Raw genomic sequence first — 283992 nt, forward strand, 5'->3', positions numbered from 1 at the left:
TGTTGAGGCCTTGCTTTGTGCCAGCAACTGATAATGCAAAGGTGAATGAGACACAGTCCTGCCCTTGAGAAGGTCAAGGAATAATTGACATGGAGGGTTCCTGGACACATGTTCCTAAATAAATAACTGACCCTGGGGAAGAGTAACTAGTCTTAATGTTGTCATATGCTGGACTGTGTTTAACTCCTGGGCAGTTTTCCCCCAGGGGAGGCACCATGTTTCAGAACGGGAGTTTGGCCATCTCCACTCTGCCAGTTACTATCTAGTGACTTTGAGTAAGTGACCCAAACTTCATGGGCCTCAGTCTCCTCCTCCGTTAAATGAAGGTAATAACAACACCCACTTGACAGTGCTGCTGGGGGGATTCAAGGAGGAAATGAGAAAATCCATGTTAATCACTTCAGTCAGTTTCTGGCACAGAGTAAGAGTACATTTAATATACATTTATGGACTGAACTCTTTGTGGAAAGGTTCTGCATTGTAGGCTCTTTGTTAAATATTTGAAGGAAAAGGCCAACCACATGAGAATTTGGACCTATAATGAGTCTTCATGGTGACACTGCCCAAAGGTTATTCCTTGGAGCACGAGGGCTGGTGAGATCTTACTCCATGACAAAATGGTTTGAGAAACTCTGCTGGCAGTTGCCTCCCTTGAAGATTCGTCATGTGCATTAGCACATTAAGGATGTCAGAAGAGTTGTAATGAAGAAACCTGTTTGTTTAGCTCAGTGCTTCCCAACCTTATTAGACCAATAACACACTCTGGAAAAACCCAAATTCCTGAAATGGAGACTTGGAAGGAAACTCTGGGCAGAGAGAGATGGTTGGGCCCAGAGTCCCTGCCTCTCCTCTGGGTTTTTTCCTTCCCCTTGGGGTTCTCTCATTTGACTTTCTGCTGTTGCCATCCCATTGACTTCCAGGGCTATTCTGATGTCTCATTAAAACTCTTTGCTTCCTCCTGAGAGCTGATAATGGCTGAAATATTACAAAGGCTTTACTGAACACCTCAAGAAACACACCAATAGCCTTATTTCTGGGGTGCAAGTTCCTGATCCCACCATAGCCAGATGCTCTCAGGCATTGTCCCCTTGAGATTCTGGCTGAGCTGCCTTCTTTTGATCCCCAAAGGGTGCACAAACCTATACTGGCAAAAGGAAATCTGCTATTCTCTTTTTTTTTTTTTTTTTTTTTTTTTTTTTTAAAGATTTTATTTATTCATCTTTCCCCCAAAGCCCCAGTAGACAGTTGTGTGTCGTAGCTGCACATCCTTCTAGTTGCTGCATGTGGGACGCGGCCTCAGCATGGCCGGAGAAGCAGCGCGCCGGTGGGAGCCCGGGATCCGAACTCGGGTCGCCAGCAGTGGAGCGCGCTCACTTAACCACCAAGCCACGGGGCCGGCCCTCTGCTATTCTCTTGATCAAATGCAATCCTAATCCCCAAAGCCAGCAGCCCTGACGCTGGTCTCCTGAAGGAACCTTTCCCTCGGGATCTCCCACATTGGTCTTGGGGGCCATGACTGCCTCTTTATAATTTTATTTATTTATTTATTTTTCCCCCCAAGCCCCAGTAGATTGTTGTATGTCATAGTTGCACATCCTTCTAGTTGCTGTATGTGGGACGCGGCCTCAGTATGGCCAGAGAAGCGGTGTGTCGTTAGCATGGCCAGAGAAGCGGTGTGTCGGTGCGCGCCCGGGATCCAAACCTGGGCCGCCAGCAGCGGAGCGAGTGCATTTAACCGCTAAGCCACGGGGCGGCCCACGACTGCCTCTTTAAAATGAGGCATCAAACTTGGGCCCATGAAACTTCCCTTAGTTAACTGATAAACGGACACTGGGCTGGACCAATTGAAAAAGCTCAGGGATAACTCACAGGAAGAAAACAGAGAGATAAGGCAAGCGGGTGATCTGACTCACAAGGTCAGTCTCTCTAGGTCTCAGCTTGTTTACCAGCAGAATGTCAGAGATGACGGATTTATTCAATCCATGACGATTATTCTAAAAAAGCCCATAGCTGGGATCTCCCCTTCAGATGATAACTCAAGTCAACCAGATTTTTTTTAACATAAAATCAAAATGCTATGTAGAACTTTCTTTTAAAAAAGAATTTGGGAATGAATTCTTTAATTCTTAAAAAGTCTAACTTAGACAACATATCCCTCCCCCCTCCATCATCTCTACAGACACAGTCAGGAGGAAATTATAAAACCTAACTCTGACCTTGGGAGATTTCAATGTCCACTCTTCCCCTCTCCACTAACAGTACAGTCCTGAAATCACAAGGTCTCACCCCAGATGGATGAAATCACTTATTTCCCGATTTTGTTCTTTCTGCCTGCACACACAGAAAACATTCATTTTGCATAGAGATAGTTGGTGTTTCCAACTGTTTAAGGTCTGGGGGTTATTTCCAGGCATTTTGGGGGACCAGCAGGAAGGCAGAACTGAGCAGGGCTTATGGGGCAGCCAAATGCCCCTTGCTTACTGAAACAGAGTCAAGAGCCTCAGTTATAAATGGTCACTCACCCGAAGTACAAAATCTGTGGGAACATCAAAATGTCAGCCCTTAAAGCCAGAATTTCTCATGGGATCGTAGATTTGATGGCCATGGAGGGAAGGATGGAAAAAAGTGCCTCCAGAGAGAGAGGGGACGGTGGCAGCCTAATACTTAAAATATTACTTACAAACTTTCTGAACCCCTTTAGCTCTGTGATGCTAAATGGGAAGAGGGAGGCTTGTAGATCATGGCTGTCTCCCACAGCAGGTGCCAGGACCCAGGGATCCCTCAGGGCTGCACTCCAAGCCCTTCTCCCCTCTGAACACCATGCTCGACAGGAGCAGCTGAGGCGTGTGAACAGTGATTCAAGTCCTTTCCCATCATTAAACCTCTGCCAAGTCTCCAGAGCGTGACCTGTCAAGAAAGATATCAGGCTATGGGTGACAGTAGTTTGGTAGGTAGGGAAAGGACGATTTCTTTCAAAACTGAAAAGAGAAAAATATACTGAAGCAGACAATTGTTGTCCTCAGTATTGAAATATCATCCCATTTTCTCTGACAGTGCTACTGCTTAAAAACCTCATTGGAGATAAGATCTAAGCAACTGTTCAGTTCACTGAGGTTCTACCATGTGCCAGGCTCTGTGCTAGGCAACGGAGATACAGAGAAATGTAAACCCTACCTCCTCGAAGCTCAGGAACCCACGGATAAATCAGAGATGAGCAGATAATGTCAACATCATGCAGTAAGTGGTAGGATGGGAGTACAAACAGGGAGCACTTGAGAGCCTTCCACAGCCCCCTACGGGATTTCTTCTCACAGTGCTTATTAGGAAACAGCAAAGGCTAGGGAGACTTCTCAGGGATAAAGCCTAGCTCGATAAGCCCCGTATAACTGTGACAGTCACCATTTGCCAAATGTTGTAGACGGCAGCTCTATCGTTGTCTCTCTTGCACCCCTTCCTTCTTATTTTGGTAACAACGACCCAGATTCCCTCTGAAAATTTCTCCTTCCCTGTTTCATCAGCCTTGATGGGGTATTAACACCCCCACCCACAAGACCACTCCATGCCTGGGCAAGGATTTGGCACAAGACCCAAGCTACTCAAACAAGATTCTCCAAGGAATCTAAATCTCATACGCAAACGAGGATGAACTTGGTTAGAGCTGATTTCTTTCTGATGGCAACATCCTGAAGGGTCATCCATTAATTCCTTTTACCTGCATACACAGAACTGATCAATTCTATTCCTTTTTCAGGCCTGGTTTACTTTTTTTTTTTTTTAGTTCTGTGTGACACCTTCATAACCTCCCATTAATTTTCCTTACATCGTTAAGCAGCCAGAGTTGAGTTTCTGTTGCTGGCAACCGAAGAACCCTGACTGATGCAAGAGTTCACTCCACACCAGGCACATGAGCCCTCACCTAAGTACCTCCTCAAGAGACAGATACTGTGTTCCCTCTCTGCAGACGAAGAGACTGATGCTGAGAGTCTTGTGTACCTGAGGACACACAACTAGTCCATGCTGGGGCCAGCATTTGAATCAGAATCCAAAGCCTGGGATTTCTCCTATTCATCCCTCCATGTCACCAATCCAATGCCCTGCCATTTAAGGACAAGCTGCTGCTTCTAGATCTCATGTCAATATTATTTACAGTTTACAAAATGTTTTCACACACAACACTGCATGTAATCCTCATAGGCACCTGGGAGGTAGATATTTTCACGACACTGGAAAGTAGATTGACCCTGAGTCTGGTCAGCCTCACTTTTCCCCTTGCTTAAAACCTTTCTATGACTCAACACAGCCTGCAAAGTGAGTCCAAATGCCTCAGCATGTTGTTCCAAGTGCTTTGCGATTCAGGACCTGGGGCCTCAGGTACCCTTTCTGGTACTTTGAGCTCCAGCCATATAGAACTACTTGCAGTTCCCCAAACCTGCCAGGCTGTTCCATGCCTCTGAGTCCTCCCTCCAACTGGATGTCACCTTCCCACCCTCACCCCAAGTTGTGACTGGTAAACATTTACTTATCCTCCATGTAGAATGCCCTCCCACCCCATCTCATACCTGGTGAACCCCTGCTTACCTTTCCAGACTCAAATGCAGCTCATCTTCCTGAGAAACCTCTCCTGTGCCTCCTGCCCCCAAGGAGAACCAATAACCCCGCTGTACGCTGGGCAGGAATCTGGGGTGTCTCTAGCATTATCTGACATCGTAGTGGACACTGAGGTTGATCCCTCAATATCTTTCCACCCCAAAGGTCATTCTAATCCAGTCCTGCAATCCCATCCTTCTTGATAGCGAGTGACTGGTCAGAAGTGGCCATGGGATTATTAAATCCCATTTCTGATTTATTGGTGCTCTTCTCTGCCCACCTGAACAGCCTTGGGAACTGGACCATCGTTCATGCACTTGAGCCAGCCTCTGTGCACGTGTCGGGGCTGACGCTAGTGCTCCTGGGATAACTTTCCTGATGGAGGGGGAACTGACGAGCCCTCCCGACTCCTTCCTGAGAGTCCAGCCTGAGGCAGCAGAAGCCAACTCTTGCTCTTGGGTGTGGAGGGAGGAGGGGGCTCCTGTTGTCCTCCAGTGGTCCCTAGCCTGCTAGGGCTTCCCCGTCAGGCCCTCACATGGACACACCTTCATCCTGTTCCCGTCTTTACCTCACACTGCCCCTCCACCTTCAGAACTTCGCCCCCTACGCCTCTTTACTCCACAGGCAATTAGCTGATTAGCACTTAGCAGCCATCGGGCACAGGTGACCGTGAATTTCTGGCTTTACCCCACTCTCCCTCCCTCTCGAGGATGTTTGCACATCCAAAGGAGGTTCCCAGAAGCCTCAGCCTTTCTCAGTCTTCAGAAACTTGTCAGGCACGGCACTGGACGATTTTACACATTTTATTTCGTTTCATTCTCATGGCAATTTTGTAATTATTATTTATTCCCATTTTGTAGATGATGCTGCTGAAGCTCAGAGAGGTTGAGTAACTTGCCCAAGGTCACACAGGTAATAATGGGAGCTGGGACTCAAGGCCATTCTCTCTGGGGTGTAGGGAGTGCCGTCCACAGTCTGCCTCAATCACTGCAGAGACGGCTACCTGTCTTCTCTGCCTTTTGAAAAGCCAGTTCTGTTTGTTCCGTGTCTCCTACAAAAGGGCAGCAGCATCAACCCCCATTTACACAACGCCTTTTATAACATCCTAGCATTTTCTGTTGGGGTGTGTGTGAGATAGCATAAACTCAGTCTTGTGTGAAGCACTAAAGAAGGTTCTAAGCTCCAAGGAGGATAAATAAAGAGGATTCTGGGCCCTGAGCACTGTGAGCTGGAGGATTTTGAAAAGATCAAAGAGACAACTCTGCTGTCCCCAGCCCGTTCGTCAGGCAGGCCTGTGGTGCAAGGGGGCCAGGGCCCACCAGGTGGCAGCAGAGAGCCAGTCAGGGCCGCAAAGTGTAACTAGGCGCGAGCTCTCGCCCTGGGGCTGGGGCAGGGAAAGCAGCGCCACATCCAAACTCGAGGCAGGTTTGAGTGGGCTGAAGGGGTGATGGGTGGGGCAGGCTCGTAGTGACAGCTCACACGTAGTGACAATAGCTCACACTATTGTTGCTAAACTTATTCTGTGCCAGATACTGTGCCAAGCATGCGGTTAGCATTATCTCCTTGAACTCTCACAACTGATCTAGGTAGTAGATACTACTATTAGCCCTACTTTTTAGATCTATGCAATGAGGCTCCAGGGCGTTTCTGATTTGCCCAAGATCACACAGATTGAAGAGATGAAGTGCAGGCAGTTTGGGCTCTAGAGCCCCTGCTGTTAGCCTTGGTGGGGGTGGCGGGCTGCACTTCCAGGAAGAAAGGAAGTCCCCAGGAAGTGTGGAGGGTGAGGGCAGGTAGGGCCTGCCTTGGGCTGGCTTGGGGGTGGAGTCTGAGGCCTAGGCCAGTCCAAGGACAGCGATTAGGAGCCCAGGCAAGGGGAACTTCTGGGGACGCTTCTAGGAAACAGGATGTGGTAGGATTTTCAGGCTGAGGTTCCCGGGGAACCCTTATTTGAAGAAGCCGCCCCAGCTCATCCTGGGCACCTCTGAAGCTGCAAACCACTCAAAGACCCAAAGGGATGCCCTTGTAAGATCTGAGCAGGCCTCCCTTGCTGAGCTCCAGAAAGTAGATGAGCTGGAGAGTATGTCCCCAGACAGGTCATGGTGTCCCCAGAGTGCTGGGACTGGTCCTGTAGCCCCCTCTGGGGGGAGGGGATGATGCCAGCTGCCTTGCAGTCTCCACCCTGGAACAATGCCTGGACACACTCAAGGCCCCTGAATTAGCTCATGTCACCAGGGGGACTTGAGCGAGACCTGGGAGCTCCCCCTTGCCCTGAGATCCAGGTCAGTACCTCCCTCCTCCCTGGTCTTGCTGCCAATCATCCAGGGGCCCAGGTTAGTTACAGAGCCCAGCTTAGCTCAGACCTTCAGCTTCTGGGCTCAGAACTGCATCCTTCTTTCTAGACTAGCACCAACACTAGGCCTCTCTGGGAGTTACGGGACATAACTGCGAGGTTAGCTGCTCTCTAGCAGCTCTCCCTGAATCTGTCGACACCAAGGGCTTGTATCTTTCCTGATTTTTGTACAAAATCTCCTGAATCTGCCTCACTTCTGGAATCCAGACTAAGCATGTTCTATTACTCTGCCTCAGGGCTTTTGCATGGGTTGTTCTCTCTGTCTGTAATTCTCTTCCTCCATCTTCATATGGCTGAGGCCTTCTTGTCATTTAGGTCTCAGTTTACATTTTCCCTCCTTTTCAGAAAGGCTTTCCCTGTCTCGCCTAATAAGGATCACCTCCCTCTCTCTGTTTTGTCTCTCCCTTGCCATCTCCAGTGGTGATTATCCAGTAGGTTGATAATGCCCTCTCACAGGACAGTCCAAAATGGAAACTGGACAGAGTGGGGCCCTCGGATGTTATGGGGAAGGGGAACTCTCTGAGAACTCTCACATTCCTCAATTATGGGGGGTGTTTCGTTTGTCCACAGAGGTTACAGAGAGCTGGTGAGCAAAGGTAACCGTTCGATGCCACTGAAATCCTTCTGGACTATACACATGTGACTCTCAGGGTAGGTTATGATGTCGGGTCAAATCAGCCCTGGTTTCAGTTAGATCCGAGGTAGGTCCTATCTACCTTCAAAGAGAAAATTTTGTCTGCCCCTTAGAAATGCACGAAACCCACTCTCCCCAGGGGACAGTAGTCTCTGAGGGCATCACAAAGAAATCGGGGAGCTCAGCTTAGGAAGTTTTAGGGATCTTCTGTTTCCTCTTCTTGATCAGGAGGGGGTGGAATTAGAGGATCTCCACGTCTGACCCCAGAGGCTCTGCAACCCTCTGAGGTGGGGATGAGGGAGGGTGTAGGGTGCCCAGTTACATGTGAAGTTCAGATAAACAACAAATAATTTTTTAGTAAAAAATATGTCCCATGCAATAAGTGGGACATATTTATACCAAAAAATATTACATGGGACACAGTTATAGTAAAAGATTATTCATTGTTTCTCTGAAATTCAAATGTAACTGGCCATCTTACATTTTGACTGGCAACCCTAAGGAGGAGGGACTAGCATTCGAAATAACTGACTTCCCTGGGATGAAATCCTGGGATGGGGGAAAACAGATGCCACAGTGAGCCATGACTTTTTGAGGGGAGGAATGAAGTTGGTTTCTTTCACACCAATTAAGCAATCACAGACAACCCCGTCAGAAATCCAAACTCGTGACTAACATGGGACTCGAGACCAGGGGAAAAAAAATAAAAAAGATTAAGAGCCAGAGAAGCAAACTTCACACCCAGGGCGAGCCAGCAGACGGAGACGATCCCATCCAGGAAGGTGAGATCCCTGCCTTCTCACTCATGGTTGTGGTCCTCTTCTTTCAGATCATGGTTTGGGAGATTCTGGTGGACTCCACTGCCCTCCCTCGTTATCTCTCTGATGCTTGGCTGTCAGTAGATTTTCTCTTCAATGTTTGTGATTCTTCAGCTTCTGAGGGTTCACAAAGTCTCCTCCTAGATCCTCTCTCTACACTGCCAAGAAGCAAAGCAGAGAACCAGGAAAAGCGGTTTTTCAGGCTGCAGCCTGCTTGGGAGCAGCAGTATTCTCCTGTCACTTGAAGGACCGCTTCTCTTGGCTCGGGTGGAATGAGGTGCATTTGCTTTCCCTACATCATTTGCCAAGGCTCTAAGCTGGAGGTATAGATTTACAGAAACAATTTAATGCAGAATTAATTGAGTTTTGTGTCTGTAATTTTGAACACAGGGTTCACCTCTATGTTATTCACTTGAGATGATCAGTGAGTTCAACTGTAATTTCTTTTTACAACTGGGAAGGGCAAATTGCACATGAGATGCCCCAATAGAAGGGGTTCATGTGGTGAATTCCCCACTCTGCTCTCCCACTTCTCTCCTGCTGTTTTAAACAGGCTCATTAACATAACTCTATGGGGATCAGACCTTTGAAATTCATGAGAACAATAAGAGGCAAGACAAATACACATTAGCAAGAAGAGAAAAGAAACCATTGTTGGTTTTTAACAAACACATGTTAATTATGACCACTGCGGTTCATGAGCTTTTTGTTTGTCTGTTTGTATTATAGTTTAAAATTTTGTATAATAATTAAAAATATATATATATATATAATACAAATATATATATTTTTAAACCCTAGTCATGAGACTTGAATGAGGGAGAAGCAGAAATTCATTTTGGTGGGAGGGAAAACAAATTGTTAGACAAAATCAGGTCGTGGGCTTCCTTGGCTTATTTTGGGTGGGGTGAACATGGAGAAGCCCAGACACTTATGTGGGGGAGTTTCCTTGGTTGGAGAGTGGGCTTGGAGGATGCTGTGCTCAGCCACACACACAATATGTCATCAGAACCTTCTATTTGTCCAAGGATTGATATCAAATGATACTTTTGGAGAGAAATAACTCCTCTTCTTTTATTAAGCATAGTCCTGGGCCAGGGAAAGTAAGGAATGAATAAAAATGCTTTTTGTTTGTTTGCTTCTCTACAAGTTTATGGTATAGAGTCAAACTGAAAGCAAATGAAGAGCATTTTTCCCCCAAATAACAACTCAAGTTGAAAGTTTTTGCTTTTGTTTGTAGTTACTTCTTTGAATTTAATTTTCAGTTGGTGGAAGGGGTTAGAAACCTGAGCAATTTCCACTTGATATCAATGAATAAATCCTTTCACAGAGAGAAAGCAGGGGGTCCTGGCTGTCGTTGATGGTCACCTAGTGAGAATGTCTTTGTGGGTCTTTATGAGATGATGAGTGAGGACACTCTGGATGCATTAAATGATGCCTGTGTGCCCCTGCTGTTAGGTGTCCTGTGGCCTGACCCCACAAGATGCCAAGAGAAGAGGCTTACTTCGCCTATGGTTACCCCAAGACGGGGCACGGCCACTCCCACATCACAGCTGAAGAGTAAGTTCAAAACCGGACCCAGCAGGGTTTCCAGTTCGCCGTTTGCTGTCACAGCCTGCTGACTTCCACCAGCAATGTGCCTGTCCATAAATCTCTCTAGTTTTCCTTTCTCCAGGGATTAAAACTCTGGCAACGAGGTGAGGAGACCCTGTGGTCCTACAAGGGGTCACTCAAGCCTCTCTGAGGCCAAAGAGGCAAGGAGATAGGAATAGTAAAAAGTTGGATCTTACCATTTTTGTCTGCATTTTTGGCTATTAGGCCTTCGCTGTAGGTTCCCAGGCTGAAAAACATCTGTCTGGGCGCAAGACGCCTCTCTCCTGAAGCCTCACTCTGTCTATTCCACTCAGGCTCCTGGAGGTGGTTTGCAGACAGAACAAAGACGAGTTGCCAAAAAGCGAGTAAGGATGAAGGGCAGGTGTGTGTGACTCCACCAGCAGACTGACTCCAGGGCGAAGGTGGTGGTGATAACCTTTGCATCATAACTTTATCCTAAGGAAAGGTGTTTAGTGTTATGGATTAATTAAAAATAAGCATTTATATAATTAAGTATTTCTAAGTGCTAAGCATTATATAACCAGCCCAAGATGTTATTCTTGTCTTTGAAAAAATCTTACAATCTCATGGGAGAGTTAGGTTCGAGAATAATTTCAGCAAGTGTTGTAAATGGAACACAGGCTGCAGGGACACGCTGTGCCTGTACTAGAGTGGGCAAGGGTGTGGTGGTGGGAGCAGGGCCTCCACCCTCTTAGTGGAGACTCCAACGGGACAAACAAGGAACCAGGTTTTTATTTGGACCATCTCTTAAGTGGTCTGTTCAGAACTTCCTGCAAATCTGCTCTCTCTTTGGAAAGAACTATTGAAATATCTTTTCTAGAGTGAACTATCAGGGGCAAGCAAGACGTAGAACCCATCCGAGGCCCCAAGGAAGAATTCAGGCTGGGAGCATTTCCTCAGAAGACCGTAGTGAGACATCCTAACATCGCTGCATGGTCAGTTAGGGTTGGGGGTGGTGAGATCTTCTGAAAAAATGTCCCAAGAGCAAAAGTATACTCTTTAGGGAGTACATTGTACATGGTATTAGGTAGGATATTGTTTCGGTTCTGTATGATGACTCAGTAGACTCTGTCTCTGTGAAACCTCAGCAGAGAGGGGTGCTCTCAGTTGAGAGGATGTTAAGTCACCTGTGGAACTTGTGAAAATGCAGTTTCCTAGACACTGCCACCCAAAAGGCTGACGTGGTAGGTCTGGGGGTGGGGGCCCTGGATCTACACTATAACATGCACCTCAGGTGACTCTGCTGCAGGAGGTATTTGGTGACCCTCTGAGGAGCCCTGCCTGGCTAGGTCGTGGGTTCTTTTGGTTCCTCTGGCATATCCTGGCGTTTTCTGCTCTGTCAGTCACTCGGTGTGCGTGAGGGCAACATGACTGTGTGTACAGTGCTGGAACAGAGCTCTGTCTGTGTCCAGATGTCCAAGGGGATGACCATAAACCTGTGGGTAAAATTAGATGTAGGCATGCTGGGAATTGAAGCAGCTGCCTTCAGTCACGAGAGCCCACTGAGCGCTCCTTGTGACAGCTTCCCTCCAGGAAACGGTGGTACAGCAGGGAAAGCACTGGCCCGGGAGATGGGAGGCCTGAGTCTCGCCCAAATTCTATCACTCACTCGCTGCGTATCTCAGGCCAGTACTCTGAATGCTGGTTCTGTCACCTACCAGTTGTACAACCTTGGGCATTTTACCAGCCTAAAGTCTTGCGGATGTCAGATGTAAAATGAATACCATACCTACTTCAGAAGATTGTTGTGAGGATGGAATGAAAGCCTGTAAGTGGGGCGCTTGGCACAAATCGGTGCTCAATGAATGGTAGAATAGCCATTAATGTGGAGGTGAGGCTCATGAATCTAGGTAGGTCTTGGCTTCATGATCTAGAAAGTGGGTGGGTGTTGGCCTGCGTAATTAGGTTCATCCCATGGGTCTCTCTACTCCATTTGGAGAGGACAGGATAGGCTCAGTGCCTCAGCAGCCTTGAGATGGAGGTTGTCTGGTGGGTGGTACTGAGCAAAGTTCTCTCCAGGAGAAGCCTCAGTTAGACCTTGTTCACCTGAGCTGCTCAATCTCTTATAAACCACCCAGCTCTGCAGAGCCTTTCTTTAGCAAGTCACAGAAAAAAGACTCAGCACTGTCCACTTTAATCATGCTGTAATGTGGAAAATCAGGCAGATGTTAGCAAACTGACAACATTATGCAGGGAAAGCACAGCCCCTGGCCCCATTTCCAGGGCCTTTGTGGTAAATAATGCTTCCCATGGGCCACTGGACACAGGGCCCAAGAGGCTGCCTTAGATGCCCGGGTTGCATCCTGCTGCTCAGGAGCAGAGCCGTCTCAGTAAGTGACGCTGCAGCTTTGCTCTAGGTTCAGCTCAGACACTTCTGGCCAGAGCTGAGCCTCCATGCTATTTCTTTCAGTAATCCATGCCTGGCCAGCCACGAGGTGCTTACTAAATCTTTCCTGAGTGCTTGACTCCAAAGGTCAGCTAGCCTCTCTGACTTGGCAGCCACGCAGGCTGGGGAGGTCAGGCCTCTCATCTTAGCATCCCCACAGCTCTATCCCTGGCTCCATTCTGGGATGACTCTTCCAGGCCACTCAGGTGAGACCAGAAAAAGCAGCAAGCGCTGTCCCCTCTGGTCTGGTCCTTGGTGATCCTGGACTGGATTCCTGGAGCAAGTGGAGGCCAGACAGGAGCTTGCCTAGCTGAGCATAAACTTGGGACATGTGTCCTACCAGCTGGGCTGGGCTCTGGTGAGCCTATGCAATAGTTTTAGTCTCAGAGATCTCTAAATCCCACAAGTCCTCCTTCCATCCCTTCAGTCAGAATGTGCCAGCTCTAAGCCCTGGGTGGCCAGTTTCCATGCTCTCCCCTTCTGTTAATTACCTCCTCTCCACCCCCACTCCAATCCTGCTCCGTGAAAGTTGCCAATCCTCTCATTCTCACTAGAGTATCAATGACCCACCAGAGGTTAAAGTAACAGAGAATTAAGCTGTTAGGCCAATGGAATGAATCTTTAAAGATGGTATTTCAGGTCTTCAGTTCCAATTGCAAATGCCAAAAAAAAAGAAAAAAGAAAAAAGAAAAAAGATGATGTTGGGACTAACATTATGCCACAAATCCACATACTTGTAAACAGTTATTTTATTTTACTTTCTTATTTATTTATTTTTTTTTGTGAGGAAGATCAGCCCTGTGCTAACATCTGCCAATCCTCCTCTTTTTTGCTGAGGAAGACTGGCCCTGGGCTAACATCTGTGCCTGTCTTCCTCCACTTTATATGAGATGGCGCCACAGCATGGCCTGACAAGCAGTGCATCGTGCTCGCCCGGGGTCCGAACCCGGGCCGCCAGCAGCGGAGTGTGTGCACCTAACTGCTATGCCACAGGGCTGGCCCCGTAAACAGTTATTTTAAAGAAGACATTAAATGGCTCATTCATTTTGCAGAGAGACTGGTATTATGGGAGAGAGGATGTGAATTTGTAATCACCCATAATTCATTTGTTTCACCGTCCATCTAACTGTCCATTTATTCATCCATCCATCCATCCATCTTCAAAATATATTTCCTGAAACACCTATATACTTGACCCTTTCTAGGCATTGAGGAAACAAATTGAAAAACAAACCAACCAAAACCCCAAAAACTCCTCTGGGAGCTCTTTTTCTAGAAAAGACAGGTAAGCACACTGCTGATTAACATCACAGGGCTGCCTATTAGAGAAGCCAGGATGGGTTGCCTTCATACTGGGAGGGCTGATGCTGAGTCTAGGAACATGAGTGTATTAGTCAGGGCAGGAATGGAGAGAGGAGATGGGCAAACAGCGAGGAGGGAAGTTTTGGGCAGAGAGGGCACAAACACAACTGACAGAGATTCAAGTTCAAATCCTAGCTCCATCTTGTGCTATCTCTGTATAACCATCAGCAAGGCACTTAACCTCTACATGTATTTCTTCTGTGAAATGGAGGTGACAAGTGGTGCCTACCTTATAGGGCTGTTGTGAGAATTAAATAAGCTAATGTATGTAGAATATTTAGCATGGCATCCAGCTTATAGCAGATGTTGAGTCAAGGTTAATTTCCATTTCCTTTTTGTGGACTGATAGTTGGGGAAAATGTTCTGAACTAGCTCCAATGAAAAGAAAAGATAATTCAGTCTCAATAAATATATTGTCCACATGAGGGTCAGTTGCTACTGCACCTCTTGCGCCTGGAACTTGGGTGCTTGGGCCGTGTCACTTAGCCCTGCTCCTGTGGGTACACACCTGAGAGGCTCCTAGAGAAGATCCTGTCCCTGGATACAGGTGCTGGAGGCCTGGTGGGTGCCCGGTGTGGTGTGGGGTGGGAAACTATTTGGGGACTGGGAGGGGCTGCTCTGGGCTGGGAAAGCCCCTGTGAAGAGAGAAAAAGAGTGATGCACGTGTCATCACAATCTGGAACAAGGTTTCTGTACCAAGGTGCATTTGTCTATCTCTTGGGCCAGGGCTGCAGGGATTGGCATCCTGATAGTGATCCTGGCAATTTTACTGCTCATCAGCTGCTGGTATTGTAGAAGACGAAGTGGATACAGAAGCTTGAAGGTTGGTAAAATTCCCACTGCTGGGACCCCTCCAGATCCAGGACCCCTTCCCCCTTCTGCCTCTGAATTTCCAGGGAGTGGGGTAACATTCTCATGATCACCTTTGGCTCTGACTTCTGTTTCTGATGAATCTTTCTCCACATTGTAATTCTTGCAACTCTTCCTTTGCCTTTTTGCCCAGGCATGGACCCCGGGAACTTGGGCCATCTCTTTGGTTCTACTCACAGCACACTTGAGTGCCTGGCCGTTATGTGTAGCTGAGCACTGAGAGTTTGTGGAGCACAGGGGAAGGGTTCGTGGTCCTCTTGCACAGCAAACAGCAGCATATTAGACACTCCAGTTCATACCAGTCCTTCTGGGGATTCTCACTGGTTCTGTTACTCCACTTAGGAGCCTGCTCCCCTCACCTTGCCTCTTCATCCCTTTTCTCTCAGGTTGCTGGGGAATTCCAAGTTCTTCTAACTCTGTTATACCAAGCAACCCACCATACCCAGAACCCATCCAGCCATCATTGCAATGAGGAAACCACCCATACCTCAGTAACAGGAAGGATCACTGAGTTTTTAACAGGCTCCATCCTCCTTAGATGACCAATGTGGTTTAAATAGTATTTTTTCTTCTTTACCCACATGAGCAAGCAGCTAACACAATGATGCAGTCCAGTCTTCTGGCAGCAGGATCTCCCATGAGTGGGAAACATCAACTGAGTCTCTAAACTATAAAAACTACAAGTTTCAGGGGCGGGCCTGGTGGTGTAGTGGTTAAGTTCATGCACTCCGCTTTGGCAGCCCAGGGTTCGTGGGTTTGTGATCCTGGGCACAGACCTACACACCGCTCATCAAGCCATGCTGTGGCAGCGTCCCACATACAAAAATAGAGGAAGATTGGCACAGATGTTAGCTCAGGGCCAATCTTCCTCAAAACAAAAACAAAACCACAAGTTTCAGAAACCTCATTTCAAAGCCAGCTAGCACTTTAGCACTTAAGCATCCAAAGATATTTTCCATAGTGAGCAATGGAATAAAAGGAGAGCTGCAATTCTCTCTCTCTCTCTTCTCTCTTTCTTGTTACTGTAGATCTGAAAGCTTCTGAGGTTGACACATAATGGAAAAAAAATTGGTCTTTACAAAAGACGTTGGAAAGTTCCATTTCTCATTCAGCAAGCACTTCGTTTAGAGGAAAAGGTTCTGTTATGGAGAGGAGGGTTGGTGTGGGTGGGGGCTGGAGCTTGGCAGTCGGAGGAGGAGGAGAAGTGGAAGGTGAGATGCAGTTTCAAATTCTTCTCCTCCTTGCCAGAAAGCTTGGGCAGTCCCTAGTGTCCCTTTCTGTAAGGCTCATCTTGCCAGAGTGTACCAAACACAAACCATGAAAGACAAGGCGAGTTTGGGGGCTGCCACACCCACCGAGCGGCAGGCCTTTAGTGTGCTGACATCTAGTGGGCGGGAGGAGAAGATGCTGAGTCTGAAGAAGACTCCAAACCAAATACCATAGGAAAGCCTTGGGTTAGGAGGTGGGGATGGGACTCCTGCTCATATGACGTGTCTCTGTGGCTGTCCACAACAGGTTAGTTGGGGAGAGACTTTGCTCTGTCCCAGAACTCCATTTGTAGCTCTGGCATGGGGGGTTAGGACGTTGCCTTATAATTGGTTATTTACTTTTTGCCTCTTTTACCCCTTCTTTCTCCCCCTTTTATGAACCAGGACAGAGAATATTTCTCACTCATGTTTGTACTTCCACTGCCGAGGGTGGTGCCTGGCACATGGCAGTCACCCAACTGTATGGCATCAGGATTTGATCTGTCTGCCACTGACTTGCTTGGTGACCTTAAATTTTAACTTCACTGAGCCTCATTTGCTTTGTTCTACACCTAGATAATGTGATGTAATATGATGTATATCAGTTTTTATTTAATATATATTTCATTCTATACTTCTATTTCATTCTATTTTTGCATATAAAACACACAATGATTTAGTCATTCAAGGAGTAAAAGCTATACAAACTCAATATGTTGGTACCCATTTCCTAACTGTTCACAATTACTAGCTTGATGCTACTGGACAAAAGACAATGATTTTTTTCCTTTCTGCTTCGACATTCTCATCTTACACTCATCCAGTTGAAGAATTACAGAGAGTCTTAAGGTTGTGGGCTCAGATACTGTGAACATTCTGCTTGGTAAAGTTCAAGTTCAACCTGCCGTGCCTCCATCCCTCTAGGTCTAGATCAATGATTTGAAGTTTCTGGAATTTTTATGAGATAGAACTGTGTTTAAATTCCCTGGTTACCCAAGGGTCTAAACATCTGTCCTTTATTTTTAAAATTAATATTAAAATCTTATTTTGAGACTTTCATGTCTCCTGAAAAACCAGGCTGGGGATCAGCAGTCTAAGAAATTTAGGCAAAATTATGTAAAATAGTGCACTAAGTACTGCATTTATTTACATAATTACCTCCCTGTCTGTCTTTGGTGATTCTAGTTTCATTTTAAAACAGAAGAACATAAGTGACAGTAAATGCAAGCTTTGGGACTGGCATTACTCCACCTTCAGTATCCTTCACTAAGCTTTGAAATGTCTGCTTTCCTGCTTTCATTGACCACAGAATGGTAGCAAAGTTGGTTGGAATTAAGGCCTCCTAAAATTTCTCACTTGGCTAACAATTCTTCTCAGACCCAAAGAATATCTTTTGAAAGGAAAGACTGCTTTTTGCAGCAACATGTTTCTGTAGGAAAATGATCTGTAAGGGACTAGACATTTTTGGTTTTTTTTGTCCCCAAAGCCCCAGTACATAATTGTATATTCTAGGTGTAAGTGCTTCTAGTTCTTCTGTGTGAGCCACCACCACAGCATGGCTACTAACAGATGAGTGGTGTGGTTCCCTGCCCAGGAACCAAACCCAGGCTGTCGAAGCGGAGCGTGCCAAACTTTAACCGCTAGGCCATCAGGGCTGGCTCTGGATGTTGGTTTTTGTATTTACTAGTTTTAGTCTTTCACGTGGAAGTTTGGAACATAATACTTTTTATTCTTGGAGAACTTCGAGGCCCTGCTGACAGCTCAGTTTACACTCATGTCTCATGGTGTTGTGTTTCTCAATGTATGGTCAGGGGCCCCTGCACTCAAATCACCTGGGTTCCTGCTAAAATGCAGATTCCGGGACCATGTCTGGTGGTGGGACCTAGGAACCTACATTTTAACATGCACACTGAAGTTTGAATGCAAATGCGGAGAATTGGCAGTGAACTAGGGGAGTGGATCATGCTCCTAACCCACGGCAGGTGAGAGATTTATAAAATAGAAAAAGAATAAAAGCGATAATTGAGGTAAAGGGAGAGAACACAAGAAACACCTTACCTGAGGTGTACCACTGGGAGTTGGGGAGGGGAGCAGAACCTCCCTGAGTCTTCACAGTATTAGGGTCCTTGTGCATATATCCCTCCAGGGAATAGAGTCAATGATAATTTCAGGCTAGAGTTTAGGAAAACTACTTTACAGTCTGTACAGTGTGTAGGTATCAGCCCAATCCATGTCTGGCCTCATCCAACTGATGTTCCAAACATGTCTCCTCCCTGGGAAACCCACCTTGAGGCCCCTCTTTTCCAACCTAGTGTACCCCAATGACGAGCCCTGGTCTGCAGACAAGCCTGAAGAGCTGCTGGACTCCTGCATGGCCTCCCTGTTCCAGCCCCTCTCAGCCAGCACCACAGAAATGCTGTTAATGCCCCACGGGCTGGATTTGGCTCACAGATATGTTTGGGCCTGTATTTTAAAAAACTGAATTAGGTGCCAACATTTAAACGTAACATTTTACATAAAAATCTCGATTTCTAGTTTCTTCTTTAAAAAATCAAAAGATCTGGCAAAAACTGGCAGGTATGCCATGGTTGTCCCCTTAGATGGGATATACACTCCCTCCTTTCCTATGGCCCCCACCTGGCCCCACCTGATCCCCCTGAATTACCTGCCTGGTCCCTCTAAGTATCTGAGGATAGCTGAGTTGCCCAGGTGCAGGCGATAAGGAGGTGCCCTGTCTGCAGAGAAGTGGTTCTGGGTGCGGCCCTGGACCAGCAGTATCGGCACCACGTGGGAAATGCAAATTCACGGGCCTCACCCGAGACCTAGGTTCTGTGTGTGGGTCCCGCAATCGGTGTTTAACAAGCCCTGCAGGTGACGCTGATGCATGCTCAAGTTTGAGAACCACTGCCGTGGAGAATGCAACAATAATAATAAAAGCGACTCAAAGTTAGTCTGCTTTTTCTTATCACAATGTGCCAGCAATTTCAAACGATGTCAGCGAGGAAATACTGCACCTCACCAGGGTGGACCGCTTCTGCAGTCCCCACTTTGGGATGTGTCTCTGTCTTGTACCAACTGCTGTCATTCTATTCTGGGATGAAGACAGACAGCATCACCCCTCAACCTATGCAAAGCACCAAACCAAGCTTTACCCTCCCACCCCAGTAACTCAGGGTGCACAACTTCACCTTAGACCGACTTGCCATCATTGTTACAACCTGACTTGGAAGCTCAGGGCTAAACCACAGCGTTTCTATCACAACATGCGCGTTCACAGTGTTTAAGATATTTTGCTGTCGTTATGGGGAAGGCAGAAATAGACAGTGTGTCCCTCTTGTCAAGTTGCTCATACGTTTGTCCTCACTGTGATACCAGCTTCTGCCTCACTAGCTCTGATCTACTCCACTTGCAGTCATTCTCTGAGGTTCACTTTTTAAATTCACTTTTTCTCCTTCCCTTCAAAAATATTTGTTGACTGACTATTGGGTTTCAGGCACTGTACCGTGCTTTACCTTTAGTTAATTCCTACAACAACTCTGAGAGGTAGGTGGTATTATCTTCATATTACAGATGGAAAAACTGGAATTCAGAGAGGTTAAGTGACTAGCCTGAGGACGCACAGTGAGTAAGTGGCAAAACCAAGGTTAAAACCCATTCTTAAAATCTCGGCTTCCTTCTCTTTTCTTTAATGGACTCAATGAGTTTTTCTCATTCACTGACCTTGATGAATTCATATTTCAGGACAAAAGCATTTATGCTGGCACTCAAAGTACCTTAACAGGAAGATGCCCGCGAGAGGGGTCTGGTCACCAGGACAGCAAACTGCCTTTTCAGGAGGACAATTGTGAACCTGCGGTAGGTTGAGATCCCGTATCTTGGTGTTTTTGTGTATGGCTGCTTTTAACTCAAATGAATAAAATTATTCCCATTTAAAAAGCAAGGGCAATGTGAATGTACTTAATGCTACTGAACTGTATACTTAAAAATGGTTAAAACGGTAAATTTTATGTTATGTATATTTTACTGTAATAAAAAAATAAATAATAATAAAGATAAAAAACAAAGGAATCACAGAGATTTTCTTAAAATGTGTCCTCTAATATCCAGATTTTCCAGAGTCGATAATGAGATCCCTACATGTAAGATCCAAGGAAGTTGGTTCTGGATACATCATCCTTTTGTCTTATGTTTTTAATATATTTGCCTTTGTCCTGAATGTACATATATCTAAGGGAGAGAAAAAAGGATTTATTATTAATAGTATGGAGCCATGCTGTCCAAAACAGTAGCTACCAGTCACATGTGTCTAATTGAGCACTTGAAACGTAGTAGTTTGAATTAAGATGTGCTGTAATACATACTAGATTTCAAAGACTTAGTATGAGGAAAAGAATATGAATAATTCATTAATGATTTTTATATTGATTACATGTTGAAATGATAATATTTTGATATGTGGGGTTGAATAAAATATGTTATTAAGATTAATTTTACCTGTTTCTTTTTATTTTTTTAAGGTAGCGACTAGAAATTGTAAAATCACATATGTGGTGTACTATATTTCTACTGGACGGGGCTGGTATAGATGCAGTGTATCATAACGGTTGAGAACACTGACTCTGGAGCTGTGTTTGATTTTTAGCTCCATGACTTACTAGTTGTGTGACCTTGGACAAGTGACTTAACCTCCTCATGCCTCAGTTTCCCAACCTGTAACAAGAAAACAATGAAAATACTCCTAGAGTTGTTGTGCGCATTAAATGAAGGCCAGACATGTTTGTGCTCTGTTGAGAGTAGCAATGGCCTTTAGACACAACTAAAAGGATCTATGTGGTAAAGATGCAATGTACATTAGTGTTTGTTTATTCAAGAATTTATTAGTTAAGGCTTGGGACTTCTACTGACAAGGATAATTCAGGTATCAATAAATTTTTGAGATTTTGAGAAGCCCCTCAGCCCTACTTTTGTCTCCTCCTCCCCCCAACAATATTTCAACATACACACTTGTGAATTTAACATTGATTACCTCATTGGGTGGAAATCAGATGTGGACATTTATAAGTTTCAGTCCAGAGCAAAAGTATAAATATCATGCTAACTATTTTGACTTGATCCCTCTCCCAGAAACATATGCACTGTTGCCAAGAATATACTCTCCCTTTCTCATTTTCATAGGTTCCCAATGCTCCACCTGCCTATGAGAAACTCTCTGCAGAACAGTCACCACCACCTTATTCACCGTGAGAGTCAGCAAGGCTCCTGAGAGATGCTGGAATGATTTCCTTCACACTTTTGCTTGAAATTAATATGGACATCTAATGTTCTGCATCGGAATGCTACAGAAACAGTGTACATCATCTCTAATAATAAGCTTAGAGTTAAATTCTTTAGGACAACTAGCAATACTAATTAAGTGAGGAAATGAGAAATATTAAAATGAGAAAAACTTTGTCAATAAACGTAATGAATGATACTATCTGTGCTAGTAGTAATGCTAATAAATCTACAGTGTTATTTTCTGAGGGACAGAATTCAAGAGTGTGTTCTAGGATCAACCAGTTTCTTTTTAGTTGAAATTTAGCTAATAACTATCAAATAACTATTCTGATTTTTGAAGAAGCATCCCTTGACCAACATGAACTCTAACAGAATTATTGCAGGTGAGTCTGTGCTATGGAGTGCTCACAAAGGATACCTTTACAGGTTTAAGACCAAGAGCTGATTGACCTACCAAATAATAGACAGATTCATATGATCAGGAACATGTCAATAACGTGTCTTTGTGTTCTAAAATTCCATGATGCTACAGTAATATACTGCATAGATCCTGTATCTTAAGTAATACATATAATGCAGTTCTAATTACATTTCACTTCAAGGCTCAATGCTATCATAATTAATGACAAGAATTTTCTATTAAACCAGAAGGTGGTATGAGGATTTAAATAAGTAAAAGCTACTGTAGTTTGGCTGATGTCTTGCCTTATACGTTCCAATGGTAATTTAGTTCTTTGCGCTCCCAAATCCCTCTCAAGAGAATATATAGAAGAAATTATAAATGATCAGAGATTCTGGAATGGTGTTATTATTTGCATAGCAACATTATAATTTTTTTTGGTTGACATCTACATATCACCTATAATATTATTTAATGTTTTTCTTACAGTCAGCGCATTTAAAAAAATTTTTGGCTTATATTTATATCACTCCCCTAAATAGAAAATCAGTATCATTTTCCATAAGTAGAGGATAACTATAAAAATGAAGATAAGGAAAATGAACTATTTTTATTAAAACCTAGGAAGATACTGATGGTCACAGAAGGCTGTCAACCTGAGACTTGCTCTCTTTACTAAAGTGGGAGATTAGCAAGAATCAGAGAAAAGCTTTTAATATAATTAAAAGGCTTGCAAAGGAAAGAAATGACTTTCTCACTATGTGACTCAGTGTTATTTAATGCTGAGTCAGTAAACCACCTAAAATCGTCTTGCGTCATTGGAAAAACCAGTGTAGCATAACTGCATCATTTTCTACAAAAGACAAAACTGCACTGAAGAGAAAAAACACTGAATAAAGAGACTTATTACACACATTGAAAAAACATGTCATTCAACAAAATACTAAAATACCTCCCTACCCTTCCTGATTCTGTCCAGTTTTACCACTTAAAACAAGCCATCTCCCTCCCCTTCACAAATAAATGAATTCTAAACAAAGTAAACTTCATCAGGCATTTGGCCAGCTCCTCTCCTCATTGCAAGGCCTAGTCTGAGCCTCAATCCTCCACATTTACAGAAAAACCTGTGGCGTGAGCCCTGGACCCCTCCAAGATCTCCAGACCGTCATCTGCTGTGAGTTCTCTCTTTTCCCTATGGAAAAAGACTCTCTTCACAGAGTCCCCCTAGGCATTGTCCCAGGTGATGGACAAGGAGTCTTGGGCTAAGTCTGCCAGAGAGAAACTAGGAGAGTGAGATTTATTTTATTTAAAGGAACAGAAGGTGTCAGATTCAGCCAAAAGAAGGATCTACTCCCTTCACAGAGGCAGCCACACTTTTGAAAATGACTCCCTGAATTGGAGACCAATTGCAGGACAACCTTGGGAGCCATGAGCTGAAGATGGCAGGTCACATGATGGAAGGAGCCTGGGTCACTGAGGAACCACTGGAGGAAAGTTTCCCTCATCCAGAAATCTTTGGATTGAAGGGGGACAAATTGGCCCCACAGAAAATCTGTGAACTGTCACACTGCCAAATCTGATACTGAAATCCAGGGCTGTTAGTTAATACCTTTGTTGAGGCCCTTCAGTGCTCTACCCCTGCCCACCCGGACAGACCAAACACAAACCAGTTGGGAGCCTTCAGCGGAGGGAGATCCCTGTGACCTTTGCAGGCAGGATCAGGCTTCCCTGCTGCCGAAGGAGAATCGAACTCAGAAGAATGAGCCTCACCCAGGGATGTGGACACAGGCGTCTCCTACTGCCATTATGCCCTGACATGCTCATGGGCAGAGAACGGGTAATGGCATGGCACTACTTTTATTTCCGGGGTTTCCTGCAGGATCAGATCAGGACTAGAGTGGTCAGAGTCCATGGCTGGTCTCCTCTGGTTGCATTCATTTTCTAGTTGCCCAAATGCAGTGGACAAATAATACCGCTTTCTATTTGTGCTGTGAGCAGAGCAAAGTTAGAGAGCTCTGTTTGATAGAACCTGGTCTTCCTTCCTCCTTCCGCTCCTCACCAGCCAACAGATGGTGTTGTCTGATGCTTGAGACAATGCCCAAATCTCTACAGATTTCCCTAGGAGATTCTGATATGGCCTCTCTGATTGTCTTTACAGTAAAGAGCAGGCATACTTTAAGGGAAAAAGAGCTAGTCAAAAGATTTTTCTGGCTGGGTTAAAGTCAGTGAGAAGATTAGACTGATGACGCAAACCAATGAAACCCTCAAATTACCTCCAGTGGAGACCAACCCTCTGAAGTTACAAACACTGAGTTTGGCAGCACTTATCTGGACAGGTCCACTCATCACTTGGGAATATTGTAAACCTTTTCCAAAAAGAACAAAAGTGAGCCCCCCAAACTTTCATTTCATGGCTTGACTTTAAGGACAGACACAGTCACTCGAAGATGCATCAAAATCCCTCAATCTCAAGTGACTAATGTCAAAACATCTTAAAAGCATCTTAGAATAATGCAGAACAACTTCAGAGGGAAACCATGGATGGTTTGGATGAAAACATTCATTTTTAAGAAAGCCTAAAACTGCTATTCCAAGAAGCTGCAAGGTGGAAGAAAAAGTGTGGGAAATGAAGAAACAGAAAAAAATGCGTGACGACTTGAAAACATGAATGAAAGAAGCTTTAAATGATAAAGACAGCCCATGTAAATCTCTGAAACTATACTCAAGATAAGTATACTTGCTTTCTTTAGAGAAGATTACACAGATGATGGCAACCTGAAAGTAGACAAAGAGCAAAGCAGAAAATTGAGAATCCCTAGACTGTCAACTAGAAGTTAATTTGAAGAAATACATTGATGTTGTTAAATGTTTCCTCAAAAAGGCTTGAAGGAGACAAACAGGACTACTTAAAAAGTGAAGAAAATTAAATGAACAAATCACTTACAGTTCAAATGAATGGTCTCCAAACTGAATAAACATCTTTGCAGTCTGAAAATACAGTTTGAAGGTAAGATTCAAAAACTTCAGCTAAAACTTCAAATACTGTCTGAACTATACCAAGAACGTGTAACGCAAATTTGCAAAAAATCAATGAGGGAATTTATTGCTTACAAATCCAGAAAAAACTTCCTAAAGTGTATGAAAACATTAGCCATAGACATCAGAAGCACAGCTCCTATAGGAAGATGGCCTTGAGAAAGTTGGAAAGAAGCACTTCCTTTTATCAAACCTGGATTGTCTCCCATGAGAAAAAAGCTCAAGCGAGTTGTTTGGCAGCCTGGCTAAGAGAAAGCTCGCTGAGCTAGGGAAAGAAAATAATCATACAGACAAAACTGACTAAAGATGTTTAAATTCCAGCTTCTCCCAAGTGGTGTCCACTGTTCCACATGCAGCCCTAGGCAGAGGCTGGAGAGTATCAGCGTACTCCCTGAATCATCAGGTCCCCAAGGAAGGAGGAGGGTTAAGCTGTAAGGGCTCAAGCATCTGGGTCACCAGCAGGTTTGATTTAGGTTTATAGCAGCCAACTCCTCAACATTCACAGCAGGACATCTGTGTTTACTCTTTAAAAATAATTTAGATCAATTTCTTTTCAACTTAACTGTTTTTACTTCATTGATGCTACATTTGCTCAAATTGAAATTTAATAGAATTAACTTCCTAAGATAGTGTTTTGTGAATCTAGACGGTTTTAATAAAATTCTTATGGATATTAGACCATTTCATTAGACCATCTAGAATTAGATCCATATTAAGTATTGTATTTAGATTGAACTAAATGGTCAACTATTACAATTAAGCCATAATTGAATTTTTGTATGATCAGGAAGAGACATTTAAATCAATAAAGACCATTTATATATGCTATGAACTATTAGAAGAAAATTTAAAAACAACTTGATATTTATCTCAATAAATTCTAGTCTAAAAACAATATAAAACAAGAACCCCACCAAAAACAAAACCCCAAACAGAATGGAAAACACCCCCAACAAAACCCATTAGTATTTTATTAGTTTAGCACTAAATTCATAGATTAATTTAGGGGAGGTAACACTTTGTTCATGATAGTCTTTGCTGTTTAAACGTTTCTAAATTTTACGCACTCAAAATAAAAGCTTTCCCTGGAAAAAAATCCCTTTATCCTTCCCAATTTAAATAATTTCTCTTTTTCTCACCTCTCTGTTGCTACCATTACTGCCAGATAACAGGTCTTCATACTACCTGCTTGACCCACCTGGTAACTTCCTAATGGGCCTCCCTGTCTCTAGTCAGGTGAATGACAGTAGCTACTATTTATTAAACATTTACCATAGGGCAGGCATTGGGCCATGTGTTTTACATAAATTATCACATCTAATCCTCACAGCAATTCTGCAAGGTAATGTAACGATCTTCATCTTACATACGAATGTTACTACCTTTGCTTCAAAACCTTCAGCAGCTCCCCAATTACTTTCAGAATAGTTTTCAGGCCCCTATCACCCACCCATTTCTTTTTTTTTGAGGAAGATTAGCCCTGAGCTAACATCTGTTGCCAATCCTCCTCTCTTTTGTTGAGGAAGATCAGCCCAGGGCTAACGACCGTGCCCATTTTCCTCTACTTTATATAGGACGCTGTCACAGCATGGCTTTGATAAGCAGTGCGTAGGTCTGCACCTGGGATCCAAACCTGTGAACTCTGGGCCGCTGAAGCAAGCACGAGAACTTAACTGCTATGCCACTGGGCCGGTCTCCCAACCCATCTGTTAATCATTCCCCATTAGTCCCTTAACCCATAATATTCCCTTCAAACTCAATCGCTCTGTTTCCTATACGCTCCTTGTGCTTTTTTTTGAATTGAGATATAATTGACATATAACATTGTATTTGTTTTAGGTGTACAACATGATTTGATATATATATATTGCAAAGTGATTACCACAGTAAGTTAACATCCATTGTCACACAATTACACTTTTTTTCTCTTGTGATAAGGATATTTTAAGATCTACTCTCTCAGCAACTTTCAAATATACAATCTAGTATTGTTAACTTCCTTGTGCTTTTCTAAGACTGAGTCTTTGCAGGCCCAGTTCTAAATATACTTTTCAGTCCCAGCACAAATGCCACCTCTTATGTAGAACCTCTTCTGGCATTTCCCCACTTAACTCTTGGAGTTCTTTATTCCTCCGACATTTACTTTTAACTATTTTTATTGTTTCTTGTGTTGAGGACAGGGATGTGATTTTACTCATCTATGTTGTTCCTACATGTTCTGTCTTACATGGTTCTCAAAAAATGTGTAGAATGAATTTACACCTCTTTGAATTTATGATGATTATGCTTTCAATTTACATTGATAATTACTTTAAGAATGATATTGAAGATTACATACATAAAACACACATTTTTGATTCTCTAGCACTTCTTCATATATTGCTTTTTAACTATAGAAGTTTCTTACACAATTTTTTGTCTCCAGGTTAAACTATAAGAACCTGAACTATGTCATGCCCCTTCAGCTTTCTTATTAGTAAACAAGACAGCATCAGCACCATGGTGTGCAGAGTAAACGCTTGTTGAATAAATAAGTAAAAATACATGGGGCAGATGACAGCATTGTGGCGACAATGAGGCTTCAGGCTCAGGTGATGGCAAAACAACTTCTGAAATGACTTAAGGTAAATTGTGTATCATCTCTATGTTATGGTACAGTATTATTTTGGATAACTAAGCTCTCCATCAAATTTCTTAGATCATTTTCAGAACTTGCCACATTCTCAAGCTTTTAATATTAAAGATTTCTAAATTCACTCTCTGCTTTAAGTCAATGGTATACTGGATCAAGTAAACATTTTCACTTATCCTAGTTTACATATTGTAGCCATCACTGCCTTAATCATAAAACTATTGATGTCAATTAATTATTAAATACACCAATAAAATTGGAGGCTTGGAATGGAAGCAAGGATCTAAATAACCATTGAATATTATATATATATTTACATATTATATATACAATATGTATACTATTTTTTTTTACTATCACAAAGGAAAATTGATTTTTTTTGTGGAGGAAAAACCATAGGAAATGGGAGGAAAGAAGAGTTAACACATCAGAAGGAGGTATGGTATTTCAGCATGTTTTAACTTAGCATTTAAAATGATGCTGAATATAGACATCCAAATGGCTTAATTCTAAACTAAGTGTGGAAACATAACCTTCTAGTACCATGAAGCCTTTCACGTAGCACTGTGGTGACTCTTCTTCCTTTACATGAAGGCCTTTATAGACGACCTTTAAAGAATACTTAATAACACTGAACACAAAGAACTGAGGAATCTGACTTTGTACTCTTTGGCCAAGATCTCAGAAATCCACATGACCTACCAAAATGGAGGCAAAGGAAAAATAATTTGGCTTTTTGATTATACAAATCCATTAATTTAGTCAAATTTCTACTAAAAAAATGGGCCTATTAGTTTTAAAAAGTAAACTAGATCTAAAATACTATAAGAAGCTACCTAGATTTTTCATTCATTTATTCAACAAATACATATTAAATGTCTATTGTGTGCCAGTTGCTGGGATGACAATGATGAAGACGACTAAGTCTCTCTTTAAGAAGAATGACAGGCATTAAGTAATTGTATACAAATAATTTTATTACAGTTGCGAAGCACTATGTCCTTAATCTATGAGTGACTGTAATATCATGATGATAGCTGAGGTACAGTAAGGAGAGGGAGTTATGTAATATGTAATGAGAACCTGTAATGGAACATTAAGTCAGAGAACATCCGGAAAGAACTTGAGGTGTCTTGAACTTTCTAAGAACTAAAAGAAAACTAGAGTACAGTGAGCAAGGGGGAAAGTAGGTTGAAAGGAAGCTGGAGAGGTAAGCAGAAACAGACTGAAGAGCCTTTTAAGAAACCAGGGAGGTGGTGGGGGTGGGGGGGCAGCTTCACTCTAAAAGGTTCACCAGATCACACAGAGCTTTGAAGGTCATATTAGGATTTTGGATTTAGGAGTTAGAAAAGAATTAGTGGTTAATGATTAGCTTATGTCCTTCACTGGGATTAAAGCTGGGCCATAGGTAATTCAGTAAATTAGTTTCTGGAAGTGGCTTAAAGAATTCCTTTCAGACAAAAGACAAATAGTTTCAGGTTATTTTCTTTTAAAAGTTGAGTATGTAAATACATTTATTTATTGAGCACCACCTACGTACAATGCTACGCACTTCAAACATCACCCACTTCCTCTTGAAATCCAAGGTCTTTCTAAGCTGACAGGGAAAGGGGGAGGGTGACTACAAAGTAGAGCATAAACATGATTGGTAAAGGTTCTGTCTTAGAGCATAAATATAGGTTTTTGAGAACCTTTAGCAACTTTCCAGGAATACCCTCAATGCCCTCTCCACTTTGATAACTAATAAATTTCAATGTAGTTTCAAAGGAAGTCTTTAGGCCTACTCTTCCCTACCATTTTCAACCCCAGACTATAACTCCATGTGATGCGGTTTAACAATATTATTATAAATGGAATGCGGATGAGTACACAATCAGTATCCCAAATAAGATAATGGATATAAAGATCCAATAAGTATAAAATCTATCTTTTATTTAAAATGAGGTGTATTCTGAAATACCAAAGTCAAACCCTGAGAATAAGCTGACCCATAAAAATTGTTTCACAATGGAATTTAAGTAATTGCTCTGTAATTGAAAAAAACAAACAAAAATAGCAAAGAGTACTTATAAATAATTGAAGGTGTCCACATTCACTTGTTATTCTAAACTAAAAAAAAAAAAAGCCATGTTTTTAAATATCATTTTGGAAAATCAGGCACTATGAACCAACACCTCAACATAAAAATAGATGTATTGGGGAAACTAGGTAAAGGGTACACGGGACTCTCTGTACTATCACTGCAGCTTCCTGTGAACCTAAAATTATTTAAAAATAAAAAGTTTAAGAGAACATATTTGGGGTATATAAACAGAGACCAAATACATTGGCCTGAAAGATGATTACTTAATTTGGTCAGTGTACAATTTGGTGGTGGATTAATTAAAAAAAGTTAAAACAATGAAATCTAGAGTGAAATTGTATAACAGAAGTAATGTAAAATTATGAAAAAAGGATTTAAAGCACCAGGTTCAAATACTGGTTCTACCACCCACTAGCCGCGTAATATGACCTTGGACACACTACTTAACCTCTCAAGAGTACTGTGAAAATCAAATGAGATATGTGACAGTAAAGTTTGCAAACTGTAAAACCTTGTACAAATGCTAGCTATTATTAATTCAAATTTCCCAGCCTTAATTCCTTTTTGTAAAAGACTGTCTTCATTTTATATCACATACTCTTTCAACAGACAAGAACACACTTTAAAAATGGTATTCAAACAAAGAAATACAGCAACTCAGTTTATTACATGCAGATTCTTCTGCATTGTTGCTAACAGTTCACTGGTCCAAAATTACTAAAATACTTAAAAAACTATACATTATGTAAACAAAACATAAATAAGACAGCATAGTTCTTTGTACATATAGTTTGGTACAGGTTGTTAGGGATTTAGGAATATGTACAATTTTACACCATGGACTGCATTTTCACAATGCATAAATATATATATATATTTTTTACAGAAACAAAAATAAGATTTCACTAATGACACAGAATACCATATCGTAGATATGTGCTGCAATAGTCCAAATTCAAGAAGAAATGTGTCAATGCAAGTGTGCAAAAGGCTAGCTTACTCCAAACTAGTCAAACTTGACTTTGTTCAATTTATATTATACAGACAGGTAAATCCTGTCTGTCTATTTTACACAATCTTTGAAAACATATTTATAGCAATGAGTGAAATGGAACAGATTTTCCCCTCCCCAAGAAAACAAAGCCTTGCTGCAAGCTAATGAAAATATACATTAAAACACACACACACAAAACTATGTATAGTATGTTTTCAACAGTATAATAAACAGTTAAAATTTTTATGGGAGTCGAAACAATGCCCCATTATTTAAAAACTGGCTCGTTTAGTCTAAATTCAAGATGCAGCTGTGTCAGGCTTCTCTAAGCCAGATGACTGAAAGGCAGGGAAGACAGAGGCAGGATTTCGACTGGCAGATACAACAATTTGAGAGAGAGATGAAGAGAGTGAAGAAACCTTAGATGCTGGAGTATTTATGGTATTCAAAATGGCTCCTTCTGGGCTAACCAGTAATTTTTTGACTGATGTGTCTAAATGAAATACTGAAGTGCTACTCGGCACTGGAGGATTACTAGAGCAAATGGCAGAAACCAAAGATGTCTTAGCCAAAAGAGCAGCTGGAGGAGACTTAATTACTGAAGTCAATGACACCGTTGGTGTTGGAGGTGGAACAGAAACTTTAGCAGTTGTGTCTACGATTTGTGGTGTTGTATGCACTGTGGGTAGAGAACTTGCATTCCCAAGAGAGTTTACAATTTTTGTCGAGTTTCTTAGAGAATGTTTTACAGGTTGCCCACTTAAGGAATTATCGGATGTTAGTGTGTTCTTCTGGGCAGGGTTATCTACTGGTGCAGGCTGAATGCCTTGGCCACTGTTAGGAACTAACGGAAGTCCATATTTTGGATTAGCAGCTATAAGGAGAACATGGCTGCCAGCTCCAAGACCTTGCGGTGGAACAATAAACCGAGTTCCATTAATCATGATCTGAGTACCAGGTGCCAAAGGTGTACTGGTGTTGATGACTATTTTTTGCTGAATACAAGGTTCACTAAACTGACCCATAGTCACATTTGATGGTGCTGTAGCAGTGTGAATGGCAGAGCCACCTGGAGCAGAACTACAACTGGGGGTTGATTTTACTAAAGCAGGGGACATTTGCTGGTTTGGCAGAGAAGCAAAATTGGAAATATTAATTATTTTACCTGGACTTGGTGAAAGGGATGGCAATTCAGTCTGAGGTTTATTTGTGTTTATATTTGTTGGCACTGTATTTGAAATCCCTGGTGACTGAAACTGGACAGAAGTCCGAGACTGTCTTTTACAAAGAGATACAGAACGTGTGGCTCCTGGTACTGTTGCCACTTGTGGAACTGTGTTGATTATTTGAGGGGATACAGTCACAGGTGTAGGCAAGGCAACAGTAACAGGGATTTGCAAAGCTGATGTTAAACATTTCGGAGACACTGTTGGTTGTGTAGTTGAAATCAGAACAGATGATGCAAGATGTCCTGTTTTCACAGTTGATATAGCCACAGTGTTTCCGAGATTTGCTGTGCAAAGTCTATTTGACAAAATAGGCATAATTCTTGAAGAGGTATCATTTCCACTGACTAAAACAGGAGGTCTTGTCCCAACTGAAGCAGAGGTTGAGGTCACTGAAAGAGAACCCAAAGATACATTTGCCCCTGTTACTGAAAACATGTTTACTGCTCTTGCTGCAGAAACCACTGATTCATTAACAGGAGTAATATTTTGACTCACAAAATTTGAGCTTACTGGAACTGAATTACCACTTGTTGACAATGGCAAAACATAGCCCTTGGTACTTTTTTCTTCTCCTTTTGGGGTTACATTTTGCAGTATGTTAATTGATGGTATAGCTGACACACTGCCTGAAGTATTTACAATTGCTTGACCTATGTTTAGTCCAATTTTCACATCTTTTATCTGAGACACAGTTGGTGACGAATTTATTTTTATTGGTGCTCCCACTGTAGATGGAATTAGTACTATCTGAGGTTGCTCTGGAGTCTTAACATATGTTTTATTCAAGGGAGGAGGAAGAGTTTGTTTTAATGGTTCTGCCACAATAGTTGGGGTTGAAGTGCCACTGGGAATTGGAGCATTAATAAAAACTAATTTCTGGGCAGAAACACCTGTAGTTGTTGGTGTGGGTGTCATATTAATGGCGGTTCCACTGCCAGAAGAAAGAATAGATGGAGCCGACACTAGCATAAGTTTCTGAACTGGAGTCCCACTGATCACATCTCCATTTGTTGCCACTGTTGCTTCTGATCTTGTAACAGGGTAACTTTTTGTGATATAATCTACTTGTTGCTGTTTAGTGGGAGTATGAATATTTGCACTGGTTTGTCCAAAATTTCCTGTTGATATGCTAATTACACTTACTGAACTATTTACTGTTGATGATAGTAGAGTGCTAGAAGAAACAGAGGACTTTAAGGGAGAAAGGGGTGTGTGTGAAGTTTTATCTATCATGTGGCCCAAATTACCACTGCAGGAAGGTTGGCCTAACGTAAGTTTGAGATTTTTCCCGACAGACGGATTAAAGCCAGCTGGAATGGAAACAGAAGTCGGTGTTTGGCCAAAAGGTGGGAGACTAGAAGTAGCAGTCGTTCCAGCTACTGGTGAAAAAGCAGAAGATGAAGAAGTTGTTGATTTTGGCACCAGAAATGCCTGAAGCTGAGGAGCAAAAGTGAAAACTGAACCTGAAGATAAACTGTTGGGTGAATTTTGATCTGGATTGGTCTGTACTTTTACAACTCCAGTGTTTCCACCTCGTGTCCTAACAAGAATTGACTGTGAATCTCTTATACATACAGTTTTCAGTTCTTGCTTTGCTTCAGAACAATCAGCAGTTTGTCGTGCAAAACAGTTGAGGGAACTACCAGAATTTGCAGATCCACTTAGTGTCGCTGCTGATAACAGAGGCTGAACTGTTGAGGAAATGGTGGGTGAAGCAATGGGCTGGGGGAATGTGGCTGCTGAAACTGCATTCTTGACTTTTCCTGCTTCACTCTGGCTAGTCTTAACTGGTGGTGTTAATAAATTACTTATGGAAGTTACAGGAGACAAAGGCTGTGGTCTAGCACTATTCACATTTGACAAAGGTGTAATCGTCTTGCTGAAAACTGTATTAGGTACATGGGTAGAAACGCTTCCCGCTGAGTTGACAAGAACTGAGGCTAAAGAAGAGTTTACACTTGCTGTCTGCGGGAAAGATGAACAATGTTGTTCTGTACCTTTTTGTTGAAGTGGCAGTATTTCTTTTGCAACTGCTTTCCCTTCCTTGTGCTGAATCACAAAATTCTTAGGCAGAATGAGAACCTGCTGCATGATTTTTTCTCCTGTGTTAGAATCCAGCACAGGTTGCATCTGAATCTTTACAGAGCTGTTATGAAGATCTATGGGCAACCACTGGCCACAAGGCATTTTGTATACCATCTGTAAAGGACCCTTTGTACTGGTGTGGCTGGTCAATGCTGGCTTTATAGGGCTTGCTTCTGGAGGAGATATAGCTGGCTTTTCCACAGCAGGAGCACTTCTACCTGTGGAAGGGGGCAGTTGATTTGTTAAGGTCACTTTGTTCCCAATATTCTTGGCAAGCAAGGCCTGAATGGGTTTGGTCCCTTTCTGGAGAGTAGACACTGGTGTTGAATCCACTGAGGCAAATGACTCTGAACACAGTGGCTCTGTATGCTTTGATTCATTTAAACAGTCAATCTGCATATCACCTACATTCTGAACTGTTGTCTCATTTGTGCTTAACTTTGATTTCTTCCTTGGGGAAAGCTCTTTTGTGCTATCATCCAGATAACTAGTTTGTTTGGACTGTCGTTTAAGTGTTTTAGGCAGTGTCTTCAGTCCATCTTTAGAAGGCAATTCCTTTTTCAAGAACTTGCTTCTGGCCATAGGAAGATCTATTTCTGACAATTTCATATCATCTGAAAAAAAACCAAGCATTTTGTTTATATAAAACAGCAACTGAATAGCAATAAGACCAATTATAAAAAAGAAAGTCAATCTTTAAACTGACAAATTATAAAGAAATCTTCTCTGCAGTGATGCAAAAGTCTCAGCACCACTGATGAAAATTAAGGTAAGGTGACCTCTGACACGGTAATGTTTTTTTTTTTTTTTTTTTAAAGATTTTATTTATTTTATTTTTTCCCCCCAAAGCCCCAGTGGATAGTTGTATGTCGTAGCTGCACATCCTTCTAGTTGCTGCATGCGGGACTCGGCCTCAGGATGAACGGAGAAGTGGTGCCTCGATGCACACCCGGGATCCGAACCCGGGCCACCAGCATCGCAGCGCGCGCACCCAACCACCAAGCCACAGGGCCGGCCCTGACACGGTAATCTTGATATCATAACCATTCCCCAAAACAACCTATTATTGAGAAAATTACTTTTGATGAAATTCTGCTGCCAATACAAGTGCAAAAGGAAATGCTACATCTTTTAAAGAGATACTCAAGCCAGCAATTAGGGTTCAGAATTTAGAAAGGAATTTGGAAAGGAATCTAGTCTACTTCTCTTCTTCTAGATAGGGAAATCTTGAAATCAAAGTGAGATGGTTCTTCCTTCTCCTCTATTTTTACAAACTGTAAAAGATTAAAAATGTCCAGCTCTTTCTGGTGTTTATTCCTACAGTAAAAAATTTATGTTCATATCTGGTCAAACTGGATGATGATAAGTTACTCTTTTTCAATTCACCAAAGACATGGAAAACAACAGGTTAATACATTTCTAACCACAAATTATCATACTAACTTCTTATATAACTAAAGAAAGTTATTTAACTAGATTTGCAGAATAATATAATATGAGTTGAAATTAACTACAGATAATCTAATCCAGCCTCCTTATTAGAATGATGTCTCTGGTCTCATTAGGCCATCAACCTTTGTCATTCCTCATAAAAAAATCGTGACAGTGTTAGGGACTTGCCAAGTTCCATCTAAAGCAAATATCAGAAATAGTGCTTCAAAAATAGTAATAATAAAAAGAAGAGGATGAACCTACTTCAAAGGAATTATAGATCAAGGATGTGTGGTCTGTAATGAGCAATGACATACCTACCGGTTTGGAGTCAGGCATTGGCTTCAGGGACTCCTAGAAATGTAATAATGACTCTAAAGAAACGTTTATAAGGATATAGTACACCTTCAAAACATACTGGATTTCCCCAATCAATATACTTCATTAACAAGATTATCCTTTATTTCCACAAAAGATACTAAAACTTCTCTTTGTGCTTTTAGTGTTGATTTAAAGAAAGTTTTAATGCCTACCTGAATCAAAGTGATCTTTCTCCAGGATATCTAGAGATTCCGTTGAGTCTATAGACTTACTAAATTCTACTCTAGGAGACTCTTTTCCAGGATCTCCTTCACCTTCTTCCGTAGTCCATAGTTCTCTAGTAAATTTATCATGATCAGGCTGTCTTCTGAAATCATCATAGTCTTTCTTTAGGCGGCTCCTGAAATAAAGTGCCCGATATAACAAACAATACATGTTTATTAAACTCTTGGAAACTAAACTAACTTTAACATTTTAAACTATATATTGAAGTATTTTCTTTCTTTTTTTTTTTTTTTTGTGAGGAAGATTCACCCTGAGCTAACATCTGCCAATCCTCCTCTTTTTGCTGAGGAAGACTGGCCGTGGGCTAACATCCATGACCATCTTTCTCCACTTTATATGGGACGCCGCCACAGCATGGCTTGCCAAGCGGTGCGTCGGTGCGCGCCCAGGATCCAAACCGGCAAAGCCCGGGCTGCCACAGTGGAGCATGAGCACTTAACCGTTTGCGCCACCGGGCTGGCCCCGGAATATTTTCAATTAAGTCACTAAAAACTATGTTTTAATCTCAAGTGTGTCTAAGATGCTTAGTTCAGTCTTGACAATGATTATCATTCAAGAAGACAAAACCCAGGTTGTAGGCATAAGAAACTGAAAAGATTATATCTGCAAATTCAGAATAAAGTATATGAACATACCACTTATTTGTCTTTCTAAAGGCTGCTGTTAGACCTATTAAATGGGAGAAAGGTTATTTTTTTTCTAGCTGCACTGACAGAAATAGATTTGAGATAGTCTTAAAATTACTGATTATAATATAGTTAAAAGGTCATTTAAAAACATTAATCAAGAAATTCTAAGAAACAGTATCATTATTTTTGACTATTATACAGAAAGTAAAACAAAAAAATCCATCACTTAATCCTGAGAGTAATCATATCTAAACCTTTGAGTCTCATTAGAAATATATTTTTAATAAGCATAAGGAAACACAGCTAAAAAGTGATCTTTCAGAGACCCTTTTCACATACAAACAATAGCTATGTTCCTATGAAACCATGGAGAGATGGAAACATTTCCAAATGATCACACGGTATTTTAGAGGTCTTTTATTATTCCTTATGCTTTCAACTGAGTTTCTCTATTCTACCCTCAACTTTATCCTTAGTTTATTTTTTGTTTGTTTAAAAAAGAAAATCTGAATATACATTCTCCAATTTATTTTTGCTACAAATTCTTATTCGTGCATATTGGAGTTTAAGTCTCCCCTCTGTCACTTAACAGTTTTAAGACTTCGGGCAAGTTCCTTAAACTTTTTAAGCATTAGTTTACTTTTCCGTACAATGGGGATAATAATACTACTTATCTCATAGTATGTACGGCACACCAATATTCAAGAAATGTTAGTTAATAATTACTCTCAATTTATTTATGTTTTAAATTATTGCTTAAGGGTTTCAGGGAACAGATGAGGGCTCTAAGATACCAGAATGGATTACCAAAGGAAAACTGTAAAATTAATTTCCTTTTAGAAATACCTACATGGGGGTAGTATGAAGTTCTTCCCTTTGGAGTCTCAGCTAATAACTTTATTTCTCAGTTCAGGGAATATGGAAGCAATCAGACAAGAACTTTCACATGCTCACACCTCATCTGCATCTTAACACCTTCATGTGTACTCATATTCTCCATCTTCCTATCTAAGCTAATCCCTCCACTTATGCATCCTCTCTCACCTATTCAAGGATATCACTCTACCAAATGTCCTTTACTTTGCCTGAGTCCATTTCTGCCGATTAGATCATTTCTACCAGTATACAAACATATTTCTTCCATTAATAAAAACAAACAACAAGAAACAATGCACCCTCTCTTGACTCCAACTTTTCCTTCGAAGTAGTGCCCTATGTCTCTGTTCCACTTCATAGCAAAACTTCAATTCCTCTCCCCTAATTCTCTTGAACAGAATCCTAAGACTTTTACCCACTTCTCTACCAACACAGCTCTTCAAGGTCATCAATGATCTCCATGTTGCCAAATTCAATAATGAATTCTCAGACCTCACCTTCCTCAATCCACCATGAGCGGCCCTCCTTTTTGAAACATTTCCTTTACCTGGTTTCCAAGACACCACTCTTTCTTCTTGGTTATCCTATCTTACTGTACATGCCTTAGTCTCTTTTGCTGAGACCTACTCATCTCCACCACCTCTAAATGTTGGAATACCCCAGCTTCAGTCTCTCTTCTTCTTTATTTATGCTCACATACTAGGTGATTTCTACCAGTTTCATAGCTTAAATATAATCTATATCCTGACAATTCCCAAATTTATACCTCCAGCCTGGATTACTCCCTTGAACTGGGACTCATATACTAAACTGCCTCCTCAGTAATTCCAATTAGATGTCTAAAAAGCATATCAAACTTAACATGTTGAAATCTAAACTCTTAGATCCCCACTCCTCCCCAAACCTGCTACTCCTTTGATTTCCCCTATCTCAGCTAATGGAAATTCCATTATTCCAGTTGTGTAGACCAAAAATAATAGGCATCATCTTTTTATTCCTCATTTTTTCTGACACTCCATATCCAAACCTTAAGCAAATTCTACCAATTCTACTTTCAAGATATATCCAGAATCCAACCACTCCTTGACATCTGCACTGCTACTATCCTGGTTCGAGCTACTATCATTTTTTGCCTGGATTATTGCTATAGTGCAACTGATTTCCCTGCTTTTATCTTTGACCCACTACACTAACCTCAGCATCGCAGGCAGAGTGAGTGCTTTAAAACATAAGTCAGATCACATCATATTCCACCTCTGCTTAAAAACCTTCAATGGCTTCTCATTTCAGTCAGAGTAAAAACCAAAGTCCTTGAAGACCTACATGACCTGGATAGCTTTCCCTATACTTCTCTGACTCTTGACTCTTACCACTTTCCTCCTCACTCCCTCAGCTCTGGTTACACTTGCCCCTTTGCGTTTCCTCTAAATGCTAAACATGCTTCCAAACTTAGGGCTTCTGCCTCATCTTTTCCCTCAGATCTCCACATGCCTCTCTCCCTCATCTCCTTCAGGTCTCTGTTCAAACAGTAACTCATCAGGGAAGCTTTCCTCGACCCCCTGATAAAAGATCAATCATCAACCTGTCCAAACGAGGTATTTCCTATTCCCCTTACCCTGCTTTATTTCTCTCCACAGCACTTATCACCATCTGACATTTGAGTGTGTCTGTTTCCTCCATTAGAAATGTAAGCCACAGATGAAGTTAGAAATCAGTAACAGAAGGAAAACTGGAAAATTCACAAATTTGTGGAAATTAACACATTCTGAAACAACCAATGAATCAAAGAAGAAATCCCTACAACGGAAATTAGAAAATACTTATACATGAATGGAAATGATACTGTAACATACCAAAACTTACCGGACACAGTGAAAGCAGCTCTAAGGGGGGAATTTATAGCTATAAATACTTACATTAAAAAACAAGACAGATCTCAAATCAACAACCCAACTTTATAATTTAAGGAGTCAGAAAAAGAACAACAAACTAAACCCAAAGCTAGCGGAAGGACAGAAATAATAAAGACTAAGTTAGAGATAAATGAAATAGAAAATAAAAAAATAGAGAAAAATCAATGAACCAAAAGTTTGTTCTTTGAAAGGATTAACAAAATTGACAAACCTTTAGCTAGATAGACTAAGAAAAAAGAGAAGATTCAAATTACTAAAAGCAGAAATGAAAGTGGGGTCATTACTATGGATTCTACAGAAATTAAAAGAATTATAAGAGTACTAGGAACAATTGTATGGAAACAAATTGGATAACCTAGATGAAATGGACAAATTCCTAGAAACACAAAATCTAACAAGACTAAATCATGAAGAAATCGAAATCTCAAAAGACCTATAACTAGTAAGCAGACTGAATCAGTATTCAAAAAATCTCCCAACAAAGAAAAGCTCTGGACCTGATGGCTTCACTGGTTAATTCTACCAAACATTTAAAGAAGAACTAACATCAATCCTTTTCAAACTTCTCCAAAAAACTGAAAAGGAGGAAACACTTCCTAACTTATTCTCTGAGGCCAGCATTATCCTGATGCCAAAGCCTGATAAAAACACCATAAGAAAACTACAGACCAATATCTCTTATAAACACTGATGTAAAAATTCTCAACAAAATACAAGCAAATTGAATTCAGCAGCATATTAAAAGGATTATACAACATGGACAAATAGGATTTATTCCTGGAATGCAAGGAAGGTTCAGCATATGAAAATCAATTAACAGAATGAAGGAAAGAAACCACACGATTGTTTCATTTTTCACAGGAAAAGTATTTGACAAAATTCAATATCCTTTCATGATAAAAACATTCAACAAACTAGAAACAGAAGGAAACTGCTCAACATAAGAAAAATCATACATGAAAAACCCACAGCAAACATCATACTCGATGGTCAAAGACTGAAAAGCTTTTCCTGTAAGATCAGGAACAAGGCAAGGATGCTCGCTTTTGCTACCTCTATTCAACACAGTACTGGAAGTTCTAGCCAGAGCAATTAGGCAAGAAAAAGAAATAAAACTGCTTCCAAATTGGAAAGAAAGAAGTAAAATTACTCTGTTCGCAGATGATATGATCTTATATGTAGAAAACCGTAAAGATTCCACAAAAAACTTGTTGGAATTAATAAATGAATTCAGCCAAGTAGCAGGAAACAAAGTCACCACACAAAAATCAGTTGCATTTCTATACATTAACAATGATCCATCTGAAAAGGAAATTAATAAAACAATTCCATTTATAATAGCATAAAAAAGAATAAAATACTTATGAGTTAATCAAAGATGTGAAAGACTTGTACAATGAAAACTACAAAACATCGAAGGAAGAAAATAAAGAAGACATCAATGGAAACACATCCCATGTTCATGGATTGGAAGACTTAATATTTTTAAGACGTTGATACTAATTAAAGTGATCTACAGATTCAATGCAATCCCTATCAAAATTTCGATGATGTTTCTTGCAGAAATAGAAAAACCCATCGTAAAATTCATATGGGATCTCAAGGGACTCCTAATAGCCAAAGCAATCTTGAAAAAGAAAAACAAAGCTGGAATACTCACAGTTCCTGATTTCAAAACTTAAGACAAAGGTAGAGTAATCAAAACAGTGTGGTACTGGCATCAAGACAGACATACAGACCAGTGGAATTGAATAGAGAGCCCAGAAATAAACCCTCCTGTATATGGTCAAATGATTTTTTTACAAGGGTGCCAAGACCATTCAATGAGGAGAGGACAGTCTTTTCAACAACTGGTGCTGGGAAAACTGGATATCCACATGCAAAAGAATGAAGTTAGATCTTTACCTAACACCCTATATAAAAGTTAACTCAGGGCTGGCCCTGTGGTGTAGTGGTTAAGTTTGGTGCGCTCCACTTCGGCAGCCCAGGTTTGTGGGTTCAGATCCTAGGCGTGGACCTATACCACTCATGAGCCATGCTGTGGTGGCAACCCACATACAAAACTGAGGAAGACTGGCATGGTTGTTAGCTCAGGGTTAATCTTCCTCAGCAAAAAAAAAAAAAAAAAAAAAAAAGTTAACTCAAAATGGATCAAAGACCTATATGTAAGAGCCGAAACTATAAAATTCTTAGAAGAAAACATAGGGCAAAAGCCTCATGACATTGAATTTGGCAATGATTTCTTAGACATAACACTAAAGGCACAGGCAACAAAAGAAAAAATAGACAAATTGGACTTCATGAAAATTTAAACATTTTGTGCAGTAAAGGCACTATCAACAAAGTTAAAAGGTAACCCACAGAATGGGAGAAAATATTTGCAAATCATATATCTGATAAGGGATTAATAGCCAGAATATAGAGAGAATTTCTAAAATTCAACAACAAAAAAACAAACAAGCTGATTCAAAAATGGGCAAAGGACTTGAAGAGGCATTTCTCCAAAGATATACAAATGGCCAATAAGCACATGAAAAGATACTCAATGTCACTAATCATTAGGAAATGCTAATCAAAACTACAATTATATACCATCTCATACTCATTAGGATGGCTACTATCAAAAAAACAGAAAATAACAAATGTTGGTAAGGATGTGGAGGAATTGAAATCCTGTGCACTGCTGGTGGGAAATGTAAAATTGTACAGTCACTGGGGAAAACAGTGTGGTGGTTCCTCAAAAAATTAAAATAGAATTACCCTATGATCCAGCAATTCCACTTCTGGGTATATAACCAAGAGAACTGAAAGCAGAGTCTTGAAGAGATACGTGTACTATGTTCATAGCAGCATTATTCATCATAGCTAAAACTTGGAAACAACATAAGTGTCCATTGACAGATGAATGGATAAGCAAAATGTGGTATATGCATACAATGGAATATTAATCAGCCTTAAAAAGGAAGGAAATTCTGACATATGCTGTAACACAGATGAACCTTGAGAACGTTATGCTAAGTAAAATAAGCCAGTCACAAAAAGACAAATATTGTATATTATATGAGGTACTTAGAGTAGTCAAAATCATAGAGACAGAAAGTAGAGTGGTAGTTGCCAGGGGCTAGAGGGAGGGAGGAATGGGGAATTATCATTTAATAGGTATATAGTTTCAGTTTTACAAGATGAAAACAGTTCTGGAGATAGATGGGGTGATAACAACACAACATTATGAATGTATTTAATACCACTGAACTGTACACTTAAAACTGGTGAAAATGATAAATTTTGTTTGTGCATTTTACCACAAGGAAAAAAAGTCAGGGGAAAAAAAAGAGAATGTAAGCCACAGAATATGGGTTTTGTTTAACCAACACTACTTTTTAAAGGCTTAGGAAGTGCCTTGCACACAGTGGGCTCTCAAAAATACCTGTTGAATTACAAATCAATGGAAAACTACTATATGAGTCCAGGACATCTTCCCATAATCATAAATTAAGAGCCCTAAATTAAGTAAAACAGATTATAAAGCTGGAATTACCTGTTTCTTTGAAAAGCTTTCATTAACTTTGGTTCCCATGGCAGCAATTCATTTAAAAGACGTATCAATGTACTATGCAATTCTTTTACAGCTTGCCTCCGATGATACCATTTGCCCTAAAAACACAATTTTAAAAGTAAATGCCTTAGATTTAATCTAAAAGTGAATGTCAAGCCTTATTTTCTGAGTAAAAACAAAACATCAATACCCACTGAATAAGTATCTCTTCTTCAGAGGTTGTAGAAAGGAGGGAAATATCCTGTAATAAATCTTATTTGATATATTTTAAAGATTCTCAATTCTACAGGAGAAATCTAAAACCCATTTAATCGGGCTGGCCCCGTGGCTTGGCAGTTGGGTGCACGCGCTCTGCTGCTGGTGACCTGGGTTCGGATCCCGGGCGCGCACCGACACGCTCTTCTCCGGCCGCGCTGGGGCCGCGTCCCACGTACAGCAGCTGGAGGGATGTGCAGCTATGACATACAACTATCTACTGGGGCTTTGGGGAGAAAAAATAAATAAATAAAATCTTTAAAAAAAAAACAAACCCATTTAATCAAACCAGGACACAAAATTTTAAAAAAGTTTTTAATTGGGCCCATTATAAATATTTTAATAAATCACTTACTAAATACATGTAAAGATACAAACATTTATATAAACTCATTTAATATGTAAATGATAAGGCTCCCTTCTGTAAAGTTTTTGTAATTTTCCCAAAGAGTGGGGAAAAAAAGAGAGAAAAGGATTGTTATCATATCCAAAAGAAGTCTTCTTAACAAACGTCCTTAGGAAATTTTACAATTATTTTATTTCAAAATGTTTCCAGCACAGAAAAGCAAACAAGCAGTCATTATTTTCAATACTATAATGCTACACTAAGAGTTAATAATTACTGACACCCCCTCCATTTGCTAAGTACTATCCTAAGTATTTCATATATATGTATTATATATATATATATATATATATATATATAATATATATATACACATATAGAAAGAGAGAGCAAAAAGGGAGAGAGAGCGATAGGGAGAGAGAGAAGGAGGGGGAGGGAGCGAGGAGTCAAGTGAGCACGAGAGCACACACTCCAGCAGTAATGAAAACCCTTCTGAAGTGTCTGCATTTTTAGTCTCACCTAACAAATGATGAAACTAACGCTCAGAGAGATTAAATAACTTGTTTAAGGTCTTATGACTTGAACCTAGACCTGCCTGATGCTGAAGTACAAGTTCTTAGAACTACATCATTACCTCTTAAAAACTGTATCACATAAATTCAATCTGACATAGGTTATAAAAACCTCTAGTAAAGATAAAACTTCGACAGTACCCATAAAATTATTTGAATAACTTAAGAACAATAAGTTTACAGAAATTATATCTCTAGGTAGCCAACTCCCTTCTCCACAATGTTAGTGTACACCTATCAAAAACATCATCATCATCATTTGCTGTCATATAATCATATTGTATTTTTTTTTTTTGGTAATAGCTTTGAGATATAATTCACATACCATACAGTCCATTCATTTTATTTCTTTCTAACAAAAGACATATAACTATATATGTTATGATCACATTTAATACGCACAAAATTAGACTTCATCCCATAGCAACTGTTAAGTGAGTCAATTTGCACATATGTAGAATATTAAGGTAGAAAAAGTACCACTCCCTAGAACAAACATCCTAAGTCTGTGCACAAATTTTCCAATTTTATATATATACAGAACCTTCAACATTTCAGTTATGGAAATTTTAGTCACATATAAACCTAAGTGATTAATAGTATAGTTCCTACTCTCCCAAAATTTTGTGCTTTAAACCAACAAAATGTTTTTGCACGTAAAAATAAAGAACTACATTTCTACCTCTGAAGTTTTTATATCTCGGAAAGGGAATTGTTTATTCGAAGAGTAGGAAGATGTGAGATTATAGGTGCATGTGCACATAAAGAATACGGAATCTAGGCTCACTGACTAATTCTTGTGTCTTCTTAGTGGCATGACAAATCACAGAATTGTGATAAAAATTTCAAGAAAAGTAATTTTTATTTCATATAATATACTAACCCAGACAGACCTTCCCTCTTTTCAAATGCTTTCTGAAAGGACCCAACTTAACAATGAGTTATACCTTAAAAGTTTATTTTTCTCAAAGAAATGTTATGAGATAATATAAAGTGCTTATTTTAACCCATGAAAACAAAACTACTAAACAATAAAAAATAAAGATGAACAAGAAATAACTTTCATATAGGGAAAACTAAGCGATGAAGATGAAAAGGCAGATGATAGCCAGGCTAAATCCTTTGTGGAATGAAGTAGGATTTTCTTTCAACAAAAAACAGAAAATAGGTATATGGAGATTTTTCCTGTGAAGGCACGTCAACAACATTATTTTTCTACTTCTCAGCTACTATTTGGCTCAGAAATGAAATAGTAAGAGTAAAAGTAAACTTTTCCTAAGCTACAAGGAGCACAAAGGGGAAAGGTATGAAGAACGAAGGTGGGGAGAATATCCTCTTTGTGCTATAATTAATTGGAAAAGTGTTAAAAGACTAGGGAGCTACGCTGAATTTCTTATAACTGAGGGTTATACAGGGAAGAATGGCAGGTGCAGAGTTAACCTGGGCAGTATGGTTGCTGTCTGGATTAGTGTGGTGGTGACGAGGTAAGGAATGCAGAGGACTAGCAGTATTATGGAACCTTAGGACTAGGTAGATGAGGCACAGGAAGGAGAGACTGTGTAGCTGAATGTTGTTATTTCAAGACATTTGTCAGCTGTGTTTGTGTCTCTACTAAATTACGACATTAAATTTTGCAGAAAAGAGTTTAAAAAAGATTAGGAAGATTTTACCTTTTGATTTTATTTTGGTTACTAAGTTTTAATTATTCCAATGCCCAGAAAATATACTACTGAACTAACTAACTGTATACAGGGAAGGGGTCATAAATATTAATCAGAGAATAGATTTCTAACTTTCACATATAATTTTGTCTTACCCACTAATCTGTGTGGAAATGTCTATGACCTTCTAACTTTATACATGTTTTTTGGCCTTCTTTCCTTTCTTTATATTGCATATTCTCAACTTGGGGTAATGATGGTATGGTATTTCACTTATATTTGAAAATGCATATTTAATCATTTTGTATTTGGAAAACAAAAAGTGTATTATTTTCATAATACAAATTATAGAACGACTGATAAAATATTTTGACTAGAAGATACACATGAAGAATACAATGACCTTGACAAAGGGCATCCCTATAACCCTGCCAGGGGTATGTGTACCTATAGTTTTTATGTTGATCAAAAGGGAGCATGGGCTTAAAAAAGTTCAGAATCACTGCTCTGGGACTGGTATTTGCGGTAAGGTGCTTTAACCGCTTGACAGTAAAAAGAGAAACTCACACTGCTCATTTATCATCTTCTTTGGTCAATATAGCAAATGGAATTAAAATAACATGTCCCTTTCTACCTAGTGTTGGTCTCAGAGTGTCAACAGTATACACCCGAACTAATGTAAAGAGAAGAAGAGTTATGAATTTTTAAAAGAAGTTAGAGGTAGTAAAAATCTGCCTTAACTTGGGTCTAATTTTTATAAAAATCTATTTAAAAAATCAAACAAATATTTCCTAAACTTTAAATCAAGTCATTAAGTAAAAGTTAGCAACTAGCTAAAGTAACACAGGGAAGTACTTGTAGAGAGAAGTAGACTTTAGACTAGAATTCTAGGTCTCCTGAATGCTAAAATCCACTCTCTTTCCACTACACAACGCTGTCTCTCTTGGCCTACACACAGACAATTCCTAAAGAAGAAAGAGACTGTATTGTGTAAGTATTTACATGTAGGTATCCCTGTAACGCAAAAATTAAAATTTCTAAAATTTATTTTGTTTAATTTGTTTAATTACAATAATACTTAAAATTATAGTGATCTAAAGTTTAAAAGTGAATTAAAAAACAAGGAAAATAGCAAGTTCCCCTATCTTCAACACATAAGAGAGAATATGGATGTAATAAAAATCAGAAAGGCTCTTACAATCTTTATCTGCACTGATCAACACAAAATCAAAGATAAAGATGATAGGTGAGGGGACGGCCTGGTGGCATAGTGGTTAAGTTAGCGTGCTCTGCTACGGTGGCCTGGGGTTTGCAGGTTCAGATCCCGGGCATGGACCTATGCACTGCTCATCAAGCCAAGCTGTGGTGGCATCCCACATACAAAATAGAGGAGGATGGGCACGGATGCTAGTTTAGGGCCAGTCTTCCTCAGCAGAAAGAGGAAAGATTGGCAACAGACCTTAGCTCAGGGCCAATCTTCCTCACCAAAAAAAAAAAAAAAAGATGATAGGTGGAAGGATTAGTAAAAGGTCATTTGTGGAAAAGTGCTATAACTGTTTCTCTAATAAGAAATATATTTGGGGCTGGCCCAGTGGCGTAGTGGTTAAGTTCATGGGCTCTGCTTTGGTGGTGTGGGGTTTGCAGGTTCGGATTCTGGGCACGGACCTGCGCACCACTCATCAAGCCATGCTGTGGTGGCATCCCACACGCAAAATAGAGGAAGATGGGCACAGAAGTTAGCTCAAGGCTAATCGTCCTCGGCCAAAAAAGGAAGATTGGCAATGGGTGTTAGCTCAGGGCCAATCTTCCTCAAAAAAAAAAAAAAAAAAGAAATAATTTAATAAACTTTATATATATAAATTTAGTCCTGACCTTTCTTTATAAACAGGTAAGTGAATATGGGGATAAATGAATTGTTTTCAATATTAGAATTCTCACTATTTCCAGGGATAAAAAATATTTTCTAAAATAATCCCAATGTGTTATGTGAACTTAATAATTCACACATTTACTGAAGGTCCCTTTAAAAAAAAGGAGCATAATATTTCTCTTTCATGAATTTACTAATAAAGTTTAATACAAAATAAAATATGAATTTCAAGCATCCACCATGGAACCAAAAGCATACAATATGGTCTAAATTTGAAGCTTACCTCAATACTTTCTCGTCCAATGTCCACAGCAGCTGTCGATTGCCAGCTCCCTTTCCATGAGATGCCCCAACTGTCAAACAGTAGAGGTTTTATAACCTCATAGGGATTACTGCAAAAAGGAGCTGGTCTGTGGTCACAAGACAAGTCCTTAATTATATTATGCAGTTTTATAAGTTTTTGACTGTGATATCTAAGGAACCATATGGGAAAAGAAACTAAAAAAACTTACAAAACTACACAATATTGTAAAATGAAAAGCTGAGTTTACGTTTGTGAAATGACTGGGGACAGAAACTTACCTTACAACTAAAGAACAACTCCATTCTGCTGTAGTAATCTGGGATGGGTATGACAGCACCAGCATAATGCTGGCTGGGGTGTTGCAAGGAGAAGGAGTTGGCAATCTACTGATGCTGGGGACATTGGACACCTAAAAGGAAGAAAAAGAGGAAAACAGATAAATTCAAGGTTTATTAAATGTCTCATCATCATGGATATATTTTTCACATTTTAATAAATTTAGATATTTTCACCTAAGTTTAACATTTAAAGTAACTTGTGTACACAAACCATCCTGTTACTTAGATTTTCTTGTAAAATTATATCTAAACAAAATAGGTATCAACAGTTATATGATGAAAAAATTAAAATCACATATAAATATACAAAGAATGCTTTTTTTTAAATTGAGAGGGTATTGGGGCCGGCCCGGTGGCGCAAGCGGTTAAGTGTGCGTGCTCCGTTGCGGCGGCCCGGGATTCGCCAGTTTGGATCCCAGGGGCGCACCGACGCACCACTTGGCAAGCCATGCTGTGGTGGCGTCCCACATAAAGTGGAGGAAGATGGGCATGGATGTTAGCCCACGGCCAGTCTTCCTCAGCAAAGAGAGGAGGATTGGCAGATGTCAGCTCAGGGCCGATCTTACTCACAAAAAAAAAAAAAAATTGAGAGGGTATTATCGTGGAGATGATAAAAACATTTTTATTAAAAAGAACAATACAAAAACATGATGCATATATAAAAGTTTCAATGTTATTTTTCTATACACTTTTACTTATAAATATGTTGTTAGAGTACAGAAACATGGATCATATGACAAAATATTTCTTGTTACAGGCTTGGTTCTTGTCACAGACATAAATCCCACGGTGGAAAAGGGATTAAATAACAATATATCATGCTTCTCAAATAAAATGCAAATAACTTTTAGAAAAGCCAAATGGATCCATACACAAAGATATCTCATTTAAAATCACTAGCAATATCCTAAGGTAGGTGCAAATAATTTAAACTCATATGTATAAAAACACAGCATAAATTAAATTAACTGTAATTAAGTATTTTATTACACTAATTATTTGACATTCTCCTTAGTCTAAGTTATATTAAATAAAGAGGTAATGAGCATTTACTTTTTTTCCCTTATTGCTTAAAGAAACTACCACCATATTCATATATTCATACATATTCACAGTTTTGGGGGTAAAAACATCGAGTTCATCTTGTTGGTATACAGTACTTTGAAAAAGTGCTAGTATGACGGAATAGTCAAATGTTTGCATATTAATATGGAAAAAGTTAAAAAGTATTTTAACATTGCCAGAGATTCTAATATGAACTATCATATGCTAGTATTTTCTCTTGAGGTACTCTCACCCATTTTCACTTAAGACTAATTTAATAGAAAAGGAAAGCATTTGTACTTTATTTTAAAGGCAAGCCACATTGAACAGCATATATAACATATAACAAACATTTATATTTCTAAATTAGCATTTAACTGGAAGCATGAAGATAAACAAATACATCAATGATAATAGTGCAAGTTTTGGTGTCACCTGGCTTTGCAGAGAGGAAAAACTGGATGACAAATCACATTTCTAGCGAGGTAGTTACTATTACTGGGGAACAAAATCTAACAATATATGTAACTGACGGTATATAACCATTTTTATTTACAAAGAAGAAAGAATCTTGGACTGGAAACTATCAACTGGCTGAGTATCTGAATTTGATTCTTTTCAGTAAATTGGTAGCAAAGCAGTTGATAAAATTTTATCAAATCTATACCTGATATCAGAAAGGTGGGTTCTCAAGCAATTCACTGCACAATTTGAATCACTAAGTAATGCTACATTTGGTATCAACAGAGCATAAAAAGTTCCATTAAGTGAAATTAAGACTGGGAATATCTTAAAGGCAGGGACACTATCCTACTTATTTTTACTTTCTCAGGCTCTATCACAACACCCAGTACAGAGCAGACCTCCAATAAATACTCAAACTACATAAAATTTCTTAGCTAACTGAGGTTTTCTCCTTGGACGCAAAAGATTTTAAAAAATTATAGAAATGTTCCTAGATATATGTCTTTCAGATATTCTGAACACACAATGAATATAATTTAACTCTTGATGATTGGTGTCATTATGAACAAGTTATTGTGTTATATTTTAATACAGTGACTCACAGGCACTGTTCAGGTTTCCAGGGCTATAACCTATAGTCCTATATTAAATGGTTATTGGCTATTAATACTTTTGGACTCCTAAGACCTGCTTTTGTAGGCTTTTTTCAATTGTCTATCAGTGTTTCATACTGTCAAATCTGCCTTAAACGCCCTAATTAAAAGCACCTGCCACTACTTGTTAGCATCACATCTTCATTAAAAGAAATTGGTTCCATGTAAGGCCTTTTCTATTTTAAGGTACTAGAGCATCCACATGTGGACTTGGTGCCCTCTCTGTAGGCTCCTTTTTACTCTCTGCCAGATTCTCGGTTAATTTTCCTTCATATATAATGTATCATTTTTTTCTTTTTCTAGAGCCTGGTAAAATAGGAGGGAAGTTTTATTAGTGTTCAATCCTCTCAGTTTTTTAATGATATTTTCCCCTAATTCACAAAAGGCATTGAACTATTCCATCTTTAAATTTTAGGGTCTTTCCAAAGATTTCAATATCTTCTGTAATATAAAAAACCAGAATGATGTGAAGCTCATTTTTTGGCCTTAAGCACTCCAAGGATTTAAATTTAATTTTCCAGAACTCTTGTCAGTGGAAGGTAGTAGGTAACTATTAAATATAATACAAATTGAACTGGGGCTTCAAAAAATATTTGACATTTAAAATGTTACTTATATTCGAAGAAGTACACGTGATATGTAATTCGAAAGGGTTTAAGGCAAATTATAAAAGCCACACTATGAAGCTCTAACTATAGAAGTATCTGTCACCTAGTTCAACTCTTCCTTGAAGCTCACTCCATGCTGGGAATATATAGCATTAATTCTCTGCCTGATGCAAAAATACTAAATGACGCTTTTCCCTTTTAACTGGAACTTTTTTTGGAAGACAAGAGGTTTTCAAATATAGTTTACATGAAAGTTTCCCTGAGGGGATTCAAAATATGCCAAGTTGCAGTATGTAGAAACAGTGAGCACTATTAACAAGGGTTAAAATCCAGTTCTTAGTCAAGCAGAGTAGTTATTAAACATCAAAAAATACCCGAAAGCAAGACTTACCATGGATAAATGAGGATAATGCATTCTCAGATAATTGAGTGATTACAGTCAATTGAAGCTTTGTCTTACCACTCATATATTGTTCTGGTTGACATTTCCTGTCATCTAGCTTTCTTTTCTCACTATTATTTTCAACATGTCAGTTAACATTTGATTCTTCATAAAGTCTATATGTTATCTGGCCCTCTATTCTACTCCCAAGTAACATAAACATATAATTAAGGGAACTGAGCAAGTGTCTAGAGTGTTTGGTGACTTCTGCATAAACACAGCTTGAAAATAAAAGATTAAATCTTTTACAGAAGGACAGGAGCTAGCCCAACCAACCCTGATTAAAATAAAAAATGTATCCCCAAGATTGGGGATAAAATCTTAAGCTCTATAAGTAAATTCCTTGAGGATAAAGACTTTGTTTCAACTCTGCATCCCTACTTTGTTCCTGGTACTATGCACAGCACACAGAAGACATTGAGGAAACATCTGCCCAATGAATAAGACTAGAATCTGTAACTAAGAGAGGTAAAGAAACTTATTTTATCTGTTGTGCAGGGTTTCCAAAAGGTCATTTTATATTTTTTAAAAGATTTAAATATGACTATTTAAAGACAAAGTGATTCCCCCCCACAGCTGAGATAGTTTTCAGTTTTGTTAACCATTAAATAGTTTACCCTAAGATCTAGAATAAGAAAACAATATACATAATCATGTAATTGTCAAGAATTTAAATAAAACTAATTTTAAGGACAATGTAGAGATTATTGCAACCACATCTATACCTAAAGCCATTAAATAAAGTTAATTAGGGCATATTTAGGACTCTGAATGTACCTAGAATTCCTTACACTGTAGTAAAATAGAATTTGTACTCTAAACAGCTGGCTATAAAACAATTTTGATTTGATGCCTCACAGGGAGCAACTGAGATATGGAATGGAGAGAAGAGGGAAAAATCCCATAATCCTTCATTATAACAGAGTAAAATTTCTTTGTTACAGGTATTAGAAAATAAGACGAATGTATAATAATTTCTTTGCCTTATATCAAGCTTTTACTATATGCAATTATGTTTTTGGGCCTATATAAATTCATATAATAAGTGAAGTTGTATACATAATTTGACTATATTTTTCCATTTACCTGTTTATCATTCCTTACTATATCTTCACTTTTTTTTTTTTTTGTGAGATCAGCCCTGTGCTAACATCTGCCAATCCTCCTCTTTTTTCTGCTGAAGAAGACTGGCCCTGGGCTAACATCTGTGCCCATCTTCCTCCACTTTATATGTGACGCCGCCACAGCATGGCTTGCCAAGCAGTGCGTCGGTGTGTGTGCGGGATCCGAACCGGCGAATCCCGGGCCGCCGCAGTGGAGCGCGCCCACTTAACTGCTTGCACCACCGGGCCAGCTCCTATATCTTCACTTTTTAAGAGTATATTCCATCATCTTTCTAAAAATGAATAAAGAAAATATATATACAACCATGTTATTTGTAACTTCTTCATTTCCTATACCAAAGAAGGTAAAAGGTAAATGGTGAACATACTTGAGAGGTCACAAATCATAATGGACTGAAGACAGCTGAGATGGATCTGAAGCTAAGGTCAAGAATCTTTTTTAACTATCTGATGGAATCATAAAGAGTAAAGGTTAATACTGACATTCACAAGTTGCATTAAATAGGAGCCTGAATTAGAAGTACATGATGTAATAAAATACTCTCAATTATGGGATCTGGTGTATGATTTCATTGATTTCTGCCTAATTTTCAAAATATCAACTTGTTTTTTCCTCATAAGTTGTTAAGAGCAGACAAAATGTGAGAATAGGGCCCTTAGCAAATACGGGCTTATGCCTGGGTTTTGCAATCCCTGCACAACTGACATTTGAGGCCAGATAATTCTTTATTCTGGGGGGCTGTCATGTGTATTGTAGGATCATTATAATGTAGGATATTTTTAGCCTTAAGTGCCAGTGCCAGCTCTTCAACTATCACAACCAAACATGTCTTGAGACACTGTTAAAAGTCTCCAGGGTGGGAGGTAGGGGGCAAAATCATCCCTAACTGATAACCACTGGCTTATATAGAACACTATGACCAAAAAATGGGGTGTCACCATCTCTGTTCTAAGCTTCTGATTTCTCTAATGTTTGGTCTAGTTAAAAAGTTCAGCCTTTGGTTAGGCAAGAGATGTATTATTATTGTATTATGAATTTAAATTATTTTAAGAACATAATATAGATTAATTTTATTTATTAGGTGAAATTCCTTTCCAATTCTCTTTAACATGACTTTTTGCATATTGTAATTATTATGCACATAGTATTTTGCATATTTTTAAAATTTAACATTTCATAAGTATTTCCATGTAGTAACAATGATCTACAAACATTTTATTTTACTAGTTATATGATATATCATTGTATTAATATTACTGTTTGGTTAGTCATCTCCCTACTCTTGGACATATGGGCTTTTTCCAAATTTCCACTATTAGAGGTACTCTGCTGAACACACTATTGTGTAAATTACTTTTTTAGGGGGCCAAAATAAAAGTTAAATCCCAAATAGGATTATAGGATGGAGGAGCACAGGCAGTTTTATAGCTTTTCTTACATACTGATTATGAAATTTAGAAATATTTGAAGTCTGTCTTAAATCCTGCTTAGTGTTGAGGTGCTTAAATTTCTAAAAGATGTATTAGAAAAGATATGGTCTTATATTTTAAATTTTAGTGTATGTATGTTGATAACACTATCATTATATAATCTAGACAAGGTTTCTTTTCTTATAAATAACATCTTATTTTTGTCAAATGTTCACTTTTTCTTATATCCAATCTCTACACAGATCTTTCCTTATTAAAGAAAAAAAGATTGAAACCTCTTTGAAGATCTAAACTATGATATAAAACATAAGGAAATTAAGCAGATATGAAAAAAAAAGGGGCACAAAAAAACTCAGAAATATAACCGCTTCTGTTTAAGCCTTGCAAAATCTTCCAATTTTGATTATTTAGAAAGCCATAATGTCTAATAAATTTCAAATATAATAGGATCAGGCAAATTTATCAATATCTTAGCTCCTTCTAGAAAACTCATGAATTTCCTAGATTAAAAAGGATATTTTCCAAATAATGAAGCAAAATACAAATTTTATCTCTTGACTAAAACCACAAAAATAAAAAACAATAAAATGTTACAATTTCTTCTGTAGCTCACTAAAGAATACTATCATCTAAATAATAATAAGAAAGACAAAATTAAAGGACTTTGTCATACTACAATATTTCTATTTATCTCAACCAGATGCCTCACTGTAAACAAATCTCAGGTAGATAATAATTAGGTCTAGCACTGTAGGATCTAAAGGATGTTAAGCTTTTATTGAATAAGCTCCTAAATAAAGTAATGGGATCAAGTGAACTAGAGCAAACTCAAGAAAATTAAAGCATTTCTCTCCTCACATTACTAGCCATAAATGGAATTAGTTGTCTTGCAAGAATGAGTAAACAACCTAAATTTTAAAAGACTGTAAATCTTCCAATACAATGAGTAGCTTAATGGCAAAAACCTTTAAAGGTTACTTTAATGGAATGTTGACCTAGGTGAGGAAACAGAATAATTTTTCCTTGTTGCTTTGGTAGGAAAACTATGTGGAAAGGCCCTGCAGAGAAGCAGCCACCTAAAGCAGCCAGGTGTTTATATGAATCCATTTTAAATTCTCTATCATATATATAATTTCTATCCTTAGTAATGGCATTTATGACAACCAAATGTTCATATGGAATATATCCTCTTTGGTATTGAAACCATTATTGTAGCTATGAAAATTGACGTTGAATAACAGAATTGGTTTTCACTCTAAATACTATTTTAGTGTTGACAGTGATATTCTCTTACGAAGATCAACATTAACACTTCATTTGTCTGGCAAAAGTAAAGGAAGCCCACAAGGCGTGGAATCAGTTAAAATGGCTATCACTATCACCAAGTTCATGCATTTCATGATTAAGAAAGTCCCTTAGGTCCTTACCATGAGCCCAATTCTAATAAATATGGTTACTTGCTTTGTAATTCACAGTATATCAGCTAAGGCAAGTACATAGATACATACAGGAAATGACAGGTTGACAATGAAAAAAGTGACAGAACAAAAGCAAAAATACAAACAAACAAAAACTTTCAAAATATATGGCATAAAGGCCTTTTGGTGAATATTTATAGAGTTACTGATATCAAGAGATTTTCAGCGTATCATTACCATTATGGATATTCATAATGATCTTTCAGTCATCAAGAAACCGTTAAATTGTGCTCAACATAGTACAAGGAGGCAGGGAAGTTTTTCATTAAATGATTAAAATAAGAGTTTTAGTACTGAAGGTTTAGGTTTCAGTTATCTAGAAAATTCAGTTAAGTGGAACACCTTATTCCCAAATGATGCCAGACAAAGAAACTAGTATTTAATATTAAAATAAACATTCAATAAAGTTAATTCCTACAACTCGCATCTATCACACTCAGTATTAGCTTTTGTAAAAAATAAGGAATGATACTGAGATGCAAACTTTTACTATTTCCTTTATGTTGTATGGCCATTTCATTGGTTGAGATAAGCTGTTCACGAAAACAATCTTTTAGGCAGTTTATTTATTTTTTATTTTTTTATTTTTTAATTTTTTAAAATTTTTTGTTTATTGCAGAAACATTGGTTTATGACATTGTAAAAATTTCAGGTGTACATCATTGTACTTCTATTTCTGCATAGATTACATCATGTTCACCACCAAAATACTAATTACAACCCATCACCACACACATGTACCGAATTATCCCTTTCACCCTCCTCCCTCCCCTCTTCCCCTCTGGTAACCACCAATCCAATCTCTGTCCCCATGTGTTTGTTTATTGTTGTTATTATCTACTACTTAATGAAGGAAATCATACGGTATTTGACCTTCTCCCTCTGACTTATTTCACTTTGCATTATACCCTCAATGTCCATCCATGTTGTCACAAATGGCTGGATTTTGTCGTTTCTTATGGCTGAGTAGTATTTAAATTAAAGAGAAATAGCCTATATGTTGGTAATCCCAATAAGATTATTCCCACTAAGTACAGTTCCAAGAATTTCTATTTCTTGAAGAGCAGAAATCACGTTTTAAAACTAATAGGCAAATACCAGGAGTCAAATTTAGAGACACAAAATTTAATCAATCAAACCTTATAAATAACCTCAAATTTTCTGATAAACATGCTCCCAAGGACTACAGTTTAAGTATTTGTAATTTATGTTTTCTTTTATTCTTCTTCTACTTGTTCCTGTGAAGGAAGGCAATATGCTTATACCTCATACCACCGATGGAAGGGAGATGAATGGCGTTACAGAAAGACTCCAGGATGCTTGCAGAAGTCTTTTTCTCTTACAATACATGCCATAAGTACATAAATCAATTATGCTTTAAACTATCCATTAAAAACAAATAAAATACCCTAATTTATAATATGGGAACAAATTAAGACGCATATATTATGTTTAACTGCAGCATAAAAAACAATTAGCAAATTTATTTAACAGAATTCTGTTTAGAGGCATGAAGTACGGACAACTCACTAAAAATAAACAGCTTCTGCAAAAATCTATAAATATGCTGATTAAAAGACTTTTTTCCTATTAAAGAATAGAATCAGTCCTTTATGAGCATGTAATATCAAATATATTAAAAAAAAACTTTTGGGGGCCAGCCCTGTGGCTTAGCGGTTAAGTGCGCGCTCCGCTACTGGCGGCCCGGGTTCGGATCCCGGGCGCGCACCAACGCACCACTTCTTCGGCCATGCTGAGGCCCACATACAGCAACTAGAAGATGTGCAACTATAACATACAACTATCTGCTGGGGCTTTGGGGAGAAAAAAGGAGGAGGATTGGCAATAGATGTTAGCTCAGAGCCGGTCTTCCTCAGCAAAAAGAGGAGGATTAGCATGGATGTTAGCTCAGGGCTGATCTTCCTCACCAAAAAAACAAACAAACAAAAAAAACCAAAAAACCTTTGGCTGAGGGGAAAATATTCTAATATAAATCTTGTTTGAGAAATATATCACAGAGGTAAATTTTAAAACACCTGGTGTTCCATATCAAGAGATTGCCCAGATACCAAACTTTATATACATGAAAAACATAAGTTTAATAAGGGTCTAAATCATTTTTAATGGAAATATTTCTAAAATATGCAATTTTCTGCATTCTCAGATTGTATATTGAACATAATGTCTTCTTATTAATTGATGGCTACCATTATGAACATTATTCTGTCTCCTAGATTATAGTGATATTTTCAGGGGTATCACATGAGAGACTTCTGAAATGTTTAAGGCTGATTTTCCCTGTATTATATAGCCTCAGAAGGTTGTACTTTTATGGTACTTCAGTCTCCTCCCTTCAGAGTGCTACCAATTTTTCTTTTCTAAACAGCATATAAAATGACTACTATAAATCTGCTGATACGAAGCTTGCTCTATCACTAACCTTATTTTATAAATAATTCTAGATTAAAAGGTTCTGAACAAAGACCTAAAAGTGGTTTCATGACACTCATAAGACATAGAACAAACGAATTTTTAAATGATGATTGATTTTCTTCAATGCTTAAAGTCTTCCCCATTTATTTATTGGTGTGTAATTGTGTTTCAAATCTGTGAAACAAGTTAACTATATGCCAGTTAAATGGTTATTACTGATTTAATAAATAACAGAATTGAGTGTTTTTCCAAGGGTTGAGTGAATAAATATAATGTCCTTATATTCTATTCTCTCAAAAATAAAAAATGAAAGTAAAGATTAATTGTGAATTTAGAATACACAGTGAAAAACAGACCTTTAGCTGATAAAGGTTCTTAAAAAAGACATATTGTTAAGCATGTATCAAAAACATCTGGGGGCAGGAATAAACAATTTACATCTGTTATTTATGTCACAGCTAATTAAAATTTTATGTTACTAAGCAATAAACTTCCATTAAAAGCACATAATTATTAATTAAGAATGTCTGCAAGGTAAGCATTACCCAAAAAACTACCAGTCAGAAACCAACCAACCAGTATACTGGGAAATATCTAAAACTATACCTGATATAAACCAGGCAAACAAAATTAATTTACTTGCCCTGGCACCATTTTTGTTTATTAAAAATAAAAACTAGACCACATAGGAGAAATAAAGGAAACAACGTTTCTATTTTTCATTGTAAATTTTTATGTAATCCAGGAGAACAAGATAAAAAAAGGCTTTAGAAAAAAGCAGGAATAAATTTTAATGCTGACAATAACAGATAGAACTTTTGGATTAACACCTACCGATTTTTTTCTACTGTTTTCCAGATCTTTGAGTTCATTCTCGATTTTTGTGATTAATTCCCTGAGTTCATCAAGATTAGTGCAAATAAGCTAAAATAAAACACAAAAACACAGCTTGATAACACATAATATAAAACACCCAAAATGTGGTAACAGAAGTTGTTTTAACACACACTGAATTTACAATTAGTTGTCTTTGTAACAGCAAAAAGCAAAGAAAGCTCCACAGTTTATATTTTAAAAGATATTTACTGGTTATGATGTATGAACTTCAGGCTTAGTATAAAAATAGCTGAAATTTCAACATTGGTGGTTTCATCCCACAACCCCACCTCTCAGTTTACTTTATAATCCAAGTTCTTTCTTAACATATTAACTTTCAGCCCAGAATGACAAAGATCTGGAAACTCACCCTAGATTTCACAGGTTACTGAATCACCTTTAAGAAATGCTTTGTCAGGCAGTTTCCTAGTAGGTGAATAAACGCACTCCAGGAGAACTATCATTGTACCTTTGCTTTGGTTGCTAACTAGACAATTAAACAAACTGTACTATTGCTGTTGAGATTGATAATAAAGAAGGACTTCAATTACATGTAATATATTCAAAGAAGTAAAAGAAATTAAGTACACATTCTTAATATGATCTTAGTAGCCTTTAATAAAACCATCTCCACAGATAGCATCTATTTCTTTTCATAATTGTGTGGCTCATTTTATTTCACCTTGGTAATGTTGGCAAATGGCCAAAATAACTGGTTTTTGTTATTAACAATCAAACTTATTTGGCTTAATTACTAAACTTTTAAACTTTGAAGTGTCAGTAACAACAAAAATATTAAATACATTTTAGTTCTTATAAAATTATTCTGAATTTTTGCAATTAATTCAATATATTTAACTTTTTTTCCTAAAATAATTTAAGCTCATATTTTAAAAAATCTACAGTGAAAAAGAAAAGATTTCTAAAACAAAACTGCAACCACATACAGTGGAAAAGTTTTAGATTAATGAAAGTCTTGTAATGTTTATACTGTGTGATAATCAAAAAAAAATACTACATTTATAAAGCTATTAATTCACCATTAATTTTTATCAGCCCATGTTTGTTACATTCATTAATTTCTGTGTAAGGGTATTGTTTTCCTAAAAAGCATACTTTCTTTTAAAAGAAAATAAACAAAAACAACAGAAGTAGAAGTGTGTTACAACAAGATCATTCCTAGTGACTACTAAGTGACAAAAATGGGAGACTAGGAGCCCCTTAAAACTTTCTTTATTATTAGGTTGAACCATATGAAATAGTTGAAATACCTTTGATCTACAAAAATGGCAATATGGTTCAACCTAATAGACTAAGAAAAAATTATGACAGATTTTAATTAGTATTAATTATTATTAGAAATATCTACATAATTTCAAACTCACAGAACTGACAAAGGAAAGATATATATTTAAGTAACCAATATGAAACACTTTCAGAGTAGGAAACAGTATACAATGATGTAGCAGGACAGTGCAGCTGATATTTATTAAAAACTACACATTCCCATTTGCCAAATCTAGAGTTATGGAAGAAATACTGATGATCAAGCAATGGACTGGCTAACTATGTAAGTGCTTCTAGAACTGGATAATGTCTTTAACTTCTATTATATCTATAAAGCCTCAGAATAATGTTGGCCCTACACCAGGTTTTTAGTAAGCACTCAGTGGCAACTAAACCTTCCCATTGTAAAATCTGCTATGATGACTACCATGTCAAATTTGCCCCAGAGCTTGTAGATGGTTACACTCTTTCCACTGAACTTGGTGTACTAGTTAATATCACAGCATAGATTTCTCATTTGCGCATATGGCAAAGCTCAGAGGAATTTTCACTTTCATCTTAGCTGTCTTATTATACAAGAAATAAGGGTACATTTTGCATGCAGTTCGTAGAAACTTAACAATAACAATGAAAACATACACCCCTACAACAAAACACACCCTAAAAAATTTAAGATCTTTTAATTGGGAGTAGTCAGGAGATCAACAAATATTTATGATCCATTTAAAGGAATAGATAACCCAGTTCTGAAGTCAAACCATGAAAGATTTCTATAGCTTAAGAGTTACATAAAATAACACTTTCAAGTGACTTTACCTAGTTAGTAAGTTGTACTAAATCAGTGCTTCTCAAATTTTAAATTACTGTGCCTAAAAATCACCTGGGAATCTTGCTAAAATGTAGTTTTTGATTTACTAGGTCTGAGACAGGACCCAGGACTCTGCATTTCTAACAAGTTCCGAGGTATGATCTGCAGACCACACTTTTGAGCAGTAAGGTACTAAATGATTATGAATTACAAATCTGCATGGCTACTGAAACATTCTGGTACTATGGAGCTAATGAGTCTGAAAATTCAAAAAGATTAATTTCCAAATAAGGGATGGAATAGTGAATTAAATGTACAATTATAAGACAAGTGTTCCCTAAAATAAATAACATGACTCAAACATAAATTTCATTGAATTTGAGGGTCAAAATATTGTTAGTAATATTTACTTTGGGGGCTGGCCTGGCAGCGCAAGCGGTTGGGTGCATGCGCTCTGCTGCGGCAGCCCGGGGTTCGCCGCATGCTTGGCAAGCCATGCTTGGCAAGCCATGCTGTGGTGGCGTCCCATATAAAGTGGAGGAAGATGGGCACAGATGTTAGCCCAGGGCCAGCCTTCCTCAGCAAAAAAAAGAGGAGGATTGGCAGATGTTAGCGTTAGCACAGGGCTGATCTCCTCACCAAAAAAAAAAAAAAAATTAACTTTGAAGTTATCTTAAAATGACTGAATAATACCTACAAAACAATTTACACTCTCTTTGTATACTAATATATACCTCTCTCCACATATAGGTGTAATATATATCTAATATAGATACCCAAAATGTAGAGTCAAGTTAAGCTATGAGAAAATTCTATAATTCTAATTTTGGTACTAATACTGGAAGAAAAAATAATTTGATTTATGCCAACTCTGTCATATATACCTTCTATTCCTTCTCTTTTACAAAGTAAGGCATATATGTGGTCTTTAACATCAACTCAACTTCAAATAGTGTTTTTAAAAATAGAACCCCTCCAATAAGTAAAGTTCACCTTAATAAGGAGAACAGATGCACTTCTGAACAAAGCAAAACACCTTATTATTAAAATCTCCTTCTCATTAACCTGAATTTGAAAAACATATCTGAGGCTCAGGGCCTCCAGGGGTGAAAAGGGAAGCTACACAGCAGCTCAGATTACAGTCGGGTCACACTGCCAACACTCATGAGAGAAGATTTTCAGTCATACCGCAGAAGTTACAAGAAGAGTTTTATCCCCCAGGAAGAACCTCTTTAAGGTTGTCACACTCTTCCTCAAGTTAACCTTTCACTTGACGCAACCCATGACACAGCCACAAAATGATAAATCTTAGAGCTGAAAGGGACCAAAAATATGTAATTTGGTCCAAACCCTGGCGTAGACTAAAAAGATATATCTCCAATTCATATATAAGCTAATTAAAACTAACAGAGGTAAAGTAACTAAGATGACACACTGGTAGAGGAAACCATAGCACCTAGGACTCATCCTCCTCCTATTGTAGAATATCCTTTAAGGGGTCTTTCTAAACAAAACAAACTAAAAAATCTAACAACAACTGAACATATATTATAGTTTTAGGATTTAATTTATAACTAAGCTTTCATTTCTATTAAATGGTAAATATTAAAAGGCCCTCTCTTCAACTCAAGAAGCAGAAATGTGTGTATGTAGTGGGGGAGGGGAGGTCCTATAGAGATCAAAAGAACTCCATGACCACATCTCAGAAAAATTACAAAATAAATCATTCCTCACTTGATCACTACTTCAAGCTAAAAATTATGCCCTTTGGGTATAAACTCAATAGGTTTGAGCGATATTTACTTTATTTGTTCCAAAAAGGACATAAGGTAGCATACAAAAAAAAAAAAATCACAATACAGTAAATTACATTAAAAAGCAAAGGGAAAACAATGCGGAAAAGTCAAAATGAATAGGTCCAAACAAAATGGATCACATTTACTACCATTCTAATAAAACAATCCTATAATTTATCATAAAAATTGTAAGCAAAACACTCAGTGCATCATGTAAATTCAAAATTTATATTGTATTTAAACTACAATTATATTAACATCTGTTAAAACTAAGAGGACAGGAAAATGCTTTCTCACTTCTTACAATCACCAAACCAGCAATAATGACTACTTCAAAACCTGCAAATAAGGATATTACATGTAATGTGAAAAACAAGTCTGATTAATAAGTTAAAATATTTTTTACTACCATATGATTAAAAACAGATGCTTCTCTCAATGGACTATATTTAAAAATTAAAAGAGTTTTAAGGAGAAGTAAAAACCCATGCTGTTAAAAGTGAAACAAACAGCTAAAGTTGAAAATACTCATTTTAAGAGGTAGCAATTCAAAATAATAATATAATCCAAGATCCTTAACACTGTGAAGCAGTTCAAGTCTCATTTTAGTTTTGGTCTCACTTTGTTACACTGAGGGTAGTATTTTATTTCATATCCCTTAGCTTCTCCATTGGTTAAATGGAGAAATACAGTTTTTCCAGAGGTATGTTAAGTATCAGTGAGTTTAAGCTTATGTTTGAAAACAATACTACTATGTAAGTCTTAGCAGCTGGATTCCAGATTTCCTCTGCACAGCAGCCTTTAGAATAAATCACACACATGGAACAGAAGCAAGTATGCATTACATGAAACATTTTGGTTACCAATGAAAAGCAGAGTCATGGTAACTAAGGTTCTGAAATTATTTTAAAACCTTCGCTTATTGAGACTTGACACACTTTTGACCTACATAGGAAGTATTTTAAGATACTTCCTATGCCTTTGTTGTAACTGTGTACAAAAAGAGAATTCATATAATATTAGATTTCTCTCTCAAATATTAAATTAAAATGAAAGACTTTTTGGTAAAAATTTATTAGGAAAATTGATATTCACTTTTCAGTCTGTCTTTTTTTTTTTTGTGAGGAGATCAGCCCTGTGCTAACATCTGCCAATCCTCCTCTTTTTTTGCTGAGGAAGACTGGCCCTGGGCTAACATCCGTGCCCATCTTCCTCCACTTTATATGGGACGCCGCCACAGCAGGGCTTGCCAAGCAGTGCGTCGGTGTGCGCCTGGGATCCGAACCAGCGAACCCTGGGCCACCGCAGCAGAGCGCACGCACTTAACCGCTTGCGCCACCGCGCCGGCCCTCAGTCTGTCTTTCTTACATTACAAAACTGATAAAGAAAAATAAAAAATCAATTAGTCATTTAAAAAAAGTAATAACCATTAAATTTGATATAAAAGCTTAAATCACTAATATGCTAAATACTGAAAATAAAAATATTTCCTAATTTTTTTCAACTATTGCTAACTAAAAATATCTGACAAATTCCCCCTTATGCCAACTGTATGACCCACCATAACACCAGAGTAGGGCTAAGGATAAGTTTTCATTCTGATAAAATATGATACAAATAATATTACGTGGCTTTTCACTTTTCAAATTCTTGTAGGCTTAATCATGACATTTCATGATTTATAAAACACGACCAAATCTGAGATTTATTTCAAGGTTTTAAGTAGCTGGAAAAAGTGGGAAGGTCAATAATAGGCTTAAGATGCTCTTAAGCCAATTCTTAACTGATTTTCCTGCTCATAATATAGTACTTTTTGTCTGAAGCATCTGGCATACTTCTTTGAAAAAATAAATAATAAGAATATATAAAACAATAAGTTCTATCATTTAATCCTCACAACAACTCTATGAGTTAGGTAGTATTATTACCCCATTGTACAGATGAGGAATTGGAAGCACAAAGAGGTTAAGTCACTTACCCAAGGTTACAGAGTTAGTGGTAAAGCTGCCATTGGAACCTAAAGTAGCCTGGTTCCAGAATCCATATGCTTAACCACTATGTAGATTACTGGTACCCACCTAGATCCACTGAATCAAGGATGAAACCCAGGAATTTTCATTTTTAATAAAGGCATCAGATTATTTTTATACTATATAAAGTGTGAGAACCACTGACATAACTCTTAGGAAAAAGTGGTACAAGTATGGTTAGTCCCTTTACAATACACACAAAAAAATAAATCCAATTCACCATTTGCATAACTATAATATATACTTTCAATAGGGGTAGGGTGATTATTTTCTTAAACTGAGGTATAGATATTAGGTGTGTATATAAATAAACATGGATCCTTCCTAAAGCAAACAGGCAGACAAGTTTGAGTTCTAGCTTTAAAAAAGTCAACAAAACCACTGTCAAATTAAAAAGTAGCTGAGATCAAAACAGGATTCACTTTTTAAATTCATTAGGACTTAAAAAAAATAAACTTCATAATTTAATCCCTGAATACGTTTCTTTCTTATCTAAGCATGCTTTACTGTCACTTTGAAGACAACAAGTCCTTTGGCAAACAAGTCACATTTTGCAAAAAGGATCTAATATCTATCCATCAACAGTGTCATTATTTTCAGCAATGAGATATTTTAGCACGAATACTATAAAGAAAATCTTCTAGCTAAACATTTCTATAAAGCATTTTTATGTTTAATACTAAAAATGTGATATTTAAAACAACTTGGATAAAATGAATAATCCGCAGAATCTGAGATGCTAAATGTCATATTGCTAGAGCTTTCAGGAAGGAAATAAATTCCCTTTATTATATAATAGTCTTCTTATATGTGGGGAACTTTCAAATAATTAAAGAAACAAACTCTACATAAACTTATTTTGAGAGGTAAAACTGTAAGTTTTACATGTAACAATAAAGTTTACTAATGACTAAAACTATCTCCTATTCTTGGCTTATTTGAAGCAAATGACCTATTTCCTGGGAGATAGCTGTCAATTTTCTTTATGAGTAATACCATGGTATTCATATTATAAACTAGGAATAAGAACCACTGTTCTCATAAGTCTATTATTCCCCATTCCTAGCCAAATACACACAGACAGACACACACATTCTAGGACACCTTAAGAACCCAGAAAGGGGACCTCATTTATTTATTTTAAAAGCTCACTCAAGCAAAACATGTACTTTTGACCTTAAATTTCTGACAGGTCAATAACTGACTAAAAGCATCACTTAAGACAGTATTTTCCAAACTTTTTTGCTCACAACCCATGGTCAAAAATACGTTTTGCATTGCATACCAGTATAACACACACATGATCGAAAGTAAAGTTTCATGAAACATTACCCTTATTGGGTAATATATTTGACACTCTCTTATAATTTCTTTTCTATTTTAACTTTGTTACCTTAAGAAAGAAATGCAGGTCATGCAATCCACTAAATTGATTTCATGCCTCACTAATGAATATCACCTGCAATTTTAAAAACACTGTCTATGCCCCTTAGTACATATAAAAGTCCATCCACTAAGATAGGAATGGAGACAAACATCAACAGTGGGCCAGATCTGTCCTGAGATCTATATTCCCAGGACGAATACCTTGAGGGACTGAGAAAAACAAAATGAGTGGGAGAAATAGCAAAGGCTTGCGTGACATCAGTGGAAGGATGTTATTCTCTTATAGCATTAAATAACATGTACAAGCAATTGTAGAAAGGCCTCTACATAAATGGTAAATACACATTCTCTACTAAATATGCTGGAACCAAGTTTACCTTATATAAAAGGATTTTGTGGAAATGTTTGTAATTCATCCTAAGAATGTCATTAAAAATACTCTATTCTAAAATAATACTAAGAGAAAAACACGTCTATTTTCTTTCACTGTTCATTTAAAAATATTAAACTTTTACCAATTAGTAAGTTCCATAAGAACATTTCCAAAAATAGGATTTTTACTGAAAAACAGATGTGTCTAAATTTTTGGATATACGTAACTGTTAAACTCACAATATACATTCTCAATATTTTCATAGTTATTATTCCTTTATTTTCTTCTTTACTTAACTTGAGACTCAGAAATTCATTTTAACATCACTTTTATTTTTTGGCAATTAAGTATGAGGTTACAAAACTCAGAAATATTTTGGACACACTAATACAAAGAAATTTTTAAAGACAGTCATTTGTTGAAGAAAAAGCATCTTTTGTAAATTAGAAAATAAAAGTATTATTTATTTAGGGTGAGATTCTCTGTTTATTCTAAGTATCAGCTACAAACAAAAAACTCTTCACCTAATCATATGGCCATACGTCCAATTACTGTTTTCTTTTTGTAGAAACGTTTAAAGACCATTAACCTGTATTTAATATTCTCTCTGAAGTTCATGTATAGCTAAGAGTTAAAATATTTTTTTTTTAAGTTAATAAGTGTACCATGTCCACAGCACCCAAATAAAGGAAAAAGAATTACCTAGCCAATATTATCCTGTATAAATTATGTTATTGGAAGACCTTCCTTTACAAACTTACTTTTATATAAATTTCTATTAAACTATTTCTACAAAACAGTATAGCGTATAAAAAACCACAGAGATTTTTGACTATCAAGAGACAAAAAGAGAGGTAAAAAATTTTGAAATACTAGCAGATTAAATCTTCGCTATGCCTGCACTTGCAGGGAAAAAAGTCTGAGTTGAAAACATTTCAATGAAAGTATGTGTGTTACAGTGGAATTTAGCCAGTCTCTTGAGGAACAATATAAACACAAACAAAAAATTAAACTAAAAAAATGTTGAGACAAAATTGAAACATTTACCTGAAATTCTGGTACAGTAGGTGACTTTGTGACAGTTTTCCTCTTCTTTGTGATTGCTTTTTTAGATACGGATTTTTTTCCTTTCAAGATTAAAAGAGAAAAGCTTCATAATGCTGTTGATAGCACTTCATTAACAAAAACCAAATTACACAGAACCTTGAAAGTTAATAACTAACAGATGGCTTCTAGTGAGTCAAATAAAAATGAATCAAAACAAGTCCCAGTAAAAGCAAACATTAAACTATAACTACCTGTAACAGACATATTAACAAGTGCTGTTTTCTTTATATAAGAACTAAACTATTACAGTCTCCATTGGGTTGCACAGTATCAGCAGAATAGTCACATTACTACTGCTCAGTTAAAATCTAATTCACAACTTAAAATGAGATTACATAAGAAAAACCTTACCTTTAACAATGACTCCCAAAGTCAGGAACTTGCATAGAACTTTAAAGATGTGGTCTTTAGTCAACCTAATGTGAAAATCCTCTCAGTAGCTTAGGAAACAAGGTTTTTCTATCCCTTTAGCTCTGCAGTCACCTAATGGGCTGCCTTTGGCAGTATTCAATAACCAGTTTTAGAACAAGGTAAACATCTCCCTGGAAAGTGCACGTAGTCATTTGTGCAATCAGAAACCACTGGGAAAAATAAATCCATATTTTTAAAGAAATTCAATTCATAGCATAGACTGAAGTATCTCTCTCATACATACATGCATATAACCTCTATTTTTAGTAAGGAACATGTTAAAGTAAATACGTTTTTTCCCCACTTGCAATTAGCAAAATAAATTAATAAATCAGTTGTTAATTATTTAACAAACGAGATATAGGGCACTATACAATTTATGGGGACAACAAAGAACTATGAAATGGAAACCCTGTCCTCCAGGGGCTTACAGTCTACATAAGGGAGTAAAAAATTAATAGACAATACTAAAAGTTAACTTTAGTTCACAATCATTTGTAGGCTAAAATCAGCTTAAAAGTTACTATTTTTTCAAAAAAAAAAATGAATAAGTACATAAAGTAACTTTGCTCTACATAATCCCTATTGTTCCTTTCTAAACATTTTCCTATATAGATATGGTCTTCTTGCATGAAAACAGTCAATTTGACTGCAACATTTTATTCAACTGGTAGGTACAATTCCAGTTTACAATATAATTATATTTTCTTCTGTATTCTTTTAATCACATCACAGAACTGTAATCTGAATAATTTCTAACTTTTGACTCAATAAAATGCATGTATACTATGCTTGAACTACTGCAAATTTTGATTTGCTGAGGTTCACATGGGTTTTACTGTCTTGTTCTAGTATGTATCAACTTGCTGTTCTCTGACATTTGCTTTTAATTAAATTAAAATAACTTAACATATACTTCTTTTCTCATCACCGTTATTTGCTTCTGTGCTTACATAGTACCTGTACCAGAATTAAACTCCTACAAAAATAGATAAGTGGGTGGGCTGCTTAAAAAAGCAATATTCAGTGAGAAGTGATTCAATTCTTGGTATCTCTGTAATATAGCTTAGTAACTGATTTCTAAACTGGGTGCAATAGGTACCTTTCAAAAGGGCTCATGCATCTGAACACCAGGATGCCTTTCTTCTATACACTATCTTTACCATTTTTTAAATTTCATGGGCAAAGATTTAATGGCCTTACTGATCTAAGTCTGGAAAGGCTATAAAAACAGCAATTTGAAGGAAATGAAATCCTTCCTTAATCTACCCCACCACCCCAGCACTGCTCTAATTAGCTTCTTAAAAATCATTTGATTTTGTATTTATTTATAAGCACAACAGAAGTCACCCTTCATATTCCCAATGAATGTCATACTGTTGCCACATAGGCACTAAATTCAGATACTGAATTCTCAGCTAACTCCAGCAGCCATTCTGTTTTAATGGATTAAGCAGCTGAGGTGGTTACTGGGCATTTCCTTTCACCATGTTATTAGGATACTTAAATGTTATGAAGTAACTGGAGGTAGTATTGTGTAGTGGTCTTAAGCTTGAGTTTTGGTACTAAACTACCTGGGTTTCAATACCAGCTCTAACCACCTACTACCAGCAACATCTGCAGAAAACTGATTTATTTCCTTGTGCAGTTTCTTCATCTGTAAAACAGGGATAATGATATTACCCACTTTGTGAGAATTAAATGAGTTAAAACATGTCAAGAGCTTAGGCTACCACTAGGCACATGGTAAGTGATCAATAAATGTTAGTTATTACCTGCCTTAGCTAAGCTATGATGAGAAGAGTCTAAATAAAATATTGTCTTTTAATCTTATTCAGATTCTTTTATTAACTTACTCCTTCATCTTACTTATATGTACTTTGTGCCACCATTCTTTACATTTTGTACGTTTATTAATTAATGCAACACTTATCATACAGCATTGTGATTATCTGTTTATATGCTTCTCCTCCTTACTAGACTGTGAATTATTGATGACAGAATCACATTATTCACTTTGTATTCACAGCATTTAGCATATAATAAGTTATGAGAAAGGATCCTTAAATACAAGAATCCTACTTTTCATGAGAAATTTCACCAGTCTGGGGATAGAAAAAGGGAGGCAGATAATTATTTACAATTCTGAGGGTCCACCTGAGTCCATTTTATAATGAGGAAAACATTGACAATGACTTTAAATAATTTACACAATTTACCAAAGAGTTTCAGAAGATAATCTAGGAGTGGTAGTAAGAAAACTAACATTTATTGAGAGCCTACCATGTGTTAGACACTTAGTAAGGTGATTTACATAAATTATCTCAGTTAATTCTCAAAACAATTCTCCAAGGTAGGCAACACCCCATTTTACTGTGCGATAACTGAAGATCAAAAAGATTACTTAACTTACTCAAGTGTTACACTGTAAGTAAGCACCATAGCCAGAGATTCTAACTCCCAAGTCCAAGCTCTTTCCATTATGTAATTCTAATCTCTCAAAAATCATAGTTACCATTTATTGATTCCTACCACCAGGCACCATGTTAGGTACTATGCATTTGCTAATTCCAATTAATCTTTGTAACGATACAGCAAGGTGGTACTAACTCATTTTTCACAGATAAAGAAACAGGCTATAAACAGGTAAATAAATTGATGGGTGACTTGCAGCTAATATGCACTGGAGTATATCTAGATCTGTCTCACTTCAAGGCTCTGCTCTTTTTTATGGTAAAATACTGCATTCTGTCAAACTTTCTCCAGGGATGTAATCTGCTTCTCATTGATTTCAGAGCATTTCTTTTGATTAAGGTTAGAAGATACACATATTCAGTATACTTAATATCTTCAGTCTATAACCTCATAAAAACAATTTGAATATAAATTTTCCTGTATTCTTCAGTAAAAATTAGCTCTTACTTTTCATTAAATACTACTTTTAAAACGGAGCGTGGGATACTACAAAACCACACAGCCTTTATTTGGTAATATGTTTTGCTCCAGAGCAAAATATATACAGGGCAAGTTACATACTGCCCCCCAGTGGGCTTCCTTTCCTCTACCACTTACTTAATCACATCCTAGGTCTTTTACCCCCACTACCCTAAGTCACCTGGTCCCATAAAATAGAATAGAATTCTCAGATCTACATAGTTAGGTTCTATAGTGATATCAACACAGAACTACACACCCTTTTCACAAATATGGGCCAGGATGTAATAACATATTGTAGATTACATTACTTTCTCAGTCATTCCCTATAAAGCAGCTCATTGCTTTTTACGCAGTTGATATATTTTATTTCAAGCTCATTTCTTTGCACTAGGCTCCTGATTGACTTACTTAAAACAGCATCACCTGCCCAGAAAGATATTACCCAAAAATGGCATATTCCCATCATTCAAACAGCTTCTAAAACCTCAACTTTTCCCTTAAGTTTTTCTCTGTGCTCATTTTTTCAGTGACACCTGGCTTAAATATACCTTCAAGCTTTTGCTCACACTACTAACCATTTTTCATCTATCCAATCCCCATTATTCTTCAAAGTCCTTCATCCTCTGTGAAACTTTCCCAGACTACTATAGCACACAGATTTACCGTCTACTTGACCTTTCATTGTATGTCTTTATTATATACTTAATTATTAAAATTTACCATTTTTGAACCTTAGTTTCTTCACCTATAAGAGAATAACACCACTTGTCTTATTTATTTTAATCAGTTTAGAGGAGCTACCACAAAATGATTTGGTTGAAAATAATGACCATGTGAGAAGAGAAAAAACCCTCCAAACCAAACTAGTTGAAATGAATAACTTAAAACAATTATATGCTTTTTCTAACAATTAATGTATCTTTAATCATTTTTGTCTGTTTTTTCAGGAAAAGTCCTCTAATTTTTAAAATTTCTAATTCATTTCAGCCAACTCTACCTGCTCTACACAACTTGTAAGAGTATAATGTCCAATGAGGAGCTTGGTTAAATAACTACAAAATACACATAACAGAATCCTATGCAGTCATTTAAGATGATGCTGCAGAAATCTATTTATTGCACAAAGATGTTTATGGTATACTGTTATGTGGGAAAAGAGCAGATTGTAAAATGGTATTTATAGTCTAATCCAATTCAAAAATATAAATGCCTTGAAAAGCATATGAAAAATACATATTAACGTGCCTATTATGTGTGTTCATTTATATATTCAATAGATTCCTATATAGTGTGTCAGCCACTAGGTTAAATGCTAGGGATGCAAAACCAGAAATAATCCTTCTGTCCTCAAGAGTGTTATAGAATAGAGGGGAGACAATCATCAAAATAACCTAGAAATAAATGCAACTATTATGAATAAATTTTATAAATAAGTATTAAGAAGGAGAAGTAACTGGTGCTATAAGTATGCACAATAGGGAAAATTCCAATGTTTTTCTATTCTATAATGTTTCCAAGAGTAAAGAACAGGCTTAAATAACTAAAGGTGAATTCAAAATTTAAAAAGCAGAAAGAAAACTGCAATTCTGAAAAACAGATAAAAATGCTTAAAAGTTGCACAACTGCCTCACAGTGTACTAAAATTATTAAATCATTTTCAACCAATTTGCCTTTGTGGTTTTTACTAAAAATCATCTCCCATTCCAATAAGAAGGCTTAAATTTGGAGATTCCATCAAAAATTAAAGCCTGCAGTAATCAACATAAAATGGATCAGATTAACCACATTTAGAATTTAGTCCAGCCTAAGTCAAGGTTCATAAACCAGTCACGGATGACACAGCTTATCCCAAAGCATATTCTACAGAATCCTATTACTTGAAAAAAAGCTCTGCGTTCAAATAAAGTTAAAAAATACTAGATTAAATAAAACTAAACAGTTTTCTTATCTTCAAGACTTTCTTGAGTCCTTAATATACAGGCCCAGAATCACTTATCCACAATTCTGAAGTCCAAAAGGTTCTGAAAACTGAAGTTTTAAAAATGATTTATACGGTAGCAAAACCTAACCAGAACTGTTACGAGGTTCTTTATAGCCTTCATCTCATTTAATAAGACTATTCATACATTTTTCTGTAGAAATTATGTGTTTGATTACAGGGGCTGCCCCAAGCTCCACTGGGGATGTTACTTAATAAACATTATATACATCATAATACCCTTCTAAAATCTGAAGATTTCTGAATTCCAAAACATATCTGGTACAAGAGTTTTGTAAGATGCACTGCAGGCCTATACTAATGTACAACATAAATCTATAAGAGGAACATTTATGTCCCAAACCTATGACAATGGAGCTCACTTTTAAAAAGAGAAAGGAAACACTGTTTTAGGGTATGCCCAAAACTGAAATGTCTCATACCTAATAAAGGATCCCAGGGTAAAGCCTCAGAAACATGACTGTACTGAAAATGATGTAAAACAAATGTTCTATTGTTGTTGCTGTAACTGTTTATGTAACACTACTATAATTGTAAGGAGTTTAGTACATGATGAAGAAAGAGAATTGGCCTATGCTTACCCAGTACTAGGCCTATGCTTACCCAGTACTAACAAGGGAGAGAGAAAATGTATTTGCCAGATCCAAGTACTTCTGTCACTGAAGACTGACTCTAAAATTTGCTCTGAAGATAAAATGAGTAAGTGTATAGACAAGTGCATTATTTTCTTTTATTTCATGCCTGTAAGCCTTCTCTCCCCAACTAAACAGGCTCAGAGAGGTTACACAACTACTTGCTGAATTTGCTTCTGAGTTTTTTTCTTTCACTTATCCAGAACTGGACATGAAACTCTCACAGATTTTCCCTCTTTTCTACAAACATTTTGAACTTCCATTTCAAAAACGTAGCAACAAATAATTTCCTTACAATATAAATTCCTTTTAATCCAAACCTTAGCAGTTAATATTTTTACTCTGCTATTGATATAGTCTGTATAGGAGCTACATCAATATCTATTTTATTTTATAAACCACCATAAATCATAATTACCTTTGAATACATTAACAGTCAAAAATAAACACTTAATAAAAGGTTTTAGGTGACAACAGTATTAATAAAATACTACATACTTCAGGATTGGAAAAATATTTCAAATTTAAAAATATTTAATATTTTAGAGGCTAACATTTCAAAGATAACTTGCCAAATCACGCAAACTAAATTTATATAGCCTAACAGATTGATTGTAAAATTTAAAAGGCTTGTTTTGGAAAGTTACTTTAAAAAATTGTAGCTTTTCATCACCTGGGTCAATGTGGACCACTTTGCAATTTTCAGTTCAACAAATTAAGCCTGTTCTTCATAGTAAATTTTATACTATTTTTTTATCAATGATATATTACATACACATTTAAAAATACATTTAATTATATTTAATGATTTAAATAACTAAGATTTAATAGCAACTATATCAGCTAAACAAAATTCACTCCCTCATTTGCCAACTCATTATCAAATTATTGTCAAATCTTAATTATTTTTGTTACTGAGGGAAGGAGTAAAAAACTGAAATCCAGGGGCTGGCCCGGTGGCGCAAGTGGTTAAGTGCGCGTGCTCTGCTGCGGTGGCCCGGGGTTCGCCAGTTCGGATCCTGGGCACACACTGACACACTGCTTGTCAAGCCATGTTGTGGTGGCGTCCCATATAAAGTGGAGGAAGATGCGCATGGATGTTAGCCCAGGGCCAGTCTTCCTCAGCAAAAAAAAAAAAAAAAAAAAAGAGGAGGATTGGCAGATGTTAGCTCAGGGCCGATCTTCCTCAAAAAAAAAAAAAAACCAAACTGAAATCCACAAATAATGACGATAAACCACAACTCATTTTAGTAAACAATTCAAGTTTTTCCCAATCAGGCCATTTTTTATTAGGGTTAATAAAAGAAGTTGATTATCTGCTTTAATCTCACCTATCCTCTCGATAAAGGAGACATAAACTGATTAAAAGGCAAACAATAAGAAAAGCAAAAGCCCCTGAGTAATTAAAAAACAGCAACCAACCACTGAAAATTTTTATAGGATTTTTTTGTTGTTATTGTTTAAATAGGTTTGTGACAAACACATTGAGTATTTAAATTTGACGTAAGACAAACTTACAAATCCTCTTATAAAAATATGCTTCATGTCTTATTAGTTGTGTAATATTTTCCTTATATTTCACAACGTTTTTCCTGGATATAAAGTATATACTAAAAACAGAGTGGTGAAAAATATATGATTTGGGACAAAATTGAGACCCAGAAAGGTAATCTGACTTGCCTCGGTTTAAGGAGCTACTTGCTACAAACTTTTGTCCTGGGAATGATATCTCTTGGTATCAGTGCTTTTTCCATTGCACTGTACTGCCCTTAGCGAAGAAAACCACTTCTCATAAGCGATGGGAAGCCATCACTTATGGAGAAACTGCTCCAGAGAAATGTAAAAACATAACGTCTAAAGATTTTCAACCGAAAATTAAATTCAAGTGTACTGCACCAGTATTTTTTGTTGTTGTTAGTACATAAAACTTCTGCTCTAGCTTCTAATCATGGGGCATAATATAAAACTTGACCCTTACACACACACACACACACACACACTTATGCATATATGTGCATTTCATTCTGTCAATCAGAGCCTTCCATGATGTTTAATTGAAAGAACAACTTGCAGTATGCTTAAATGTAATTCTTACCCATTTGTGTTAGCTTACCAGATTTGTGCTTCTTGTGTTTTGCTTTCTTTTTGATGATCAATAACTTATTCTGGATCTCAGGTTTGTAAGACTTGAAGGCAAGAGAATGAAGACCTTCGCGCTTTCTCTGTAAGTTTTCATTTAGAACATCTTTCAGTTTCTTTTTTTTCTTTTTCTTCTTTTTTGCCCTCATTTTAGTAAGTTTCAGTTTCTTGTGGCTCTGCAGTGACTGCTCTAATAGAATATCCCTTACAACTTTGTGGCAGCTAATTTCTGGATGATCACTGTGACTTCCATTTACATGTATTTGGCAAGATTTTAGAGCATTTTCTTTTAATGGACTGGGTTCAGGCTTTACTCTGGAAGCTTCACTATATTTTTCCTGATTTTCTATAAACCTTATTTCACCTGGACTGAGAGGCTCTCCAAAGCCAGTAACTTCCCCTGGACTCCCTGGTTTCTCTAAATTTTCTTTACAACAATCAGTTTTTTTAATTTCACAGGGCCTGCGAATTTTAATTTCACAGTTGGATTTCACTTCCATTTCAACAGAGATGTCATGATTATCCAAGTTCATTTTAGCAAGGCAGCAAGTTGGATCAAAATTAATTTCCTGCTCTTTCTTGAAAGCCGAGGGCAGGCATTCTCTACTACACCTATGTTCTCCATTACTTGTATTAACATAGTCACACTTCAATTTCTCCAGTTTAATCCGAGGTACTCTTTGTATCTTAATGGGTGGAATTGGAAATTCTGGGGCCTGGAAGGGTCTCTGTTTATAAATCCGTACATCTGCACCACAAAACTGTGGAAAATGTACGTATGCATTCTCCAGATAATCATAACCAAGGATAACTTCCCTGCATTCATGAATAGGCTGTCCAAGTACAGCATCTTGAACTTCTTTTTGTGTTTCATACACAAAGTCACAAAGACCCTTAAGTAACCACACTTTTTGGTAGAAAGGTAGTTCATGAAAAGGTTTTTCTTCCAATGGATTAACTTCTCCAAGAACTTTAAAAAACTGAGGACACAATCCAAGTTTTTCAGCACAGTTATCGGGATTTTCAGTCTGCCCTACAGCAGTGTACCACTGCTGTACTTTCTGTCTCAGTGCTGCTTCCCAGGTCCTATAAGGCAAAGTAGGTCTTCGATGTAAGGTAGGTCTTCGATGGGGAGGACTTAATAGAGAAGTCATTATTTTAGATAGAAACGCGTTACACTGAGGCATCAGAAGACAACGTTCCAATTCATAGAAGACTATTTCTGGCAAATTTAGAATTTGCTGGGCTAAACAAAGGAAATGCCCGATAGCTGGAATTTCCCACAGGGTCTCCATACAAGTTGGAGCTGCTTGAGCTAGAAGTTTTCTTTCCCATTCTTCTATTTCCTTTTGACTAGCTTCTTCTGCTTCTTTTCTTTCCTGTTCTCGAAGCCTAAAGAAAATTTAACAAATTATACCATTATTAATTAAAGTAGAGAATACCATAAAATATTAAATTTTAAGCATGTCATATTTATCTTCAGTCAACAAGACAACTGGCTGTTCCAGTTTCCAGTATCAGTACAAAGTGTCCCATTAGGTGTACCGTTATTTTTTTTCAGATAAAGAAATACATATATAACTTGACCCTGAGTTTTACTGATGAAGGATTACCACTGACATTATTGCCACTTAAAGTAAAATTCTTCAACTTATGATGTGTATCAACTTAAATAAATTTTAGAGCATGTTTACTAAACAAAAGCACAATCTGATGCTTTTTAGAAGTAATAAGATGTCATATAACAGCTGAAAGATGTTTACATCCTTTGATCCCATAATTCCATTCCTAGAAAGTTATACTATGAAAGTAATTCAGTAGAAGCCAAGTGTTATGTGTTTGTCAGTGTTAACTGGAGTTCTATCATACAAAAAAACAAAACTATACAAGAATTGTATTACACAATTGGGAAATAAGCTGGCTATATCATATAGCCTTAAAAACTAAAATTATGAATAACATGTATAAACAAAAAATATCATAACACAATATGGTACTTAAATAACAGTAATAATGAAAATATGCATACATTGAACAAGGAGATGTCAGTATTGCAAAAATAAATGATTCCCAGGTTGATGGGATATGGGTGCTTTTTTCTCCTTAAAAATTTCCTTACTGGCACTGTTATAAAATCTTCTTAATTAAAAAAAGTTAAATTAGATGAAAAGATAGACATAAATCGTTGTGATCGTGCATTAGGCAATGTGTTCTTAGATATGAAACCAAAAGCACAAGCAACAAAAGAAAAAAATGGATAAAGTAGACAACATCAAAACTAAAAACTTTTGTGCTTTTAAAAAACATCATCAAAGTGAAAAGAGAACCCACAGAATGGTAGAATATTTTTGCCATTCATATATCTAATAATAGACTTGTATCTGGAAAATATATGGAACACTTACAACTCAATAATAAAAGGACAAATAACCCAATTAAACCCAATTAAAAAATGGGCAAAGGATCTGAACAGACATTTCTCCAAATAAGATATACAAATGAACAAAAAGCACACAAAAAGATGCTCAACATCACTATCCATTAGAGAAATGTAAATCAAAACCACAATAAGATACCAATTCATACTCACTAAGATGACTATAATAAGAGAGATAACAAGTATTGGTAAAAAGATGGAAAATTCGAAACTTCATACACTGTAAAAGGTACAGTTGCTTTGGAAAAGTCTAGCAGTTCCTCAGAAGGTTAAACACAGAGTTACCATGTGATCCAGCAATTCTACTCCCAAGTATATACTCAAAAGAAATGAAAATGTATGTCCACACAAAAACACTGTACATGAATGTTCACAGTAGCAGTATTCATAATAGCCAAAGAGTGGAAACTCCTCAAATGTCCACCAACTGCTGAATGGATAAATAAAATGTGACATATCTGTACAATGGAATATTATTTGGCAATAAAAAAAATGAAGTGCTGGTACATGTTACATCATGAGTAAATCTTGAAAATATGATATTAAGTGAAAGAAGCCATCCATAAAAGATCACATATCGTATAATCCCATTTATACAAAATGTCCAGACATCTATAGAGACAGAAAGTAGATTAGTGTTTTCCTAGGATTGAGGAGGTTGGGGGAAATGGGGAGTGACTGTTAACAGTCTTTCTTTTTGGGGTGATCAAATGTTCTAAAATGGACTGTGGTGATGGTTGCACAACTCTGTGAATATACTGAAAACAATTGGATTTTACACTATAAATAGGTGAATTGTATGGCATATGAATTATATTTCAATAAAGCTGTAAAAAAGAATAAATTAAAGCATATAAAGTTTTTGGGGAGAAATCAGAATAACAACAACAAAGAAGGGAAAATAAAATAATTTATCTCACTCTCGATTTTTCAAGAGTGAGAACTCTTCCTCTAGAAAAGATGTATAAAAACATTGAGATGTGACTAAATCTTAGGCTCTAAATGAAAACCAAGGTATAATGTCTAACATTGGCTATTTTTCTGTACTATCATATTGTAATCTTAAAACATATACACAGTAAGAACATTATTTTAGTAATATCAGGATTTTCTCTTTTATAGAACAAACCTACTTTTATGTTTTGGCTAAGAGGTCACACTATAACTACCTTGTTATTACAGATACAACAAATTTTTAAAAAAACACTATCATTTGTGATTTTGCATTATGTATATCAATTACATGTGCACATGCAAACAATGTTAGATATTCTCAATAAAAGTCAAATTTTTTCAAATGTGCTTTTAGTTTTGAGGAATTTTAACTTTTTACTGAATAGGGGTGGTGGTAGAATCTGGCTTTCTCAATACAAAGCTGGGACTCCAAAAGCCCACACAATAAGTAGAAGGGTGTAACAGAAACAAAAGCCCCTCCCCTGTTCCCAACTAGGAGACTGCGAGGAAAACTGTCTTCATGATAGGAGTGGTGGATGCAAAAAAATAAAATCTCTCCTAAGAATTTGCAACTATAAGCTGACTCTCATGTGGATTTATCGCCCACATTCACATTTCCTGGGTGCTGAGAAAAAAATCACACTAAGAAATGAATTTAATGTGGTTGCACGCTAAAATTGTTGTCAGGTACTTGAATAGAAAAAAATCAAATCTCTAAGGGAATGCACCTTATATCTAGATCTTAAGGAACTCCCACTGATACAGTAACAAGAAACGAGTTCACAAAGATAACAAAATAAAAAAGAAAATAAGGTACTATGAGGGACAGGAAAAAAAATGTGACCTCCAAAAACTATAGCTATAGGAATGACAGGACATAGAAAATACAATGTTTAGTGAAAAGAAACTGAAGCCATGGTTAAAGAGGAGACTATAAAAAATGACAAAGCAGTTTTGAAAAAGACCTAAAGAGAATTTCAAGATATGAAAAATACAGAAATTAAAAGAGAAAAAGATTTACAGTCAACTCCTCAACAGCAATAATGGAAGCCACTGACAACAGAAAATCCTTAACGTATTTAAAAAATAACTATCAATGTAAATTTCCTTTCAGTGCAAAAATATCTTTCAAAAATGAAGACAAAAATAAAAATATTTTCCGACAAACAAAAACTCAGTATTTGTGATGAACAGAACCCCATCTAAAGGAAATTCTAAAGGATGTACTTCAGATGGAAGGATAGTGATCCTTGACTGAAGATCAGAGACGGGAAAAGAGCAAAAAAGTGGTAACATACAGGTTAATCTATATAGATATGGCATAAAATAATGATAAAAATGTTTTGTGGAGTTTAAAAAGAAGACAAGATAAAATTAAAATACATTACAACAATAGCAAATTACCAAATAGCTGGGTACAACTGTACTAATCAGTAGTAATTACTAATTGTAGTAATCAGGAAGAGAGTAAAAATACAGACTAATTTTAGGCTTTGATAAATTTAACTATGAATGTGAAAATTTCTAAGGTAGCTACTAAAATAACAGACTATAACATTCAAGTTAGTAGAAATGGAAACACGGAAAGAAAAATAATATAATGATCAAAAGTGGTGGGATGCAGCCAAAGCAGTATTTTAAGGGGAATTTATAGATTAAGAATGTATATTTAGAAAAGAAGTTGAAAGTCAAATATATGTGTTCATTAAAAGAAAAAAACAAACTAGAAAAGGATGGCAAATCAAACCCCCAAAGTTGAAAGAAGAAAATAAAGAGCAGAAATCAATGAGATAGAAAACAAACATACAACAGAAAAGTCATCAAATCCAAAAATTGGTTCTTTGAAAACATTAATAAACTCCTGGCAAGATTGATCAAGAAAACACACACACACACACACAAAACCAATACCAGATGAAAACGGGCACATCCTAAAGATCCTACAGATGTAAATAATATAAAGATATTATGAGCAACTTGATGCCAAGAGACAATTTAAATGAAATAGCCAAGTTTTTTTTCTTTTGAGGAAGACTGGCCCTGCACTAACATCTGTTGCCAATCTTCTTCTTTTTTACTTTTTTCTCCCCAAAGCCCCAGTACACAGTTGTGTATCATAGTTGTAGAGTTGTAGCTCTTCTACATGGGATGCCGCCTCAGCATGGCTTAATAAGCAGTGAGTAGGTCTGTGCCCAGGATCCAAATCGGGGAACCCCGGGCCACCGAAGCAGAATGTGTGAACTCAATCACTATGCCACCAGGCCAGCCCTAGCCAAGTTTTTTGAGAAACACAAAATAACAAAACGGACACAAGAAGAATGAAAATCTGAATAATTCTGTATCTATTACAGAAGCTACATAATTTAAAATCTTCCCCACACAGAAAAATCGGGGTTCTAAAACCTTCACTACAAGAATTCACCTCAAAAATTTCAGTTAATGAAATTATTAGAAACAAAATATAAAACAGACATGTTAAAGAAGTAAAAGAAGGAATTAAAATAATAAGTAACACAGGAAACTATCAGAGAATTTCAAAGGACCAACTTTTGGATTTGGATTTGGTCTAGGCAGATTTGAAAAAGAAACAAAACTTCTAGAAATAAAAAATATAAACACAAAAATAAAATCATCAATGGATAGGTTAAATAGCTGATTGTACACAGGAAAAGAAGAGCTAAAGAGGGCTGGCCCCGTGGCTTAGCGGTTAAGTGTGCGCGCTCCGCTCGCTACCGGCAGCCCGCGTTCAGATCCCGGGCGCGCACGGACGCACCGCTTCTCTGGCCATGCTGAGGCTGCGTCCCACGTACAGCAACTAGAAGGATGTGCAGCTATGACATACAACTATCTACTGGGGCTTTGGGGGAAAAAATGAATAAATAAAATTATAAAAAAAAAAAGAAGAAGAGCTAAAGAAATTTCAAAGTATTCAGTACAAGGAGACAAAGATACAGAATATAAGGAAGAGAAACAAAGACTGATGGAGGACAGACTGAAATCTACCAACCAACCAATTGGAGCTCCAGAAAATAAGAATACAGAAGAGTAGGACAGTGGTGATGATAGCAATATTTGAAGAGACAATGGCTGAGCATTTCCCTGCACTGATGAAAGAAACAAATTCTCAATTCAGGAAGCCCAAGAAAATAAATTAAGAAAGCCACACCTAGGCACATCACAATAAAAACAATAAAACATCAAAGACAAAAGGAAAATCTTACAAGCAGTCAGAGGAGGAAAAAAAAGACAGATTACATATACAGAAATGACAAAAAGTTGTGAGATTTCTCAACAGCAACAAAATAAACCAGAAACAATAACTATCATTCATGGATGAGGATAAATTAAAGTTGTTTTCAATTAGACAAACAGTAGAACTGATTCTAACTAAAGTAAAAACTTCTAAAGTGTCTTCTGCTTTCACGCGAGATGAAGTAACAAGGAATCAGATTTACTCTGCTACCTGAACCAACCAAAAAAATTTTGACAAAATAGATAAAACAATGGTTTTTAAGAACCTAAACATCAAGCAAAGAAGGACAGTGATCTCTGAGAGATGGGAAACAGAGGTGAGCCCAACAACTGTCACAGTTTATTGCCGTGAGAGTTTCCAGCCCATGACACAGGGCAGCGAAACCCAGGCAGAGCCCAGCAGACTCCCTGAGTTGAGAAAGAGCCAAGAGTCCAGAGACACCAAGGCAGCTAGAGTCTGCAGGACATAGTGCCAAAGAGGAGAGAGCTGCATAAAGTAAAAACACCAAGGATATACAGAGGGTCCCCCTCAAATATTCAGAGTATTGATTAGTGCATGCATGTAAGGAAACAACCCAAGGTTAGGAAGGGGGAAAACATCCAAAGGATTAGAAACACAGTGTCTATTAGCAATGCAGGAAAAACTCCTAATTCATGGAATGTTGGATAGAATACTTAGGAAGCTCTTGCCTTGGTAGAAAGAATAATTAGCCCTAGACTGAGCATTGTGCTGGACCCAAGAAACAAATCATGAAAGATCCAACATGATCAAACTGTTTCCAAGTAATTTAACTGCATTCCAGAAAAAGGCTCAAGATTTATAGGAATATAAACTATCTGGCACCTACCAAGATGAAACTTACAATATTCGGCATCCAAACCAAAACTACCAGGCATACGACAACGCAGAAACACATGACCCATAATGAGGAGAAAAATCAATCAAAACTGACCCAGAAATAAAACAAAGGTTAGAATTAGCAAATAAGGCCATTAAAGTAGTTATTGAAACTGTAACCTGTACAGTCAAAAAACTAAGTAGAGACCTGGAAGATACAAAATAGACTCAAATAGAACTTTTAGAGATGAAAACTACAATATCTGATAATATACTGAATGGGACTAAGGGCAAATTAGACATGGCAGAAGAAAAGATTAGTGAACTTGAAGACAGTAATAGAAACTATCCAAATGTAAAAATACAGAGAAAATACTTCCATAGTATATACTTGAGGGAAAAAAAAATGATCACAGAGGGCCAGCCCTGGTGGCCTAGTGGTTCAGTTCGGTGCGCTCCGCTTCTGTGGCCCGAGTTTGGTTCCCAGGCGCAGACCTACAACACTTGCCTACCAGTGGCCATGCTGTGGTGGCGGCTCACATGCTGTGGTGGCGGCTCACATACAAAATAGAGGAAGATTGGCAACAGATGTTAGCTCAGGGCGAACCTTCCTGAGCAAAAAAAAAAAAAAAAAAAAAAAATCACAGAAAGAAGTTCTAAGACGCAAGAAAGATTGGAGAACAAACCATTTGTTAATCATGTGGGCAAATTTTATACTACAAAGAACAGTAATGTCTAAGTTGGGGGAAAAAAATGAGACAGAGCTAAATTATTAATCAATCATAATACATAAGATAGACGAGGCAGAAGAGATCAAAATTAAGAACATAAATAGAGCACGTAACTACCAAATCAGTGGAAATAGTTGTAAGAGAACTAAATTTCATCTTCCAAGATGGATGTCAAAGGATAATGCCAAATTGAAAAGTCAAGAAATAGCAATATAAGCATATATTTAGAAATGTGGGAACAATTACTAGAAGAAACAGCTAAAAGTTAAAGGTGGATGTTTCTGAGTCATGGACTTGAAAACGAGTTGAAGTAAGGCTGTTGTCTTTCATTAGAAGCCTTAATAGTACTACGTGACTTATAAACTATAAAGCCCATGGAATAAAAAAAAATTCTTAAATCAACTTTTAAAAAGGTAAAGAATATTAACTAGGTGATGTTAAAGAGCCTGTTTATGCAAAATTTATAGATATTGTGTATCTTGCCAGGAGACTGAGTTTCTCTACACTTTATATACTGAGAAGGGTAGTCATTTCATCTTCAATATTCTGCTGTTAACTACAGAGAAGGTTTTCAAGTTATTTCTCATGGAACGTAATTCAGAGTTTGTTTAAAAGTTTGGTATAGAAAACTGTATTTGTTAGAATATCAACCATCAAAAAGTGGGTTTATCTAGTATGTTTAGCATTAAAATTGGTTTTGGTCAACGTTGTCACAATCAATCGTGCTCCGTTTCTGCAGAGGTAAAAGAGTAACAACTAGTGCTCAGGTGAGAAAATGAAAGGGGAAGTTGGAGCAGACCAAAATACTTTTATGGACTTGTTTCTGCCTAAAGTAGTGATAAACAACCTTTGGCCAATATACGTTAGTTATACAGTAATTTCAGAAACTATTTATCCAACTTATAGATGGGGACACTAAGGACATGGAAGGGTGAGAATATAACTTCCTCAGGCTTACATAGTGGGTTAGTGTGACAGCCAGAAATACAGTTTGTGCTTAGTAGGCCAAAGTTAGTACCAATTGGCTTACTCTTGGAAGAAGAAAATTAGACAATAGTGTAATACACACATTCTGTTGGCTCAGGTGCCTGGAAAGGCCATGACATAGTTGGGGCATGATGCTGCCCAAATGTGGGCACTGCTTGAAGTTACTCAAGGGCTGTTAGTCACACTTCTGTTCCCTATAAACTGTACTTCTCAGGGGAGAATGATGGAATCTAGCCTAAGACCATGAGTACTAAAAAGGTGTGAGAAAAAGTCCAGTCTGGTGTAGGACAACATATCGCAGGATAGTCCTTTAGAACTGGGACTGAGAGTCTCTCTTCTGATCCTCAGAGGTGTGGTATGTAAGGAACGGGAGCTTGCCAAAGAGCTCTGGAGTTAATGTCTCCAACCTGCCAATTTTTAAAAACTTTTCCAAATATTTAAAATGTAACTAAAATTTTTTAAAATACTATATTATGAAATGTTAAAGCAACTTACATTTTGCTGACAATAACAGATAAAAAACCAGGTTTCAAAGTTATTCTCAATTCAAAAATTTGTTCAAAGGTATAGTACTAAAATTAGATAGAGTAGTGCATGTTTCTAAAATGTTAGCTCAAAAAATTAAGCCTTCAGTGTTGGGGAAATGCTAAAAGATTGCCTGAGGATAGTTATAAAAATTACATTCGTTAATAAAAAAAAAAGATAACCACCACCAAATAAACAAAAAAAGTAGTCCAAAATATTTTTTTCCCTGGACAAGCTCTCATTTTTGATGTTGCTCCTTACTGGCTTAGAGAGTATTTACCTGTTACTTCTGTTAGTGTGAAATACTAAGAGAAGCTGTGCCTAAGGTTACTTTGGTCATGTATAACTTAGCAGGAACATTACTAATGAGTGAACAGCTTTAGAAAAGAAAACTATGTTTTAAAGTATCCTAAATTTACTAGTTTTATAAACTTTTATCGAATGTTACCACGTGTAGGGATATAAAGAGATAAAAGCATGAACCTTACTCTTTAAGAGTTTACAATCTAGTAAGAAACATATATAGGAACTTGAACCAAAATAATCCATTAATCGAGGAAACAATACAATGTATGCAAACTGGTGGCATGATAAAGGAAAGCAAGACATTTATTTACATATTCTAAAATGAATAATATACAATATTGTATTTTAGGAAAACCAACCATTCATAGTAAATGTTCAGTCAAGCTTCTCAGCTGCCAACAAAAAAGAATCTCTTCTGGCTAGTTAAAGCAGAAAAGGAATTTATTTAAAGATTAGTAGGGAGCTTACAGAAGCTCTGTTAGGGGTCAGAGAGCCAACTTAGAAGACATGAAGATATGAATCTCAACCACACTTTGGGAGCTTCTCCAGGAAACACCAGATTGCCATCGCTACTTGGCACCTCTGATGCTAGGAACCTAGAATAATCAGAAGCTCCCATCACCACCTCTGCCAAAAGATAAACTTTCCTGCCCAAGACTGCCACCTCATGCTGCTCCCACACAATTTCAAGTGTGAAGTGTATGGTCACATGCCTCTTGTGAGTAGGATGAGAATATTAATTTTCTGGCATCTACTTTGGGAAGTCAGGTCTTGTAATATTATCAAAATGTAGGGAAGCTGTTCAAAAAGGCTGGGTGGTCACAAATGTTGTCTACTTCATTAAGTCACTGTTATATTATGGAGAATTTGAAAATAAATCACTTAATCATAAGTCATAGTTTTATTTCACAAAAATGTAGAAAACATTTTAACTCCAGTGATTTCCAAAACAAAAAAATACCAATAAGCTTATACAAATATATGAAACGAGTATAAAAAACATACACACACTATTTCTGGTAATCCAAACAGTTTTGCAAAAAGGAATGGTGAACAGATTCAATATTTTTAATACAGCTAAAGTAGGCTTTAATGATCAAAACTGCTACCTAATAATGATATTATTAACAGAAATTTACTTGAGGAGAGCTAACTTCTCATTTTAACCAATTTTATTTTTTAAAAAATATCTTAAATATATTATATACTTATCTGCTTAATAAACAAGGTATATAAAATATAATTTAATCTTTCCTTAATGGCTCAAGGTCACCATTATAAACAGAATGCAGTGACCATGAGTAGCTTAAAGACTATTTCAGCACTATAAATTAACCAGACCTTTCACTCAATTTTCTCAGAACTTTGACTTATAGTGCTGTGGTCTCCTATATCAACAGTGCCTCTGTATACTAATTGGCCTCAAGATCGCCTGCTGTCCTATCAGAATTTACCTGAAGGTGGACAGCCTACCAAGCCTCACTCAATCTTTATTCCTCTGTTCAACGCATATCATCTGCTATTTCCCTTGCATTGGTTCCCAATGCTGTCTAAATAAATAAAGATAGTAATAGAGGAATGCCATAATTTTGGATTTTTGCAATCTGATTTAAGAAATCATTATTTTATGTCATACACTACACAAAAAAGGGAAACTACCTACTGTATAAAAATTAAAATACAGAGTGGGGATGTCCTTTCTTTAATTGGAACTGATCACAAATCAGAGACCTAACTATTGGACTTGAAAGATTTTTTAAAATAATTTACTTCTAGGTTTGTGTCTGCCCAGGAGATCAGCTAAAAATTATCAAATGCCCATCAGATAAGTGAAGTATTACCAAATTAAAACATGTACTAGAATTGTTCAGCTTGCTGCCAACTTGAATTTCTGATATAAAAGTCGTTTTAATCTACTTAATGGGATGGAAACTTTATCTTCTCACTTCTTATGCCAAAGATTTTAATTAAAAAAAAAAAAAAAGCCTATGCCCAGGGCTAAAGCACAACTATAGTAATCATATCAACTTGCACCTTCCTTGTCTTCCAGTATGACCTTTCCTTATGATGCTTTCAAAGTCCCTTTCTAGACCTAATTTTACAGTATTTATATTCTCAGCTAGTCTCTGACTAACTCTTGACAGTGCACTTTAGAGTGACAGAACCGACAGACTGATAGAATTTCAGGCATCACGATAGATGGGAGGGTAACTGTACAAAGGAAGGGAGGCTTTGTTTAGCACGCCCATGTATTATATCTCATGTTGTTGCCTAAATGTCACATTTTCCTTCTGAAGACTCAAAAGAAATCTTGGGATAGGCTCAAAAGACATTTAAAAGACATTTGTATGTGCCACATTACAAATTTTAATACTTATTATATTTTCAATTATATTTTTATATTAATAAATATATTATTTTATATTAATTATATTTTCAATTTTGATAGAAAAGTATGCTTATTTTAGAAAACTTAGAAAACAGGTTAAAAGAAAAGTTCCATCATTCTAGATACATTTTACATGTGTTTTTATGTGAACTCTAAATTTGGATGCACATAAAGTTAATCTCTTGGCAGTGAAGAGATGTTAAGAAGGCCACTCTAGTCAGGATAGCAAGAATGAGGAAAAATAGACATAAGATGAGGCTAGAGAGGTAAGGTGAGGCCAAAGGTAAAAGCAGGGTCTTATAAATTACATTAAATCATTCAAGTTTCTATGCGTACTTGCTTTGTTTTGGGGAGGTGGTAGGTAATGGGATAGATAAGTGGCACGATCAAATTTATATTTGGAAAAGTTTATTCTAGCTTTAAGGTGAAAAACAGACTCGAATGAGGCAAGCATGGACTCCATTAAACCAATTAAGAGAAGATTACAGTAGTCTAAGTGAGAGATGAAGGAACCGGATAGAAGCAGAGAAAATAGAGGGAAGTGGGCAGATTTAAGAGAGATTTAGGAAATAAAATTGTCAAGATCTGGGGATGGATTCAATTTATCTGTGACAGAAAGGATGGTGTCATGGATGAATCCCAGGTTTCTAACTTGCATAATCCAATAGACGGTGGTGCCATTCACCAAGATAGGGAGCCCTACGGGAAGTAAGGAGAAGTTTTACGGGGAAAGATCATGCTTTCACAGTTAATATTTAGATGTTGAAGAAGATATCTATACCAAATATCTTTTGTTTGCCTCCAGATCTACTCTCTACCCTTCACCGTATAATTTATCTGTATCAACAGGCAACCTCAACCACCAGCTTCCCCTGGGTTCAGTCAAGGGAGCCCTAGCAGGTGGTCACAGAAAGACAGGAAAGTAGGGTGAAGTATTTACTCCTTTGACTCCCTCTCTGTGGGATTGCCTTGGGCTGTGTCCTTCAACACAAGGTATCATCTCAATACTGTCTCTTCTTTGTAACTGTCTCCTGAGTATGAGTAACTACTACTCCTTGCTTGCCCTGGCTAACAGCCTCATCTCTTAACATTCCACTATATTTCAACGCCATTGGAAATAAACTCTCTTTGAATTATCCTAATTGAATGTGCCACGTGTTTCTTGACAGATGAGAGACACTGATATTGACACTGATAGATGCCACATCCAGAGAACATATTAAGTAGGCAATTAGGTCTGAAACTTAGAGAAGTTTGGGCAAGAGACATGTATCTATGAGTCTTCTGCATATAGGTAGTATGGGCTTGGAATGAGATCACTTACGAAGCAAGTACTACATGAGAAAAAGAGAGGCTCTTGGACAAAAACTTGACACGTGGCAACATTTGGGCAGTTAAGAACCAGATGGAACTAAAATATTGGACAACGATGACACTTAAGACTAAGTGAGAGTGAGTGGCATTAAAAAGTTTGAAGATTCATGTGTTGTTGGGAAGGAACACAGGTATATTAGGCTTACTCTTTAAGTTAAGTATGCATAATAAGACTAAAATTTTATTGCTATATTAAACACTTTCTATAGAACTGATAAGATGGTAACTACTTCATCAAAATAACCTCCTGACAATAACTTTAAGAAGATCACATTCTTGTGGCAACATTCTCTAAAACATTAAAAAACTCGTCCTAACCACATGATTAAAAGCAGAATGAACACAAACACACACATACACACACACACCCCCTCTATCTGTATCTCCATCTTTAAGGAAGACACATATAAGAATGTTTATTGTAGCATTCTATAATAACAAAACACTAGAAATAATCCAAAATGTCTATCTCATCAAGTAAATGGATAAACTGTAATACAGTCAGATAACGTAATATTATATAATAGCACTTGAAATAAACTAAAATGAAATAATTCAACACAGATAAATCTCAGATACATAATGTTGAGTGGAAACAGAAAGTTGCCATTTATATAAAGCTTAAGACATGCAAAACAATGCTATGTATTATCTCTGAATATATACATATGTACATAGTCAAAACATAAAAAATGCATGGAAGTGACCTCTGTTCACGGTCATGATGGAGTAACTGGACCAAACTTACCCTCCCACTGTAAACAATTACAAAACTGAACAAAATATATGCAGAAAATATTTGCAGATTCTGAATATCAAATAGTGCAGGACAGTGATCTCCAAGAAGTGAAACAAATGAGGTGATCCCTATAATCTCCTGGCTTTCTGACTAAAGGCAATTTCCAGACTACGAGTGCAGGGAGGGGGAACTCAAACAGTCCAGTGGAGTTGAGTTGAGGAAATGGAAATCAGCACTGGCGGAGGATGAAGCACCTAGAAGTTGTGAGATAGTTCTAAAAGGAAGGAAGCTGTACAGAAAAGAGCTTCAGAAATCTACACAAGTGTCCCCTTGAGACTTCGTTGAGTACCAGCCTGTGATTGCATAGAGTAAAACTCCACAAAGTTTGACAAGAATGATGAGTAAATTGTAAGCTCAAAGCTTACACACAGGGGAGACTCTAGCTGGAATGGAGAATCCTGTCATCACTTGAGGGCATTCAGCATAGACCCCAGAGAGGTCAACGCTTGAGTAGTAGGGCTGAACAGGAGTGAAAGCTATTCTATACCCACCCTGGAACAGCTTAAAACCTGGACTTGAAAGGATCATGAAACTGATCCACAAGGAACTTAACTCCCTGCTTGAATAAAGTCCAATCCTGTTTAATGAAAGTAAATAAAGTCCAGCTACTCAACAAGGTAACATTCACAATGTCCAATTTCCAATAAAAAAAAAATCACTAAATATGCCAAGAAACAAGAAAATCTAACTCATAATCAGGAGAAACAAAAGTCAAGAGAAAGACCTAAAAAGGCTAAGATGATGAAGCTAGTAGATAAGGACATTAAAACATTTAACATAACGATGAGAAATAAAGATATTTTAAAAAAAGAACTAAATGTAGCTTCTAGAGTTAAAAAAAAATACAATATCTGAAATAAAAAGTTCCCTGAATTAGAAACTGCAGAGGAAAAGATTAGCAAACTTGAAAATTTACCACAGAGACAAAGACCGAAAGCCTACAGATGAGAGAAGCAAAATGAACTCCAAGCAAGATAATCAACACACACATAAACTCAATCTCACACCAAAAGGACATTACAAGCAAATTGCTGAAAACCAGTAATAAAGAAAAAATCTTAAAAGCAGCCAGAGAATAAGTTACATTATGTACAGAAGATCAAAGATAAAGGGGACAGCAGACTTCTCTTCAAAAACTACATATGGTAAAAACATGTCGTGCTTAAAGTGCTGATAGGAAAAAAACAAACAACTGTCAACCTAGAATCATTCTCTTTCAAAATGTAAGGCAAAATAAAACTTTTTCAGACCAAAAAAATAAAAGCTCAGAATTCATCATTGGCAGACCTACATTACAAGAAATGTTAAAGGAAGCTCTTTAGGCAGCTAGTAGAAAAATGACACCAGATGGCACCATGGATCAATACAAAAGAAGGCAGAATGCTGGGAAGTGTAAATGTATGGATAAATATAAAATACTTTTTTCCCTCATTCTTAAATTTCCTCAAAAGAAAACTATTAAAAGCACACACAATAACAGTGTATTAGGGTTTATAATACATGTAGAAGTAAAATGTATGACAACAGCAACACAAAGGATGGGAAGAGGTAAACAGAAGTATATTGTGAAGTGGTATAACATCTCAAGTTAACTGTGAAGTTAAGCACATACTGTAAATCCTAGAGAAGCCACTAAAAAAAAATCAAATGATATACAGTTAATAAGCCAATAGGGGAGATAAAATGCAATATTAACAAATGTAAGAAATATTATCAAGGATAAAAAGTGACACATAAGAAAGAAGTCAATTCATCAAAACACCTAAGAATCATAAATATCTATGTATCCAGTAGCAGAGTTTCAAACTACATGAAGCAAAATCTTTCAGAATTTAGAGCAGAAATAGACAAAGGTCACTATACTAAAATCAATTGTATTTCTATATATTAGCAACAAAAAATTATAAATTGAATTTAAAAACTGATTTACAATTGCATCAAAAACATGAAATATGTAGGGATAAAGTTAACCAAATATGTGGAGAATGTGTACATTGTAAACTACAAAATACAGCTGAGAGAAATTGAACAATTATCCAGAAACTGATTGATAACTTCCATGCAATCTCAATCAAAATTTCCTCAGGCTGTTGTTTTTTTTTTTTGTAGGAATTTACAATATAATTCTAAAATCACACAGAAATGCAAAGATCCAAATCTAGCCTACCTATTGTGAAAAAAACAAAACACAAAGTTGGAAGACTTATATTACCAAAGTTCAAGGCTTACTATAAAGCTATAATGATCAAGTCAATATAGTATTAGCATAAGGATAGATCTATAGATAAATGGAACATAACAGAAAGTTCAGAAAGACTCGCAAATATATGTTCAGCTGATTTTCAACAAAGATTCAAAAGTAATTTAGTGATGAAAAAATAGTTTTTTCAACAAATGATACCAGAACAACGGGCTATCTATAAGAAAACTTTTATCCTTACCTTAAACCACACACAAAAATTTACTTCAAATGCATCACAGACCTAACCACAAAAAAATAAAACTTAGAAATTTCTGGGGGGGAGAACAGGAGAAAATCTTCATAACCTTAGGTAAGCTAAGATTTCATAGGTCACAAAAAGCACAAAACATTAAAAAAAAAAATCAATGAACACAAAGTTAAAATTTTCTATTCCTCAAAAAACACTGAAAATGAAAATATTTGCAATGCATGTACGTCTGACAAAGGACCTGTATCCAGAATATATAAAAGAATTCTTAAAATTCAATAACAAAATGCATGGCAATGATAAAGTAAGGTAGTGGTTTCTTCCGGGGACAGAGAAAAAACACAGGGAATCTTGATTATATTGATGTTTAATTTCTTTAAAATTGCTGGGTAGTGGGTACATAGGTCTTTATTATAATTTTATTTATTCTTTGCTCCATGCTTAAAATATTTATAATTAAAAAAGAAATAGTTAACACCATACCTAAAGAGAAAGCTTAATTCATATTACTCCATTAAATTATCATAGTCACTAAGACATTTAATGGAGGACCTTTCCCCATGACTTATTCACCTATGTTAATTTGAGGTGAAGCACTGGATACATAAATATATGTAAAATTGGAGAAAAGAAAAAGATTCAGTCATATTTCTAGTCTCCTATTAGCCAATCCTACTTGGATGCCTAAATGTTTCCCTTATTATTCAAACAACTTAAAAACTGGAGTTCACTGATCTTTCCCCACATTATAGACTCAAGTTCCTCTATTTTCTTTGCTGGTTCCATCATTTTACAAGTCACAAGGATAGCATATTGCTTAGAAGCACAAGCTCTAGAGCCAAACTTCGTGGGTTCAAATCTTGACTACCACTCCAACATTGCTTGACTTTGGGCAAGTCACTTAATCTCTCTGTGCCCCAAGATAAATGTTGAATACATAAGGTGCTTAGAGTTAAATCTGGCAGATAGTCATGCTCGATAAATGTTAATCATTCTTTTTTATCTTCTTTTTATTGCTACTATCACTATTACTACAACTACATCCTGACTCATCTTTGTCTCTTCCTTTGTTTCCCCTATATCAAGGAAGGTACTAACTCCTGTTGATTGCTCCCAGGACAATCTGACTTCTCCCCATTTCTCGTCACCAGTAGTGGAGGTCTAGACTACGATAGCCTTCTTCCTACAAGCATTCCTTTTCTTCAATTTCTCTCCATTTCAGTTGTACAGTACTGTCAGATTAATCATTACCCCTTTCCATAAAATCCCCTTTCCTATAGCAGAAGTAGTTCCGAGGCTCTGTACAAGGAAAAAATGCTTTTTACAATGGGTTCCCAATTAATCGCTACTATAAAAAGTATGGTGGTAGAAAGTCTCACGGTTGAGTTTTAATCCTATGAATATCAAAGCAAGCTACGTTTATTTCTATAAGAGAAGCAACAATATATTATAAATTGCCCTTGAGTAGCATTAGCAATTCCCTGTTATATCAGCAATCACTCCTAACAGAGTTTGAAATTTAATTTAGTATAAAAATCATCGGTCTTTTTTGAGTAATCACTTACCTCTTTGGACCCCAGTCTCTTTTGTTAAAAATAAAATGTTATATAAATGCCATCAATCTATGCTCCCAGACCCTAAAAGGTAACACTTAATTGAGCACAATTAACTTAACTTCCTGATGAGCCCAGAGTAAGCGTAGTTATCCAGGAAATTAACACCAATGGAGGAACTGGCAGAGGTGAACCTATGTGTCATTCTGAACCATATAATCTCTGAAGTTCTCCAAATTTTAAAGGTCTGTGAGTCTATTCTAAAGCTATACAAATCTACATAAAATTCTTTTAATTTAAAATTTATAATTCATTTGAGAATACTTCTAGAAATCTAGAAAGCATTCTGAAATCTTTAATAAAAATTATTTTTGTATAGCTTCAATGTAATTTGATTTAAAATTTAAAACTGTATTTTTAAACAAATTTCATTGTTATATTTCATTATGAATTCATACTTCGGTGACAACGCATTTTGGAACACTACTAAAATGGGCCCAGAAATTCGATATGGGCACACAAGTTACACAGCTACTCTATGAAATGTAGTTCTTGGAGATCTGAACAAAATGAAACTTAATTTTTTTTTTGACATTTACCTTTTTTCTTCTTTTGCTCTCAGCTGCTCTTCCTGTCTCAAAACTTGAACCATTATAGATTCAAAAACTCCACTTGTCAAGCCTGCCAAACTTCGTGGTGTTGACCGACGCCTTGTTGAAGTACATGCAGTTCCCTTCTCATCCTCCAATCCATAAGAGCCTCTAGATGTAACTGCTATCGTTGTCTTTTCTCTCAAGTGCCTTGGAGAAGAATAAGTCAATTCACAAGGTCAAATCTTCTGGGTAAGCAAGAAACCCCCTTAACCATCATCTTAAGAAGAATTTCTTTTGTTAACTACATAAAAAGTATTTAGTTAAATCTTACTTAGCTATGCTCCAGATTTTGATCCTCCCTACATAATTTCTAATTTTCCTTACTCTTGCCATAACATCAGTCTGTGTGATAGTCCTTTCCCTACATTTAAAAAAATATAAAACCAAAGCATTAAAATTAAGGACTAAAGCACTATCTCTTTAATGGAAAAAAAAAAGTTTCTTGTTTTCAAAATTAAATGTAGCTTATCTTTACATCTCTTCAAACATTTCAAACTACCTATCACTGGTATGGGGAAATGTACAATAATACAAAAACATTTTGGGAGAGAAAATTTATGATAAACACTGAAGAAATTATTAAAAAAAGAAGCATTACAATATATAATTTTAGGTTGTAAGTATTACAATAAATAATTGTAAATTTGGAATTCTTCTGACTAAACTATAAAAAGAATCTAGGGACCTAGATTTCCTCTTCAAGCTCACCACAAATGTCTCCCTACTCTATGATATTTTATTAATACACTAAGATACTAATCTAATGCTTAAAGATATTGATGAAAAAGTTTCTCAGCAGTTTGCTTAATTATCCATAAGTCCCCCAATGAATCTGAAATAATTGATTAAAACCATTTACATTAAAAAAAAGAAACAATACATTAATCTTATAAAGTTTTAAAGGCTAGACTAAAACCTGACTTCAGAATTTGTATCTATGTAAGGGTTACTTTCAAAAAGCATCAAGGAAAATATCTGCTGTTCTATCTTTGTAAGATATGCCAGAGCCTCTGAAGGTTTTGTACATGTTGTTTCCACAATGGCAAAATTAAGTCAATACTCAAAGTAAGCATTCAATATGCTGGATAAGAATCTATATAAATTAAAAGTTGACCTTGTAGTCATGTTTTCCTGCTTTCCTATAGGCTTTCTTTAATATAAAATAGGCTCAAGTTTCATCAAAACATAAACCTTTATGGCACGAAATACAATCAAACTCCTGTCCATCTTGGACTATGTTCACAGTGGTTTATTACTCTAAGTTAGATAACTTCATAAGTCTCGGGCCATCGAGGCCCCATGAACGGTATGACTGCAAGGTTCTACTTAACTGTGGCACTATTATGTGTTTTCTTTGTTATAAGGAGATAATATTTTAACTGATTCAGCTTTAGGAAGGGCATGAACTTTTAAACTGGTTTACCAGTAATCCTAAAGAATCTGGGCTAATCTTTCCATTCTGTTTCAGGCTGTGATTCTTTTATGTGTAGTAGCATACATCTGTATGACAGCTAACTGGGCTGGGAGTAAGGGATGTGGGCCCAAGGAAAATAAGCTCACTGGCAATAAGAGATACTGAATGGGTACATTTGGGTTCATTTTAGTATAGTGTTTTTACTGCTGAACTAACTAGTTCTGTAACTTTAATTACTTCTTCACCAATACTAATGGAAGAGAACATTAATGAATTGAACATAATTGAAACATGATGATATTTCAGAGGTCATAGTATATGCAGAGCACTGGGGATAAGGAGAGTTGAGGGAAATAGTAAATCACATGGCTAAATTATGTAAACAAGTAAAAAACTAAATTTTACTCTTTAAGTCTTCTAAGCAGAGAAAATGAAGTTATAAACTGTTTTTTCAAACAGTATTTTTTCAGAATAAATACCAAAGAGAAATTAATATCCTTTATTACTGATCAGAAATAAAAATCTATAAGCTTTGATATTTATCATTCATAATTAAAATACAAAAAAGAAAACTATGATGTTTCTCTCATATCAACATGTAAAGATTAAAAAGATTAATATTACTCAGCGTTGGAAAACGTCTAAGGAAAGAAAAATTCTCATCCATTAGTGGATGTGCAAAAATTGGCACAGGCTTTTTGGAAGCCAATTTGGTAATAATCATTAAGATTTAATGTGCACATATCCTCTGACCCATTATGCTTCCAGTAATTTATCAGACATAGCTCTACAACTGTGAGCTAAAACACACAAACACACACACACACACAAAGTATTATTTATTATGTGAAAAGAACAACCTGGAAGCATAAACGTCCTTCAATACAAGACAGATTAAAGTAATGTACACAACAACATGGAATACCATTCATCCATTAAAAGGAATGAGGTAAATCTGTATGTACTAACTGTAAAAGATGTCCATATTACACTGCTGAATGGAAAAAAGAAGTTTCTGAACAAAACATATTTCTTAACCCAAAAGGAATTATACATATCTATATGCAAACATACACAAGGCACCGAGTAGTTATGTGTGTCTGTGTACATGTACCAGTTCAAACTCTCACCTAGCCTATTATAATCTCTTCATGACAGGTCTCTTGGCTTCTACTCTGATCTCCCAATAGTCTACTCTTCATGCAGGAACCCAGGTAATCCTTTTAAAAGGTAATTAGATCATCGTTCCCCTGCTCTGACTCCTCCAAAACTTTCCAGTTACACTTAAAATACAACCCAAAGTTCTGCTGGCCTATAAGACCTACTGTGATATGGCCCTTATCTACCTCTCCACACCTCATTTTCTAACACTATGCCCTTAGCTCTTTGTGTTCTGGCCACAAAAGTCTCCTTATTACTCTCAGTCACATCAACATCTGCTTTGCACTTGATCCTCCTGTAAGGCACTCTTCCCCCAGAGATTTGTATGGCTAGCCACTAACACTTCATTCAAATCTCTGTTCAAATCCAGCATATCTGAAAGGATTTCCCTGACCACTATAACTAGTAAACGATCCCCTGCCACTCTCTAACTCCTTATCCTGCTTTCTTTTTCTTCATGTTACTTATCATTACGTTGCATTATATAATTATTTATTTGGTAATTATCCATCTCCCTACCAGAATGAAAGCTCCAGGAGGATAAGGACTTTGTTTTGTTAATGGCTGTATCTCCAGAGCCTAAAATATTTGATGTTTGGAAAAACACAAGCCCATTGTTCATTTTAAATTTACACACACAATTCAAGTTGAAAAATTCCGGGCATTCATTTTGTCCATAGTAAAAGAATCTAGATTAAACATCGTTACTAAGTACTTGAGTTTCATTTATCAGAGAATAAACTGCAATAAAATAAAATAAAAATAAGTCTCATCTCTAAGTAGATAATTAATCAATGATCAAATAATACACTAAAATAATCTCCCTTTCTAAAATTCAAGATTTTTCCTTCCTATTAGAAATATTATTTCCTGAAATCAATCTGACATTAGTTTGAAAATAACAGATTGCTAACTATAAGCAAAAGCTAAGCAATAACTAGGGTGGACTCATTGAGTTTTATAGTTACCCTTTCTTTTCTTTTTTTTTCCACAAAGCATGAAAGGGTCTTTTCTGTGCTGTTAATACATTCCAAATTTCAGAATTTAGAGGCTCAATTCTGTTTAAAATTATTAAAATAAGTATTAAGAAGGAAGTGAATTGACATTAAGCTTTACCTATGGTTAACATATGGACTAACACTGGCCCCCTACTAAAAACAGATATTTGGAAAGGTTTCCAGTATTATGTGATTTTTTGTTGTTGCTATCAAAACAACGTAAATGTGTCACCAATAAAAACTGTATCTACACAATTAAAACTTGGAAACAGAATAATCTGCTTAAAAATATTCTAAATGAAGAGGTTCAGTCACTTCTTTAACTCATTTACTTAAAATATGTTAAAATGTAACTATAGCCCTCAGAGTCCTAGCAAGAAAGAGAATACTAAAAAAGGAGGTGATGTTTAACGAAGAGACTATTTACAAATGTGCAGGCAAGGTTAAGGGAAACTAGGGAGGGATGGTGAAGCCCTCCTGGGCTAGCCAAGGAGCTATTATCACTCTAGGCCCAAAAGGGGAAGGAGAGGAAATAGTTATTAAAATCAAGAGAGCTGTAACTATAGAAGACGGCCACACAACAACGGAGCATAGTTACTGACAAGCTGCAGCCCAGCAAGGAGGAAGCTGTTAGAATAAATATCCCTACCTCTCTGTCCTCCTGTCAGTGCCTCCCACTGACTGAACCCAATCAGAAGTCACAGGACAAGGCAGACCAGGTGACGCAGTCCTTAGATATCAGCCTCCTGGGGCACAGAGCACAGTGCACAAGGGTGGAAAATGGATTTGGAGGGGCAAATGCAGATTATCCAGCACAGCAGAATCTTAGTATTAGTTTTCCACAGCAACTAACTGAAATTAGGAAAGACAGAACTTTTACTGATGGATTTCAACAAAAACTTCTGCATGTTTGATAGATAAGCATCATGATGTAGTCAACCCAGCCTGACATGCCCTTCTTCCATCTGGCTTTATGTATCTTTATGAGCTCTGAACTACAACAGTCATTAAAACCAAATACTGAAATAAACCTAACTTAAAATGAGCCTTTCTAATAGCTCTACAGCTAAGCATTAAACCAAGATTTTCAAAACTAGTGAAGTATCACAATGTTCTCACCAAAAATAACTTTTTGTAACATTAATAAATTATATTTTAAAATTATTTTTAATATGCTTAATCTCTCATTTTAATATCTCTAGTTTAATGTTTAACAATATATAAAACATAATAGTACAGAAGTATCTATATATAATTTATAAATAAATATGCATACATTGGGGGTACATATTCAAAATTTTTTCTGCTTGGGAAGCAAGATCATAAAAGTTTGGAGACCACTGCTCTTATCTGCAGCTACATATCAGATACCCAAAAGAGTTTTCAGAAAAAAGAAGTCTTCATACCTACAAAAAAAGGCATTTATCACAGATTATTAAACTTATTTTCTACTTGATCTTCCTCACCTTCTATTGTCCCAGTTGTTAGTCTTATTCCCCCTGCATTTTTAACTCATCTTCATCCAGACCTCCAGTCCCTTATTTGATTCCTTCATTTACTCTAACATGATTTAGCTTCTTTCAGCTATTCACATAGATAACTAGTTGGGATCCATCATACATAACTAACCTCTTCTCTTATCTCATCTCCCTTGACCAATTATCTTTCTGTCTCAGGCACCCTATCTCTCTCTTGCATCTCACTCAAAAGCTCCTTCACCCCCACACCTTCACTACTAAACATTACAGGAAAAAATCACCACCTTGTAGTCTGTTATCTACATAACCTAAACTGGGCTCAATCCTGCCTAAGTTCGAAAGCAGTCAACTCCCTCATTGGTTCCCCATAACAGCAATTTCAAATGCCATCAATATTCAAAAGCTACACCCCACTACTACTTATCACTTAGTAGCTAACTTTGCCTACCACTTATTTCACAGAGAAAATGGTAGTTTTTAAGTAAGAGCTCCATTACTTCTTGTTTCTCAAAAGACAAAATTATCTGAATGCAACTTTAAATTGCAGTGAAAAAATGTGCCTCCCATCCCCTTATCAAAAATTAATCCTGCCATAGGTTTTCAGAATTTGTATTTCATTAATTATCTTCTACATCTTTAACCTCTACCTGCTAGTTGCCTTTAGCATATAAATATGTCCAAGTTCATACTAAAAACAAACCATTCCCCTTAAAGAGTCACATCTAAACTGCTCGTCCATTTCACCTTTCATTCACACCTCAATCTGACATTTGCCTGCATCTACTCTACTGAAATCACTCTTCCCAAAAGATCTCCTAGTTATGAAATTCAAATGATATTTTTTCAGTTCTTATTTACTTAACCTCTCTATACCATCTGATTACTCTTTTGCCAAGAACTTGAACTGGACTTTGTGGAAAGAACAGTTTTGGATCACTAGGAAAAGAGAGGAGAAGGAATAGTAATTAAGAAAAATATTCATTCATATTATTCAAATTCATTCATTCAAAATATTTACTAAGCAAAAGGGATTCAGCAATGAATATGCTGACTGCGTATATTGAATGAAAAGTATAAAAATCAAAGATGACTTTGATATATTCAAGTTGAAACAACAGAAATTGTTTCACATTGAAAAAAATGTGAAAGTTGAAAGAAAAATAGGAAATTGGGAAGGAGATCTGGGTTAGAAATACACTTAGTTTTTTAACATTTTGAGATAACAGCTGCACAACCAACTGGAAAAGTTCTACAGAAAGAAATATGAAACTAAAACAAAGGGAGGGCTCAAGATACTGATTTGAGAGTTTTAGTGATAAAGTCATAAAAAATAAATGATGTCTCCACAGAGGAATATACAGGGAGATAAGATCTGAAGGCATATTTTTAGGAATTATCCACAGTTATATGGAAAAACACAGCCAAAGAAAAGGAAGACTCTAAAGATAAGTTAAGAAATAGCATATAGAGGCCAAAGGAGAAAAGTTTTAAGTACTAAGTGATCTAAATTATTTATTTCTCCAGATAGACGGAGAAAGGACTAAGTACAAGCCAAGCATTAAGCACGAAGGCATTCATTATTAAAATTCAAGAGAGCAACTTCAATAAGGGATTAATTGCAAAGCACCTTATAAATTAAAAAACCTTTCGAGGCCTTAGTTCCTATCTGAAGTGGCACCAAATAAATGACTTAATTCCCAAAAGAACAACTAAAGACCACCATAACTAATTTCTTAAAAACCAAACATTCTGCTTAGAATAAATTTCCATTTCTTGATTTTGTCTTCCTAACTTAAGGAAGGCATAAAGGTAAATATAAAGTTTTCATTTACACAGAAATGGTATTTTAAAAGTGCCTTACTAACCTCCAACAACTTTGATAAGCATTTTTAATAAATTAGGACTGCTCTGCTGAACATCTTACTCCCACTCCAGCTATTCCTTACCATACAGAAGCAATCAGGAGTTCTCAGTGCAGGCAGAACAGAAGGCTCCCTAGGTCACTAACTTTCAAATAGTCCAGTTATGTTCATGTTCCTTAGAAGACGCTAAAGTTGTGACAAGTGTGCAAAGTGGGCAGGTAGACACCTTGGCTTCCTGTTCTTGGCCACCTCCTCTAAATATTTGCCAAGTACTGATGAGGCTTTAAAGTAGAGGACTGTAAATTCAGGACACTTTCAGATTCAGACAATGGCACAAAGAGAAAAGACGGGAAAGCTAGGGCATGTCTTGCCCCTGCCTACCTGCAATAATAGGTCGTAACAAAGAAATGGAGGGACCTGGCAAGAGCTGAAGACATAACTGAAATTAGTAGAATGTGGCAAGCGGATACTGTGGTGTCCACAGAAAGTAAGTAATGCTACTAACTTCTCTTTTCAACTTTCATTCCAAGAAGTGGAAGAAAATCATTCTTATTCCCCACAAACCAGTAATTTCTATTGTTCTCTCACATATTTCTTACACCAAGTGACCAAAACATACATGCAAATGTTGATTCACCGTACCATTAAAAAATATACTATTAAAAAGAATACTAAGGGGCCGGCCCGGTGGCGTAGTGGGTAAGTTCACGCACTCTGCTTTGGGCGCCTGGGGTTCGCCGGTTCAGATCTTGGGCGTGGGACCTGAGCACCGCTCATCGAGCCATGCTGAGGCGGTGTCCCACATAGAGCAACTAGAAGGATGTACAACTATGACATACAACTATATACTGGGGCTTTGGGGAGAAAAAAGGAGGAAGACTGGCAACAGATGTTAGCTCAGGGCTAATCTTCCTCAAAAAAAAAAAAAAGAAAACAAAAAGTATACTAAACTATTAAAAAGTATTTTATGGAAAAATAAATACATGAAACATTCATTTCTGGGAAATTTAGAAAAATAAAAATCATTTGACAGAGGACTCATCCTACCAGATATTAAGACGGATTTTAAAGTTACGGTAATAAAGAAGCTTAATACCATAAGATGAATGGCTAGACATACCAACAGCACAGTGGAGACAGTCCAAAAATAGATCCAGGAATTTAATGTATTATAAAAACAGTATATCAAAGCAATGGAGAAAACTGAGGCTGTGACAACTGGCTGGATATGAGGAAAAAAATAAAGCTGGATTTCAACCTCACTGCTTAACCAAAACAAATTCCAGACAGATTCATTCATTTGTTCATTCAATCATTTATTCCTTCATTCAATATTAATTAAATACTCATAGGTAGTGAACTAGGTGTTGGCATCAACACAGGCCAGAGTCCTGTCCTCACTGAGCTTACATGCTAGTAAGAAAATACATAAAAATTGAGTAAACAAATACATACACACCTAAGTTCTAACCATAAGTTACATACTGTAAGTTCTGTGAAAGACAGTCAAGAACAATTACTCTGAGGAAGTGACAGCAGGAGAAGCCAGTCATGATAAACACAAACAAACCAAAAAAAAAATCTTGGGGATAGTATTCTAGATAAAAGACAAAGAAAATATAAAGGCCCTGATGTGAGAAATGGCCTGGCAAGTAGGTAAAGAACAGTAAGTCAAACTCCTTACATAGCCTAAGTGCCAATACAGTGCTTTAAGCAGGGTACTGACTTCTCTTAATGCACATTTTTTAAAGTTCACTCTGGCTGCTGGGCGGAAAATGGACTCTAAACAAAACAACACAACAAACCAAAAGTTCAGTTTTGAACATGTTAAAATTTAAGATGGTTATTAGACACCCAATTGAATACAAGAAACTAGTAACAGTAGTAGCCTCTTAATAGTAGGGGACCAGGGGACTGGTGAGAGAAAGAGACTTTTTTTATTGTAGCACTTCTTGCACTGTTTAATTTTTGCCACCAGACATACACATCATTTAAATAAATAAACTATAATGAAACAAACACTAATCACTGGATTGCTAAACAAAGTCCGTGTATAGTACAGTTACACTTCAACTACTTCCTTTAGATTTTCACAATAGTTTTATATGCATAATTATTTTTAATAATTTATACTGCAAATACCGTCAATCCTACCACCATAGGTATCTAAACGCTCCTTCCTCCTTGAAATCTTTTATGATCCTTTTCTCCCCAGCCTCTCTCTCAAGTAGAAAGGCTCGTTTCTCTCAATCCCTACAGCTCTTGTTCATAAGCAGCACAGCACAGCAATTAAGTACCTGGGCTCTGGAGCCAAACAGTGTGGATCAAATCCAGGTCCTGCCACTAACTAGTTCCGGCAAATTAATCTTATGTGTCTCATTTCTTCATTTTTAAAACAGTTTACGTAAATCATTAATTACCTCAAGAGTTGCTGTGCGGATTAAATAACTTAATATAGGTAAAGTCCTTTAAACAGAGTGACATAGAATGGCACTTAATAAATGTTAACTATTACTAAAATTATGATAAATGAAATGTAATTTCAAAATTTCTGCTAGGCTTTTGTGTAGTAAAGGCAGCCAAGAGAGGTACTGTTTCTACTCCTTGCTCTAGATTGACAAATTAATCATGAGTACTATTGAAAAAGACAGTTATAAAACATAGTAGAGTAATGAAAATATTAGAAAGCTAGCTAGCTTGTGTGATTAGAAACATTAAAATATATATTTAAGGTATATTCTTACTATAAATCTTATAAACTCATTATGGCGTGACTGATGGCTTCAACCTACTTCTTAATGAGTTAGGCCAATTTTTAGTGAAAGCGATCTGTCGTTTTTTTTGTTAGTAGCCAAACAAAGCAAAAGATAGCTAATCCACATGGCAAAGAAAATAAATTTTTAGAAGAAAAAACTACAGGGTCAAAAGCAAAACAAAAGAAAAACCACACTACAGGGTCCTACTGTTGTTATCCTGTTAGTGTATAATCTCAAATGTAACAGCATTCATATGCAACAGTTTATTAACAAGTAAAATGAAATCTAATAGGTGATAAGCAGGATATAAAACTGTATATATGGCAAATCCAAATTTTGTATTGAAATTTTTTTTGTGTGAATAAATAATACATATGTAAATGTATAGATGAGATAAAGAAGGCTACCAAGTGATTATCTCTGTCTGATGGGATGGGTGATCTTTTATTTTAATTTTTTGACAATTTTCTATTTTTTTCTAAATCTTCTTCAAAGAGCATGTAGAATGCCTAGCACAGTATTTAGCATATGGAAAAGAAATGAATAAATGTTAACTATTCATAGAAAAAGGATTTAAACTAATAAAGAAAAATAGATGTCAGTTATCCTACAATTTACACACTTTTGCCATGAAACTTTTTTTAAAATAAGACTTGACTATAACTAATAACCTTTGACTTAAATTTCACTACCAACCAAATTTCCTACCGTGGAATTAATAGAGGAAATTACTAATGTACTGGCAATTGCACCATAATCATGGATTTAGATAAACTGGAGGACATAAATGGTTCCCATACTTGTTCAGTACTCTGTGGATTACCTTGAAATATTGTCACAGTGAATTGTTTCTAAAAACCTCTTACTTAGCATGTTATGTTACTGATTCTAAGACTATGTTCTTATAAGTATCTATCTGTTACAAATACAGACTTGGCTTTATAAAAACCAAGTTATCAAATTAAGCATACCAGCTGATACTGTCAATATGTGTTTAAATTTATTAATCATATTTGTCATATTCTTTTTTCGGTTACTGGCAAAGAAAGTTGTTGAAAATAACTTGGTAGATAAAATAACTTTAAATTCTGTGTTTAATATAATTTTTTTTTCCCTCAGAATTGGGAGAAGACTGAAATTATTCAATTAAAGAAACAAAACAGTTAACTAAGTCCAACCTAAATTAGATATTTAAACCTAGCAAATTATCTAAACTATTTGGCAAAGGAAAGTACTGTCTTTCTCTTCTTTCTAGGATTTCTGCTTAATATAAATTTTTCCAGATATATGTTTATATAATCCTTCACTAAATCTGCTACCTAAGAGACACTCAAATGCAAAATTAAAATTAAGAGAAGGTGAAAACTAAGGGATGGAAAAAGAGCAAATTGACATTAGTCTTTTCCTCTAATGCATCTCATACATGTGTCCCTTGTAATTCTCTAGCTTAAAAGCTTTTAATATAATAACTCACTAATATGGAATATCAAACTCTTTATTAGCACACTATATTAGGCCCTCTGTAACCTGGCTACATAATCTGGCTCTCCCAGTCACACCTGTCACTATTCTTCTATATATAACTACACTCGAGCCAAACTAAATTACTGGCCATTCCTTAGCTATATACAGTGGCTTTTTTGCCTTTGCACTTTTGAGTATGCTATTCTTGTTGCCTCAAATGACCTCTATATCAACTTAGTTTATCAACTCCTATTTTTCCATATTTATCTTGGAATCCCTCTACAGTGCCTATCAAACAAATAAGCACTGTAAATCTATGTTGAATATAATGAACTGTACCTGTATGTCTTACTACATTAACCATATACTACTTTCTAAAACGCTTTTAAATACTGTATCCACTCCTTAAAGTAGGATATGGTATCTGCATTCAACTCAACAAATATCTATTGAGATTCTCTGCACTTGAAGAGCTGGTTTCTAGAGATACAAAAATACATAAGACAATCTTAAAATTTAGTAAGGCAAACAGACATGCAAACAGATGACTTCGATATCATGGTATTCAAAAACTTCAATACAAATCATATAAATCCAAAAGCTGGGTTCTGTAAGAACAGAGGAATATATTTAACCTATGCTGAAAAGAAGAAGAAGAGATGCGCAAAGTTGTTTGCCTGAGGAGATGACAACTTTGCCGAGTCTTAAAAAATAAGCAGAAATTTTGACTTGATGTAACTGAATATTCATTTGATTTTTTATTATGCTCATTTATTTCATTAATTCAAGAATTACCAAACAACTATTATGTATGCCTAAGACCCTGGAGATGCAATGGTGGATAAGACATATCCTCTGTCCTCATCGAGATGACGACACAGATAGGGAAACAGATACATCTCTAACATAATTTTTTTTTAAGTGCTATAAACAGATACAAAACAAAGAATCATGGAGTACAGGGAAAAAAGCAATTAATTCCATATTAGGCTTCAGAGAGCAAGTGACATCTGGGCTGAGTCTCAAATAATAATTAGAATTTCACTAGACACAGAAAAAAGAGACTTCTAAGTAGAGAAGAAGGCATTCCAGATGTTTTGAAATTGTTCTGAATTTGATAAAGTTAACTGCCAACGACTGTAAACGGAATTCTAGAGAAAGTCAAGGTCCAATTCAACACAAGTGTCACTGGCAAAACCAGAATTAAACTTACTTTACTCACAAAGGTATGACATCTCCAGTACAGTAAGTCATACATTAACTCCTTCAGAGTTCTAGAACACCAAGAAAAAAGCTATTTCTAAGCCATTTTTCCTCTAACTTAATGCAGAGCAAAACCATTACTTAAAGGTCAGAGTTAAACAAGTCTCTTTAAACATCTAATATTATAAACACAGGCATAATATATTTATCTTCAGCTACTATTCAGATTCTCTGTTATTTCTGTTGAAAGGCCTAATTTTTCCTTCATTTAGTTAAACTGGAATTTTCTTCACTTCAACCAAATATTATCATAACTCATTGAATACCTGTTAATTCTGTAGTTTAAACCTATGGTTCTTAACTTTTTTTGGGTCTGTGCCCCTCTGCTGACCTAATAAAGTTTTGCACCCTCTTTCCAGAAAAATTAAAATGCACGTGCACACACACACACACACACACAGTTTTGTGTACTGTATGGGGAGGGTGTTTTAGAACTCCGCTTAAAAACTTTAAACCTTATAAAGGCTTGGAATTCATACTGAACTTTAAAAGAGAAACACAAAATTTAAAAATCAACCAAAAGGCTATGAGGTCAATTAATATACTAATATTTTACCTGACATAGTGCAGAGCAATGCTATGAGAACTAACCTTGGATCTCTTTCCATTGCTCCCAAAAATCAAATAAGAAACACCAAGAATAGTATTATTATCAGCAGCTGATATATAACGTAAGGTCATACAAACAGGTTTAAATGGATACATGCGGAGGAGTCTTTAACTTCAGGCTTTTAAAAATTTTGATGCTATTTAACATATTAGCCCTATGTAACAGGGATTACTCATAGAATTAACGCTTTAATATGACTCTAAGTTACAACCAATTTTCTCACATTATAAATCAAGTATCTTGCTCTGGAAATAACTTCCATGTTCTAAAATCCACTGGAGGAAGAAACTGAGAAAAGATTACTTTTCATATAATTCAATACATGAATTTTAAATGTAAAGAAAATAAAAACCTTATTATAAAATCACCACTCATTACATTTCTTTTTTTTTTTTTTTTTTTTTAAAGATTTTATTTATTTTATTTTTTCCCCCCAAAGCCCCAGTAGATAGTTGTATGTCATAGCTGCACATCCTTCTAGTTGCTGTATGTGGGACTCGGCCTCAGGATGGACGGAGAAGTGGTGCCTCGATGCGCACCCGGGATCCGAACCCGGGCCACCAGCATTGCAGCGTGCGCACTTAACCACCAAGCCACAGGGCCGGCCCCATTACATTTCATTTTAACAAATTCAGCAAAATTATATTGTGCCACCATGTTAAATCTAATAATTCATAATTGATTTAAAACATGAAACCAAAAACTGATGAATGAATCCAACATTACCTAAGGAGGTAGTCTTGCCTCTTTCCTCCAAAAAAAAGTGATCCTAAATTTGATGGAGCTTCTAGACCCAACTACTAATTTATAGGAAATACAGAGGACAAAAGAATAGAATGCTATCAGCAAAATCCAAGACCGTAGGAGACTCCAGACTAACAAACTGGTTTCTTCAACAAAATCATTGCAAGAAAGAAGAGTGGAGGGGAAGAAAAGAAAGGCTAATCTGCAAAGGACATATGAACCAATCACAATGTGTGGACTCGTTTGGATTGTGATTCAAACAAACTATATAAAAAATTTTAAATTATGATTTTTGAAACAAATGGAAATGTGAACAATGGATATTTGCCATTAAGAAATTTTTCTGGTTTGATATGGTATGGTAGTTACATTTTAAACGAAAGAGTCATTTCTGAGAGTTACAAACTGAAGCATTCACAGAATAATCTGTTGTCAATGACATCCTTCAAAATAATACAGAAGGGAGGTATACAGAAGGTATGGATGGGGCAGAACCACCCCTGAATAAATATTGTTGGGGACTAGATAATGGGCACATGAGGGTTCAAATATTCTGTTTTACTTTTTTATGTTAGAAATTCTCTAATTAAAAGTTTAAACAATGTAAAAACTAATCTAAAAATAGACATTGCTTTGCATAATATCCTATGACAAACTCATGATCAAGGTCTCTCCGTTCTTTTTCAGAGGAATAATGTGAACATGTAGTACTATGTCTCCTCACCCCACCCCCCTAACCCCACCTCTCACTTTTTACCAGTTACTGGCAAGTTGTATTCCACGTGAAGATGTGAGTATTTGAATCTGCTTCTCACTTCTCTCCTGCCTTCCCTTCATTCCAACTATAACCCAAAATACAATGTTAAGGGTTGACAACTGTAAAGGCAGTGCTAAAAAATACTTCAAAGAAAAGAAAACTCTAAATTCTGAGGTGAAATCAAATATGAAACAGTGTTACAACATCCTGAAGTATCAGTCCTCAAACTTTATTGTGCATAGAAATCACTTAGGGAGCTTATTAAAAATGTAGATTCCTAATTCCCACTTTGAGATTCTGAGTTAACAAATTTAATTACAGTATGCTATTCTGGGGCCAAGGAATCTGCTGTTTTTTTTTTTTCTTTTTGGGGAAAGATTGGCCCTGAGCTAACATCTGTTGCCAATCTACCTCCTTTTTTCCTTTTTTTTTCCTCTCTCAAAAGCCCCAGTAGATAGTTGTATGTCATGGTTATACATCCTTCTAGTTGCTCTGTGTGGGATGCTGCTTCAGCATGGCTTGATGAGCAGTGAGTAGATCCGCTCCTAGGATCCGAAACGGTGAACCCCGGGCCACCAAAGTAGAGCACGCGAACTTTAACCGCTACACCACTGCTGGACCCCGAGGAATTTGCTTTTTAACAACATTCTAATGTGGGCGATCTGGGAAGCATCCTTTGAGAGACACGCCCTCAAAAACCTTTGAAAAGGACCTTTATAACTTATAACCCCCTACTGCCTAATTTCAAGTCAACATTTATAGAAGTCAAACCACAACAACAAATGAAGCAGAAAAAGTCCGTGCCCTCTAGATTTTACATTCTAGTGAGAGAGGAGAAAAACATATATGTAATTAGATCATATTATATGTTAGGTTGCAATAAACACTACGAAGGAAAAAAAGGAGGTTAACGGACAGATAATGCATAGATAATAGCCAGGGAGAAGGATATTACTTTAGATAGGATCCTCGGGAAAGGCTTGCAGATAAGGTAGCATCAGAGAAGAAAGTGAGGGAGCCAGGAAATGAGTTTATCTGTGGAAAGAGAGTCAAATTTAAACCTGCTTTTCTTCAAGTATTCAAGACAAACATAAAATGTCTTTAATTCTGTTTATTGATTATACTGTAATATTTTTATCTTCCAATTTTAGTAATTCGGATGTTAAAAACTGGGCTAACAGAAACAATCTACATTTATAACTGTCTCTACAGGAAAACATTTCTATGTAGTAAGTTTTTCAGATGGTCTGTTTCTCTCCTTCAGTGCAAAATGAAGTGGACTCTGTTCTTAGTTTTAGAATAAACATGAGAAAAGCCCCTGAATTCACTAGGAATTGTGTATTTGGCAGGATTTTGGTGTTCCTTACTATATTTGTGAGGCAATCTACCACTGCAATTGAAAAGCAGTTACAAAGATAAAACATGAAATGTCATAAGGAGAATAATCCCAATATTCTACCTGCATGCACATTTTGTGAGAGAGACTTTCTTTCTGATATCAATCTCAAAAAGCTGAGAATGTACACAATTACCATAAAAGTCAATGTACATGGCTAGTATAGATTGTAAAATTTAAATAAAACTGTTCACCTTTAAAGCTTTTGCAAACCCAAACATAGTTATTATAAATTGGGATGTTACCATCTGAAAGAAAACTTATGTCTAGCAAATGAGATGTATCTGAGAGAGAGAACAGGCTATCCTTTGGAAAGAGAAAATCCCCCAAATACTTCATGTGCTAAATAACAATTCAAATACCTTCTGCATTATATCTTGGCAATGTTTTTTTCACCGATTCTAATAATAGAAGGCTTAAACTCTCACAGAAGAGCAGTATTAGCAAAGTACTTACAAAGTATAGCAAGAGGTTTGTAGTCAAGTAGTTTTACCTTAAATGTAAAAGATGCATTCTCACCTTTTTTATCTTGTAGTGGAATGCTTACACAGAAATGAACAAGCCTGAATTCCTAGACATACTAACATTTAAAGAGATATAAAAGAAGCTATCAGAAGAGTTACTTTTGTCTGAAGGTACTTTCAGATGTCTGTACTCAAAAGCTTTAAATATGCAAGTTTGGGGTGAGTTCCTAGCAGTAGCCATTCCAAGTCCTTAAAACTGCACCTACAAAATCTGAAGATTTTATATTTTGAATGGTATTTAAAAAATAACAGCAGTAACACATGGTCATTGTAGACAAAATCAGAGTGGGAGGGAAAATTAAAAATCACCCACAGTTCCACTATCCAGTTACAACATTTAACATGAGCGTACTGTCTTACAATTTTGGTGATACATATTTTTAACTTAATTTTTTACCTACAGTATAGTTTATTCAAAGTTGTAAATACTAATTTCCTTTAAATAAAATCTTCTTTTTAACCATAAAAGTAATACACTTATTGTAGAACATCTAGGACATAGAGAAAAGTTAAAAGAAGAAAACGAAAAATACCCAGGATCTTTCTATTTAGCAATAACCACTATTAACGTTTTGTTGGTTTTCCTAAGTCTTTTTTCAAAGTGTATATACTTAATATCCTGACTTTTAAGCATGATTAATTCTGGAACATTCACAGGTCTCAGGTGGAAGATGATATAACAAAGGGCTTGGTGATAGATAATACTACCATTGGGGTTTATTATTAGTCTTTCCCAATTAAAAAAATAAAGGAGAAGAAGAACCTCAAGTAATTTAACATGTAGTTTAAAGATTCATACTATTATGCAAGTTCCTTGGAAATGAAAATAGCTATTATTGTTTCTGGGCACCTCTAATTTTATGGTGATAACTTGGAGATGATTTGAAAGCTAAAATACAACATGAAAGGGACCCAATCTTCTCTCCAAAAACATGCTTTTTTTCCCCCTGCTCTAGCTTTTTTCTTAGAAATAAAAATAAATACAAGGGCACAAATACAGTAAAACACATCAGAATCTATTACGGCATTTTTATTGTATTAAATCTAAATCGTTCTCAAATGGAAGAAAACTTCCTAAAATAATAAAGTCAGTAAGTTTACTTTATTCCTAATAACACCTTTTACTTATTCCAGAATAAATTCTTTTCAGCTTCATTAACTGCCTCTTCTCAATTAAGCATTTCAACTTTTAATACGTATTATACACATTTTAATCATTCTTCTAATCTTTCATCTTTCCAGATTGAAGACAGTCAATCCTCACACAAAGTTCTGCCTTTGGTCCCCTTGTATATTTACTACTCTGTCCTGGGCAATCTCATTCACTCCCATTTCATCAACCATCATCCTTCCGCAGGTTAATTCCTAATTAAATGTCTCTAATCTAGCCCTAGTCACTCTGCTGAGCTCCATATGCAGGCCTTCTAATAACTCTCAGCTGCATATGTATCTTCAAATGAATGCCTCCTCTTCCCTCAGCTTCACCATCACATGGGCTCAAATTCATCTGGGACATCATCCTCTCCTTCACACCTCACATCCAATAGCTTGCCATTTTACGACTTTAACCTGCTTAATTTACCTCTTTTGTATCCTCATTTGCCTTTTTATTCCTACTGCTTATTATCTCTTGATGGAATTAACTCAAAAGCCTTTTAATTGGTATCCTTTCTTCATTCTGTCTTCTTTTATTTCAGCCTTCAAACCTCAAAACACTAGTAAAATCATGTTACTCCCTTAGTTAAAACTTGTGATGGATCTACACTACCTACATTCTAAATTCCTTAGCAAGCATTCCAGGTTCTCCATAATTGGCCCCTACCTATCTTTCTAGACTTATCTGCCACTACAGGCCCTCATCATCTACACTCTAACTATTCCTCTGGAATACTCTGTACTCTCCTGCCTCCATACCTTTAATTGTTCATTTCTGGTTACCTACTACCTTGAAGTAAGGGATAATGTCATGTTTATCATTTGTATCTACAGGGCTTTACATACTACCTATCATAGAATAGGTCAAATAACTGTTTAATGAACTCCTCAACTTCACCTATCAGTATTCTACCCACTCTCCAAAACTATGACCTCTAGACTAAAATCTAACAAAGTATTTTTCAATCCCAGCTCCCTCCCCCCAAGTAGTTATCCCTCCTCTGCACTCCCCTAACACTCTACAATAAAACTCATCACAGTAGTCCTCAAAGTATGCGCCCTTGGAACATGGTTATTTCATGAGCTGAACCAAGATGTACCATCAAAAAATCTGAATGTGATTATGTTCTCCCAGTTGGTAGGGGGAAAAAACTAAGGTACTAGATAGAATCTCTTCAATTAATGATTTCCTCCCATAATTTATTTTAAGCCTTTTGGACCCTCTAGCAAAAATTCATATGATACAACTAAATATAATATATTAATATTTCAAGGTGTTCTGCAAATAGTACCATGACGTCCAGGTATTCTGACAACGGAACAAATTTGAGAATAACAGTTTTAACATATTTTATCTTTTAATATAACTGTATATGTACCATCTTTTAAACCTCTTGAGGGCAGGAACTGTTCTCCCAGTCCTAGAACAAAGCAGGTGCTCAATAAATGTCTTATTAATTGAAATCCTTCATCCTTTCATCATTGCACTTAAACATTTTCTGAACCTTCTCTGAATAATACAACTTCTTTTAAACGGCAACTATAATAAATAGAACCACATGGAGTATCAAGCTCTAACATTCTATAGTTCTGAACAAGAGGCAAATCTAGATTCTATTACCAAAGGTCTCCAATTTTTAACGATTTACATGAAAAAGATAAAATTACAGAATCCAGTGGGGGTGGGGGAGTTAGACTACTAGGGAGAAAGAAGTATCTTAAAATTCTCAGTTTCGGGGTTTTGATCTTAATTGACAAAAGCAAGTCAACAAAATTAAAATTTAACTTAGGAGGGGAATAAAATCGGTTCACAAAATTCATTTGTATTTCATTACTAATTGTACTTGGAAACCTCTATTTTTAAATTTTTGAGGCTACATGATGATGCTTTTGTACTCTCATCTCCAAGAAAAATATTCTGCCAACTAAAAAGCAATTACAAAACTAAATAACCTTTAGGTTTATTTTAAGATAGCCTTTTTTTTTTTTAGCTCATTACTTGCAGCATTTTTTAACAGCGACTTAATTCAGAAATCAAGACTAATTTTAACAAGGATATATTATATTCAAGCTTATTTCACCAAAATATTATTATTATTATTTTTTTAAATGAATATCTAACACAGTAATTATTATTTTTTTTTTTAAAGATTTTATTTATTTATTTTTTCCCCCCAAAGCCCCAGTAGATAGTTGTGTGTCACAGCTGCACATCCTTCTAGTTGCTGTATGTGGGACGCGGCCTCAGCATGGCCGGAGAAGCAGCGTGTCGGTGCGAGCCCGGGATCCGAACCCGGGCCGCCAGCAGTGGAGCGCGCTCACTTAACCACTAAGCCACGGGGCCGGCCCACCAAAATATTATTTTAAATGGCCAAAATTAAAATTTTAAGTTTAGCTCTGTTGGGGTCACTGGTGATGCCTCTTCTGTAACTACCACCTTTTAAAACTAGGAAAAGCTACTTTCTGGCTACACAGCAATATTCTTAAAGCCTTCAAAAATATGTTAAAACTTAAAAGCTTTCAAAAATATCATCATTTAAAATTTGGAAGGGGAAAAAATTCTTATTAATATTTAACAGTTTCTAAAGCTCTGTGCCTAACTTCCTAACTATTAAGTATTTTCTATTCCTTTCTACTTAGTAGATGATTTTCTCCCTATTTCTAATGCTAATTGCTGTTGCTCTTACTTGTCTCAAATAAACAAAAGCCCTTCTAAAATACAACTTTTTTGAGAATAGACACGTTGTCTAAGTCTTAGTCCTAGTTCTATTACAAATCATATTGTTATATGTTACTAATATGTATTTATATATAATAAAATTATCCTTATAAATTGTTTATAGATTATATACATGTAGTGCTATTATAAACACCACAAAAAGCAAACCAAAAATAGAAATCTTAAAAAGATAAAATATAAATAGAATATATTGAAGTTGTAATATTTTCTTCCCTCACCCCAATCAATCATCCTGCAAATTTCCTGGGGTGCAGACACTACTCCGGAGACCATATTGTAGTACAGACCATACAGAAGCACAGTAGTTCCCAGAAACATTATGCTATTTCATGCCTTGCATTCACTGTAGTTCAGCATTCTGGAATACCCCCCTCAAACTCTCCAAAAAAATCCAGCAGCAATCTCCAACTCCTTCAAGAATTGGTTCAAGGATAAATGTCTCTATGATAGCTTTTAATTAGTCTCTTTCCCCCTTCTCCTTTCCTCCTCTCACTTGCCATCCTCATGCTTACTTCCTTCCCTTCAGGTTTAGGTCTCTTTCGTCTTAAGTTCTCCTTGTACCTTCTTTATATGTCCATTACAGAATCACTATCTTTTTAAGTTTCTGTTTCCCTACTCTATGTATAAACCACTTAAGGGCAGCGAACTTATATTTTTGATCTCAGGGACCTGAATGTCAACCTCTGGCAGATACTCACATATTCGTACAATCAACTAATCTAGCCTACCACTCTTATAGTACAGATGAAGAAACTGGGATTCAAGTTATACAATGTGTCCAAGCTACTAATGCCATTGGACTGCTCTATAATGATAATGTGGCATCCTATCTAATGTACCTCGTTTCTTGCTCACTAAAAGGCTCAGTAGTAATATGGAACAGCTGTAAAGTTCTCCTTATAGTAAATTTGAAAATAAGAGTTAATTCAATATCTTACAAATATAAATGAGAAGACAAAAGAAAATAAATGATAGTATCTAAGTGTTTTTTATTACTAAAATACCACATACTACTTATTTACAAATAAGGTATCTGAGACATCTATTTGCAGAAAATCATATTCATGTGGACAGTCTATAGAATATTGTTCTGGAACATCTATATATCAAAATTGCATACCAAACTGTTATAACCTATGCTTTTCTCAAAGTTGTGCCCACTCAAAGCATTTAGTGATGACTCAGATTTTAGGCTAGTACAGAAAAAGAAATGATTTCCTAGTATCTACAAGTGTGGTCTGGCAAACCTATTATTTACAAAATGTTTACATACACCAAATACAAAAAATGTGAGGGATTCAAAACTTTAATTATCTGTTTGAGACCATCATATTACTTTTTGCTACTAAAATGCAAGAATTCTATCTCTCTTGGACTAAGAATGTCAGAAATACATTATTATGTTTATAAACAATAGAACGTTTTAAGTTTAATTTCTAAGTATAGATGTGATCAGATCATATGGGTATACAGTATTCTGATAATTAGCCACTGAGAATGATTCTAAGCATTTAGAAATTTAAAAGAGAAATAGTCTCCCTGATCTTTTGTAGGACTCAAGAAATATTTATTATACACACCATGCTTTTGAAAGCATCTATAATTAACTCAAACCTACATGCTACTTCTTAGCACTATCATGCAGCCATTCTCTTGCCTCATTCTAAATTGTTTCCACATCTGTAAAAACTGGAGGCTTGGACTAGATGAACTCTATGGCTCCTTCCAGGTCTAAAATTTTGTGACATCAATTTGGAGAATATTTTACTACTTAAAAATAATGACATGTGAATGGACTGTTTTTCATGTGAGTCATAACTATAAAGCATTGTGGAGACAAGGGTAACAAACACACTACGCAAATGTAATGTCACTGAATAAAATAGTAAAAGTAACTTACAAAGCAAATTTATGAATAACTATTCTATTACCAAATAATTCTACTTCATGAAAGGATTCAAAAAGAGGTTCCTTAGTTTAAACAGAGCTCCCCTAATGAGTCAAGCACTATGTTAACTGTTGTTTTCAAGTAATCCTGAAAACAGTATATGAGAACCCAGTGATAGATTAGATTATTTTTAAATTACCAAAAAATTAACACAATTTTTCAGGAGCTAGTCCATAAAAGGACTAGTACAATGCCCAGTTTCAGCTATGAGGAAAATATTCATTTTATTCAACCACTACTACCAATATTATAATGGTTAAAACTTATATTGTGCTCACTATGGGATGGACATTGTTGACTTTACATTTAATAACTCATTTCATCCTACAGCAACCTAATGAGGTAGGCACTATTATCATCTCCATTTTACAGATAAGGAAACTGAAGCGCAAAAGGTATAGCAACTTGTTCAAGTTCACTTCAGCTAGTAAAGAGTCAAATTAATATTCCACTTCAACTACCATTTCCAACAACATTCAATTATTTTTCTATTCCTGAAGAATTTCCATTTGAGAAATTAATTGGTTTGTATCAATTATATAATGATTATCAATTAACGTGTCTATTTTAGTAGCTTTCTGTGTTACACTGTTTCTCTTACCAAAGAAAAATAATTGACTCTGGATATATAAGTTATGTACACCAAGAGCACATGCTATCTGAATTGCTTAAGATTTCTGGTAGAATAAAAACAAATGTCTAAACGCATTAAAATTTTGTTGCAAAAAGTCAGTCTGCTCAGAGAAGCGGAGAGAAAAGATTAGGAGTACGCCAGAGTATTCGTTAACCATTTAATAACACTCTATATAAATCTCCGATGGCTGACATGGGTAGTAAAACGATACATTTTTTAATAGTTTGAAACAACCACCTCCTTACATGAGCCAAAATTATTTTTCTAACAATATTTCATCCTGAAAACTTTTAAAAATTCATGCTAAAAGTGTCTGAAAGTTGCAGGTCCAACTTGCATCCCACTAAAACTTTTCCTCTTTCCTCCCCTTTAATTCTGCTGCGGGCACCAATTTCACTTTACAGAACAAACTTTACCTGCTCTTCGGCACTCAGGACTCGGCTTCCTTCTCAGCTTCTTTTCATCTGGGCGCTCGGTTCATTCAGCCCACACCCACCACACCCCTGCAGGCCCCCGCCCAGCGCTGCTCCTCCTCCCGGGGTTCTCCAGTACCAACTCAGCACCTATCAGCGACGCCCCCCGGCCCCTGGCCCAACCCCTCCTCGGACACGTGCGAGGGTGTGTTTGTGTCAGTCCGTCAGTCCTAACCCGGACGGGGCTCACTTACCGAGAGAGAAGCGCCAACTTCTGCTCCAGCATCATCTCCAGCTTCTGGCCCTGTTTGGAGATCCAATGGTCCACTCCATGCAGGCGGTAGCACGTCTCCAGCATCAGCCTGAAGTCCGCCACGAACTCGGTGATGCCCCCGTACTGGCCGCTGGCGAACTTCTCCTCCATCTTCAGCAGACACATGCACTGCCCGGGCTGCTGCGGGAGGGCGCGACTGCCCCGGCTCCCGCTGCGCGGCCCCTCGGCCTCCTCCTCCTCCTCCTCCCCGATGGCAACGCCCCCCAAGGGCTGCAGGAAAGGGGCGGTGAGGCCCCGGTGCTTCTCCTGCAGGAACTCGCCCAGGATGCGGTAGCCCTGCTGCAGCTCGTAGGTCAGCTCCTGCTCCCTGCAGCCGCCGCCTCCGACCACCATCGCCTCCTCCGCCTCCTCCCGGTCGTCCGCGTCCTCCTGCGAGGAGGCACTCCTCCCTCGGGCCGGCCCTGAGGCCGGGGCTGCCGCTGCCACCTCCTCCTCGTCGTCCTCTTCCTCGCCCGCCGGTGGCTGCCGCTCCTCCTCCCCGGCCGGCTCCATCTCCCCCGGCGTCTCGGGCACGCTCATGCCCCCGGCAGGCCCAGGTTGGGCAGTGTGGAGCGGCCGCTCGAGGCGCCGGGGGACGCGCGGGCCGCTTCCTCAGGGCTCGGTCGTGCCGCGCAGCCCCAGCCGCATCAGGCCTCGCTCTCCTCAGCCGCCGGCTCGGCTCGGTACGCGCGGGGGTCTCGAGCTCGCCGCCGGCGGGGCGGGGTTACATGGCGCGCGGGGGAGGGGGGAGAGAAGAGGAGAGCCTAGGTGCCCTCCTCTCCCCTCCCCCCGGCGGCGGCGCGCGCGCGCGTCTCTCGCCTGCCTCACCCCTCCGCGCCCCGCCCGCCCGCTCTTCACCGGCCAGGCCCGGCCTGGCCGCCGCGGCCTCGGCGCCCCACCCCCTCCCGGGCCGGCTGGGGGGCTGGGAGGGGGCGAGGACGAAGCGGGGGTTTCTTCTCTCGCCTCCCGGGAGGGGGCCGCAGCGCTGGGCCGCGGCGGCTTGGGCTCCTCCTCCTCTCCCTCACACCCCCTCCCGCCCCTCTCTACCTGCGGGGAACCCGGGCAGGAGGAGGCGGCGCGCGGACGCGGCCCGGCGACAACTGTCAGTTAGAAGCCCCGCTGGGCGGGGGGGAGGGGGAAAAGGGGAGGGGCAGGGAGAGAAGGGGGTGGGCACTCAGGCACCACCCCCCCGCCCCCCCCAGCCTGGGGCGAGCTGTGGAAAGAGGCAAAGAAAGAGGCACCGTCGGTCTCCGCAGTGCGCATGCGTACTAGAAAAACCCGCCCCCGTCGCGTCTCGCCCAGCTACACGAAAGCGAGGACTTCGGCTCAGCTACAGGATCCGAGGGCTGGTAGGTTGCGCGGACGAATGATGTCATCAGCTTGTGGACGACTTGAAGGGGTGGAGTGGAAAGGGAAGCAAGGCGCCTGCGCAGCTTGACTAGCACCCCCAGAGAGGGAGGCCGAAGGGCTTTCAAAAGTGAGTGCCATAATAAGGTATTTCTTTTGCGGTACCCTTACTAGTCCTAAAAACTAAAGTTAATCCTGAAGGAGCTTGCTAGATAACCTTCGTTAATGGCAAATGAATAGTAAGAAGGCACAGAAGTGTAAATCCTACTCTTTTGTTAAATTTACATTTTCTTTGCGCACACCCTCCGCTTTGTGACTGCTTGTTTTTTTAAATATAAAACTAGAATTTTGAAAAGTTTGGAGAGGAGGTTCAAGGATTTGACCAACTGAAACGTATGTTCACATGCAAAAGAAAAGAAGATGATTTGTAGAATTCGAATTTCTGAAACTCCTGTCCCCAGTTCTTAACATCAAGTCCTATTTTGGAAAGTAATCGCATGTTTTCTTTTAACACCACCCCCCCCCCATTTCCACCTTCTCGATTCTGGAGATCTGCTGAGAATAAGGGAAAGGAATGGAACCTCATTAAAAAAAAAATCCTTTGGGGGCCGGCCTGGTGGTGTAGCCGTTAAGTGTGGGCGCTCTGCTTCTGTTGCGGCCTGAGGTTTGCAGGTTCGGATCCCCAGCGCACACCTATGCACCGCTTGTCAAGCTGTGCTGTGGCGGTGTCCCATATAAAAGTAGAGGAAGATGGGCGCGGATCTTAGCCCAGGGCCAAGTCTTCCTCAGCAAAAAGAGGAGGATTGGCATCAGATGTTGGCTCAGGGCTAATCTTCCACACAGACACACACACACACCCTTGAGACTCAAGTCTTCAAATATTTCAAATCTAGGCTGTACACCATTAAATAGTTGTTAGCATGGCCTTACAATCTCATTACATATTTAAAAATTAGTTTGGAATATGTCTAAAAAGTGGACTTATCATTCACACTAATTTACATATTGTTTAAAGTAAGTGGGGAGGAAGGGACTAATGGCTCGGTAAAGTAAATGTTACTATTTTGTCATTTCTATTTGAAAGATGCAGATATTACTTTTTCTACTTACACTGAATGCTCTTGCTTGAAACTTGGAATTAGTATAACAGAAAAACAAAATTCTAGAAATCAAGTATTTTAAAAGTAAAAGGCATATAACTAAATGGTCTGGATATTCTAACTCTTGAGATTGTTTGCTTCTCATTAATGTGTATCTTTAAAGCACTGATAAAATTCAAAACTTCAAAGATTTTTTTTTCGGTCCAGTAAGTTAAATAGCAGCCTTAGGTAAAATAGTTAAGTGGACTATGGAGTGGACTCAAACACTTTTGAGTTTTAGGGTATTGACCCTCCCCTAGTCCACACACACATCCATTATCTAGTTTTCAAGGTCTCGGTTCATCTTATCAGATGTTAGTAATTTATTAGGCATTTACAGCGTTCTCTCTCTCCTCGGAGCCCATAGATGTAACTCAGCTCACAGGAACAAAGGCGGGGACCAGTTCTACTTTAGCAATTGACAACCAAAAATGTGTCTGACTAGACATCCCTCATTGCCTTTGACAAAGCCCAAGAATCTGGACCCACCCTACCCCAGCAAATATCCCCTTTTTTTAAGCCACTAACCCTATTTCATGACTCTCAGATAATATTAACTTACATTTATTGAACCCTGTGTCACTAAGCATTTTATATTCATTATCTCCTATGAGCTAGGTATTATGACCATTTTACAGATGGAGAAACTGATGCTTAGGTTAAAAAAGTAGTTTGCCAAAATTCAATTTTAGGTCTGTCATACTTCAGAATTCTCCAGGTGCCTAATTCTAAGTCATCTGGCAGAATTACCAATTCCTCATGTACAAGAGTGTAGGGAATTGCTAGAAATGTTGATTAAGGGCTTCTTAATTAAGATAAAGAGGTGCGGTGAGGGAAGGAACATCTGCTATAGGTCATGGAGAGGCCAAGATGTAAGCTATTATGTAAGTAGGATCAGGTCCTGGAACTTAAAAACAAAGAAATATATTTCTATTCTACTCTATTTCTATAATATTCTATTATACAAGAAATATGTTGGTTGTAGGTAAATTAGAAAATACAGATAAATGAGAAGAAAAATTGCCATTTAATCCCACCACCCAGAGAAAACCTCTATTAATACTTTGTGGGGGGATTTTTCTATTTATTCATCTATACTTTTTTATCTTAAATAAACTTAAAATTGTGACCATACTGTACTTAATGTCCTTTCCTTCCCCCTCCCCCCCTCCATTAATAATAAATAATTGTAGGGAATGGACAGGAATTGCATACCTAAAATCTCAACTTCATATCTCTGTCCACAATGGCCTAGATGGCCTGCTCATCTGAACTGGTAGAGGGTGAATCAGGAAAATTCTAATGTAAGAGGAATTCTAAACCATAAAAAAGAACACAGTAGAGGTACAAACAACAACAGCAATAACAGCTACAATTTATTAAGCACTTACTAGGTCTTAAATATTTGCTAAATACTTTACATACACAGTACTCACAATAGCCACAGGAAATGACAGATGTATTTGTTCTTAAATTTTGGATCAATGATTTGCTGAGTAGAAGGCTTTTATCCTATCCTACCAAAAGCTCAACATTAAAGACCAACATTCTAATTCATATAATTAACCCTAGATTTATGGGACTGTTTTCTTATAATGCACATCTACTGCTAAACAACTGGTCTCAAAACTGTTTTCTTTTTTATGTTTAAAGATAAAATTAATTTTGCTTCCCTTTCATTTTCACAATAGAATACTCCTCAGTGCTATTATAGAATCTATTAAGAACTTTTTCAAAATAGAAATCTATTTAGGCCCCATTTTGAATCAGGGCTTCTTTTCTCATTGAACTGCTTTGCAGGGGGAAAATGGCATACATACACAATGTAATATTCTGCTCAAACACATAACACTGATTGACTCCCACAAATATCAATTACTTACTATTTGTCAAATATTGTTACAGTATGTACATGCTACCAATGTTAGATGCACCAGGACACCCTTTTCAGTAAACATGGTTCTTAGAGTCCTGGATAACTTAAAAAATAGAGGCTGGTCTGGCTTAGAAGATTTTAAAGTTCTCATAACTCTCAGCTGGACACCTTGGGAACTAGAGTATGGATATGCCTCACCTAGTTCCCAGGAGGACATTATGAAAAAGTTCATATACATTATAGAGAAAACTCCTCATATCTACTGCAATATCTCAAAGCTCTTGGCCAATTTCAGCATCTTCCCATTTCCATCAAAACCAGGAGTATTAACAAGGACGAATAAGCCTGCCACTATATTCTTCACCCACTATTCCAAAGATGTTTGTCCTGGAAGTTCTCCTATCCTATCTTTGTGAGCTCTTAGCATCTTGTGATAGGCAGCATGACATCTTGACACCAAGCATATTGCTTGTCCAGCATCAGTGATTCAGACAAACAGCAATGATTTATATACTTCACATCACATTAGAAAGGTGACAAACATTCTAAGACAACGGAAGCACAGGTTATCATCAAGGTCTGTGTATAAGAGATAAAACATGCAAGGTGAACAGAAGGCTGTAACACTGACTAATCCTGGAGAAACATGGGGAAGGAATATAAACTGCTTAGCAGGGAGAGAACAGTTCTCTCAATTATAATAGAATTCACTCACAACACTTATTTGGAGTTACTTTTATGGTAGATGATATTCAAGTGATATTAAAGTGTTTCAAGCAAAATTTAGCAACTCCTGTAAGGCTTCCTGCTGCTCATCACCAAGTTGGGATATGCATTCCAACCATAATTCTTCAGAAGTCTGTACCTGACGCACAACATTAGCTAGGCGTTTGGCACAAGGATCTTCACAGTTAATAGTCTCATTAATTTTTCCTTCTGCAATTATACTGATTATTTTGGGAAGATTGGAATTATTTGGACCAAGTACAACTGGATGGTTACTTTCAATTAAGTCACAGAGAAAACTCAAAGTCTGAATAGCTTCCTCTTTATCTTCATGCAGTGGAAGCCATGATAACCAGTGTGGAAGAACTTCATCTACATTTACACAGTTAGGCTTAAACCTCAAAATCTTCCCCACTGCTGAGATACAGTTCTCTGTAGCAATGACATTCTTTTTGGTTTTGGAATTTGCACACTTAATAACTTTTACCAGCAGTGGAACAGCTTCAGAACATAAAGAACGATAATCATCTCCACCAAACTGTGCCATAACACCCAGGCCATAAGCAGCAGCTTGCCTGACTTCAGGGTTGTTATCTCGCATATTTAGTAGCATTGGCCACCGAAAATATTCTACATATTTAAATGAGGTTGGACTGCAGTGCTCTATGATATCATCAAATATGCACAGTCCCCACTGTCTGTCTGGCCATGGCCTACTAGAACAAATTAGATTTACAATTAATGGAAGCAGCTGTTCAAACCATGGTAAAATCTTTTCCTTATAAGTACTAAATAATGAGTGCAAAATATCTGATACTTTGGTTAGAATATAAACATCACATTCATCCTCATCTTGCAGAGACATTTCAACCTGTTGGTCATAGTTTTCTTCCTGTCTTTTAACCTGTCTCAATTCTTGGTTTTTAAAGTGCCCTTCAAGTTTTGCTTTCAATATTTCTCCCAGTTCTTCCAAGTGTTCATCATTAAGGCATCCATCTCCCATTACTTCAATGGACTTTGCAAAAGAATTCATTATTTCTGAGAGTACATCTGTATCAGGTTCAGTCCCAATAGCCTTGATTAAGGGATCACATATGAATTGCCACATCTGTGCAAGATACTCTGGGCCACGAATTCTTGCACATTCCAGGAGAAAAGGCATGGACTCCGCTGCTGCCACTCGAACATTGTCATGGAAATAAAATTTCAGTAAAGGAACCATCAGCTTTACAACTTGTTCTGTATATTCCACAAATCCTTCCCTTAACTCCTTAGCATAGTAAACCAACATCTGGCAAGCAGTTGCTTTTGCTTCAAGTCCTGAAGTTTTAATTCCAAAACTTTGCTGGTCTCCAAGATTTACAAATTGCCATCCATCATCATCACTCATATTCTCCACGTCTTGTGTGTCTAAGAGAGCAACATCAGGTTTAGCTGAAGCAGTCTTAATGAGAGGCTCAATAACCAGGGAAAGGTACTGTTGAAAATCGTTTCCAAGAATTTTACACATTCTGGCCCATGCTGAAACCATGTAAGTAGTCTGAGGGTCATCATCTTCCATATTATTTAAGTCTGATTGTGTCTTCAACAATAGTTGCATCACATTTGGTGCATCCTGTGTAAATTTTTCCTTCCCAACAGCAAGGCCAACATGGCTAATGCATTCAATAGTTTTTCCTTTCAGAAGCTTGAGTTCCTTTTGAATAGCAAGCTCAACAATGTGCTTTAGTGAGGGCATAAATATATCATAATATGGAACAAATTTTTCTTCTATTGTATCTGCGACTGAGGCAATGGTTGTCACAAGCTGTTCCAAGGCCAACTTAGTTCCATTCCGAATCAACTCTTGAAGTTTAATCACCAAGATGGAATGTAGATTTCTCACCATACTATCCAAATATAGAACTAGCAATGATTTGGGGCAGTCTTCAATAAAAATAATAAGTGCGGAAGCTGCATGTGATTGCACACGCTGATTACCTTGATTTTCCATGGTACGCAACAGAGCTGCAATCACTGTTTCATGGAATTTCTTTTGGAAGTTAGGTGCAAAATCTGTGGCCATCTGTCCAAGTGTAGTACAGGCTGCAGCCCTCACCCTAGGATGGGGATCCTGAAGAAAGAGCAAAACAGAGTTAACCGTTTCATCTAGAATTGATTCCATTTGCTGATGGCATCCTTCTCCAATGGCAGATAAGGCCATTAATCCAGCATGTCGATATTTCCAGTCAGGGCTCTGAAGCATCTGCATGATATGCTCTTTAGTCATTGGTAAAACAAGTTTTCCACCGAGCCCACATGCGAGTCTGTCTAGTGCACTCTCAGCAGCAACTGCATTGCTGTCAAAATCATCTTCTTCCATTTCATCAGCATTTACCCAGTCCTCATCATCTTGCAGATCAACCATCATTGCTAATATATGAGGAACTGCCTGTGCAATAATATTTGTATGCTTTTTCAACATTGGGGTTGCAGTTTCAGACAAGGTCACTATTACTTCAAGGGCCAGCTGGCGTTGCAGATTGCTAAGTCTAGAGTCTCCACATAACTTTAGACTCAACTGCAGAGTATCTTCTAAATAAGGACCCAAGTATTTAGGTACGGTATCTGCAATCTCAACAAGGGATTCTAGTACTGAATCATCATCCTGGTAGCATGAATCATTCACAGCCTGTAAGATTCCAGGAAGCAAGTCTGCAAAGTCTTTGAAAAGAGCAATATTATTCTCATTAGCAAGTACAAATGCAGCCGCAGCTCTAGCGGATAATGTCCTGATTGCTGGATGTTCTTGATCTTGAATACACTGGTCCAACAACCGTTTGATGATATCCAAATCGTGCCGCTCTTGGTTCCCAAAAATCCCAGGAAAGTGCCAGAAAACATGAAGTGCAACTTCCCATAGAACCACATTTTTAGAGTAGATTGAATCAATAAGGAACTTCAGACCTTCGGGCCAGTGGTTAGTGCCATCCTCATCTATCAAATTCCTGGCCAGCACTGCAAAAATATCACAAAGTTTTTTCCTCATGCTAGCATGTGTTTCTAACTTAACAGCCAGGATCAGTTCAATCTTGACGTCCCTCTGAACATCAGAAGGCAGATTTGGATAGACTTCCTCAAACCCAGAGGACAAAAGCCGTCGTAGCAGTGCGGCAGCCATTTGTCTCACCTCATAACCCGCTCTTCTATTTCTGACAGCATCTAAGAGGAATGTAGTCTTACACAGACCTGGGATATTTTCATAGATTTCCTCTGCCTGCCTCCGCACCATACAGCTTGGATTGATCAGGTTCTTCAAAAGCTGGTAAAACTCTTGCTTTCCCGACACGGTCGCCGGTATCCCTGCAGACCCGGCCGCCGCCATCGCGCTCTGTCAAAGCAACCGCGACCGGGAAGGAGGGAGGGGGTCTGCGGCGGGAAGCAGTGACGCAAGCGAGGCGCCGGCGGGGATGGGCGGGGCCGCTTCTCCCTCGGCTGCCTCGGCTCTTTGGATGCCCTCTGGGGCTGGGGAGCCGGGTGGCGGGGCGGATAGGTGAGAGCGGGCTGGAGGCGAGAGGCATCCTCCACCTGTTTTCCAACCAGACAAAAATGCACCTGCAGAAGGGAAAAAAAAAGAAAGAAAATATGATATTGATTGTATTAGAATGGGATTATGGGTGATTGATTTTCTCCTTTATTTCTAAACTCTATTGTTGTTATCTTGATGATTTTAAAACAATAAGTACATCTTGAAACTCTGCTAAGTGAAAGAAGCCGATCACAAAAGATCCCATATTGTATGATTCCATATATGTGAAAGGTTTTGAATAGGCAAATCTATACGGAAAGTAGATTAGTGGTTGCCAGAGGCTGGGGGGAGGGGCGAATGGAGACTAACTGCTGTCAGATAGGCGGTTTCTTTTTGGGTGATGAAAACGTTCTAAAATTGATTGTGGTGATTGTTGCACAATTCTGTGATTATGCTGAAGACCACTGAATTGTACAACTTAGATTGGTGAATTGTATGATATGTGAATAATACCTCAATAAAGCTGTTTATCAAATAAGTGCAATAAAAGATAAAAACAATGATTACCACCCCACTACAACACCTAATACAGTAGAGCAGTGGTGCTCAAACTCTGATGTGTGTCAGAATCACCTGGCCTAGGGATTATAATAAAGAATGAGACAGACAACTGAATAAAGTATGGTGGAAAGTGTACCTAGGCTAGTAATCAGAAGACTTGACTCTTAGTCTTATCTCTAAATTAATTTTGTATCCTTCGTCATATCACTCAAGGTTTTCCTTGCATGTTGTCTAAATTGTAAAGTTCTTTTACAGTTTTCCTTTTAGTAGGAAGATGCTGCGATTATTTCAAGAAACAAATACCCCTAAGGATAAATATTGTTTCTTTAATTCAGGCAATTGTGTCAATCAAAAGCAATAATCATTCCTCTAACAATGATTAGATCTTACTTTCCTGTTAGCACATTGCCACTCTGTCATTTTGACCATTATACAGGTTTGCAAGATTAGTAAGATGGGTATAATACTAATTTTAGGTGAGAAATGGAAACTCAGGGAGGTTAAGGGATTTGCCTAAGATGACACAGCTGAGTCTCAAATCCACCTCTTCTGAAAGCAACACCAATGCTCTTTCACCATAGCACTTCTCCATAATTACTCTTGGTTTGGCAACATGATCAGAGTCCTTTACTTATTGCAGAGTCTGTCTTAAACTTCTCCAAGTGGGCTTAATTTTAATTTTGTAAAATGCTGCTGCATATACCCACAAAGATAGAAAATCCCAGTTTTCCCATTAACGAGATAATACACTAAGTAGTCTCATAAATTACATTGTAATATGTGATACTATGCTCATTTAGGAAGAAACCTTATTCTTTAAACACTTTCTGTGGACTGAAAACCAACTGCATCAGAATCACTTGAGATGCTTATTATTTTTTATATAATTTTTTATTGATGTCATAATAGTTTATAACATTGTGAGATTCCAGTTGTACATTATTATTTGTCAGTCACCGTATAAATGTGCCCCTTCACCCCTTGTGCCCACCCCCAACTCCCTTCCGCCTGGTAACCACCAAACTGTTCTCTCTGTCAGTGTGTAAGTTTATATTCCACATATGAGTGAAGTCATACGGTGTTTGTCTTTCTCTGTCTGGCTTATTTCACTGAGCATAATACCCTCCAGGTCCATCCATGTTGTTGCAAATGGGACGATTTTGTCTTTTTTTATGACTGAGTAGCATTCCATTGTATATATATACCACATCTTCTTTATCCATTCGTCTGTCGATGGACCCTTGGGTTGCTACCACTTCTTGTCTATAGTGAATAATGCTGCAATGAACATAGGAGTGCATAAGCCTCTTTGGATTGTTGGTTTCAAGTTCTTTGGATAAAGAAGTGGGATAGCTGAATCATAAGGTATTTCTATTTTTAATTTTTTGAGGAATTTGAGATACTTATTTTTAAATATAGGTGTTAGGACCCAAGTTCTTAACTACTGAATCAGAATTTCTGGGGAATGCAACCCAAGGATGTTCAGTTTTAACAAGCACACTGGGTTTTCATATAAATACCAAAGTTTGAGAACCACTGATGAGATCAATTCTGGTTCTGATTCCAAGATCTTGACTATAAGTTTGCATCTTGCTCCAGAATCACTGTTTTTTTAACTGTTCCTTGAAATAGTCTAACTGCAGAGCCTTTGCATTTGCTGTTTCAGGAAAAGTTAATAAGTATGTGAGAGGAGAAAGGCTTTTCTTAACACTATATCTATTGGCATATTAAAGACTTATCAAAAACTACGAGATACCACCACAGACCCACCACAATGTTTTAAATTTAAAAGTCTGCCAATATCAAGGGTTGGTGAGGATGTGGAACATGGAATCAATTATATTTTTGATGGTAGTATAAGTAAATTGGTACAACTACTTTGAAAAAATGTTTGGAAAATGCTGGGTTAAGATTATGCAATTATTCATTTATTCTGTCAGCAAACATTCATCGAGGGTATACTCAAGCATGGCACTGGATGCTGGAGGTAAAGATTAAATATATAAAGATGCTCATGAGAGCCAGTAAATGTTACATAGTGTAGTGATCACTGTGGTGATGGTAAGTCTGCCATGGAACCACATGGGGTTGTGGAGGCAGCCAATCTAATCTGGGTTTGCGGGAAATCAGGTAAGGCTTCCCAGAGGAGGTGATATCAGGGCTGACTTTTGAAGGATGAATCTTCATTAATTATTTAAAGAAAGAGAAGAAGGTTGTTCTAAGTAGAGGGAACAGCTTTGTTCATATGCAGAGAGGTGTTAGAGCCTAGTGTGGTAAGAGTTCTGCCAGTATTTCGGAATTGCTGGAGCATTGGGTATGGGACTTGAGGGTGCCTGGGATGATACAGGAGGCAGGAAGGAGGAAGACAGAAAGTTAAATAGAGGCCAGATCATGAAGGTCTGATACTCCATGTTAAGAAATTTCGATTTTTTTTCTAAAGGTAGTGATGAGCTGTTTAATTTAAGGGCTGTCAGAAATAGTCAATTTTTAGAAATATTGCTTTGATAATAGTGTGAAGACTGGGGGCATTTAGGAGGCCAATAACCTAGTTCAGTTAAGCTGAAAGTCTAAACTTTATAGCAGTAGTGGAGGGAAAGAAAAGAGGGCAAGCATTAGAGAGGTTTTACGAGGTTGTATCAATAGCACTCAGAGGGGAAGGAGAAGCTTGGGAAATCTCCCCGAGTTTTGGCCTGGGCATCTGGTTGGAGGTACTGCAATTTACCTATTTATTTACCTACATATGAATAAATAACAATGTTAATGCAGACCAAAAGACAACTAATTCTTTCTGAAGGAAAAAGAGGCTTCCCTAAGAAGGTAAGTCAGTCCCAGAATCCATATTTTGTTCTCTATATGCTATAGTGACAGTCATTGTTTTAACAGTAGAAGCTAAACTGAATCCATTTTAGGAAAATTATTTATGATCTTTTATTTTAGAAAAACATACACTGATTTAAAATCTTAAGGTACTTCCTCTCTAGATTACGTAATTCTGTTCTATTTACTTTTTGCATTGTTATTTCCTTTCTGGTTTTCCCCTAAGGAGCGCATATAATACCCAAGATTTCAAGACTGGACTTGCGGACTTGGTTAGGGTTGAACAACTTTATTAAATTTTGTAATTAAAATTGGCTTTTAAAATTGTTTGCACTGTTGAGAGGCCATTTAAGAATGTTTCCATAAGGTGGCTCAATACAGAAAATTCAAGTGTTTATTAGCAGCTTGCTAAGTGGGGAAAGTGCAAAATAAGTTGCAACTTTCTTCCAAGATCTGAGAGATTTAGAGTCAAATGAGGGGGATATAATTACATTGTACATACTTGACATTTTTACAAGAATAACCCAGAATAAATAAAAACACAGAAAACAAAAAATATCATGAAGGCTCCCGCTGGCCTAAGATGGGACAATCTGAATATCAAAAAGAATAATGCCTACAATGGATTAAAAAACATCAAATTTATAAACAAAAGGGATGAGTTTCTATAATTAACAAAAGCCACAAACTCGTTAATTACCTTTGGAGGTTGCTAGGTCACTAACTCTGAAAATTGATAGATAAGATTTTTCCTGTCTTTGCTGTACAAACTGTATTTCAGGATAACCAAATAGTTGATGAGGGTACATACTTCTTTATAGAATTTCAGCTAATAAGTGCACAAAAAATGCTAAAATCAGAAAATTGCTGTGTTGTAATCCCCAATGAAATAATGAATCTAGGTAACAATAACCAATGGATGCTAAAACCATTAAATGAAACATTGGGCATTTAATAATAGAGGAATTTGGCTGAAACCACCTGAAATTACGGATTAATCTTAATATTAAAAGTGGGATAAACCAGAGGTGTCATTTACCTGTTCTCTTTCAGCTCCACATCCGTACTTCCTATAATTGGTTCTCTGATGCTGAGGTTAGGCTCTGGAAACAAATTTCTCTTTTCACACCTGGGTTGCTGGTAGGTTTTACCAATAGGAGCCACTAGAGATTGGAAGATAGAAAAGGGACGGAAAAGGGATTAATCCTTCCTGTTCTTCTTTTTCTTGTCTGGATTGCCCCAGCAGTGACCCCTCCTCTTGGTGGCAGCAGTTTCCTTCCTTTTGCAACACTCAAAATACCTGATCTCTCATCTCTGCAGAGATGCCAGCAGTAGCCCGGGGGCACCCCTTCCTCAGAGGTTTCACCCACAGCTCTGGGAGGTCCCTCCTTTGAGCCTAAAGATACCAGTTCCATTTTGCTCCCTCAGCTTCCCTCAGGGATGGTAACAGTTCCTTCAGTTATCGTCTTTGGATTACCTCAGTGCTATTTATTTACTCTTTCAGGTCTCTCACACCTGTGTAACCAATCCCTTAAGTTAAATCTCCTCTTGACATACTTAGTGTGGTTTGTTTTCCTAACTGGACCTTGACTTCTCTCTCAGGCATTAAGTGATGCAGTGGGAAGTACGCTGCACCACCTATGAAGTGTATTTATTTTAAATCAGCTTTTTGAGGTATAATTTATATGTATTAAAATTCACCGATTATAAGTATATAATTAGACAACAGTCAAGTAACCATGACCACAATCATATATAGAACATTTTCATGACCCCAAAAAGTTCCTTTGGGTCCCTCAGTAGGCAATCTCCTTTCCCCACTCCTGGCTCCAAGAAACCACCGATCTGATTTCCATTGCTATAGCTTTGTCTCTTCTAGAATTTCATATAAATGGAATGATTCAGCATGTGGCTTTTTGTGTCTGGCTGCTTTCTCTTAGCACATGCCTCTGACATTCCTCCATTCTGTTGCATGTTTGTTCCTTTTTATTCCATCATGTAAATATAGTAGTATTCCATCATATGAATACAGCACCATTTGTTTATGCATTCGTCAATTGATAGACTTTTGGATTGTTCCCAGTTTTAGGCTATTATGAATAAAGTTCCTATGACCATATAAGGACAAGTTTTTGTGTGAAAATATGTTTTCATTGCTCTTAACAAACACTAGGAGTGGAATGGCTTGGTCAAATGGTAAGTGTAGGTTTATAAGAAACTGCCAAATACTTTGCAAAATGGATGTCATTAATCATTCCAGTGAGTATATTGTGGTATCTGACTGTGATTTTAGTTTGCGTTTCCCTAAGGACTAATAGTGTTGAGCATCTTTTCATGTGCTTGTTTTGTCATTTGTATATCTTCTTTGGTGAGGTGTTTATTCAAATCTTTTGCCTGTTTTTAAAGATCTAGTTTTTTGTCCTCTTATTATTGAGTTTGGATACAAGTCGTTTATCAGACATACGTTTTCAAATATTTTATGATTGTCTTTTTCATAACTATGTCTTTAGAAAATCAAAGGTTTTCAATTTTGAGGAAGTTCAGTTTATCAATTTTTAAATTTTAAGGTTTGTGCTTTTTATGTCCTATTTGAGAAATCTTTACCCAACTCAGGGTCACAAAGATTTTCTCCAATATTTTCTTCCAAAAATTTTATAGTTTTAGGTTTCACATTTAGATCTAGGATCTATGTAAAGTTGATTTTTGTATATGGTCTGAGGCATGGGTTGAGGTTCATTTCTTTCTTTCTTATTTTTTATTTTTTTTTGCTGAGCAAGATTTGCCCTGAGCTAACATCTGTTGCCAATCTTCCTCTTTTTTTTTGCTTGAGGAACATTCACCCTGAGCTAACATCTGTGCCAGTCTTCCTCTATTTTGTATATGGATCACCACCACAGCACAGCCACTGATGAGTGGTGTAGGTCTGTGCCTCGGAACTGAACTTGGGCCACTGAAGCAGAGGGTGCCAAACTTAACCACTAGGCCACAGGGCTGGTCCTGAGGTTCATCTCTTTTTGCATGGATTTACAGTTGTTCCACTTTTACTCCACTGAATTACCTTGACACCTTTGTTGAATATCAATTGACCATATATATGTAGTCCTATTTATGAACCCTTTATTCTGTTCCATTAATCTATATGTCTATCCTTACTCCAATGCCACACTGACTATCTTCATTCCTGTAGCTTTACAGTAAATCTTGAACCTAAGTAGTTATAATCTTCCATAATTTTTGTTCTTTTTAAAAAATGACCCAATTTCTCATCCAAAAAGGGAAGAAGGATTGTTATAGAATAAAAGAGACATAAGAGACATAAAATTCCCTCTGTTACCACTTGAGAAAATGTCTAGTGAAGATATTGATTGTTCATTCATTCATTTATTCATTCATTCTAATAATATCTCTTTTTGTTATGAGCTTATCTCTTTTAAGGGCTCTAATTTTGGCTTTAAAGTAAATAGAAAACATTCATAATCCAATTTATTAACCTGAGTCCTTTTTTTCTAGCTTTATTGTGAAGAATAATTATTAATAAGATTCTAAAAATCAGTAAACATTGTAATTTTTAGAAAGTACTCTTTGGACTACAGTAAATTTAAGATAGTTTTAAGCTACTTAAAGTCCTTACAAATTTGTGAAATTTGAGTATAATTAGGAACCTTTTGCAATCTATACACACTGTGCCTTGAAAAATACTGGGCTATAAAAAGCTAAAAACAAATTTCTTATTTCTTTTAAATGTAAACTTGTTGATTAAGAATAATATCTCAACTTTTCTACTCCATCCAGGCCTTTTCCCAAAAAATAGCTGAGGAGAAAGATATTCCTGACATCTGGCCCTATGACTTGAAGCAGTGTGTGTTTTAACTTAAAATTTTATGTGAATATGATGCTCCACTTGCTAATCTTTTCAAGTTTTTTCATATGAAATTGTTTTCTCTCCAAGCCTTCTACTTCATTCATTTATTGAACAAATATCTATTGAGTACCTACTATGTGCCAGGCACTGTTCCGGGGCACTGGGGATACAATAGTGAATAAAACAGAATGCCTACCTTCATGAAGTTTACGGTGTAGTCTGGAACTCCTTAGCTCATGCCAGGAAGATCAGCCATGTTTAGCCTGTGGCTTTGTGTTTTTCCAAGCATATTACCTGTTACCTCCAGGTGTATTAGAAGTACAATAGTCAAACACTGTTATCATCTTTGAGAATTGCATGGCAATAATTCAGAATACCTAAAGTTGAATAAAAATATAATAATTTGGAGGGAACAGAAAACTCACTATGTGAGTACTCAACTGGCTTCTTCTCCCGATGGTTGAGAATATTTACATAGTACTTGCAAGTACTAATTGATTAAATTCTCATAACAAAGGTGAATATAGATAGGTTTTTTAAAAAAAAATTAAATACAGATTAAATAATTGCTGCAGAGGAAAGTTATAATAGTGACTGATGAAGGATATCAACCATCCAGACATTTGATGTCATTTTGTTTTCCTAAAATTAGAATGTTGGCCCCTACTCCCAGGGTTAGAGAGAGCCTAGTAGAAGCAATGCCCAGGGGCAGAGATGGTAGAGAGTGAGGAAAAAACCCAAGTAAGAATCAGATTGGACCCCACTTCAAGCAATCAATTATAAATTATATTAGCTATAATTTTAAGAAAAAAGGCAAAGCAGACATATTAAACTGTCTTAAAAAGACAAAACACTCAGAAAAGTGTCTCTTTTGTACTACTACTACTACTAATACTAATATTGAGATTATAAAAATAAAAATATATCTGATTAGTTATAGATAATGTTTTGGACAGTTTCTTGTGTAATAGACAAAAGATAAATAATAAAAAAGACCTGTCCAATTGTGTAGTGTACTTGGTAACATCATTTTGGAAGTTGCCAAAACACTTTACCTGCACTTTCAGCTAGTGTGAGAAATAACCTTGACTTTCTAGGTAAGTTGAGGAAATTGTATATCTATGAAGAAATAATAATAATAATGAGATAATGAAGACTAAATTGTTTATCCATTGAATTAGAACTTTTGTTAGTGTAAAACTGGCATTTGTGTACTGATCTGTTTTGCAGTCATTGTATTGTTATATGTCTAATTTATTATTATATGTCTACTTTTAAAAGATTTATGAAAATCTGATGTATTGGAATTATGAAGAGTGTATTGGTTAAACTTGCAATGTGGTAACTAACTGTCCTGGTGTGTCCAGGACTGGAGTTTCTTGGAATGCATGACTTTCAGTTCTGGGACAGTCCCAGACAAAGGGGAATAGTTGATTATCCTAACTTTCAATCAGTTTTTAATTTTTGGAAAAATATGGTTTGTTAAAAGACATTAACTATAAAGGTTAAATTAGATGCAAGTTAAACATTTTTGACAAGAATCCTTTAAAGGTGATGCTGTGTACTTCATATGCATTACATCAAGATGCACATAATGTTTGGTGTCCTGTGATTACTGTTACTAAGCTTTTAGTGGTGACTGCCTGCTCTTTCCATTTTGTTTTTCCTCTTGAGATCAATAAGTTATCTTTGGGGTGATACTTTGACAACCTGCAAATTGTCCTTGCCTGAATCAGTTATTTCATCCAGGAGTGGAAAAAAGGTGACTATTTTTCTAATTCCATCATTTCTTCTATATTTATAAACAAGTTGGCATTTTTCTGTAATGAAGAGCTCTCCCTCATTATCTGAGGCTATTTGGTCACTGTGAAGCAGTGCTTAATTCTTTCTCTTTATCAATTTTCAGAGTAAGGGAGTTGTGTAATAACTACCTCCAATGGGGACAAATACAGTTGTTTCATTATGTTTTCTTTGGCTTTCTCTTTTTTGAGTTGTCAAGAGCTGTGAAGGGTCTGAGATCTTACCCTACTTCAAAGCTAACAAGTTAATGGATGATGGTAAAAGATACGAGACTCCTGCACCAGAGACAAAAAACAGTTTATTACTCACAGCAATAGCAGCATTCAGAGTATTAGCATTTTTCACTGGTTCCCAACCCCCAATACCTACAGCGTGATGCAAAGAGGGGTAGATGACAGCTGCACACACCGTGGATTGTGTTACAGGAGAGAAACACTGAGCTTAGATACTTGAATCTTTTATAGTGGGCAGTAAGCCTGACTGCTTTTTCTCCAGAGGGAGACATTATCTTTTATTCTGGACAGTAATCATGCTTGCCCTTTGCTCCAGAGGGAGACATTCTCTCTATCTTCCAAGGCTATTCACTACACAAACGTCCTTGATAAAGTAGTCCAGAATGTCTTCGCTCACAAGATGTGCAGAAAAGTGAGAGACCATGAGTGTCATTATGTGCTGGTTGTTCTCCATCACACCTCTCCCTCCTTACATTCTTTGCCCTTTTCTGTAGCCCAGAAGGCTCACATCTACAGACTGCCTCACCCAGGCTCCCTTGCTCTCTGGCTCTGGTTGGATTGGCCAATGAGAGGCACTAGCAAGAGACTGGGAAGAAGGATTAGGGTGTTTAGTCCTCTCTCTTCACCCTGTTCTCTTCCCACTTGGTACTGGATGCATTCTACAGTTACAGTTCTAATACGGGGCCCTTCTTCCATGCTACAAACTCTTTCTGGGCTTATTTTCTCCCACATTCCTCTTAGGCTTAAAGATGGTAAAAATGTGTAATTGTTTCTAGTCTCTGTGCTTTGTTGTGTTCTCTTAACATTGCCTGAATCTTTCTAAATAATCCTTTCAATATAATCTCTTCAGTAATACTTTCTAAATATGATTTCTGTTTCCTGCCAGGATCTTGACGTGAACTCATAGGTTCAATTAATTTTGAAAAAAGAAAAAACAGTAAGTAATAAAACCAAGGATTAGCAAGGTAGTTTAACAAAAAAAGAGATTTTAAAATATGGAAATATTATTATCCTCATTATACTAATTTATGCAAATATATTTATGCAAATATATAAGATCAATACCAATGACACCCTTTTAGGATAATGTACACGTGTGACTATACAGTAACAGTAGAATTATTTGAAAAATCAAAGAGTCAAACATACAAAAGATTTATATCCTAGTTAAGATTTTTTTTTTTTTTTTTTTTGGTGATGAAGATCAGCCCTGAGCTAACATCCATGCTAATCCTCCTCTTTTTGCTGAGGAAGACCAGCTCTGAGCTAACGTGTATTGCCAATCCTCCTCCTTTTTTTCCCCCAAAGCCCCAGTAGATAGTTGTATGTCATAGCTGCACATCCTTCTAGTTGCTGTATGTGGGACGCGGCCTCAGCGTGGCCAGAGAAGCAGTGCGTCAGTGCGCCAGTAGCAGAGTGCGAGCACTTAACCGCTAAGCCACGGGGCTGGCCCGATTTATATCCTACTTGATAAATGGCCAGAGCAGATGATTTACCACAAAGAAATATAGACTATAAGTTTTGACATGAAAAAATTCCCAATTTTGGTAGTAATTAAAGCAAAGCAAATTAAAGGCACAACCACATCTCTGTGTAATTATCCAAGATAAATCATAGCAGCAACACAGCATTGGTGGGCTGTTGGAAAGTCAATACTTTGCTAGTGGCCCCTGATGACTTAGCTGAGGATCTAGAATGGTGGTTACAAAAGTCTTTGATGCTGCAATTTCACTTTGAGCAATAGATTTGAAGTAGATGTTACAAAAGAAAACAAAAATGAGGGGCATGTTATTCACAACGGATGTATGTCAGAGTATTGAAAAAATGGAAAATAACCCAACAATGGGTAGAATAATTGTTGAATAAACCACGATATTTTAAGATATGTTGAAATGCTTATGTGGAAAAAAGAGGATATGCAATATACACGCTACATATACTTTGTATAAAAATAAAGCTCTATGTTCATTGGGTTCTTTTTGTTTTCCTGTAAAGTTTCTTAGATTTCTGATTTATTTGAAAAATGTTAATTTACATAGCAATTTAGCACAACATTCTAAGTTTGTGGCATTTACTTGGACTTTACCGAAGCATTTTTGTAAAAAAGGAGAAAATGATGTATCACCAACATGAATGAAAATGTGATAGAAAGAGAAAGAAAAATGGCTGTACCAATGAGTACTCGTAGAGAATGATAAAGAAAACCTTTTGGATTAGTGTCATTACAAGTCATTCATTGACAATGGGTACAGAACCTTTCTTAGGCTCAGAGAAGTAACTCGTCTGAGGTCATACAGCTAGAAAATGCAGAACAAGACTGGAACTTAGTCTTTTTGGCTCTCAAGCTGTCCTTGGTTTGGGAATGTACACCATTCAGAGAACAAATAGAAGGGATAGGTCTTGAAGAAGAGAAGGGACACTCCTTTGAAAAGGAAGGAGAGCCTGGAAGAGAATGCACATGGGATAAGCTTGCAGTTGAGGTGATAGGTAGGCAGTAATTGAAGGAATTTTTTAAACAGATATCCTCCATTTTCTTGGTGAGGCCATTGGCTGTAAGTGAGGGAGTAAGTGTTTGAGGAAAGAGTCTGAAGTTTTGGAGGAGCCATGGGAGTGAGAAGTAAAGGAGCTGAACAAAGATAAATATAAGAATGAAAAAAGAAAGAAGGAAAAAGAATTGTAAACTTTTCTCCCGTTGAGATTAGAAACCAGGAAACCACAGTGGTAACAATCCGCCAATTCATACTCTAAAGTGAAAAAGGCAGGGTTCAGTATCATTGGTTCGATTCCATGCTGTAAACAAGCAAACGAAAACACCTGTATGTGTGTATAAAACATGTGCAGGAAAATGTGTAGTATATATACGAATTTGTTACAGTGGTTACTTCTAGGAGGTGAGTGCATTTGCGGTTGGGCAAAGGGACTTTTACTTTTTACTCTATATATTTCTGTATTGTTTGAATTTTTTTGTTAGCAGTGTATTCTTACATTACTTGTATAAAACATGAGGAGTGCAAAGTGATGGTCTAGTAAAGGTGGTAGGTTCCTGAGCATGTCTCCAACTCCACAGAAATCATCCAGAGCCTATTCTATAGAGACTTGAAGTTGCAGAGTCAGCAAAAGTCCTACCTGGCTCCTCCCAGCACAGCTCACAGCTGCTTCATAGGCCACATGGCTTAAAACAGAGCCAGCACTTGAGGGTTAGCTTTATCTGATTCCACTGTTGCTGTGGTGGGAGATTCCAGCTAGACATAGAGTTTGCATCTGTCCATTAAAAGCCATTCAGACTCAGAGAAGATCTAGATGGCTCATAAAATTACATTTTTCCAGCTGCTGAAAACTATACCTATAGAGAATCCCCTTCCAGCCGGTGGGAGAAGTCTCCAGGTTCTGTTTTGGAACTTGTGATGAGTAGCAATCGGAGAAATTCCATGGCTGGCTCAGAATGTAAGTGACTTTCCTCCTTATATTTACTATATTTCAAGAAAAATCCAAAGCAACACCAATTAATTTCTTGAAATAGTTCTAGTCAATGCAATCTTCCTGTGAAGATTAATTTTACAGAGCAAGACAGTTGGGGAGATGCTAATGATAAATAGAAGAACATGGAATCAGCAAGACATTTTTCTTGATAAAGGAAAAAAAAAATTGAGGACTGAAGGCCAAGAATCAAAATAAAACTATCTGTACTGATTTCCTAGCAGTAATAGTGGAAAGGGCTTAGGAGGTAGACAAATTTGATTTGTCTAGATTCAAATTTGAGCTTCATGCCTTAAGAGATGTGAGACTTTGGGAGAGCTGCTGAACTTCTTCAAGCCACAGTTTGCTCATTTTCAGGCGCTAAAAAACAAAACAAAAACAAAACCAAGTTTAGTTCTCTTTCTCTAATTGTGCATCAATACACACGAGCACACACACCCTTGTCTAAAAATAAGAGGAAAAATTCTTAGGAAGTGCTTTGATTCCATTGCGAGTTTGTTCCTGTGTGATGTTAGCATTTGGCTCTGAACCTCCGCGAAACTGACCTGGGACCTCTCTGCTTCCCAAAAAGAGCTGGTTCAGGGTCTGACATGCACCTTCGTTTACTATTCTGAAGAGGATAATAACGTGCATACAAATCACTCAAATAGACATCTACATCTCTGTTTTGTGTTTCTCCTTAACACTTATCTTCTAACATACTACATATATAATTTATTTATCACGTTTATTTTTTGTGTCGCCTCCTAGAATGTAAGCTTCACAAAGGCAGAGATTTTTACCTGTTGGTATCTCTGGTGCCTGGCTCATAATAGGCACTCAATAAATATTTGTAGAATGAGTGAATAAATATTTAATTCATCAATTTAAATTGCATTTTAAAGTATTAAGCACTTGCTATAGATATCACGCATTGTGAGAGGGGCTTTGTGGAATACTAAGATAAAATAACACTGGGCAAAAAGAAAAAAATAAACACTGAGTCCTCCATTCAGGAGTTGACAGGCTAGTGGAGAGACAGACGTGTAAGTAAATGTAATAAAGGCAGAAGAATCAAAAGCATGGTAGAGATGCAGCCAAGTACAGGAGGATCCCAAGGAATCAAGTATCTATTCTGACTTGGGGCAGCATGGGGAGAATAAATGGAGGAGGTAGCAGGTGAAGGATGGTAGAATTTTTACCTATGGGGAAGAGGAAGAAATTCCAGGTAAAGAGAACAACTGGAGCAGAGGCTTGGAGACAGAAAAATATTCTTCATGTTTCATTCAAGAGATAATAATTTCTCCACTGTAACTGAGGCCTAGGGAGTGGGTTGTGTGAGCAATAAGATAGAAAAGGTTAACTGGAGCCTGATTGTATGAAAACATGAAATCATAGTCTCTCATATTACGGTCCTTAGTTGTAGCCAAATATGAAAAATACACTTGCCCAGGCCCCTACTGAACTATGCATGTGTATGTGCAAGGCTCCGCTGGTGGTCCTAATGGGGAGCTAGAGTTAAGAACCACTAACTGAAAAGATAATTTGGGAGGCAGTGTGGCTAGGAGGAGGCAGAAGCTGGAGGCAAGGAATCCAGGTAGAAGACTTGCAAAACTCAGGGAGGGTTTGCAAGAAAAGAGAAGAGGAATCCAGTTTAAATTAGTGAGGAGAGGTTGGTAGAACTCTTATCCGCTAGATATTGAGGATGACTCAGGATCCATAGGCTAGAAACTAGCTTCAGTAATCCTCCCTCTGGTTTCCTGGTTCCATGCATTTCTCCTTTCTCTATTGGGACCATGTAATACAGCTTCCGACAGGTCTTGGGAGGTAGGATAACACAGTAATTAAGGAGACACAATATAGAGTCAAAGGACTTACCCTGCTTCATGAACCTTGGGTTAGTCCTTAAACTCTCTACGTCTGTTTCCTCATCTGAAAAAAGGGGGAAAAAAGGAATAAATCTATCGAGAGGACTGAACATGAAAATACTCAAAGCATTTAGTTGAGTACCTGGCTGTGACAGTCAAGATGGATTATGTTATGCTACCGTATTGAATAACCCCAAATTTTTGTTATTTAAAATGGGATTTACTTCTCAATCATGCTACGTGCCCACTGTGGGTCAGCAGGGGAACTCTGCCCATTGTAGGTACTCAGAGGTACTACATTGTAGGAAAGAGAATTCTGGAGGGTCTTGCACTGACAATTAAATGCTTGACCCAGAAGAAATGCATGTCACTCCCGCTGACAACTCATCAGCCGGCCCCAGTCATATGGCCCCACCCACTACAAGGGGGCCAAAAAGTGCAATACTATTTTATGCCCAGGAGATAGGAGAGCGTGACATATTTGGCAGGTCTTTATTATTGCTATTTACTTATAACCTAAGATCTGCAATGTTACTTGTCTTCCTTCTTGCACCTGCAGCCTCTTCCTTGCGCTCCCATTTCAGGGGGCTGCAGTCCAATAGCCACCCCCCCCCCCCCCCCCCCCGCCTGACTGGCAACAGAGTCCTCACAGTGCCCTCTAGTGGTACCTAGAGCAACTTCATTAGCCCTCCGAGGGAATCAATTATGAGCCCTCAGGAGTGGAATTTACCTAGCAGAGCTGCATAATAGCTTGTCCAGTTTACCCCACTTTGTAGGCCCCATAAAAGCATGCAGGGTAAGCCCTTATGCTCCAAGACCACCCTTTCAAGAGTAACCTGTGAAATCCATCCTTTCTTCTTGGCGAGAGTATCCAAATTTCAAATAGTTAAAGGACCTAGATACAAAACCCATTTTTTCCCTGTTCAGACTGTTTTTATTGCCTAGAAACTCCCCTTCTGTCTCCAATACCCTCTCCTTTCTAATAATATATATTATGTATATAAATATTCATAGAGATAAAGCCAAAACTATTATGTAATTCCTGAAGGCCTATCTGCCAACTCAAGTAGAATAACAATCCTTGATTACAAGAATAATAGAGGGCCGGCCCCATGGCTTAGTGGTTAAGTGCACGCGCTCCACTGCTGGCAGCCCGGGTTCGGATCCCGGGCGTGCACTGACGCACCGCTTCTCCGGCCATGCTGAGGCCGTGTCCCACATACAGCAACTAGAAGGATGTGCAGCTATGACATACAACTATCTACTGGGGCTTTGGGGGAAAAAAACAAATAAATAAAATTATTAAAAAAAAAGAATAATAGAGAGGAGTTGCTTCTGAAGGAACCGTAATTTCATCTTCCTAGTCTCCTGTTATGGCTTCTTAACTAGAGTCCGTGGACACTTGGCTACAACAGTATTTTAATACAGTTGGTTTCCTTTGTAATTCTATGTATTGTATTTCATGCATTTGAAAATATTAATCTGAGAAGGCGTCCAAAACTTCACCAGACTGCTAAAGAATTACTTGGCACGTTAAGAACAGCTGTAAAAAGTTTTAGGTGCTAGGGTGAGGAAATATGTTAATCTTACCACAGGGTGGTGCTATTGCTTTAAGAGTAAGGAAGAGTAGCCCAAGCTCCTCAAACAAGAATACAAATTACCTCAGAGAAGCTTGAGGAACAAAGGGCTGATGTGGCCACAGAAAATTACAATAGTCTTAGTCTTAAGAGAAGGTTTCAAATTCCAGCAGATAAAACGCAAATCCATTAACTAAGACGTTATGATCTAGTATATCAAATGTGATGGGTAATGGGTTTTACTACCTTAAAGTATATAACATAAAAATGCGGGGTTTTGAGGACATGTTAGCCAACCAATTTCCTAAACATTTCTTCTACACATTATTATAGATTCTCTTCAACACATAGATGGCTCACTGTGGTATCATTTTTCCTGCCCATGTTGTCAGGGTTTTCTTTTCCCCATTAGCTCCATTTTGGATTTTCGTATGTAAACATCATACTTAACATGCACTGAATTCCAGCTACATTCAATCATTTATTAGATGCACATGGCAAGTTCAAAAGTAGATGATAAACTCCTGAATAGGAACTGAAAATCATATGATGGAAATTGCAGGAAAAATCCAAGGAAGAAACATACAACAGAGTGGATTATGCTGGCAAAAGCAACATGTACTTGAAACAATTGGCTTCAAAAGAATTTGAGGGAGGTGTTGGTGGGAAGTGGGTGGTGGTATAGATGAAATAAAGCAAGATGATAGGAAAATGGGGGTTCCTTTATTTTTGTATATTTACAAAATTTTTCATTAAAAAAGAGAAAATTAACATATACATAAAATAGCAAAATGTTAAAGGGCTAAGTGAATTTTTGGTGATCAGAGTCAGGTGTGTGAGACTACACACCAAGCCACAGAATTAATGGAAGGAAAGGATGACTACTCATGTAGAAAAGGTTGGAAGACACAGGAAATGAATAAACTGGAGGAAAGTGTAATACGGAGTTTGTATTACTCAATCCTCATATAGATTAAACTCTTTTGGTGAGTAAAAGAATTTATAACATTTTTAAAATCAGATCTAAAAATCAGTTTTTATGAGAATTTAAATTTCCTGGCCTTTTGTTTGGGGGTAAGGGGTTTAGTGAGAGGGTCAGCAAAGAACTAAGTATTAGGAAACACAAGAGACTCTTTGTTTTCAGCAATTTTAGGCAAATGGGACTGGAAGAAAGCTGGTCTTTCCAACGAGCTTTGTAAATTCTTCAGGGCTTAAAAAGAGAAGATTTAATTAGTTTATTTTTATTATCTATGGTCCACTTGAAGATATTTGTTTTTATCTCCACTGGCAAAAAGAGGATCTTCCCAGGTTTTACAAATGTATATCTATTAGATTTAATATTTTTGAAAGGTTAAATGAAAATACTTTTTTAAATCCATGATTACCTCCATTTCTGCTCTAACCTACAAGAGAAAAAAAAAATCTTTAATTTTCTTTAGCACTCAGAAAACCCTTCATTTTTTTACTTGTTGCAGGATAACATAAAGAAAACATTTCTAATTTTAGTTTTACAATGACAAGTAGGAGTCAGAACTTACTTTCTGTCAATACAAGAGTAGCACTCTATCCTCTTGACTAAAATAAATAATTTATTAATATATGCACTGCATTTTTATTTAAACCAAAAATAATCTGTAACCCAATCACTAGTGCAATCAGTTCATATGTGTGTGTGTGGGGGGTAACATTTTGGATTACCTCCAATTTAAGTCATCTCATTGGTAAACTGATTTTTTCCCCTCCCAACCCTGTCCATCATTAAAGTTCAGCTATGTGATTGGAATCTGGAAGAAGGAGGATATGACTTAGAGGAAGTGGAAAGTCTGAATGTTACCCCTTCGGTTTTAGTCAGGGTTCTCTAGAGAGACAGAACCAATAGAATATATATAACTGTATATAAAAGGAGATATTACAGGAATTGGCTCATATGATTATGGAGGCCAAGAAGCCCCACAATCTGCCATCTGCAGGTTAGAGACCAGGAAAGTCAGTGGTGTAATTCACTTCAAGCCCAAAGGCTTGAGAACCAGGGGAGCCAATGGCATAATCTCCAATCCAACTCCAAAGGCCTAAGAACCAGGAGCACCGATGTCTGATGTCTGAGGGCAGGAGAAGATGGATGTCACAGCTCAAGGAATGAGTAAATTTGCCCTTCCTCCCTCCGCCTTTTTGTTCTGTTCAGGCTGGTAAGGATTGGATGATGTCCTCCCGCATCAGTGAGGGCAATCTTGTTTACTCAGTTTACCAATTCAAATGCCAATCTCCTCCAGAAACACCCTCACTGACAAACCCAGAAACAATGTTTTACCAGCTATCTGGGCATCGTTTAGTCCAGTCAAGTTGACACATAAAATTAACTGTCATATGGCCCCAGAGGATTGTGGGGGAGAAGAAGGGAGACAGATTGAGGAGAGATGAGGAGTGAGGATCAAATGGCCTAGTCTCCTGTCTCTGAGTTTTAGCCAGAATGGGACCATCCCTGGCAGAGGGTTTTGTCTCATTCCACATTCGGGGCTCCTGAGGGAGCTCTTACACTAACCTGGAGGCAGCTACAGCAAAGATCTCTGTGGCACAGCCTGATTGCACAGAAGATGGGTCTAAGTTTAGTTTTCCTGAGCTGCCTTTGGTTTCTAGGTGGCAAAGATGGAAAATTCCTGCATAGCCCTGAAACGGCACGTAGAAGGTGGGCCTGCCATGGAGTCTGCTATGGCAAATGGCACAGTTTAGATTGGCATCACAGGTCAGGACTGCACAGAGGAAAGGTAGGCTCTTAGAGGAATCTTCAGCATCAGTTGAAAGCCAAGGCAAGGCTGAGCTATCTAGGGAGTGCCACCAGGTTCCGACCAAACTGAGAGATACCACCATGAGGTATCCCACTGCCAACTTCAGCAGCAGCAGCCAGGTGAATGCACAGGGATAGGACCGGTCACCCTCACCAGGGAGCACCCAGAACAGCCGCTCAGAGGCAGAGACAAGCGCTGATCCAGAAGTCACCACAAAGATTTGAGAACTTTTCTCACCACTGCTGTCATCAGAACATCTGGCTACTGCCCTTGCTCTACTACCCTACTACGAAATGGGGGCGTGTAAAGGAAATCAGATTAATTATACACCAAAAAGAAAAAATCATGTGTTTTATTCACACTACATCAGAGTGTAGTGTGAATATTTTTGAATCCATATTTATACAACCATAGGTAAATATGAACATTTTCTTTACAGAAGCTAAAGGCTTTAAAAAAAAAAATCAGGTCCATGTATACTGAAAAAATTAGTGAAAATTTTCTTTAGTGGTCTATTCATAGTTTAAGTTGATGATTTATATTGCCTCTACGTCACAAAAGGAGTTGAGATCATTTATAATAAAATAATGATAGCTAATATTTATTGAATGATTTCTCTTTCTGCCAGGCACTGCTTTCAGTGTTTTAAAGCATTATCATTGAATCGACAAGGTAAGTGATTTGGATTAAATCCATTTGACAGATGAGAGAAATGAGGCTCAGAGGGTAAGAGTAACTGGCCCAAGTTTTCCCAGCTAGAAAGTGGAAGAGCCAGGCTACAAACCTATTTAGTCAGCCTCCAGAGCCCGTGTTTTTAACCACTATGCTATTAAAATAAAAACTTAAATACCACAGGGAGAGAGATAATGATTACGTTCGGAGATGGCTAACATAGTCTCATAACCAAACATTAAATTTAGCTTATTGTACCTCTAGGCCGATTAAAATAGATCTTTGGTTATCAGGTAACCAGGAACTGAACGAAGAGGAATTTATGAAAAGTGACATTGGACATTCTGCTCACTGATATTTACAAGAATTTTGCAAAAGAACCCAAGATAATAAAATTAGCTGCTAAATAAGATAAAGGTAGCTTGAACTTTTTACAATGTGTCAGGCATTATGTCAAATGCTCCACATGAGTTATCTTCTCTAATGTTCCTCATAAATACTCTGAAGGTGGGACTTTATTATCCTTATTTTATAGATAAGAAAACTGAGGCTCAGGGAAAGCTTCTGGAGGCCCCATAGTTAGTAAAGAGCAGGGTTGGGATTTGATCTTGTATAATCTTGACTGTCACATGATACTGCCTCCCGCAACTATGGAACACCACGATGTTCATCACATGGTCACTGCCCAGGACTCAGACGCTGGTATAGTCACACAGGTTACCTCTGATTGGCATCCATTCTGACTGGTCAGTCCCCATGCTGTTACTTGTTGTTATACATTTCTAACATTATGTCTGTCAACTTCTAGTGAAAAGAGTAGGGCAAAATAATATTCTTTATTATAAAGTCAAGATATGTTCTCAACCAGTGAAAGAGACTCCTGCTTTGAAGTTTTGTTTGCACAAATAAAGAAAATAGAAAAATCAAAATAAATTCTGAAAATGAAAACCCATTATTCCAGATAATTTGAAGTAGCCAAACTGGAGGTTTTGGCAACTGGTGATTTTATGCAAGAAAAGTAATTGATGATGAATCAGCAGTTTGATTAAAGATCAAGCCTTTTCTTGGAATCAGTGACTCTGCTCACAATGAAAGGATTAGAAGAGAACAAATTATAACTAAGGTGGCTGTAGGTCACACTTTGTTTCTGAAGTGTGGTATCCAGGGCTGGTGGTGGTGAGTTTAAGTGCTAGGCATCATGCTGGGGCCAGAAACAAAAGGTGGGCAAGTGTAGGAAACAGGAATTTGGCCCAGGTAGAATGAATGAGCAGTGAGGAGAGCCATCCTAGTAAGCATGAGTCCAGAGAGAAGATCTGTAGTCAAAGCAAGTCCAAGCGTGACCTGATTATCACAGGGCCAAGAAAACTAAAACCATCGAAGACATAATAAATGCCTGAAGTTTTAACAGGACTGTGAGTTTTTCCCCTGGGCCCCCTCAACTCATGAGACAGTCTTTAAGAGATAACACAAGTGTGCTCTTTGTTCTTTCTTTGTCCCTTCCTCTATCTTGTGGTGTAGAATGTGTATGTTGCCGTCTTGGAGCATGATGTCAAATCTACACAGAGTAGAGCAAGAAGATAGAGAGAACCTGGTCTCTGCACCTCCCATGATGCACCATACTACCTCTGGATCTCTGAATTAGACTTTGACTTGGGAGGAATAAGTTTTGATGCTCTTTAAGTAATTATTCTGTTGATCACCTGCAGCTGAACCTAATTCTAACTAATAAATACACCACTTATCACAGGTGGGGTTCCCCAGAAAGCAGACTGAAATGGAGATGAGCATGCAGGAAGTATATTAAGGGGCCCTTTTTGAATCCATCGTTGTGGAAGATAAGGAAGCAAGATTGGGCAGAGGGAGATGAGCTGTGATGTAGTCACAACAAAGGCCTCAGCTGACCTCCTGAAGATCTCTGATGCGGGATGACCATTGAGAGTTGTCTTGAGTAGGAGAAAGTTGGCCCAGCCTTTAGATTCTCATGCTGACCAGTCACTGGTCTGACCAACCTATACTGGCTGCCCCTATATAGTATAGGAAGGGAGTATGCCCTTGGTTGAGGCAGATCTCTATAGTCAAGGTGCTTTCCAAAGAGTGATTACAGGTGAAGTCTGTCAGCCAGCAGCATTTACAGCAGGTTGGGGAATAAATCCTCTGTCCCTGAAAGTAGATCTGGATGGTATAGCACGGTGTCCACTCTACTACTCAACTCTTTATTTTGAGATGATGTAATTTTAACTGAGTTATTGATGGTTTAAGAGTGGTACTCAATCAATTGTATCAATAATTATCAATAATTCTGCCAATGATATGTATGGAACTATATGTGCATATATATAAAATTATCAATAATTCTATCAGTTATAATGCACTCAGTTGCAAGTAATAGAATATCTAACTTAAAGAAAAGGGGTGAGTTTGCAGGAAAGGATCTCAAAGTCATCCACATTTGGATGTAAATGGCAGATAGCCACAGAATACTTACCTTTTTTGGAAATAATTTTATTTCATCATGAGACCAAAGCCTTAAGTCAAAGACATGAATCTCAAATTATGGGGTAGTCATACAGGGGCTGAATAAATCTTTTCATAGAAACTCTTGCCTTTTCAAAGACCAGGCTGCAACTGTGGGCCCTTGCACCATCCATGAGTCCTGCAGAGTGGATAGCTCTCTTTTTTATTTTATTTTATTTTATTTTATTATTATTTTTTTTTATGAGGAAGATCAGCCCTGAGCTAAAATCCGTTCCAATCCTCCTCTTTTTTTGCTGAGGAAGACTGGCCCTGAGCTAACATCCGTGCCGATCTTCCTCCACTTTATATGGGACGCTGCCACAGCATGGCCTGACAAGTGGTGTGTCGGTGCACACCGGGGATCCGAACCCTGGCTGCCAGCAGCAGAGCACGCGCACTTAACTGCTACGTCACAGGGCGGCCCCTGGATAGCTCTCTTGACAAGAAGACAGAGTCAAGAGGGTTAGTGAGACAAACTAGAAACCTGCACCATCTCATCTTCTAGATCTCTAGCACTTTGTGTTGCATACCTGCCAAGCTGTTATTTTACTCACATCTCCTGGTTCTTGATGTGGAACACTGGTTACTATTTTTTTCCTTTGCCTTGATATTCTTTCTTCCTGTACTGGATATTTCTATTAGTGCCCACACAACAACATCAAATACTCTCGCTCATTTTAGTAATTTTCCACATATGAGTATGACCTTCTCAGAAAACTTGCATGGTCAGATTCCCTTAAAGCTAGGGTGCAAATGTGTGACCTATATTCTATTACTTGTGTGTGTCCACATGAGTCAGATTTCTACAAGTGCAGTGTGAGGAGATGGCCACATAGAGCAGGACTGATCTTTCAGCAGAGGTGGTGGCAGAAGTGTCAAGTTCTAGTAGTAACAGGACTTCTGGCACTAGCTCCTGAGCATCATAAATGCTAAATGGCAGTGGCAGTGATGTACTCAGAAAAGCCTCCCTCCACCCCAAAGTGTGTCTGGACACTGTCTTTGACTATGTGGCCTCAGAGTCTGGCCTCTCATCCTCTGAGTGAGTCTGTTATCCTTTAACAAATTCTTTTTTTCTTTTTTGCCTAAACTATCTAGAGAGGATTCTATTGTTGGCAGCTAAGTCCCCGACCAATATACCACTGAAAGGCAAATGCAGTCAGCAAAAACCCATATCAGCCAAATCCCACCATACATGTATTAATAATACTCTGGAATTTTCACTTGTTAATATCCTGACTTCTGCTTTAAACCTATAGACTTAAATTTGCATCTCATGTCCTACATTCACTTTCTCTTTTCAATAGGGAAACAAAGAGCATTAGTTGAATGACATCATTCAATGGCCCACATCATGGTGAAAGTGATATTTCAGGGTGTCAACAGACTATGCCTCAGCTTCACAACAAAGCTTTGTAATAGTACGAGATAGCTTTGCTCTCTTTTCCTCTTGTTTCTGATCTGTTTTGTTTTTAAGGCAGGTGAAATTGCTAAGAGAACCTTCAAAGACAAGGCATATTACAAATTCAAAATTTCAGCCGTGGTCTTATCATATAAAATCTTGACTAGAATTGTCATTTATGGTCAAAACCAGATATCAAGGACTTGACCACCCTTCACTTAGGTGAGTATTCCCTGAAATGTTTTTAACCTTAATAGCAATAACCACTTCCAGCCTGATACCCAGCCCATGGGGAGACCTCATGACTCTCCAACCTTTCATGATTTAACTGAGATTGATTTTGAGATTGGGCAGTATGGTTGAGATTACCTTTTCAAGAATATTTTCTGAAGTTTTCCCTTTTCAGAATTTCTCTAGAAGTGATATTGTGAACATTCACCATTGATGTATGCTTTTGCTGCCATGCATATTTATGTAAGTATTCAAAATTTTGAAGGGATTGGGAGTGCCAGGTTTGTACATTTATAATTTTTGAGCCTGGAAACATCATCCCCACTCCATTTGGGTGCCATAAACCTGAGCTTATGAGAAATCCAAGGTACTCAACAACACAGGTATAGGGAGTCATGCAGGACACTTGGCCTCCCCACAGAGGCATTCAGGAGGTCCACCACCTGGTGACATTCCCCAAAACTTGGGGCTTCCACCTTTAGGCAAGGAGAAGCCATGATTATTTCTAAACCTTGCCATTTTGCAGGTGTGAGAATTATGGCTCTTATGTTCAGCTAGCTGCTGCTTGTTCCAGTAGAGAATGGCACAGCCTCCAGAGAACTCTAATAGATACCCGGGATGAAGCTGTGTCAGTACAGGGATTCACTTACATTTCTGAGGCCCAACCCTGGATTATAGTGCCATCTTCTTCCTCTACTCCTATTCCTGTGTTTCAGAGTTCAGAGTGTTCCTGGAAGATATTTCAGAATAACGCAGACTGAAATAAGGACATCCATTCTTTCTAGTCTGCCATGATGGTCTAGTCTAATTGACTTCTTGGTTGTACTTTTCATTCCTCTCTACCTCCCCCCTCCAAGTTCACCTCTTTCCTTTCAGCTGAAAGACTCATCAGGCACATGTACCCCTATTTATGCCTTACATACACTTCCATGTCTCCTTTCCTTCACACTTCTTCTTACTCTTGGTCAGCCCTCAACATTACACCACCAAAACCTGAACAATCCCACTGGGCACTGCATAAAGGAGAAGTACTCACCTACACTCAATAGTCCAAGACTTAGTCCTAAACTACTCATTTCCATCTGTTCTTTGCTCCTATTACTTTGTTTTTTCTGAATCGTTTAGCTATTGACTTGGCTGCCATCTTGACCTGCACTTTGGACTGATGCTGGCTACTATTTTTTTCAGTTTTATTAGATTTTCTTAGCAATTTATGATTTTCCAACTTACCTGTATTGATGTCAACTGCCTTGAATAAACACCTTCCCAATTTATCTTTGCCCTAAAATCTCTTCCTCCTAGTTCTGCGTCCAAAGGTAAAGCTCCCTACCAGCTCACCCAGGGCTTCATTAGAAAATGTTCATCGTCCAGTGTGCTTTATATATTGAGTACCAAGTAATGTTAATGTCGATGTTGTTATCCCTCCAGAACAGAATATGGCTGCTAGGAGTTTCCAAATAAAAGAACAGTGGCTCAGATTTTCTATTTGCCTAACTTTTACAGCCACATTCTGATTTGAGAATTTTGTCTCTAACAGCACTTCTCTTGGAATCATAACCTCTCCTCTGCAATATACACTTACCAATCAAGACAGTGATTTCCCAGCAGTCTTGCTTATGATGAAGTCACTCTCAACCTAGACTTTCCCCTATAAATACTGCATTTTCTCTCAATTCCACCCATGCACCACCAATCCCCATCTTATGCAGAGCTATGTATCCTTTCTGGATTTTTTTTTCTTCTCAGAAACATTAGCAAATCTTCAAGATGGCAGTTGAGTCAATAGCCAGAAGATTCAGAAAAAAGAAAACAATAGGGATGAAGAATGATGGAAATGAGTAGTTTAGGACTAAATCTTTGAATGCTGAATGTAGGCGAGTGCACATAGTTGCCCAGGCCTGAAGCCTTTGGTGTCAACTTTAAATATTCCTTCTCTTCCGCTTCACTTCTTTCATTTCACCTTTCCTCAATCCAATCAGTCCCAATTCAACCCCCTCCTTTCTACTAACACTGACACTATTGGAGTTCAGGTACTCATTACTCCTTCCTGGTATTAGCACAGCATCTTCATATCTGGCTTTCCACTCCTTCAAAGAGTACCTCTGTTCCTTCTTTGCTCTTAATTTTTCTGCGATCCCCATTGCCTTCAGGGACATTTTTCAAAGGATTTGCCAAGGAACAGTTATCTTACGAGTTAGCAATTGTTATCTGCAAAAAAAATATTTATGGGATAAAATAACTTTGGGAAATTTTGGATTAAACAAAGATAAGCAAGTTCCTTCATCTAAGACTTTCAGAGCCTGTAGTACACTATTCATTATGAATTGCTAAGAGGGGAACGTGGGCTCCAAGCTATCAATCAAACATTATCTCACTGAATGTTCTGAAGAGGGAAATAAAAATTCTATTCAAGTTTAAGCCTCAGTGAGGAACATCAGGGAAGAGCAGTGTGAGAGTGTAGTGTCTGGAATTCAAGATACAGGTAGTATATTAATTAGAGCAAAGCCTTGATATTCCAAAATTTCATTAGAGCAGGAAATAAGAAAATGAGATCTCTGGATGAGGTTCCTTAGCAGCTTGTAGTAAATTCAGAAATGGCCATTGGGCTAAAATAGCTTCAACTGGCCGAGCCTTCAGGCTCTGACAGAGAGCAGAAGATCAATTTCAAACTTACTAATGTAAATTTGCATGCTAAATCAATGTAAGTTTATCCTAATTGCAAATCCAATGGATGCTTTTCAGTCCTTGTCTTATCTGACATCCCTGTAGCACTTGACTTTGAGTCTGTCTTGGAACTCTTTCCTCTGCTCACTTCCATGATCCCATCCTTCTAGTTTTCCTTCCTCTTCTGTGGTTGTTCCTTCTCAACTTCTTTTCTATAGTCCTCCTATTCTTCTTTCTTAAATAGTAATATCCCTAAGGAGTTTATCTTTGTCTGGCTTCTCTTTTCACTCTCTGCTCACTCCTTTCAACTACTCTTCATGTGCCGATAATTTGACTACCCACAAAATATCTTCACAAACATCCTATATCCACCACAAACTTAATGCATATAAAACTAAACTCACTATCTACCCCGCACCACTACATTCTCTACATTCCAAACTAGCAGAATCTCTTATCTCCTCTATTTTGGTGAATGACACCATTAGTCCCCTAATTGGCAAAATCAGAAACTTTAGGCTCTTTTTGTCTTAGCCCCTTCTATAAGTGGTACATGGGGGAAATATGAGGGAGTAAGACTGTTCTTTGAGAGTTAAAATACAAATTAACCAATTTAAAAAACCCAAATAGTTAATGAGAACCTAATATGATTAGGCATTCTATTAGGTATTGAAGATATGGTGGTAAACAGAGAGAGTTCTTACATTCATGGAACTAACAATCTCATGGGAAAGACAGATATTAAATGATGCTTAGAATAACCACCAATCCAGGAGGGAGGAGGGCGAAAGGGATAATTCAGCACATGTGTGTGGTGATGGGTTGTAATTAGTATTTCGGCGGTGAACATGATGTAATCTATGCAGAAATAGAAGTATAATTATGTACACCTGAAATTTATACAATGTTATAAACCAATGTTACTGCAATAAACAAAAAATTAAAAAAAAATGATGCTTAGAATAAACTCAAATAGGGGATGGCTGGGAATTTATAAGCAGTGGTATCTAACCTGGTCTAGGGATCAGAGAAGCCCTCACCAAGGACTTACTGTTTAGAATGGAATTCTGAAGGCTTGGCTAACCAGGCAAAGGTTGGGCGAAAAAATCTTCCAAGCAGTGGGATCAATATTGTGAAGGGCTAGAAACAAGAGAGGAAATGACATTTTTTTTGGAACCAAAAGATGTCCAGTATTGGGGAGAGTAACGAATGAGATAGACATTGGTGAGAGATGATGGCTGTTGAGGAAGGCAGGAGGAAGATTAGGGTCTTATAAACTATGGTAACTTTATTTAAAATGTATATATATTTTTACTTATCATGTTTATTGAGTGTATTATTCAGAGTTCTCCAGAGAAACAGAACCATTCGGATATTGATTGATTGATTGACTGATTGATTATAAGGAATTGGCTCACGCAATTATGGAGGCAGGCAAGTCCCAAGATCTGCATGGTGAGTCAGTAAGCTGGAGACCCAGGACAGCCGATGGTGTAGTTCCTGTCCAAAGGCTTTCAGGCTTGAGACCCAGGAAGAATCATTATCAGTTTAAGTCTGAAGGTAGGAAAAAAGCTGATGTCCCAGTTCAAAGGCAGTCAGGCAGGAAAGGATTATTCCTTATTTAGCGGAGGGTCAGCCTTTTTGTGCTATTCAGACCTTCAACTGATTGGATGAGGCCCCCCACATTAAGGAGGGCAATCTGCTTTACTCAGTCTACTGATTTAAATGTTAATCTCACCCAAAAACACCCTCACAGAAGCACTCAGAATAATGTTTGAACAAATATCTGGGCACCCCATTGCCTAGTCAAGTCAACACATAAAATTAACCGTCACAGGGGTTGGCCTAGTGGCATACGGGTTAAGTTTGTGTGCTCCACTTTGGCGCCCTGGGTTTGTGGGTTTGGATCCCTGGTGTGGACCTACACACTGCTCATTAGGCCATGCTGTGGTGGTGTCCCACATACAAAATAGAGGAAGATCGGCACAGATGTTAGCTCAGTGACAATCTTCCTCACCAAAAAAACAAAAACCAAAAACAAAATTAACCATCACAATGAGGAATAATTTACATACAACAAACCAAATCTACTTAAAGTGAACAATATTATGAGCTTGACAGTTCAGTCCACCTGTAAAGCCCCTACCTAAATTAGGATATCCTTCTCTCCCAAAAGCTTCTTCATGACCCTTTGCAGTCAATCCTTCCATCTGTCCCTGGCCCAGGCAACCACTGATCTGCTTTCTGTCACTATACATTAGTCTTCATTTTCTAAAATTTGATATAAACAGAATCATATGGTAAGTCTTCTCTTGTGTCTGGCTTCTTTTACTCAATGATTTTGGGATTCATCTAAGTCACCTGGTTTAGTAGTTTGTTCCCTTTCATTGCTGAGTAGCATTTCATTGTATGGATATACCATATTTTTGTTTGTCCATTCACCTGTTGATGGAAATTTGTATTGTTTTCAGTGTGGGGATGTTATGAATAAAGCCACTTTGAACATTTTTGTACAAGTATTTGTGTGAACATATGTTTACATTTCTCTTAGGTAAATACCTAAGAGCAGAATGGCTAAGTCATATGGTAGGTATATCTTGAACCTTTTAATAAACTGCCACAGTTTTCCACAGTAATTGTCCTTTTTAGCATTTTGACCGCCTGTGAATGAGAATTCCAGTTGCTCCATATTTTTACTGACAGTTGGTATTTTCAGACTTCTTAATTTTAGCCATTCTAATATATGTGTAGTTGTATCTTATTGGGGTTTTAATTTGCATTTCTCTGATGACTAATAATATTGAAAATTTTTCATGTACTTACTGATACAGGCCATTTTTATATCTTCGTTTGTTAAATTTTTTAATATTTTCTTTTGCGTTTGTTAAAATATTTTGCCCATTTAAAAAATTGTTTTTTTATTATTGAATTTTCAGCATTCTTTACATATTTTGAATGTGTCCTTTATCAGATATATGTATTGTTCATATATTCTTCCATTCTGTAGATTGTCTTTTCTTAATGGTGTCTTTCAAAGAGTAAAATATTTTAATTTTGGTGAAGTCAAGTGTACCAATTTTTTCTTTTATGGTTTGTGCTTTTTGTGTCATATTGAAGAAATCTTTATCTACCCCAAAGATTGCAAAGATTTTCTCCTCTGTTTTCTTCTGGGAGTTTTATAGCTACTTGTATTTTAGGGTTCATGGGAATAACTTATCACCTAGTTTAGTGGTAAGTGCTAAGAGTTTTTGGCTTACTATTTAGTTGCTCTGTTTTTATGTGGGGGTTCAAAGAGATTCAAACGTTATGTCACTATTACTGCTATATTTCCAGAATGCCCCTATAACATTTTATGACTTATAAAACTATTATTTTCCCTTTAGTAATAATTATCTTTGTTTTTATTTTTTTGGTGTTCAGTACTTTTCACTAATTAATCCCAGATTTTCACAGAGCTGCACATCTATTGTCAGCATTGACAAACATATTGGATAATCAGTTCCATTTTGTTCCTGGAATCTTGTATCTTCCTGGCCCAATCTGTACCTGTTTCTCTCAGGCTTTCTGTATAACTCTCATACTGGAACTTCCCTTCACTGTCAATATGAAAAATTTCCCCTTTTCTCCTGTGATGGATTGCACAGTTCCTGGATCCCATGTCTTCTACTTTTTTGGTTTATTTTCTGTGAAGAGATTGATGGTTGCCTGCCTGCCTAATATTAATTACTCCCTATTTCTAAGGAGAATCCTGATTTATTTGTGGGTGGCAGTGAGTCCAGCCCAAACCTCTGTTTCTCAGCCCACCTTGTAGATAAATATGGCCATGTGACACAGTTCTGGTTGATGCAACATAAGCAGAAGTTGCTGGATGAGGCTTCCTAAAAAAGCTCTTAAGAAGGTTAGAGTATAGGCAATCTCAGCTGGCATACACATTGTGCCCTTGCCTTTCCCTTTCTTCCTGCATGGAATGAAGATGTGAGTCCTCCCATGGGGACGTTATATATAAGTCACATGGACTTAATAATTTAGGTGTCTATAATTTAAAATTTCTCATTGTAAATTAAGAAACTAGCATTCTGGTTCATATGTCAGACTCCATGGGCCTATTTAATTGGAGTTCATCTTGAGAGATAAACCCAATCTTGGTGTATTTTCAAACTAATTTTCTTAGACTGCAAGATTGAGGAAGAGACTGTGAGAAATTCATCACTGTCTGTGAGGCTTCTTAGGCATTAGATATCACCAGCCTCCCCTAGCACACATCAAGCTTTTCTTTTGAAGTTCTATAGATTATGTATCCTCTATGTTTGTACTGATAATACATAAATGCTCCACTGAACAAAGAATGGAATCTGACTCAGAGGCAACCCATGAGGAGGCATAAAAGCTTTCTTCTTCACAAGGCGAGTCTATATTGGCTAATGATTTATTCAACCAATCATATTCTCTCATGGGGAACTGGAAGGTGAGACGTATGCAGAGGGACACAGATGGTAGAGAAACACAGAAACAGAGAGTAATGCAGAGAAAACTTTAACAGTAAAAGCCATGAGGTAGTGAAATCATGAGTAAGAAGAAATGTTGAGTAAATCGAAACAATATCAGGTTGCTCAAGTTGTGTCATATCCTGATAATTATCCATTTCTCTATGAAATTTGCTGAGGATACTTAGTTTTGTGTTTCTTATTTCCTCATCCATCTTTACAGTCTATCACCTGAGATAATCTGAGTGGGCATACGTGCCTTGCAACTTGAAAGTAACTAGCATAATTATTTTCCAAATCTGTTTCCCCATTTCCATGCCCGCTGTCTGCTCAGATGAAGCTTTCATTCTTACTCATGTAGATGACTAGAATAATAATTTATAGCTTCCCACCTTCTACTGTTCCCTCATGGAAACTTCCTAAATAAATAGATTTATCTCTCTGTCTTCATGAATAATGCATATGTGAGCATTGGCATGCCCTACAACAGTGCTTCATGGAGATAGAATTGTTCCACTCTGTCCCTGTGCACGTGCCCTGGAGATTGAGAGTTAGAGGAGCCTTATTACACCCTTTAAGGAAGGAACTGTGACCCAGAATCGCCTTTGCCTCAAGATGGCGGCACTAACCCACCACCCAGAACCCACTGCAGAGTTCTGAGTCCACGTCTTGGTGTCCTCTAGTTAGGTGGTGTATGGCTGAAAGATGGGCTGAATATGTTTCTTTCACTAAATGGTAACTTGTGGAAGTGTTGTACCTTGACCAGTTTTCTTCATTCTTGTGACTCTCTGTTAAGAAAAGATGGTTGATAGCTTTAGATTTAGGACCACATTTTCTAGAAATATATATTTGATCATAAGCAGTTATAAAATTTCTGTGAGTATACCACATTAATGACTGATGGAGTAGAAGTTAAGTGTGGGTGTCCTGGAACCAGACTGCAGGGTTCAAATTCTGGCTGTGCCACTAACTAGCCGTGTGACTCTGGGCAAGTTAATTAGCCTGTAAAATAGAGATGCTTTTTAGAGTCATTGTGAGGATTAAATGTGTTAACTGTGCTAAGTACTTAGAATAGTGCCTGGCATGTGGTAGTCACTCAGTAAGTTTTTGATGATGTTATTCATGTTGTCAAAGGAATATTTTACCAGCTCTTTCAATGATTATATTTACCCCCAAAGACCTAGATATGTACACTAGAGCCCTCAAAACTCTCTGGCAGAGTCATTTTCTTTTGAAACTTCACTTTGATGTGTTCTGAGTGCTTTGATTTTTGTCTATTTTTGAGAAATCTCCATATTTTTATTATGCAATTCAATCCTGATTGTATCCCTATGGGAAAGAAAAGTCTCTTCCAAATCTTATGATGAAGTGGCAACTCCCTGGCTGTGATATTTGCTTTCCTTGAGGGAACAACATATCTTGATAAGTGGATATATTTTTTAAATAAATGAAGGTTTTATTTTCCGTGTGGAAAAATGATGACTGATGAACTAAATGTTACCTCACTCAGAAGTAACTTTTAAAAACTGTAATTAAAAAATATAATTTTAAATCACTCAGTTGAAAGCAAAGGAGATTTCTGAAAAACAAAATTGTAAAACACTGTAAGATCTAAGATAAGATGTATGTTGGTTATTAAGCTACGGTCCCTTAGCTTCAAACCTATCCTTCTCTGTTTGGCTTTATAATGCTGAGGCCATGATTCTGAAAACCCCTTACTTCTTTGCCAGCTGGATCCCTGTTCAGCCCCATCAACAGGAGGTTCTGGATGGAGATTGGAAGGCTGCAGGAAGCAGAAGGGGCTGACTCCTTCCTGTCTGCTTCCTATTCCTCTGCCATCACCCCAACAAAGGCTCTTCACCTCGCGTGCAGTGCTTTCCCACAGCCACAGTTGAGTCTACTTTGCAATATTTCCAACACTCCCAGAACCAGCTCCATTGTACCCCTCCAGAGACAGCAGCAGAGGTCTCAGTCTAGCTCTGTGGTCCCTCCTCCAAACACCTGAAGCTCCATTAACTGCCAAGCAGCACCCCCTCCTCAGAGGTCTGAGTCCCAGCCCTAAAAGTCTCTTCCTTCAAGCTTCTAAGATTTAATTTCTAAACTCTTCACTTTGTTCCCCCAGCCCTGGTGGTGATAGATGCTTTCTCCAATATCCATCTCTACAATACCTTCAGTGTTCCCTGTTTGCCTTGTCAGTTCTCCAATACTTGTTAACAATCCTTTATATTAAATATGTGACAAGATGTCATGTAAGTTATCATCAGTAAACTTCCCAGACCATTGTGCATGTGTTTATTATCCACCTGTCTTTCTGTTTATCTATTTATCTTTCTATTTAGCAGGACAGTACATTTTAATCAAGAATTTTACATGTTTTGTGGAGACTACTTGACAGTCTGACTTGGTATAAACAATTCTCTTCATGGTATGGTTTGAAATACACCTTCTGGCCTCAGCATTTCTCCCTCATAAGCCTGTTGCCTACTGAAATTTCCACCATCAGGGGAATCTTTCTTTTAGGATGAGTTTTGCCTCTCTGGAGATCCTCTTAAAATGCAGATACTCCTCAGAGTATAGAGTATAGTGTCATTTACAGTATAACATAGATTAGTGGATCATATTGGAACACAGGGCATTGTAAGTCTCCATAACTAGCCTATGAGTCCTTGTCCTCCATGTCCTCCTATATCCTCAGGACCTTCTTTGTAACTTATGGACATTATGCCCTCAATGAGTAAAATGCATGGGGCAGTTGAGGTGGGGAAGACTTGGTGAGGAGGAGGCAATGTTTGAGTGTGGTGACCTCAAGGCCAGGACGCAGCCTAAGACAAATGGCTACCTGAAAAGTGGAAAGGAGCAGAGAAATGGCAGGAAAGAATGTTGAGGGTAAATTTTGCTTATTTCAAAAGTCTTGTCTCAGGCTGGCCACCTGAGGCAGAGATTGTGCTTAAGAGAATTTAAATTGACAACATATCATCTTTTCTGGGAACTGTAATAAGTAATTGTTGCTTGCATCATGGTATTGACTTCTCTCTTCCTCTTCTGTCCCATCTATATTAATTCATGGTATTGACTTCCCTCTTCCTCTTCTGTCCCATCTATATTAACGTAAAATTAGTCATAAGATCAGGTTTACGGAGAATCACTTACCTAGGCAAACTCGGGTTATGGAATAAATCATAGATTAAGAAATTGTATTTATTCTGCAATCCCCTTTCTCCCTTCAGGCAAGATTAGTGTTCCTTAAGCAGCTATTGAGGTAGGGAACTGACAAAGACTTACTCACTTAGTCCCTGTTATTTCCATCTCTCCTTCATTCTCGTTTATAAGGTTTGCAGCACTGACACTTCGTTCATCAGCCTTTTTCTTTTCTCCTCTTCTCCAAAAATTGTCAGAGAAATGTTTATCTGTATGAATATCTATGTCCAAATCCATATTTCTTTTTTTCTCAGCAGTGCTGTCCTTGCAGAGGACTCTTTGTATGTGGGAGCTGTGAGATCCAGCACCATATGCCAAGAGACTCAGGAGGAGTTTCACTCACTTGGCCGTTGGGTAGTAGGCATACAGACTTAAGGTCCAGCTGTGGACTCTGCAGTGGCCTGTGAACTGTCTCCCTCTTGGCTCCCTCTTGGCCGAAGTCTTGGGACCCCCAGAAAACAATGACTTAGACAATCACTCACAGAGGAAAGAGCCTTTGTGGAAGTCCAGGTCTCCAGAGGAGAAGTTCCAGCATACTGCTGGAACAAAAAAAAAATATGAGTTTGGGCACACTGGAGTGGATAAGAGAAACAGCTTGATTTGTCCACATCACCCCACCCCCAAGGCAGCACAGCTCAGGACCAAGAGAGATCTTCTGTGGGAGATCAGCCCATGATTTATCCTGTGGGGGAAAGGGAGAACATGTGTGTGAACACTGGCTTCCACAGCTGTGTGGGACACTGCCAAAAGGGCTCAAGTCTCTCTCACCCTATCCAGAGTACTGAATCACGAGATGCAAGATGGGGAGTTGGGAAGAGTTTGGGAGAGTTGCAGATAGGACTCTCAGAGGGCATTAAAGGGGCACAGACTTTACTAACTTCATTACAGACTCCATCAAGAAGCCTGCCCATGAATCACTGGCAATGCCACACCCACAGATGCCCCCCAACTGGCCGTGGGCAACCCCAGCACTCTATGAGCCTTGCCCTCATACTCTCGCCCTATGACTGGCTTCCTGTATGCACAACCAATGGCAGTGCTGAGAATGAGCTTTAGCAGATGGCTCCTGAGCATGAGCAGAAAGCTGGCCTGAATATGAGGGCCAGGTAGAGACCACAAACTTGAGCTTTAGTGACACCTTTGGGAAAACAAAAGGGAGGCTATCGGCACTTGGCCTGATGTGTTGAAGGATTGAGGGAGGGCATATAACCTTAAGATTCCTGTCACAAGAGGGAGCAAGAAGCATGGAGCAGGTGTGTCTATAGAAGGTTAGAGAAAGCCTCAGAATCACTAGCAGGGCTGAAGGACACTGTTCCTCTCCTGAAGGCAGTTGGTAAAGACAGAGGAAGTGACTGCCACTTCATATGTGAAGAGAGCAATGTAAAACTTCAAGGAACATGAAAAATCAAGGAAACGTGATACCACCAAAGATCATAACAATCTTCCAGTAACCAGCCCCAAAGACATGGAGACTTGCAACTTAAAGAATTCAAAATAGCTATTTTTTTTTTTTGGTGTGGGAGATTGGCCCTGAGTTAACATCTGTGCCAATCTTCCCTCTAGTTTGTGTGTGGGTCACCACCACAGCATGGCTCGATGAGTGGTGTAGGTCCATGCCTGGGATCCAAACCTGTAAACCCGGGTTGCCGAAGTGGAGCATGCAGAACTTAACCACTACATCACTGGGCTGGACCCCAAAAATAGCTATTTTAAGGAAACTCAATGAGCTACAAAAAACCCACAGAAAGACAATTCAATGAAATCAGGAAGGAAATACATGAAAAAAATGAGAAGTTTAACAAAGTGATAGAAATCATAAGAAAGAACCAAGCAGAAATTCTGGAGCTGAAAAGTACAATGAATGAAATTAAAAACAAACAAACAAACAAACAACGACAGAGAGCATCAACAGCAGAATGGATCAAGCAAAAGAAAAATATGTGAGATAGAAGACAGGACTTTGAAGTTATGCAATCAGAGGAGAACATAGAAAAAAATGAAAAAAGCCTATGTAATCTATGGGATGCCATTAAAAGAATTAATTTGTGAATTAATGGAGTTCCAGAAGGAAAAGAGAGGGAGAAAGGGGTATAAAGCTTGTAAAGAAACATGGCAAAGAACTTCCCAAATCTGGAGAGATATTTGGATATCCAAGTTTGTGAAGCTCATAGGTCATCAAAAAAAAAAAATTTAAGGAGATCCTCTCTAAGATACTATAATAAAAAGTGTCAAAAATCAAAAATGAAGAGGGAATCTTAAAAGCAGTAAGGGAAAAATAGCTTTTAACTTAAGAGAGAACACCCAGGGGCCCGCTCTATGGTGTAGTGGTTAAATTCAGTGCCTTCCACTTTAGTGGCCTGGGTTTGCGGGTTCGGGTCTTGAGTGCAGACCTACACCACTCATCAGCCATGCTGTGGCGGTGACCCATGTATAAACTAGAGGAAGATTGTCACAGATGTTAGCTCAGGGCTAGTCTTCCTCCAGCAAAAAAAGAGGAAGATTGGCAACAGATGTTAGCTCAGGGTTAATCTTCCTCAGCAAAAAAAAAAAAAAAAAAAAGGGAACACCCTTAAGGCTATCAGTGGGTTTCTCAGTAGAGACCTTGCAAGCCAGAGTGAGTGGGATGATATATTCAAAGTGCTGAAAGAAAAAGTCCTGCCAACCAAGAATACTTTACATGGCAAAGCTGTTCTTCAGAAATGAAGGAGAGAGAAAGACTTTCCAAGATAAACAAAAGCTGAGAATTCATCACCCCTAGGCCTATCTTACAAGAAACGCTGAAAGGAGTTCTTCAAGCTGAAGTAAAAGGACATTAATTAGTAACATTAAGACATATTAAAATATAAAACACACTGGGAAAAAAAAAAGGGAACACCCATAAGGCTATTGGTGGGTTTCTCAGCATACACCTTGCAGGCCAGAGAGAGTGGGATGATATATTCCAACTGCTGAAAGAAAAAGTCCTGCCAACCAAGAATACATTACCTGGCAAAGCTGTTCTTCAGAAATGAAGGAGAGATAAAGACTTTCCAAGATAAACAAAAGCTGAGAGAATTTATCACCCCTAGGCCTGTCTTACAAGACATGCTGAAAGGAGTTCTTCAAGCTGAAGTGAAAAGACGTTAATTAGTAATATGAAAATATAAAATACACTGGTAAAGGTAAGTATATAGACAAATTCAGAATATTCTAATATTGTAATTTGGTAGAGTGTTAACCATTTAACTCTAGTATAAAGGTTAAAGGACAAGAGTATTAAAAATAACTATAGCTACAAGATTTTGATAATGAATCAATACAAAAAGAGATAAATTGTGACATGAAAAACATAAAAGGGGAGAGTAAAAGGATAGCATTTTTCTATGTACTCAAAGTTAAGTTGTTATCATAAAACAGACTGTTATATCTATAAGATGTTTTATGTCAGCCTCATGGTAACCACCAAAAAAAAAAAAAAAAAAACCCTACAGTAGATTTACAAAGGATAAAGAGAAGGGAATCAAAGCATACTACTAAGGAAATCATCAATTCACAAAGGAAGGCAGCAAGGGAGGAATAAAGGAAAAAGAGAGCTACAAAATAGCCAGAAAACAATGAATAAGATGGTATTAGTAAGTCCTTACCTATCAATAATTACTGTAAATGTAAATGGATTCAATTCTCCAATCAAAAGGCATGGAGAAGCTAGGTGGATTAAAAAAAACGGCAACTATATGCTCCTACAAGAGACTTACTTCAGCTTTAAAGATAACACATAGGTTCAAAGTAAAGGGATGGCAAAAGATATTCTATGCAATTGGAAACCAAAAGAGAGCATGGAAGGCTATGCTTATATCAGACAAAATAGACTTTAGGCCAGAATGGTAACGAGAGACAAAGGAGATCATTATATAACGATAAAAGGGAAAATTCATCAAGAAGATATAATAATCGTAAATATATATACACCCAAAATTGAAGCACCTAAACATATAGTGCAAATACTAACAGATCTGAAGGGAGATATACACAACAATACAATAAATTAGGGAAATTCAATACCTCACTTTCAATAATGGATAGATCATTCAGACAGAAACTCAATAGGGAAATGTTGGACTTAAACTATACTTTAGGCCAAATGGATCTAACAGAATAAAGAGAACATTCCATCCAACAGCAGCAGGATACACATTCTTCTCAAATGCACACAGAATATTTTCAGGATAGATCATATGATAGGTCACAAAACAAGCCTTAGCAAATTTAAGAAGATTGAAACCTCTACCAAGTATCTTTTCTGACCACGATGGTATGAAACTAGAAATCAATAATGTGAGGAGAGCTGGAAAATTCACAAAATGTGGAAATTAAACAATATACTCTTGAACAACCAATGGGTCAAAGAAGAAATCAAAATGGAAATCAAAAAATATCTTGAATCAAACGAAAAAGTAAACACAAGTACCAAAACATATTGGATGCAGCAAAAGCAGTTCGAAGAGGCAAGTTTATAGTGATAAATGCCTACATTAAGAAAAAAGGAAGATCTCAAATAAATAACCTAACTTTACACCTCAATGAACTAGAAAAAGAAGAACAGACTAAGCCCAAAGTTAGCAGAATGAATATAACAAAGATCAGAGCAGAAACAAATGAAATAGAAAATGGAAAAACAATAGAAGAAATCAATGAAACTAAGAGCTAGCTTTTTGAAAAAATAAACAAAAGTGACAAACCTTTAGCTAGACTAACCAAAAACAGAAAAAAAAAAGAGAGAGGATCCAAATAAAAAAAAATTATAGCTGAAAGAGGAGACATTACAACTGATACCACAGAAATGTGAAGGATCATAGAGACTACTATGAACAGTTATACAACAACAAATTGGATAGCCCAGAAGAAATGGATAAGTTCCTAGAAACATACAACCTACGAAGACTGAATTATGATGAAACAGAAAATTGGAACAGACCAATAATGAGTAAGAAGATTGAATCAGTAGTCCAAAACCTTTTCTTTTCCCAAAGAAAAGCCCAAGAACGGATGGTTTCGCTGGTGAAATCTACCAAATATTTAAAGAAAATTAATGGCAAATCTTCTCAAACTCTTCCAGAAAAATTGAAGAGGAGGGAATACTCCCAAACTCATTTTATGAGACCTACATTACCCTGATACCAAAGCCAGATAAGAACACTACAAGAAATGAAAACTACAGGCCAAAATCCCTAATGAATATAGATGCAAAAATTTTCAACAAAATTTTAGCAAACTGAATTGAACAGCACATTAAAATAATCATACACCATGATCAAGTGGAATTCATCCCTGTGATGCAATGATATTTCAACAGACACAAATCAATAAATGTGATACACCATGTTAATAGAATGAAAGATAAAAATCATATGTTCCTTGCAATAGATGTAGAAAAAACATTTGACAAAATTTGATACACTTCCCTAATAAAAGTTTTTAACAAATTGGATATGGGAGGAATTTACCTCAACATAACAAAAGCCATATGTGACAAGCCCACATCTAACATCATACTCAACGGTGAAAGGTTGAAAGCTTTTCCTCTAAGATCCGGAACAAGACAAGGATGCCCACTCTTGCTACTCATATTTAACATAGTACTGGAAGTCCTAGCCAGAGCAATCAGTCAAGAAAAAGAAATGAGGCATCCAAATAGGAAAGGCAGAGGTAAAAATGTCTCTGTTCACAGATGATATGATCTTATATATAGAAAATCCTAATGACTCCACCAAAAAACTGGTTGGAACTAATAACCGGTTATGGTTAATATAAACCATAAAGTTTTAGTATACAAAATCAACATATAGAAATCAGTTGATTTCCTATACACTAACAATAAAATATCTGAAAAAGAAATAAAGGAAACAATCCCATTCACAGCATCAAAAACAAAATACTTAAGAATAAATTTAACCAAGGAGGTGAAAGATCTGTACACTGAAAACTGTAAGACTTTAATGAAAGACATTAAATAAGATACAAATAAATGGAAAAATATCCCTCATTTGGATCAGAAGAATTAATATTGTTAAAATGTCCACACTACCCAAAGCCATCTGTAGATTCAATGCAATTCCTATCAAAATTTCAATGGCATTTTTTACATAAATAGAAAAAGCAATGCTACAATTTGTATGGAACCACAAAATACCCTGAATAGCCAAAGCAATCCTGAGAAAGAAAAACAAGGCTGGAGGCATCACACTTCCTGATTTCCAACTATATTACAAAGCTATAGTAATCAAAAAAGTATAGTACTGGTGTAAAAATAGACACATAAGCCAATGGAACAGAACTGAGAGCCCAGAAATAAACCCATGCATATATGGTCAACGAATATTCGACAAAGGCCCAAGAACATTCAATGGGGAAAGGATAGTTTCTTCAATAAATGGTGCTGGGAAAAATGGAAAACCACATGCAGAAGGATGAAATTGGACACCATCTTACACCACTCACAAAAATTAACTTGAAATAGATTAAAGACTTAAACATAAGACCTGAAACCATAAAACCCTAGAAGAAAACATAGGGAAAAATCTCCTTGACATAGGTCTTGGCAAAGATTTTTTGGATGTGACCAAAAGCACAACGACAAAAGCAAAAATTAATAAGTGGGACTACATCAAACTGAAAAGCTTCTTCACAGCAAAAAAACCCCCAACAAAATGAAAAGGCAACCTATGGAATGGGAGAAAATATTTGCCAATCATATATCTGATAAAAGGTTAATATCCAAAATATATAAAGAATTCATACAATTCAATAGCAAAAACCAATCTCATTGAAAAATGGGCAGAGGAACTGAATAGACATTTTTTCCAAAGAAGACATACAAATGGCCAACAGTTACATGAGAAGGTGCTTAACATCACTAATCATCAGGGAAATGCAACTCTAAACCACAATGAGATATCACTTCATACCTGTTAGAATGACTGTCATCAAAAAGACAAGAGATAACAAGTGTTGGCAAAGATGTGGAGAAGTGAGAACCCTTGTGCAATGTTGGTGGGAATGTAAATTTGTACAGCCACTAGGGAAAACAGTATGGAGGTTCCTCAAAAAATCAGAAATATTACTCCATACGATCCAGCTATTCCATTTCTGGGTATATACCCAAAGGGAATCAAAACAGAACCTGGAAGAAACGTCTGCACTCTCGTGTTCACTGCAGCATTATTCACAATAGCCAAAATAAGGAAACAACCTAAGTGCCTGTCAACAAGTGAATGGATAAAGATTATGTGTTATATTTATACGGTGGAATATTAGTCATGAGAAAGAAGGAAATCATGCCTTTTGTGACAACATAGATGGACCTTGAAGGCTTTATGCTAAGTGAAATAAGTCAGATAGAGAAAGACGAATACTGTTTGATGTCACTTATATGTGGAATCTAAAAAAGGTGAACTCATAGAAACAGACAGTAGAATGGTGGTTATCAGGGGCTGGGGGCTGGGGGCTGGGGGAAATGGGAATTGTTATTCAAAGGGTACAAACTTCCAGTTATAAGATGAAAGGGTCCCAGGGATCTAATGTACAGCATGGTGGTTATAGTTAACAATACTGTATTATGTACTTGAAAGTTGCTAAGAGAGTAGATCTTAAACATTCTCACCACAAAAAAGAAATGTTAATTATGTGAGGGGACGGAGGTGTTAGCTAATGCTAGGATGATAATCATTTCGGTATATATAAGTGTGTCAGTGGATCAAATCAACACATTGTATACCTTAAACTTACACAGAGCTTCCAGAGAAATTTTATGATCTGGAAGCTGGTTTCCTGATTGCAGGCTATAAGCCAAAAAGAGGGAAAAAGTAACTAGTGTGAGTGAATAGAACAATTATTGAACTCCCACTTATGTGGTCAGTAAATACGTACTTGTTCATAGCACTTCACTCTGCACTTGATTCCTAGAATTGAGGTGCAAGCAGTCATACATCCTTGCTTTATGCTGTTCATGGGTCCTATGGATGCCAGGCAGCGTTTTCTAAAAGATAAGGAAATTTGAACATGAGGAATGAATTTGAATGCTGGTTCTGAGCAAGTTAATCATTTAGTGCTTCTAAGCCCCAGTGTCCTCATCTGTGAAATGGGAATATCAGTTCCTACTAAGCTGGGTTGCTGGAAGAGAGCACCTGGAATAGAGCAAGCACCACATAAAAGTTGGTTCCTAGTCCTAGCCTCTCCCTCCCCATTTCTTTCCTTTGATAATTATTGGCTTGGGCTCTTCTGCCCATTGAATAATAGAGAAATGAATTGTGATAACAAGAATATGGTGGAGTAGAGTGTGAAAATTTGGGGCCAGAGAATTTTTTTTGGACTATCCTCATTCTAAAATGCATAAACATCCCTCCAAACACTATCAGGGTGGTGCCTACATGTTCCAGTTTAAAATATACTTCTTGGGGCCGGCCCCGTGGCTTAGCGGTTAAGTGCGTGCACTCTGCTGCTGGCGGCCCGGGTTCGGATCCCGGGCGCGCACCGACGCACTGCTTCTCCTGCCTCAGCATGGCCGCGTCCCACATACAGCAACTAGAAGGATGTGAAACTATGATGTACAATTACCTACTGGGGCTTTGGGGGAAAATAAATAAAAAAAAAATATATATACTTCTTGGAAGAAAGGAACTGGTAGGGTTCTTTTGAGTTAGACCTGACTTTTTATTTGTTTTATTTATTTATTTTATTGTGAGGAGATCAGCCCTGAGCTAACATCTGTCGCCAATCCTCCTCTTTTTTTGCTGAGGAAGACTGGCCGTGGGCTAACATCCGTGCCCATCTTCCTCCACTTTATATGGGACGCCACCACAGCGTGGCTTGCCAAGCAGTGCGTCGGTGTGCCGGATCCGGGCTGGCGAACCCCAGGCCCGCCGCAGCAGAGCGCGCGCACTTAACCGCTTGCGCCACCGGGCTGGCCCTAGACCTTACTTTTTTTTTTTTTTGTGAGGGAGATTAGCCCTGAGCTAACATCCATGCTAATCCTCTTTTTGCTGAGGAAGACCGGCTCTGAGCTAACATCTATTGCCAATCCTCCTCCTTTTTTTTTTTCCCCCAAAGCCCCAGTAGATAGTTGTACGTCATAGTTGCACATCCTTCTAGTTGCTGTATGTGGGACGCAGCCTCAGCATGGCCGGAGAAGCGGTGCACTGGTGCATGCCCGGGATCCGAACCCGGGCTGCCAGTAGTGGAGCGCGCGCACTTAACCACTAAGCCACCCAGCCGGCCCTATACCTTACTTTTTAATATCCAAAAACTAGCTTTGAAAATATTATTTTCAGGATAAACAGTGTTGCTTGGAAATGGCTATATTTTATTGATTCTTTATTTTAGAGTGGTCTGGAAGACATATCTATGACTGTTGCTATAAGCCCAAAAGGAAACCCTTGAGCAAGCAAATTTGAAATTTTTTTTTAATAATTTTATTTATTTATTTCTTTTTCCCCAAAGCCCCAGTAGATAGTTGTATGTCGTAGTTGCACATCCTTCTAGTTGCTGTATGTGGGACGCGGCCTCAGCATGGCCAGAGAAGCGGTGTGTCGGTGCACGCCCGGGATCCCAACCCGGGCCGCCAGAAGCGGAGCGCGCGCACTTAACCGCGTGCACTTAAGCCACGGGGCCGGCCCAACAAATTTGAAAATTTAAAGCTTGTTTTTTCTTTTTTTTTTGTGAGGGTGATTAGCCCTGAGCTAACATCCAATGCCAATCCTCCTCTTTTTGCTAAGGAAGATTGGTCCTGGACTAACATCCATGGCCAGCTTCCTCTACTTTATATGGGATGCCGCCACAGCATGGTTTGACAAGTGGTGCGTCATTGCGGGACTGGGATCCGAACCTGTTAACCCCGGGCAGCCGAAGTGGAGCACGTGCACTTAACCTCTATGCCACTGAGCCAGCCCCTAAAGCTTTCTTGACAATAGATTTATACATACTGTATCAGCCAGAGTCCAGACGGGAGACAGAAACTACACCAGTTACTCAAACAGAATTTAATGAAGGATTGGTAACTAGGTAACCGATAGGATAGAAAGAGAAGGCTAAGGTATTATGGAATTAACAACTGCAGGAAGCAGCTACCACTCCTGGCCTGAGGAAGCAAAGGGAATTGCTTGGAGTTATTAAAACTTAGAAACTTAGAGAAGGAACCTCGCTGAGACGGTGGCTCGTGCTGGTGTCTCTGAGCTGGGATAGGGAACAAAGAATGAGGCACTGGTTCACGGATGTCTCTGAGGTTGGAGGCATGATGAATCTGGTTTTGCAAGTGTTGGAAAAACTGCAAATTGAATTCAGCTGCTGCTTTGGAACGACATGACTACTGCTGGTTGAAGAAGCATTGCTGGGTGATCTTGCAGGAACCCCAAGCTGACTAGAAGTCTATGGGGAACAAACAGAAAGGAACTTGTCCCTTTCCCCTCTCCAGCCTTGCTGTACGCCTCTAGCGTCCTCTAGTGACAGAGCCTAACAGGAGCCGCTGACAAAGCAGAAATAGCATTTTCAGTGTCCTGGCCCCATCATTGCAAAACAGAGTAGAGAAGGGTAGCTGAGAATCAATAGCTTAATGTAAAACTTGTTTGAAAATAGACTTCTATATACAAAGGTAGGAAATGTTGAGGAATTGATATTTTCTCTTCTTTTTCTTCCCAACTTCTTATTCAAGGCTAAGAGAATTTTCCACAATGTACTGGAATTTGGAGGATGATATGAGGCCAAACGTGATGCCAGATTTTCTCCCCACCTTGCCATAATATCAGCGGCTCCCAAACATTTGTATTTCACAGACTAGTAAATTTTCCGTATTTGGGGGAACTGACCTAGAGTTGATTGTTTTTTATTTTTTCAAGTGATGACATTAACTATCCTCCCTCATAGGTAGCATTTAATTAAAAAACAGAACATTTTAACCACCAAAAGTTAGGAGAAAAATGTAATCTCAGAGTGAAGAGTAGTTTTTTTTTTTAATTTTCTATTAGTTTATTTATTTAGTTAGTTCTTTTTTTCATTGAGGTAACACTGGTTTATAACATTATATAAATTTCAAGTGTACATCATTATATTTCGATTTCTGTGTAGATTACATCATGTTCACCACCCAAAGACTAATTACTATTCGTCGCCTTACGCATGTGCCCTGTCACCCTTTTCGCCCTCCTCCCTCCCCCCTTCCCCTCTGGTAACCACCAATCTAATCTCTGTATCTATGTGGTTGTTTGTTGTTGCTGTTGTTGTTTTTATCTTCTATTTATGAGTGAGATCATACTGTATTTGACTTTCTCCCTCTGACTTATTTCACTTAGCATAATACCCTCGAGGTCCATCCATGTTGTCACAAATGGCAAGATTTCATCTGTCTTTATGGCTGAGTAGTATTCATTGTGTATATATACCACATCTTCTTTATCCATTCGTCCCTTGATGGGCACTTAGGTTGTCTCCAAGTCTTGGCTATTGTGAATAATGCTGCAATGAACATAGGGGTGCATGTATGTTTACACATTCATGTTTTCATGATCTTTGGATAAATACCCAGCAGTGGAATAGCTGGATCATATGATTGTTCTATTCTTAATTTTTTGAGGACTCTCCATTGAAGAGTAGTTCTTAATTGAATTATTTTGCTTTTTTGAAAAATCCATTGTTAAAATACAAATGCTGAGGGAGGGGAAGAAAAATCATAATATACTTACATTTGCATGGACTTCACAGTTATAGTAATAGTAATAATAATTAGTATTTATTGAGAGTTTACTATGAACCAGGATTATGATGAACACTTTAAACATATTATTTAATCTTTCTCCTAAGTCTCCCAGGTGGGTCCCATAATTATCTCCATTTCTTATTAAGGAAAATGAGACTGGTGAAGATATGTGCTTAAGGTTACACAGCTAAGTGGCAAAGCTGTGCCTAGAAGCCAGATCTCTAGCAGCAAAGCCTGGCTGAGCTTCCTGACTACCCATGCCTCCCTCTCTGGAATCCCTTTCACACATCCCTTACCCTGATCCCTGCTAATGGTATTGGCCCTGGGCCCAGACACCACTGAATTTATCAATTGGCCCTGTCCTGGCCCAAGCTTGTTTAACTTTCAAGATAGAGTGTATTTAACCTTCAAGTGCAGCCTGGATATACTTTGTTTCCTGCTCTTGCATTACTTGAGTTGTATCCTTCAAATGAACAAAGCCCTCTTGGCTTGAAATAGTATGTTTCCGTTCCTTGCGTTCCTTCCATTATTTGTTTTCCTTGAAAATAATTCTTGCCTGAAGTGTTCAATGATGTCCTATGTTCAGTGATGTCCTATGATCTGGACATCACTCATTCATAGGGTTGCCAAGAGTCAGAGTCAACTTGACTGCACCTAACAAGAAGTCTTCCCCTACTGGGCACCCCTGGTAGACTCAGGAAACCTGAGCTGCTGCTGTGTAGCCCAACATCATCTCACTGCTGCTGAGGTTGGAGAAGGGGAGATAGAAATGGGGCTCACAGCCTTCCAGCTTTGGTTCAGTGGCTCAGGGGCTATTTGCAGATGTTGCTTCTCAGCTGGCATTTGAGCCCTAAAGTTGGAAGGTTAACTGCCCTGACTTTGTGTTTCCTGCTATCTCCCTGAGTGTTCTGAGCAGTGGTTCTGCACCACCTGTTTAACACAAAAGATGCAATATTTTATCCCTCTTTAATAAATGTTGACATTTGTGGTGGAGGGACACATAACACATGCCATAGACAGGGAGGGGTTTATGACTTCAGACACAAACTCAAGGGCAGTGAATGTAAGCTTTCACTTAGAAATTAATCAGAAAGTCTCCAGCTTGAACATAAGGCACTTTTCACTTACCACACTGTGAAGTAGCTTTTATTCTACCCACTTTACAGATAGGAAAGCAGAGGTACAGACAGGATTTGCCCCAGTCCCACAGCTAGCTAGGTACTGGCAGAACCATGACTAAAATGGAAGCATTTGGCTCCTGTTTCAATACCACACTGCTTATCAGCAAAATAAAATCATTCATTCATTCTTCATTTATTCAACACATATTTACTCAGCACCTTTTCTCGGCTAGGTTTTGGGAAACTCCACAGTAAGCAGAATAGTCTGGTTCCCAATGTACTGGAAATTACAGTCTTGTGTCAGAGTCGGCATTAGTTCAAATAATCATACAAATAAATGAAAACTTACAAGTTTTCACTTAGAAGTAATGGAGTGACAGACAGTGCCAAGAGAACATGTAACAGAGAAATGGGGTTGGGAAGAATTCATGTAAGTAAGATCGATTGGTGACATTAAAAAAGCAAGAATTTAAATAAACAAGCATGAAAAATGGTTCATTTTCTGAAATCAACTGTTGTTCATCAATGATTAAGAAATCTTTGGGCCGGACCCGTGGCTTAGTGGTTAAGTGCGCGCGCTCTGCTGCTGGCGGCCCGGGTTGGGATCCCGGGCGCACACCGATGCACCGCTTCTCTGGCCATGCTGAGGCCACGTCCCACATACAGCAACTAGCACGATGTGCAGCTATGACATACAACTATCTACTGGGGCTTTGGGGGGAAAAAATAAATAAATAAAATCTTTAAAAAAAAAAAAAAAGAAATCTTTGATGTGTTCTAAAGTGTTCCAAGAACTGATTCTCCTCACCAGGCAACTCTATTTGAATTATTCCTTCATGATTAAAGCAGGAAACCTCCTCTTTTCCTTGCCCTTGACCTGGGTTGAAACTCAGTTAAAGCTGAAAAGACATTAAGACACAGGCCTAAGAGCCCCAAACTCCATCTCCATCCCAAATTGTAAAAAGCCCTTCTGGCCTTTTCTTTTCTGGGAAGCCACTTTGCTGGCTCCGCTCCCAACTGTGGAGGTCTGCTTACTCACCTTACAACTCTGCTCATTTCCATCCTGCATGCAGGTAAAGAGCTGAGTAACATTGCGATTTTTTTCTTTTTTACGAAAGTAATACGTTTACTGTAGAAAATATAGAAATGTGGAAAGTTACCCCTCATTGGTATTGAGGTTGTTTCTTTTTTCTTTGCTTTTCAAAATTGAGAAAGAATGGAGTTAGACTCTTAAGTCTAAGTTTCTTTTTGCTTCTAGAGCTATTTTAAAAAATTATCACCCTCCGCCAAACTTTTCTGGTTCTTTTAGATTCTTTTTGGACAAAGCAGGCCAACTAAAAACCCCAGTCACGGTGGGTTGTTTTTTGGGGGAAGGCAGAAGAGAGGAAGGATTTTAATACTGCCTTTTGTATCTTGTACTTTGGAATCTCATCAATATGAAAGAGCCTTGGGCACTCTATCACTCTTGGTATAACTGTCTTAGACCTCAAGAGCCATGGCACTGCATGTGGTAGTCTTGAGTTGTGCAGTGCACAATCTGCACAGCTGTACGCTTGCTCAGTCTGCCTGTTCTGTTTCAGGTCTATTCAACTTCTGCACCCTTTCTCTTGGTCTCTTATTTCCTGTTCAACATCCCTCATCTCTGGAACTTCACGAGTAAATTTGGCGTCCCGTGTTTGGCCTTTTTGTACATAATTTGTCCCACCTAGGACTGCCAGATTTAGCAAATAAAAATATAGAACACCCAATTGAATTTTGGGGACATATTTATACTAAACAACTATTTATTGTTTATGAGAAATTCAGATTCAACTGGGAGTCCTGTATTTTATCTGGCAACACTTTTCCTGACCCTCTAGCTCTTGTAGGACTTGGATGTGTTTGGTGATCCTTCTGCCTGCTCAGATCTCTCAGACCCCACCCTGGGGAGTGCTCACGTTCTCCGGCGGGAGGACAATCAGTTTTCTCACAAGAAGCTTAAGAAGCAAAGTTCTTCCGGTTGTGGAGTGTGGGTGGACAGGGTGTAGATAAACTAATCTTGCCTCACATTTGTCTCTATTTACTGGTAGTTTCCTGTGTGTTTATCATATATCTGTTAAATTGCAAGCTCCTAGAAGACAGAGATTAGGTTCCATTCCTTTGTGTCATTCAAAGTGCAATGCTGAGCACAGTGACAGCCACAGAGTAGATGTTAAACAAATGCTTGCTAGAGGAGTAGATTCTGTGTAAGGTGTGGCTGTGAAGATATGAGGCTGCTTTTTCTCTCCAGGTGGCCTGTGAAATTAATTTCAATGTTTGTGTTTGCAGATTGTGTGTACCTGGGTGTTTTGATGCATGTATTTTATGTTTCTTTCTTAATAGCAATATACATATGATTTACCAAGATTGCCTTCATATTGATCCCTCAATAAGGTACCCCAATAAGGAGCTGAAAGTCACCTTTTAAACTCTGCGGCCCTGTAGGCAATGCTTTTCACATCCCCCATGCCATAGGATTCAAAGGAAGTGATAGGGACATCAGTGGAACCTGAGCTCCGAATCTTTAAGATACCACCTATTTGCTCTATTACACGGGAACATATAAACTCCTATCTTGTTTAAGCCACTGCTATTTTGGGTTTTCTGTCACTTACAATTGGTCTAAATCCTAACCAATACACCCCCCAATCATTAGTTTTCTCTGCCATTTAGCTGGGAAGTATTTTATTTTGGAGTTAGAAGGATGGATCACTGCTCGTGTTAGTTAAGAAGACAATTAGCTAAAAATAACGAAAATTTCTAAAATAGCAGTAGCTTAAACAAGGTGGAAATTGTAAAAGAAATCCAGAGACAAGCACTCCAGGGCTGAAACGGCTGCATGCAGTTGTCAGGACTCCTTCCAGTTCACTATTCTGCCATTGATAGAGTGTGCCATGAGGTCCTCATCTGTAGTTCAAGATAGTTGCTAAGACTCCAGTTACCACATCAGCGTTTCAATCAGGAGGTTGGGGAAATAGTAATGATATTGTGTATCTTATTCTCTTTCAGGAGACTTCATGGAAATCTCATACTCATTCATACATTTATTCAACAAATATGTATGGAGCACCACTCTGTGCCAGGCATTGCTTTGGGCTCTGGCCACACAAAAATGCAGCTTAATTCTGATTGATGAGAATTTAGCCACATGGTTGCAATTAGCTGCTAGAGAAGCTGAGTGATATGCCCAGCTAAAAACAGGGGTTTTGTTGCTAAGGGTGAAGGGTTAACTATAAAGGTAATTGGCAGTCTTTACCTCATTGCTATTGAAAAATTAGAACAAATATTTACATTCAACATCTTAGCCTAAATCCTTAGCAAAGTCTTCAAAACTCATGATATGGTTTCTCCCTACTGTGTATTTTCATCCTTATTTTTGTATTCCCATGACATTGGCCTTTTTAAAAAAGTTCCTCTAATGAGTCATATTCTTTCCTGTTTTAGAGCCTTTGCATAGGTGAGTTCCTCCACCTGGACTGTTCTCTCATTCTTTATCCAGTTAACTTTTACTTGTTTCTTATAAATATTTTTATAACAGTTTTATTGAGATTTAATTCACATACTGTGCAATTCATCCAATAAAGTATACAATTCAGAGGTTTTTAGTACATTCCCAGAGTTGTGCAACCATCACCACAATCAATTCAGAACATTTTCATCACCCCAAAAAGAATCCCCATTCCCACTAGAAGTCACTCTACTTTTATCCCCAAAGTCCTCAACCCTAGGAAACCTTTAATATACTTTCTGTCTCCATAGATTTGCCCATTCTGGACATTTCATATAAATGGAATCAAACAATATGTGGTCATTTGTGACTGGCTTCTTTCACTTAGCACCATGTTTTCAAGGTTCATCTATGTTGTAGCATGTATCAGTACTTCACTGTTTTTCTTGTGTTATCATATTACCTTGTTTGGAATAGGCCACATTTTATTTCTCCATTCATTATTTGATGGACATTTGAGGCATTTCCACTCTTTGACTATTATCAATAATGCTATGAACATTCACGTACAAGTTTTTATGTAGACATATATTTTCATTTCTCTTGGGTATATACCTAGAAGTGGAATTGCTGGGTCATTAGTAACTCTATGTTTAACCTTTTGAGGAATTGCCAGACTGTGCTGCAAAGTGGCTGCACCATATTACACTTCTACCAGCAGTGTATGAGGGTTCTAATTTCTCGACATCCCATCGACAATGGGTGTGAAGTGGCATCTCATTGTGGCTTTGATTTGCATTTTTTTGATGGCTAGTGACGTTGAGTATTTTTTCATATATTTTTTGAACATAATGTGTATCTTGTTTGGAGAAATGTATATTTAAATGCTTGGCCCACTTTTTAAATTGGGTTGTTGGTCTCTTTACTGTTGAGTGTTAAGAGTTCTTTACATGTTCTGGATGCTAGTCCCTTATCAGATATATCATTTGCAAAAATTTTCTCCCATTCTGTGCATTGTCTTTTAACTTTTTTGATGATGTGAAGCATAAAAGTTTTAAATTTTGATGAAGTCCAAGTTACCTACTTTTTCTTTGTTGCTGGTGCTTTTGGTGTTATATCTAAGAAATCATTGCCTAATCCCATGTCAGGGAGATTTATCCTTATGTTTTCAGGGAGATCTATCCTTATGTTTTATTCTAATAGTTTTATGTTTCAGCTCTTACATTTAGGTCTTTGATTCCTTTCTAGTTAATTTTTGTATATGGTGTGAGGGGTTCAATTTCATTCTTTTACACGTGGGTATTTAGTTGCCCCCACACCATTTGTTGAAAAAAACTATTTTTTTCCCCATTGAATTACCTTGGCACTCTTGTAGAAAATCAGTTGACTAAAGACACATGGATTTATTTCTGGGCTCTCAAATCTATTTTGTTTATCTATATGTATATCCTTATGCAAGTATCACACTGTCTTGGTTACTACAACTTTGCAGTAAGTTTGAAACCGAAATTTGTGGTCCTCCAGCCTTGTTTTTCTTTTTCAAGATTGTTTTGGTATATTTTAAATCATATCTTAAACACCATTCCTCAGGACAACTTCCTCTGACCCCGTAGGCTAAGTCACCCCACCTCCACACCAATATGCACTTATTCAAATAATCTATTAAAATAGCAGTAATTAAATTATTATTTCTTTAATGATTTTGTTTTGCTAAAAGTATATTAGTCAGTAATCAGTGTAAGTAGCACTGACTACTGTAATAAACAATCCTCAAATCTCATGACTTGAAGTTCTGGTTCAAGATGGCAACATAGGAGGCTCCTGAATTCACCTCCCACAAACACACCAAATATACAGCTACATACAGAGAAATTCCCTCTGAAATAAATCCAGAAACTAACTGAGCCACTCCTACACATTGTGTGAATGAGAAGATACCCACATTGAAATGAGCAGGAAAGGCTGAGAAACACTCTCATCATAACCCCAACCCTCAGCACAGTGAAATACATTTGGGAGGGAACTCACAACTCCCAGCTTCTTTCTGAAGAGTGAAGGGTTTAGACCCAACATCCAGTGCTTCAACTTTTAAGATTTCCACCTAAGAGATGGGGCCTCAAAACACCTAGCTCTGAAAGCCAATGGGGCTTGCATACATGAGACCCACAAGACTATAGCAAACAAAGAAACAGTTCTTATCAGGCCCATGAGCGCTCACTGTGGCCATCCCCCCAGAGCTCAGCACAGATGGAGCAGACAACAATGCCAATCTCCCAGTCTTTCCCTGAAATAAGCCTATTTGCATACTTTGAAAGCTGCCACCTGAGGGTCAGGCTTCTAATTTAGTACACATCTAAAGGCTGACTATTCTCCGCAGACACTGAGGAGGCTGGGTGGTGCTGTCTCCATGTTCTTCCTCTGGCCTGCTCTAGGTTGCTGGTGTCTCCACAGAAGGAGCTTGCGCACACATCTCGTGCCTTGGCTTCTGCAGCTGCCACCCCGGGGCATACCTTCCTTGATCACCTAGCTCTGGTGGCCAGTGGGACTTGTGTTCATGGATCCCACAGGACTGTAGCAAACAAAAAAACAGTTCTTAATAGGCTATGCCCCCAGGGCTCAGTGCAGAGTGAGCAGACAGAAACACCCATCTCCTAGTCTTTCTCTGAAAGAGGTATATTTGCATACTTTAAAAGCTGCTTTCAGCTTCCGATCAGCCTGCATCTAGGTACCAACTGAGATCCTCCCTTTTGCGGCAATGACAGGTCTTGGCAAACTCTGAGGAGTGTGCTCAACTCTGAGGAGCCACTACGAACAAAGAAGGTGGCTTGGACAATCACAGAAGTTTGAGAGAAAACCAAGAGCTTGGGCTGGGCTGAGCAATAAGGTTCACCTCCTACAGAAGACCACTCCATCAAGATTGGGAGAGGTGGGTGTTTTATATGATTGCAGAAATCAACAGAGAGTCAAGGAAAATTAAGAAATAGAGGAATATGTTCCAAACGAGAAAAAAGATAAAACTCCAGAAACAGACCTTAATGAAATGGAGATAAGTGATTTTCCTGTTGAGAGTTCAAATTGATAGTCATAAAGATGCTCACCAAGGTCAGGAGAATAATGATGAACAAAGTGAAAATTTCAACAAAGAAATAGAAAATATAAGAAAGTACGAAACAGAAATTGCAGGGTTAAAGAATACAATAACTGAACTGAAAAACTCAATAGGGGAGTTCAAGAGCAGACTAGATCAAGCATAAGAAAGGATCAGCAAACTTGAAGACAGGGCAGTGGAATGCACCCAATCAGAGCAGCAATAAGAAAAAGAATGAAAAAGAGTGAAGATATCTTAAGGGACTTATGGGACAACATCAAGTGGACCAACATCTGCATTATAGGGATCCTGGAAGAAGAGAAAGAGAAAAGGGCAGAACACTTATTTGAAGAAATAATGGCTGAAAACTTTCCTAACTTGGGGAAGGAAATAGACATCCAGATCCAGAAGGTCCAGAGAGTGCCAAACAAGATGAATCAAAGAGGCTCACACCAAGACACATTGTAATTAAATTGTTAAAAGTTAAAGACAAGAAGAGAATCTTAAAAGAAGCAAGGGAAAAATAACTTGTTATGTACAAGAGAACCGCCATAAGACTATCAGTGGGTTTTTCAGCAGAAGCTTTGCAGGCCAGAAGGGAATGGCTTATATATATTCAAAGTGCTGAAAGGAAAACTGGTTGTTTTTATCTTTTATTTGTGCTGAACGCTAGGCAGACAGCCATTTCAGTTTGGAAACTTATATCTCTCACTTGTGGGGAATATTCTCATAGCCTTTGAGAATTGATAATTTCCATCTGTTTTCTCCTGAGTTTATGAAATTCCCATTAGTCAGATGCTGAACTTTATGGGTTGATGATTTACTTTACTTATATTCACCAATTTATAAAATAAACTTTTTATTTTAGAATAGTTTTAGGTTTACAGAAGAGTTGGGAAGATAGTACAGATTTCACATCTGTCCAACATCTAGTTTTCCTGATTATTAACATCTTATATTAGTATGGTACATTTGTTACAATGAACCAATATTGATACATTAATATTAACTAAAGTCTATACTTTATTCAGATTTCCTTAGTTTTTAACCTAATGTACTTTTTCTGTTCCATGGTCTCATCTAAGATATTACATTATATTTAATCATCATACTTCCTTAGGCTCTTCTTGGCTTGACAGTTTCTCAGATTTTCCTCATTTTGGATGCTCTTGACATCAAAGGAGGAGTACTTGTCAGGTGTTTTGTAGAATGTTCCTCAGTTGAGATTTGTCTGATTTTTTTTTCCTCATGATCACACTGGAGTTATGAGTTTTGGGGAGGAAGACCACATAGGTGAAGTGTCATTCTCATCACATCATATCAAGGGTACATGCTATCAACATGACTTTCACTGTTGATGTCAACCTTGATCATCTGGCTGAGGTAGTGTTTGTCAGATTTCTCCACTGTAAAGTTATGCTTTTTCTCCTTTTCCATGCCGTACTCTTTGAAAGGAAGTCACTGTGCGTAGCCTACGCTTAAGGAGTGAGGAGTTATGTTCCACCTCCTTGAGTGCAGAGCGTCTACAGAAATTATTTGGAATTCTTCTGCTTGGGTGATATTTCTCTCCATGAGAGATTTGTCTATTGTCTTCCACTTTTCTATCTATGTATCTATCTAATCATCTATTTATATCAATATGGACTCATTGATATTCATTTTATATTTTGCCTTATAATTCAACTCTACTTTATTCTTTTTTTCTCAAATTGTTCCAGCTTTGGCCATTAGGGGCTCTTTCAGTCGACTCCTGTGTCACTTTGTCATACCCCCATTATTTTGTTTTGTTTTCTTTTGTTTTGGCATTTCCTTACTTTTTGGCACTACGACATGCTCCAGGATCATCTTGTATATTTTCTGCCTCAGTTCTAAAATCAGCCATTTCTCCAACGAATCCTGGTTTCTTTTATTGGAGAATGATATTAGACACCAAGATCTGGGTGCTAGGTGTGGTCATTGTCATGCTGGTGTGTCATGGCTTCTAGGCCCTGTCAGCTGACAGACCAAGGAAATATATGTATGTATACTAATCTGTGTATATACACATATCCAAAAATATTTCTATATGTGACCATCTATATCTATATTAAACTAAACATTTGTTCATATGGATGTCTCCAACTAATCCATTATCACACTGATCATTTCAGCCTCCTCCTTGTGCTTGTCTGTAAATTCCTACTCCAACAGTGAGAAACCTGGCTGTTACCCATTTACTTAATTGTTTAATTCCAGGATACATGTATCGCAGTATCAGAATTGTTAAACTATATTCTCAGAGGAAACAACTTATCAACTAGAGTACAGTGCTTATGTGTAGTTCTTTTTGCCCTTAGTCTTGTAGACTCCACTTATTTCCAAAGTTACTTAGGTCAGCACATTTTCCCTCACGTCCTTCAGCGAGGATGTTTCATATATTTGTAATACAGTTAGATTCTTTTCTCACAGATATACATTCCTTGCTGAGATCCCCCAACTCCCTGAATGATTTTTTTAAATTTGCATAAATTAACCTTTACTTTTTGTGCTATAAGGTTCTATGGGTCTTGACAATTGCATAGTGTCCTGTATCCACTATTGCAGTATCATACAGAATAGTTTCATCACCCAAAATAATACACTATGCTTCACCTATTCAATCCTCCCCCACTGTTAAATCATGGCAATCATTTAACTGTTTACCATCTCTATAGTTTTGCATTTCCAGAATGTCGTATAAATGGAATACAGTATGTAGCCTTTTCAGATAGGCTCATTTTATTTAGCAATGTGCATTTAAGATTCATCCATGTCTTTGCATGGCTTTAGAATGCATTCTTTTTTTTATTGCTGAATAGTATTCCATTGAATAGATGTACCCAGTTTGTTTACACATTCACCTCTTAGGGACTTCTTTGTTGCTCCAGTTTTTGGTGATTATGAGTAAAGCTGTTCTAAGCATTCATGTGCAGGTTTTTGTGTGATCATAAATTTTCCAATCAACTTGGATATCTAGGAAAATGATTGCTGGAATGTATTGTAAGAATATGTATAGCTTTGTAAGAAACTGCCAAATTATCTTCCAAAGTGGCTGTCTCATTTTGCATTCCCACCAGCAAAAAATGAGTTCCTGTTGCTCTGCATCCTGCTAGTATTTGGTGTTGTCAGTGTGTTGGCTATTAGCCATTCTAATAGGTGTGTTGTGGTATCTCATTATTGTTGTACTTTGCATCTCTCTGAAGACAAATAATGTTGAGCATCTGTTCATGTGCTTATTTGCCATCTACATATCTTCATTGGTGAGGTGTTTATTCAGATCTTTTGTGTTTTTAAATTGGGTTGTTTGTTTGCTCATTGTTGATTTTTAAGAGTTTTTTGTACATTTTGGATACAAGTACTTTGTCAGATTTATGGTTTGCAAATATTTTCTCCCAGAGTGTGGTTTGTCTTTTTATTCTCTTAACCGTGCCTTTTGCAGAGCAAAAGTTTTTAATTTTAATAAATTCTAGCTAATTAATGTTTTCTTTCATGGATTATGCTTTTGCTGTTGTATCTAAGAACTCATCAGAAAACCCAAGGTGATAAACTTTCTCATATGTTTTGTTCTAGAAGTTTTATAGTTTTGCATTTAGGCCTATGATCCATTTTGAGTTAATTTTTGTGTATGGTATAAGGTCTGTGTCTGTATTCATTTTTCTGCATATGGACGTCTGGTTGGTCCAGCACCATTTATTGAAAAGACTTTCTCCATTGAATGCCTTTGTGCTTTTGTAAAAAAATCATTTGATTATATTTGTGTGGATATATTTCTGGACTATTTGTCCCCTTGATTTATGTGTCTATTCTTTCATCAATTACTGTAGCTCATTACTCATTACCATAGCTTTATAGTAAGTCTTGATATTACGTATGCAAGTCCTCCAGTCTGTTTCTTCTTCATCAGTATTGTATTGGCTATTCTAGGACTTTTGCCTTTCCATATAAACTTGAGAATTGGTTTGTCAATATATACAAAACTGCTGTCTGGGATTTTGATGGGATTGTGTTGAATCTATTGATTAAGTTGGGAAGTGTTGACATCTTACCAATATTGAGTCTTCCTACTCACGAACGTGGAATATTTCCACATTTATTTAGATCTTTTTTGATTTACTTCTTCAGTGTTTTGTAATTTTCCACATATAGCTCTTTATATATTTTGTTAGTTTACAGTAAACTATTTATTTTTTTGGTGCTATTGTAAATGATGTTGTTTTTTAAATTTTAAATTCTAATTGTTCATTGCTGGTATATAGGAAAGCAAGTGACTTTTGTATATTGACTTCATATCCTGAGACCTTGCTTTTTAGTTCCAGAATTTTTTTAGCAGATTCTTTAACATTTTCTACATAGATAACCCTGTCATTTATTCACCAAGGCAGTTTTAGATCTTCCTTTCCAATTTGTATGCTTTTTACATTATTTTCTGTTCTTATTGAACTAGCTAGGACTACCAGTATCATGTTGAATAAGAATGGTAATAGTACATCCTTGCCCAATTTTAAGGCCAAAGTATCCATTCTTCCATCATTCAGTATGATATTTGCTGTTGATTTGTAGATGTTCTTTTTTTTTTTTAATTTTTTGTTTATTGCAGTAACATTGGTTTATAACATTGTATAAATTTCAGGTGTACATCATTATACTTCTATTTCTGCATAGATTACATCATGTTCACCACCCAAATACTAATTACAACCCATCACCACACACATGTGCCAAATTATCCCTTTCGCCCTCGTCCCTCCCCCCTTCCCCTCTGGTAACCACCAATCCAATCTCTGTCTCTATGTGTTTGTTTATTGTTGTTATTATCTACTACTTAATGAAGGAAATCATACAGTATTTGACCTTCTCTGTAGATGTTCTTTATCAAGTTGAGGAAGCCCCCCTCAATTCCTAGTTTTCTGAGAGTTTTTATCACAAATATACGTTGAATTTTGTCGAATACTTTTTGTTGCATCAATTGATATGATTGTATATTTTTGTTCTTTAGTCTGTCAGTATGGTAGAGCACATTGACTGATTTTTGAGTATTGAACCAGCCCTGCAAACCTGGGATAAACTCCACTTGGTTTTGGTGTGTAATTCTTTCTGTGAATTGCTGGATTGAGGTGCTAATATTTTGTGGAAGATTTTTACATTTATGTTCATGAGAGATATTGGTTCATAGTTTTCATTTCTTTTAATGTCTACATCTGGTTTTGATATTAAGGTAATACTGGTTTTACAGAATGAGTTAAGAACTGTTCCCTCTCATAATATTTTCTAGAGGAGATTGTAGAGAATTGGTATTATTTTTTCCTTCAATATTTGGTAAAATTCACCAGTGAACCGTCTGGGTCTGGTGCTTTCTTTTTCTAAAGGTTAATTAATTATTGATCCAATTTTTGGGGGGAGCGGGGAGGAAGATTAGCCCTGAGTTAACATCTGCTGCCAATCCTCCTCTTTTTGCTGAGGAAGATTGGCCCTGAACTAACATCTGTGCTCATCTTCCTCTATTTTATATGTAGGATGCCTGCTACAGCATGGCTTGATAAGCGGTGCATAGGTCTGTGCCCGGGATTCAAACCTGCGAACCCCAGGCCACTAAAGTGGAGTGTGTGAACTTAACCACTATGCCACCAGGCCAGCCCCTGATTCAATTTTTAAAATAGACGTAAGGCTTTTCAGATTATCTGTTTCTCCTTGTGTTTTGGTTCTTTGTTTCTTTCAAGGAATTTGTCCTTTTCAGATGATTTTTCAAATTTGTTGGCATTGAGAGTTGTTCATAATATTCCTTTATTAATCTTATAATGTGTTGGAATTGGTAGGGATGACCCCTCTTTCTTTTCTGATATTTGTTTGTGTCTTTTCTCATTTTTTCTTGGCTAAACTGACTACAGCTTTATCAATTTCACTGATGTTTTCAAAGAACAAGCTCCCTTGATTTTCTTTTTTAAATATCATTTATTTATACTCTAATTTTTTATTATTTCTTTTCTTCTGTTTGTTTTAGGCTTAAATTGCTCTTCTTTCCCTAGTTTCCTAAGATGGAAGCTAAATAATTGATTTCAGATCTTTTTTCTTTTAATATATGAATCTAATGCTTTAAATACCCCTCTAATCTATGCTTTTGGTGCATCTCACAAAGTTTGATAAGTTGTATTTTCATTTTCATTTAGTTCAAAGTATTTCTTATTTTCTCTCAAGACTTGTTCTTTGACTCTTGGGTTACTTAGAAATATGTTGTTTAATTTCCAGATATTTGTGAATTTTCTGGCTATCTTTCTGTTACTTGTTTCTGGTTCTATTACGTTGCAGTCTGAGAACATTCTTTGTATGATTTCTATTCTTTCACATCTGTTAAAGTGTGTTGTATAACCCAGAATGTGGTCTATTATGGTGAATGTTCTATGTGAGCTTGAGAAGAATATGTATTCTGTTGTCATTGGGAGGAGTGTTCTGTAAACGTCTATTAGATCAAGTTGATTGATAGTGCCGTTCAGGTCATCTATATCCTTACTGATTTTCTGCTTGCTTGATCTGTTTATTACTGACAAAAGGGTATTGAAGTTCCAAAAAAGTGGATTTGTCTTTCAGTTCTATCAGTTTTTATCTCATATATTTTGACACTCTCTTGTTAGGTGCAACGCATTTAGGATTGTTATGTTTTCTCAGAAAATTTATCATTATATAATGCCTTTATCATTATTTAATGCCCCTCTTTAAGCCTGATAATCTTTCTTGTTCTGGATAATCTTTCTTGTTCTGCAGTCTGTTTTGTCTGAAGTTAGTATAGGTACTCCATCTTTCTTTTGATTAGTGTTAGCATAGTACTTCTTGCCCTATCCCTTTACTTTTAACTTAATGAAGACTTCATCTTTAAAGTGGGTTTCTTTTTTTTCTTCAGAGGATGACATTTTATTTTAAGGTGATGTTTTTGCAATGATTTTCTACTGATTCTTCCATGATGGTGTCTTCTTCTTCAGCAGTGACCAGGACCTTCTTGCACACCAGGCTAAAGATGTCTTCAGAAGAATAGCCTTTGGGCTCACCTTCCTTCACAGTGAGCATGTCCAGTGTTAGAATGATGCTTTCTGGAATTTTCTAAAGTGGGTTTTTTGTGGACAACATAGTTAGGTCTTTTTTTTTTTTTCTCTCTGATATTCTCTGTCCTTTAATTGGACTATTTAAATCATTCACATTTAAATTGATTATTGATATAGTTGGATTAATAGCTACAATGTTTGTAACTGTTTACTATTCATCGTATTTGTTCTTTGTTTCTTCTATGCCCCTCTCTTTTTTTGCCTTCTCCCTTTTTTTGTGTGTGTGTGTGTGAGGAAGACTAGCCCTGAGCTAACATCCAATGCCAATCCTCCTCTTTTTTGCTGAGGAAGATCGGCCCTGGGCTAACATCCATGCCCATCTTCCTCTACTTTATATAGGATGTCGCCACAGCATGGCTTAACAAGCGGTGCATTAGCGCATTCCTGGGATCCGAACCTGTGAACCCTGGGCTGCCGAAGCAGAGCACGCACACTTAACAGCTGTGCCACTGGGCCGGCCCCCTTCTCCTGTTTCAATTGAACATTTTATATGATTTCATTTTATCTTCTCTCTTCACAATTATTCTTTTAAACAATTGGAGTAGTTGTCCTGGAGTTTACAATACACATTTTTAACTAATCTAAGCCCCCTTCAGATAACACTATATCATTTCACATGGGTGGATACCTTAAAACAGAGTATTCTCAGTTCCTCCTTCTTATCCCTTGTGACATTGCTGTCATTCATTTTATTTATCCATATGCTATAATGACCCAATACATTGTTACTATTATTGCTTTAAACAGTTATCTCTTAAGTCGACTAAGATTAAGAAAAATAAAACTTTTATTTTATCCTCATTTATTCCTTCTCTGATGCTTATCTTTCTTTATATAGATCCAAGTTTCTGAGTTGTTTTCTTTATGCCTACAGAACTTCTTTTATTTCTTCTGGTGATGAATTCTCTGGTTTTTTTGGCTGAGGAAGTCTTTATTTATCCTTTTGAAGAATAATTTCATAGGAGATAGAATTCTAGGTTGGTAGGTTTTTTCCCCCAACACTTTAAATATTTTACTTTACTTTCTTCTTGCTTGCATGGCTTGCTTGCATGCAATGGACAAAAAAGTCCCTTGTAATTCTTATCCTTGTTGCTCTATAGATAATGTATTCTTTTTTTTCCTATAGATTCTTTTAAGATTTTCTTTTTGTCTTTCTGAATATGGCACACAGTTATATAAGTGGGGGTCCATTGGCATCCTCCCTGGATATCACAATAATAAACACATACTGCTAATGGCCCCTTGAATAACTGAGATATAATTGTCATACTTCTTGATTTCACAGAACTATAATTTTTTGTTGTTGTCACTAGGTTTGGAGAATTGACATAGAGTTGCAAACTTCTCTTTTACCAATCAAGTAGGAATGGAATAATATCATAATAAAGCTCAGTATTGCCAAAAGTATTGCCCAAAAAAGAAGGTCAGTATTACCTTACACTCATGTATGTATCTTACATTGTCCTCATTTTTCTTATTTTGTCCTAGACCAGTGAGAGCATTATCTTTGATCTGTACCAGTTCATGTGTGGGAAACTGCTACTATAAAGAATGGACAATTTTAATGAGGCAGCAACAACAAATCTTAGGGCTTTAGTGGACTACAAGAATAAACCATGAAAGAAATATGGTCTGTCTGGAGTTAATACCCTCTAAAACTATACTACCTCCATAATAAGGGTGGTGACTTTCCTGAAGTCCAGCTATCAGACTGTACCTGTAGTATTTCAATAAGGAGCTCTTCATCAAACCTGAGTGCACGCCAAAATTAATCCTCAGGATCATGAGAGGATTTGAAACCATATTATACAATAAACTAGGACTTTTGAGCTGAGAAAAGACTTAGATGTATTTACAAGTGTAGGGAACAGTGGTTAAAAGTGTAACTTCTGAACTATCTGCCCAGTGTATGAGTCAATGACTTCCCCAGCAACATTCCTCCAACAACCAAATTATGATCTTGCTTCCCTAGCCATGGCTGACCAAAACTAGGGCAATCAATTCTCTCCCAGAGTTTGGTTAAGTGGATAATTAAACTGTTTCATAATGTCCTGTGATCCTATTTAGTCAAGTGTCCAAAACCTTTTGATATTTTTGACAAACTTCCCAAAATCAAATTCTAAGTGAAGTCTTTGACCTGGAAGTAACTTTAGGATTTTCCAGAGGGCCCCTGGAACATCTCAAATGATTTGTTCTCTCTCTTTATAAAAAGAGAGACATTAAACTAATTGGGCTTATTTGATATATTAAATTACATGGGAAGTATTGTCAAATAAAAACAATGCTACACCTTCCCTATGGAGAGTTTAGAATTGGGACTGAGATACTCCAAGTAGTTTTCGGCTAAGGGAGTGTCAAGAAGAACTTGTAATAGAAAGAGCTCTTTAAAATAAAAAAGACTTCTCAGACAGCAAGTATGTGTTCCTTATCTGAGTTATATCTCTTCTTTCCCCTTTCACTTCCTAAGTAGAGAAACTAAATAGCTATTTGCCAAGTTCCTAGCCTAAGGATTCATATATCACAAAATTATTTAGATCAGCTAAAACCCCTAAAGAACCTAGAAACTTCAAGAGGCTGTAGTACATTGAGATGATTTTAGGTGATTCCATGGTTGGATGTTTTTATTTTAATAAAACGGTATCATGCTGATTAGTTTCTTTTCATACATTTCAGTGAAAAAAAATACTTCTAGGACACCAAACTCATGAATTCACGAATGTTGTTTAGAAAAAGACCTCATCTATTTAAGAAAAATACGCATTTAAAGAAAAATGTTAAATAAATAATATACATAGAAAATAAGGAAATGATCATGATAGTGAATCACAAAGGAGGCTCAGGCACTCCCAAAAAGTTTTCAACAAAAGCAATTGAAATGTTAATGCTCTTTGATCTCACTAGTAACAAAATTTGTGGTATAATGACTTGTGATTATTCTGTGCTGGTCTCAACCTATCAATAACCAATGTTGTGGTTGGACCAGCCCTTGTAGTTCTTATTATGATTGCAAGATGCCCTTCAGCAACAACCATCAGGAAACTTTGAAAAAAATAAAGGTTTAATACTTACAGGACCTAGAAATTACACAGGACACCTGGGGCCACAAGTGAGGTTGTGGGGGGAGAGAGAGAGAGAGAGATAGTGTATGGGCCTAGGGTTCTGCTTTTGTTGGGGTTGATGATGGGGGCCTAGGGTATTGTGGGCTCACATTTTATTGGTGAATTTAAAACATAAGAGAAGGAATTTAAAGCACAGGAAGAAAAAGAAGAAAAAACCAAGTAGTCCAAATGGTCAGTTATTGAAATCAACCAAGATCTCTAAAACAAAGGAGCCTCAGTGTGGGGAGGAAGCCTGGCTCTTTATCTAGTTGTGTGGCTGGCAATGTGTTCATTCAAGATAGCCCTCTCTGACGTGGATGCCTCAGCAATAAAAGCTTAAGTCAGACACTTGCATTACAAAAAGAAAAGCCAACTGTCAGGGTTTACACTATAATCCACTCTGTGATGCTGAGGTATCAGTGTCAATGGTGAGGACACTAACTGCCTGGGTAACTGATATGCTAAGAGTCAGGGGTAGGGCACAATGTAACCCAGAATGTACACATCTAAGTAAGATTATAGTAGCAAATCCTATGATAAGCATACAGGCAATAGTCTGAAATCCAGTCTATAGCTATTGTCACAAACTTGAAGGGTCCAGCCACGAAAATAAGTCAGTGATCTTGGGCTATCTGGTGTAAGTAGGTTTGAACATGTCCTGAATTAGTAGATTGCTCCATATGTCATTGAACTAGTCTCTAAGTCCTGAGGATAAGTCAGTTAAGTCAAAGGGTTGTGTCTCATTTCAGGAGGTAGTGACGCAGGTGGCCTCTCAAACTTAGACCTCTACAGTGTAAGTATTTGCATCAGGTTATTTAATAAGAGGCATTTCTATGAAAACAAAAGAAAAACAATGGTTAATGGTGGAGCAGACTATAAACCCAGTCTGAGACCTGAGGGTGGCCAGTTGAGAAGATTTTTAGATGTCGAATTCAAAGCATCTTCAGCTGGAGTGAGGGTAGGCAGTGGCAATCTGATAGATTTTCCTGGTTTGCAGTTTGAATGCCTCTGGTGATTTTTCTGAGTGGCCCATATAGCAACAGGCATGAAGATTGTTCATACATGAGCTGTAGTAGTGATTTCTCTGAAGTTTATATCAAGTTGTCCCCCTTTAGCTAGCATGGCTTCAGGAAAAAGACAGTTTTAGTTCTCAGTGATTCCAAGTCAGAAGGGTGGAAGAAAAACTGGAAACACTAGTGTGGCAAGCTGTAGCCAGATATTGGAGTAAACAAGAAGAATTCAGTATCCAGTCCAGTTCACAGGTATAAAACAAACCTTCAAAGACAACAGAACTAGAATCTAATATCCACAAGTGTGTATTATAGTTTCTATTGAAACATAATTTTTCTCTCTACAATCACTGCCATTTCTATCAAAGATAACCACAGTAAGACTAATTTATTTGCAAATTAAGTCCAGTTTCAATAAACTTGGCCTGGTTATTTACATAAGTGTAGCAAGCATAATGATTGACCATATAGACTTCTTAAAGTCTGCTTTGCTGGAGTCTTTCATAAGAAATCTCAGACTGAACATTTAAAAGCCTCTCCAGGCTAAGAAGCCAAGCAAAGAAATCATTAGACTTCACCTGGAATACCTATAGATTTGGGTGAATTCCTTGCTTCTCAAGGTCCCCAAAACATTCTGAGATTCCTGGGCCTGCCAGGAAGTGACCTTCCTTACTCGCCCAGTAAGGCTGTTGAAGCCCTGTAAGCGAGGTATCAGGCTGATTTTTCCAAGGGGCTTTATTAGCTCCATAAAGTCAACCTTTTTGTTGTTCCTTAAGGCAGTCTGATCATATCTGAGTCTATGTATGTCCTCTCAAATATGACATTCCAATCAAAGCCTTGGTAATATAACCAATGTTTCCCATTGTGTCTGGTTGCAAGGAGAACAGATTCTTATTGAACTTATGCAAATAATGATATTGTCATGAAAATAAGAATATTCACTGAGAGTTTCTGAATTCTGGAGGGATCAGGTAGGGAGAAAATTAAATGTTTCATCTTTGTTGCCAAAGGTATACTTTACTGAACTGCTGTAAGTTATAGCTACCTAAAGAAAAAATATTTACTTAAATCTGGAAAACAAAAGATTAAAGAACCAGCAATGTTTCAAACAACAGTTATAAAAAATGATAATCATATCAGTTCCTTTAGTCCTATGCAATTAATTATTGATTTTTCTCTTTTGTTAGCAGTCTTATGAATCCAGTTTTTTCTTAGAGTTATGTAAATTCTTACCCAGTTCAGTGGTACAATCTGAAAATTATCAGAAATCTGTACTTGTCAGAGTCCTTTCCATGAATCTCCTTGAAGATAGAGCACTTTTGCAAAAACATCAGAGTAAAACAATAACTGTCTGTAAATGACTAAAGACTTAGAAATGCACATGGTTCAAGATTTAATGAGAGTTCATTATAATAGAGTTGACATGGAAATTTGGTGACAGACAACATTTTAAGATGAAAACTGGAAATATGATTGATAATATTACATATCAGATTTTCAGGAATTTCATATAATTTCTGGAACACTTACATTAGTGACATATCCATACAAGGATATCCACAGAGAAAGTGTAGCACTTTTTTTATTTGATAATACTTCCCATGTAATTTACTATATCAAATAAACCTATGTCTCTCTTTTTTTTTTTTGTGAGGAAGATCAGCCCTGAGCTAACAACTGATGCCAATCTCCCTCTTTTTTCTGAGGAAGACTGGCCCTAAGCTAACATCTGTGCCCATCTTCCTCTACTTTATATGGGACGCCGCCATAGCATGGCTCGACAAGCAGTGTGTCGGTGCTCGCCCGGGATCCGAACCGGCGAACCCCGGGCTGCTGCAGCAGAGCGCGCACACTTAACTGCTTGCGCCACCGGGCTGGCCCTAATGCCTTGCTTTTTATAAGGAGAGAGAACAAATGATTTGAAATGTTCCAGGGGCCCTCTAGAAAATCCTAAATTTACTTCCATGTCAAAAAGACTTCACTTAGAATTTGATTTTGAGAAGTTTGTCAAAAATATCAGAAGGCTTTGGACACTTGACTAAATAGGATCACAGGTCATTATGAAACACTGTTTAATTATCTACTTAACCAAAGTGACAAAGATTTTAAAGGCAAATACAGAAGGTTGTGAGCAAAACTTAGCTCTTTTAGTATTGAGAAGACTCAGTTTTCTTAAGTAATCAAAGACCTGATTAAGACAACATGATGCACAGGAAATTATTTTGATAAAACACAAAATCTTTGCTTTCTAGCCAAATTATTTAAAAGGGAAAGAAAAACATTTCATAATCTCTTATCAGGAGCAGACCAATATTCTAGGAAAACTTTGTCATTTTATCAGATGAAATAAAATTACATAAGCATACTATTGATATTAAAGCTTTTTTTTAAAGCCCTTATAATAGCAATCTAATTTTAGCCAACTTGACTACACAAGGTAAAATTTTCTCTCTTTCTTTCTCTCTCTACCTATAATATTGCTGTGTGGCCCCAGGTGTACTGTGTAATTTCCAGATCCTGTAAGTAATAAACCTTTATTTTTTTCAAAGTTTCCTGATGGCTATTGCTGAAGGGTATCTTACAATCATAATAAGAATGACAAGGGCTGGTCCAACCACAATATGGGTTATTGATAGGCTGAGACCAGCAAAAAACGGTGATACATATAACAAACCCAACAGTGAAACCCATTGAGGCACTGAGATTTAAGAAACTGGCTTGGGGTAGGATATCAGCAACATGGTGGAATGAGCTGTTCCTTTTGTCTCTCCCCCTTTTAAACTAAAACTAAATGGACATTCACTGACCAGTGGAGGAATCCCGCAGATCACACCAGGATGTTGGAGAAACACATGCAGCTATGCATCTGAGGGTGGATTGACTGGCCCTCCAGGAAGTGATGGAGATAGGTGAGCACTCCCTACCCTCCCCCAGCAGCCCTGTGCATGCTCACGAGCACTTTTCAACCTGGTGCGAGTGCCCTGAAAGTGGGAATGTGCCCTGGGGCAGCTGTAGGAAGAGGTGGTAGTCCTTAGCCTGCTGGTGATCACTTTCCCAGCCAAGGAGGAGAGCCCACCATGCTCCTGTAGCCCCAAGGAGTGGCCCTGGCTTGGTCTCCACAAGAAGGCCCACCCACCAAGCATAGTAGCCCAGCAGGACCACAAGCAGAGATTGTGGCAGATCTACACACTGCGCTGGGGCAAGCACTCTCCGGGCCCATGTGAGCACCCATAGTACCACTGAGCCCTGAAAGAGGGAGTGTGCCCTGGGGCAATTCTAGGAAGGGGCAGCAGTGACCCTTAACCCACTCATGATTGCTTTCCTGGTGGTGGGGGAGCCCAAGGAGTGGCCCTAGCTTGCTCCCTGGGAGGAAGCCTTGTCCACATAAGCACCTGAACACTCCCTAGGCCAATGCAAGTGCCTGTAGTACTTCCACAACTTCCAGCAGATGGGGTGGGATCAGAAATTTGGTTCTTGCTTCCCCCTAGCTGTAGAAGGTGGAATCTGCAACCTAATACTACCACAAATGCCCTGAAAAAGATTAGTTCATCAAACACCATGAGAAGCTACAGCAACAATTCAGACCAGAAGGAAAATAACAATTCTCCAGAAACCAACCCTGAAGGCACAGAAATTTTCAATCTAAGTGACAGAGAATTCAAAAATAGCTGTCATAAGAAAACTCAATGAGATACAAGAGAACCCAGAAAAACAGTTCAATGAGCTCAGGAATGAAATGAACCTCTTCACCCAAGAGATTGAAATTATAAAAAAAATCAAGCAGAAATTCTGGATATGAAAAACACAATTAATGAAATAAAAAATAATCTAGAATCCTTAAAGAATAGAGCTGATATTATGGAGAAAAGAATTAGTGATTTAGAGGATAAAAATATGGAAAGCTATAGATGGAGGAGGAGACAGAACTAAGATTTTTTAAAAATGAAGGAATTCTTTGAGAAATATCTGACTCAGTTAGGAAAAGCAACATAAGGATTATAGGTATTCCAGAGGAGAACAGAGGGAGAAAGGAGCAGAGAGCTTTTTCAAAGAAATAATAGCTGAGAACTTCCCAAACCTGGGGAAGGAACCAGACTTACACATACATGAAGCTCATAGAATACCTAATTACATCAATGCTAAAAGACCTTCTCCAAGGCATATAATGGTAAAACAGGCAAAAGTCAATGACAAAGAAAAAATATTAAGGAAAGTAAGGCAGAAGAAAATAACCTACAAAGGAAACCCTATCAGGCTATTAGTGGATTTCTCAGCAGAAACCCTATGGGCTAGGAGAGAATGGAAGGATATATTCAAAATACTGGAAGACAGAAACTTTCAGCCAAGACTGCTCTACCCAGTGAAACTTGCCTTCAGATATGATGGAGAGATAAAAGCATTCCCAGATAAACAAAAGCTGAGGGAGTTCATTGCCACTAGACCTCCCCTACAAGAAATCATTAAAGATGCCCTCACATTGCAAACAAAAAGGCAAAGGCCTACAAAGCTTTGAGCAAGGTGATAAATAGACAGACAAAATCAGAAAACTGCAGCTCTCTATCAGAACAGGGAAGCAAATACTCAATTATAACTTAAAGAAAAAGGGAAGGAAAGCTTCAAAAGTAACTATAAACACTTCAACTTAGTCACAAACTCACAGCATTAAAAACAGAATAATTTATAACAATAACTCAGAAGGGGAAGAGAAATGGGATAGAATCTGCTGAGGTTAATGGCGATAAGAGGCTATGAGAAAATGGACTATTTCATCTACAAGATCTTTTATATAAACCTCATGGCAACCACTAAACAAAAAATCAGAGTGGAGCTACAATTCACAGAAAGTGAGAAAACTGCCTCAGAAAACCATCAAAATGAAATGGCAGTCAGAAATACAAAGGAAGAGAAATAATGGAAACAGAACAACCAGAAAAGAAGGGATAAAATAGCAGTATTAAGCCCTCATATATCTATAATCACTCTAAATGTAAATGGATTGAATTCTCCAATCAAAAGACACAGAGTAGCTGGATGGATTAAAAAACAAGATCCAATAATATGCTGCCTCCAGGAAACACATCTTGGCTCTAAAGACAAACACAGGGAAGATGATACTCCAAGCAAATAACAAACAACAAAAAGCAGGCATTGCCATACTTATATCAGACAAAGCAGACTTCAAGTTAAAAAAGACAATGAGAGACAAAGAGGGGCAGTATATAATGATAAAAGGGACATTCCACCAAGAGGACATAACAGTTATTAATATATATGCCCCTAACACAGGAGCACCAAAGTATATAAAGCAACTATTAACAGACCTAATGGGAGAAATTAACAGGAACACAATAATAGTAGGAGACATCAACACCCCACTTACATCAATGGACGGATCATCCAGACAAAAAGTCAGCAAGGAAATAGTGGATTTAAATGAAATGCTTGATCACATGAATGCTCAGATATGCAGAGCATTCTATCCAAAACCAGTAGAGTACACATTCTTCTCAAGTGCACATGGATCAATATCAAATATAGGCCATGTGTTGGGAAACAAGGCAAGCCTCAATAAATTTAAGAAGATTGAAATTATCTCAAGCATCTTTTCTGACCACAGTGCTATGAAACTAGAAATCAACTACAAGAAAAAAACTGGGAAAGTCAGAAATATGTGGAGACTAAACAACATGCTGCTGAACAACCATTGGATCAATGAAAAAATCAAAGGAGAAATTAAAAATTACCTGGAGACAAACGAAAATGAAAATACAACATACCAACTCTTATGGGATGCAGCAAAAGTGGTCCTAAGAGGGAAATTCATAGCAATACAGGCCTGCCTCAAGAAACAAGAAAAATCTCAAATAAGTAACCTTAAACTGCACCTAACAGAACTAGAAGAAGAACAAACAAAACCCAAAGTCAGCAGAAGGAGGGAAATAATAAAAATCAGAGCAGAAATAAATGAAATAGAGACTAAAAAAACAGTAGAAAGGATTAATGAAACTAAGTGGTGGTTTTTGAGATGATAAACAAAATTGACAAACCTTTACGCAGATTCACCAAGAAAAAAAGAGAAAAGCCTCAAATAAATGAAATTAGAAATGAAAGAGGAGAAATTACAACAGATACTGCAGAAATACAAAGTATTATAAGAGAATACTATGGAAAACCATATGCCTACAAATTGGATAACCTAGAAGAAATGGATAAATTATTAGACTCATACAAGCTCCCAAAATTGAATCAAGAAGAAACAGAGAACATGAATAGACCAATCACAAATAAAGAGATTGAAACAGTAATCAAAAACCTCCCCAAAACACAAAAGTCTAGGACAAGATGCCTTCTCTGGAGAATTTTACCAAACATTCAAAGAAGATTTAATACCTATCCTTCTCAAACTATTCCAAAAAATTGAAGAAGATGGAACACTTCCTAACTCATTCTATGAGGCTAACATTACCATGATGCCAAAACCAGACAAAGACAACACAAAGAAGGAAAATTACAGGCCAATATCATTAATGAACATAGATGCAAAAATCCTCAACAAAATATTGGCAAACCAAATACAGCAATATATTAAATGGATTGTACACCATGATCAAGTGGGATTTATTCCAGGGGCACAAAGTTGGTTCAATATCCTCAAATCAATCAATGTGATACACCCCATTAACAAAATGAGGAATAAGAATCACATGATCATCTCAATAGATGCAGAGAAAACATTTGACAAGATCCAATATCCATTTATGATAAAAACTCTCAATAAAATGGGTATAGAAGGAAAGTACCTCAACATAATAAAGGTCATATATGACAAACCTACAGCCAGCATCATACTTAATGGTGAAAAACTGAAAGCCATCCCTCTCAGAACTAGAACAACACAAGGGTGCCCACTCTCACCATTCCTATTCAAGGTAGTACTGGAGGTTTTGGCCAGAGCAATTAGGCAAGAAAAAGAAATAAAAGGTATCCAAATTGGAAAGGAAGAAGTGAATCTCTCGCTGTTTGCAGGTGACATGATCCTATATACAGAAAACTCTTAAGAATCCATCAGAAAACTATTAGAAATAATCAACAGCTACAGCAAAGTTGCAGGGTACAAAATCAACTTACAAAAAACAGTTGCATTTCTGTACACTAGTAGTGAACTAACAGAAAGAGAAATCAAGAATACCATTCCATTTACAATCACAACAAAATAATAAAGTATCTAGGAATAAACTTAAGAAAGGAGGTGAAAGACCTATACACTGAAAACTATAAGACATTATTGAAAGAAATCGAAGAAGACATAAAGAAATGGAAAGATGTTCCATGCTCATGGGTCAAAAGAATCAACATAGTTAAAATGTCCATATTCCCTAAAACAATCTACAGATTCAGTGCAGTCACAATCAGAATCCCTATGACCTTCTTCATGGAAATAGAACAAAGAATCCTAAAATTTATGTGGAACAACAAAAGACCCCAAATAGCCAAAGCAATCCTGAGAAAAAAGAACAAACCTGGAGGCATCACAATCCCTGACTTCAAAATATACTACAAAGCTACAGTAATCAAAACAGCATGGTACTGGCACAAAAACAGACACACAGATCAACGAAACAGAATGGAATGCCTAGAAATAAAACCCCACGTCTATGGACAGTTAATCTTTGACAAAGGAGCCAAGAACATACAATGGAGAAAGGAAAGTCTCTTTAATAAATGGTGTTGGGAAAACTGCACAGCCACACCCAAAAGAGTGAAAGTAGACCATTATCTTGCACCATACGCAAAAATTAACTCAAAATGGATTAAAGGCTTAAATGTAAGACCTGAAACCATAAAACTCCTAGAAGAAAATATAGGCAGTACACTATATGACATTGATCTTAGCAGCATCTTTTCAAATACCATGTCTACTTGAGCAAGGGAAACAAAAGAAAAAGTTAACAAATGAGCCTACATCAGACTAAAAAGCTTCTGCAAGGTAAAGGAAACCATGAACAAAACAAAAAGAAAACCCACCAACTGGGAGAAGATATTTGCAAATCATATATCTGACAAGGAGTTGATCTCCAAAATGTATAAAGAACTCATACAACTCAACAAGACAAAAACAAACAACCCAATCAAAAAATGGGCAAAGGATATGAACAGACATTTTTCCAAAGAAGATATACAGATGGCCAACAGGCATATGAAAAGATGTTCAACATCACTAATCATCAGGGGAAATGTAAATCAAAACTACAATGAGACATCACCTTACACCAGTAAAAATGGCTATAATTACCAAGACAAAAAAATTACAAATGTTGGAGAGGATGTGGAGAAAAGGGAATCCTCATACACTGCTCATGGGAATACAAACTGGCACAGCCACTATGGAAAACAGTATGGAGATTTCTCAAAAAATTAAAAATAGAAATATCATACGATCCAGCTATCCCACTACTGGCTATTTATTCAAAAATTTTAGATCAATGATCTAAGGGCTTAATCTCCAAAATATATATATATATAAATATATAATAGAATATATAAAGAACTCATGCATCTCACCAAGGAAAAAACTACCAACCCAATTAAAAAATGGGCAAAAGACCTGAACAGACATTTCTCCAAAGAAGATATACAGATGGCCAACAGACACATGAAAAGATGTTCAAAATCACTAACTATCAGGGAAATGCAAATCAAAACTACAATGAGATATCACCACATGCCCGTCAGAATGGCTATAATTAACAAGCCAGGAAACAACATGTGTTGGAGAGGATGTGGAGAGAAGGGAACTCTCATACACTGCTGGTGGGAGTGCAAACTGGTGCAGCCACTGTGGAAAACGGTATGGAGATTCCTCAAAAAATCAAGGATAGAACTACCATATGATCCAGCTATTCCACTGTTGGGTATTTATCCAAAGAACTTGAAAACACCAATTTGTAAAGGTACGTGCACCCCTGTGTTCATTGCAGCGTTATTCACAGTAGCCAAGACTTGGAAGCAACCTAAGTGCCCATCAAGGGATGAATGGATAAAGAAGATGTGGTATATATACACAATGGAATACTACTCAGCCATAAGAAACGATGAAATCCAGCCATTTGTGACAACATTGATGGACATTGAGGGTATAATGCAAAGTGAAATAAGTCAGAGGGAGAAGGTCAAATACCATATGATTTCCTTCATTAAGTGGTAGATAATAACAACAATAAACAAACACATAGGGACCGAGATTGGATTGGTGGTTACCAGAGGGGAGCGGGGGACGAAGGAGGGTGAAAGGGATAATTTGGTACATGTGTGTGATGATGGGTTGTAATTAGTATTTTGGTGGTGAACATGATGTAATCTATGCAGAAATAGAAGTACAATGATGTACACCTGAAATTTTTACAATGTTATAAACCAATGTTACTGCAATAAACAAAAAATTTAAAAAAACATGAATGAGTAAAGGATTAGGTGCAAGGATGTTAGTAGTTTGAATGATCCTAAAAATTTTCTCCACATTTGGTTATTTTTCCATTTAAAACCATAGGATCTAGGCAACTCAATCAAGGAAGTGAATGAAGTCCTTAGTCAAAGGCCTCCTTCTTCTCAAAGTCTGGGCTGTGGTCAAAGCTAGGATTTGGCAAATGGTCAAGTCAGCTGCTTAGAAAACACAATGTAAGCTGAGGGTTTGAGGTGCCTCTGATGCCTTAAAAAGTCCACTTTACCCACTGATACCCTAGGGCCCTTTCAATTTGACTACCTCATTGCTGCCATAGTTCTCTTGCCCTATCACCCCTCTCCATTAAGAATGTTCCCAAGACCCAGAAGAACTTCTTCTAAATGGTCAGTTCTTCCACAAAGTGAAAGTGTCTTGGTTGCTACATTGCTGGCTGGTAGGCTTGAGAGGGTGTGGAAAGGGGAGTAGGGACAGTGACACTTGAGGCCTGTCTTGTACATGCCCGGTATAGCCTCCATGACTTCAGGAACTGAGGATCTCAGGTTGGGGCTCTTTGCTATAAAGTGAGTGGGATATTTCCTCGTTTCTAAGTTTTCCACTGTGCTTGACTGTTAGTCCATTGATGTGTGATTCAGGAACAAATATGAACTTTTAATCCTTTTAACAAGTGAGTTCAGGCCTTTTGCACTGTGGTCATATTTAGGCCAGAAGAAAGCCTTCATTCCACAACCTCCTCCAGACATTTCTCCACTCTGCCTAAATTGTGCCTAAATTATATACGCTATAGCAAGCAGGTCATTTCCTGCTTTCATAATTTGTGGCTGAACTTGGCAATTATTAAATCAATATATCATTCAGGAACAAATATGAACTTTCATCCCTTTGGCAGTCTTTTCATGCTGAGTTCAAGAATATCAGTCATGTTAAGGCCATGTTAACCTATAGAAGAAAGTTAACTTCTATAATTCATTGTATTGGTTTCCACCTCCCACTCCTGCCCACCAATTACTTACTCATGAGCAGGGATAGAAAAAAAACAGGTAGAGGTCCAGAATATTCTTAGGACTCTTCTAGTCTCCCTAATTTCATTTTTTTCACTCATTCATTTATTCATTCAACAGACATTAACCACTTTCTATGCTCTATATTTAGCTGGGCCTAGCTAGGCCTGACTCCAAACTACAGGTTGGTCCAGTGAGCTCCCAACACCTCCTTTTTCTCATGGCAATGGCAGAAGTGCAAAAGAGCAAGCCCAGTTGCACAAATACGTATCTAGTCTCTGCTTGTGTCAAGTCTGCTAACATATCATTGGCCAAAGCAAGTCATGTAGGCAAGCTCAAAGCCAAAGGACAGGTGAGTACACTGTCTGTAATGTGAGGAACTGTAAAGTCACTGGGCAAAACACATAGATACATGGAGTAAATAATGGGGAACAGCTACATAATCAATCACACTCACAAAAGACATTATGTTACATTTTCAAAAAGCCCAATGAAGCCCAAGCAGTATAGAATACCTGAAAAATTACACTTAGGTCATAATAAAACTTTGAATGCCAAAACTCAAATGTTTTAAAATGTAGATTTATTTATTATTATTATTCAGGTATGATGAGGCCAACATAACAGGAAACAATTGCCACTGAATAGATAGTTTGTTACTCACAGTTCCCAAGAGGACATGACATGCCACACCATGTAGAATCACCTGGGAAGCAACACAGTCAGTCATTCAGGAGGCAGAAGGAGCAAAGAGAAAATGTGGGAAAGAATCTTCACGGTGGCTTCTGTGGGAAGGAATGGGCAAGTTAGGACTGGCTAGTTTTAATAACTTCAGTGGGCTCTAGGGTGTAGGGAGTATCTAAATTTGTCTAGTTTTTGGCCCTGGGGGTGATTAGGGCAGGAAGTAGTGGCTTGGTATTGTGAAAGCCCAGTAAAGGAGGTGGTTGGAGTATGGTCTCTGGATTGCTTGGTTTGCATATGAAACATACTCCCAGGCAAATCATTTACTGTCTCCAGGAACTGGCTAGCCCTTGGAGGCACCATCTCTTTGGGGTCAGCAAAGCCCCAGATGTCAAAGAATCAGAAATACAGAAAAATAAAAGGCATGATTAATATACCAAGAGAATATCTTAAAAACAGACAGTGAAAAAGGCAGATTTCCTTCAATGAGCAAATAAACTGAGAGATGACTTCTCAGCAGAAAGAAGTCAGAACACAATGGAAAGATATCTTTGGTATACTGGAAAAGAATAATTGCCAACCTAAACATTCTATATCTAGAGCAAATGCTTTTCAAAAAGGAAGTCCAAATAAAGACATTTTCAGACAAATAAAAACTGTGAGAATTTGTTAAAGGAAATACTAAAGAGAGTTCTTCAGGCAGAAGAAAAATGAACCCAGATAGATGCACAGAGATGCAGAAAGAATAAAAAGTAACTTGGAGGGCAAACAAATTTATCAGAATGAATTTTGACTGTATAAAACAATACTAATAAAACTTTGTGGGATATATGCACATGGTATAAAATATCTATAAATATATTTACATGTATTAAATATAAATATATAATTTAATATATTGTTAAAACTCATGTAATCATTGACATAAAATGCAGGATGGGGCAAATGAATTTAAAGTGTTCTAAGGTCATTACTTACTCCCAAAGTTGATCTGTAAAATCAATGCAATCCCAATATAAAACTCAATGTGTTTTTGGGGAGAAGAAGGAGAAATTAAGAATTCTAAAATTTATATAAAAATACAAAGGACTAGGAACAGCAAAAACAATTTTTTAAGCCTGGTATGGAAAATGTCAAACGTACACAAAAGTAGACAGAATAATATAATGAACCTATCATTCGTCTTCAACAGTTATCAGCTCGTGGTCAATATTGTCTTTTTTTTGTGTGTGTGAGGAGATCAGCCCTGTGCTAACATCTGCCAATCCTCCTCTTTTTTTTTTTTTGTGCTAAGGAAGACTGGCCCTGGGCTAACATCGTGCCCATCTTCCTCCACTTTATATGGGACGCCGCCACAGCACAGCTTGCCAAGCAGTGCGTCAGTGCGTGCCCGGGATCTGAACTGGCGAACCCTGGGCCGCTGCAGAGGAGTGCGGGCACTTAACTGCTTGCGCCACTGGGCTGGCCCCAATATTGTTTTATCTATAGCCCACTCACTTTCCCTCTCTTTGAATTATTTTGAAGCAAATCTCAGACATATCACTTCAACTATAAATATTTCATTATATATCTCTAAAAGATAAGAATTCATTTAAAAATAACCACAATAACACAATACCACTAAAATAAAACAAAATAACTCCTAATGTCATCAAATTGTTTACCCTATTGCCAATGTTCACACTTTTAGTTTTCTCTTAGACGTCATAGATGTGTATGTGCATGTATGTTATGTTGTTTGTTTATTTTTGAATCATGATCCAAATATGTAATTAATTGATATATCTCACAAATATCTTTTAATCTACTGTATTTTTTTCCTAACAATTTATTTATTGAATAGCCAAGACAATCTTAAAGAAGAATAAAGTTGGAAAAGTTACTCTAACAGACAGCAAGACTTATTATAAAGCCATAGTAATTAAGACAGTGTGGTATTGGTACTAGGAGAGACAAATAGACGAATGGAATAGAAACAAGAATACAGAAACAAATACACACATAAATGAACACTTGAATAATGGTAAAGGTGGTCCAGCAAAGCAGTGAGGAAAGTATGGTCTTTTCAGTAAAGGTTGCTGGGACAATTGGGTACTCTTATTTAAAAAAAGAAAAAAAACTTAACCCTTACCTCACACTATACATAAAAGTGAATTTCTGATGATATGTAAGTCTAAATTTGAAAGATAAAACAACAAGGCTTCTGGAAGAAATTATACAGTAATGTTTTTATAAGCTTAGGGTAGAAAAAGATTTCTTAAACAAGATGTAAAAAGCACCAGCTACAAAGGAATATTGAAAAATTGACTATACTAAAAATTATCAACTCAAAGAAAGTGAAAATACAAGTAACAGGTTGGGAGAAGATATATGCAATGCATATTACCAACAAGATTTGTATTTAGAATATATAATATATGTATTTGTACTTACATATACTTTGCATACTTATATACGAATATATAAAGAACCACTACAAATGAATAAAGAAAAGAACAACTAGAAAAATGTGCAAAGGATTGAGCAGGCATTTCAAAAAAGAACACATCTAAATGACCAATAAATATATGGTAAAGTGCTTATTCATATTGCTAACATCTGGAAATCACCCAAATAATAATCAATTAGTGAATGGAAAAACAAATTTTGGCACATCCATACCATGGACTACTACTTAGAAATAGAAAGGAGCAAACTATGGATATACAAAGCCACACGGATGAATCTTAAAGTGTAATTCTAAGTAAAAGCCAGTCACAAAAGTCTGTGTGACAGGTAACCTCTCAGAAGAAAAAGTCAAAGTCAGAAGACCGTGGAAAGGTGTCTTTCATGTGCTGAAAGAGAATAATTGCCAAACCAAAAATTCTATGTCTAAGGAAAATATCCTTCAAAACGGAAGACCGGATATGATAGTTAATTTTATGTGTCAACTTGACCAGGCTGCAGGGTGCCCAGATATTTGAACAAACAATGTCTAGGTGTGTCTGTGATGGTGTGTCTGGATAAGATTAACATTTAAATCAGCAGACTGAGTAAAACAGATTGCCTTGCCTAATGTGGGTGGGCCTCATCCAAACAGTTGAAGACCTGAATAGAACAAAAAGGCTAGTAAGAGGGAACTCCTCCTGCCTGACTGCTTGAGCTGCGACATTGTCCTTTTCTGGTCTTTGGACTTGGCCTGAACGTTGGCTCCTCTTGGATCTCAAGCCTGTAGGCTTTCAGACTGGAATTTATACCATTGGCTCTCCTGGGCTTCAGGCCTTCGGACTCAGACTGAAACCACACATTTGTTCTTTTGAGTCTCCAGGGGGCTAATTGTCATTTCTTTCTATGTGATATCTCTTTTCTCTCTCCATGCTTTTAATATACCTTTATCTTTGGTATTATACAGTATCTAATCATGAACTGCTTTATTCTGATGTGTCTAATCACGAATTGCTTAAAAAAAAAAAACCTACATGGTATACAGTGCTTTCCCAATAGGTAAATTCATATCTTTCATCAATTTTGAAAATTCTCAGCCATTATCTCTTCAGTTTGGCCCTCCTTCATTTTCTCTAGTCTTTTCTGCTGGGACCCAAATTAGACATATATTAGACCTTCTCATCCTATCTATCTTCCATATTATAAATTTCTTTTTCATGTTTTCCATCTCTTTTTTTCTCACTCTCTGTGCTGAATTCTAGGTATTTTGTTTGACTGCACTTCTGGTTCTTCAATTCTATCTCAGTTGCATTTAAACTGCTGTTAACTTGTCCATTAATATTTTACATTTCCATAATTATATTTTCACTTATAGAGATCCCAATCATTTGTACTAAAAATAAGCCTTGCCATTTGTTATAGTCTCCAGTTGCATATTCATCTTTTGTAAACCCATGCTTTATTTCTTTAAATATTTAAGACATAGCTTTTCTATGTATCAGAAAGTCCCAATATCTGTAGTCCTTATAGCTCTAAATCTATTGTTTATTGTTTCTGCTGACTCTTCCTCATGGTGGCTTACCTCCATGCATATTTAGTGATCTTTGATTCTCTTCTCTCTTAACTTCTAAGAAGGAACAAAGCCCTGGAGAGTATTTGGAAATTAAAGAGTGTCTCTCTCCATCTTTGTTTCTGTCTCTGTCTGCCTGCCAGTCTCCTTTATCTCTTCCCTCAGTCCATAGGTTCTCTCATCTCTGCTTCTTTCTCAGTGTCCTTTATAATCTTTTATCTTTCTAAGGACATGCAGTTCTCTACTTCTGAAATTTGATAGAAGATGGATATTCCACAGTTTGTATAACCCTCAGTTACAGTCACACACAGGGACTGACTGATTGAGAAAGAGAGAAAACCTGATTGATCCATCTTAGGCAAATCAACTGATCCAATCAGCTTTGACTAGAGGGTCAGGAACATGTAGCACAAAGATGGCTATGGACTCCCCAACCCTTAGGAAGAGAGAACCAATTCTCAAAGAGAAAGAGTTGAGCAGAGATATGTCTGAATGGTGTCTTCCAAATATTCCCTGCTTTTAATCCCTACTGTTCCTGCCTTAATCATTTAGCTGTGAATGGTTGCAATCATTTCCTGACTAATTTCTTGCTTCCAGCCTTTTCCTTCTCAATCCATTCTCTACCAGAGTGATCTTTAAATAATGAAAATCTAATTATATTACTTTCATAATAAAAACCCTTTAAGAAATCTCCACAGCCTCTATGACAAAGTCCAAACTTCTTAACTTGGCTAGAAGACCCTTACTAATTTGAGTCCTAACATCTTCTCCAACCTAAACTTTCTCTTTCCCATAATCCTGTCACTCTAAGCTTCAGACATTTCACACTACTTTTTGCTCTCCCACACTGCCTGCGTCTTTTATTACTCTATGCTTTCACTCCTGTTGCTTGATCTGCCTGCAAGGCACTTCTCCCTCTTGCCAGCCTGGCAACCATCTGTTCACTGATCAAGAACCAACTTACTTACTCTTGGATGCCTTTTTGGAACCCTTTCTTAGTCCTGAATGCATTCTTTGTGTTGTCCCCACACCTGTATATCTTATAACACCTTTCTTACCCTAACCCACTAATATGTTTACCTGCTTGTCCCTGCCCCTCATTACAGCTGTTAGCATTTTACAATAGGAACTATATCTTATTATCTTCATATTTCCATCTCCTAAAACACAGTCCCTGGTACATACAGTGCTCAAAGAGAAGCTTGTTGAACAGATAAATCATTCCTTCTTCCTGTGCTTCTGTGGATGTTACAAATTGAGGGATGCTCCAGCCTTTGGACTAATATTTTGAAAAAAGAGCTAACGTCTAATTCTACATCTATACTAAATTTTTTTCTAGAAATATACATATTGTCTCTTTTTCAAATTCCAATTTTTTTTTTTGCTGAGGAAGATTCACACTGAGCTAACATCTGTGCCAGTCTTCCTCTATTTTGTATGTGGGTCACTACCACAACATGGCTGCCAATGAGTTGTGTAGGTCTGTGCCCAGGAACCAAAACCTGGGCTGGCAAAATGGAGCGCACCAAACTTAACCACTAGGCGGGGGGGGCAACCCCTCAAATTCCCCATTTTAATTCCCTCAGTCTTTGGAGGATACCTATGAATGGATTGGAGTTTAGAGTTTCTAATGGTCTCAGTGAAGGACCCAAGCCCAAAGAGAGAACCAGTGGAATTTTCAATGTAAAAGAAAGAATTGAAAACTTTCAGTATAAGGTTACTTAACTAAAGTTTAGAGAGGGAAGCTTTAGATACAGTGTAGCATATGACAAAGCATTTGAATGATCAAATTCCAGGCGGGCCCCCAGTTTGGGGTTAGGTATACATCTGGAGGACTCACAGTGCCATTCACGTTGCTGATACAGCCATGGCTCAGAGTCAAGAAAGACCTCTTGGAACAGATATTGCGACAGAGGAAGCACTATAACTTCTCCAGAATGAGTGCATCCCAGGCAAACACTTCTCAGCAAAAAAAAAAAAAAAAAAAAGGGAGGCGTGGGGATTGGGGCCTCTGCTGCTTGATTCAGAAAGATTTCATTCACATCTCCCATCTCCAGGCCTAGAGAAATGAAATAGACCAAAGACTGAACAAGGAATCAGGAGATCTGGGTTGTAGTCCTGGCTCTGCCCTTACTAATTTTGTATATATGTTTTTATCTTCACATTTCCTAATAAGATTTTTTAAGTAAAAATCACTGACTATAGTTTTTTTCAAAATGTAAAAGTATTTTTTTAAATAAAATAAATCAAACAGTTATCACAATATCAGGGTTAACTTTTTGGTAAACGTCTTCAAGAGATCCCTTTATGTGTGTGCACACACACAATTTACATTAATAAGATCATATTTTACCCAATTTTGTAAACTGCTTTTATCACTCAACATATTGCTGTTAAGCAAGTTTTTGTGGCTCCATTTTATTCCATATTATAGATGTATCATAATTCATTTACCAAGTTCTCTATTAATAGACTCTTAGGCTTTTTCAAATCTTCATTTATCAACAATGTTGTGATAAATATCTTTAAGTATTTTACAGTGTCTAATTTTCTCCTTGGGATAATTTTTTCAGGTGGAATTGCTATGTCAAAGAGAATGTTAAATATAAAGAATTAAAATTTGTACATTTCTTGAAGGCATTTAATATCAATTTAAACTCTTAGCCATATAAATACATTATACTCCAGAAAATCACTATTTGCAAGGAGAGAGTATGGTTCTAGTGTCTTATTTGGGAATATGCCAGAATGCATCTTTAACATATCCATTTGAACTCCTGAAAGATACTGGAAGTACACCTTAAATTAGATACACTTAGTTTTAAAATACAAATTTCTGTAGGTCTATTGTAAAATAGATCCATGTACATGATTGGCATTTTACATATTTGTTTTAGAAGGGCTTTTGATTTGATCTTGCATATTTTACACATTGTGAAATGAGAGAAATATCGCCTTTCTGGAAGTGGTAGGTTTTCTGTGACCTTTAGTGAAACTATTTATAGGCTGTTTAATGATCTTATTGATTTCTGAAACAGTATATTTTTGAAATTCTGTTTTGGTAAGCTTAGATCGTAACACTAGCTAAAGAGGATGAACAAGAATGAAGCTGTAAAAACCCAAAGAATTCCTGGCAGTTACTACCAAAACTAATTTTTTGGTGGGGAGGAGAAAAGATATTAAAAAGTAAGAAGTGGGGCATAGTTGACTTCCAAAACTGAAAAGAGAAAGGCAAACAAGCAAAGACTTTAGCTAGCAGGAGAAATCTTGATTACAGGAAAAGACTCAAGAAAGATCTTCCTTCGTGCACAACCAAACCACTTTTTTTTCCGATTATTTTATTGAGGTCATAATGGTTTATAACATTGTGTGATTTCAGGTGTACACGATTGTTTATCAGTTTCTGTATAGACTGCATCATGCTCACCACCAACAGTCTAATTTTTATCCGCCACCATACATATGTGCCCCTTTACCCCTTTTGCCTACCCCCCAACCACCATCCCCTCTGGTAACCACTAATCTGTTCTCTTTATTCATGTGTTTGCTTATCTTCCACATATGAGTGAAATCATGAGGTGTTTGTCTCTCTCTGGATGGCTTATTTTGCTTAACTTCATACCCACAAGGTCCATCCATGTTGTTGCAAATGGGACAGTTTTGTCTTTTCTTATGGCTGAGTAGTATTCCATTGCATATATACCACATCTTCTTGATCTATTCATCAGTTGAGGGCACTTGGGTTGCTTCACCATCTTGGCTATTGTGAATAATGCTGCAATGAACATAAGGGTGCATAAATGTCTTTGAATTGTTGATTTCAAGTTCTTTGGATAAATAGCCAGTAGTGGGATAGCTGGATCGTATGGTATTTCTATATTTAATTTTTTGAGAAATCTCCATTCTGTTTGCATAGTGGCTGCACTGGTTTGCATTCCCACCAGCAGTGTATGAGGATTCCCATTTCTCCACATCCTCTCCAACATTTTTTATTTTTTGTCTTGTTAATTATATCCGTTCTGACAGGTGTAAGGTGATATCTCATTGCAGTGTTGATTTGCATTTCCCTAATAATTAGTGATGTTGAACATCTCTTCATGCACCTGTTGGCCATCTGTATATATTCTTTGGAAAAATGTCTGTTCAGATCCTCTGCCCATTTTTTTGATTGAGTTGTTTGTTTTTCTGTTGAGTTGTATCAGTTCTTTATATATTTTGGAAATTAACCCCTTGTTGGATATATGATTTGCAAATATCTTCTCCCAGTTGGTGGGTTGTCTTTTCCTTTTGTTCGTGGTTTTCTTTGCCTCGCAGAAGTTTTTAGTCTGATGTAGTCCCACTTGTTTATTTTTTCTTTCATTTCCCATGCCTGAATAGACATGGTAATCAAAAAGATGCTGCTAAGAATGATGTCACAGAGTGTACTGCCTATATATTCTTCTAGGAGTTTTATGATTTCAGGTCTTACATTCAACTCTTTAATCCATTTTGAGTTAATTTTTGTGTATGGTGTAAGATAGTGGTCTACTTTCATTGTTTTGCATGTGGCTGTCGAGTTTTTCCAACACCATTTATTGAAGAGACTTTCCTTTCTCCGTTGTATGTTCTTGCCACTTTGTCAAAAATTAGCTGTCCGTATATGTGTGGTTTTATTTCTGGGCTTTCAATTCTGTTCCATTGATCTGTGTGTCTGTTTTTGTGCCAGTACCATGCTGTTTTGATTACTACAGCTTTGTAGTATATTTTGAAATCAGAGATTGTGATGCCTCCAGCTTTGTTCTTTTTTTCTCAGGATTATTTTGGCTATTCGGGGTCTTTCGTTGTTCCATATAAACTTTAGGGTTCTTTGTCCTATTTCTGTGAAGAATGTCATTGGGATTCTGATTGGGATTGCATTGAATCTGTAGATTGCTTTCAGTAATGTTGACATTTTAACTATATTTACTCTTCCAATCTATGAGCATGGAATATCTTTCCATTTCTTTATGTCTTTTTCGATTTCTTTCAATAATGTCTTATAGTTTTCAGTGTATAGGTTTTTCACCTCCTTGGTTAAATTAATTCCTAGATATAATGTTCTTTTTGTTGCAGTTGTAAATGGGATTGTATTCTTGACTTCTCTTTCTGCTAGTTCATTATTAGTGTATAGAAATGGAACTGATTTTTGTAAGTTGATTTTGTACCCTCCAACTTTGCTGTAGTTATTGATTATTTCTAATAGTTTTCTGTTGGATTCTTTATGGTTTTCTATATATAGAATCATGTCATCCACAAACAGTGAGAGTTTCAGTTCTTCGTTTCCAATTTGGGTATGTTTTATTCCTTTTTCTTGCCTAATTGCTCTGGCCAATACCTCCAGTTTTATGTTGAGTAGGAGTGGTGAGAGTGGGCACCCTTGCCTTGTTCCTGTTCTCAAAGAGATGGCTTTCAGTTTTTCACCATTAAATATGATGTTGGCTGTGGGTTTGTCATACATGGTCTTTATTATGTTGAGGTACTTTCCTTCTATACCCATTTTATTGAGAATTTTTATCATAAATGGATGCTGGATCTTGCCCAATGCTTTCTCTGCATCTATTGAGAGGATCATGTGATTTTATTCCTCATTCTGTTAATGTGGTGTATCATATTGATTTATTTGTGGATGTTGTACCATCCCCGCATCCCTGGTGGAAATAAATCCCACTTGGTCATGGTGTATGATCCTCTTAATGTATTGCTGTATTCAATTTGCCAATATTTTGTTGAGAATTTTTGCATCTCTGTTCATCAGCAATATTGGCCTATAATTTTCCGTCTTTGTGTTGTCCTTGTCTGGTTTTGGTATCAGGGTAATGTTGGCCTCATAGAATGAGTCAGGAAACATTCTGTCTTCTTCAATTTTTTGGAATAATTTGAGAAGGATAGGTATTAAATCTTCTTTGAATGTTTGGTAAAATTCTCTGGAGAAGCCATCTGGTCCTGGACTTTTGTTTTTTGGGGAGGTTTTTGATTAGTGTTTCAATCTTTATTTGTGATTGGTCTATTCAGATTCTCTATTATTAATTCAGTTTTGGGAGTTGTATGAGTCTAAGAATTCATCCATTTCTTCTAGGTTATCCAATGTGTTGCCATATAGTTTTTCATAGTATTCTCTTATAATCCTTTGTATTTCTGTGGTATCCATTGTTATTTCTCCTCTTTCATTTCTAATTTTATTTATTTGAGCCTACTCTCATTTTTTCTTAGTGATTCTGGCTAAGGGTTTGTCTATTTTGTTTATCTTCTCCAAGAACCAGCTCTTAGTTTTATTAATCCTTTCTACTCTTTTTTTAGTCTGTATTTCATTTATTTCTGCTCTAATTTTTATTTCCCTCCTTCTGCTGACTTTGGGCTTTGTTTGTTCTTTTCTCTCTAGTTCTGTTAGGTGTAGTTTAAGACTACTTATTTGAGATTTTTCTTGTTTGTTGAGGTGGGCCTGTATTGCAATGAATTTCTCTCTTATAACTGCTTTTGCTGCATCCCATAATAAATGGTATGTTGTATTTTCATTTTCATTTGTCTCCAGGTATTTTTTGATGATGTCTCCTTTGATTTCATCATTGACCCAATGGTTGTTCAGTAGCATGTTGTTTAGTCTCCACATATTTCTGACTTTCCCAGGTTTTTTCTTGTAGTTGATTTCTAGTGTCTTAGCATTGTGGTCAGAAAAGATGCTTGATATGATTTCGGTCTTCTTAAGTTTGTCGAGTCTTTCCTTGCTTTACAACATATGGTCTATCTTTGAGAATGTTCCATGTACGCTTGAGAAGAATGTATATTCTGCTGTTTTTGAATGGAATGTTCTATATACATATATTAAGTCCATCTGATTTAGTGTTTCATTTAAATCCACTATTTCCTTGTTGACTTTCTGTCTGGATGATCTATTTATTGATGTAAGTGGGGTGTTGAGGTCCCCTACTATTATTGTGTTCTTGTTAATTTCTCACTTTAGGTCTGTTAATAGTTGCTTTATATACTTTGGTGCTCCTGTGTTAGGGGCATACATATTAACAAGTGTTATGTCCTCTAGATGGAATGTCCCTTTTATCATTATATACTGCCCCTCTTTGTCTCTCATTGTCTTTTTTATCTTGAAGACTGCTTTGTCTGGTATAAGTATGGCAACACCTGCTTTCTTTTGTTTGCCATTTGCTTGGAGTATCATCTTCCATCCCTTCACTCTGAGCCTGTGTTTGTCTTTAGAGCGGAGATGTGTTTCCTGGAGGCAGCATATTGTTGGATCTTGTTTTTTAATCCATCCCGCTGCCCTGTATCTTTTGATTGGAGAATTCAATCCATTTATATTTAGAGTTATTATTGATATATGAGGGCTTAATCCTGCCATTTTATCCCTTGTTTTCTGGTTCTTCTATATGTCCATTGTTTCTCTTCCCTTGTATTTCTGACTGCCATTTCAGTTTGGTGGTTTTCTGTGATGGTTTTCTAGTTTTCTTTTTATTTATGAATTGTGGCTCTGCTCTGATTTTTTGTTTAGTGGTTATGTGAGGTTTGTATAAAAGATCTCATAGATGATATAGTCCATTTTCTGGTAGCTTATCTCCATTAGTCTAAGCAGGTTCCATCCCTTACCACTTCCTCTTCTGTGTTATTGTTGTCACAAATTATTCTGTTGTAAACCTTTGCCTTTTTGTTTCGGGTATGAGGGCTTCCTTCAACATTTCTTGTAAGGGAGGTCTAGTGGCAATGAATTCCCTCTGTTTTTGTTTATCTGGGAAAGCTTTTATTTCTCCATCATATCTGAAGGATAATTTCACTGGATAGACTACTCTTGGCTGAAAGTTTTTGTCTTTCAGTATTTTAAATATATCATTCCATTCTCTCCTAGCCTGTAAAGTTTCTGCTGAGAAATCTGCTGAAAGCCTGATAAGGGTTCCTTTGTAGGTTATTTTCTTCTGCCTGCTGCCTTTAATATTTTTTCTTTGTTGTTAACTTTTGCCAGTTTTACTATCATACGCCTTGGAGAAGGTCTTTTTGCATTGATGTAAATAGAATTTCTATTGATTTCATGTACTTGTAATTCCTGTTCCTCCCCCAAGTTTGGGACTTTCTCAGCTATTATTTCTTTGAACAAGCTCTCTTCTCCTTTTTCCCTCTGGAATACCTATAATCCTTATGTTGCTTTTCCTAATTGAGTCAGATATTTCTCAAAGAATTTCTTCATTTTTAAAAAATCTCAGTTCTCTCTCCTCCCTTACCTGAAGTATTTCTATATTTCTATCCTCTAAATCACTAATACTGTCCTCCATAACTTCAGGTCTATTATTTAAGGATTCTAGATTATTTTTTATCTCATTAATTGTGTTCTTCAACTCCATAATTTTTGTTTTTGTTTTTTTATAGTTTCAATCTCTTTGGTGAATTAATCCTTCTGCTCCTTAATTTTATTCCTGACCTCATTGAACTATCTGTCTGAGTTTTCTTGTAACTTGTTGAGTTTCTTTATGACAACTATTTTGAATTCTCTGTCATTTAGATTGTAAATTTCTGTGACTTCAGCATTGGTTTCTGGAGACTTATCATTTTCCTTCCGCTTTGAAGTGTTACTGTAGTTTTTCATGGTGTTTGATGAACTGATTCTTTGCTGGGGCATTTGTAGTAGTATCAGGTTGCAGATGTCACCTACCATCTCTGGGGGAGAGCAGGGCAGGAGCTGTGTTTTCTGAATCTGCTGTGTCTGCTGGAAGTTATGCCAGTAGGACTCATCTGCATTTACCTGCTGGCTGCAGCCTCTTGGCAGGTCACACATGCATGTGTAGGTGCTCTGGTGTGGGAATGCTGCCTTGGCAGGGCACCAGCTGAACTAGTGTGCTAGGTGGGAGGGGAGGGGTACTTTCTTTCACACACGTGGGCTGGCTCTGCACTTATGGGTGGTTCACCTGAGCTGCTGCGCTTGGTGGGGGCTCCCTCACAAGAGCTAAGCCATGCCACTTGGTGGAGAGTGTTCCCAGGGCAGGGCTGCCATGGCACAGTGGGCACTCCCACTGCTGGACTGCAACTCCAAAAGTGAAAGCATTCATGCAGGGCTGGCTGACCCATGGCTCCTCTTATAGTCATGTGCCAGCTGCTGTGTGAGGACCCATGACCTGGATTGCTGCCACTGGGGAAGGAGAGGGATCCACTCCCCTCTTTCCACTGGGGATCCAGTCCCCCACCTACAGATGTATGGCCGTGCGGATCTATCAGACATCCTATTGTGCATTGTAGGGAATCTTCTGTTGGTTAATGAATGTCCGTTTAGTTGTAACTTAGTGGGGAGAGACTAAGGGAACAACTCACTCTGCTATGATGCTGACATCACTCCCTCACGACCAAACCACTTTTTCTTCTTTGCCAGGAGGATTAAATCCAAAAGACTAGTGAGGAGCTATTAGAACTGGCCTAGGAAGGCCAGTAATACCACTTATATCATTTGCATTATTAGGTTGAATAGTTACCAAGGCAAAGGATGAACTTAAGGAGTGGCCTTACAAATGTTTTGGATTTTCAATAAACTTGATATCCTGAAGCCTTAGACAAACCATCAGAAGACCTAAATTTAAAAAAATTTTACAGTGAATTGGAAATAATGCTTATATTCAATCCTGAGGGGGAAACTAATAATAGTTATGTTGTGATTACTATGAGTTCTAAACACTTTGTATATACAAACTCACATAATCCTCACAACAACCCTGTGGGGTAGGTACTACTATTATCCCTATTTTATATATAGGGAAATTAAGGCACAGAAAAGTTAAGTAATTTGCCCAAGGTCACACAATTTATAAGTGGTGGAGGTAAGCTCCAGAGTCTGTGCTTTTGACAATTACACTACATTACTTCTCTGAACCAGGGTTAAATTAATTAGTGGCTAATCTTGGGTGCAAATAAGTAAGAAGGTTACATCATACAAAGTCAAATGTTGAGATGTTGTGTTTGATATAACTAAACCTGTGTGTTCTGAGCCAGGATATCTGGCTTCAAATCTCAGCTTTGCTACTTATCAGCCCTCTAGCTTTGGGTTAGTCAATTCACTCTCTACGTCTTACTTTTCTCATTTGTGAAACAGGGTTAATAACAGTGTCTACTTCAGAGAATGCTGTGAGAAAAATAAATGTAAAATGCTTGGAACAATGCCTGGTAGTTTATAAGCACCGAATAAATATTAGCGTTTATTATTCAAATTTTGCTCTGGGTACCCTATTCATAGTGATTATTAATGTTTTTGGATTTTTCAGTAGCATGTTGCAATTTTTTCACAAAGCTTCATGAAGTAGGAATGTAAACTATTCTCTTTCTTTTAGCTAAACCCAACTATGGAATACTTAACTCTTCAGAGAAGTGGTAACTTTTATTAAAGCACCTTTATTTACCATGGGGCAACTTCTTGAATTATAGAAAGACTCCTATAAAAAATAATCACCTTCTAAAAGTTCACCTGGTATTCCAAATTCAACCTTAGGTAATGAGAACTAGCCTTAACTAGTATTGGCAAATGGAAGGAAATGTACCTGTAAATCAGTGGTGCTGCATTGCATATGGTAGAGAGGGAATGGTAAAAGTAAATATGTAGTCAAATTCGAAATACTCTAAGTAAACAATTATTAACAGGTCTGAAGGCAGAAATAGACAGAAAAGCAATAATAGTAGGAGACTTCAATATCCCACTTTCAACAATGGATACATCATCCAGACAGAAAATCAATAATAAAATAATGGACGTGAACTACACATTAGACCAAGTGGACCTGACAGATATATACAGAACATTCCACCCAACAGCAGCAGAATACACATTTTTTTCAAATGCACACAAAACATACTCCAGCATAGATCATATGTTAGATCACAAAACAAATCTCAACAAATTTAAGAAGATTGAAATCATTTCAAGTATCTTTTCTGACCACAATGATATGAAAGTGAAATCAATAACATGGAAGACACCTGGCAAGTTCACAAACACATAGAAATTAAACAACACACTCCTGATAAAATAAAATAAATCAAAAGGGAAGTAAAAAAGCATCTTGAGAAAAATGAAAATGGAAATAAAACATACCATATCTTCTAGGATACAGCAGAGGGAGTTCTAAGAGGGAAGTTTATAGCAATAAATGCTGACATTAAAACAAAAAGAAAAACTCAAATAAACAACTTAATCTTACACCTCAAAGAACTAGTAAAAGAAGAAAAAATTAAGCCAAAAGTTAGTAAAAGGAAGGAAATAAATATTAGAACAGATATAAATGAAATAGAGACCAGAAAGACAATAGAGAAGACCAAAGAAACTAAGAACTGGTTTTTTGAAAGACAAAACTGAAAAATTTTAGCTAGACTTAATAAGAAAAAAAGAGAGGACTCAAATTAATAACACTATAAACAAAAGAGGAGACATTGAAACTGATGCCACAGAAATGCAAAGGATCATAACAACTACTATAAACAATTATATATGAACAAATTAGATAACTCAGAAGAAATAAATAAATTCTTACAAACTTACAACCTACCAAGACTAAATCATGAAATAATAGAAAATCTGAACAGGCCAATAGCAAAAGAGGAGATTAAATCAGTAATAAAAAATCTTCCAACAAAAGATCTTAATATCCCACTTACATCAATGGATAGATCATACAGACAAAAAGTCAATAAAGAAACAGTGGACTTAAATGAAAAACTGGACAAGATGGACCTAGTAGACCTATAGAGAGCACTCCATCCAAAAACAACTGACTAGACATTCTTCTCAAGCATGCGTGGAATGTTCTCAAGGATAGACCATATGTTGGGAAACAAAGCAAGCCTCAATAAATTTAAGAAGATTGAAATCATAAAAAGCATCTTTTCAGACCATAATGCTATGAAACTGGAAATCAACTACAAGAGAAAAACTGGGAGAGTGACAAAGATGTGGAGATTAAACAACATGCTACTGAACAACCAATGGATCATTGATGAAACTAAAGGAGAAATAAAAAAAATCTGGAAACAAACGAAAATGAAAATATGCCATACCAAATCATATGAGATACAGCAAAAGCGGTCCTGAGAGGGAAACTCATAGCGATAGAAGCCCACCTAACAAACAAGAAAAAGGCCAAATAAGCAACCTTAAATTACACCTAACAGAACTAGAAAAAGAAGAACAAACAAAGCCCAAAGTGAGCAAAAGGAGAGAAATAATAAAAATGAGAGCAGAAATAAATGAAATTGAGACCAAAAAAAACAGTAGAAAGGATTAATGAAAAAAAGAGTTTATTCTTTGAGAAGATAAACAAAATTGACAAACCCTTACCCAGACTTACTAAGAAAAAAAGAAAAAAGGCTCAAATAAATAAAATTAGAAATGAAAGAGGAGAAATTACAACAGATACTATGGAAATATAAAGGATTGTAAGAGAATACTATGAGAAACTATATGGCAACAAATCGAACAATCTAGAAGAAATGGATAAATTCTTAGACTCATACAACGCCCAAAATTGAACCAATAAGATATAGAGAATCTAAATAGACGAATCACAAGTAAAGAGATTGAAATAGTAATCAAAAACCTCCCCAAAAATAAAATTCCAGGACCAGATGGCTTCTCTGGTGAATTTTACCAAACAGTCAAAGAAGATTTAATACCCATCCTTCTCAAACTATTCCAAAAAATAGAGGAAGGTGGAACACTTCCTAACTCATTCTACAAGGCCAACATCACCCTGATACCAAAGCCAGACAAAGACAATATAAAGAAGGAAAATTACAGGCCAATAGCGCTGATGACCATAGATGCAAAAATCCTCAAAAAATATTGGCAAGCCAAATGCAGCAATACATTAAAAAGATCATACACCATGATCAAGTGGGATTTATACCAGCAATGCAGGGATGGTTCAACATCCACAAATCAATCAACGTGGTACACCACATCAGCAAAACGAAGAATAAAAACCACATGATCATCTCAATAGATGCAGAGAAGGCATTTGACAAGATCCGACATCCATCTATGATAAAAACTCTCAACAAAATGGGTAAAGAAAGAAAGTACCTCAACATAATAAAGGCTATTTATGACAAACCCACAGCCAACATCATACTTAACAGGGAAAGGCTGAAAACCATTCCTCTGAGAACAGGAATGAGACAAGTCTGCCCACTCTTACCACTCTTATTCAAAATAGTACTGGAGGTTTTAGCCAGAGCAATTAGGCAAGAAAAAGGAATAAAAGGAATCCAAATAGGCAACAAAGAAGTGAAACTCTCACTATTTGCAGACATGATTTTATAGATAGAAAACCCTAAAGAATCCATTGGAAAACTATTAGAAATAATCAACAACTGCAGCAAAGTCACAGAGTACAAAATCAATCTACAAAAATCAGCTGCATTTCTGTATGCTAATAACGAACTACCAGAAAGAGAGCTCAAAAAGATAATACCACTTACAATTGCATCAGAAAGAATAAAATACCTAGGAATAAATCTTACCAAGGAGGTGAAAGACCTATACAATGAAAACTACAAGACACTATTGAAAGAAATCAATGATGACATAAAGAAATGGAAAGATATCCCATGCACATGGATTGGAAGAATAAACGTAGTTAAAATGTCTATATTACCTAAAGCAATCTACAGATTCAATGCAATCTCAATCAGAATCCCAATGACATTCTTCACAGAAATAGGACAAAGAACCCTAAAATTCATATGGGGCAACAAAAGACCCTGAATAGCTAAAGCAATCCTAAGAAAAAAGAACAAAGCTGGAGGCATCACAATCCCTGACTTCAAAACATACTACAAAGCAATAGTAATCAAAACAGTATGGTATTGGTACAAAAAAGACATTGACACACAGATAAATGGAACAGAATTGAAAGCCCAGAAATAAAACCACACATATACGGACAGCTAATTTTCGACAAAGGAGCTAAGAACATGCAATGGAGAAAGGAAAGTCTCTTCAATAAAAGGTGTTGGGAAAACTGGACAGCCACATGCAAAAGAATGAAAGTGGACCATCTACTATCACCATTCACAAAAATTAACTCAAAATGGATCAAAGACCTGAAGGTGAGACCTGAAACTATAAAACTCATAGAAGAAAATACAGGCAACACTTGACATTGGTCATAAAGGAATCTTTTCTGATGCTATGCCTACTGAGACTAGGGAAACTGAAGAAAAAATAAGCAAGTGGGACTTTATCAGATTAAAGAGCTTCTACAAGACAAATGAAACCAGGATCAAAATGAATAGACAACCCACCAGCTGGGAGAAAATGTTTGCACAACATATCTGACAAGGGGTTAATCTCCATAATATATAAAGAACTCACACGTCTGAACAACAAAAGAACAAACAACCCCATCAAAAAATGGGCAGAGGAAATGAACAGACACTTCTCCAAAGAAGACATACAGATGGCCAATAGGCACATGAAAAGATGTTCAACATCACTAATCATCAGAGAAATGCAAATCAAAACACCATTAAGATATCACCTCATGCCTGTTAGAATGGCTATAATCACCAAGACAAAAAAACAACAAATGTTGGACAGGATGCGGAGAAACAGGAACCCTCATACACAGCTGGTGGGAATGCAAACTGGTGCAGCCTCTATGGAAAACAGTATGGAGATTCCTCAAAGAATTAAAAATAGAAATACCCTATGATCCAGCTATCCCACTACTGGGAATCTATCCAACGAACCTGAAATCAACAATCCAAAGAGGCTTATGCACCCCTATGTTCATTGCAGCATTATTCACTATAGCCAAGAAGTGGAAGCAACCCAAGTGTCCCTCAACTGATGATTGGATCAAGAAGATGTGGTATATATATATACAATGGAATACTACTCAGCCATAAAAAAAGACAAAATCGTCCTATTTGCAACAACATGGATGGACCTGGAGGGTATTATGTTAAGTGAAATAAGCCAGAAAGAGAAGGACAAACACTATATGATCTCACTCATAAGTGGAATATAAACCAACACATGGACAGAGAAAACTGTATTGTGGTTACCAGGGGCAATGGGGGTAGGGAGTGGGCACAAGGGGTGAAGGGATACGTGTATATGGTGATCGACAAATACAAATGTACAACCAAAATTTCACAATGTTATAAACTATTAAGACATCAATGAAAAAATGAAAAAAAATACACAACTTATATCTGAGGAAAACAAAAATGTCCTTAAAAAAAAATCTCCCAACAAAGAAGAGCCCAGGACCAGATGATTTCACTGGTGAATCTCATAAAATATTTAAAGAAGAATTAATAACAATATTTCTCAAACTCTTCCAAAAAAGTGAAGGGGAAGGAATACTTCCAAAATCATTTTATGAGGGCAGCATTACTCTGAATCAAAAACCAGCTAAGGACACTACAAGAAAAGAAAACTACAGGCCAATATCCCTAATGAACATAGATCCTAAAATCCTCAATAAAATACTAACAAACCTAATTCAACAGCACATTAAAAGGATCATACACCATGATTAATTGGAATTTATCCCTGGGATGTGTGGATGGTTCAACATACAGAAATCTACAAATGTGATACACCACTTTAACAGAATGAATGATAAAAATCATATGATCATTTCATTAGATGCAGAAAAGGCATTTGAAAATATTCGACATCGCTGCATGATAAAAACTCTCAGCTAATTAGGTATATAAGGAATATATCTTAACATAATAAAGGCCATGTATGACAAGCCCACAGGTAACATCATACTCAATGGTGAAAGGTTAAAAACATTTCCTTTAAGATCAGGAATAAGACAAGGATGCTAACTCTCATCATTTCTATTCAACATCGTACTGGAAGATCTAGCCAAAGCAATAAGGCAAGAAAAAAAAACATGCAAATCAGAAAGGAAAAAGTAAAATTATCTGTTTGCAGATGACATGATCTTATATGTAGAAAACTCTAAAGACTCCCTTTAAAAAACTATGAAAACTAATAAATGAATTCAATAGTGTTGTAGAATAGATAATCAACATATGAAAATCAGTTGCATTTCTATACACTAATAATGTACTATCTGAAAGAGAAATTAAGAAAGAAATCCCATTTAGGATTGCATCAAAAACAATAAAATACTTAGGAATAAATTTAACCAAAGAGGTGAAAGACCTGTACACTGAAAACCACAAGACATTGATGAAAAAAACTGAAAAAGACACAAATAAATGGGAAGATATCCCATATTCATGGATTGGAAGAATTAAGATTGTAAAAATGTCCATACTCAAAGTTATCTACAGAGTCAATGCAATTCCTATCAAAATTATAAAGACATTTTTCACCAAAGTAGGAAAAAAAATCTTAAAATTCGCATAGAACTACAAAAGACCCAGAATAGCCAAAACAATATTGAGAAAGAACGAAGCTGGGGGCATTAGTTCTTAATTTCAAACTACATTACAAAGTCATAGCAATCAAATCAGTATGGTACTGGTGTAAAAATAGGCACATACACCAATGGAATAGAATAAGAAGCCCAGAAAAAACCCCATGCATATATGGTCAACTAATTTTTGAAAAGGGTGTTGTGAAAACACAATGGGGAAAAGATATTCTCTTCAGTAAATGTTGTTGGGAAAACTGGATAGCTACGTGCAAAATAAGGAAACTGGACTCCTATCTTACATCACTCACAAAAATTAACTTGGAATGGGTTAAAGACTTAAATGTAAGATCCAAAACCATAAAACTCCTAGAACAAAACATAGGAAAAAAGCTTGAGTACACTGGTCTTGGCAATGATTTCATAGATAAGACAACAAAAGCTAAAATAAACAAGTTTTATTTACATTAAAATAAAGAGCTTTTGCACAGCAAAGGAAACCATCAATAAATTGAAAAAGCGACATACAGTATGGGAGAAACGATTTGCAAACCAATATCTAATAAGGGGTTGATATCCAAAATTCGTAAAGAACTAATAGAGCTCAATAGCAAAAAGCCCCAAATAACCTAAATAAAAAATAGGCAAAGGACCTGAATAGACATTTTCCCCATGAAGACATAGAAATGGCCAATAGATACATGACAAGGTGCTCAACATCACTAATCATCAAGGAAATGCAAATCAAAATCACAATGAGATATCACTTCACACTTCTTAGGATGGCTATTATCAAAAAGACAAGAGACAACAAATGTTGGTGAGAATGTGAAGAAAGGGAAAACCTTATATACACTGTTAGTGGGAATGTAAATTGGTACAGCCATTATGGAAAACAGTACGGCAATTCATGAAAAAATTAAAGATAGAACTACCATATAAACCAGCAATTTTACTCCTGGGTATACATCCAAAGGAAATGAAATAAATATCTTGAAGAGATATCTGAATTTCATGTTAATTGCAGCATTATTCACAATAGCCAAGATGTAGAAATAACCTAAATGTCCATCAATGGATGAATGGATAAAGAAAATGTGGCATACAAGTAGAAGAAAGTATTAATGAACTAGAAGCTAGATCATTTAACAATATCCAGTCAGAGGAATAGAAGAAGAAAGAATGAAAAGAGCGAAGGAAGCCTACAGGACTTATAAGACAATATCTAAAGAGCTAATATATGCATTATGGGAATCCCAGATAGAGAAAAGAAAGAGAAAGGGACAGAAAGTCTATTTAAAGCAATAATGGATAAAAACTTCCCATACTTGGGGAGAAAAATGGACATCCAAATTCATAGGCCCAAGGAACCCCAAATAGGTTGAAACTGAAAAGGGCTACACTGAGGCACGTTATAATTAAGTTGTCAAAAGTCATAGACAAAGAGAGAATCTTTGAAGCAACAAGAAAAAAGCAACTTGTCACATACAAGGGAACCCTCATAAGACTATCAGCAGATTTCTCAAAAGAAACTGCAGGCCAGGAGAGAGTTGGATGATATATTCAAAATATTAAAAGATAAAAACTGTAAACCAACAATACTATACTCGGCAAAGCTGTCCTTCAGAAATGAAGGCGAGACAAAGGCTTTCCCGAACAAATAAAAGTTGAGGGAGTTCATCACTACTAGACTCGTCTTATAAGAAATGCTTAAGGATGTTCTTCAAGCAGAAATAAAAGGGTGCTAATTAATATTGTAAAAACATATGAGTGTTTAAAACTCATTGGTAATGATAAATGTATAGTCAAAAACAGATTCTCAAATATCATAATGGTAGTGCATAATTCACTTATAACTCTAGTTGAAAAGTTAAAAATGTATTAAAATACATTAATACATTTAATACAATTAATACAATACAAATGTATTAAAAATAACTATACAATAATTTGTTATTGAATACACAATATAAGAAAGATGTAAAATGTAACATCAATAACTTAAAATGTGAAAGGGGAGAAGTAAAAGTATAAGGTTTTGGTATGCTATCAAAGGTAAGAAGTTATTAGCTTATAATAGGATGTTATAAACATAAGATGTTTTATGTAAGCCTCATTATAATCACAAAGGCAAAACCTGTAGTAGATACACAAATGCTTATGATAAACGAGTCAAAGCATACTGCTAGAAGAAGTCATCAAATTACAAAGGAAGACAGTAAGAAGGGAAGCAAAGAACATAGGATCTACAAAGTAGTCAGAAAGCAGTTATCAAAATGGCCATAGTACGATCCTACCAATCAATAATTACCTTAGATGTAAATGCATTAAATTTGCCAATCAAAAGAGATAGAATGGCCGAATGGACAAAAAATCAAGATCCAATTGTATACTGCCAAGAAGAGACTCACTTTAGCTTTAAGGATACACAGACTGAAAGTGAAGGGATGAAAAAAGATATTTCAAACACATGATAACCAAATGAAAGCAGAGATAGCTACTTACACCAGACAAAATAGGCTTTAAGCTAAAAATGGTCAAAAGAGACAAAGAAGGCCATTATATAATGATAAAGGGGTCAATTCATCAACAAGATGCAGCAATCGTAGATATTTATGCACCCAACATCAGAGCCCCTAAAATATAATGCAAATACAAACAGAACTAAAAAGAGAAATAAGCAGCAATAGAATAATAGTTGGAAAATTTAATACTCCCAACAATGGATAGATCATCCAGACAGAGAATCAATAAGGAAACAGCAGATTGGAATAACACTATAGACCAAATGGACCTAACAGACATATATAGAGCATTCCATTCAATAGCAGGAGATCACACATTCTTCTCAAGTGCACACAGAACATTTTCTATGATAGATCATATGTTAGACTACAAAACAAGTATCAACAAATTTAAGAATATAGAAATTGTATCAAGTGTTTTTCCTAACCACAATGGTCTGAAACTAGAAATCAATAACAAGAGGAAAGCTGGAAAGTTCACAAATACATGGAAATTAAACAACACACTTCCTATCAAAGAATAAATCAAAAGGGAAATAAAACAATATCTTGAGACAAACAAGAATGGAAACAAAACATACTAAAACTTATGAAATGCAGCAAAAGCAATTCTAAGAGGGATGTTTATAACAACAAATGCATACATCAAGAAGAAAGAAAGATTTAAAATAAACAACCTAACTTTACACCTCAAGAAACTAGAAAAACAGGAACAAACTAAGCTCAAAGTTGTCAGAAGGAAGTAAATAACAAAGATCAGAGTAGAAATAAATGAAACAATAAATGAAAAACTATAGAAAAGATCAATGAAACTAAGAGTTGGCTTTTTGGAAGGTTAAATAAAGTTGACAAAGCTTTAGCTAGACTCACCAAGAAAAAAGAGAGGACCCAAACAAATAAAATTATAAATGAAAGAGGAGACATTAAAACTGATACTACAGAAATACAAAAGATCATAAGAGACTACTAAGAACAATTATATGCCAACCAATTGGACAACCTAGAACAAATGGATAAATTATTAGAAACATACAACCTACCAAGAATGAATCATGCAGAAAATCTGAACAGACCAATTACAAGGAGATTGAATCAGTAATCAAAAACCTCCTAACAAAGGAAATCCCTGGACCAGATGTTTTCACTGGTGAATCTTACCAAACATTTAAAGAACAATTCATGCCAAACCTTCTCAAACTCTTACAAACAACAGGCAAGTAGGAAACACTCCCAAATTCATTTTATGAGACCCACAATACCCTGACACAGAAGCCAGATAAGGACACTACAAGAAAAGAAAACTATAGGCCAATAACCCTGATGAATATAGATGTAAAAATTCTCAACAAAATACTAGTAAACTGAATTCAATACCACATTAAAAGGATACACCATGATCAAGTGGGATTCATTCCTGAGATGCAAGGATGGTTCAACATATGCAAATCAATAAATGTGATACACCACATTAATAGAATGAAATCTAAAAATCATATGATCATCCAAATAGATGTAGAAAAGCATTTGACAAAGGTCACCATCCATTCATGATAAAAACTCTCGAGAGAAAAGTCAAGATGGTGGTGTAAGCAGACTCTGAACTCACTTCCTCCTATGGACACAGCCAATTTACAACTACTCGTGGAAAAATTACCCCTGAGAGAGAACTGAAAACTGGATAAGAGGATCTCCTGCAAAAAACGACAATCCTAATTGAGGTGGAAGAAACTCCCTTCTGGAGAGGAAAAACACCACCTTCACAAGCTGCCAGCTTCACGGCCACCCGGGAGCAGCCCAAAGGTATGCAGTCCTCCCCGGAGGAGTGGGGCCCTGAGCCGGGGAGTGCTCCCACTGTAGGCATTTTGTGGACCCAGCACAATCGAGACGAGTGGCATAATATCTGACTTTGCCTGCTACTAAAACATTAGGGAGTACCCCCCAGAAAAGCTGGTTCACAAAGAAATTAAAACTGGCTCTTAAAGGGCCCACACGCAAACTCACCCATTTCAGAAAGCAACCAAAAATCACCAGAAAGAAAGGTGCACAGTGCTTTGGTGAAAAGAGACTCACCTGATACGTTCTGAGTGCATCACAGTGAGAGGTGACACCTCTCCAGGGACTAGGACATTGGCAGTGGCCATTGTTGTGGCCTGGTGTGGGCATGCTGACACAGACGCCAGCAGACGCCATTGAAGTTCTCCCTGGGGCCTGCTAGCCCAGGGTCTGCCCCAGCCACTAGAGTACCAATTTAATCCAGCTCAGCCAGGGCAGGCAGCCCACCCTAGGGACTAGCCCCACCCAACAACAAGCCCCCAGGCAACTTGTGGGCCTGCATAGATTGGTGACTGGATTCTCTGCAGCCTGGCAACTGAGCCGACTTCAGTGGGGCAGGGCGTGTACAAAGAGCGGGTGGAGGGCCGGCCCCGTGGCTTGGTGGTTAAGTGCGCGCGCTCTGATGCTGGTGGCCAGGGTTCGGATCCCGGGCGCGCACCGAGGCACCACTTCTCCGTCCATCCTGAGGCCGAGTCCCACATACAGCAACTAGAAGGATGTGCAGCTATGACATACAACTATCTACTGGGGCTTTGGGGGGGAAAAAAAAAAAAAGAGCGGGTGGAGAGTGTGGGGGCAGTGGTGGAGTGTATGGGGCTCCCGCTGTGGAGAGACTGGGTGCACTTCAGGAGGTCAGGGCGTGCACACGGGGCAACACTGTGTTGACTGTCTGTGTGGACCTGTGGGCGGTGGCGCTTGTCAGCTGCAGAAGACTGGTGCTTCTCAAAGACCCACATAAGGGGTTTGCTGCACCTTCCAAAGTGTGAAACAATTGGGTGCTCCCATGCCTGAGGATAGCCCCACCCAGCTGCAATCCTCAGAGCTGACAAGAGACCTAAAAGCTGGAGGCTTATAGCAATTGTAAGCCCCTGAGCCTAACAACCTGCCATGCTGGAGGCCTACTCACTTAAAAGAAATACTGCAACACAAATGTGGTATTAGACCTTGCAGCCAACTGTGCTGGAGCTCCCCACACCCAATAAAGAGACTGAAGGGCCCACAACAACTACAAGCAGCTGAGCATTACAACAGCTGGCCAGGAGCATAACTCAGCGCCTACAGGGAGAGCAAACATGCCACAATAGAAGGACCCACGTAGCCCATATAGGGGTCACTCCTGGAACATTGAGAACTGAGAGAAGCACACCGCAGGCCTCCTAAGGCATCACTCATATAAGGTCACCTATCCAAGAGCAGGAGACGAGCTGACCTACCTAATATATAGACAGAAGCACAGGGAAAGAGGCAAAATGAGGAGGCAAAGGAATACATTCCAAGTAAGGGAACAGGACAAAACCCCAGAAAGGGAACTAAGTGAAATAGAAATGAGCAACCTACCCCACAGAGAGTTCAAACAAAGAGTGTTAAGGATGCTCACTGATCTGGGGAGAAGAATAGATGAACTCAGTGAGAATGTCAACAAAGAAATGAAAGATATGAAAAAGAACCAATCAGAAATGAAGAATACGATACTGGAAATGAAAAATTCACTAGAGGGACTCAAAAGCAGAGTAGACGATACAGAAGAACAGATCTGCGAGCTAGATGAAAGACTAGAATAAATCACCCAAGCTGAACAGGTAAAAGAAAAAAGAATTAAAAATAGTGGGGACAGTCTAAGGGACCCCTGGGACAACATCAAGTGCACTACCATCCATGTTATAGGTGTCCCAGAAGGAGAAGAGTGAAACAAAGGGGCGGAGAATCTATTTGAAGAAATAATAGATGAAAACTTCCCTAACCTAAGGAAGGAAACAGACATCCAGGTACAGGAATCACAGAGAACACCAAACAAGATAAACCCAAAGAGGCCCACACTAAGACACATCATATTCAAAGTGTCCAGAATTAAAGATAAAGAGAGAATCCTAAAAGCTGAAAGAGAAAGACAAGTTACATACAAAGGAAACCCAATAAGGCTATCAGCTGACTTCTCAGCAGAAACCTTACAGGCTAGAAGAGAGTGGCACGATATATTTAAAGTGCTAAAAGGAAAAAACTTACAACCAAGAATACTCTACCCAGCAAGGTTATCATTCAAAATGGAAGGAGAGATCAAAAGTTTCCCAGAGAAGCAAAAATTAAAGGAATATGTCACCAAGAAACCAGCACCACAAGAAATGTTAAGGGGACTGATTTAAGGAGAAAAGAGAAGACCACAAAGAGGAAAAATTATCTATTTCCATGAAGGGGGTAATGGATACAAATGCACAGAAAAGAGGTTAGATATGTATCAAAAACATAAAATGAGGGAGGAGGGGAGTTAAAGAGTAGAGCTTTCAGACAGATGTCAAACAAAAGTGACCATCAATTCTGTATAGAAGAAGAAAGGAACAGAGAAGGACTACTAAAACACTGAGAAAAAAAAAAGTTTAAAAATGGCAGTAAGTACATACCTATCAATAGCTACTTTAAATGTCAATGGACTAAATATTCTAATTAAAAGGCATAGGGTGTCTGATTGGATAAAAAAACAAGACCCATATGTATGCTGCATACAAGAGACACACTTCAGACCTAAAGACAATCACAAACTGAAAATAAAGGGATGGAAAAAGATACTTCATGAAAATGGCAATGAAAAGAAAGCTGGGGTAGCAATACTCATATCAGACAAAATAGACTTTAAAACAAAAACTGTAAAAAGTGACAAAGAAGGGCATTACATAATGATCAGGGGAACAATCCAACAAGAGGATATAACACTTGTAAATATCTACGCACCCAATGTAGGTGCACCTAAATATATAAAGCAATTATTAACAGACATAAAAAGAGAAAGAGACAGTAACACAATAATATTAGGGGACTTGAACACTCCACTTACAGCAGTGGATAGATCATCCAAACAGAAGATCAATAAGGAAACATTGGCCTTAAATGACACACTAGAACAGATGGACCTAGTAGATATATACAGAACATTCCATCCAAAAACCGAAGAATACACCTTATTTTCAAATGCACATGGAACATTCTCCAGGATTGATCACATATTAGGCCACAAAACAAGTCTCCATAAATTTAAGAAGATTGAAATAATACCAAGCATCTTTTCTGACCACAATGGTATGAAACTAGAAATCAACTATAGGAAGAAAATCAGAAAAGCCACAAGTTGTGGAAATTAAACAAAATGCTACTGAACAATGATTGGGTCAGTGAAGAAATCAAAGGAGAAATAAAAAATACCTGGAGACAAATGAAAATGAAAAAACGACATGCCAGAATTTATGGGATACAGCAAAAGCGGTTCTAAGAGGCAAGTTTATAGCAATACAGGCCTATCTCAACAAACAAGAGAACTCTCAAATAAACAATCTAACAATGCACCTGAAGGAACTGGAAAAAGAAGAACAAACAAAGCCCAAAATCAGTAGAAGAAGGGAAATAATAAAAATCAGAGCAGAAATAAATGAAATAGAGACCAAAAAAACAATAGAAAAAATTAATAAAACCAAGAGCTGGTTCTTTGAAAAGATCAACAAAATTGACAAACCTTTAGCTAGACTCACCAAGAAAAAAGAAAGAAGGCTCAAATAAGTAAAATCAGAAATGAAAGATGAGAAATTACAACAGACACCTCAGAAATACAAAAGATTATGAGAGAATACTATGAAAAGCTATATGCCAACAAATTGGACAATCTGGAAGAAATGGATAAATTCTTAGAATCATACAACCTTCCAAAACTGGATCAAGAAGAAATAGGGAATTCGAATAGACCAATCACCAGTAAGGAGATCAAAACAGTAATCAAAAACCTCCCCCAAAATAAAAGTCCAGGACCAGATGGCTTCCCTGGTGAATTCTACCAAACATTCGAAGAAGACTTAATAACTATCCTTCTCACACTCTTCCAAAAAATGAGGAGAGCGGGGAAGCTCCCTAGCTCATTCTATGAAGCCGACATTACCCTGATACCAAAACCAGACAAGGACAACACAAAAAAAGAAAATTACAGGGCTGGCCCCGTGGCTTAGCGGTTAGGTGCGCGCGCTCCGCTGCTGGCGGCCCGGGTTCGGATCCCAGGCACGCACCAACGCACCGCTTCTCCGGCCATGCTGAGGCTGTGTCCCACATACAGCAACTAGAAGGATGTGCAACTATGACATACAACTACCTACTGGGGCTTTGGGGGAAAAAAAATAAAATAAAACTACAGGCCAACATCACTGATGAACATCGATGCAAAAATCCTCAACAAAATACTAGCAAATCACATACAACAATACATTAAAAAGATTATACACCATGATCAAGTGGGATTTATTCCAGATATGCAGAGATGGTTCAGCATTCACAAATCAATCAACGTAATACACCACATTAATAAAATGAAGAATAAAAATCACATGATCATCACAATAGATGCAGAGAAAGCATTTGACAAGATACAGCATCCATTTATGATAAAAACTCTGAATAAAATGGGTATAGAAGGAAAGTACCTCAACATAATAAAGGCCATATATGACAAACCCACAGCTAATATCATCCTCAGTGGTGAAAAACTGAAAGCTATCCCTCTAAGAACAGGAACCAGACAAGAATGCCCACTCTCACCACTCCTATTTAACATAGTACTGGAAGTCCTAGCCAGAGCAATCAGGCAAGAAAAAGAAATAAAAGGGATCCAAATTGTAAAGGAAGAAGTAAAACTCTCACTATTTGCAGATGACATGATTTTATATATAGAAAATCCTAAAGAATTCACCAAAAAACTTTTAGAAGTAATAAATGAATATGGTAAAGTTGCAGGATACAAAATCAACATACAAAAATCAGTTGCATTTCTATACACTAACAACGAAGTAGCAGAAAGAGAAATTAAGAATACAATCCCATTTACAATTGCAACAAAAAGAGTAAAATACCTAGGAATAAACTTAACCAAAGAGGTGAAAGATCTGTACACCGAAAACTATAAAACGTTGCTGAAAGAAATTGAAGACACAAAGAAATGGAAAGCTATTCTGTGCTCTTGGATTGAATGAATTAACTTAGTTAAGATGTTCATACTTCCTAAAGCAATCTATAGATTCAATGCATTCCCTATCAAAGTTCCAACAACATTTTTCACAGAAATAGAACAAAGAATCCTAAAATTTATATGGAACAACAAAAGACTCCGAATAGCTAAAGGAATCCCGAGAAAAAAGAACAAAGCTGGAGGTATCACACTCCCTGATTTCAAAATATATTACAAAGCTATCGTAGCCAAAACAGCATGGTACTGGCACAAAAACAGACACACAGATCAATCGAATAGAATCAAAAGCCCAGAAATAAACCCACACATCTATGGACAGCTAATCTTTGACAAAGGAGCCAAGAACATACAATGGGGAAAAGAAAGTCTCTTCAACAAATGGTGTTGGGAAAACTGGACAGCCACATGCAAAAAAATAAAAGTAGACCCTTACCTTACACCATACACAAAAATTAACTCCAAATGGATTAAAGACTTGAATGTAAGACCTGAAACTATGAAACTTCTAGAAGAAAACATAGGCAGTACGCTCTTTGACATTGGTCTTAGCAACATATTTTCAAGCACCATGTCTGGGCAAGAGAAACAATGGAAAAAATAAACTAATGGGACTACATGAAACTAAAAAGTTTCTGCACAGCAAAGGAAAAACCATCAACAAAACAAAAAGACAACCTAACAATTGGGAGAAGATATTTGCAAACCATATATCTGACAAGGGGTTAATCTCCAAAATATATAAAGAGCTGATGCATCTCAACAACAAAAAAACTAACAACCCCACTAAAAAATGGGCAAAAGACCTGAACAGACATTTCTCCAAGAAGATATACAGATAGCCAACAGACAACTGAAAAGATGTTCAACATCATTAACTATCAGGGAAATGCAAATCAAAACTACAATGAGATATCCCTCACGCCCATCAGAATGGCTATAATTAACAAGACAGGAAACAACATGTGTTGGAGAGGATGTGGAGAGAAGGGAACTCTCATACACTGCTGGTGGGAGTGCAAACTGGTGCAGCCACTATGGAAAACACTATGGAGATTCCTCAAAAAATCAAGGATAGAACTACCATGTGATCCAGCTATTCCATTGCTGGGTATTTATCCAAAGAACTTGAAAACACCAATGCGTAAAGATACATGCACCCCTGTGTTCATTGCAGCGTTATTCACAATAGCCAAGACTTGGAAGCAACCTAAGTGCCCATCAAGGGACGAATGGATAAAGAAGATGTGGTATATATACACAATGGAATACTACTCAGCCATAAGAAATGATGAAATCCAGTCATTTGTGACAACATGGATGGACATCGAGGGTGTTATGCAAAGTGAAATAAGTCAGAGGGAGAAGGTCAAATACTGTATGATCTCACTCATTTAGTAGTAGATACTAACAGCAAAAAACAAACACCTAGAGACAGAGATTGGATTGGTGGTTACCAGAGGGGAAGGGGGGAGGGAGGAGGGTGAAAGGGATAATTAGGCACATGTGTGTGGTGATGGGTTGTAATTAGTATTTGGGTGGTGAACATGATGTAATCTATGCAGAAATAGAACTATAATGATGTACATGTGAAATTCATACAATGTTATAAACCAATGTTACTGCAATAAACAAAAAATTGAAGAAAAAAAACCTCTCAACAAATGGGGTATAGAAGGAATGTTCTTCAACATAAGAAGGGACATGTATGACAAGCCCACAGGTAACATTACACTCAATGGGGAAAGACTGAAAGCTTTTCCTCTAAGATTGGGAACAAGACAAAGTTGCCTACTCTCACCACACATATTCAATATAGTACTGGAAATCCTAGCCAGAGTAATCAGGCAAGAAAAAGAAATAAAAGGGATCCAAAATTTGGCATATACATATAAGGGAATATTATTTAGCCATAAAAAGAATGAAATTGTGCCATTTGTGACAACATAGATGAACCTTGAGGGCATTATGCTGAGTGATATAAGTCAGTCAGAGAAAGGCAAATACTGTATTATCTCACATGTGAAATCTAAAAAATCCGAACTCATAGAAACAGAGAGAAGATTGGTGGTTGCCAGTGGCAGGAGTGGGTGTTGGGGGTAGGGAAATGGATGAAGGTGGTCAAAGGATCAAACTTCTAGTGATAAGATGAATAACTTCTGGGGATGTAATGTACAGCATGTTGACTATAGTTAACAGCACTGTATTGTATATTTGAAAGTTGCTACGATAGTATATCTTAAAAGTTCTCACCATAAAAAAAATATAACTGTGAGGTGATAAGTATGTTAACTAAATTTATTGTGGTAATCATTCCACAATATATGCATCTACCAAATCAATTCATTATACACCCTAAATTTACACAATGTTGTATATTAATTATATTTCAATAAAACTGGAGTAAAAGAAAGAAAATTGGTGTATATATATATACCAGAGAAATCAGGCAAGAAAAATAAATAAAAGACATCCCAAATTGGGCATATATATATAATGGAATATCATGTAGCCATAAAAAGAAGGAAATTCTGCCATTTGCAACAACATGGGTGAACCTAGAGGGCTTTATGCTACATAAAATAAGCCAGACAGAGAAAGACAAATACTGTGTGATATCACTTAGTAGTGGAATCTAAAAAAAAAAAAAAGCCACTTTCATAGAAACGGAGAATAGAATGGTGGTTGCCAGTGGCTGGGGGGTAGGGGAAATGGGGTTATGTTGGTCAAAGAGTACAAACTTCCAGTTATGAGAAGAATAAGTTATGATGATCTAATGTACAGCATGATGACTATAGTTAATAATAGGGTATTGTATACTTGAAAATTGCTGAGAGCAAATCTTAAGTGTTTTTTTTTTTAATATCATTTCATGATTTTATTTTATTTTTTTTTAATTTTTTGTTTATTGCAGTAACATTGGTTTATAACATTGTAAAAATTTCAGGTGTACATCATTGTACTTCTATTTCTGCATAGATTACATCATGTTCACCACCAAAATACTAATTACAACCCATCACCACATACATGTACCGAATTATCCCTTTCACCCTCCTCCCTCCCCCCTTCCCCTCTGGTAACCACCAATCCAATCTCTGTCCCTATGTGTTTGTTTATTGTTGTTATTATCTACTACTTAATGAAGGAAATCATACGGTATTTGACCTTCTCCCTCTGACTTATTTCACTTTGCATTATACCCTCAATGTCCATCCATGATGTCACAAATGGCTGGATTTCATCGTTTCTTATGGCTGAGTAGTATTCCATTGTGTATATATACCACAGCTTCTTTATCCATTCGTCTCTTGATGGGCACTTAGGTTGCTTCCAAGTCTTGGCTATTGTGAATAACGCTGCAATGAACACATGGGTGCATGTACCTTTACAAATTGGTGTTTTCAAGTTCTTTGGATAAATACCCAGCAGTGGGATGGCTGGATCATATGGTAGTTCTATCGTTGATTTTTTGAGGAATCTCCATACTGTTTTCCATAGTGGCTGCACCAGTTTGCACTCCCACCAGCAGTGTATGAGAGTTCCCTTCTCTCCACATCCTCTCCAACACATGTTGTTTCCTGTTTTGTTAATTATAGCCATTCTGACGGGCGTCAGGTGATATCTCATTGTAGTTTTGATTTGCATTTCCCTGATAGTTAATGATTTTGAACATCTTTTCATGTGTCTGTTGGCCATCTGTATATCTTCTTTGGAGAAATGTCTGTTCAGGTCCTTTGCCCATTTTTTAATTGGGTTGGTAGTTTTTTTGTTGGTAAGATGCATGAGTTCTTTATATATTTAGAAGATTAAGCCCTTATCAGAAGTATGGTTTGCAAATATCTTCTCCCAATTGTTAGGTTGTCATTTCGTTTTGTTGATGGTTTCCTTTGCTGTGCAGAAGCTTTTTAGTTTGATGTAGTCCCATTTGTTTATTTTTTCTATTGTTTCTCTTGCCCGGTCAGACGTGGTGTTTGAGAAGATGTTGCTAAGACTGATGTCGAAGAGCGTACTGCCTATGTTTTCTTCTAGAAGTTTCACAGTTTCAGGTCTTACATTCAAGTCTTTAATCCATTTGGAGTTAATTTTTGTGTATGGTGTAAGGTAAGGGTCTACTTTCATTTTTTTGCATATGGCTATCCAGTTTTCCCAACACCATTTGTTGAAGAGACTTTCTTTTCCCCATTGTATGTTCTTGGCTCCTTTGTCAAAGATTAGCTGTCCATAGATGTGTGGGTTTATGTCTGGGCTTTCGATTCTATTCCATTGATCTGTGTGTCTGTTTTTGTGCCAGTACCATGCTGTTTTGGTTACTATAGCTTTGTAGTATATTTTGAAATCAGGGAGTGTGATACCTCCAGCTTTGTTCTTTTTTCTCAGGATTCCTTTAGCTATTCGGGGTCTTTTGTTGTTCCATATAAATTTTAGGATTCTTTGTTCTATTTCTGTGAAAAACGTTGTTGGAACTTTGATAGGGATTGCATTGAATCTATAGATGGCTTTAGGAAGTATGGACATCTTAACTATGTTAATTCTTCCAATCCAAGAGCACGGAATATCTTTCCATTTCTTTGTGTCTTCTTCAATTTCTTTCAGCAAAGTTTTATAGTTTTCCGTGTACAGATCTTTCACCTCTTTGGTTAGGTTTATTCCTAGGTATTTTATTCTTTTTGTTGCAATTGTAAATGGGATGGTATTCTTAATTTCTCTTTCTGCTACTTTGTTGTTAGTGTACAGAAATGCAACTGATTTTTGTATGTTGATTTTGTATCCTGCAACTTTACCATATTCGTTTATTACTTCTAAAAGTTTTCTCGTGGATTCTTTAGGGTTTTCTATATATAAAATCATGTCATCTGCAAATAGTGACAGTTTCACTTCTTCCTTTCCAATTTGGATCCCTTTTATTTCTTTTTCTTGCCTGATTGCTCTGGCTAGGACTTCCAGTACTATGTTAAATAGGAGTGGTGACAGTGGGCATCCTTGTCTGGTTCCTGTTCTTAGAGGGATGGCTTTCAGTTTTTCACCATTGAGGATGATATTAGCTGTGGGTTTCTCATATATGGTCTTTATTATGTTGAGGTACTTTCCTTCTATACCCATTTTATTCAGAGTTTTTATCATAAATGGATGCTGTATCTTGTCAAATGCTTTCTCTGCATCTATTGAGATGATCATGTGATTTTTATTCTTCATTTTATTAATGTGGTGTATTACGTTGATTGATTTGCGAATGTTAAACCATCCTTGCATCCCTGGAATAAATCGCACTTGATCATGGTGTATAATCTTTTTAACATATTGTTGTATGCGATTTGCTAGTATTTTGTTGAGGATTTTTGCATCGATGTTCATCAGTGATATTGGCCTGTAATTTTCTTTTTTTGTGTTGTCCTTGTCTGGTTTTGGTATCAGGGTAATGTCAGCTTCAGTAGAATGAGTTAGGAGCTTCCCCCTCCTCAATTTTTGGAAGAGTTTGAGAAGGATAGGTATTAAGTCTTCTTTGAATGTTTGGTAGAATTCACCAGGGAAGCCGTCTGGTCCTGGACTTTTATTTTTGGGGAGGTTTGTGATTACTGTTTCGATCTCCTTACTGGTGATTGGTCTATTCAAATTCTCTACTTCTTCTTGATCCAGTTTTGGAAGGTTGTATGATTCTAAGAATTTATCCATTTCTTCCAGATTGTCGAATTGGTTGGCATATAGCTTTTCATAGTATTCTCTTATAATCTTTTGTATTTCTGAGGTGTCTGTTGTAACCTCTCCTCTTTCATTTCTGATTTTACTTATTTGTGCCTTCTCTCTTTTTTCTTGGTGAGTCTAGCTAAAGGTTTGTCAATTTTGTTGGTCTTTTCAAAGAACCTGCTCTGGGTTTTATTAATTTTTTCTATGCAGTTGTTGGTCTCTATGTGATATATTTCTGCTCTGATTTGTATGATTTCCCTTCTTCTACTGATTTTGGGCTTTGTTTGTTCTTCTTTTTCCAGTTCCTTCAGGTGCATTGTTAGATTGTTTATTTGAGATTTTTCTTGTTTGTTGAGATAGGCCTGTATCGCTATAAACTTCCCTCTTAGAACTGCTTTTGCTGTATCCCATAAATTCTGGCATGTCGTATTTTCATTTTCATTTGTCTCCAGGTATTTTTTGATTTCTTCTTTGATTTCTTCATTAACCCAGTCGTTGTTCAGTAGCATTTTGTTTAATCTCCACATATTTGTGGCTTTTCTGATTTTCTTCCTATAGTTGATTTCTAGTTTCATACCGTTGTGGTCAGAAAAGATGCTTGGTATTATTTCAATCTTCTTAAATTTATGGAGACTTGTTTTGTGGCCTAATATGTGATCAATCCTGGAGAATGTTCCATGTGCCTTTGAAAAGAACGTGTATTCTTCGGTTTTTGGATGGAATGCTCTGTATATATCTACTAGGTCCATCTGTTCTAGTGTGTCATTTAAGGCCAATGTTTCCTTATTGATCTTCTGTTTGGATGATCTATCCGTTGGTGTAAGTGGAGTGTTAAAGTCCCCTACTATTATTGTGTTACTGTCTATTTCTGTTTTTATGTCTGTTAATAATTGCTTTATATATTTAGGTGCACCTACATTGGGTGCGTAGATATTTACAAGTGTTATATCCTCTTGTTGTTTTGTTCCCTTGATCATTATGTAATGCCCTTCTTTGTCTCTTTTTACAGTTTTTGTTTTAAAGTCTATTTTGTCTGATATGAGTATTGCTACCCCAGCTTTCTTTTCATTGCCATTTGCGTGGAGTATCCTTTTCCATCCCTTCACTTTCAGTTTGTGAGTGTCTTTAGGTCTGAAATGTGTCTCTTGTATGCAGCATATATATGGGTCTTGTTTTTTTATCCAGTCAGCCACCCTATGCCTTTTAATTGGAGCATTTAGTCCATTGACGTTTAAAGTAGCTATTGATAAGTATGTACTTACTGCCATTTTTTAACTTTTTTTTTCCTCAGTGTTTTAGTAGTCCTTCTCTGTTCCTTTCTTCTTCTATACAGAATTGATGGTCCCTTTAGTTTGACCTCTGTCTGAAAGCTGTACTCTTTAACTCCCTTCCTCCCTCATGTTTTTGATATCATATCTAACCTCTTTGTTGTGCATTTGTATCCATTACGTTCTAATCATGGAAATAGATAATTTTTCCTATTTGTGGTCTTTTCTTTTCCCCTTAAATCAGTCCCTTTAACATTTCTTGTAGCACTGGTTTCTTGGTGACAAACTCCTTTAATTTTTGCTTATCTGGGAAAATTTTGATCTCTCCTTCCATTTTGAATGATAACCTTGCTGGGTAGAGTATTCTTGGTTGTAAGTTTTTTCCTTTTAGCACTTTAAATATATCATGCCATTCTCTTCTAGCCTGTAAGGTTTCTGCAGAGAAGTCAGCTGATAGCCTTATGGGGTTTCCTTTGTACGTAACTTGACATTCTCTTGCCGCTTTTAGGATTCTCTCTTTATCTTTAATTCTGGACATTTTGATTATGATGTGTCTTGGTGTGGGCCTCTTTGGGTTTATCTTGTTTGGGGCTCTCTGTGCTTCCTGTACCTGGATGTCTGTTTCCTTCCTTAGGTTAGGGAAGTTTTCATCTATTATTTCTTGAAACAGATTCTCTGACCCCTTGTCTCGCTCTTCTCCTTCCGGGACACCTATAACACGGATGTTAGTGAGCTTGATGTTGTCCCAGAGGTCCCTTAGACTGTCCTCAGTCTTTTTAATTCTTTTCTCTTTTACCTGTTCACCTCGGGTAATTTCTTCTAGTCTTTCGTCCAGCTCACAGATCCGTTCTTCTGTATCCTCTACTCTGCTTTTGAGTCCCTCTAATGAATTTTTCATTTCCAGTATTGTATTCTTCATTTCTGATTGGTTCTTTTTTATATCTTCCATTTCTTTGTTGACATTCTCACTGAGTTCATCTATTCTTCTCCCCAGATCAGTGAGCATCCTTAACACTCTTAGTTTGAACTCTCTGTCAGGTAGGTTGCTCATTTCTGTTTCACTTAGTTCCTTTTCTGGGGTTTTGTCCTGTTCCCTTACTTGGAATGTATTCTTTTGCCTCTTCATTTTGCCTCTTTCCCTGTGCTTGTGTCTACGTATTAGGTAGGTCAGCTACGTCTCCTGCTCTTGGATAGGTGACCTTATGTAAGTGATGGCTTAGGAGGCTTCCAGTGTGCTTCCCTCAGTTCTCAATGTTCCTGGGGTGACCCCTATGTGGGCTACGTGTATCCTTCTGCTGGGCCTGTTTGCTCTCCCTGTAGGTGCCCAGGGAGGTTGAGTTATGCTCCTGGCCAGCTGTTGTAATGCTCAGCTGCTTGTAGTTGTTGTGGGCCCTTCAGTCTCTTTATCAGGTGTGGGGAGCCCCAGCACAGTTGGCTGCAAGTTCTAATACCACATTTGTGTTGCAGTATTTCTTTTAAGTGAGTAGGCCCCCACCGTGGCAGGTTGTTAGGCTCAGGGCCTTACAATTGCTGTAAGCCTCTAGCCTATTATGTCTCTTGTCAGCTCTCTGAGGATTGCAGCTGGGTGGGGCTGGCCTCAGGCACAGGAGCGCCCAATTGTTTCGGGTTTTGGAAGGTGGAGCAAACCTCCTATGTGGGTCTATGAGAAGTACAAGTCTTCTGCGGCTGAGAAGCCCTGCCGCCCACAGGTCCACACACACAGTCAACACAGTCCTGCCCTGTGTGAGCGCCCCGACCTCCCCAAGCGGACCCAGTCTCTCCACGGCGGGAGCCCCACACACTCTGCCACCTCCCCACACTCTCCACCCGCTCCTTGTGCACACCCTGCCCTGCTCAAGTCGGCTCAGTTGCCAGGCTGCAGAGAATCCAGTCACCAATCTATGCAGGCCCACAAGTTGCCTGAGGGCTTGTTGTTGGGTGGGGCCAGTCTCTAGGGTGGGCTGCCTGCCCTGGCTGAGCTGGATTAAATCGGTGCTCTAGCGGGTGGGGCACACTCTGGGCTAGCAGGCCCCAGGGAGAACTCCAATGGTGTCTGTGTCAGCTCGCCCACACCAGGCCACAACAACGGCCGCCGCCAATGTCCCAGTCCCTGGAGAGGTCTCACCCCTCACCGAGATGCACTCAGGGCCTATTAGGTGAGTCTCTTGTCACCAAAGCACTGTGCACCTTTCGTTCTGGTGACTTTAGGGTGCTTTCTGAAACGGGTGAGTTTGCGCGCGGGCCCTTTAAGAGCCAGTTTTAGTTTCTTTGTGAACCGGGTTTTCTGGGGGTGCTCCCCAGTGTTTTAGTAGCAGGCACAGTCAGATATTATGGCGCTGGTCTCGATTGTGCTGGGTCCACAATATGCCCACAGCGGGGGCGCTCCGGCTCAGGGCCCCGCGCCTCCAGGGAGGGCTGCGTACCTGTGAGCTGCTCCCGGCGGCCGTGACGCTGGCGGCTTGTGAAGGCGGCGTTTTTCCTCTCCAGAAGGGAGTCTCTGCCTCTTCCACCTCAGTTAGGATTGTCTGTTGTTGCAGGAGTTCCTCTCATCCAGTTTTCAGTTCTGTCTCAGGGGTAATTTTTCCAGGAGTAGTTGTATATTGGCTGTGTCCACGGGAGGAGGTGAGTTCCGAGTCTGCTTACGCCGCCATCTTGACTCCTCCCTTAAGTGTTTTTTAACACACACACACACACACACACAAAGAGTTAAGAATGTGTTAATTATGTTGATCTTGGTAATCGTTCCACAATGTTGTATGTATATCAAATCATCACATTGCACACTTTAAATATACATAATTATATTTGGCAATTATCCCTCAATAAAGTTGGGGAAAAAAGAGTCAATCTAAGAAAATACTATTAGTATTAAAGGTGGTACACAGAAATGGCAAAAGTCATAAAATTAGTTCTTAAATAACTAAAGTTTGAGAAACACTAAACTCTTCCAATACTTTTGTAGTAGCACATGCTTTGAAACTGTTCAAAACTGTTAGGTTCAACCATATGAAATTGCCTTTAATACAAGCAAATATTGGAAATTTTGTATTATCAACCTATTTGTTTAAGCTTCTTTCTGTGCTTATTAACTATGAGAACATGGACACATTAGTTAACCAGGTAATGAAGCGGGTCCAGCCCTTTATCTATATTGGTTATCACTCTCCTTTTGCCCTTCTTGCAAAATCTCTCTGCTCTCAAGCCTGGTCCTGCTCCTCTGGGCTCAGAGAGTGCCCAATAGTGGTTCTCTCCACTGACCACAGGCACAGCCATAGAAGCCTTCACTGCTATTCTCAAGACCAAGATACTTAATGGTTAACTCTACAGGCCTCCCCTAGCCACCCCTACTGAGGGTGCTATGAGCAATTGGGGCACAGTCTTTGTCATTCATGAAAACCCTAAAACCTTGACCCAGTCTTGGGGAAGCTAACTATCCCTCTCCCTGATCAGGCTTGGCTTGCCTTTATCAACTCATAGTATAAGATTCCATGCCCCATCCTCCTTACTCTCATTGAGTTGATGCTACCCAAATAGAAACCCAGGTGGAGGCTCTCATCCTATTATATGGCAATTTTTGCCCTGAAACACACAAAAAAATTAACCACACTCTCCCATCTAAAACAAGGGAGCCCCAAACTGAGAATACTAAGGCTGGGCCACTCTACTTAGGAGAGGCAGAAAGGGAAAAGCTACCTTCTCATTCTTTTGTGAGTTTCTTGTAGGAGCAAGAACTTGACTGAAATTGATATCTGAAAGTAATTCTGCCACCTGGATCTTTCTCTGTTAGTCTTGGAGTGATGTGGGTAGAACTCTGCCCATCATTGCCAGAGTAGGCTTCAGTGAAGCAATAAGTGATTTGTACTAGGCAGGTATTTCCCTTTGTGAAGAACAAGAATATTAGTTACCAGATCAAAACTGTCTGGGAAAGCAGAATTTTAACACATTCCTTTTGTAAACTAGGTGAGAAAGACACATTTGGAAAGTGATCACATCTTGCTGATGAGTTTTATTCTGTGTGTGAGGGTAATTGCTATTAAGAAACCATAGTTCAAAATGATAGAAGCTTAACATTCACAATGGACATATCCCAAGATGGTCATTAATCTCCAAATCTGTGAACATGGAAGTGTTTATGCAGGTTCCTGGCTTTCTCCCAAATCATAGTTGCCACAGAGAGCTTCATGTTTCCTGTGCATATCCTCGTACCACAGGTTTTAACTTTCTTTCAACTTTCACTAAAGTTTTTTCTGATGATCATTTTTCCCATGCAAAAACTTGTTTCCATCTTTTGACAAATATAGCATGCTATAACAAATGGATTTCAGCAAAGCCAAGTTGAGATGAAGATGCCAAGTAGTCAGCTAGGCACACTAACAAAGTGCCTCCAGCCATAAAATTCCCCTCATTGAAACACACCATGGAAAGGTATGATCACTTGCACGCACTTGTAATTAAAAATGTTAAATTAAAAAAAGCCAAGTGTCTACTGTAGCAAAAACTATGTATCCAGTGAGAAAGAATGGCTTAAAAGTGGCTGCAAGAAAAAACCCTGCTTGAACGTCCTGGTGCTTCAGTGCCCCAACTGCAGTCCATACTGCAGAACTGCTAGGAAGCCTAGAAGTTGCTGGAGCCACAGGGTGGAGATGAGCCGTAGGAAAGAACTGGCCAGAGCAGCTGAAGAAACAGATGACAATTCAAACTAATAATAAGAGCACTTAAAGAGATTTAAGTAGAGCAAAACACAAAAGATATTTTTTAGGGGGGAGCACTAAAAAGCCCTTATTTGTAAACCCTCCCATACCTCCCAAGTGACCTCCTTCCTGTGTGGTGGGACTTCCCACACTCAGATTTAATCTGTGATCAACTTCCAAGTTTCTGTTTTAAACATGTGGAAACCCAGTTTTAGGAATTCACTGAAACCCTGTTCTCACTACCGACTTTCAAAAACCTTGTTTTATACTCAGAGCTGATCAATGGCTTTTCTGCCTAGAAAGCATCTGCCTTTCCTTCCCTGGGACAGTAAACCTCAGCCTCAAGGCCTAATCTTCCTGTCAGAGGGGTTGTGGGGAGAAAAAATCAATTGTTAAGAAAAGGGAATACTTGAAGTGGTATTTTGACGTGATCCTAGGACACAGGAAACGATTATACCCAAGTCCCAGGTAAAAGTATATTATGAGCACGGCCTCAAATCTCACATCACCTTCTACCCTTCTGCTCAGGTCACTACTTGCATTCCTGGAAGTGGTTTTCTGGCCCTATTTGCCAACAACTGGCTGGAGAGGACACCAAGGCTATCCATCTCTCAGCTGGTTCATTCTAGTCCTGATTTATTGCTCAGAAATCAAGATCTCACCTTAGGAATGAACTCTTTGACTCCAGAGAAGGAAAGACTTGTCAAGTCAAAAGGCTGAAAAGGTTTGCCAAAGGAGTGCCGCCACAGCAGGAAAAACACCTAGGGAACGACCAGGGAACACACTGGTCATGCTGTTTCGTCGGCAGGGCCCACCCTAAACTTTGGAGTCAGGGGAGCCACGCTTCCCTGCTGCCAAGAACACTACCCTTGGGAAAAATCCAAGACTAAGGGCCTAGATAGGCCCTCTCCTGGCCGGCTCCCTGAGTGCACAGATGCAGGGCAGAGGGAGAAGAGCACCCTATGGCTCACCTACTTTCTCCAAAGGAGGCCAGCCATCCCAGCCACCTGGGCCAAGACTCTATCAGTGGGCCAATGGCAGAGGAAAGAGAGCTGGGTCCTGAAGTTTTCCAGGAGGTGTCATCGGCTCTTCAGGGGAGGAAGGCGCTGATCACCTGGTGTGCCTGTCATGTGAGATAGGGCCTGCCACTTCCAGATCCTTGCCTACCATGCCCAGCCTCCTGAGAGAGGATGATGATCTTGGCAGTGGCAGGTGAGAGGACACCGGCGGTCCCTAGGGCCTAGGCTACTTCCCTTAATGTGCATAAGGAGGGAAGAGGTTGGACTTCCAAATCCTTCCTTCTGTGGTCAAGTGCACACGACTCCTTACTCCCCTTGATTGTGTGACCTTGAACTCAGCGACTCTGTCTCATTTTTCCTGGTATCCTCTGTGTCTCAAACAGTACCTTGAGCCTTGCAGATATTTGAGTGCTCTTCTTGGGTCTCCAGCTTGTCAGCCCACCCTGCAGACTGAACTTGACAGCCTCCATAATAGCGTGAGCCAATACCTTATAATCAAACTCTCTCTCTCTCTCCCCTTCTCTATATAAATATGCATGCAGCAAACAATGTAGCAAAAACTGTTAAAACAAAAGGAAACCTTAATAGAGATAAAATTGTCATGGGATAGTAATATACTGCCTTCAGAATTAGACAGATTTTGTAAACAAAAAATAACCAATAACATAGAAGAATTTAACATATAAATGAAATTTGATTTAATACATACATATAGAACTTTACATTTTTAGAATTGATGATATGTATTTTACATGACCATAAGTCATTTATAAAAATTATATTTGGTGAAAACATTAAAAAATAAAACAGCAGATATTTTTAAAATCACAAACTCTGATCACAATCCAATAAAATCAGAAATATATAATATAAAGATGATCTTAAAAATTAGAAAAATCAAACAAAAACCCAAACTAGGAAGATAAAATAAAGGCTCAAATTGATGAAATAGAATAAATTTTTAATACAGAAAGAATACATCGATGTAAAAGCTTTGAAAAGCTTTGAAACAACCAATTCCTTTGAAAGGACCAATAAAAACAACCCGATTATGGCAAAAAATAACAAATACACAAGATTAGGAAGGAAAAAGGACATCTATCAAAGAAATAGAGAGATTAAAAATTATGAGAATATCATATGCAAATCTATAGCAACAAATGCCCTGCTGATACCTTGATTTTAGCCCAGTCAAACTGATTTTGCACGTCTGACCTCCAGAACTGTAAGAGAATAAATTTGTGTTGTTTTAAGCTACTAAATTTGTGGTACTTTCTCACGGTAGTAATAGGAAACTAATACAGGTTATTATAGGTCTACCACTAAAACAAGGCTCCAGGACCAGATGTTTCATAACTGTGCTCTCTCTAACAGATAATTCTGATGTGATTTAACCTCCTTTATTTTACAAAGCCAGCATAATCCTATTACTACAACAGGATGAAGAGTATGAAAACGTAAAACTATCAGGCCACTTTCACTAGTGAATCTAGATACAAAAATTCTAAATAAACTATTAGTAAAAAAAATTTAGCACCTAATAAAATGAATGATATATATTATTACTAAATGGTGTATATTTTAGGATTGCATGTATATGGTCCAAAATCAATCATTTAACATCATTCACTACACCAGCAAATTAAAGAAGAAAATCCGCATGATCATATGAATACTTGCTGAAAAGTCATCAATAAAATTCAGCAGCTTCTTCTAATAAAATCTCTACTTTAAAATAGAAATAAAAGGAAATCAATGAAAAATGAAAAAAGCAATGAATGACAAGTATATGAAATATAATAAGTGCTCATTCATTCAATAAACATTTAAGTACTTACCAGTATTAGGCACACTCTGAGGATATAATAAAGAACATGATAGAAACAATCTGCTTTCTAAAGCTCACAGTATAGTGGGAGAGACACGCAATTTATTGAAGCCTTGGGTAGGATATGGGTACCCATTAGAAAGCACTAAACCCAGTCAGGGCCACGTTGTAATAGAATTCCTGCAGGAGGTGACATTTAAACTGAGATCAGAAAAGTGAGTAAGATGTATCCAGAGTAAAGGGAGAGTGATTGGAGAAAATATTTCTGGGAGAGAGAATAGCCCTTACAAAGGCCTAGATATGATAAAGCCAAAGAAAGTTGAGTGTGGCAGGAGTATAGAGAGTTGAGTGACGCACGTGATAAAACTGGTGAGGAAGGCCCAGCCTCGATCAGGAAGGATCTGGAAGCCGTATCAAGGACCTTGGATTTTATCCAATATACAATGTGAAGATACTGGTGAGGTTTTTTTTTTTCTGGTTTAAAAAAATCTTTTATTATAAATTGATTATTCACATGAAGTTGCAAAGATAGTACAGAGACGACTCATGTACCTTTCACCCAGTTTCCCCCAATGGTTACATCTTATACAATTATAGAACAATATCAAAGCCAGGAAATTGGCATTGGTACAATGTTTGTCTATTGTTCCACGTCATTTTATCACACGTGGAGACTCATGTAAACACCGCTGCAATCAAGATAGGGAACTAGTCCATCGCCACAAAGATGTCCCTCATGCAACCCTTTGAGAGTTACACCTGCCTCTTTCCCCCCAGTCTCCCACCAGCCCTAAACACTGGCAACCACTATTTGTTTCCATCTCTATAATTTTGTCATTTAGAGAATATTACATAAATGGAATATTATAGTATGTGAATTTTGAGATTGGTTTTTTTCACTTAGCATAATGTCTTTTTAAGATCTATCCAAGTTGTTGTATGTATTAATAGTTCATTCCTTTTCATTGCTGAGTAATGTTCCAAGGTATGGGTGTACTATAGTTTGTTTAGCCATTCACATGAGGGACATTTTGGTTGTTTCTAGTTTTTGGCTATTACAAATAAAACTGCTGTAACAATCATTTACTGGTCTTGTGTGAATGTAAGTTTTCATTCCTCTGTTATAAACGCCCAGGAGTGTAATTGCTGGGTTGTATTAAATGTATGTTTCATTTTTTAAAAAACTGCTGAACTAATTTCCCAAGTGTACCATTTTACATTCCCACCTGAAATGTATGAGAGATCAGTTTCTCCATATTGCCAGCATTTGGTATTGTCACCATTTTTCATTTTAGCTGTTCTAATAGATGTGAAGTAATATCTTCTTGTGGTCTTAGTTTGCATTTTCCTAATGATTACATTGAATATCTTCTCCTGTGCTATTCCTATATCCTCCGTAAATTGTATCTTAATGTTTTTTGCCCATTTTCTAATTGGATTTTTAAAAATTATTTTACTGAGGTCGTATCGTGTATGACCTCAAATTTACAACATTGTGTAAATTTCAGGTGTACATCACTGTATTTCAGCTTCTGTATAGACTGCATTATGTTCACCACCAACAGTCCAGTTTTTACACATCATCATACATATTTGCCCCTTTATCTCTTTCGCCCTCCCCCACCCCTTTCCTCTGGTGACCGCTAATCTGTTCTCCTTATCTATGTGTTTATCTTCCACATATGAGTGAAATCATATGGTATTTGTCTTTCTCTGTCTGACCTATGCTGCTTAGCATAATACCCTCAAGGTCCATTCACGTTGTTGCAAATGGCACGATTTTGTCTTTTTTTTTTTTATAGCTGAATAGTATTCCACTGTATATATACCACATCTTCTTTATCCATTCATCAGTCAATGGGCACTTGGGTTGCTTCCACGTCTTGGCTATTGTGAATAGTGCTGCAATGAACATAGGAGTGCATAAGTCTCTTTGAATTGTTGATTTCAAGTTCTTTGGATAAATAGCCAGTTGTGGGATAGCTGGGTTGTATGGTATTTCTATTTTGAATTTTTTGAGAAATCTCCATGCTCGTTTCCAGAGTGGCTGAACCAGTTTGCATTCCCACCAGCAGTGTATGAGGGTTCCCTTTTCTCCACACCCTCTCCAACATTTATGTCTTATCTCGTTAGTTATAGACATTATGACGGGTGTGAGGTGATATCTCACTGTAGTTTTGATTTGCATTTCCCTAATAATTAGTGATGTTGAACATCTTTTCATGAAGATGTTGGCCATCCATATATCTTCTTTGGAAAAATGTCTGTTCATATCCTCTGCCAATTTTTTGATCAGGTTGTTCATTTGTTGGTTATTGAGTTACATGAGTTCTTTATATATTTTGGAAATTAACCTCTTGTTGGATATACAATTTGCAAATATTTTCTCCCAGTTAGTGGGTTGTCTTTTCATTTTGTGGATTGTTTCCTTTGCTGTGCAGAAGCTTTTAGTCTGATGTAGTCCTGTTTGTTAATTTTTCTCTTGTTTCCCTTGCCTGAATAGACATGGTATTTGAAAAGAGACTGCTAAGACCGATGTCAAAGAGTGTACTGCATCTATTATCTTCTAACAGTTTTATGGTTTCAGGTCTTACATTCAAGTCTTTAATCCATTTTGAGTTAATTTTTGTGTATGGTGTAAGGTAATGGTCTACTTTCATTCTTTTGCATGTGGCTGTCCAGTTTTCCCAACACCACTTATTGAACAGACTTTCCTTTGTCCATTGTATGTTCTTGGCTCCTTTTTCAAAGATTAGCTGTCCATAGATGTGTGGGTTTATTTCTGATCTTTCAAATCTGTTCCATTGATCTGTGTGTCTGTTTTTCTGCTAGTACCATGCTGTTTTGATAACTATAGCTTTGTAGTATAATTTGAATTCAGGAGTGTGATACCTCCAACTTTGTTCTTTTTTCTCAGGATCGCTTTGACTATTGGGGGTCTTTTGTTGTTCCATATAAATTTTAGGATTCTTTGTTCTATTTCTGTGAAGAATGTGATTAGGATTCTGATTGTTATAGCATTGAATCTGTAGACTGCTTTAGGTAACATGGACATTTTAATTATGTTTATTCTAATCCATGAGCATGGAATATCATTCTATTTCTTTAAGGCACCTTTGATTTCTTTCAGTAATTCTCATAGTTTTCAGTATATAGATCTTTTACCTCCTTGGTTAAATTTATTCCTCTGTATTTTATTATTTTTGTTGCAATTGCAAATGGGGTTGTATTCTAGACTTCTCTTTCTGCTAGTTCGTTATTAGTGTATAGAAATGAAATTGATTTTTGTATGTTGATTTTGTACCCTGTGACTTTACTGTATTTACTGATTATTTCTAAGAGTTTTTTGGTGGGTTTTTAACTGTTTTCTATATATAGAATCATGTCATCTGAAAACAGCGAGAGTTTTACTTCTTTCTTTTCAATTTAGATACCTTTTATTTCTTTTTCTTGCCTAATTGCTATGACCAAAACCTCCAATACTATGTTGAATAAGAGTGGTGAGAGTGGGCATCCTTGTCTTATTCCTGTTCTCAGAGGACTAGCTTTCAATTGTTCACCATTGACTATGATGTTGGCTGTGTATTTGTCATATACGGCCTTTATTATGTTGAGGTACTTTCCTTCTATACTCATTTTATTGAGAGTTTTTATCATAAATGGATGTTGTATCTTGTCAAATGCTTTCTTGGCATCTATTGAGATGACCGCGTGGTTTTTATTCCTTTTGGTATCAGGGTAGTGTCGGCCTTGCAGAATGAGTAAGGAGTATCCTGGCCTCTTCCAATTCTTTGGAATAGTTTGAGAAGGATAGGTATTAAATCTTTGAATGTTTGGTAGAATTCTCCTGAGAAGCTATCCGGTCCTGGACTTTTGTTTTTTGGAAGTTTTTGATTACTGTTTCAATCTCTTTACTTGTGATTGGTCTATTCAGATTCTCTATTTCTTCTTGATTCAGTTTTGGGAGGTTGTATAATTCTAAGAATTTATCCATTCTTCTAGGTTATCAAGTTTGTTGGCATATAGCTTTTCATTGTATTCTCTTATAATCCTTTGTATTTCTGTGGTGTCTGTTGTAATTTCTCCTCTTTCACTTCTAATTTTATTTATTTGAGTCTTCTCTCTTTTTTCCTTAGTGAGTCTGGCTAAGAGTTTGTCTGTTTTGTTTATCTTCTCAAAGAACCAGCTCTTAGTTTTATTGATCCTTTCTATTGTTTTTTAAGTCTCTATTTCACTCATTTCAGCTCTGATTTTTATTATTTCCTTTCTTCTAGTGACTTTGGGCTTTGGTCATCTTTTTTCTAGTTCTCTTAGGTATAGTTTAAGCTTGCTTATTTCAGATTTTTCTTGTTTATTGAGGTATGCCTATAAACTTCCCTTTTAGTGCCCCCTTTGCTGCATCTCATAAAAGTTGGTATATTGTGTTTTCATTTGCCCATCATTGTCTCTCTTTACCTTTTTTATCTTGAAGTCTGTTCATCTGATATAAGTATGGCTACACCTGCTTTATTTTGGTTGCCATTGCTTGGGGTATCATCTTCCATCCCTTCACCCCTGAGCCTATGTTTGTCTTTAGACCCGAGATGTGTTATCTGAAGGCAATATATAATTGGGTCTTGTTTTTTAATCCATCCAGCCACTCTGTATCTTTAGATTGGTGAATTCAATCCATTTACATTTAGAGTGATAATTGATATATGAGGGCTCAATACTGCCATTTTATCTTTTGTTTTCTAGTTGTTCTGTATTTCCATTGTTTCTTTTCCCTTGTATTTATGTCTGCTATTTCAGTTTGGTGGTTTTCTGTGATGTTTTTCTCTATTTTTCTCTTTATTTATGATTTGTGACTCTGCTCTGATTTCTTGTTTAGTAGTTACCATTAGGTTTTTTATAAAAGATCTCATAGACGAGACAGTCCTTTTTCTGATAGCCTCTTATCTCCATTAGTCTATGTGAGTTCCATTCCCTTCCTCTTCCCCTTCTATGATTTGTTATTACACATTATTCTGTTTTGTGTTGTGAGTTTGTGACCAAATTTTACCGGTTATAGTTATTTTTGATGCTTTCTTTCCCTTTATCTTTTATATTATAATTAAGTGTTTACTAACCTATTCTGATATAGACTGGCAATTTTCTGATTCTGTCTGTCTATTTATCTCCTTGCTCAAGGTTTTGTAAACCTTTGCTTTTTTGTTTCATATAGGAGGGCTCCTTTCAACATATCTTGTAAGGTAGATCTACTGGCGTTGAACTCCCTCAGCCTTTGTTTATCTGGGAAAGCTTTTATTTCTCTGCCATATCTGAAGGATATTTTCACAGGATAGGGTATTCTTGGCTAATAGTTTCTGTCTTTCAGTATTTTGAATATATCATTCCACTCTCTCCTAGCCTATAGGGTTTCTGATGAGAAATCCACTGAAAGCCTGATGGGGGTTCCTTTGCAGGTTATTTTCCTCTCTCGCTGTCCTTAATATTTTTTCTTTTCTTTTCTTTTTTTTTTTTGTGTGTGAGGAAGATCAGCCCTGAGCTAACATCTGTGGCCAATCCTCCTCTTTTTGCTGAGGGAGACTGGCCCTGGGCTAACATCTGTGCCCATCTTCCTCCACTTTATATGGGACACTGCCACAGCATGGCTTGACAAGCTGTGTGTTGGTGTGCACCCGGGATCCAAACCTGAAAACCCCAGGCCGCTGCAGCAGAGCACACACCCTTAACTGCTACGCCACCAGGCTAGTCCAATATTTTTTCTTTATCATTGAATTTTGACACTTTTAATATTTTATGCCTTGGAGAAGGTCTTTTTACCTTGAGGTAATTAGGAGTTCTATTAACTTCATGTACTTGCATGTCCAGTTCCTTCCCCAGGTTTGGGAAGTTCTCAGCTATTGTTGATTTGAATAAGCTCTCTGCACCTTTTTCCCTCTCTTCTCCGTCTGAGATACCTATAGTCCTTATTTTACGTTTCCTAATCGAAGTGGATATTTCTCGAAGAATTTCTTCATTTTTTAAGAATCTTAGTTCTCTCTCCCCATCCACCTGAATCATTTCTAGGTTTTTATCTTTGAGCTCACTAATTCTCTTCTCCATATAGCTTGCTCTATTTTTAATGCTTTCTACATTATTTTTCATGTCATTAATTGTGTTCTTCATTTCCAGAATTTCTATTTGGTTTTTTTTTTTAGAGTTTCAATCTCTTTGGTGTAGTACTTCTTTTCATTAATTTTATTCCTGAGCTCATTGAATTGTCTTTCTGAGTTTCTTATAACTTGTTGAGTTTCTTTGTGATTTTTGAATTGTCTATAAGTTAGATTGTAATCTTCTGTGAGTTCAAGTTTGGTTTCTGGAGAGCTGTCTTTCTCCTGTTCTGCCATGTTACCATAGTTTTTCTTGGTGTTTGATGAATTGATCCTCTTCCAGTGCATTTTTGGCAGTAATCACCTTTCTTATTTGGGTATGGCTTTGGTTACTTTGGTTCTGAGCTGCTTCTAGTTGTATCTGAGAGCCTGAACTTTCCATCCTCCACTGCCTCTGCTGGGGCGTCCTCAGTGACCTCCTTGTGGCGCTTGCACCTCTGGGGTTGCTGGTGCCTTGCTGTTTACAACGTTGCTTCAGTCTCAGGTCTCACATCTAGGTTACCAGGCTGTGAGCACTTCTATTGCTTCCAGGATTTCCTGGGTCTTATGTCACTCCACTGGCTCTCTGCAGGCTCTCCACAGGGTCAGATGTTGCTGCCCCATGCACCACGTATGCTGCTGCTCTTGGGTTGTCTGGAGGTGCTGGTTGCACTACTGCCAGAGGTGCTGGGTTCATGGTTGTTGCTGTCACTGCTGGAGGCCTGTGGACCCAGGGAATTGTATGCAGCCCCAGCTGCTGGTGGAGCTGGTGTTGGGGGTGCCGCCACTGAGGGCTGCGTCATTGGTTCTGCTGTGGTCCCTGAAGCCTCTTGTCACAGGTTCCACCTGCTACTGCTAGGTGGGGAGCAGAGGCTAAGCAGGGAGAGGTTTTTGTTGCTGTTTGCTCCTGCAGCCTCTGGTCTCTGCCACTAGATGGTGTGTTTTAAAAACTCAGGTCAGGATGCCCCGTCCCAGCCAGGATAATCTGAATTTTGTATACTATCCCCACTGTTGGAAAGACCTGGCCAGGGGAGGGGGAGTGCGTGCACACAGTGGATCTGCTGGGAGACGAGGCCTTATCTTCTGTGACCTTTCCATGGAATCACACAATCCCAACCTCCCTTCCTGTTTGGGCCTCTCTGAAGAGCAAAAGAACAGCCAACATTTAGAGTTCAACTCTTTGAGTTTTTCTTTATCTGAAAACAGGGACAACAATAGTATTTACTTCATAACACTCTGTATTAAATGAGATAATGTAGATAAATTAAAGATAAATTAAAGCACCCATGACAGAGTTTAGAACATTGTAGATACTCAGTAAATGTGAATGCCCTTTCTCCTGAACTCTGTATCTCTCAAGGTTGGGTTAAGCATCCTAAGAGCTGATTAAAGTCCCTGTTTAATGGCAAAGCTGTGCCTAAATGAAAGCAGTTCTCATCACAATTGCAGATGGTATATTTCTTGGAATAATGTGTTCTGTACATTTATATCAATTGTGTAAAGTCTTATTTCTTTTGGTTCACAAATGATCTCTCCTAAAGAGCAAAGGGTACTACCTCTAAACCAAACCTAACTAAGCCCCTTACTCAAGGAGGAGACATTATGTCTCTGAGTAAAATTGCAGAGTAATTTCTTGAAACTTTAAAAATTATTTTCTCTTTTCTATTGGCAAGCTGAACTGAGCAGAAGGCTAAGTTCCCAAGTATCCAGAAATATGGGGGTCACTGTGTGTGACTTCATCCTGAAAGGTTGATATTAAGCAATATGATAAAAGTGGGGATTTCCTGATTTTCTAGTTCTGTTTATATCATCACATCCCTTTGTTTTGTCTAAAACGTTATTTCAAAACAAAGTACTGGCAAGAATCCTGAGTAGACCTTGGTCTCTGTTCCATCTCCTGTGTCCCCATATGGGAGGTAGCACAGATCCCAGAGTTTTATGAAAAGAGTACAAGTTTTGAGATCAGGCAGACTTACGATCAAATATGAGCTTTACTACTAACTAGATATGTGACTCTGGATTGGCCTAGTTTTTCTACCTGTGTAATGAGAACTTCCTTGAGGTTCTGATGTCAGTTAAATGAAATAAAGTCTCAGGTACATAGTATGTGCCCAATAAATGGAAAACATTATGATATTTATCATGGAGTTTAAACCAGTCAGGAGAATGGAGTGGACCAAGGAATGTTTATCCCTTGGGAGGAAGAAAGAAAGGAAAGAAGAAGGAGTAGACAGAGTGGGAAGATAATGTCATGGCTTTTCATTCACTTCTCAGGGAAATTGGAAGGGACCATCAGGATGGGAGGGTCACTTGGGGAGGTTTCCTGGGTGTAGCGGATGCCAAGAAAGGTTCATCAGGTCAAAGAAGGGAGTTAAAAGTTAATTAAAACTTCTATTTGCATTCAAGCAAAAATTCTTAAGACAAAAATTCCATTTAGAGATTGGGCTGCAATTCTCAAGGAGGAGGAATGGATACCATTATCCCAGAGGATTCTAGAATAGACTCAGGGTGGAGGGAGGACACTAGAGAAAATACCTGGCAATAAATAGGGACTGCCAGGGTAGCTGGTTTTGTTTGGTTGGTTTATTTTCTGCCCAAGAACCATTTCCATATCATTGGGTGACAGATCTCTATTTTACTTTGGGAACATTACCTTTCCCACAGAAGTTGCCATCCTTTCTAAGACTGACCAATTTAATTCTCTTCCCTTGGACTTGGAATCTTAAGTAGAGATTTAAAAATGAAAAATGGTTAGAGTGAATTCTTCTAAGCAGGAGTGCCTTGCAGAGCCCCTACCCTCTCCTACCCACATCAGTTCCTGGTTCTCAGATCTGGTTGTTTTCTGAACTGGATTCTCCAGGCTTTCCTTCACTTCTCTGAGTTATCCAATATCTTTCCAGTGAGTGAATCCCTTTTCTGCTTAAGTCAGAGATGAAAATCCAGTTACTCAGAAATGGCACTAAATGACAATGTAGTTTATGTGAAAAAAAGTCCTTTAAAAATAAGAGGATGATGGGAGTCAATACTATGATATTACTTTTTGGGAAAGCTGATTTTTGGTTTCGTTCCTGCCCTGCAGCATTCTCTATATTGCAGGGTGCTGGAAATATGCAAACTAAGTCCTAGATTTCCTTGTCAGGTAGTTTCCAATTAGATTCTACCAAAGTCAGGTCCTGGAGAAAGACTAGAAAGCAAGAGGAAGAAAGAAGACATCTTTTTCATTTTCTGCCTCTGGATCTATCAGTGGCAGCAGGCAGCCATAAGCTCCAGAAGTCCTGGCAGTGAGTCCAGCAGCATCAGTGGGACTGTGGGCTCCCAAGTTCTTGCAGCTTCAGTAAGATCGAAGATTCTTGGATTCCTTGAAGATAACAGCAGTGGTTGTTTCAACAGTAACAGCAACTGCAGAAGGGCCCAAGCAACGTCACCTCAGTAACACAGCCCTTGTGAGTTCTGGGTACCATCATTGGCGCATTTTTGGCCCCTTTGGATTTTATTCCCTCTATTTGTAATGCCTAGAGTAATTCTGCTTTTCTGATTGGACACTGTCTGATAACCGAGAGTGATTTAATGTTCAACTTTTGGCGGAAATGTTAACACAGGGGTAGAGTCAGCAAGGTGTAGTGCAGTCAGACAGACCTGGCTCCATAGCAGTGTTATCCTAGGCAAGTAACTTAACTTAACCATACCTCAGTTACCTTATCTGTAAAATGGAGATGACAGGATCTCTTATAGGGACATTATGTATATTGAATGATATAATACATGTAAAGTACCTGGCACTTAGTAGACATTCAACAAATTTTAGTTTCCTATGTATATGTCTCCCAGCACTTGCCTAAGCATGGTTCGGGTGCATGACCTTAGACGCATTCCAGAGATTTTTGCTTCAGTCAAGCTTATTTCAAAAACTTGGCCCCAATAGAAATGAACTGTAAGAGGAAGTCAGATATGGAGTGGAAATTACGTAGTTGCTGACAGGGAGTGATAAGGAGGATTTCTAGAAAAATGTGCTTCTCAGACGAGAAATATGATTTTAAAAAATTTAAAACTTTCCCTTCATGACAACCTAATTCAAATCATAAATATAGACCTGTACCCAGAAAAATGATGTTCCTACTTAAGCATGGGAATGAAATACTCACTTGGAAGAGAAAAATGGGCTGCTAATCCTACTGTGGATATATTCGTTTTCTCACTTGGAAGATGGAGTCAATTATTTTTGACCTGTCTATATAAAAATTCACCTTTCCTATCATTTGAGTCATGTTGGACGTTAACAGAGAAAATATGCCTTTTCACAAGGGCCCCTTTAGCCCTTTGGAGCACTGAATCTCCAAAGTGAAATATTTGAAGTAAGTCCAAAAGAGGTAAATAAAAATGACTAAAAGATCATGACAAGACCTTCATGAGAAAAGATTAGGAATTAAAGATGTCCAGGCTAGAATAGAATTATAGGATACTAGCATTGGATGATGCTTTAAAGATCTTCACCTTCAACCCTCTTATTTTTTAGATGAGAAAACCTAAACTTAGAGGAAAACCTAAACTTAGAGGACCTGCTCCTAAGTCACACATAGATTTAGAGGGAGATATGTAACCAGGTTTCCCATATCTGGGAGGGAGGCCCAAAAAAGGTGCTATCTTTTGCCTCTCTTCTGGAATGGCCTTGGCCAGAGCAGTTAACCTCTAAGGGTGGGGCTGGAGGATGAAGCCAGATCAGTAGTAGTCCTATGCCATTGGCTAGTGGGGTCACCCCAACATAAAAATATTTCACTCTTTGAGACCAACCACTGATGTTTCAACCTAGTGTTGAATAGACAGACAGTTGCTTTCACATATATCTTCCAATATATTTTGATCATAATCTTCACAACTTTCATAACTACAAATAATTAAAAAGTTCTCAATTTTGAAGAATACACATAAAATGAAGAGTGATTGCACCTCTCTATCCTAGCAAGATACAGAGACTGGCCTAGAAAGCACATCCCTTGATATCTAGTTCAATATTCTTTCCAGTTTCTCCAAAATACCTAACAATAGTATTCAAAAGTATTAAAATATGGTGCCCTACATGGATTTGATAAACAAACTTTGTTCTCCCTTGAAAAGAGAACTGTAATAAGTGGTCTAAATTTCCAGCAGGCACAGCAGAAGAATTTAAAGTAAATATTTTAATCTTATACTAATGGTTACTAAGGATTATCATAGAATTGCTACTTTTTCTGGAGAACTTGAAGAGTAAGCTTGACAATTTGAGGGATGGAAAGATAGCTAGAAAATAATTTTAGCTCCTCCTGTTCTTTGATGTGGTGACAAGTGACGCTGAGAATTCATCTACAGGATCTAGGCCAAGAGGAATAAAAGAGGAGATACAGCATTGGCAGGTAACTTAAGAAATCAGGCTTTTGAGTGGTTTCTGTTGTTATTTTTAACCACTATGTTTTTCAAAATAACAGCTTTATTGAAATATAATTCACACACATACAATTTGCCCACTTAAAAGTATAATAATCGATGGCTTATAATGTATTCACAGAGTTGTGAGACTATCACCACACTCAATTTTAGAACATTTTTATTATCCTGAATGAAATCTTGTACCCATTAGCAGTCACCCCCTGTTTCTTCCTTCATCCCACCCAGACCCTGGCAACCACTAATCTACTTTTTGTCTCTATGGCATTGCCTATTCTTGACCTTTCATATAGATAGACTCACACAGGTCATTCATACATGGTCTTTTATGTCTTGTTTCTTTCTCTTAACGTAATGTTTTCAAGGTTCATCCATGTTTAGCACATACCAGTACTTCATTCCTTTATATTGCTAAATAATATTACATTATATAGACATGCCACATTTTGTTTATACATTCACTAGTTGATGGACATTTAGGTTGTTTTCCCCTTTTTTGCTGTTATGAATAATGTCACTATGAATATTTGTGTACAAGTTTTTGCATGGACATGTGCTTTCACATGGCTTGAGTATATACCTGGGAGTAGAATTCCTAGGTCATATGGTGACTCGACGTTTAAGCTTTTGAGGAATTTCCAGACTGTTTTCCAAAGTAGCTGTACCTTTTTTCATTCCCACCAACAGGATCTGAGGGTTTCCACTCTCCACCTCATTTCCAGTACTTGTTATTTTTTATTTTACTTGTCTATTTTTTATTTTAGCTATCTTAATGTGTATGAAGTGGTATTTCATGGTTTTGATTTGCATTTCCTGATGGATAATAATGTTGAGTCTTTTCATGTATTTATTGGCTACTCATTTATTTTCTTTGAGAAATTGTCTTTTTTGAAAGATAGTTTTGTTGGACATAAATTTCTTGACTGACAATTTTTTTCAGTACTTTCAAAATGTCATCCCACTGCCTTCTGGCATCCATTGTTTCTTACGAGAACTCAGCTGTTAGCCCAAATGGCATTCCACTGCACATTATCAGTTGTTTTTCTCTTATGCTATCAAGATTTATGCTTCTGCTTTCATCATTTTTACTATGATGTTGTGTGTGGATCTCTTTGCATTTACCCACTTGGAGTTTCATTGAGCTTCTTGGATGTATACATTAATGCTTTTCATGAAATTTAGGAAGTTTTCAAACTAATTGAATATTTTTTCTACTCATTCCCTCTCTCTCTCTTCACCTTATGGTACTCCCATTATACATGTTGCACACTTCACGGTGTCCCACATTTCTCTGAGGCTCTGTTCATTTTTTCTCTCTGTTCTTCAGATAGCGTAATCTCCATCAATCTATCTTTAAGTTCACTGATTCTTTCTGCCTGTTCAAATCTACTATTGAGGCCCTCTAGTCACTTTTTCTTTTAGTTATTATACTTTTCACCTCCATAATTTCCATAAGTTTATAATTTCTATCTCTTTACTGATATTCTCTATTTGATGAGACGCTGTCATGACACCTTTTTGCTTCTTTAAGCACGGTTTCTTTTAGTTCTTTGAACATATGTTTAATAGCTTCTTTGAAGTTTTTTCTGCCAGGTACGTTTGGGTCTTCTCACAGACAGCTTCTGTTGCCTGCTATTTTTCCTGAATATCACACTTTCCTGTTTCTTTGCACGTCTCATAATTTTTTTGTTGAAATCTTCACATTTTAGATAATATATTGCAGCAATTCTGTATACTGATCCCCTTCCCTGAGCTTGTTGTTATTGTTGTTTGATTGTTTATTTGTTTAATGACTTTGCTGGATTATTTTAATGAAATCTTTGACATTGCTCCTTAGAAGGCTCAGCCTTGGGCATATGCACAGTTTCCCAGGGATGATAGTGATTTTAGAGGGGTTCTCTTTGTCTCTTTTCCTGTCCTCTCTATTAAGCTGTCTGCTTCATTTGGTACCACACTCAGCTGTTAGGCTCCACTAGTTGTGAGCTCATTGCTCCAATGTTTTTGACAACACCCTCGGGCATAAATTTCTCTGCTGTCTGATCCAATTAAATTCAGACCTCTTAGCAGTAGCATTCTTTGAGTCCCTTCTATGAGGCTTGTTCTAACTCCAGGAAGGCTCTTATTAGCTGTCTCTTTTCCTGGTTCTCTCTGGTAGACTACCTGGCCTACAGTTTAGTTGTTGCTTACATGGAGTTATTGTCTTCCTTTTAATTGCTTATCACCAAAATCTCCATTGTTTTCAAGAGTGCTCTTTGGCTTAAATTTCTGCATTCTCTGTTCCAGATACAGTTGGTTCTCTTGGGGAGAGTTCTGAAACTCTGTTCTTATGGCCTGTCTCTCCCTCTGGGCAAAATCTTTGCACCTCTGCTCTAGAACTGGGGGCAGGCACAGTGGTCTATTTATTATGGAGTGAAACCTCTGCTTTATGAACAGAGTGCTGGGTAGGGATGGCAGTCTCTGATGCTCTCAGTTTGCCTCTCTCAATTTGGAACCCTCCACCTTACAAGTGAGCTGTGGTGAGGGCATTCAGGGCCCTGGTATTCTCAGCCTGCCATGCTTAGGGTATAGTTTCTGCCCTATGAGTGGGGGCTAGGTGGAGAAGGGGGACCCCAACTTTTTGGCCTGGAATTTAGACTCTGCAACACAAAGCTGGGAAAGACGAGGAATGCTAGCAGCCTGCCTGTCCACCCAGGGAAAAACCAAAGTCCAGGGAAATGAAGAGAGAGGGAGCCCTGTCTTCTTGGCCACATCTACCTGGAGTGAGCTTCTGTTATTCTGAGCTGTGAGGTGGAGTGGGGAGGAAGAGGGAGCAGATCATGGCTCAAGTTCCACAGACTCTTGGTGTTCTTATTGAGATCTAGATTTTTTTGAATAAATGTTTCTTCATTTGCACTATGCCCACGGGACATTTTCCAGAGACTTTAAAATTTTTTTAAAAAAATAATTTTTACCAGTTATGGTTGTTTCACTGGGGAAGTTTCACACTTCTGTTCCAGAAGTCCTAACTGTTATTTTTAAAGTCACAATGGAGCTAAAGGAGATCTAGAGAAGGTCAACTAAAATGATTATGAAGATGATGGTAATTTCTATACTGAAAAAAGAGACTTTCTCATTTAGAAACAAAAAGGCTGAGAAGAGAAACAATTGATATTTATAAAGTACTTTGAAGCACATGCCATCAGACTATTCCATGCAATGAACCTCCCATTCCTTATTTCAGTCATGTATCATCATCCTGGCTGATCTTTCTTCTTCAGTAAAAATTTGATTACTTGGCTTACAGTATTTCTCCCTTCACTACTCAGCTTGTCATCATAATTGATGATTCGAATATTCGTGAAGGTAATCCAAGCAATATACAGGTCATAACTCTTTGACCTCTTCACCTCCAGTGAACTTGTTTTCCAACCCACTGCAGTTATTCACTTCCATGGTCATGTTTGAGATCAATTATTTTACCATTAACAAAATCTCTATTTCAGGAGTACTGCTTTATGATCAACACCACCTCTCTTTCTAGCCCATTCTTAGTTAATAAGTCTTTGACCTCACTGGCACCTTCAGCTTGCTGATCTTATCACCTTTGCACTATCCATCACTTCAATCATGTTCTCACTTTTCTTGCCTTGTTGACATTCTGTGATCAGTCATTTTCATTACTTCTTTGCGTACATCTTCAACTCCTTTGCTCCAGTCTTCCTCCATCATTCTTACCCAACATATTCCAGTCCTGGTTAAATCCAATTCTCTGTCTACTCAGCACTTGCACCAGATCCCAAGAAAAAACACACAACTAGCTAATAGGCCTCATTTTAAATGTAAGACCCCCAAATGCAAGTGGTCTTCAGAGTTGTTCAGCATTTCTTCTATTCTATTCTATTCTAAACATTGAACAGCTTCTCCACCTTTCTCACTTTCAGTTCATGACCTTTCTTCCTTTTCCCTAGAAAAAATAGATAGAAGAGAACTTTTATATCCTCCTGCATCCAAATATGCCAGTCTACTTGCATTTGTGCCATATACTCTCTCTACTTTTTAAAAAATAATGGATATAAGGTTAACTGCTGCATGTGTGGATCCCATCCCCATAAGCCTGCTCAAAGACTTTGGCACTGTAATTACCCCTCCCTCACCTGCATCATCATGTTCCCTCCTCTACCCTCTAATTCACTTCAACATACAAACTGTTGCAATATCGCCCATAATATCCTTCCTTAGCACCACATCATCCCCTCTGGCTACCATCTTCTTTTCAGCAAAACTCTTTGAAAGAGTTGTTTATTGTCATGATCTCTGCATTTCTCCTGTTGCTCTCTCGAAGGCTTTTGATTGCACCCTTCCACTAAAGCAGCTCTTTCCAAAGTAATCATTATCTCCAAATTGCTATGGCCAAATGGGGAGTGCTTAGTGCTATTCTCTCCCAACTTCTTAACAGAAGTTTGACACACTTGCAATGCTTGAAATATTTTCTCCATTTAGCCTTCGAGACATCACACTTTCCTGGTTTTCTTCTTACTTCATTTGTGGCTCCTTCCTGTCTTAGTTGTTGGGTTCTCTGACTATTTCCAATCCTTAAATGTTGGAATGCTTCAGAATTTGATCTTCAGATCACTGCTCTTCTCAGTTTACATTCCCTCCTGTTATGGACTGATGTTTGTGTTCCCAAAATTCATATGTTGAAGGCTTAAACCCCCAAGGTGATGGTATTTGGAGATGGTATTTGGCCTTTGGAAATAATTAGGGTTAGATGAAGTCATGAGGGTTGGGCCATGGTCTGATGGTATCAGTGTCCTTATAAGAAGAAACATCAGAGAGCTTGTGCTTTCTGTTTCTTCGTGTATGCACAAAGAAGAGGTCATATGAACACACAGCAAAATGGCAGCCACTTACAAACCAAGAGAAGAGGCCTCAGAATGAAACCTACCTTGCCAGCACCTTGATCTTGGACTTCTCAGTCTCCAGAAATAGATTTCTATGAGAAATAAATTTCTGTTGTTTAAGCCACCCAATCTATGGTACTTTGTTAGGGCATCCTGAACACACACCTCCCTATGCAACATCATCAAGTCCCATGGTTTTCCATTTTGTAATGAAAAAAACATGTATATGCCAAACTTCAAACTTATATATCCAGCGGCACACTCTAATCTCCACTTGAATATGTCTATTAGACATCTTACATTTAATGCAGCCCAAAATGAACTCTTAATTCTCTCCCCACCCCACAACTTGCTCTCCACCTATTCCTCTGTATCTCAATAAAAGACACCTCCTATCCCACTTGGGAGGCTTAAAATCTTGGAATTATCATTGATGCCCCATCTTCTCTCACATTTCATGTGCAATTTTTAGAAAATCCTGCTGCCTTTATCTTTAAAGTATATCCCAAATTAAAGTACTGCCACACCTTGGTCTAAGCCATTATCATCACTTGCCTGGATTATTGCAACAGTGCCCCATTTAACTCCTTTTTAAAAAAAACCCTTGTCCATTCTTTTAAGTTTTCTCTCTATACAGCAGCCAGAATAAATTTTTTAAAAATATAAGTCATACAATGTCATTTGACTACCAAATATCCTGCCATACATTCCCATCATACATAAAATAAAACCCATAGTCTTTACCATGGCCTACAAAGACCTACATAACCTGGTCCCTTGCCTCCTCTCTGATCTTCTCTCTTATTCCTCTTCTCCTCATGCACTGGCCTTGAGATACACTGCATTCATTTCTCTTCCTTGGATAAGCATGATCTTGCCTCAAGGTGTCTATGTCTGCTATGCTCTCTGCCTAGAGCTCTTCTTCAAGATATACAGACAGAATTTCCCTCATTCAATTCAAGTCTCTGTTTAAATGTTACTTGCCTAAAGAAAACTTCCCTGATCACCCTTTCTAAAACAGTAGACCCTGACATGCTCTGTGCTCTTATCTAGCTTTATTTTTCTCTATAGTATTTACCACAACCTGATATTACATGATATATCTATTTGTTTATTTGCTTCTAGTTTTTCTCCTTCACTAGAATATAAGCTCACCAGTATGAGGGGATTTTTCTGCCATTTTACCACTATATTCTCTGTGTATAGACTAGTGCTTGGCACTTTAGAGGTGTTCAGTAAATATTTGTTAATTGAATGAATGCATTGAGTTGTAAAAAGAACAGAAGCTACTATAACTGGTCATTTTTTCCAGACAAGGGGCATTTTCTTTAAGCAATATAAAGAGATACCAATGTTTCCAGATCTTTGAATATTCAATATTGAGGATATGAAGAGAGAAAGCAACATATAGCAGAAATTACGCTTGTTAATTCATTCATTCAACAAATACTTATTGAGTGCTTGCTCTGTGCCGGTACTGCTCTAGGCATTGAGGATAAAATAGTGAACAAAACATACAAAAACCCTTGCACTTATGGAGCTTATATTTGAGTAGGTGAATGAGGAAACAAACAAGATCAATTAGTAAATTATTCAATATGGCAAAGAGTGATAGCCAAAGGGGGAAATGGGGAAGAAACACTAGGCATTAGACATCCAGAATTCACCAATATATGAAAAATGCTTTAAAACATGACTAGACTGTGGTGTCTAGAGACGCACATTTGGAAAATAAAACTAAAAGCTGCAAGAGAATGATTGCTATAAAGGTCAAAGTAGTTGTTAATTATGGGAGGAGTAACAGGGTTGTGACAGGATGGGGCACACAGAAGGGGCTTCTGAGGTGTGACAGGATTCTATTTCCTGAACTGGTAAGTGGTTACAAGGTTATTTTCCTTATAATGGTTCATTAAGTTATACATTTATTTTGGGTCATTTTCTGTATCTGTGTTTTATTTTACAAGAAAAGGTTTTTAAAAAGCAATAAAGGAAAGGAAACAACCACTCTCAATGAGGCCAGTCACCAAATCAATCCTATTGTAGATAAAACCTATGAACTCTGAACAAAATATAAAAACAAATACTTGGTACCAGATAGTAAACAAAAATAAGTAGATACTGAAGGGAGTCAACACTTGAAAGAAGAGAACAAAGGTCAATTTCCTGTTTTGTTAGTGTGACTTTTAGCCATGTGGGGTGGCTAAGGCTTTGATAGAAAACCATAATTTTACATGCTTAACAACTAGAGAAGAGGGTTTGAGTTTTGGGCATTACATGCACTAAAAAGTGAGAGAAGAAATCCCAGAAAGGAGAGAGCCAAAAAGTGGAAGTCCTAAATTCTGGGTATAAAATTTTCCCAAATATCTGGTTGACCCTTGAAGATACATATTAGGGAAAGACTCAAAGCAGACCAGTTGAGGCTAAAAAATGAACTAAAATTTGAGTTACACTTATTGTAGAGGAAAATTTAACTGTATGTTTTCAAAAGTCAGTATTCTCCAGAGGAATATTCAGATTCCAGAACTTCTACAACATATTATTCACAATATTGAAGATTTAATCCAAAATTACACAACATTCAAAGAAGCAGGAAAACATGATGATTTCACAAGAGAAAATGTCAACAGAAAACAATGTAGGATGACTCAGATGTTAGAACTAGCTGGCAATTATTTTAAAGCTTATATTAAAACTATGCTCAGTGATATGAAGGAAAATATGCTTACAGTTAATGAAAATATGGGAAATTTCAGCAGAAGAAAAGAGACTTTTTAAAAAGCTCAGTTGGAAAATTTCAAACTGAAAAAAATAACTAGAATTAAAAATTCGCTCGATAGGCTTAAGAACAGAATGGAATGACAGAGGAAATAAGCAACGGACTTGAAAATAGATCAATAGAAATTATCCAATTTTAAGATCATAGAGAAAAAAAATTTTTTTTTATTTAACAGAACCTATGGAATAATGTGATAATATCAGAAGTTCTAACATGTATGTAATTGGATATATGAAAGAAGAGAAGAAAGTTAATTGAGTGGGAAAAAAATGCCCCAAATCTCCCAAATTTAGCATAAAACATACATTCATAAATTTAAGAAGCTTAGTGAAGCCTATAAAGGAAAAATAAGTTGAAAAAATCCTCCTATTTACATTATAGTCAAGCATATAAAAATGAAAGAAAAATATTTGAAAGAAATCAGAGAAAAATTATACATTGCATACAGGGAAACAACTATGTAAATGACAGCTGCTTTCTCATAAGAAGCAATGGAGGCCAGAAGACAGCCAAATGGTATTTTTAAAGTACTAGGGGAGAAACCTGTCAGCTCAGATTTCTATATTCAGTTAAAACATCTTTCATGAATGAAGGTGAAATAAGATTTTCAGATAAAAGAAAACTAAGAGAATTCATTACCACCACATCTGTGGTACAAAAAATAATATTGAAGTAAGTTATGTAGTCTGAAGAGAAATAAAACCAGATGGAAATTCAGATCTTCAGGAAAGAATGAAAGATCATTGTAAATGGTAACTATGTACGTAAATATAAAGGACTATTTCCTGAGAATGACGTCAGCATCATGGTGGAGTGAGCTCTTCCCTTAGTCTCTCCCTCCTAATATGCAACAAAAAGGACATTCATAAACCAACAGAGAACATTCACACCACACAATAGACGTCCACACAGCCATATGTCTGAAGGTGGGGGTGCTGGGACCCCCCAGAAGGCAGTGGAAGAAGGAAAGGAGATTTCCTCTCTCTCCTAAGTGGCAGCAATCTAAGGCATGGGACCCCATGTGGTGGCTGGCACATGACACTGACAGGAGAAGGGGAAAAAGGCAGCCCTCTGTGGGAATGCTTGTGCTCTCGGAGTTCGCTCCCAGGCTGTGGGAACACTCCATACTGAGGCAGCTAAGCAACCATGGGGGCATCCACACCAAGCCAAGCATCCCAGGCAGACAGACAGTGAGTGCAGAGTGGGGGCATGTGGGATCATGCACGTGAAAGAAAGTGTCCCCCTACCTAGTGCAGCAGCTCAGCCAGTAGGCCAGAGCAGGGGATCCCTGCCAGAGAGCCTGTGCATACATGTGTAAAGCAGCAGCAGCTACTGGGCAAACACAGATGGGCTCTGTTGGCTCAAATAAATAAAGTTAGAAATGAAAGAGAAGAAATAACAATGGATACAGAAATACAAAGGATTATAAGAGAATGGTATGAAAAACTACATGCCAAAAAATTGGACAATCTAGAAGAAACAGATAAATTCTTAGACTCATACAACCTCACAAAATGGAATCAAGAAGAAATAGAGAACATGAATAGACCAATCACAAGTAAAGAGATTGAAATAGTAATCAAAAACCTCCCCAAAAATAAAAGTCCAGGACCAGATGGCTTCTCAGGAGACTTCTACCAAACATTAAAAGAAGAAATCATATTTATCCTTCTCAAACTATTCCAGAAAATTGAAGAAGATGGAATGCTTCCTAACTCATTCCACGAGGCCAATATCACCCTGATCCCAAAGCCAGACAAGAACAACACAAAGAAGGAAAATTACAAGCCGATATCACGTGTAGATGAACGTACATGCAAAAATCTTTAACAAAATTTGGCAAACTGAATACAGCAATACATGAAAAGGATCATACACCATGATCAAGTGGGGTTTATACCAGGGACACAGGGATGGTTCAACATCCGCAAATCAATCAATGTGATACACCACATTAACAAAATGAGGAATAAAAACCACATGATCATCTCAAAAGATGCAGAGAAAGCATTTGGCAGGATCCAATACCCATTTATGATAAAAACTCTCAATAAAATAGGTATAGAAGGAAAGGAGCTCAACATAATAAAGGCCATATATGGCAAATCCACAGCCAACATCATACTCAATGGGGAAAAACTGAAAGCCATCCCACTGAGAACAGGAACAAGACGAGGGTGCCCACTCTCACCCCTCCTATTCAACATAGTGCTGGAGGTTTTGGCCAGAGCAATTAGAAATAGAAAAAGAAATAAAACGTATCTAAATTGGTGAGGAAGAAGTGAAACTCTCACTATTTGCAGATGACATGATTCTATATGTAGAAAACCCTAAAGAATCCATTGGAAAACTATTAGAAATAATCAACAAATACAGTAAAGTTGCAGGGTACAATATCAACGTACAAAAATCAGTTGCATTTCAGGGCCGGCCCAGTGGCATAGTGCTTAAGTTTGCACACACTGCTTTTGTGGCTTGAGGTTCAGATCGCAGGCATAGACCTACACACCACTCGTTAAGCCATGTTGTGGTGGTGTCCCACATACAAAATAGAGAAGGATTTGCACAGATGTTATCTCAGGGCAAGTCTTCCTCAAGTGAAAAAAGAGGAATATTGGCAATAGACGTTAGCTCAGGGCCAATCTTCCTGACCCCCCCCAAAATAAGTTGCATCTATACCCTAATAATGAACTAACAGAAGGAGAACTCAAGAATACAATCTGATTTACAATCGCAACAAAAAGAATAAAATATCTAGGAATAAATTTAACCAAGTAGGTAAAAGACCTATGCAATGAAAACCATAAGACATTATTGAAAGAAATCAATGATGACATAAAGAAATGCACAGATATTCCATGCACATGGGTTGGAAGAATAAACATAGTTAAAATGTCCATACTACTTAAAACAATCTACAGATTCAGTGCAATCCCAATCAGAATCCCAAGGACATTCTTCACGGAAATTAGAATAAAGAATCCTAAAATTCACATGGGGCAACAAAAGACCCTGAATATCTAAAGCAACCCTGAGAAAAAAGAACAAAGCTGGAGGCATCACAATCCCTGGCTTCAAAATACAATACAAAGCTACAGTAATCAAAACAACATGGTACTGGCAGAAAAATAGACACACAGATCAATGGAACAGAATTCAAAGCCCAGATATAAACCCACACATCTATGGACAGCTAATCTTTGACAAAGGAGCCAAGAACATACAATGGAGAAGGAAAGTCTCTTCAATAAATGGTGTTGAGAAAACTGGACAACCACGTGCAAAAGAATGAAAGTAGACTATTATCTTTCCCCATACACAAAATTAACTCAAAATGGATTCAAGACTTGAAGGTAAGATGTGAAACCATAAAACTTCTAGAAGAAAATGCAGTAAACTCTTTGACATCATTCTTAGCAGCATCTTTTCAAATACCATATCTACCTGGGCAAGGGAAACAAAAGAAAAAATTAAAAAATGGGACTTCATCAGACTAAAAAGCTTCTGCCAGGCAAAGGAAACCATGAACAAAATGAAAAGACAACCCACCAATTGGGAGAAAATATTTGCAAATCATATATCTGACAAGGGGTTAATCTCCCAAATATGTAAAGAGCTCATACAACTTAACAACAAAAAAACAAGCAACCTCATCAAAAAATCAGGAGAGGATATGAACAGACATTTTTACAAAGAAGATGTACAACAATAGGCAGATGAAAAGAGGATCAATATCACTAATCCTTAGGGAAATGCAAATCAAAACTACAATCAGATATCACCTTACACCCATCAGAATGGCTATAATTACCAAGATAAAAAATAACATGTTGGAAAGGATGTAGAGAAAAGGGAACCCTCCTACACTGCTAGTGGGAATGCAAACTTGTGCAACCACTATAGAAAACAGTATGGAGATTTCTCAAAACATTAAAAATAGAACTACCATATGACCCAGCTATCCCACTACTGGTATTTATCCAAAGACCTTGAAATTAACAATTGAAAGACATTTATGCACCCCTATGTTCATTGCAGCATTATTCACAATAGCCTAGATGTGGAAGCAACCCAAGTGCCCACTGACTGATGAATGGATATAGAAGATGTGGTGTATATATATACAATGGAATATTACTCAGACGTAAAAAAGGCAAAATTGTCCCATTTGCAACAACATGGATGGACCTTGAGTATATGGTGTTAAGCAAAATAAGCTAGACAGAGAAAGATAACCACTGCATGATTTCGCTCTTATGTGGAAGATAAATGAACAAATGGACAGAGAACAGGTTAGTGGTTATCAGACGGGAAGGGGTTTGGGGGGTGGTCATAAGGGGTAAAGGGGCACATATATATGGTGACTGACAAATAATAATGTACAACTGAAATTTCACAATGTTATAAACTATTGTGACCTCAATAAAATAAAAGTTTTTTAAAAAGACTATTTTCCCTTAATTTCCTTAAAATTCACATGAACTGTTAGAAGCAAAAATTATAAAATTGTATTGTAGGGCTTATAATAAATGTAGATGTAATGCACATGACATCTATAGCATATGGGGTTGGTAAATGAACCTACACACTTGCAAGTTTTCCCCATTTTATGTGAAGTAGTACAATATTAACTCACAGCAGACTGTTAAAAGTTAGAGATGTGAATTGTAATCTCTATAAAAGCCACTAAAAAATGCAAAAAAGTATAGCTAAAAAGCTAGTGGGTAAATTAAAATGGAATTCTAAAATATATTCAAATAATCCAAAAAAGGTAGGAAAGAGGAAAAAGAGGAATAAAAAAACACAGGAGTCAAAGTGAAACAAATAGTAAAATGGTAGACCCGAATCCAACCATATCAATAATTACATTAAGTCTTAATAGACTAAAGACTCAAATGAAAAGGCAGAGATTGTTAGAGTGGATAAAAAAGGAAAATCCAACTATGTGTTGTCTATAAGAGATGTACTTTAAATATAAAGACACAGATAGGTTGAAACTAAGTAGATGAAAAAAATTTATCATACAAACAGTAAGAATAAAAAGACTGGATCAGGGGCTGGCTGGGTGGCATAGTGGTTAAGTTCAGGTGCTCCACTCTGGCAGCATGAGGTTCGCGGGTTCAGATCCCACATGCAGGCCTACACACTGCTCATCAAGCCATGCTGTGGTGTCATCCCATATACAGAATAGGGGAAGATTGGCACATATTTTAGCTCAGAGTTAATCTTCCTCAAGCAAAAAGAGGAAGATTGGCAGCAGATGTTAGCTCAGGGCCAATCTTGCTCACACACAAAAGAAAAACTGCAGCAGTTATATTAATATCAAATAAAGTAGACTTCGAGGGAAAGATATCATGAGAAAGAAAGAGGGATATTTCAAAATAATAAAAGGGAGACAAAACAATAATGAATGTGTACATACCCAATAACAGAGTTTCTAAATACATGTCTAAATTCACAGAATTAATGAGAGAAATAGACAATTTCACAAGTATGGCTATAGATTTTAAACCCTTTTCTCAGCAATTGATAGAACAACTAGACAAAAAATTCTGTGAAGACATAAAGGATCTGAACAATATTATAAGCTATGCTGAGCTAATTGATATTTAGAGAACACTACATCTAGGTGAGAAATGATGTTGACTTGGACCAGGTGAAAGCAGTAAAGTGGTGATAAGTAATCAAATTCTAGATATATTTTAAAGACTAACTTGGGAAAGTCACTTAACATCTCAAAACACTGGTTTTAAATCAGCAAAATAAGGATAAATAGTATCAACCTCACTGAGTTACTGTGGAATTAGATGAGATAGTACATGTAAGGTGCTTAGCGTAGTGCATGACTCAGAGTAAGCAATCAGTACACTTAGCAATTAGTCTTACTATTACAATCTGGGAAAATCATTCATTCATAAAATACTTATTGAGCTTTCCTAGGTGCCATGGCCTAAGTTAGGCACAGAGAATACATATTTGCATATGATGAGGTTCATCCAGCAGCTCACACCTTGTAGACGAGATGGAAACCAAATATTTCACTTCATTGTAGTACCAATGGGAAGAGAAATGCCCAGCAGTGATAACAATGGGACATAAAAGCCGCCACATTCACTTATTAAAATATCTTTTGGGGGGGACACATCTGTGATTCTCTGCATTTTACTACTCTCACAATTTCATCTTTGAGCCTCTATGCAGAGTCAGATTACCCAGCAATAGCTTTAAGTCAAGAGAAAATTGGGGATAAGAATAGGTGATACCTGATACTAAGTTTCAGGGTTGAACTTTAGGTTTTTCTATCCTGATTGTACTCAGGGTATTTAGTTTCTATTGTTTTTCACTAAAGGAAGGTTGACCTTTAAACAGTGCTGATTTCTGTGGAATTAGAGAAGACTAGGAACTCTAAGAACTAGAGACTCAAGATGGAGCATTTACAGTAGATATTTGAGAAGCACATTGTTCAAGTCATACCACACTCTGGCCAATAAATATTTTAACAACAAAGAGCCTTTTCAAATTAATTTTTCAAAGAGATTAATCCCAGAGAGTCTTATATGGGTTGGAAGAGGAATAGGTAAATTGTGTAATATGATCCTGTGAAACTAATGAGTCAGAAATAAGTGTTTCTACCCACACTGTGTTAACATCTACATCTTTATTACATAACCCATGAGCAAGCGTTGGGCACAGAAGATACAAAGATAAATGAAGCACTATTAGGATTTCCTCCAGGAGGTGGTGTCAGTCTGGGAGAACACCCAGTGACCCAGGGATCATGCCACCAGCTCCGACTCAGGCTAGGTTCTTGGCCTGCAGAGAGACATGGCTGCTGAGGGCAAAAGCCTAAAGAAGGGGACCCTGGCCATTGGGCTGGATGCCTTCTGAGTGCCCTTCCAGGCCCACTCTCCACCTCCCCATAACCCTGCTCTGTGACCACAGAGGCTGCCTTTATGGGCTGCCCTACTTGGCTCCATTGCCCTCGGGCTTCTGGTGAGCTTTCATTGAGTCATGCTACATAGTCAACAACTTTAGATTATTACAACAAATATCCGTTTCCGGTTCATGTTGCACAAGGGCTGATCCTTGTGTAATATCCTACAAAACATCCTACACAAGGGCTATTTCCAATATAAGGTCATGAAGATTTACCCGTATATTTTCTTCTAATATTTTTATAGCTTTAGTCCTCACGTTTAGGTCTTTGATCCCTTTTGATGTATTTTGTAAATGGTAAGGTAGGAGTCCAACTTCATTCTTTTCAGTGTAGATATCCAGTGTCCCAACATAGTCTGTGAAAAAGACTGTTCCTTTCCCCATTGAATGGCCTTGGCACCCTTGTCAAAAATCATTTGGCCATATATGCTATGGATTATTTCTGGGCTCTCTATTCCATTGTTCTATGTGTCTGTCTTTATGCTAGTACCACACTATTTTAATTCCTGTAGCTTTGTAGTAAGTTTTGAAATCAGCAAGTGTGAGTCCTCCAATTTCGTTCTTTTCCAAGATTGTTTTGGCTATTTTGGGTCCCTTGCAATTCTATGTGAATTTTAGAATCAGTTTTTCAAAGTCTTTCTTCTACAGACAAGCCAGATGGAATTCTGACGGAGATTGTGTTGAATCTGTAGATCAATTTGGGGAGTATTGCCATCTTAACAATATTAAGCCCTTTGATTCGTGAACATGGAATGTGTTTCCATTCATTTATGTATTCTTTAATTTATTTCAACAATGTTTTGTAGTTTTCAGTGTACAATTCTTACACCCCCTAACCAAATTTATTGCTAAGTACTTTATTCTTTCTGATACTGTCATAAATGGAATTGTTTTCTTGATTTTATTTCTTTATTCATTGCTATTGTGTAGAAATACAACTGATTTTTATGTGCTAATCTTGTAACTTACAACTTTGCTAAATTCATTTATTAGCTGTAATGTGTTTTTTAAGTGGATTCTATGGTATTTTTCTACATATAAGATCATGTATGTGCAAATAGAGATAATTTTACTTCTTCTTTTCAAATTTTTATCTTTTATTTCTTTTTCTTGCCTAATTGCTCTGGCTAGAATTTCCAGTACGATGTTGAACAAAAGTGGTGAAAGCAGGCATCCTCATCTTGTTCTTGATCTTAGGAGAGAAGTTTTCAGTCTTTCACCATTGAGTATAATGCTAATAGTAAATTTTTCACAAATGCACTTTGTCATATTGAGGAGGTTCCCTTCTATTCCTAGTTTGTTGAGTATTTTTATCATTAAATAGTAATGGATTTTGTTAAAAGTTTTTTCTGTATAGATTGAGATGATCGATCATGTGGTTTTTTCCTTTCATTTGATGAATGTGATTTTCATATGCTGAACCACTCTTTCATTCCTGGTATAAATGCAGTCATGATGTAGAATCTTCTTAATATTTGCTAGATTCATTTTGTTAGTATTTTGTTGAGAATTTTTGCGTCTATGTCTGTAAGGGATATTGGTCTAAAGTTTTCTTTTCTTAATCTGGTGTTAATGTCATAGTAATTCTGGCCTTCCTAATGAGTTGGGAAATAATTCTGCCTATTCTATTTTTTAGAAGAGTTTGAGAAGGATTGGTGTCAATTCTTCTTTAAATGATTGATGAATTCACCAGTGAAGCCATCTTACCCTGGGCTTTCTTTGTCATTATAGGTCTGTTCATATTTTCTATTTCTTCTTGAGGCAGTTTTATATGTGTGTTTATAGAATTTGTCCATTTCATCTCAATTATTTGTTTTTATTGTGGTAAAAGTAGTAAACAACATTATATATATTTCAGGTGTATAACATTATAATATGATATTTGTAGACACTACATGGTGATCACCACTGTAAGTCTTGTTACCATCTATCACCATACAATTGATCCTCTTTATCCATTTTGCTCTCCCTCCACCCCCCTTTCCCTCTGGTAACCACCAATCTGTTCTCTGTGTCTATGATTTTTTTTGTTTTTTTACATTTGTTTGTTTTGTTTTTTTAGATTCCACTTATAAGTGAAATCATATGGCATTTGTCTTTTTACATCTGACTTATTTAGCTTAACATAATACTCTCAAGGTCCATCCATGTTGTTGCAAATGGCAATATTTCCTTTTTTATGGCTGAGTAGTATTCCATTGGATGTATATACCACATCTTTTTTATCCATTCATTCATTCATGGACACTTAGGTTATTTCTATATCTTGGCTATTGTAAATAATGCTGCAATGAACATAGGAGTGCATATATCTTTTCAAATTAGTGTTTTCGTATTCTTTGGGAAAATACCCAAAAGTGGAATAGCCTGGTCATATGACAATCTATTCTTAATTTTTTGAGGAGTCTCCATACTGTTTTCCATAGTGGCTGCATCAGTTTACCTTCCCACCAACATTGCACAAAGATTCCCTTTTCTCCACATCCTCTACAATACTTGTTATCTCTTGTCTTTTTGATAAGAGCCATTCTAACAAGTGTGAAGTGATATCTCATTGTGGTTTTGATTTGCATTCTCCCAATAATTAGCGATGTTGTACATTTTTTCATGTGTCTGCTGGCCATCTGTATATCTTCTTTGGAAAAATGTTTATTCAGATCCTCTTCCCATTTCTCAATTCAGTTTTTTGCTGGTGCTGCTGAGTTGTGCTAATTCTCTATATATTTTGAATATTAACCCCTTATTGGATATATGATTTGCAAATATCTTCTTCTAATCGGTATGTTGCCTTTTCATTTTCTTGATGATTTCCTTTGCTGTGCAGAGCTTTTTAGTTTGAGGTAATCTCATTATTTTTGCTCTTTTTTCCTCTTGCCTTTGGAGTCATATACAAAAAACAAAAAAACAAACAACAATCACTAAGACCAATGTTAAGGAGCTTACTGCCTATGTTTTCTTCTAGGAATTTTATGGTTTAAGGTCTTACATTCAAGTCTTTAATACATTTTGAGTTAATTTTTGTGTATGGTGTAAGATAATGGTCTGGTTTCGTTTTTTACATGTGGCTGTCCAGTTTTCCCAACATCATTTATTGAAGAGATTTTCCTTTCCTCATTGTATGTTCTTAACTCCTTTGTTGTAAATTGTCCTTATTTGTGTGGGTTTATTTCTTGGCTGCCTATTCTGTTCCATTGATCTGTGTGTCTGTTTTTCTGCCAATACCACATTGTGTTTTGTTTTGTTTTGTTTGTGAGGAAGATTAGCCCTGAACTAACAACTGTTGTGAATCCTCCTCTTTTGGCTGGGGAAGACTGGCCCTGGGCTAACATCCATGCCCATCTTCCTCTACTTTATAAGTGAGACACCTGCCACAGCATGGCTTGATATGTGGTGGATAGGTCTGTGCCCGGGGTCCGAACTTGTGAACCCTGGGCTGCTGAAGCAGAGCACATGAACTTAACCACTATGCCACCGGGCCAGCCCCTACCACACTGTTTTGATTGCTGTAGCTTTGTAGTATACTTTGAAATCAGGGAGCGTGATACCTCCAATTTTATTCTTCCTTGTCAAGATTTCTTTGGCTATTCAGGATCTTTTGTGGTTCCATACAAATTTTAGAATTACTTGTTCTAATTCTTTGAAAAATGCCTTTGGAATTTTAGTAGGGATTGCATTGAATCTATAGATTGCTTTTGGTAGTATGGACATTTTAATAATATCAATTATTCCAATTCAGGAACATGGAATATCTTTCCATTTATTTGTGTCTTCTTCAATGTCTTATGGTTTCCAGTGTACAGGTCTTTCACCTCCTTGGTTAATTTATTTCTAGATATTTTATTTTTTTTCTTGCAATTGTAAATGGAATTTATTTCTATATTTCTCTTTGTGATAGTTCATTGTTAGTTATAGAAACGTCAAAGATTTCCGTATGCTGATTTTGTATGCTGCAACTTTACTGAATTCACTTATTAGTTCTAGCAGTTTTTTGGTGGGGTCTTTAGAGTTTTCTATATATAGTATCACATCATCTACGCATAATGACAGTCTTACTTCTTCCTTTCCAATTTGGATGATTTTATTTCTTTTTCTTACCTAATTGCTCTGGTTAGAACTGCCAATAACAAGTTGAATAAAAGCGGAAAGAGTGGGCATCCTTGTCTTGTTCCTGATCTTAGAGGGAAAGCTTTCAGCTTTTCACTGTTGAGCACGATGTTAGCTGTGGATTTGTCATATATGGCCTTTATTATGTTGAGGTACATTCCCTCTATACCTATTTTGTTGAGAGTTTTTATCATAAATGGATGTTGGATTTTGTTAACTGCTTTTTCCGCATCTATTGAGATGATCATATGATTTTTGTCCTTCATTTTGTTAATGTGGTGTATCAACTGACTGATTTGCAGATGTTGAACCATCCCTGAGTCCCCTGTATGATCCTTTTAATGTATTGTTGAATTCAGTTTGCTGATATTTTGTTGAGGACTTTTGCGTCTATGTTCATTGGTGATATTGCCCTGTATTTTTCTTTTTTTGTGATATACTTTTCTGGTTTTAGTATCAGGGTAATGCTTGCCTCATAAAATGAGTTTGGAAGCCTTTCCTTCTCTTCAATTTTTTGGAAGAATTTGAGAAGGATAGGTATTAAATTTTCTTTGAATGTTTGGTAGAACTTACCAGTGAAACCATCTGGTCCTGAACTTTTGTGTGCTAGGAGATTTTTTATTACAGATTCAATCTCCTTACTAGTACAGTCATGCATTCCTTAATGACGGGGTATGTTCTGAGTCATTAGATGATTTCGTTGTTGTGCAAATATCATAAAGTGTGCTTCTACAAACTTAGATGGTATAGCCTACTACATAGTCTACTACCTAGACTATATGGTAATCTAATAGGACCACTGTTGTATATGTGATCTGTTGTTGACTGAAACATCATTATGTGCCACATAACTGCAATTGGTCTATTCAGATCTTCTATTTCTTCTTGGTTCAGTCTTAGAAGATTTTATGTTTCTAGGAATTTATCCATTTCTTCTAGGTTGTCCAATTTGTTGGTGTATAATTGTTCGTAGTAGTCTCTTATGATCTTTTGTATTTCTGTGGTATCAGTTGTAATGTCTCCTCTTTCATTTCAGATTTTAATTATTTGAATCCTCTCTCTTTTTTCTTGGTTAACCTAGTTAAAGCCTTGTCAATTTGGTTTATCTTTTCAAGGGCCCAGCTCTTGGTTTTATTGATCTTTTCTCTTGTTTATTTATTTATTTATTTTTTTAATTTTGTTGTTTATTGCAGTAACATTGGTTTATAACATTGTAAAAATTTCAGGTGTACATCATTGTATTTCTATTTCTGCATAGATTACATCATGTTCACCACCAAAATACTAATTACAACCCATCACCACATACATGTACCGAATTATCCCTTTCACCCTCCTCCCTCCCCCCTTCCTCTCTGGTAACCACCAATCCAATCTCTGTCCCTATGTGTTTGTTTACTGTTGTTATTATCTACTACTTAATGAAGGAAATCATACGGTATTTGACCTTCTCCCTCTGACTTATTTCACTTTGTATTATACCCTCAATGTCCATCCATGTTGTCACAAATGGCTGGATTTCATCGTTTCTTATGGCTGAGTAGCATTCCATTGTGTATATATACCACAGCTTCTTTATCCATTCGTCCCTTGATGGGCACTTAGGTTGCTTCCAAGTCTTGGCTATTGTGAATAACGCTGCAATGAACACAGGGGTGCACATACCTTTACAAATTGCTGTTTTCAAGTTCTTTGGATAAATACCCAGCAGTGGAATAGCTGGATCATATGGTAGTTCTATCCTTGATTTTTTGAGGAATCTCCATACTGTTTTCCATAGTGGCTGCACCAGTTTGCACTCCCACCAGCAGTGTATGAGAGTTCCCTTCTCTCCACATCCTCTCCAACACATGTTGTTTCCCGTCTTATTAATTATAGCCATTCTGACGGGCGTGAGGTGATATCTCATTGTAGTTTTGATTTGCATTTCCCTGATAGTTAGTGATTTTGAACATCTTTTCATGTGTCTGTTGGCCATCTGTATATCTTCTTTGGAGAAATGTCTGTTCAGGTCTTTTGCCCATTTTTTAATTGGGTTGGTAGTTTTTTTGTTGTTGAGATGCATGAGTTCTTTATATATTTTGGAGATTAAGCCCTTATCAGAAGTATGGTTTGCAAATATCTTCTCCCAATTGTTAGGTTTGTCTTTTCCTTTTATTGATGGTTTCCTTTGCTGTGCAGAAGCTTTTTAGTTTGATGTAGTCCCATTTGTTTATTTTTTCTATTATTTCTCTTGCCCAGTCAGACGTGGTGTTGGAAAAGATGTTGCTAAGACCAATGTCGAAGAGCGTGCTGCCTATGTTTTCTTCTAGAAGTTTCACAGTTTCAGGTCTTACATTCAAGTCTTTAATCCATTTGGAGTTAATTTTTGTGTATGGTATAAGGTAAGGGTCTACTTTCATGTTTTTCCATATGGCTATCCAGTTTTCCCAACACCATTTGTTGAAGAGACTTTCTTTTCCCCATTGTATGTTCTTGGCTCCTTTGTCAAAGATTAGCTGTCCATAGATGTGTGGGTTTATTTCTGGGCTTTCGATTCTATTCCATTGATCTGTGTGTCTGTTTTTGTGCCAGTACCATGCTGTTTTGGTTACTATAGCTTTGTAGTATATTTTGAAATCAGGGAGTGTGATACCTCCAGCTTTGTTCTTTTTTCTCAGGATTCCTTTAGCTATTTGGGGTCTTTTGTTGTTCCATATAAATTTTAGGATTCTTTGTACTATTTCTGTGAAAAATGTTGTTGGAACTTTGATAGGGATTGCATTGAATCTATAGATGGCTTTAGGAAGTATGGACATCTTAACTATGTTAATTCTTCCAATCCAAGAGCACGGAATATCTTTTCATTTCTTTGTGTCTTCTTCAATTTCTTTCAGAAATGTTTTATAGTTTTCAGTGTACAGATCTTTCACCTCTTTGGTTAAGTTTATTCCTAGATATTTTATTCTTTTTGTTGCAATTGTAAATGGGATGGTATTCTTAATTTCTCTTTCTGCTACTTCGTTGTTAGTGTATAGAAATGCAACTGATTTTTGTATGTTGATTTTGTATCCTGCAACTTTACCATATTCATTTATTACTTCTAAAAGTTTTCTGGTGGATTGTTTAGGGTTTTCTATATGTATAATCATGTCATCTGCAAATAGTGACAGTTTCACTTCTTCCTTTCCAATTTGGATCCCTTTTATTTCTTTCTCTTGCCTGATTGCTCTGGCTAGAACTTCCAGTACTATGTTAAACAGGAGTGGTGACAGTGGGCATCCTTGTCTGGTTCCTGTTCTTAGAGGGATGGCTTTCAGTTTTTCACCATTGAGGATGATATTAGCTGTGGGTTTCTCATATATGGTCTTTATTATGTTGAGGTACTTTCCTTCTATACCCATTTTATTCACAGTTTTTATCATAAATGGATGCTGTATCTTGTTAAATGCTTTCTCTGCACCTATTGAGATGATCATGTGATTTTTATTCTTCATTTTATTAATGTGGTGTATTACATTGATGGATTTGTGAATGTTAAACCATCCCTGCATCCCTGGAATAAATCCCACTTGATCATGGTGTATAATCTTTTTAACGTATTGTTGTATGAGATTTGCCAGTATTTTGTTGAGGATTTTTGCATCGATGTTCATCAGTGATATTGGCCTGTAATTTTCTTTTTTTGTGTTGTCCTTGTCTGGTTTTGGTATCAGGGTAATGTCAGCTTCGTAGAATGAGTTAGGGAGCTTCCCCTCCTCCTCAATTTTTTGGAAGAGTTTGAGAAGGATAGGTATTAAGTCTTCTTTGAATGTTTGGTAGAATTCACCAGGGAAGCCGTCTGGTCCTGGACTTTTATTTTTGGGGAGGTTTGTGATTACTGTTTCGATCTCCTTACTGGTGATTGGTCTATTTAAATTCTCTACTTCTTCTTGATCCAGTTTTGGAAGGTTGTATGATTCTAAGAATTTATCCATTTCTTCCAGATTGTCGAATTGGTTGGCATATAGCTTTTCATAGTATTCTCTTATAATCTTTTGTATTTCTGAGGTGTCTGTTGTAACCTCTCCTCTTTCATTTCTGATTTTACTTATTTGTGCCTTCTCTCTTTTTTTCTTGGTGAGTCTAGCTAAAGATTTGTCAATTTTGTTGATCTTTTCAAAGAACCAGCTCTTGGTTTTGTTAATTTTTTCTATTGTTTTTTTGGTCTCTATTTCATTTATTTCTGCTCTGATTTTTATTATTTCCCTTCTTCTACTGATTTTGGGCTTTGTTTGTTCTTCTTTTTCCAATTCCTTTAGGTGCATTGTTAGATTGTTTATTTGAGATTTTTCTTGTTTGTTGAGATAGGCCTGTATCGCTATAAACTTCCCTCTTAGAACCGCTTTTGCTGTATCCCATAAATTCTGGCATGTCGTATTTTCATTTTCATTTGTCTCCAGCTAATTTTTGATTTCTTCTTTGATTTCTTCATTAACCCAGTCGTTGTTCAGTAGCATTTTGTTTAATCTCCACATATTTGTGGCTTTTCTGATTTTCTTCCTATAGTTGATTTCTAGTTTCATACCGTTGTGGTCAGAAAAGATGCTTGGTATTATTTCAATCTCAAATTTATGGAGACTTGTTTTGTGGCCTAATATGTGATCAATCCTGGAGAATGTTCCATGTGCATTTGAAAAAAATGGGTATTCTTCGGTTTGTGGATGGAATGCTCTGTATATATCTACTAGGTCCATCTGTTCTAGTGTGTCATTTAAGGCCAATGTTTCCTTATTGATCTTCTGTTTGGATGATCTATCCGTTGGTGTAAGTGGAGTGTTAAAGTCGCCTACTATTATTGTGTTACTGTCTATTTCTGTTTTTATGTCTGTTAATAATTGCTTTATATATTTAGGTGCACCTACATTAGGTGCGTAGATATTTACAAGTGTTATATCCTCTTGTTGGATTGTTCCCTTGATCATTATGTAGCGCCCTTCTTTGTCTCTTTTTACAGTTTTTGTTTTAAAGTCTATTTTGTCTGATATGAGTACTGCTACCCCAGCTTTCTTTTCATTGCCATTTTCATGGAGTATCTTTTTCCATCCCTTCACTTTCAGTTTGTGAGTGTCTTTAGGTCTGAAGTGTGTCTCTTGTATGCAGAATATATATGGGTCTTGTTTTTTTATCCAGTCAGCCACCCTATGCCTTTTAATTGGAGCATTTAGTCCATTGACATTTAAAGTAGCTATTGATAAGTATGTACTTACTGCCATTTTTTAACTTTTTTTTTTTCTCAGTGTTTTAGTAGTCCTTCTCTGTTCCTTTCTTCTTCTATACAGAATTGATGGTCACTTTAGTTTGACCTCTGTCTGAAAGCCATACTCTTTAACTCCCCTCCTCCCTCCTTTTATGTTTTTGATATCATATCTAACCTCTTTTTTGTGCATTTGTGTCCATTACGTTCTAATCATGGAAATAGATAATTTTTCCTATTTTTGGTCTTCTCTTTTCCCCTTAAATCAGTCCCTTTAACATTTCTTGTAGCACTGGTTTCTTGGTGACAAACTCCTTTAATTTTTGCTTATCTGGGAAAACTTTGATCTCTCCTTCCATTTTGAATGATAACCTTGCTGGGTAAAGTATTCTTGGCTGTAAATTTTTTCCTTTTAGCACTTTAAATATATCGTGCCATTCTCTTCTAGCCTGTAAGGTTTCTGCTGAGAAGTCAGCTGATAGCCTTATCGGGTTTCCTTTGTATGTAACTTGACATTCTCTTGCGACTTTTAGGATTCTCTCTTTACCTTTAATTCTGGACATTTTGATTATGATGTGTCTTGGTGTGGGCCTCTTTGGGTTTATCTTGTTTGGTGTTCTCTGTGATTCCTGTACCTGGATGTCTGTTTCCTTCCTTAGGTTAGGGAAGTTTTCATCTATTATTTCTTGAAATAGATTCTCTGTCCCCTTGTCTCGCTCTTCTCCTTCCGGGACACCTATAACACGGATGTTAGTGTGCTTGATGTTGTCCCAGAGGTCCCTTAGACTGTCTTCACTCTTTTTAATTCTTTTCTCTTTTACCTGTTCACCTTGGGTAATTTCTTCTAGTCTTTCGTCCAGCTCACAGATCCGTTCTTCTGTATCCTCTACTCTGCTTTTGAGTCCCTCTAATGAATTTTTCATTTCCAGTATTGTATTCTTCATTTCTGATTGGTTCTTTTTTATTTCTTCCATTTCTTTGTTGACATTCTCACTGAGTTCATCTATTCTTCTCCCCAGATCAGTGAGCATCCTTAACACTCTTAATTTGAACTCTCTGTTGGGTAGGTTGCTCATTTCTGTTTCACTTAGTTCCTTTTCTGGGGTTTTGTCCTGTTCCCTTACTTGGAATGTATTCTTTTGCCTCCTCATTTTGCCTCTTTCCCTGTGCTTGTGTCTATGTATTAGGTAGGTCAGCTACGTCTCCTGCTCTTGGATAGGTGACCTTATGTAAGTGATGACTTAGGAGGCTTCCAGCGTGCTTCCCTCAGTTCTCAATGTTCCAGGGGTGACCCCTATTTGGGCTACGTGTGTCCTTCTGTTGTGGCCTGTTTGCTCT

The 283992-nt window shown here is 37.4% G+C and overlaps 3 protein-coding genes across 7 annotated transcripts; 1 reads left to right on the forward strand and 2 right to left on the reverse strand.

The window, feature by feature from the left end:
• Positions 1–9875: 9875 nt before the first annotated feature.
• Positions 9876–21319, forward strand: MLANA (melan-A). The gene is made up of 4 exons (XM_004436816.3): positions 9876–9952; positions 14481–14577; positions 19613–19726; positions 21047–21319. Exons 1-4 carry the CDS (start codon positions 9876–9878, stop codon positions 21113–21115), a joined length of 357 nt encoding a protein of 118 aa, XP_004436873.2. The 3' UTR covers positions 21116–21319.
• Positions 21320–29947: 8628 nt separating this feature from the next.
• Positions 29948–118924, reverse strand: BRD10 (bromodomain containing 10). 5 transcript variants are annotated; one of them, XM_087444557.1, is made up of 10 exons: positions 118243–118924; positions 94618–94818; positions 75398–76815; positions 67246–67325; positions 58477–58566; positions 47905–48035; positions 47606–47675; positions 42601–42716; positions 35572–35759; positions 29948–34221 (listed from the first exon to the last, which is right to left on the reverse strand). In XM_087444557.1, exons 1-10 carry the CDS (start codon positions 118839–118841, stop codon positions 30593–30595), a joined length of 6522 nt encoding a protein of 2173 aa, XP_087300683.1. In that variant the 5' UTR covers positions 118842–118924; the 3' UTR covers positions 29948–30592. The 5 variants fall into 5 exon arrangements, with proteins under 5 accessions (XP_087300683.1, XP_087300685.1, XP_087300684.1 ...); XM_087444559.1 differs by lacking the exon at positions 118243–118924 and adding an exon at positions 98894–99075; XM_087444558.1 differs by lacking the exon at positions 94618–94818.
• A 3226-nt stretch (positions 118925–122150) lies between these two features.
• Positions 122151–126762, reverse strand: RANBP6 (RAN binding protein 6). Its single transcript, XM_004436813.3, has one exon. It carries the CDS (start codon positions 126751–126753, stop codon positions 123436–123438), a length of 3318 nt encoding a protein of 1105 aa, XP_004436870.1. The 5' UTR covers positions 126754–126762; the 3' UTR covers positions 122151–123435.
• Positions 126763–283992: the final 157230 nt, after the last annotated feature.

The sequence above is a fragment of the Ceratotherium simum genome, chromosome 20 (genome assembly GCF_057802395.1).
Source record: "Ceratotherium simum simum isolate JZ-2026a chromosome 20, ASM5780239v1, whole genome shotgun sequence".
Classification (NCBI taxonomy): Eukaryota; Metazoa; Chordata; class Mammalia; order Perissodactyla; family Rhinocerotidae; genus Ceratotherium; species Ceratotherium simum.

What these genes read in the sequence shown, in the direction of transcription:
- MLANA (XM_004436816.3), top strand. Translation starts at nt 9,876, where the DNA reads ATGCCAAGAGAAGAGGCTTACTTCGCCTATGGTTACCCCAAGACGGGG. An exon ending in TCCCACATCACAGCTGAAGA is followed by an intron (nt 9,953 to 14,480) that starts GTAAGTTCAAAA and finishes CTCTTGGGCCAG; the next exon opens with GGCTGCAGGGATTGGCATCC. An exon ending in GTGGATACAGAAGCTTGAAG is followed by an intron (nt 14,578 to 19,612) that starts GTTGGTAAAATT and finishes TTCATATTTCAG; the next exon opens with GACAAAAGCATTTATGCTGG.
- BRD10 (XM_087444557.1), bottom strand. Translation starts at nt 118,841, where the DNA reads ATGAGCGTGCCCGAGACGCCGGGGGAGATGGAGCCGGCCGGGGAGGAG. An exon ending in AGTTGTTCTTTAGTTGTAAG is followed by an intron (nt 47,676 to 47,904) that starts GTAAGTTTCTGT and finishes ACTGTTTGACAG; the next exon opens with TTGGGGCATCTCATGGAAAG. An exon ending in TTGGACGAGAAAGTATTGAG is followed by an intron (nt 42,717 to 47,605) that starts GTAAGCTTCAAA and finishes TTGTGTTTTTAG; the next exon opens with GGCAAATGGTATCATCGGAG.
- RANBP6 (XM_004436813.3), bottom strand. Translation starts at nt 126,753, where the DNA reads ATGGCGGCGGCCGGGTCTGCAGGGATACCGGCGACCGTGTCGGGAAAG.